The sequence below is a fragment of the Caretta caretta genome, chromosome 4 (genome assembly GCF_965140235.1).
Source record: "Caretta caretta isolate rCarCar2 chromosome 4, rCarCar1.hap1, whole genome shotgun sequence".
Lineage (NCBI taxonomy): Eukaryota > Metazoa > Chordata > Testudines > Cheloniidae > Caretta > Caretta caretta.
The window spans coordinates 50066284-50310381 of record NC_134209.1 but is presented as its reverse complement, the minus strand read 5'-3'; the positions used below and the strand labels follow the sequence as shown (position 1 = coordinate 50310381).

The window sequence follows — 244098 nt, the reverse complement described above, 5'->3', positions numbered from 1 at the left end:
GCTTTACAAACATACAGTATTAATTCAGCTGGTGATGGTACAAATTCTTATTTGATTTCAATTATTAAACAGTTTCAGAGCAAGAGTTCCAGATTCTACTATCCTGCATCATGGTTTTTCTCTTTCATCTGCCTTCCACCTAAATCGTTATGGCTATTGGCTGCCCTCAGCCTGCGCAAGCAACAACTTTAAATGTCCATGTGAGTTGCGCGCATGGACTCTTTCAACTAATTTTTTGCTGGCCTTAAAGGAAAAATGCATCTTTAAAGTTAAATGAACTAATAATGGTGATCACTTCCTCAATACAGATGACTGTAACTCCAGTACAAATAACCTTTTAATAACAGATTTCCTATCTGTAAAATGGGGACAACACTTATTTACCTGACAGGATTGTCATGATTGATTACAGTCCTAGAGCTTAAAGGAACAAGGGATCACCAGATCATTTAGTCTGACCACTTGTATATCACAGGCCACTAAGTGCAACCCCACACAAATCCCAACCACCAGAATTAGACCAAAATTTTACAGCTTTTGTGTCACAGACAGAGAATGGGAAGTGCACCAATGCCCACGGCCCCTGCAATGGCAGGGAATTGATTAAGTGAGAGAGATCCAGCTGATCCTAGCGAGAGTCTTTCACTCCCTGCTGCAGAAAAAATGTAAAACAAAACACCAAGGTCCCTGCCAATCTAACCTGGGGGGAAATTCCTTCCTGACCCTGCATATGGCAATCAGTTAGACCCTGGGAATGTGAGCAAGACCCACCAGCATCTGAGAGAGAATTCTCAGTGCCACCTGAGAATTCATTTTGATGTGGCTGATCTTGCATTCCTTACACACCCAGCACTCCCACTGACTACAAATGGATTTCTGGCTGCTCATAGAAATGCAGAATTGGGGTCCTTCTTTGTGAAGAGCTAAATAAATACTCATGATTCTCATCAATTCTCTCTTTCTCCTGGAGAGATTCCATCAGTGATATTATCTGACATAAGAAATGTATGGAAAAGGGGGGAAATGTTCATACTTAAAATGCTCTATGCTTATAAACAAAAATAAGCATTATTATTATTAGTATGATCTCATTCACGGCATGGGTCCTGTGAACACTTATTACTAGGTGAAGTGCTTAATACTTGTATTTAATTAATTTATTTATTTGTGCAAATTGCTCACAGGCCTGAGTAAAGGGCCATGTGGTGCCATGGTGCCCCCTGGGGGAGTTCTGACTAGGAGGCAGAATTTCTCTCCCAGCTCAGTGTGCGTTTCTTTGCTACTGCATCCTTTCAGATGGTGCAGCACAATCCCACGTGCGGCTGCTGTTTGCTAGCGCAGTTGTGGCCTCTCTGCGCCCCTTAGGGATGGATTGAATCACTTGGGGCATAGGGCTAGAACGCTCCTTGGGCTTCCTCAAGAATAGGATCGGCGATTATGGCAGGCCCTTATAAAAGACACAGATCTTTGTGCTCTTCTCCCCCCCTACGTTCTCCCCCCTCCGCCCATGCACTTGTTTGTGTGCCAGCCAGTCTGGTTCTTCCCCCACTATCCCCACCATTACTGTGTTTAATTTTGGTTCAGCTTCCCAGATGCTCATGATGGGCAATTTATTAAACAATAAAATAAACACAAATACCATCTGCTTCAAGATATCTTGTATAGCGTTATAATTAGAAGCAAAGAAGCCAGGACAACTCTCTCCCTTGAATGTTTTTGGTGAGACATTGTTTTCTCCTCTGTTCTTGCTCTCTCTGTTATGCTTAATGGTTTCAAGTAGTGATCTTTTTATAAAGATCTTTAACGGTTAATGAACTATGCTAATGTATATATGTTACTTGCACACTAATTTTATTTTGCACTCTATATAAAACTATAGTATAATCAGTTTTAGTACCATTCACAATGAGTTTTTGTTGACTATCCTGCAGATGCTGACTGAGTGCATTTGTGTCCATTTATTCTTTTACGTAGAGACTGTCCAACAATGCCCCTCTGCCATGTACATTGGTCAAACTGGACTGTCTCTACGTAAAAGAATAAATGGACACAAATCAGATGTCAAGAATTATAACATTCATAAACCAGTCGGAGAACACTTCAATCTCTCTGGTCACGCGATTACAGACATGAAAGTTGCGATATTACAACAAAAAAACTTCAAATCCAGACTCCAGCGAGAGACTGTTGAATTGGAATTCATTTGCAAATTGGATACAGTTAACTTCGGCTTGAATAGAGACTGGGAGTGGCTAAGTCATTATGCAAGGTAGCCTATTTCCCCTTGTTTTTTCCTACCCCCCCACCCCCTCCTCAGACGTTCTTGTTGAACCCTGGATTTGTGCTGGAAATGGCCCACCTTGATTATCATACACATTGAAAGGAGAGTGGTCACTTTAGATAAGCTATTACCAACAGGAGAGTGGGTTTGTGGGGGGGAAGGAGGGGGGGAAACCTGGATTTGTGCTGGAAATGGCCCAACTTGATTATCATACACATTGTAAGGAGAGTGATCACTTTAGATAAGCTATTGCCAGCGGGAGAGTGGGGTGGGAGGAGGTATTTTTTCATGCTTTGTGTGTATAAAAAGATCTTCTACACTTTCCACAGTATGCATCCGATGAAGTGAGCTGTAGCTCACGAAAGCTTATGCTCAAATAAATTGGTTAGTCTCTAAGGTGCCACAAGTACTCCTTTTCTTTTGCGAATACAGACTAACACGGCTGTTACTCTGAAACCTTATTTATTCTTGTGAGCATTTTCTCATCGGTTTGAACTCTGGGAGAGGATGGCTCCTGAACACACAGTACCTTCTTCATGGGTGGATGGGGCAATCAACAAAGCTTTTGTCCTATATGGCCCATTAAGTCTTGATAGCCCTTCTTGATGGGGAGTGGGAGGTGGGAAGCACTCTACCCAAGTTTACAAGTTCAGAGCAGGCATATTTACAATTATAAAATACTTATATTTTTACCTTGTAGCATGAAATACAGACATTGCAAATGAAATGAATGCATGCAGCAACTTATAAGCATTTCATTGAGTCTAAACACAAAATACATTCTTATAAGACTAATACCTGTTTTGAACAAAACTAACATATGGGTGAGCTAGTTTGATTTCCAGCCAGGAGTTTCAGTTCTTAGCTAATGCCTATGGCCATGGCCAGAGCTGATACTTGATTTACCAGCATTACAGATACATGTGTAAGTGAAATCAGTTTGTAAATAAACCATCAACATCATAAAAAAATTATACAAATATACAGCATTTACAACAGTTCCCACCATCAACAGAGAAATAACAAAATTGTTTAAAAACGTAATGGTAAAGATATTAAGGAGTGGAAAATACATAAAAGGACTGACCAAAAACAACAATAAAACCACTAAAGACCGAAGCTCATTAAATGAAACTATCTTAAGCAGTGACCTTTATGACAAACCACAAAAGTACCAAACATGCAGCCGTTAGTAAGGCTTTCCTTTTGGATTTTTGTACACCTATCCCCAGGAAGCTTAATTCAGTAGAAATGTGTTTGCTGTTGCTGTGGTTGTGCATTTCCTCTTTGCCACATCTGTTCAGATGAATAAGGGGAGGTTTGCAGGTGACCCAGATAATACAAGACGATTGCTTGAAGCCCCCTTCCCACCACTCCCTTTTTCACTCAGACATGGATTTCTGTTGTTTTACAGCACCAATATTCTCTGCCCACAGAATTTTTGGTGAAACTGTCTGTAGATGACCTATTCTCAAGAGGTGAGTTTAGCTGTGACAAGGTTGTTTTACCCAGAATTTTGGGCCTACAGTTTGGAGCTGTTTTGTAGTGAGAGCTATGCTGTAATACATTTTAGTAGTATAGTATAGTGGAAATAGATCTCTTGATTTTATGATGCCTAGAATTTTGTTACTTTTAACGTTGCATATATTTTCAAAATTTATAGTGGTCAAAGTTTAAAGTTGGGTGGGTGGTAAAAATTAGATGGGTTGACAGTGAGTGATTGCCATCTAAAGCAGGGGTGGGCAAATTTTTTGGCCCAAGGGCCACATCAGGATTGCAAAACAGTATGGAGGGCCAGGTAGGGAAGGCTGTGCCTCCCCAAACAGCCTGGCCTCCACCCCCTCCCATTTCCCGGCCCCTGACTGCCCCCCTCAGAACTCCCGACCCATCCAAGCCCTCCACCCACTCCTTGTCCCCTGTCTGCCCCCTCCAGGGGTCCCCTGCCCGCCCCCTCCAGGGGTCCCCTGCCCGCCCCCTCCAGGGGTCCCCTGCCCCTAACCAACCCCCTGGGACCCCACCCCCTATTCAACCCCCATGCTCCCTGTCCCCCCCCCGACCCTCTGGGACCCCACCCCCATCTAACCCCCCCTGTCTCCTGACCGCACCCCCCTCCCCCAAACCTCTGCCCCATCCAACCGCCCACATCCCCTGACTACCCTCCGGGGCCTCCTGCCCCTTATCTAACCCCCCCCCCCGCCCCACACACACCTTTACCATGCTGCTCAGAGCGGCAGGACAGGCTTATTTGAAAGCCTGGGAGGTGGGCGGGTGCAAGCCGTGCTGCCCGCACGGCAGCATTCCTGCTGGGCCGGGGGATAGCACAGAAAGGGCCAGGGGTGAGCCTTCCCAGCCGGGAGCTCAGGGGCCAGGCAGGACGGTCCCATGGGCCGTAGTTTGCCCACCCCTGATCTAAAAGGTTCACTCCCAGATTTTCTAATATATTCTTTTAAGGGTGTAGAATTTTTGTGAAGAAAATCTTTTTTTAAAAAAAAGGGTGTTAATTGGACTCTGTTGAAACACTTTTAGACTGACTTTTCACTAGCAAAGGGTGTTTGTTTTGTTAGAATGGTCTATCAGATCCAGTAACTGTTTAGTTCTTATGTCAGAAGGCTCTTGTGTGACTTTTACCTGTTAGAACGATGTGCATGTTAATAACACAAACTGTAAAATGGCAAAACGAAACCTAGAACAGTATGTGAAGATGAATTGCATTCATCTCAAATAGATTATTAAGGACGAAAATGCCTCCAATATAAGATAAACATGCCTCCACTATGTCTAACACTATGTTCCTCACTTCTATAATTTTTTTTAAAAGCTTTTACACAAATTATGCTGCTCCTAAGTGGTGTGTAGCTGTTAAACTTCAGCTATTAAAAAGTCTATGGCCTTTAAACATTTTCATTAGAAATAATGCTTATACCTAATGGCTGCAAATCTGTGATATGATGAAACCCATGGGTTTAGAGGACCAGGAATTATCACCACTCAAATTTAATGTCCTTATTTCAGAAAAGAAACTCCTTTCTTCCCCATCCACCTAGTACATTTGCTTACTACCAATGGAAAATAATTTTTTTTTAAAGTACATTTTTAAAACCATAGGACAAAATCCAGTGACTCCAAATTCAGAGAAAGCAGCATGTTTCCACTATAGAAAAAGGTTTAAGGAACTGGAGACTCTACAGAAGTTCTTCGCTTTGTGCTGGTGGCTCTCCCTTTCGGAGGGAGGACTGTGTGTGATGGGACTGTTGGAGGTGTGACCAGTGGATTCAGTAATTCTGGTCCAGAATCTGGTTGTAGATTTAGTAGCAGCTCTGTAGTGGTTGCTCAGTATTCTACTCTTCTCTTCCTCCACACCTCATTTAGGCTCTGTCTGCTCTACAAGAATAACACAGTTGAGGCCAATCCATGTTAGTCATGTCATAGCCTTGGTAGCAACAGAAGTTATAAAGGTTTCCTTAATATATTGTTTTTCTGTCAACGCACAAAAGAATAAACCATATTCATAATAGAATTTGGCCCCAACCATGTTTAGCCAAGGGTGTGTAACATGTTTAGTTCTGAAGTGTAGATGGCTTTATTCAGGCTTTTTGTGGTAAGTTATTAAAGCTTAATAACAGACACAGACTTTAATGTAAAACCACTTCAAAACAGGGGCTCGTCTTCAATTCTTTGGAAGGCTCCCTTTTAAATAAGATACAGATATGTTATATTTGCAATCGATTTTCCCCTCTTTCTTCTTTAAGAGAAGAGATGACGAATCCTTATTTAAGGCTGTCAAGGTTCCTCCCCACTCTGAACTCTAGGGTACAGATGTGGGGACCTGCATGAAAAACCTCCTAAGCTTATCTTTACCAGCTTAGGTCAAAACTTCCCCAAGGTACAAAATATTACACCCGTTATCCTTGGAATGGCCGCTACCACCACCAAACTAATACTGGTTACTGGGGAAGAGCTGTTTGGACGCGTCTTTCCCCCCAAAATACTTCCCAAAACCTTGCACCCCACTTCCTGGACAAGGTTTGGTAAAAAGCCTCACCAATTTGTCTAGGTGACTACAGACCCAGACCCTTGGATCTTAAGAACAATGAACAATCCTCCCAACACTTGCACCCCCCCTCTCCTGGGAAATGTTGGATAAAAAGCCTCACCAATTTGCATAGGTGACCACAGACCCAAACCCTTGGATCTGAGAACAATGAAAAAGCATTCAGTGTTTTACAAGAAGACTTTTAATAAAAAATAGCAGTAAATAGAAATAAAGAAATCCCCCCTGTAAAATCAGGATGGTAGATATCTTACAGGGTAATTAGATTCAAAAACATAGAGAACCCCTCTAGGCAAAACCTTAAGTTACAAAAAAGATACACAGACAGAAATAGTTATTCTATTCAGCACAATTCTTTTCTCAGCCATTTAAAGAAATCATAATCTAACACATACCTAGCTAGATTACTTACTAAAAGTTCTAAGCCTCCATTCCTGTTCTGTCCCTGGCCAAGACGACACAGACAGACACAGACCCTTTGTTTCTCTCCCTCCTCCCAGCTTTTGAAAGTATCTTGTCTCCTCATTGGTCATTTTGGTCAGGTGCCAGCGAGGTTACCTTTAGCTTCTTAACCCTTTACAGGTGAGAGGAGCTTTCCCCTGGCCAGGAGGGATTTCAAAGGGGTTTACCCTTCCCTTTATATTTATGACACGCCCCCCAAATCTCAGCTAGGGTGAAACACTGGCTGGGATTTCTTCCTGGAGCTCTAGGAAAACAGAGTTAATAAGACACATGCATCTCTAAATATACAACCAAGTACATAAAGACTAACAATATTTTCCACATCTCAAGGACGATTTTAACCAGTTGATTCTGGGAAACTTTCACGGGAGAGTGCATCAGCCACTTTGTTAGAAGCTCCTGAGATGTGTTGGATGTCGAAATCAAAATCTTGGAGAGCTAAACTCCACCGAAGAAGTTTTTTGTTAGTTTCCTTGACGGTGTGAAGCCACTTCAGTGCAGCATGGTCGGTTTGCAGGTGGAAACGCCGTCCCCAAACATATGGGCGTAGCTTTTCCAGAGCGTAGACAATGGCGTAACATTCTTTTTCAGTGACTGACCAGTTGCTTTCCCTCTCAGACAGTTTTTTGCTGAGAAACACTACAGGGTGGAATTCTTGATCAGGTCCTTTCTGCATTAAAACTGCTCCCACACCACGTTCGGACGCATCCGTGGTTACTAGGAATGGTTTGTCAAAGTCTGGGGCCCTTAGTACAGGGTCAGACATGAGTGTCGCTTTAAGCTTGTTAAAGGCCTTCTGACACTTTTCGGTCCACTGAACAGCATTTGGCTGTTTCTTTTTGGTTAGGTCTGTTAGTGGGGCAGCGATTTGGCTGTAGTGCGGTACAAATCGTCTGTAATAACCGGCCAAGCCTAAGAAGGATTGAACCTGTTTCTTTGACTTTGGGACAGGCCACTTTTGGATAGCATCCACTTTGGCCTGTAGGGGGCTGATAGTTCCTTGACCCACCTGGTGTCCAAGGTAAGTCACTCTGTTTAGGCCTATTTGACACTTCTTAGCCTTAACAGTTAGTTCTGCCTCCCTTATGCGCTCAAGGACTTTTTGTAGATGTTCCAGGTGGTCTGCCCAGGAATCCGAAAATATGGCCACGTCGTCAAGGTAGGCGACTGCATATTCTCCTAATCCCGCTAGGAGACCATCTACAAGTCTTTGGAAAGTGGCGGGTGCATTTCGCAGCCCGAAAGGGAGTACATTAAATTCATACAGCCCGAGATGTGTGATGAAGGCTGACCTTTCCTTGGCAGATTCATCTAGCGGTACCTGCCAGTACCCCTTGGTTAAGTCCAAGGTAGAGATGAACTGGGCCCGTCCCAGTTTCTCTAATAGTTCATCTGTGCGTGGCATTGGATAGTTGTCTGGGTGAGTTACAGCATTTAGCTTACGGTAGTCCACGCAAAAACGTATTTCCCCATCTGGTTTGGGAACTAGAACCACTGGAGATGCCCATGCACTTTCAGAGGGGCGGATTACCCCCATCTGTAACATATCCTGGATCTCCCGTTCTATAGCAGTTTTAGCTTGAGGAGACACCCGGTAAGGTTGGACCCTAATTGGGTGAGCATTACCTGTGTCAATGGAGTGGTATGCCCGTTCAGTCAGTCCTGGGGTGGCTGAGAACGTTGGCGCGTAGCTAGTGCACAGCTCCTGGATCTGCTGTCGCTGCATACGCCCAAGGGTCATGGAGAGGTTCACCTCTTCCACACCACCAGCACATTTTCCTTCGTAGTAAACACCTTCAGGCCACTCAGCGTCGTCTCCTCCCTGGGCTGTAAACTGACAAACCTTTAATTCTCTGGAATAAAAGGGCTTTAGAGAATTAATATGGTACACCTTAGGCTTTCGGTTGGAGGTGGGGAATGCTAGGAGATAATTAACAGCTCCCAGGCGCTCCTGGACCATGAATGGCCCTTCCCACGATGCTTCCATTTTATGGGCCTGGAGCGCCTTTAAGACCATGACCTGGTCTCCTACTTTGAAGGAACGCTCTCTGGCATGCTTATCATACCAGGCTTTTTGCTCTTTTTGAGCATCCTGTAAGTTTTCTCTAGCAAGGGCTAAAGAGGTTCGGAGGGTGTTTTGTAGGTTGGTTACGAAGTCCAGAATGTTAGTTCCTGGAGACGGTGTAAATCCCTCCCATTGCTGCTTCACCAACTGCAATGGCCCCTTAACCTCACGGCCATATACAAGTTCAAATGGGGAAAACCCTAAACTGGGATGTGGTACAGCTCTGTAGGCAAAGAGCAACTGCTGCAACACTAGGTCCCAATCACTGGAGTGCTCATTTACGAATTTACGTATCATGGCCCCCAAAGTTCCATTAAACTTCTCCACCATGCCATTTGTTTGATGATGGTAAGGAGTGGCAACCAAGTGATTTACCCCATGAGCTTCCCAAAGGTTTTTCATAGTTCCTGCCAGGAAATTAGTCCCTGCATCGGTGAGGATGTCGGAGGGCCAACCTACCCTGGCAAAAATGTCTGCTAGTGCCTGGCACACACTTTTAGCCCTGGTGTTGCTTAGAGCTACTGCTTCCGGCCATCGGGTGGCAAAATCCATGAAAGTCAGTATGTACTGCTTTCCTCTGGGTGTCTTTTTCGGAAAAGGACCCAGAATATCCACAGCTACTCGCTGAAATGGAACTTCAATGATGGGGAGTGGCTGGAGAGGGGCTTTGACCTGGTCTTGGGGTTTTCCCACTCTTTGGCACACCTCACAAGACTGGACATAGGTAGAAACATCCTTGCCCATTCCCTCCCAGTGGAATGACCCCCCCAAACGGTCTTTGGTCCTGTTCACCCCAGCATGGCCACTAGGGTGATCGTGGGCTAAGCTCAAGAGCTTGGCCCGGTATTTAGTTGGAACTACCAACTGTCTCTGAGGATGCCAGTCTTCCTGGTGTCCACCAGAAAGTTTCCTTGTATAAAAGTCCTCCTTCTATAACAAACCTGGATCGATTAGAAGAGCTGAGAGGCAGTGGGTTGCTCCGTGCCGCCGTCCAAGCTCTCTGGAGGCTTTCATCTGCTTCCTGTTCGGTCTGGAACCGTTCCCTTGATGCTGGAGACATCAGTTCCTCATTGGATTGTGGACCTAGGCTTGGTCCCTCTGGAAGCGATATAGGGGATGGAGCTGTTTCTGTTGACTGTGAACCGCTCTCCGCTGGTGCACTATGTTGGGATTCAGGCTCCGGCTGAGCCTCTTGTGTAGGGTTATCGGCTGCTGCCAGTTCAGGTTCAGTGGGGCCCTCTGGTGTTGAGGTTGCAAGTACTGGATTCAGTGCTGACACGGGGTCTGGTGTTGGTGTTGGTGTTCGGCTGGTTCCGGTTCTAGGACTGGTTCCGTCTGGGTCTCTGGGACTGGATCCACTACTGCTGTTGCCGACATTGGCCTGGGGTCCGGGTCCATCACCTCTGACTGGGTCCTGATAGAAGTTTCCGGAACAGAGCTAGGCCTCACGGCTTGTTTAGCCTGGCTGCGGGTGACCATTCCCACCCTCTTGGCCTGCTTCACATGATTGGCCAAGTCTTCCCCCAACAGCATGGGGATGGGATAATCATCATAGACTGCAAAAGTCCACATTCCTGACCAGCCCTTGTACTGGACAGGCAACTTGGCTGTAGGCAAATTGAAAGAGTTGGACTTGAAGGGTTGAATCGTCACTTGGATCTCTGGGTTGATTAAATTGGGGTCCACTAAGGAAGCATGGATAGCTGACACTTGTGCTCCGGTGTCCCTCCACGCGGTGACCTTCTTCCCGCCCACACTCACAGTTTCCCTCCGCTCCAAGGGTATCTGGGAGGTATCTGGGCCTGTGGACCTCTGGTGTGATTCCGGTGCAATGAACTGTAATCTGTTGGGGTTCTTGGGGCAGTTGGCCTTCACATGCCCCAGCTCGTTACACTTAAAACATCGTCCAGCTGACGGGTCACTGGGGCGAGGAGGGTTGCTGGAGAACGGGGTGGTGGGACGATAAGGGGTCTGGAGGGTTCTTTGGGAGGTAGGTGGGGCTTTGGGCGGCCCCCGGTAATAGGGTGTGGTCTGGGGTGGTCCCTTCTGCTCTCCGCTCCAACTGCGACCAGTTTTCTTCTTCTCTGCCACCTCCTTCTCTGCCACCTCTGGCTCCAATCTCTCCTGCCTCAATTACAGTTTTGGGTTTCCCATCTAGGATGTATCTTTCTATTTCCTCAGGAACACCCTCTAAGAATTGTTCCATTTGCATTAGGAAGGGCAAATTTACTGGAGATTCAACACTTGCTCCTGATATCCAGGCATCCCAGTGTTTCACAATGTGGTAGGCATGTCGGGTAAATGACATGTCTGGTTTCCACCTTAGGGCTCTGAACCTCCGACGAGACTGCTCGGGTGTTATCCCCATTCTGACTCTCACCTTGGATTTAAACAGTTCATACTTGTTCATGTGTTCTTTAGGCATTTCAGCTGCCACTTCAGCTAAGGGTCCACTGAGCTGCGGCCTCAGCTCTACCATGTATTGGTCAGTAGAGATGTTGTACCCAAGGCAGGCCCTTTCGAAGTTCTCTAAGAAGGCCTCAGTATCATCACCTGCCTTGTAGGTGGGGAACTTTCTGGGATGGGAAGTGGTACCTGGAGAAGGATTGCTAGGGTTTGTTGGTATATTCTGCTGGGCCTTTATCTTCTCCACCTCCTCCACATGCTTCCTCTCTTTTTCCTTCTCCTCCAGTTCTTTGGCCCTTGCTTCCATTTCTTTGTCCCTTGCTTCCATTTTCAGCCGCATGAGTTCTATCTGTCTTTCATGTTCCCTTTGTTTTTCCTCAGCCTGGAATTTGGCTAATTCCAGCTGTAGTCGAGCTGAGGATTTGGTCATTCTAACCTCTCTGTTTTTAACTAACTTTACACCCGAGGTTTAGAAATAAACAAACAAAACTTGGCTGTAAAATTTTGCTGTGCTGGAATAGAATACCTATTCTCTGATAGTGATTGTCAGCCTACAGAAAAAGACAATTCCCTTGTCTCTGCTCTGGGCCCAAATCAAAGCAAAACACCTCCAACTACTTGGAAACCTGCTTACCAGCAGCCCAAAGGAAAAAAAAATTCCTTTTCAAACCTGTGCTCCTTGTAAAACAAAAAAAATCAAAATCCTAAAAAAAACCCCTGCCACTTTTGTCTCCAGGCAAATGGGTAGAACACACACCCCCTATTTACTTTTAGGAAGGAAAGAAAAAAAAAAAACTCTGGGTTGGAAGACTGTGAATTTCCCTGCAGGAGTTAAGTACCCTGCCTCCAGGCAAAGAAAACCTGCAATTCACAAAGATAATCCCCTTTTGTCTCTGCTTGGCCACAAAGCAGAGAGAAACTAAGCTGCTTTCAGTTTCAAAGCTGCTTTCTGGACTTCCTAAAAATTCCTTTTTAAAATCTATATTTCTAGTTCAAAAAATCTCAACTGGATCTCAAAATGATTTCAGGTTAATCCCACCACTGTGCCACCATGTCAAGGTTCCTCCCCACTCTGAACTCTAGGGTACAGATGTGGGGACCTGCATGAAAAATCTCCTAAGCTTATCTTTACCAGCTTAGGTCAAAACTTCCCCAAGGTACAAAATATTACACCCGTTATCCTTGGAATGGCCGCTACCACCACCAAACTAATACTGGTTACTGGGGAAGAGCTGTTTGGACGCGTCTTTCCCCCCAAAATACTTCCCAAAACCTTGCACCCCACTTCCTGGACAAGGTTTGGTAAAAAGCCTCACCAATTTGTCTAGGTGACTACAGACCCAGACCCTTGGATCTTAAGAACAATGAACAATCCTCCCAACACTTGCACCCCCCCTCTCCTGGGAAATGTTGGATAAAAAGCCTCACCAATTTGCATAGGTGACCACAGACCCAAACCCTTGGATCTGAGAACAATGAAAAAGCATTCAGTGTTTTACAAGAAGACTTTTAATAAAAAATAGCAGTAAATAGAAATAAAGAAATCCCCCCTGTAAAATCAGGATGGTAGATATCTTACAGGGTAATTAGATTCAAAAACATAGAGAACCCCTCTAGGCAAAACCTTAAGTTACAAAAAAGATACACAGACAGAAATAGTTATTCTATTCAGCACAATTCTTTTCTCAGCCATTTAAAGAAATCATAATCTAACACATACCCTAGCTAGATTACTTACTAAAAGTTCTAAGCCTCCATTCCTGTTCTGTCCCTGGCCAAGACGACACAGACAGACACAGACCCTTTGTTTCTCTCCCTCCTCCCAGCTTTTGAAAGTATCTTGTCTCCTCATTGGTCATTTTGGTCAGGTGCCAGCGAGGTTACCTTTAGCTTCTTAACCCTTTACAGGTGAGAGGAGCTTTCCCCTGGCCAGGAGGGATTTCAAAGGGGTTTACCCTTCCCTTTATATTTATGACAAAGGCAGTACCAAATAGTAGTAGTTTTTCAAATTTATGTGGAAACCCAGTGACTGAATGCCTCTGGGCACCTGACAGACTAACTAAAAACATCATGTTAAAAAGCAATGTGACCTAACACACAACAGAGCTGATGGAGAAACAGAAACCTAATTGCACAATAAATAAAACAGCATCCCACAGACAATATAATTTGCAGCCTGACCCAGAAGGGAACATAGTTGTTCTCTGAGAAATGTGAAGGAGAAGACTCTAGAGTCAAGAATAAGCAGGAATTTAGGTCTTCTCGTGTGATGCAGTAGAGTCAGTCATAGCTGTAGAATTTGCTACTGCAGGTTGTTTCCTTTCTTAAAGATACAAACCTACATTTGTATGTATTTTATAAAACCCCTTCTTGAGATACCATATTGTTTTTTGTGTCCCCTTTTTCATAATAGGTGCACAAATTGTATTTCTTTAATTCCCACGGAGCTCTTTCTCAACAAACATATTTGGAACAATATGTTTTAACACTTTCAAAATTACTCTAGTTACTTTCCCTCCTCTTTCTCCTGTTTGTTTAATTTATAATGGACAGCAACCATGATCTAGTCAGTCCATAGATTGTTATTGCTGCTAATGCCTGTAAATTCAGAGCTGTACACTTGTTACTCTTGTTTAAGATTTCTAAAGCCAGAAGGGACCATGAAGATTGTCTTGTCTGACCACCTACATAACACAGACCCTGCAATCTAAATCACCTCTCTGTAATGGGAAAGAACAATTTCCTCCCCTACAGGAAGATATTGTGAAAGATTGATCGTGTGCAACACTTCTCTCTCATAATAATAGCCCTATGTTTATAGCTTTTAGTAGTGGTAGCTTTTGTTCTTGTATCTGGAAGTAAAATAGCCTACTGAGTCTTATGCACAAACAGGACTATTTGCAAACAAAAACCAACCAAACAAAAAAGCATGTTTCAAAATCAAATATTGACCTTGCGGCATCTTAATTAAATGGCTCTGACAAACACAATACAGTGCCCCCAAAGTTCCTTATTCATCCTGTGTGTGTGTGTGTATGATGGTATTGGAATATGTTGTGGATCTTGTCAAGAGATGGTGAAATTCAGTTCAAACATTCATTCCAAAAATGTGCACTTCCACAGATATAATAGATTAAATGGATTGCCCAATGGACAGGTTTACAACTCACTTCATTTTGCATCAGTGTTATTCAGTGGATGGCCATGAATCAAACTGCAGATTTTTACTTAAATAAGTTCCCCCAAAATGTTATGAAGTTGCTTTAGATGTTGCCAGACTATAATCTCCTTTTGTGTATGTTCTGTACACAGTGTATTTAGTGTTCCGTACAAGTTCTAGGCCGTATAGCTTCATGTAGTATTAAATATGAAGACAGTGCCCATTATCAAATGCTAGATTGAAGCCAGGTACCTGGATGTAGCATACACCTTAAAAAGGTAAGTGAAATATTAATAACCGTAGCAGACACTTGGTTATGTTTGGCACAATAATTTTTACTCTTGCAAAAGAAAGCAATCTATGCCACAGAGTATAAAAATTCACACACAGTTCTGCTTCTGTCTCAGGGAGTCTGCAGTTTCAAAAGGTGGCTTGTGAGTCCCAGTGTCTCTAATTTGTAGCATACCTAGGCCACAGCCTTCAGAGCTGCTAACCACCCATAGGTTCAACTGAAATAAATGGGAGCTGTAGCTGCTCAAGCGTTCACAAGTTAAAGTACCTAAAATTGGAAGCCATTTTTGACATGTTGGTCTTAAATGCTTATTAAACACCTAAAAATCATACCAAATACTGTTTTGTTGGATATATATATGGATGTAGGTTTCAGTGGTAGCCGTGTTAGTCTGTATCAAAAAAAAAGAGGAGTCCTTGTGGTACCTTAGAGACTAACAAATTTATTTGGGCATAAGCTTTCGTGGGCTAGAACCCACTTCATCAGATGTATGAAGTAAAAGATACAGGAGTAGGTATATATGGATGTGTGCATGTATGTAAAATAGAGAGAATCTACATGTCGGGTGTGTGTGTGTATATATATATAAGCTATATCATTCAGGTCCTTGAACTGAACAGAGGAGTTCATACCCACAGGTACCATACCCAGTTAGTTCTACTGAGATACATTTCTTAAATAGTTACAAAAGTCTTTATTTTAAGTTGAGGTATACAGCACTGTGCAGCTAACCAGACTAATTTTCCCCTTTTGGAAACATGCATGTGCAGCTGGAATTGGGGTGGTCATAGAGTGTTGTTTTGTTATGTACATCTATCCTGTAACATTCCTTTAAAGAGGTCCCAGAAGTCACTATTTAAGACTATCCCATTATAGCATCAGTACTGTCAGAAACACAGTCAGTATGTACTGAGAGAGTTATTAATCTTCTACCTACCATCCTCCACTAAAAGCAGTATTGCTGTGAATTAAAAATTATCCATGCAGAAGCACCATAACGGGGTTACTCCCAATTGGCAAAACAACTTCTGCCCATCCCTAAAGCTCGTAGCTCTTGCTTGGGGTATGTCTACACTACGAAATTAGGTTGATATTATAGAAGTCGATTTTTAGAAATTGATTTTATACAGTCGATTGCGTATGTCCACATGAAACGCATTAAGTTGGTGGAGTGCATCCTCACTACCATGGCTAGCATCGACTTACAGAGCAGTCATGCTTGCTTTTAAACCATGTATTATATTTACAAAGGTACACTCACCAGAGGTGCCTTCTCTGGCTTCATGGTCCGGGAGCTCGCCTTGGGAGGGTTGGGAGGGTATTGTCTCCAGGGTGATGAACAGTTCCTGGCTGTCGGGGAGAATGGTTTCTCCACTTGCCTGCTGTGCGCTATCCTCCTTCTCCTCCTCCTCTTCATCTTCCTCATCCCCAAAATCCTCATCCCTGTTGCATGAGACTCCCCTCTTGCAGGTGTCCACGGACAGGGATGGGGTAGTGGTAGGGCTGCCCCCTAGAATTGCATGCAGCTCATCACAGAAGTGGCGTGTCTGGGGCTCTGACCTGGAGTGGCCGTTTGCCTCTTTGTTTTTTTGGTAGGCTTGCCTGAGCTCCTTAATTTTCACACAGCACGGCTGCGGGTCCCTGTTGTAGCCTCCGTCCATCATGCCCTTGGAGATTTTTTCAAATATTTTGGCATTTTGTCTTTTGGAACAGAGTTCTGATAGCACAAATTCATCTCCCCATACAGCGACCAGATCCAGTACCTCCCGTTCTGTCCATGCTGGAGCTCTTTTGTGATTCTGGGACTGCATGGTCACCTGTGCTGATGAGCTCACCACACTGGCCAAACAGGAAATGAAATTCAAAAGTTCCTGGGGCTTTTCCTGTGTACCTGGCTAGTGCATCTGAGTTGAAAGTGCTGTCCAGAGCGGTCACAGTGGAGCACTCTGGGATAGCTCCCAGAGGCCAATACCATCAAATTGCATCCACACTACCCCAAATTTGGCCCGGGGATGTTGATTTCAGCGCTAATCCCCTCGTTGGGAAGGAGTACAGAAATCGATTTTAAGAGCCCTTTAAGTTGACAAAAATGGCTTCATTGTGTGGACGGGAGCAGAGTTAAATTGATCTAACGCTGCTAAATTCGACCTAAACTTGTAGTATAGACCAGGGCTTAAAAATTAATAAAATGCTCCAGTAACATCCAGAGCGGGTACGTCTACACTGTGATAAAAGACGCCGTGGATGACTTGGGATAGCAGGCTGTGGGCTGCAGGTCTATAAAATTGCAGTGTAGATGCTCAGGCTGGAGCCTAGGCTCTGAGCCCCTCCCTTCTTGGGGTGGGGGGGGCATGTCTCAGAGTCCAGGCTCCACCCCAACCCCGAATATCTATATTGCAATTTTTAGCCCTTCTGATCCCAAGTCAGCTGACCCAATCTCCCCCATCACCAAGCCAGTGGCTGAACCTGGAGCCCTGAACCCCCCTCATTGGGCCCTGGAGTTTTTATAGAATGTTGGGGGTGGGGCTTAGGGAAATAAACTATGAGAATTTAAGACCTACAATAATGAGAGATTTAGCAAAATAAAGTTGCTTCAAAAATCATGAAAAACCAGAAGTCTGGCTGGTGAGGAAGTTTGATTTATACAGATTTTGGACAAATACGCTTTTTAAGGAGGATTTGAATTTTGCCTTTGGCTAATGGTCAGACAAGACCTTTATATGAATACAAGAACACTGACTTCTGTTTGTAAAGAAAAAAGATGCTGATTCCTTAAAACTGATTCCTTAAATATCTATCTGCTCCTGCTAAACAGAGATTGAGTTGGTTTTCCTCAAATCATTGATTGTGGTCTTGACTTCAACAGATAGTTTGTAGTGTTGTCGTAGCCGTGTTGGTCCAGGATATTAAAGAGACAAAATGGGTGAGGTAATAGCTTTTATTGCATCAGCTTCTGTTGGTAAAACAGACATGGTGACCTGAAGAAGAGCTCTATGTAACTTGAAATCTTATCTTTAACCAACAGAAGTTGGTCCAATAAAAGATATTACCTCACCCACCTTGTCTCTTCAACAGATAGTACAGTTACAACAAGAATCTGCTCTGAGTTAGAAAGCTGACATGCGAGATCAGAAATGAGACCAGAACAGGAGCAACTTTTAACTTGTAGTACAAGCAGGGCTCAGTATTAAAGTTGCTGTTGCACAGCGACATGTAAAGGCATAAAACTTTATCTACATCTATTAATGTAAACGCAAATTATGGAACATATAATTTTTAAAAATTAGCAACACTTAAATGAATTGCTATTGTACTAAAATTGACTTTCCTGCCACTCTTAGTGTGGTTAGTGGTACTGAGTATACTATAAGTAGTTTGTGTGCATGGGACAGGCCAGGAGTTCCTGCATTTTAATTCCAGCTCTGGAATTGGTTAGCTTTATTGCCTTGGATAAGTTATACCACAAAATATTGAGAACATGGATTCCAATAGCCCTAAAAAATCCAAGGACTCAGTTATGCTCTTGGATACTGCACACTTGAAGTCCAATGAGAGAGAGTTAGGCTTGCAAACCAGGAGGCAGAGAATTGTTTTTGGCTACCGGATTTTTGTTGTGTGTTTCATTTAAAAACAAAACAACAACAAAATCACACCAAATATTATGGAAAGATATGAATTAAACACTTCATAAAGAAACATCAGAGTTAACTGTCTTTCATTGCTTCTGATTTCCATTTCTGGGCATATTCCCTTTGAATCCAAGCTTTACAAGATTAGTCTCAGTTTTGTTGCATTTCTGGTGTGGAGGGTGCATACAGACAACACTAATGTGATTGGCATACAGCAGGAAGGTTTGGAAGAAATGTTTTGAAATATCAAAATTACTGATGGGCTAGAAAAACTGTTTTCAGCCCAGCTCTATGGCTTTCCACTAAAGAAGAGAGGGGGAAGCCTTGTCCCAGGAGGGGCTGTAAGGGAAACGAGGACAAGGGCATTGTAGGAAGTGTCCCTCGGAAACAGAAACAGGGTAGTTTTGAACTGAGGGCAGACAGTCCATGGTGTTAGGGTTCCAGGCCCAAGGGCTTGTAGTAGAAGGAAAGAATGGCCTTGCCTTTTAAAGATAAACCTGCTCCTGACCTATTTCAAGAGACTCTCATTCTTATTCTGTGTGGCACCAGCTGCAGGGGTGTTGTGTAATCTCAGCATCCGTAAGCATCCAAAAATCATGAGACCAGCTTAACTTTTCTGAGTGTTTTTTTTTTTAATGAATTTTGCAGTTTTATTTGCCTTCTGGTTTCTGAACCTTTAGGTTGTTCTAGGGTCACATTTTCAGGCTTTTCTCTACAACCATGAATGAAATGAAAGTTGAAAATCTCTAATCACTTGACTCCAGCAGTGGGGGCTTTAAGAAAAACAGCAGAACTGAAAGACTTGCTCGAGTTAGCAATTCCACTGTTGCCATCTGGTATTCTTGGTGGACTTGCCAAACAGTAGAGTTGCAGGGCCTGTACATCCTGTATCCAGAATGGTCTGGAAAGGGCTGGGGGTGGTAACCAACTGCTCAAAGCAACAGAAAATCCTCCCTGCTTTTGCTAGGCAATAGGGAGTTGAGGTACAGAGATGCTCCGTAAGCCCTTGTAATGGTTGCTAGGTAAACCCAAGGATTATGTTTCTGGAAAAATAAGATACTATTTTTTTTTTCTGAACTGGTTAAAGAAAACACTCAAAATGTAACAACACCCTCTAAGAAAATGAGTCCAAATTGCTTCTTCTAACCCACCTAATTATGCAGTAGGGTAAGCCAAAAAAAGGATCAAAAGAAATACCATGTGACTTCCACTATGTAATTCATCCTAGCTCAACATTTGAAATTTCCCAGAAAAAGCTACCTTGGAAACTTTTGAAACATCCAGAGTGTGCAAAATAATTTATACTCTAGTCTTCCACTTCTTTTGTGGACATGAAATTCTCTGCACAAATCACTGCAATTTCCTGAAGGCTCTCATCTGAAAGTTAGCAAAGTGTGAGCCAGATACCTGACCTCACATTACCAATTCAGTTTCCCCTTGCCTTTGCCATTTTAAGATAAACCCCTCCTGCCCCATTTCAAGAGACTCTCATTCTGATGCTGTGTTTGCACCAAAGCCGAGATGGGTGTAGATACATGAGACAATTATTTTAAACGCCAATATAAAACCATAATTTTGATGACTGACCATAACTGAATCTAGCACTAACTTCAAAAATAAAACTCAAACAAAACCCCTGAATCCTACTTTAGAAGGAAGCACCATGAATGAAAACCTAGCATGCAGACAGCATGGAATTGAAAGGGCAAGTCTCTATATTTTTGATGTAACCGTTTGATTTTAAAAAAAAAGAATGTCAATGTATGTTCTAGGAGCCTATCTGAACCTCTTAAAAGTTCAAATTTCTGAGCAGTAAACTTCATGCAGCTATAATGAAAATTGAAAGCAAGTGATTTGAAAGCAGAAAACTAATTTTTTTTGGATTTCATCTGAGGTAGCAAATGATATTATAACACCGGTTTAATAAGCAGTCCACAATGATTTTTTTTTTAAAAAGAAACACCCACACTGATTGATTAAGAGGGATTTTTTGGGGGTGATAATCTACACTGAAATGTTAATTAAAGCCAAAAGGCTTCGAAAGAAGTATTTAAAAAAATGCAACTCTTTAAACAAAAAATCTTTAAAAGGCATTTGCTTCTAGCAAATCAAAGTATAGTAGAGAAAGAATAACATATGTTTTTCAAATCACCAAAAATGTAGACAAAGCAAACAACATTATAGATCTGAAAAAACTGAGACACTTCCCCCTAGGGCAGAAGGGCCTTGCTTGAATCCTGACAAAAGGCCCGTTTAATTGTTTAGGAAAGTAGATTACGTCTTTGATTTCTTTTATGGGATTCAGAGTTCAGAATCAGTAGTGTAACATGTGGTTTGTGTTGAGTTCATGTCAACACAATTTGTTCCAGGTCTCCTGTCTATAACTGTCCTGTTGCTATCAACACCAGACTAAGACGGAAGAAAAGAAATCGAGGAGTTGAGACAAAATGGTGACTTAAAAGATATAGTGTTCAGCACAAAAAGTCCTTCATGTGACCTTTCCTGGTTGTGCCCTGCAGTGATTCCACAGCTTTTAACCTTTTCCCCTCCTAATGATGCAGGGGGAATCCTCCATCACGAATAATTAGTGCAAAGAGATGAATAGAAGTGTCACTAGTAATTACTATAAAGTGGCACTGTCACTTCAGCTGGGAACTGTGAGGACACTGCCATAACTCTAACCCACTGATGCAATGTTCTCGCCTTTTTTTTTTTTTTACCCGAATACTCTGTTCTCTTTACTTAAGTGGCGGTCTTAAATATGTCTGGCTCTAATTTTTTTCCTTTGAAAGTAGGCTTAAAACAATTGCTGATTTCATGCTTACAACTTCTCTGGCTTTTTTAAAAAAATTTGTGTGTTTTTGTTTTTACATGGTCTGGATCACAAACCTACGCTGAAGGGAATAATTTGAGTGTTAACAGACTATTATTTACAGCGCTGTTAAGAACAGTTCTACAATATTTCATACGGTCACCAACCTTGGCTGTGAATGAAGTGACTACGTTACCTTGATTCTCTTTGCTTCAGTTCTGCTAATATAGTAGAACCTGAGTTATGAACACCTGGGGACTGGAGGTTGTTCGTTGTAACTCTGAACAAAACGTTATGGTTGTTCTTTCAAAAGTTTACAACAGAACATTGACTTACTACAGCTTTGAAACTTTACTATGAAAATAAAAATGCTGCTTTTAACCATCTTAATTTAAATAAAACAAGCACAGAAACAGTTTCCTTACTTTGTCAAATCTTTTTTTTAAACTCGCCCTTTATTTCTTTAGTAGTTTACATTAAACACAGTACAGTACTGTATTTGCTGCTTTTTTCTTTTTCTTTTGTCTCTGTTGCTGCCTGATTGTGTACTTGCAGTTTCAAATGAGGTGTGTGGTTGACCAGTCAGTTCATAACTCTGGTGTTTGTAACTCTGATGTTCTACTGTATATCTAATCTGTAGAGGATATGTCTAGTTCTCTCTGTCAATGTGTGAGAAAGGAAACATGAATGATGGGAGGAGCTCTTAAATATGCTCTTGGGGCCTGATCCTTCACCTTCAAGTCAATAGTAGCTGGATCAGTCACACAGCCAGAGACTTCAGCCAGTAGGAGCAGCCACAGAAACAGCCAAAGCAAGTACTGCTACACTGGTGGGGAAAAGGGGGTACACTAAGGTCCAGCTGGGGCTGCTCCTTCCCACAGCACTCCCTGGACCCAGAATTGTGAGGGGGACACTGGGACCCACATGATCTCAGTCTCGGGTGACCAGAAAGCAAGTGTGAAAAATTGGGACAGGAGTAATAGGTGCTTATATAAGACAAAGCCTTGAATATCGGGACTGTCCCTATAAAATCGGAACATCTGGTCACCCTATGTCAGTCTCCCCTACGCTTTGTGGCCTTAAGTGGAAAACTGCAGAGAGGAACCAACCAGAGACGAAAGTTGATCAGAACAGAAACAGCCAAAGCAGGAACCTTGATACTCAGAGAATGTTCTACAGTTTCCTTTGGACTTTCTCTGCCCTGGGTTGCTTCCCCCACAGTCTCATCACCTCAGCTTCACTCCACACCTGTCCCTCTTACCCTCTTCTCCTCTGTCCATCCTCTCTCCTTTCCCTTTTCTTTCCATTCAGCTGAACCCCTCCCAACTAACCCCTTTCCTCATCAGTCACTGTTGTATTTAGATCCTTGAAACACTGTGTTTGGCCGTTACTGCCAGAGATCCCGGGGACAGTGAGAATCTGACTAGCCCCAAAGCAAGGCAGTGCTTGAAAGGCAGAAATTGGCTCTATCTAAGCTGTGGTTTTTGCCTTAAAGTCTTCTGTTTGTAAAAGTTTCTTTTCTAAAAGCTAATATCTTTGAAAAAGAACTATCGTGTGTGCGTGCTGGGCAGAAGCTTGGGCTCCAGGGCCCTCATGTTCAATTAGTCAGACACGTTTCAGCCAGAGCTTCTGCTGCTAGTCTAGAGAGTGTTCTTACTCTACGTATTTGACTACAAACCCTTTTCTGTTCACCAGTATGATTGTGGGGAATAATTAAGACAAAATGAAAAAAACTGGACTCTGTTTTAAACCATACTCTGCCTGACTGAGCAGTGAACAAAGCACAGAGGGCATGTCTACACTGCAGCTGGGAGTGCATCTCCCAGTCTGGGTAGACAGACCTGCAATGGTGGGGCTCGAGCTAGTATGCTAAAAATAGCATTATGTATGTTGTGGCTTGGGCTAGAGCTCAGTCTCTCAATCCTAGGGGGTCAAGTGCACTTGTCTGAGAGCCCAAGCCTTCCTAGTGCAAGTCTGTCTCCTGACCTGGAAGGCTTGCTCCCCGCTGCAGAGTAAACATGCCACAGGGAGGCCCGAATTGCCCTCCCAGCTCTAACACATTGTATGCATCAGAACCTTCTATTTTGGAGAAACATGACTAATCCGACACTTAAATGCACAGTGATATAAAATGCAAGGCGTGTTTTCTGCATGGGAAAAGAAAGAAAATCCAAAATCTACAGTATAAAGGGTCTGTGGTGAAAGGCATTGAGGGATCTCAAACAAACATAATGACTGTGATCACAACCCCAAGAAGCTCATTTTTTAAGCTCTAGGAGAACATTTAATTGCTGCTGCTGCAAACCTGGCGAGGGCTGAAAACTAACTGCATTTTGGGGCTACACTCGTGAAGTCTGTCAGAAGGAAACATATACACAGGAGACTGAGCAGTATGTTTATTAGAGGTGACTCCCAGCCTAGACCATAGCTGCCCAGAAGATACTGCCTCCATTTGCACAGAGCTAGAGGAGGGTCAAGGAGAGGTCAAGTTCTGAGAGAGCCACCCCAAACAATTCACAAATGCACTAAACATCATTACAGGCTCCAGTGAAGCAATAGGTGCTGTTGTAGAGCACTGCATCAGGCTGACCTTATCCATCTAAAATACTCCTACAGGATCCCTATGCAGGAAGGAGCTACATGCAAATGGGAACTCTGTGAATGCTTCAATCTCAGACATCAAGAGATGATAAGGTATAAATATTGAACATTTCAATAAATCATTTTAGGGACAAGGGCACTTGCTTCCCTGATCTCACTCTAACTACCTAAAGGGGAGGAACAAGCTGTCAAGACTCAAACAAGCTTTTCAGGATGTTTCTATACTGTGCAGAACAGTCATCTATGAAAAAGAAATTTCTCTTTTGGGACACACTCTGTCTTTAAGACACTGGAAATTTGCTTCTGATGCTGGCCAATTTTCTCCTGGAGTTTTGAAAGATGATTCTGCCTAAAGCATTTCTATTTCTACTTACATTTTGACATGCTTGTTTATAAATCTGACCAATAATTAACTTTTTTCTCTGTTATAATTAAAGCTGGCTGGAGGGAGACAATTCTATTTAATGACAACTTTAAAGATTTCAAATTTGTTTTTGTTCTGCATTGGAATGAAATGGAAACATTTTGAACATTTTAGTGAAAACAGGATTGTGTCGAAACAGCTGGTTTTGGATAGAAAAGTTCAGATTTTCAAGTCAGGCCTCAGAAATGACTAGAGAACCCAAAAAATCTTCCAGACAAAACCTTGGTAAAAATCACCACCCCTCCAAAATGTTTCAGCTTTGATTAAAACAGCATATTTTGTCAAAGGCTCTGACCAGCTCTAGTTCTGGTTTGGAACATATGGACAGTGATCTGAGCAAGTAACTTGCGAATTATTTTTATTTGCTAACACAAATTGTATATTCCTTCCCTGTAATATTTCAGTTTAGGACATAATAGTCTTGATCATTGCATGAGCAGCTTTATCCTGACAATACTCAAGTGTACTATTTTCCTTCCAAGAAAATTATACAGATATAGACACAGCCTATTAGATTTAAAATGTAAAGGCTGCTGAATGCTTTTGTATTTTTATTCTTTTTCCTTCATAATTTTGATAAATGTCCCATGTGTTTGTAAACAAATAATTATAGATCAACATTTGTTCATCCATCTCACCATATACTTTGAAAGCAATAAACTTCTTCAGAATCCAACTCCAATGCATCAAATGCCCCTGCAACTATGTGGCTGAAACAAGACAATGACTGTGCTCTCAAATGAACTCACACGGGGTGTTTTTGTTTTATTATTATTTTTCTATCTCCCATGAGCAAACACTTTTCACAAAGTGATCGCTCAATATCTGACCTCTCAGTCCTCATCCTCAAAGGAAACCTGCACAGCACTTACAAAAGACAAACCTAGGAACTTAAATTCATAACTGTGCTGGACCCTAAAAACCGTGAACTTAAGAGATACAAATTGTCATGAGCCATAAAAATCAGTGTAACATACCCTACTGTCTACTAACCGTTAATTTCCCACTTCATTTTAGCTGGTCTCCTGCAGCATGTACCAAACCCAATTATATGCTTAACAATCTGTGTGCTCCATGGTTTAGGGCTTTAGCTGGGGGCACCACGGGGAGGTGCTCCTGCGGGTTTGAAAATATTTACCGGAGCTCTGCTCTTGACAGCTTTGGCTGAATTTAAGCCTTGGTTGTGCTTCAAGAAGTAGGATTTTCAAAAATCTTCAGCATTGGCCTAACTCTGCTGTCACTGAAATCAGTGGTAAAGCTCCCATTAGCTTTAATTTTAGGCCATGAAAATCCCATCCTATTGCCCCAATTATACATAGTATACTAGGGATTCTTTGTTTCCATTTTTTGTGTAATGGTATTTTTAAACAGACTATTGAGATCTTTATAGCTGGTTAACTATTTTTAATTAGCTTTGGATTATTTCAAACAAAAAAAGGCTTGACATTCGCTGAAATAATGACTGGCAGAAAAGAGATGACCCTATTAACAGTGGCAAAAAATAAATTAAAACTGAAAATAACACCCTGTTGATATCCCTGACATGACATTACAAATATGACAGGATGTGCTATTAAAATCCATATGGAAACATAACAGACATGGGGAGTTCAAAAAATCTGTATCACCCTACAAAGTGGGGAAGACTAGTTTTCCCTAATCTGGTTTATTATTTTTCTTCTACATCACAATTAAAATATGTGTATTTTCAATATTTACAAGTCAAACATTTTATTCTGAAATCTGGATATGAGATGGCTCTATATCAATGTTTAACCACATTTGAGGAGTTGACCAAGGAGCAAGCTGGAACAAAAATATTGACTTCTAAGATAGATACAATTTTGATTGAAAAAGATGTTAAGTAAACAGCCCAGATGAAAAAATGGGAGAGGGTTTTGGACAAAGAAATTGATCTCAGTGAGTGGGTCTGTATATGGGAAAGGGGATATACATCTTCAATTTCTGTAGCTCATGAAGAAAATGTTTATAAATTGCTGTATAGAGAGTATTTGACTGCAATTAAGATCCATCATATTGTTGCTACTAGGGAGGCACTCTGTTGAAGAGATGGCGGGGAGAGGGGAATATACTTGCACATGTGGTAGATGTGTCCGGGAATTAGTTGGTTTTAGGAGAAAATTAATAGATACTCAGCTTAGACACCATGCCAGCTTCCTAGATATTCCCTGACCTGCTTAAAGCTCCATTAATGGATCTGCATTTTAAACAGAATGACAAATTAATTTCTTCTTTATTACTAGCCGTTAGGATCTGTATTGTACATTATTGGAAATACCTGACCCCTTCTCTTATGTAACTGTAGTATAGTAAAATATGGACTGTTCTTGTAATGGAAAAGTGTTCACACCAAGTATGTGCACCAGAAACAGGATAGGTATCTAGAAGTTTGGTCACCCTTTCTAGCATACTCAGAAGAGGAGGGCTCACCAGCCAGCAAGCCAGACTCTTTTAAACCAGATTCTTTGAATATTATCGTGCTCCTGAACAGGTAATGTATGATGTAGTAGTTAATGTTTTATTGTAATTTTGCCTTAATAAAAGGTAAAGAAGTGAGAATACTGAATGAATACAACTTGAATGATAAAATCTGAAAAAAAAACACAGGTTGCATGACATTAACAGTTGGGAAAAGAGTGGTATAACCCATTCCTAGGACTTTGTACTGAAACCTAGGTTACCATGGCTGGTGCAAGCAACTTTTAAAGGTGTTTGCTTTTAAATTTCATATCTGAATTCCAGGACTATTTTCTGCTATATGCTAAGTTTGAGAAATGCTTCTGTTTCAGGAAGCCTAAGTGCCAGATACATGAAATGGTCTATGTTATATGCATCTAAACTAGTGGACATGCTTACACCATGCCTTATTCAGCGTAAGCATGTTCTTATGACCAGAGTCAAGTGAAATATGCACAAGGAAACTCAAAACCACATGATACTCCTCCGTCTTCATATTTTATTTCGAGCATGAAAATCCTCAACACAAGAAGTCATCCTGCAAAGATGGAAGGAATATTATGAGACTGCACTTAACCATCCTGAAGTGACTCCATGCCCAGATCTGGACATGTTAGTAGTAGATACAATCCCTGACCCTGAAGTCTGTGTAAATGTACCTGTGCTGGAAGAGGTTTACTGTGCCATAAAGAAATTGTGAAGTGGGTGTGCTACTGGATCTGACGGCATAACACCTGAACTTCTCAGGTGTGCTATAGAGCCCATAAGAGTAGCATTATACCAACTTTTTGTCCAGGATTGGACTACTGGGAAGATACCAGAGGAGTGGAAGGAAGCGATCATCATCCAAGTTAACAAGGGGAAAGGCCCCACACACTTGAGTGCAGCAGACACAGGCCAATAACTTTGTTATCTATTCCCAGAAACGTTTTTACACATGTTCTACTTGCTCAGCTTCAGCCTCTCCTTACAAAACACCATCACCCAGAAAGATTGGACTTCACTGCTGGGTGATCTGTAATGGACACTCTACTTGCTCTTTGTCTTTTATCTGAGATTCATTGTAAATTCACTTGTCCTTCAACAGCAGCATATGTAGATCTAAGACAGCCTTCAACTCTGTTGATAGAGCTGCCCTGGGAAGGCTCTACAAGGCATCAGCATTCCCAACATCCTCTTGGGGTTAATTCAAAATAATGATTCAGGGTCACAAATGTGATATGAGACCCATAGGTCCTATACTAGATCAAGTATAAAGCAGGGATGTTTTCTGGCCCCCAGCCTCTTCTGCTAGGCAGTGGATTGGCTCCTTGAACAGATCTCCGTAAATATGGGCAAAACTGTTTGGTTCAACTCCTTTTACCGACCTGGATTATGTGGATGTCGTCCTCTTCGGCCAAGATGCAAATAACCTTAAAGATACACTTCCAGGACATGGCAGCTGCCCTTGGGTTACAGGGTTTCTTGGGCAAAAAGAAAAATCCAGTGTGTTGGTGCAAAAGTTGTGATACAAGAGATCTGTGCTGCTGGACAAACTGTGGATGTAGTAGATGACTTCATCTATTTTAGGCCGTAAATTGTTGTCAAATGGGTGCAGCAAGCCAGACATCCTCGGGGGAATCAGTTTAGCAGCCTCAACCATGAAGGACCTACATACAAAAGTATGGATTTATCAGACCTGGGTACTTCTGGTCCTCCTACACAGATCTGAAACATGGACGTTGTTTACACAAGACAGCAGGAGGCTGGAGGCATTTCATATGCATTGCCAACAGAGACAGTCGGGCATTTTTAATGGTTTGATTTTATCAGTAATAAGGATGTATTATTGAGAACTGGCCTCGAGAGGATTGAAGTCCTCATTGTTCACTGCCAGCTGGCACTTTTTGGTCATATAGCCTGCCTCAGAGATAAAGTCCCTGAACATTGAGCCCTGAAGATTGAACTTAAGGTCAAGAGGGGATGTTGCCCGGCCATGAACAGGTGCCACCCTCATGGTCCTCCATGATTAATTTGGCTACACCAGATCAGTAATAACCTTGTGGAACTTTTAAATGCCTGGAATAAAGCCATATAATGTGGCCATGGCCATTCGGCGCTATGAACCCTCGCTGCCAAGCGTATTGTTGTTATGAAAATCCCGTCAGGTTCATGTAAAGGTTCACAGAACTTTCAAGCAAGCATGAGTTGTTTTAAGGCTTTCCATGAGAACCAAGTAAAATCCCCCATTTCCATACAGTTTCAAACATTCATCTGTTTTGGTTTGATATTGTGGATTCATTTCCAACATGAAATATAGGGTAAAACTTGTGTGTGTATGAGAGAGAGTATGCACATGCTTGTGTGTGCATGCATACTCCTTTACAAACTGAACAAGTATTAGAGTGGTAGCCATGTTAGTCTGTATGAGCAAAAACAACGAGGCGTACTTGTGGCACCTTATAGACTAACAAATTTATTTAACAAATTTGTATTAACGTCTATAAGGTGCGACAAGTACTCCTCGTTGTTTCTGAACAAGTATTGGCTCTAGTTCTGGCCTGTTTTGAAGGCTTTTATACAATGAGATCATAGATTACAGAAACTCCTGTAGTTCTTTTCTGTGTATGCCTATGCAACATTTTACGTTATTTATATAAAATGAAAATCTCTCCTTAAGTAGATGCCGCGATGTTGGCAGACCAGGCCACAGCTCATGCCAGGGTCCCCATGTCTGAGCTGGACACTGACAGATACATAGCTGAAACCTTTCTGGCTCTCTTATGGGTTAATACAGTATTGGTAGAATAGGTATTAGAATTATAAGAAATTGTGCAGTGTTTGGATTTTGTTGAATGCTTGTGAGTTGCTGCATACATTAATCTTGTAATAGGTCGAGGGACATCTACACAGAACACATCACCGGCCAGCGCCAATACCAGGAGGGATGAGCTGGAGTGCCGATGAGAAGCACAGTGGGGAAAGTAACTGAAAGACTTTCCTCATGGATTGTATTTTCTAAATGGACAGCCTACCCTAAATTCTCAATTACTGAGGGAAAATCTTCACTCATTGTTGTATTTGTTTTCCAAAACCAACTTGCTGTATAACTTTTCATGAGTGATGTACCTGAATACTTGGATGCTATCATCAAAACTGTATTGTTAACTTTATTCACCTAAATTTGGGTTATTGCTGATTATGCACTATATGTATCTTATGACTTTTAAAAACAAACTTTGTATTTGTGGATAATCTAAGCACTATACCCAGATTTACAGACACTCTTTTCTTAACCTGTGTATTATATATTTTTTTTAACTATTAGCTTTAATAAAAATTTTAAATCTGAATATCATATTGTAATGTAATATTTGAGGAGGTGTATTTTGAGCCTCCACTGCTGTATGAATCGCCACACGGGAGAGGCATTAGTATGAAATGCTGCTCTTCTACAGAAATTGTTATGCCCATCCTGAAAGAGGAGACTCATTAATACCAGACAGGCTATGAGTAGATCTTACAACTGGAAACTCCCTACACCTGGATTCAGGAATCCTCAACAAAGGACTAATAACTCCTAGTGTTCTGCTGTGCTCCCCTTGAAGATGAGTGATGCAAGTGGCCCCTTCCCATTAGCTGAGTTGGCAGCTCCGAGCGCATGGCAGGAGGGGCATAAAAACCTCAAACAAAAGGAACTAGGTATCCCTATGCTGCTTGCACTTGGGGAGGGGGAAAGGAGAGGGGACAAAGTGTTTTGAGAGATCCCCAGCTGCTTAGCCTTGGTTAGACCTAAAGGACAAATAGAGCATTCTGATTATAGAAGCCTCTATTATTTTTTGAAACCAAAGATTGTAACTCAGTTTTTTGTCTATATTTGCTTGCTTTAATCTTGTAAATAACTTCCTAATTTCCCTTTCCTATTTAATAAATCTGTATATATTTTACTCTAGGATTGCCTATAAGCATTGCTTTGGTGTGAGACCTAAATTGCAATGGACCTAGGGTAAGTGACTGGTCCTTTGGTATTAAGAGTAACCTGAATTTTGCTGTGATACGTGGTGTAAGGGGCCATTTATCACAGAGATATGCTCACCTAGGTGGCAAGAAAAACTGGAGTACCCAACGGGACTGTCTGTGACTCCATGTTGAGTCTGTAAAAGTGCCAGAAAGGTTTGCACTTAGTGCAGTTGATTGGTGAAATCTGAGTTTAGAACTCAGAACCAATTAGGGGTTTGTGCCCTGGTTTTTAACTGTCTGCCTTTAAGTTGGTTCTCATGCTCTTGCATCACCGTTGGGAGCGTCACAGATGCAAAAGCCACTGTCTTTATTTTTTGAAGTTGATCTACTGTAGCTCAGTTATAGTAAACTTCCAGAAATAATGACAATAGCCCAGAGCTAAATTAATGATAGCACACATTTTAAGTACAAGCATGCAATCTGAAATAAAATAGTCATTTGAGTGTTCTAGGTAAGTCCTTCCTTCAGCATACCCACCTTCTGCACATGATCTCCTGTCTGTCTTGTGGGTGTATGTTTGAGTTATGCTCACTCACCGGTTTTCAGGATCTTGATTAGGGCATGGATGCCACCCATTAGTTTAATTAAACAGACTACATAACAGGTTCTATTTTTATGCAAGGAAGTTCCCTCCTCTGTAATAAAGCACAGGCACATATGCCTCTATACTCAATTGCACCTGTTGATCTAAGAGCCAAGAAAAGAATACGTGAAAAATGGAGGAAAGAAACAGACAAATTATGGTTGCCAAGATGAGCTGCTTAGCAGTAGATTCCTTGAAAAAACATGAAGACCACTAGCAATGGGGGAGGGTGAAGGCAATTACTGAATGCTACAGAACTGGTAAATCTTGCCAGCAGAGAGACTACATGTCTGAGCAGTCTCATTTGTGAGATGAAAACAACCAGGCAAAGTGAATCAAAATCCAGAGCCTGGAAATACTCGTGGTCAGGAATAAACACAGAATGTGCTTTGTCTTTCCCTATTTTCACTCTGAGACTCTTTGCAAGTGGGCTGACATTGCTATCCCTTCTTGATTCTCTTAGCAGAGTCAATACGGGGAAGTGGAGAGTGCTAATGAACTATTCCATACTAGTCAGGAGGGGTGTGTGTGTGTGTGTGGGGGGGGGGTTGTATTGTCTAAGTTCACAGGAACTTTTGATGCCCAAACCTGGGTTAGATTCATGGCAGTTGGACTGCAGAAGATGATTCAGGAGAATCTGTAGCTTACCCTACAGATAAGGCTTTTTGCCAAGCCATTCCTCTATTCAGTCAGGTGTTTTCTGATCCCAACAACGGCTTTTTGGCTTCCTTAAGAGTTATCCATCAAATCTGGATGGATGCTCCTCAACTACCACATTTTTTCCCTCCATAGAGAACTTAAAGAAAATAAAAATCAATGTATATGCTGTGGTTTTTACATAGATTCAGAAGGTCTGCAGTGTATTGCTCTGAGTTGTAATGTTTCCAGATTTAACATGATGGAAGTAACCCAAACTACAAGGGCGTGTTCTAAAATAGTCTTAAAAGGGTACATAAATCACTGTCTTTCCTCTGAAGGTAGGTGGCCTTTTGGTGTAAATTTGTACACAGGATAAATTTTTAGACCCTTTGAATTTTCTGAGTAATTTTGGTTTGGTTTCTCCTCATGTTTTAATAGAAAGGGTTAGAACTTTGGTTCAGGCTGAAACACTTAGTGATGCCAGCCTTCCATCGCCATGTTTACCAAACCAGCCTTAGCAGTTAGCACAGAAAACCACTACTCCCAATAGTGTAACAGTGTTAGGTTGGGGGGGCGGGGGTAGATTGGTAAACATATATATGGAGAAGGGAAGCTTGAGGGAGGCAGAGTTAAGGATGCAACGTCTGGCTGGTGGTACATAGTAGTCATGGCATGATGAGGTGCCTGCGGGTGAAGGAAAAGAAGAAATGTACTGTTAGGTGGCTTAACTTTTCACTTCCTTGCATCTGTATCAGGTTTGTGTCAGGTATGTTGTGTGTAGGTAGCCGAGCAACCCTAATTACTTAACACTAACGGCAAGATGGATAAGTATTTATTATTAGCCTATCAAAAATGTTAGGAACAGAGGAAGTGAGATCAACATTTTTAAACATCGGTGACTAAAGGTAAGCACTTTGGCCTCAATTCAAGAAAGTATCCCTACCTGATGAGATCAGTGCTGGACTGGATGTCAGGAGAGCAGGGTTTTATTCCCAGCTATGCCACTGACCTGCTGGGTGACCTTGGGCAAGTCGCTTCTCTTCTCTGTGGCTCAGTAGCTGCAGCTGTAGAATGGATAATGATAGTGACCTCTTTTGACATCTGATTATAGCTCTATATAAGAGCTAAGTATTACTATTAAAATTAAGCATGTGCTTAAGTGCATTACTGAATTGGGATCATTGGGCCTGGTTCCAATAAAGGCAATAAGAATGAAGCCATTGCCTTCAGTGAGAGCAGCGCCAGTATTTAATCCATGTTTAGGCAGTTAAAAACGTGCCTTATTTTCAAAGGTGCTGAGAAACCACAGCTTCATTGACTTAAATTGATTTAGACACACACATTTGAAGTTCTGCTTACTATTGACAGCAAATGAGTGGCAGTTCTAGAATTAGAACTTGGGTGTCCTCAAATACTGTTCTAAAATTCATTTCTCTAGACATGCTGCATATAACAGAAGCAGCCACCTCCAAAGCACACCCTTCTCCCAAGTCCAGATTTCCCTTTGCAGCAGTCTCTCTCTTGAGGCATGCCTACACTGCAGTTAAACAGCCTTTTAGGCCAAGCCAGCTGGCACGGGTCAGGCTTGGGTATGTAATTGCAGTGTAGACATACCCTTTGGGTATATCTAGATTGCGCACACACACAAAGGCCAGGGCAGCAAGTATCCTAGCCTAGGGTCAACTGATTCAGGCTCACACTAAGGGACTGAAAATAGCAGTATAGATGTTACTGTTCATGCTCTGAAACCTAGTGAGAGGGAGTGGGTGTCAGAGCCCAACCAGGAATGTCCAAACTGCTTTTTTTAGCCCTTCCCCATGAGCCTGAGTCAGTTGACTCTGGCTCTGAGACTTTTGGGAAGGGGCAGTGTAGACATACTCTTGAGAACACCACAGCCCATAGGTAATTCACACTATTCCCTCAAGTGGTCCCATTTATTTGAGTTTTCTGGGGGTAAACTGGCCCTCCAGACCCCAAGGTTAGTTCAGCCTCTCTCTCGCGATAATTCAAAATAACACAAAGTCTTTAAAACCAGAACACTAATTCTCACAATCTTCTTCCAGTTTCAGTTGGGCACCACCCCTCCTCCCTGAAGGCTTATCTGCCTCTTTCCCACTACTTCGGCACTGTAGTTTTTCTTTTCGCATAGGCTTTCCCTAGCTATTACCTACTCTGCTGACTCAGGGCCCTGCAGACTTCTTATTACACTGTCTACAACCATAATTACAATTTCTTGTACTTCTCCCTTCATTGTAACTTCCTGCTTCTTTTATACTGGAAACACCTAATGCCTCTCAGGTAGAGCTCCTTGTGAATCAGGGTGGGCTTAGCCCCAGGTTCTCCAACCCATGGGGCAAGCCACGCTGTTACAATGCACAAGAGATTCTATATTTCTGTCAGTTCTTTTATTCCTTTTTGCTATCAGGTAAAAAGCATATCTAGTCAGGAGTCACATCTGACTTATTACAGCTCTTGTCCATGTATCAAAAGAAGCTGTCACACAGGTAATTTAAAGTATAAAAGCAAAACTTTGTTGTTTAAATGGCTGTAACAAACCATATGCAAACTATAGGATGGCTATTTTTAAGAAGCGATTGACTGCAATCTAAATGCTTGTCACTTTTGTAATATGTACTGTTTTGAGTACAGATTACTGTAGTGATTTGGAAGAGTATGATAGAATATCTGTGTATAGTACAATAAATAAAGGCACTCTGTGTATTGTAATGTGGCAATTAAGCTTCAGAAGGCACCTCCATTCTAAGGGCTAAGTCCTGCTTCCATTGATGTCAGTGGAAGTATTTTCACAGACTTTAATGGGAGTTGGATGGCACTCTAATCCCCTACTTTCAACTCCTTGTAACTTTCTCCCATCTATAAATTAATTTGTGGAAGTCTCTAAATACTACAAGGAAAATAAAGAAATTACACTCTGTGGAATACTTCACAAGGGCTGCTATGTTAGTGAGGCCCTTCACAAGGCAGCAAAATCCAAAAGAACAAGTGGCCTACTTATTAAAAGTATAAGATATGAATACAGAATTTTAAATATATAGTCTAAAATACCATGTGTTTTTGAATAACTTTTTTTATCTTTTCCTTTCCCTTCTGCCTGCTTCAAATGCCTTCACACTTCCTTTTAACTTTATAATCAGATTTAAACAAATCAACCTCTCCCCTGGAAAAATAATGCTCTTTTGCCAGTTACAATCTTCACTACATTTGGTAAATTGTTTGTATATTGAGGCAACTATATATGCATTCTGGATTGAATTCACAGCTAAATTTAATCTGTTTATTAATGAAAATTCACTGTCAGGTCCTGCTGTCCTTCGTAATACTGCAGTCTTACAGTTTATTATATCATCAGACTGTTAAGGTGGTTAGTATTCAAACTAGGACTGTGTACAGTACTTTTCAAAATGTAATGTCACAGTTTGTGCTTTATTTTTAACTATATATTTAATTTTACTGTACAGAAAAATATACAGATGTTTTTGGTTCTTTTTGCTCATGCTTTCTAAGTTTCTGAGATTTTATCTAAACTTCTTTGAACAGCAGTGCCTAAAATTGTAGCATTAACTGATGTCAAAAGTGAAGGTAATAGTCAGAATTTACCATTCATGCAGTGAGTTTATAGCAGGGGTGAATTTGGACTAATACATAGATTGGTAAATGGTATTTAAGCGTCTCTCCTTATTTAAAAATGTTTAGGGACATGTCATGCTCATAAAAGGTACTGGCTTGACAGACCGTGTAGAATGAAATCTGTTCATAGATCAAGTACAGCACAGGCAGCAGCCATACAAGTTAATATTGGCTCTGAGATGCTGTAGAAGATATTAGTACTTGTTTCAACTTTTATCTATGCAAGAAGAAAAATATGTCTTTATGTTGCTAACATGCAGATTCTGGCTTCATTTTTATATAAAAACATAAAAGCAAGGAAAAATAAACAGTGATTTTTTTTTATGTATACATTATTGGCAGAGCTAAAAGCATTAGGGCTGGCTGAAAATTCCCCATCAGCTTTTTTCACCAGAAAACTGGGTTTTCAACTAAACAAAACTTTTTGTGGAAAGTGTTTGCTTTCTTTGGAAAAAATTGATTAATTATTTTCACCAGAAAACCATAAGCTCTGACAAGATTTTGGTTTGGAGGATTTTCTGTAAAAAGTCAACATTTTCTGTGACTCCCCCCGCACCTCCCCCACTCTATATTCTGTAGTTAAGGCTGAAAACAGAGAATTATAACAGAAAGTGTTAAGCAATTGCTAAACTTTTAGCAGGCCAGGCTGAAAGCTTCCATGCTTGGTCTGTGCTTCAGACTGATTTTTTTGTTTTTGTTTTCGAAAGATTCAACAAAAATAGTTTAGCTGTTTCTAAAAATGGGATAAGGGAAACAGGTAGTTTTGTCAGTGTTACTTGACAAGGAAAGGGAAGCATAACACATTAGGGAAAATTCCCTGGTTGGCAAAGCCAAAGACCATGAGAAGAAGTTTAGGTACATAAGGAACAAAATAAATCCTAACAAAGATAGAGGCCCATTACAGCAGTTTTTAACATGTCAAATGCACTGAGCATGATCTCTGGCACAGATCTAGAGCTCTGGATGGGGGAAATGATGCAGTGGCAGCAGCTGCCACCTTTACCCTTTTAGTCTATGGAAGGGGGAGTTTACCGGAGGCTATGACCATGAGTTCTAGCCTCATCTCTTCCAGTGACTGGGGTTAATAAATCTGTGAAATGCACAGAATTAAAATGGAATAAGGCCTCATAACCAATATTGCCAACCACAAGCATTAAAAATCATGAGTTAGGACCCCAAAAATCATGAGTTTGGATTTTTTTTCCATGGGAGATATATATATATATATGGTTCTTTTTATTCACATTCTGGTTTCTGAGCCTTTAGGGTGACCTCAGCTAGTGATTTAAGTTATTTTTTTTCTCTCTGCAACCATGAGGCCTAGAATTAACTTCGTTTTTCTTTTAAAGTGAAAGCTAAGATTTTCATGCAATCTTTTGACTCCAGCAGCTGGATTTTTTACAGAAACATGGAATACTGCAAGACTTGTGATTAAAATCACAGGCATATTACATAGAGGTTACACCAGGTCACTTCTGGCTGGGTTAGGAATAGAACAAGGACCAGATTCTGGGCTGCATCTCTCAGGAAGTATAACACAGAAGGTACTGACCCGAAAAGGGGTTGCAAAGGTGACTTAAAGCCCCCCAGCATAACTTGGAGGAGCCTTGGGGGTCTGCTTTAACTTACAGCAGACTGACTGTGGGCTTCTCCACAGTGCAGAATTACCAGAGCTCAGAGTGCTCTGGCCATTGCCTCTTTTCTCTTTCCGAATCAATGTGCTGACTGGTTTCAGAGGAACAGCCGTGTTAGTCTGTATTCGCAAAAAGAAAAGGAGTACTTGTGGCACCTTAGAGACTAACCAATTTATTTGAGCATGAGCTTTCGTGAGCTACAGCTCACTTCATCAGATGTTTACCGTGGAAACTGCAGCAGACTTGGTCTGCTGCAGTTTCCACGGTAAACATCTGATGAAGTGAGCTGTAGCTCACGAAAGCTCATGCTCAAATAAATTGGTTAGTCTCTAAGGTGCCACAAGTACTCCTTTTCAATGTGCTGACTGCCTCTTCTTATCCCCAGGATAGCAGGCTGTGAGGGGACAGCTGTATAGTGCCACCTTAAATGACCCTGGTGCTGGGGTTCTCCTTCCAGGGCTCCTCTGTCTCTCTGTGTCCCTTGTATAGTACAGGAGGAGCACAAAGACACTAGACACTAGAATCAAGCCTATGTGCTTAATAGGGCAGATCCCAAGTCTCAGCCACTCGGCCAGCCTGCCTTTCAGAATGAAAATGCCAAATGTATGTTTGACTATGTTGTCTGTGGCCATTAGACCTCTCTCCCTTCCAAAGCTAAGACTAGCACTCAAGGCTTCTGATTCCTAATCCTCCTCTATTAGCCAACCAATAATTGTGTAAGTCAATGCTTTTGTCTTGCTTCCCTTGCTGGTCCACATAGCGTCTACTACTGCTACCAGTAGTATCTTCAGCTCAAGTTGTAGAAGTCTGTGCTGTGTACTGGATTCCAAATGTGCTGATGATCTATGCACAGGGGTAATATAGTTCCACATGATGTAAATTCTGATTTACAAAAACCAGAAACCTAAGATGATATATACAAACCAAACAACCCTCCCCCCGAGTTACAAATATTAAGGGTTTTAAAGCACTTAGAAGTAAGGAAATGCCAAAATTAAGGTTGCTTAATATGATCCCTTTGTGTATATGCATTATGATAGTCTTAATTACATGATCACATTATTTGTTCTGAGACCCATGTCATTCAGTGCACAGGATGGCGTGTGAGTGAGGAAGAGGAGTGCTAGAAGAGTAAGGAAGTTCCTTTGTATATAAGGCATTAGACTGGGGACCTAGGAGAAATAGAAGTGGAAGTGTTTTTTTACCCACAAAAGCTTATGCCCAAATATATATGTTAGTCTTTAAGGTGCCACTGGACTACTTGTTTTTGTGGCTACAGACTAACACAGCTACCCCACTGATACTTTCTATTTCTGACTCTGCAACACATTTGTCATGAACACAAGGGGGAGGGGGAAATTGTGGCTCCAATACTTTAAGAAGATCTGCTTGGATGGATTCTTGCAACTGTGCAGTCCCAGTGAAGTTAGGTGTCTCTCATTACTTGAAAAGTATGTTTCCACTTTTTGAGTATGTCTCCACTGCAGCTGGGAAATGTGTTTGAGTATTATGCAGCACAAATTAAAGAGAAATAAACATAGATTCAATAAAGAGTGAATAGAGGTTTTAGCCTTGGACTTGATAAAGAGCAGGATGCTTCCTGTGTGGAAATGAGACAGGGCATACAGGAGGGTAGCAGGTAAACTGTGTATTCCCAATGTTCTCCGCCCTAAGTGACTAATTGTTGGTTGGCTTTCACTGGGGTTACAAAGGGATAATCAAAGCCGGGAACTGGGGTCATTTTTTGTCCTGAGTGCTGGATTTTCCACACATCTATATTTGAAATGGAAATGCTGCCTCAGGATAACAATTAATAACTTGCATAATCAAGTGCCATGAATTCTAGTGGCAGTGTGGTCATTGTTGCAGGGCTTCAGTCACCTCCATGCATGGCCTTTGGCAAAGGACTGTCCAATATGATGCAGGATCTCAAAGTTATGGATTACTTGTGGCACCTTAGAGACTAAGAAATTTATTTGAGCATAAGGTTTCATGAGCTACAGCTCACTTCATCGGATGCATTTCCACTGAATGCATCCCATGAAGTGAGCTGTAGCTCACGAAAGCGCAGGCTCAAATAAATTGGTTAGTCTCTAAGGTGCCACAAGTACTCCTTTTCTTTTTGCGAATACAGACTAACACGGCTGCTACTCTGAAAGTTATGGATCTTAAGTATTGAGCTAAACTGGGTCAGGAGCAGCCTAAGTTCCCTCTCCCGGTTCTCTGAAGACCGCCAAAGGTCCGGGGCCCAACGCGTTGGCCGGCGGGCCAGCCGGCCTGCCTCTAGCGAGCTGAAACAAGCGGCGCTGGCTCAGAACATCACTGACCTTCCGGAAGAGCCGGAGCCAGAGCTCGTGGTTTCGGCCACGCTGCGACTGAGCCCTGGCGTGTGCAATTTGGGGCGGCTGAAAAAAGGCTCCCCGCAACCCCCGCCGCGGCGCTGCCCCAAGCAGCGGCGCCTTCTCTCTACCGGGCGCTCCCCCGACCAACTTTCAGCCAATTGGCGCCCTGGCTCTCCCATCCAGCTGCTGAAGCCGCTGCCCAGCGGCCGCCGCTGGCTCCTCCCCTCCTCTCCTCTCCTCTCCCCTCCCCTCGAGGAGCTCGCCGGGGTAATCCTGCAACCGGCCCCTCCGTCCCTGCCCCCTCCTCCCATCTCCTGCCCTTTGCAATGAAAGTCCCTGTTAACTCTTCTCCCCTTTAGCAGGCGGCCCGAGTCAGTGCAAAATGCTGGGCATGTACGTGCCGGACAGGTTTGCCCTGAAGTCGTCTAAAGTTCAGGACGGGATGGGGCTCTATACGGCCCGGAGAGTGAAAAAGGTGGGTGATCTCGCCGCTGCTCCGCGGCACCCATGGGGTCGGCATGACGGGGAGACCAGGGGGCTGTGCGCTGCCTGGTGAGTGTATTGCAGAAGCAGCTAGGGCAGCTGTGTAGCTTGCAAGCTACTCCGCCCCCCCCGCTTAGTTTCCAAAATGCTGGTTTCTCCAGAGAAAGCCTGCCACGTAGTACAGGAGTTCACTGCAGCGCCTTCTCCTCTCGCTGCCTGCAGGGCTTTCGAGTTCCAACTTAATTCCAAACTCCCCCTTTACCAGAGCTCGCTCCACCGTCTGCTTTGCAGCGGGCAGTGTCTTGCTGAAATGAAAAAAAAAAACAAAAAAAAAACAAACAAACCCAGCGTTAAACTGAAGCATGTTCTGGTGCATTTCACAGAAATCTATTGTTGGCACGCAAGGACTGAAACCGTGATCAAAAACAACAACAAAAAGGCACCGTCCCCTAGGGAGCTTTGTTTCTTTGGGGAGTGGCATAAAATGGTTAGCCCAGCTCCCCGCACCTGTACATGCACAAGCAAAGAGTGGGTTAATCGTGTGCATAGGAAGGGGTTAGTAGGAGGTTTTTATTTTGGGTTGGTGTTACGTTTTTGTTTGTTTTTTAAAACCCAGGCAGTGCCCCTCTCCTGATCTATTTGTCCATTCCCATCTCATTTTCAATCTAAATATACCTCCCTCCCCACCAAACTCCTGCTGTTCTCTTACTTTTAACAGAATAAATGATTTAATTTGCTTTGCAGAATAATGAAACTGTGGCTGTGAAAGATGTGATACAGCTGAAACCTCAATTAAGTACAAATCCCTCTTATGCAAAACAGGTCACATCCCCTGACATCTGTTAATTAAATTGAAAATTCTCTTGATTATCCACAATTTCAATTATCCAGAAATATTCAGTGTCCCCCATTATATTTACATAATTGAAGTGGTACAGAACTAAAATGATCAATCCTGCATTAATTTAAGCTTCTACCTTTTATTTTTCTTGGATCTTTTGTTGTGTGTCTGTCCCACTTTTCAGAGTAGCAGCCGTGTTAGTCTGTATCCGCAAAAAGAAAAGGAGTACTTGTGGCACCTTAGAGACTAACAAATTTTTGGATCTTATTGGTTTGAGAGAGGTGCTATTTGGGCTATCTTGTTGTGTGTGCAATTCACCTAACGCCATAGAATACAGTGAAATTCATCAAAATTATTACCTATTTCAACAGTCATTACAATTTTGGGCCTGATTTCCTTTTCTCTTAAGTATAAATTTCATGGGTGTGAAACTGGTGAAAAAGGAAAGTAGAACTTGCCTACACTTAGTGCCAGAGTTCCTACATACTGTTTAGGCGGATGTCATCAGGTGGTGATTTTACACACAGTCTTCCAAGTACTTTTTCTTAGTTTGGTGGCAAATGTTCAATGTTAGGAAGGCATGTTAAATATTACTGTTAGTTTTGTTATGCAACGCTCTGAGTAAAGGTATCTGTGTGAGCAGCAGGCCTTGCTCTCTTCCTTGGTCTATGGAGGCCAGTGTTACTTCCTGGGAACCAAGCATTGGTGTATGGCTGAGATTCCTGAAAGAAGGAATTTGACTGCATGCTGTTTGTGACCACCTCTGTGCCAGGACTGGTGTACATGCATAAATAAAATAAATTGTTCATAGGATGTAACCAGACTCCATGTCACTGGGAAGTCTACCTCAGCAGAGGGGGAACAATACTAATTACACTATATTATAGCCATCTATTGTAATGGCCACCAAAGTAATTCCATTAACAATTTTTGGGAGGAGGTGCTGAATGTGAAATTAGACATATATTTCTGAGTAGCAAATTCTGTAGTGTACTCTGTGTTGTCTGACATCTTAAATGTATCTTTCTTTCCTGTGGTTAAAGTGCTCCTTTCAGATGTCCTTATGTTATCATTATTATTGCTAACCCCAACTGCTCAAATATAACGAGGCAGGCCCCCTCAAAAATCGAGTGATTTTTAAAAAAAAAATCCCATTTTGCCTCCTTTTTGATTTGCCTTTGGATGTGAGCCCTTAGGTTGCACTCAGGTCATGTTTTCAAGCTTTTCTCTGTTACCACAAGGGCTAGAAACTTTGTATTTTATTTATTTTTTTTAAATGAAAGTTGAGATTCTCATGTAATCTCTTCTCTCTGTCATCTAGACTTTAACTCAAACACCCAAATCACAAAACTCTTGATACAGTCATGAGCATTGGCAACACTGGTTTCTCAGTGCTTTGCTGGAAATGGAACAAGATCAGTTGTTGCTGCCTGATTTTCTTTAAAGTTGATCCCTACTGTATTTTCTGCCCTTTTAGTGATAGGGCAGTTTATGTCTCCTTTTAGTCACTGTTATGATAGATGTTTGTGTATAGTTTCATTCATTATTTTTTTATTGACTCGAGAGGAAATGAAGTGTAAGAATCTGGTATTAGTTAATATATATTGGCATATAATGGGATATTTGTTTGCTAGAACTGATAAATGTGTATATATCTGAAGAAAAGATACTTATAGTCCTCAAAAAAGGCTACTTGCCTCTGGGACCCTTATGTTGCAGAACATATTGGCTAGCTGCCTACAACTTCTGTTTCCTCTCCAAGGCTGAGAAAATTATTTTTACCTTTAAAAATGCCTGCAAGTTTTTAAAAAAATCACTTTAAAATTCAGGTCTTTGGGCAGGTCTTCACTTACAACGCTGCAGCTGCACCAATGTAAGTATTTCAATAAAGGCCTTGTCTACACTGCCACTTTACAGCACTGCAACTTTCTTGCTCAGGGGTGTAAAAAAACATCCCCATGAGCGCTGCAAGTTTCAGTGCTGTAAAGTGGCAGTGTAGACAGTGCACCAGTGCTGGGAGTGACTCCCCTTGTGGAGGTGGGTGTTTTTTTTTTTTTTAGCGCTGGGAGAGCTCTATACTATTGCTGCGTTCCACCCCAGAGATGTCTGCGTTTTGGTGGTTGGTGAAGTGATTCCTGTAGGTACTTTGTAAAGTGCCTGGGGATCCTTTGGGGTGACAGGATTTGTATAAATGTAAAATAGTGGAGCTAACTTGTCCCAGGTCAAGTCTATACTACATCGGCACAGCTGCGCTGCTGTAGTGTGTCTGGTGAAGTCGTGCTATGCCGACGGGAAAGCGCTCTCCCATTAGCGTAATTATTCCACCTCAGCAAGAAGCAGAAGTTATGTTCGCGGGAGATCATCTCCTGCTGACATAGTGCCAGTGGGGACAGCACGGGAGGGGTGGGAGGGTTCACGTCCCGGAGCAATGTAAGTTGGACTGATTTTTAGGCTGGAGTGTAGACCTGTCCTTAGTCTGCACTACAAAGTTTTGTTCGCATATGTCAGCTAAGGGTGTAAAAAAATCATACCCCGTAGCACTGTCATAGCTCTTCTTCTCCCTTGCATTAATCCCATCAAATCTACGAGTATTGCGCCCCTCATTTGCCCATACAAGTGCTCTGTTCGGTGCTGTATCCTCTATAACACCACTTCTTCCTTTATGACATCCTACCACTTCTTCTTGGGTTGGCCTTTCTGATTTTTTTTTCCTTCAGTCTTGATCTTTTGGACTCTTACCACATAGTTGTCAGGACTGTGCTTAAAACAACCAACCCACTGAGCCTGCATTCTCTCATTTTTGCATTTATTGGTATTGATTTGAGCATGTCTCTCTCTACATACATATTCTTCACATAGCCTTTCATTCATACACCATTCATCTATTTCAATATTCGCCTTTCTGTGGAACAGATCATTTGCTCGTGTTTCTTCTTTGTTGCTCAACGCTCAGGGCCATATATTAAAAGTGGACAGACCACGCTTTTGTAGATTTTATCTTTTAATCTTATTGGTATCTTACTACACCACTTAGCTTTCTTCATTTGGGCAACACGTTTATTATCCTAGCTCTAATTTCATCTTCCATTTCCCCATTTTCCTGGATTCTAAAACTCAGATACTTGAAGCTTTGCGTTTTCAGAATTGTCTGCCTATCCAGTTTCAAGGATAATTCTTCAGTGTTCATATTACTGAAATTACATGCCATATATTCTGTTTTTTCTCTGCTTATTTTGAGCCTATGTCTTTCCAACACATCTCTATTTTTCAAGAACCCATCTTTCTCCTCACCGCATAGAATATCATGTGCACCAACGTGCTGCCTTCTGTATGTTCCTTGTGAGGGTGTCTAGAATGAGGATAAACACAAAAAGGGCTTGTCAAGGTTCCTTCCCCACTCTGAACTCTAGGGAACAGATGTGGGGACCTGCGTGAAAAACCCCCTAAGTTTATTTTTACCAGCTTAGGTTAAAACTTCCCCAAGGTACAAACTATTTTACCTTTTGTCCCTCGACTTTATTGCTGCCACCACCAAGTGTCTAACAAATATAATAGGGAAAGAGCCTGCTTGGAAATGTCTTTCCCCCAAAAATCCCCCCAAGCCCTACACCCCCTTTCCTGGGGAAGGCTTGATAAAAATCCTCACTAATTTGCATAGGTGAACACAGATCCAAACCCTTGGATCTTAAGAACAAGGAAAAAGCAATCAGGTTCTTAAAAGAAGAATTTTAATTGAAGAAAAAGTAAAAGAATCACCTCTGTAAAATCAGGATGGTAAATACCTTACAGGGTAATCAGATTCAAAACATAGAGAATCCCTCTAGGAAAAACCTTAAGTGACAAAAAGACATAAAAACAGGAATATACATTCCATTCAGCACAACTCATTTTATCAGCCATTTAAACTAAATAGAATCTAACGCATATCTAACTAGATTTCTCACGGATTTTTTACAGGAGTTCTGACCTGCATTCCTGCTCTGGTCCCGGTAAAAGACACACACAGACAGAGAGAACCCTTTGGTTCCCCCTCCCAGCTTTGAAAGTATCTTGTCTCCTCATTGGTCATTTTGGTCAGGAGCTAGCGAGGTTATCTTTAGCTTCTTAACACTTTACAGGTGAAAAGGTTTTTTCCTCTGGCCAGGAGGGATTTAAAGGTGGTTAGCCTTCCCTTTATATTTATGACAGGGCTCAATGCTGACATAGCTGTGCTGCAAAATCCTCAGTGTATACAACATTATGCCAACAGAATGAGTTCTTCTGTCAGCTTTGTTAATGTCATTCAGGGAGGTGGTTTAGCCATGCCGGCGGAATTCCTTCTGTGGCTAATGCTGTGGCGGAATGGAGCCATGGAGGCAGCATCACTTTTTTCCACAATGAATATAAAGTCAAAAATACCGAACACACGTATCTGATGCGCACCTTGCTGCAATCCTGAAGGTTTCAATTGCTCAGTCAAGGAGGCTAAACATCAACAAACTGACAGAGCTGAAGCACTGCCAGGTGCCTGGCAAACACTAAAAACTCTCTGGTAGGCAAAGAATTGTATGACAGTTGTATAAAGTTGTATGATGTTTTTACTATTTCTAAGAAATTGAAAATAAAAAATACAATATAAACGTTTTCTTTTCTGAACACCATCTTCAGTGACATTATTGGCCCACTGGGAGGATTTGAGGACTGGCCCTAGCCCTAAGGCAAACGGAGTTTGAGACCCCCGATTTACACGGTCACTTTTAGGTTCTGCCTGTGTGTACATCTAATCTTCATCTCCATTGTTTCCTTGGGCTCCAGTCTTCTTGTTTGCTGCTCTGTCTCATCCTGCTCTCATTGTGTTTTCTTTCCACGCAGCTGTCTGCAATGACCTCCTCCTCCGTGTGCACCAAGTGTCCTCACTCTCCTCCTTGAAATCTCTCTTCTGCCCTCCATTTGCCTTACTTTCCACTGCTAATTTCTCTTCCACTGCTGTCCATTTCTCTTGCAGCTTTTATTTTAAAATATAAGAATTTATGTTGTCTGCTGTGTAATCTCTTTCCTTCTCCCATATTCTTAACCCTCATCCATCCTTTTCCAGGACCTTTCCTTTGTCTGTTATCTTAGTATTACGTGTTTGTCTCTTGCCCTGCATGGGCTACCCTTATTGCCACTTACAGAGATGGGGAGGCTGGGGCAGCAGGACGTGATCAGGCACTGCAGGACTGGGTGGTGGATGGGGCCATGAGGGGTGGGGTGGAATTGGGGAGTTAGGCAGAACCGTGATTCTCCTTCCTTCACAATTCTGGCCAGTGGAACTAAGCCAACATAAAAGGAAAAGTAATCTGCTGCTGGAGAAGGACAATCACAGACTACTTTGCCTCTGGATCAAGAGAGAAACCAGGGAATTAATTGTGACAGTCACAGTTTACACCCTGGCCTGCTCCCGGGACAGTGCAGCTATGCAATGTAAGAGATAGGTGGTATTATTAAACACTTCCCTTTACTTGTGGGCAAATTGTAAAGTTACAATCCCCATCCTTATGTGTTAAATTCTTTTGACTAGTGACCCTTTTAAAGATCTCTGTTCAGAACCCTCCAAAGTTATGGAGCTATACAAATGTTTATCAACAGTAACCAAAATAAGAACATAAGATAACATAAAATAATCCATATGTCTACACCAGGGGAAGAAGTGTATTTTTAATGTCAGGTTTCAGAGTAACAGCCATGTTAGTCTGTATTCGCAAAAAGAAAAGGAGTACTTGTGGCACCTTAGAGACTAACCAATTTATTTGAGCATAAGCTTTCGTGAGCTACAGCTCACTTCATCGGATGCATACTGTGGAAAGTGTAGAAGATCTTTTTATACACACAAAGCATGAAAAAATACCTCCCCCACCCCACTCTCCTGCTGTCTATTACCAATAGTCTAATAATAGTCTATTACCAGCAGGAGAGTGGGGTGGGGGAGGTATTTTTTCATGCTTTGTGTGTATAAAAAGATCTTCTACACTTTCCACAGTATGCATCCGATGAAGTGAGCTGTAGCTCACGAAAGCTTATGCTCAAATAAATTGGTTAGTCTCTAAGGTGCCACAAGTACTCCTTTTATTTTTAATGTGTGTTAGCAAACACATATGAACTAGTGTAAACAAAGCAGTTACAGTTTTAACATGATTTGACTGGTAAAGTAAACCCTTACCTCACCAAGAAATACATGTTAAAGCTACAGCTACCTTGTCTACACTAGAATTTTAACATGTTTGCTAGCATGTGTTAAAAATACCACACTATTTTTCCGAGTGATGACAAGGCCTAAGTGTGTGTAGTAATGTGCTTGCTGATATTAAGGTTTAGAAGTATGTTTTCTGGAACTGTAGTGCTATCTTGTGTGTAAAGGAGAATCTGGCATTATGTTCTTTTTGCTTACAGGAACTAAATTATAAAAGTGACTTCTTAGCTGTTAGGACCTGTCTGTCAAGGTAACCTTATTTAAAGTGCACTCATACATAGAATACGTAGATATTTAATTGGGTTGTGTTGATATGTTTTTATCTCTGGTTAAAACTGTACTTTAGATTTCTGCAGTTCTTTTATCCAGTTCCAAGAATAAACATTGTATTAGGGATGCAGCGATAGAGAGAGACAGTCTAGTATTGGTAATCCATTTCTATTTACTGACTGACTAATGGCCTCTGAGCACTGCTAACCTTACTGCTTTAGTATATGACTAATGTTAAAAGATGGTGGAATATTAAAACTCACATTTGGAAAGGAAATGAAAAATGAGAATTAAATACTAAAAAATAAAATATAGTTTTCAGTCAAACCTTTAGAGAAGGACAATGCACAATATGGTATAAGCTGGGGATTCAGTGCTGAAAAGTAAGGGACTGGATGATTCTATTTGATTAAAAGCAGAAGCCCTTATTCATTGTCTTTATACTTAGGAGTATAAAGACAGCTAATTTATTATAATATTGGTTTGGCTGAGCAGAGCAACACAGAGCCTTTTTCATGGAATCTGCTGCGGCTACTGGACTGCAGTAATCACCCCATTTCTAGCTTCTGAGTGTCCTTCCTCTCTCATTTTTACTTATGTGCACCTGATCTAGCCTCTAGACTCAGCCTGTGCTGCTGATTATGCTTCCCCAAAATTGCTGCCATAAATGCTCACTCTTCCCTCCGAGAGGTTTGATCTTTGTCCATTACTCTCCCTCTCCTAGCTCTGTGGGATGAAGTAATGAAGAGCCTCGTGGCATTATCTCTTATGACTTGGTGGGAAGGAAGAGGAGATATCCTTTCCAACTTGGGTGGCACCTGTCTACTCTCCTTTCTGTGGCCGAGTGCAAAAGGGGACTGAAGATCTTGGTGTCAGGGAGGAGTATGTCCATCTTGCAGAGGAAAGAGACAAGGGGAATGCTCTCAGTGTCCCTAGCAGGAGCTCTTGAACACTGAAGAGCATGTTGGTGTTGTCTCTTGGAAAGATGGGGGAGAAGGAGCCACAAACAGCCATCCCTCACAGACTTGGGCCTTGATCTTGTGTTTTAAAAAAATAACAATAAAAAACCCCCGTAGAAGTTGCACTGATTTAACATCACACTTTTAGTTAAACCGGTGGAGCTTTCCGTGTGGACGCTCCCATGTCTGTTTAATCCTGTTTTATATCAGTTTAGCTAGAACTACTTGAGTAAAGTTAAGCATCTGCGTAAAACTTTGCAGGATTGGGGTCTTGATGCCTTCTGTCACAGCAGAATTTTTTGGTATATGTCAATTCACATGTATCTCTTTTTACACTTAAACTGTTCTCATTTTATAAATCCAGTCTTTGGACACTGCTAAGTCACAGTTAACTTGTATTACTTTATAATGCTTCAGCAGTGAATAGCTATTTTGTGAGTCTGTACAAGACAGGAATACTTAACTTATAGTGTGGGAATTTCATCCCACCAAAACTAGTCCGGAGAAGAGAAGATGAGAGGGGACATTTTAACAGTTTTCAAGTACATAAAAGGTTGTTACAAGGAGGAGGGAGAAAAATGATTTTTCTTAACCTCTGAGGATAGGACAGGAGCTGCACAAGCGGTTTAGGCTGGACATTAGGAAAAACTTCCTAACTGTCAGGGTGGTTCAGCACTGGAGTAAATTGCCTAGGGAGGTTGTGGAATCTCCATCATTGGGGATTTTTAAGAGCAGGTTGGACAAACACCTGTCAGGGATGGTCTAGATAATACTTAGTCCTGCCTTGAGTGCAAGAGACTGGACTAGATGATCTCTCGAGGTCCCTTCCAGTTCCATGATTCTGTGATTACCTGGAAGAATTTTGAGGGACTGAGTATTATGCAATGTGGAAATGTGACCTGTATCAGGTAGATTGAGGAGTTTCTACCATGAATTACAAATCTTAAGGACTTTTCATGATATCTTTTTAATCTCTCTCCTAGTGATCCTACCATTTTATACAGGTGACCGTATATCACCTGTATTTTTCTGATGTTTCGAACAAACCTTGTCCCTGAACTTTCCTTGTTTTTTTTCCCAGTTGGCCTTCTGTGAGTTAGTCTGAGAAAGTCACAGAGCATGGAAGCTGAAAAGCCACCAAATCTGATTGAGTGTAGGGAGGCAGGAAAGGGACATGGTAGACAAGAACGTGTATTTAAAAATGTGACCACGTACTACATAAAAACACTTTTTTATTGAACAACAGAAAATTATGCCACAGAACAAGGAACATAAAGCATTTCAGTTGGGATAATGCTTTCAACAAAAAAGTATTTTGCAGCCCAACAATATACAAGTTCTGTTGCTGCAAACTGAAGACAACACTATATTTATTATAATAAAGTCCTAGTTAAATGGTTGACCATGCTGCTAATGTGGTATGTTTGGGACAAAACTGTTGGGGGAACATATCAATTCAAACTTTCATGGCATGTGTTGTGAATAACAGGTAATATTTTACATTTTTTATTTTGTTTACATAGGCTTGAATTAATTTATAGACGTGTACATGCTCAGTGCTACTTATACAGATTTTTCTGTATGTTCAGAAACATCAGTGTTGAGCATTTTGATTTGATACGTCAAAAAGCAGTGCTGTAATCATGCAAATAAATCTAATGTAAACTCTATCGCTGCCAAATACTTTACCCTTTATAAGGATGCCTCTTGCAAAATACTTTCATATAACCGTATGCAGAGATAATATTGGTGCAGACGTTTTGTAGTTCTTGATTAAACAAATGTGTCATGAATTTCAGCCTCTTTCAAAATACAGAAAAATATTATTTGCCAAATGGAGGATATATGTGGTAGGGAAAACTGTTTTAAAATTTGTCACAAAATATGAAAAGAAAAAACCCAAACATATTAGCTCATTGTGCAATAATGCCTGTCGTTCTACATGATAGACGCTTTTGAAAGTGGTGTATGAACTTTAAGTTTTAGCCATCCAGTTCTCAGCTGCAGCCCTGTTTAATGTGTGCTCCTTAGAAGGATGGGAGGCTGATAGAACAAAATGGTCTTTTTCTTCTGAAGCTAAAGGTGATACAAAAGATTGTAGTTTGGTAACTCATGCATTTTTTGTGTCATCATTATTTAGGGTGAAAAATTTGGCCCATTTGCAGGAGAGAAGCGAATGCCTCAAGAACTGGATGAAAACACAGACTGCAGACTGATGTGGGAGGTGAGATCTATGGCGCTGATTTTGCAGACACTTACTATCACATGTAGTGTTTGCTACCATGAGTAATCCCAAAGTGATATTACACCCAGTAGAAAGCATTTGCAGAATTAGGCTCTTAATTACTATATTAAATAATTTATTAACTTCGAGGGACTATTTTGACCCCAAGTAGGAGTTTTTACAAAGCCTAACATCAATATAAATGTTTCTATGATTTTTTTTTAAAATGTATTTTAAGGGAAGCCATTTCCTTTTAAGGGAATAAGGAATAACACTTCAATTCTGCTAATTTATGAGACCCTAAGAATGAAACTGATTGCCATCCATGCTGAGGAATATGAAAAAAGTAAACAACAAGAAAGGTGAAAAGCTGATTATGAACACTGCAGCCTTTTTTAAAAAAATAACAAAAATGTAAGTTAGTGATAGAGTTAAGAAATGTTTCTTCTTCTTCTTCTTCTTTTATTAAAATTTTAGCCTGACGGTGCCCCTTTAAAAGCTGAACATATTGCAATGGCAGAGATTAAAAAATTATATTAGGGAGCAGCTTTGTGGCCTCATCATTGGGTTTGAGTTACCTAGGATTAGGTCCTGTATTTGCTAGTGTTTGGAAACTTTTTCAAACATTGTTACAGTCTAACATGATTGTAAGGCTTTTTTGGGCCCCAGCCTCATGCTGCTTTCAAACTGTTCCAGTTGTATTGTAGATCTGTGCTGTAGGTTAGTGGGTAATTAGCTCCTCTCTTCTCTCTATTCTGCAAGTGTAGAGGAGGATAAGGAAAGGAACTTGTAAAAGGGCCTAAAAATTGCAGAAGGGAAGGAGCAGTGGCTGCATAGCACAATCTCCTCAAGCTTTGGAGAAGCTTAGCTGGATGGGTGGAGCTCTGTGGGACTGATGGTAAGGAAGAGCCATGGAGCAGCTACTCTGTGGCATGCTCCCCTCAATATCCCACAGGTTGCTACAGAAAAACTGCATTACTTTTATATAGCACTTTCCACGTTCAGGGTGTTTTAAGTACGGATATTTGAAAGCAGTATTCAATAAATCTGGAAATGTTTTTAAATCTTCATTGATATAATTTGGGCACTGTGTTATACAGGTGGCTACCATTTTTTTTTTTAACAACAATTGCAGTACAATATATAGCTGTGACAGATTGGACTCCCCCCATCTGGGATGCCACCTGATGTACTGGGGTTGCACTGAGCCTCTCTTGCTCCATCAGCCTGGATTCCCTCTCCCTGTTTTACTGGATTAGGCTCTCCGGCCTCTTGCAGCACACACACACAGGTAGGGCACACTTAGATGCAGATACAGACTGAAGTCAGCTCTGTGTGAGGGGACTCACCCAGCACTCAAGTGCACAATCTTTTTGGGAGATAAACCCAAAATAATCCTGTCTTGCACTGTATAGAAAGATCTGCACAGCGCAAGCTCATAAAAATTCATCCTCTCCCTCAGTGTAGAGAGAGATGTGCACACCACAGTTACCTTAGTAAATAAACAAAAACCACAAACTGAGCTTAACATACTAGATAGGTAAGAGATAAATTAGCAAATTCTCACCGAGTGATAAACAGGTTGGCAGATTCTTAAGGCACAAGTTGTCTTGGCTTTCCCAGGTTTTTATTCACAGGCTAAAAATCTTTCAAGCGTGGGACCATTATTTTCCACAGTTCAGTCTTTGTTCCTCAGGTGTTTCCAGGTGTGGTGTTGTAGGAGGAGTGAGGACCCCACCCCCCCCATACTGTCATTTTCCTGCTTTTTATATCTTCTCCCCACTTGCTGTGACCTGGGTCAAATAGTTCCCATTGTGTAGTGCTATCTCTGAGAAGTTTCTATTGTACGCAGTTCCTGGGGTAATCCTTGTGCTTGTGTGCATTTCCTCAATAAGCCATTAACATTATTTGGCCTTTTTACTGTCGTACCTGAAAGACTGCTTGTGGGTGTTTTCAACCTCAGGACATATTTCAGCAACACATAAATAGCCAAACTTCATAACTTCACATATGACGATAGCACATACAATCCAATTAGATATTACTGTCTAGCAGATCAAGACTTTTAGAATGACACCTCACAAGGCATACTTTGTATAGGACATATCCGAATTACATGACCGTGAATATTGGGGTGTCAGGGTGTCACAATAGCTTTATGATAGTCCAGCAGGACAGAAAGCTCTGAGCTGCAGCTAGACACACAAGTGCAGTAGTTTTCAGATTCACTCTGTGCTCCCCTGATACTATTCCTCAAATGTAAGTAGTACACAGTTAGGCCCTGATCTTGTAATCAGATCCATGAAGGCAGAACCTTGTACCCATATGCAGCCTGTAGACCTGAATTTGATGGGGTAGTTTTTTATGGCTCGCCACTGATTGTATCTGACCAGAAGATTTATAGGTTCTTATCCAATTCAGACTACAGAGTTCAAGAACTCAAAGAGCTCTATATCGGGAGAGGACTTTCAGGATGCTTGTCAAGAACATGTACTCTGAGGACAATACCAAATTGATAAAAATTTTATTGAAATTAACATAAGAATAATAAATGCTGTGAAACTTATAACGGCAAAACAGTAAAAGAATTCCAAAACTCCTGGTGGTAACATTTCTATTTTAAGTACCTTAACCTAACCTACTCACACCCTTCCTTGAGGACCCGGTTATAGGAGATGAAGGACCAGCCTCACTCCTGGCATGCCCGATTACACAATGGTTCTGGCTTCTCCAATGGTTAGGAATGTTGAGTAGTTATACTATACTGCACAAGCTGAGCTGATACCATGATAGAAGATAGACTAGATAGTCTATAGAATATAGGAAAACTGGAAAAAGCACTCCCAGAAACCGAAGCTTCAGGATCTAGAAGAACCTAGAAGAGCTCTCTTACAAGGTATTTTATAGGATCCTGACCTACGTAATTCAGGCCCAACCTACTATACCCAAATTTTATTTCCATGCCCTAAGAAATTTATGGGTACCCTTCTCCTATAGGTTAGCGGATTATGACACTTACTTTCTAAATATATTAATAAGGATTATATCACTCCCAAACTGCCAACCTAGGCTCTCTTGGTGAACTCTAAGTTATGGTGTACCCTGCAGTTACCAACTGGTTGTAGATGCCAGATAAACCTGTGATGTGGTGTGGATAGCTCCTCCCTTTGGTTCCCCTAAGTTCAGGGCCACTCTTATCTGTGCCAAAGGTTGCCAGCTTTTATGCTGACATTTTCATAACTGATTATACTTTTTGCTATATAGCAGATCTTACTGGATCTTACAGGCCAGTAGGCTTCTTGCATTTCAGCAAAACTTCTTATTAGAGGAAACATGCCTCAACACATCCTAAATTCCAAGGAATTAATACTGATAAAATATAAGAATAAAATGAATTAATTTCAGAAAAAGAAACATATTAATTGATACTGCTGGCTGGATTAGTAGGATATAATAGCTAGCAAAATAATCCTATGAGCTACAAGCCCTACAGAAGTTAACAATATCAGTAGGGCTCCATGGGATCCAGAAGGGAGTTAAATTCTGCTGGCATAGATCCAATTATAGGAATAGGGCTTCTATCAAGAAAATCCAGCCAAAAACCCCCCAACTCAAGCAAGAGAAAATTTCTTCTGTTCAGTGCATATTATTCTGCAGTTTTGATCTTGTTCTCTGTTAGTGCCCTTCAAAGTGACAATATGGGTGCTCCCTCCCTGAATATTTCTTTGCTAACCATTTACATGGAGAGAATTTTTTTTAAAGTTCAATGATTTTAGTCCTGTTATACACTAGACCCAGTGTAGCTTGGTTTGGAAGCTTGGCTTCTTTATGCCATTGAAGCTCTGCTTTTAAGGAATTTATACCCATAATCAACTTTAAAATTTTAAAATTGGGCCTGGCTGAGGCAGGCAAACAAGTTCCTGTTAAATTTAAATGGAAATTGTCACTAATTTTTTTCCATGTAGTTTTCAATAAAATTTCATTTTCTTTTGAATTTGTAAAGCTCCAAAATTCCCTATTTTATTTTTTTCAGCATAGCTTACAAAATTCACTACTAAATGAAAACAGGATTTTACACATTCCAGTTGTCATGCCTCAGTATTATGTTTGGCTTGTGGCTGAAGATGGGGAGGGATAGAACAACACAGGCTGATTTCTCCACCGGCTTTCACCTTACGAGGTTGGAGGTATAAAGGTTACTATACTATCAGTTGTTTATTGTGTGGCAGCAGGCAACAGGTGTCCTGTTTCCCACCATGTATTCAAAGAATTATCTATGCACTTACTAAAAGGGAAATGAGGCTTAAAAAAAAAATTAGTATTAACATTGCCAGACTACATGCACACTATAACCTGGTCTCACCACAGTCAAGCTATCTGTAAAAGCACACTATGAATCAGATTCTGCATAGCTAAACAACATGAGAGAGAATGCTAAAAGACAGTCTCATTATACCCCAAATCAGTATAAATCTAGTGATGTGGGAACTGCAAAAGGTTCACAGTTGGATGGTTTATTCAAGCCTGTGAAGGCCTTCAACACTGACTGGTTCTCATTTTGACTGTTATGAGAGAATATATGCAGTGCAAGCACACCTATGCTCCTTCGTTGTATGAGTTGGTTCTATATTCCAGGAGAGCAACTGATAGTTGTGGTGTCATGACAACTGGCTTGATTTCATTGGCCTTCATCAATTTTAAAAAAGTATACATTTGATGTCAGTTGTGTACTGAATGCCCTACAATTTGGTATCATACAACTATCTCACTTTTTCACTGCATTTCTATAGGTTACCTTCAAGCAATAAGATATTTTACCTGGGGTAGACTTTAGAACACATTGGGTAGGTAAAGGCACCAAGATGAAGGCCTGCTAATTTAGGTTGCTTATGGAATGCAATAGCCTTTTAAATTCCTTGTTGCTGATGTTTATATTGAATGTATCCTTTCTTTATAAGGCAAAAAATAAAAGCCAGACACATGTGTTTACTGACAACATTAATATGGCCCCATTGATAGCAAACCAGAAAATGAGGTTTTTTTTGGAGTTGTTCTAAAACCCCATTGCATGACATCTTCCTCCAACCTAGTTTTGAGAGTCTTGAAAAGATTCCTGCATACCAAATTTTATGATTTCCTGGATGTTTGAATGCAGGCAGTTCGTGTTTACTGGAGTTGATCTGAATACAAGTTCTATAATGTAATTTTAATCCTGCTGAGTAGCCAGGAGTTGAAAATTGGGTCCAGGAATGTATAAAGTAAAAAGCAGCTGAACAGGCCAAATAGATGGTTTTCCAGAAACTCTGTAGGGCAGTTACAGCTTGCTAAGTTAGTAGCCATTTACTTGGACCAAGTGTAATATGAATACATATTTTAATGATTATTAAGGCAAAATTACTTTAAAGTGTAAATCTGTGAATCAAAATACTGCATTTTTGGAGAGGACACCTTTACATATGAGACTAAGAAGGAAAATGCTCTACTTTTTCATAGATTGGATAAATATGGACATTGACAGAACATGTTTTCTCACTGTGTCACGTGTGATCTTCGCCTCCATTTAGTGGGATCATCTTCTAGAAAATTCAGGGGAAATATAGTCTTTCTGCTGGGCTCACCTGAAAAAATATTACCAAGATACATTTCCGGTGTTGCACCATATGTAGTGGTTTGTAATGTGGTCTGTGCTTGGTCTGTGATGAAAACAACATTCTGAATGAGCTTTTGTAAAAGGTCAAACTGAGACAGAACTATACTTCCATGTTTTTCTTTGGTCTTTGTAAAATATAGTACTTTAAAGAATTTCTGTGTTCTAGTGATCTGCAGTAATTGTGTTAAATAACTTTCTGAGAATATCAATATTTGTGATTGTTATATATAGCAGAATGTCCTTATTCTGCCTGCAATTCCTATGTGACTTGTACTCTTTTGAAAAAGTCAAACATTTACACTTGCTCATTCAAGAGACTCTCTGAAGGATTGATACAAGAGCATCCTGGATTCAGCTGTCAAATTCAACTCAGTAAAAGCTACAGCTTGCAATTTATTATTGAAGAGTTAAGGGGGTGAAAAAAATGTAGCTTAGATAACCAAGTAGTTAGAAATCATTTAAAAAAATACAACTCAAACATTTTTCTCGAAGGTCATCAGTCTCTTGGACTAACTACATGTCATACTGTTTAGATGCAACTAATTTTTGATGATGATCTGTGAAAGAGAGCTTTGGCCTCATAATTTTTAGGGCCACACAAACGCCCTGATGGCATTTATACGTTCATATGCTGAAGTCCATCTGTTTTATTTAGAATATAATCCAAAGCATGGCAAATAAAGCAAAGTTTAAAATTGCCCAAAGGGAAAATAAAGGCAGAACAGAATACTGTTTGGGCATCGTATTATTTTACATAACTTTTAACCTCGGGAGGCTACTTTAATGTTACCCCCAGTATTTGTTTTCTGCAGGTTGTGTGTGTGGGGGGGAGGGGGGAGAAGGTGTTCTCTTGCATGTGTTTTTCTCATTTTCCCAAAACCAAGCAAGTGGCTTTTCATTTTGAGTAATGTTGGAATATGGCAAACATTGTTTTAATATTGATTTTTGGCAAACATTAATGCAGAGAGGACTGGAAGGACTTAGTCCTTTCCAAATTTCCTGACAAACCATGAAGAAATGTTGGTCAGGGTAAGCTGGCACATAATACACTTATAGCAATGAACATTATATATTTTAGGTTTGGCTTCTGTCTATCTGCCAAGATAATGCTGTAAATTAAATATGAGAGGAGCAGACATATGCTAGAAATCAGTCTTCTTATGGGAGCTACTGCTTATGTTTATTTATATTAGAGAATGAAACGACCTTTTGTTTCTGCTACTTACTCTCAACACTGTTGCAGTGACAAATTGGTTACAGTTATAAGACCTGACTTCCATTGACTTTAGTGGGCTTTGGATCAGACCGATAATGTTTCTGTTCAAGGTATGAAAAATTGAAAGTTTTTAATTAATCTTTGGTAGAATTATATTATCTTTCCTGCTAATCAGAAATGTGAGCTAGAATGGGAGGAGTGCTCTTTATACACAATGCAACAGCTCACAATGGTTCTGAGATTTCAAAGAAGAAAAAAATCTTGAACTGAAGCTTGTTCTGTTTTCTTGCTCCGAGATTAATGCTTGCAATGTGAGTGAATTGTGATTCAGCAATGTAGTCTGCAGTTCTTCTGCGACATGATGGAATCTTCTTCTGATGCTTTTATTCTTTAGAGAATTTTTACATTTAAGGCATCTTCTAAAATGGTTTGATTTAATGGCTCAGTAGGCAGCTTTGTTTACTCCTCTTTCCAGAAATATTCGTTATCTAACTATTTCTCCTGCCATTCTCACAATCACGCACATAAATGTATGTGCCTGTATTTAAAATTACCACCACATCCAAGCTCAAACATTGGAAATAGAGTTTCCAGTTGTTTTTCCCTTACCCTGATTTTAATTTTAATTTTCAAATTTTGGCATAAATTTCGAAACTTATAGAAATGCTTTTCGGTGGGGTTTTATGGCCATCCTAATTTGACCAGTAATAATTTTTCTTACTGCAGTTTTTCATCAGTTATTTAGTATAGATTCATGTATTTTATTAAGTGTTTGGTTTAAGCTTGATTTTTATCACCTTTACTCACTTTAGCTCTAATAAAAGATATTGACTTCAGTGGTCTTTGGAACAGGCCCATTGAGTAGCACCTTGCTGCATGTTTAGTTGAGTGATTTCTATGGGACTACTCGGAGGAGGTGTGGCTTGTTGTGAGTGAAGAATTAAGCCCTTAATTATTAAACGTCTTTAAAATATTAAATGTTTTCAAAATGGCTTTAAAATCAGGAGTTGATTGCATTAAGTGTTAGTACTCCAATTTAAACTTTGTTATAGTAGATCATACAATACATTTAAGTGGATCCTTATACATAGGGCCCTACCAAATTCACGGCCATGAAAAATGTGTCCCAGACTATGAAATCTGGTCTTTTCTGTACTTGTACCCTGTACTACACAGATTTCACAGGGGAGATCAGTGTTTCTCTAACTGAGAGTCCTGACTCAAAAAGGGAGCACTGTGTGTGTGGGATTTGCAAAGTTATTTTAGGGGAGTCACAGTATTGCCACCCTTACGTCTGGGCTGCCTTCAGAGCTGGGCAACCAGAGGGCAGTGGCTGTTGGCCGGGCGCTCGGCTCTGAAGGCAGCTCCCTGCCAGCAGCAGCACAGAAGTAAAGGTGGCAATACCATACCATGCCAGCTTTACTTCTGCACTGCGGCCTTCAGAGCTGGGCAGCCGAAGAGAGGCAGCTGCTGACTGAGCCCAGCTCTGAAGGCAGCAGCACAGGAGTAAGGGTGGCAATACCATACCATACCCTCCTTCCTTCTGCACTGCTGCTGGCAGCGGCTCCGCCTTCAGAGCTGGGCTTCTGGCCGCCCAGCTCTGAAGGCAGAGCCGCTGCCAGCAGCAGCGCAGAAGTAAGGGTAGCAGTACCACAACTCCTGCTCCCCCATAATAACCTTGCAAACCCCACAACTCCTTTTTGGGTCAGGACCCGTACAATTACAACACCAGGAAATTTTAGACTTAAATATCAGAAATCATGAAATTTACGTTTTTAAAAAATCCTAGGACTGTGAAATTGACAAAAATGGAATATGAATTTGGAAGGGCCCTACTTATACATCCTTACCTTTCTCTGGAGAAGAATCAGCAAGATATTAATAGAAATCTGAGAATTTTCTTTTAGAGAAATGAAATAGATCACATTTTAAACTGTAATTTTTATTACAGAGAATTTTCCCTTCTGAAAGTGTCCAATATCTGTGTAGTGTTGTATCATAAGACTTCATTGATATCAAAAGCTGGAATTTTATGAATGACAAGCAGTGAGGCATAGCATATATCATGCATTGGGGGGAAATGAATGATGAGCAATCTCCTCCAGATGCAATTGTGTCTCAGTTGCAAGCAAACCAAGAATCACTGGATCAGGTGTTCCCAAGTTTGCTCTCAATTGATAATCTAATATCTCCTGTAGCAACATTAAAAAGCTAAGTCTGGATCCTGCAATCAATTCTGTAAGGGCATATGTTTCCGGAACTCAGTGCAGTTCCTCATGTACAAAGGTGTCGTCTTGTTCTAGCTGCTTCATACTATCTACAATAGGAATTTTGGGTGGTTTTTTGTAGTTTTTTTTTTTTTTTAAAGCAGAGTGCAGTAAACAGTATTTTTCATGATCTCACTGTTTATATGGAAATATAGGTCTTTGCATTCTCACTTAATAAAATCTCAAAAAATGGTCTCTGTATCCCAACTAATGTGTTTACTGCATGCAGTGCAGAGAACTGTCTGCTTATTGTCACAGGTGGTGTGTTGTTTTTTTCCTTCCCTGCCAGGTGCACACAGCACTGTATTTGCATTTGAGCTCATGTGCATATTTAAATAGTGTAGCAGAATGCACAACAAAGTTAAATAAAATTTGAAAAACTGGAGGTAACTTCATTGCAGGCTTAATAATGCCATCCAGCAAATGGCAAGGACCATGCTGTGGAAAGGTGTTAAAAGCAGCTTGGGCGTTATTATTTAGCTCTTTGAAAAATTGCATCTGGTAGCTTCTACAGTTGCTGGAGATGTGTGTTTTCTAGTACTTTTTGTAGCGATACTGTGATTGAAACGTTGTTGCAGGCTTCAATGATCTCCAGCTTAGTCAGAGGGCAAAAAATCCTCCTGTATGAGGTCCCCATAAGTCTCAGTTACTTCATTTATTGTAAAAGAAATTTGACTGAATTAACTCAGTAATGTATTTGACACCATTGTGTTCAAGCTCAGATAGCTATTTTCCAGACATTAATATGAAAAGTGTTCTATCATCCACTGCACAGTGTAGGTTTCAGAGTAGCAGCCGTGTTAGTCTGTATGCGCAAAAAGAAAAGGAGTACTTGTGGCACCTTAATTTGTTAGTCTCTAAGGTGCCACAAGTACTCCTTTTTTTTTTGCACAGTGTAGATATCTTCATACATTTTAGATATCTAATTATTTATAATGCTCTACTAGCATATTACCTAACTGCTGCTGATGCTAGAACATGAGGCTCCACCTGTCTGCAGATTTGCCCTTCTGTTTAGAGGGCTGCGGGCGGGGAGGATGGGGATCACGTCCTCTCTCTCAGTTAAATTAAATCCATTCTACTCATTCATGGAAAGACTTTTCAATCAGAGCAATGATTTTACAAACAGGTTTCAGAGTAACAGCCGTGTTAGTCTGTATTCGCAAAAAGAAAAGGAGTACTTGTGGCACCTTAGAGACTAACCAATTTATTTGAGCATGAGCTTTCGTGAGCTACAGCTCACTTCATCGGATGCATGCCGTGGAAACTGCAGCAGACTTTATTTATACACAGAGAATATGAAAAAATACCTCCTCCCACCCCACTGTCCTGCTGGTAATAGCTTATCTAAAGTGATCATCAGGTGGGCCATTTCCAGCACAAATCCAGGTTTTCTCACCCTCCACCCCCCCACACAAATTCACTCTCCTGCTGGTGATAGCCCATCCAAAGTGACAACTCTTTACACAATGTGCATGATAATAAAGTTGGGCCATTTCCTGCACAAATCCAGGTTCTCTCACCCCCTCATCCCCCTCCCAAAAACCACACACACAAACTCACTATCCTGCTGGTAATAGCTCATCCAAAGTGACCATTCTCCCTACAATGTGCATAATTAAGGTGGGCCATTTCCAGCACAAATCCAGGTTCTCTCACATCCCCCCCACCCCCATACACACACAAACTCACTCTCCTGCTGGTAATAGCTCATCCAAACTGACCACTCTCCAAGTCTCCTGTAGTAGGTAACTTCTGGGAACTCTTCTGGCTCTATCAATCTGAAGTTACCTACTACAGGACAGGCCTAACAAAGAAAATAACAGAACGCCACTAGCTGTCACCTTCAGCCCCCAACTAAAACCCCTCCAACGCATTATTAAGGATCTACAACCTATCCTAAAGGATGACCCAACACTCTCACAAATCTTGGGAGACAGGCCAGTCCTTGCCTACAGACAGCCCCGCAACCTGAAGCAAATACTCACCAACAACCACATACCACACTACAGAACCACTAACCCAGGAACTTATCCTTGCAACAAAGCCCGTTGCCAATTGTGCCCACATATCTATTCAGGGGACACCATCACAGGGCCTAATAACATCAGCCACACTATCAGAGGCTCGTATACCTGCACATCCACCAATGTGATATATGCCATCATGTGCCAGCAATGCCCCTCTGCCATGTACATTGGTCAAACTGGACAGTCTCTACGTAAAAGAATAAATGGACACAAATCAGATGTCAAGAATTATAACATTCATAAACCAGTCGGAGAACACTTCAATCTCTCTGGTCACGCAATCACAGACATGAAGGTCGCTATCTTAAAACAAAAAAACTTCAAATCCAGACTCCAGCGAGAAACTGCTGAATTGGAATTCATTTGCAAATTGGATACTATTAATTTAGGCTTAAATAGAGACTGGGAGTGGCTAAGTCATTATGCAAGGTAGCCTATTTCCTCTTGTTTTTTCCTACCCCCCCCCCCAGATGTTCTGGTTTAACTTGGATTTAAACTTGGAGAGTGGTCAGTTTGGATGAGCTATTACCAGCAGGAGAGTGAGTTTGTGTGTGTATGGGGGTGGGGGGGATGTGAGAGAACCTGGATTTGTGCTGGAAATGGCCCACCTTAATTATGCACATTGTAGGGAGAATGGTCACTTTGGATGAGCTATTACCAGCAGGATAGTGAGTTTGTGTGTGTGGTTTTTGGGAGGGGGGTGAGGGGGTGAGAGAACCTGGATTTGTGCAGGAAATGGCCCAACTTTATTATCATGCACATTGTGTAAAGAGTTGTCACTTTGGATGGGCTATCACCAGCAGGAGAGTGAATTTGTGTGGGGGGGTGGAGGGTGAGAAAACCTGAATTTGTGCTGGAAATGGCCCACCTGATGATCACTTTAGATAAGCTATTACCAGCAGGACAGTGGGGTGGGAGGAGGTATTTTTTCATATTCTCTGTGTATAAATAAAGTCTGCTGCAGTTTCCACGGCATGCATCCGATGAAGTGAGCTGTAGCTCACGAAAGCTCATGCTCAAATAAATTGGTTAGTCTCTAAGGTGCCACAAGTACTCCTTTTCATTTTACAAACATTACTTGATTGCCGTGTAATAGTGAAAGCACATGTTTTTTGGCCCAATTATTGAGTTCCATTTCCAGCTCTGACACTGACTTTCAGTGTGACCTCAGGCACACCATTTAACTTTTCAGGGCCTCATTTTATTCATGGGTAATATTGTAGATGCCTGAATACTTATTTACCTCACAGGGGTCCTGTGAGATTTAAACACTTAAAGTTTGGCCTTGTTAGGAAACCATTTTAAAAAAGCATTTCAGCTCAAATAATTGCCAGCAGTTGTTTGAATCATTTTTAAAATCCTTTCTTGATGGACTACGAGGCCAGATATCACTTGCTGATTTTCAGGAATTGTACTTAAAACTGGGCATATCCTTTTGCTGGACACAGACTAGACCCATTATTACCAAGCTGGAAAATATAATTTCAAATATATGTAATGATTCATGCAGTCAGGTGTCAGGACACGGTTTACTGGCAAGGTAGGGAACATGAACATATTGCCACTAGCAATATAAATGTTGTCTTCTTTTAAATAGGCTTTTTACAATCTCTTATGAATGGCCAGTATTTAGATATATATGTGGGGGTGTGGAGCATAGGCAATGCTGCGCTGTTAGACTCTTTATACTAAATAAATACTCTGATACTAAACTGGGAGGAGTGGTAGATACGCTGGAGGGGAGGGATAGGATACAGAAGGACCTAGACAAATTGGAGGAGTGGGCCAAAAGAAATCTGATGAGGTTCAATAAGGATAAGTGCAGGGTCCTGCACTTAGGACGGAAGAACCCAATGCACAGCTACAGACTAGGGACCGAATGGCTAGGCAGCAGTTCTGCGGAAAAGGACCTACGGGTGACAGTGGACGAGAAGCTGGATATGAGTCAGCAGTGTGCCCTTGTTGCCAAGAAGGCCAATGGCATTTTGGGATGTATAAGTAGGGGCATAGCGAGCAGATCGAGGGACGTGATCGTTCCCCTCTATTTGACATTGGTGAGGCCTCATCTGGAGTACTGTGTCCAGTTTTGGGCCCCACACTTCAAGAAGGATGTGGATAAATTGGAGAGAGTCCAGCAAAGGGCAACAAAAATGATTAGGGGTCTGGAACACATGAGTTATGAGGAGAGGCTGAGGGAGCTGGGATTGTTTAGCCTGCAGAAGAGAAGAATGAGGGGGGATTTGATAGCTGCTTTCAACTACCTGAAAGGGGGTTCCAAAGAGGATGGCTCTAGACTGTTCTCAATGGTATCAGATGACAGAACGAGGAGTAATGGTCTCAAGCTGCAGTGGGGGAGGTTTAGATTGGATATTAGGAAAAACTTTTTCACTAAGAGGGTGGTGAAACACTGGAATGCGTTACCTAGGGAGGTGGTAGAATCTCCTTCCTTAGAGGTTTTTAAGGTCAGGCTTGACAAAGCCCTGGCTGGGATGATTTAACTGGGAATTGGTCCTGCTTCGAGCAGTGGGTTGGACTAGATGACCCTTCCAACCCTTATATTCTATGATTTACAGAAGGCTCCCTCAGACACATCCAGCCTGAGTCTGTGATAAAAGTGAGTTTCCCTGGTTAAATATTCTTTCCTTCTTTTCCCCTTAAAAAAAAAAATCCATCGATTCCGTACAATTCCCTGTTGACAATAGTAGTGGCAGGCAGATTCTCCGGCAGCCTCTAGATGTGGGGTGGTTGGACGTATATGGAGCACATCACTTCTGGTCATAGATTCCAATGCCAGAAGGGACCATTGTGATCATCTAGTCTGATCTCCTGTATAACACAAGCCATCAAACGTCTCCAAAATGATTCTTAGAGCATATCTTTTAGGAAAACTTCCAGTCCATGACCCTTGGTAAATTGTTCCAATGGTTAATTATCCTTACTATTTAAAAAAAAAAAAAGTATGACTTATTTCCAGTCTGAATTTGTCTAGCTTCAACTTCCAGCTGTTGGATGATGTCGTAACTTTCTCTGATGGATTGAAGAGCTTGCTATTAAATATTTGTTCCCCATGTAGCGACTTATAGACTGTAATCAAGCCACCCCTTGATCCTTAAAGTCTTGTGTGGGAGTGTGTCATCATTGGTGGGTGGGTGGGTATAGGGTCCTTTGGAGCCAGGAAAGCCAGAAAACCGTAGTTTGTGTAGAAAGGGTTGGGGATAGGGTAGTGAGTATCTCCTAGCTGCGGGGGATTATAAGTGGGAGCCATTTTCCCCTGGGTGGTGATGGGGAGAGGGCAAGTGTAGGCTCCATGTTCCCTTCCAGTATTGGCTCTTGAGGCTCCAGTGCTTGCCTGGCCCCAGCCTGATGAGGAGAGAGGCAAACTGCTGCATCTTCAGGACTGTTGCCCAACTGCTGCTTGGCACCATCTCCTCTCTTGCTTTCTCACTAGCACAGCTGGAGGAGCTGCTGTGGTGGGGGTGAGGTACTGAAATTACATAGTACATTTCTTATGCTTTCTTAATAGCACTGGTGGGGTATGAAGGAGGGGAAATCCCTTTGCTACAGTGGCAGCAGCTGTGGCAATTATGAGCACACCTGCAATACAGCATCTGTCTGAGTGGCAGCCATCTTAGTTCTGTCCCCTTGGATGGCTGAACAGTTTTACCAGCACATCTGAGCATAGGATTTTAGCACATATCTGTGAAACGTGTCTTTTGAATGGCTCCTACTCCCCCAAACGTAACTTACTCCTGTGCTCCATGATCACACCACGAGGCATGGGGGCCAGCCGAAGGATTTTCGTGAAATGATTCTTGGAGGTATACCCCAAACTTAATTACTGACACCTACAGCGTCTGCATTTAGGTTCCCCATGCCTCAAACTGTAGAACTGGAGTCCAGCTCTTTGTTCCTTGTGATTGATTTGCATTAGTTTACAGTTTTAGGACTGTCTTTGCAAGGAGGCATTCTTTTATAAATAAAAGTTGTTTTCTTTCATGGGGCTCAGAGGCTAGGTCTGTTAAGAAAGGGCTCCTATGAGCCCCCGCTGGCTCATCAGTGGGAACAGGGCGTCCGTAAATGTCACTTATCCGGTCCAGTGTAACATACAATGTTTTGAATATATTTTTCTTGACTTTTCGTGTGTTTCACATCTGTATATTTAATGTACCGTTATGTCTTTATGAGGTGAAAAAAAGCAATAGAAAATCTAACATGTCTTCAAGGGTTTTATGTGATTATTTTGGTCAATAGTTTCCTTATGTGTTAAATCCTTGATGCACATTCGCCATCTCTTCACGCGTTGGCAGGCACTGAGAGTGCCCAACTGAGATGATTGTAAAACTGAGATGAGTATAAATTCTTCCAATATAATTTGAGGATTAAGCAAATGAAAAAAACAGATTAAAAGGAAGGTAGAAGAACATATGGCTTTTATAGTAGGAACTTGATTGTTTCTCTTTTGCAACCTAAGTCAAGATCTGATGAAAACCTTTCTAGGGCCAGCTTGGTGGGCCTTCCTCACTCCCACTTTTGGTAGTTATTGCCAAATCCCAAAGCCATTAGTTTGTCTTTAATTGCTCAAAGATGTAAATCTGTGCTGTTAAACATTTTCATACAGAGATTGTGTTCTGTAGCTTACATATTTAGAACAGTGTGGGCATAGCAACGTAACTATTGTGGTGCTCACTTATGGCTTTCAGGTCTTTCTAGGCTGTGAGTACAACATAAACTTGTGCTATTGTGGAAATACAGAGCTTTCCTGTAAAGTTTGATTATGTAAATTCCATCTATATTCTTAATCCAAGCAGACATATTTTGTCACCAAACCCCCCAGATGTGTTTTTAGAATGGGGAGTGAAGAATAATGTAGCCAGTTGAAACTACAGGTGGAAACATAGGTATTTGCATTCTGCCAACCTGAGTTGGAATGTGGACAGAACACCAGGTATGCTTATGGGGAAAAAAATGCTATGGAATCTTTAGTGATCTCTAATAGCGCTTGGTTTTGTAGGATAAGAACATTTCATGCACTATACCTTCTGTGTGTTTCTCCCATCCATATACTGACCAGGCCTGATCTGAGGAAATCAAACAAGATGGGATGATTACAGATCAATAAACCTTGGTAGAGAGGTTGATTTTTCCCATCACTGGCATTTTAAGGTGGAATGAGTGTGACGATCACTCATTCATCAGTTGCATGTGTGCGGGTAAAATGTACCTTTCATGATACAGTGCAATCTTTTGAAGTAGCCCCTTCACTTATTGAAAGACTCATTTCCTTCACACTCTAATTAAATAACTTACAGCCTTTCCCCTGCATACTACATTAATTTGATTTTTATCATATCCTCCACTGCTCAGGTGAAAGTTCAGCCAGGTATAATTTAAGATTGAATGTGAGCATTGGGGCCACATATTTATACTTTCTGTCAAGAATAGTATAGAAAACAAAGCTTAAGGAAGTAAAGGGACTAAGAGGAGATGCAAAGTATGTTTGTACATGGGCCTTGACTGAGGAAAAGGCCCTGGAAATGATAGAAGACAAAAATACAATTGGAGGATTTGATGAGGGATGTGTTACAAGAAGAATATGACTTTATGAAAGGCATTTGATACGTTGGTGGGAGAGATGAGATTCAGGGGGACAGAAGGCTTCAGCTCAAAGATGGGAAGTATTTGGAGATGCAAAACAGGATAGAGCTAGAGAGGTTGATTTGTGATGCTATGGGCAGGATGGGATTACCTAGAGAGAGAATGTAATGGGAGAACAGCAAGGGATCTAGAGTGATGGCAACTATGGGAAGAGGGCAGGATGAAGAGCTACTAAGGGAAGAACAATATGGCAATAGGAGGAACAAAAGCTCAGGGAGGAGGAGAATGAGATCATTTGTGCTGAAGGGATCTCACCAGTGAAGGGAGATGAGAACAGTGATATGTTCCTTTAGATTCTCTAGAAAAAAGATATTGATGGCCTCGGTGAGGTAAGTGTCCGTGGAATAGAAATGCTGGAAGCTACATCAGAGGGGATGAAAAAATGAGTTAGAGGAGGAAGTCTGCTCAGATGTCTTGGAGAATAAGGGGAGGAGGGAGATGGGGCAGGGTAGATTAGATTAGATTAGCGGGAAAAATCAGGATAGACAACGTGTATTTTGTAAGTAGATGGGAAGGAGCCAGAGGGAGGCAAGCAGGCATAAAATAAATTGGTAGGGAGGAGATGAGAGAAGGAATGAGTGGGACAAGAGACAGGAGGGAGGCCAAAAAGCTAAGGGACAGTAGGCATGAAATGTTGGCATCAGAGATATGTGAGGGACAGTGTTCCCTCTAATTTTTCCCACACATGTGTGGAATGAATTTTGTTACACATCACCTCCATATTGGTATACATAATAAAAATTATGTGGTGGGGATGAGGCTGAGGGGTTCAGAGTGTGGGAGGGGGCTCACGGCTGGGGCAGAGGGTTAGGATTTGGGCTCTGGGGTGGGGCCGGGTGGGGATGAGGGTTTTGAGGTGCAGGTTGCCCTGGGGCTATGGCAGGAAGAGAGGACTCCCTCCTTCCCCGCAGCAGCACCTGGGGTGAGAGGCGCCTGTCCCCACCTAGGGAGCTCCAGGGCCGGGGCCGCGAGATAGGCACCTCTCCCCTGGCTGCGGCAGGTCTGGGGCTGGGGGAGACGTCTGTCTCTCTGCTGCAGCCATGAGTACCTGCATGGCACTTAATAAATAGGCTGCTGCATGGCCACGCAATTTAGAGGGAACTTAGGTGAAGGAGGTGAACGAAGGTGGAGTGGGAGAAGAGGAGGATGGAGTATCAAGGGAGGAAGAGGAAAGTGCCCTCTTGATTGTATCATTTTTGTTTTTGAAATATTTGGTAAGATCCCAAGCAAAGAAGGAATAGAAGGAAGTGTGTTTGCAGAGAGTCAGAGAGAGAAGCTGATGGGTGATGGAGGCACAGGTGTCAGTCAGGAAACAGAGACGTGGAGTTCAGTAAGGAAGAGATTGAGAACAGAGAGAGTAAACATAGTGGAAGAAGCTGACACAGTTGTTGGAGTTCTGAGTACTACTTGCACTGCAAGGTCTCATAAGCAGATAATGCATCGTGTGCCTGAAGGTAAAAAAATGTTCACCAATATCTGAGCATATGTGCTGAAAGCAGGATTCACCTGCCAAACACCAGGTGGACTGGATACTTTAAATGTCTTTATGCTTGTGTTTAAAACATACAACGAAAATTAATCCAGCACTTCAGATAAGATTTAATCTTTCCCCTTTCTCTGAGGTACTGTTTTTCTGGTGTTCATTTTGTTCAATGGTTTTTAATATTTCAGGTTCGAGGGAGTAAAGGCGAGGTCCTTTATGTTCTGGATGCCAGCAATCCACGATATTCTAACTGGCTGCGTTTTGTCCATGAGGCACCATCGCAGGAACAAAAGAACCTGGCTGCAATCCAGGTAAATTTGTTGAATTCTTACCATTCACTTCATGTTATTTTAATTGAGCTGGCTGCATTATACAACGTTTAAATAAACCAGCTACACAAACAAAACATCCTAAGAAAGTGTTAGGTTGTATAAACAACTGGATAGAAAATAATACTGAAAGTATTATACCATTTGCAAACTGTATACCCTCACCTTGAATATTGGCTTTCGTTTTGGTCACTCTGTACCAAAACCAGGCAGAAATGGAAGGAGTTGAAAGATGGGTGACAAGAATGGTGAGAGGCATGGAAAGACCCCCACAGAAGGAAATATTGAAAAGATTGGGGGTGTTTAAGTTTGTGAGGAGACAGAGTGGACATGATAGAGGTATAGGAAATAATGACAGGTAAATTGAGCGCTTGTATTTTCAAGTTGCCTTATAGGTCTTTGGGCATCATCAGTAATGATATACTAAAAATCCCAGAAGTTTTACTGATTTGTTATAATGTAATGCCCCAGTACTGCACTTCATATATGTGCTTAACTTTACACAGTGTGAGTAGTCAGAGGGACTACTTTCAGTGCATAAAGTTAAATACATGAGTCTTTGCAGCATTGGAGCCTTCTTTAATATATAGGATGCCAAAGCTCTGACATTCGGTGTAATGAACAAAAACCAACCCATACTCCTTTTAATATGGAAATGTTTTGGTAGTCTGATGTTTTTACTGTTATGCAAATTTTGGGCCAGTTTCTGTAGTTACTCCAGGCACTGGATCAATGGGAGTTCTGTTTGTGGAATGGCTCTAGTAATGGAACCCTTATTTATTATTAAAGCTAAATACAACATCTCCCTGTATAGCCTTTGTGACAGATTGACAATTTCCTGCAATATCCTGAATGGACTTTATTGAATTAGTCTTTGGAGTTCATTGTACTAAAAATGTAATTGTGTATGTGTTATTGTACAGTTGTGTGTATTTCCATGGTAAGGGTAAATGGGAGAACAGCAGGGGGACATTAGGCAAATTCACTCATGTTGTTATATCTCCATAGAAGCCACCCCTAGGAAAGGTATGCATCTACTAGTTCAAACTGGATTCTCCAGGGACCCACTGACAAAGAAGGTTTTTGGTTGAGTAGCCTGGTTTTTAAACTGGCTCAGGGCTTTCTTCCTGGTCCAGTAAATGGACAGGGCCCCTAGTCCACAGAGAGCCCTGATCTTAGGGTACGGTTGGAAGGACTGAGCCTGCCAGAATTCATGTTAGGGTTAAGGTTAATTCTGGTAAGTTTATTAGCACGTGTGAAGGTTTATTGTTTTTAATATGTTTTTTCTGTAGTGCTTTTAAGCTTAAGAATAAAGTGGGCTTGCATAGGAAGTCTGTGTTGTACTTGTGGCAGCTACAGTTGTTATCCATCTCTAAATAAAGAGCAAGCAGGTGTCCTGGGGCAACCTGTTTGTGCTGGGAAAAGCACAGTGAAGGCAGGGAACTGTGCAGCCTGGAAGCACCCCTGTCAGAAGAGGGAGAGATGTGGGTCTCCACTCAGAAAGGCAATGGTCAGGGAATTGGAAACCTGAGAGTGGGTGCCCTCGCTGAACCACTGAGGGTAAATACAGGTGTAGTTGCCCTGAACTGTGGCAGCCTTCATAAAGATACTGCAATGATACTCTGTTAAGCCATGTTTTGCAATCATTGCAAATCGGACATTTCTTAATTTACATCATCAAAGTGATTTCAACTTTGATATCATTAACTCCAGTTACTTAGCTGCTGCTGCTGCTACTAATTACTAATTCAGTTACATTGCTGAAAAAGCAGTAAAACAATTAAAACATTAAAATCATTCATAATAAAGATTATCTGTATCAAACACAAGAGAATCCTAATCTTAATGGTTCAATTGAATAAAGTGGAATATGTCATCATAATTACATAGAGTACAGGGCTAATTTTCTAATTAACAAGAGGAAATGGAATATTTAAATTCAGATGGGGTTCCAGACCTCTTGTTCTAACTGGCACATTGTAATTACCCTCATGAAACGTAGGAGTTCCCATAAGGTTAACCTCTCAAGACATTTTACTGTATGAAAAGGAGGGGTTCTTGTGGAGTTTGTTGGGATTATAAAGCTACTACTGGATTTTAATTTTGTCTCTCTAACCCATTGTTCAGTTTTCAGATTGTGCTGTGGGTAAATGCTCTAATGATGATTTTCATCACCTCAAACCATATAGTTAGGAATAAAGATTTGTTACTGGTACTTACGATGAGCTATAAAATATAAGAATACTGGTAATTAGAGAGCAAAGATGGCTTAAGACAGAATGCTCTCTTGGTATCATCATTGCTACAAGCTTATCCTAACGTTGATTGCAAAGAGTACTTTACAGTACCTTTTTTTGAAGTCCATTACAAATTCCCCACACAAATGACCAGAAACCCAAACAGATGCTAAATTGCATCTCCCTTCACTGACAAAGCTTGTCTTTTCAATTATCATAGAATCTAGGTGGAACTTCTCGATCTAGACTGTGGAAAAACCACAGAACCAGATTCTGCCACCATAATTATTGCAGAGTAGTATCATATAAGGCCCTACTCAACATAAGGGTGTCAGAATAAGCCTGTCAGTCAATTCAGTGTTTGTTGAGCGGTTCATGGTCTTGGATTTAAAAGGGGATGAAGTGTGTATATGTCCCCCACACACAAATAAAATGAACCACATCACTGAGTGGACTGGAATATGTTCAGAAGAATAACTCATCCTGAGATGATTCTGTTGAAGGATCACGCTTAAGAGCACTGATGTCTAGGTTTTAAGATTTGTACAGTGTGCTTCCTTTTGGCCATATAAAGGGAGCTTACTGGGCTGAAGATCCATTTTTTTGAAGTAAGCTGGTTGTGCAATGTACCTGATTTGATAGCTCAGGTAAATTCTGTTTCTGGTATTGCTGGAGTTAAAGATTCTGTAATAAAACAGGATGCTTAGATACTTACTCCTTTGAGTCCAACAACCAGAAAATATTTCTAAATAGTTGTTTCATAACTAATACTGGCATGCGAGCACTAGGAACAGACTGAAAGGTTGGGGTTTACTTCTGGATATACCAATTTTCATTTCTGTGTACTCTACAAATCTGAATTGAATTGTGGGAGGCTTTTCTCACTTATTCCATTAAATGAGCTTGTGATAGAGGAAGTGTGGTCTGTTCCATTACCCTGAACCCAAAGAGAAAAAATTCAACACAGAAAAATCTCAGTAGACAATTGAGTTACAACTTTTCACCTCTGTTCGTATACAGCTATGGAGTCATTACACGTGGATTCCATTTATCTGGGCAAATCTTCATCAGTGTCGTCAACAGTGACACCTGATGCTGTGAGCTGAAATCTAGGCCATGCCTTGCAACTGACACACACATGTGACCTGTGAAATCTAAACAGTCCATTGTGTTTGTCATGATCAAAAGCAAAAGGCTGCTATTAAATATCTTATAGGAGCTCTTTAAAAACAAATTGGTCTGGAAAAGTATTGTATTTTCAATATTCTTAATGCTGTGCACATACATTTATCTGTTTTGCCAATTGTCATTTTGTGAAACGATCTCTGCTGTAGACTACTGTGCAGCAAAAGCCACTTGGTTGTTAATGTCAAAACTATTTTATAAATAGAATCATAGACAACCAGAGCTTTAAATTCAGGTACTTTGTTCATTAACAACCAGACATTGCGGTGGTCTGGACTAACTCAGCAAACTATGAGTTAGAATAATGAAATGGCAAAGGTTAATGTGAAAGGAGGTATTTACTGTGAAGCAGTAGAGTGGTTTAAAGTCATACTTAACAAATGTAATACTGGAAGATTAGTATTTGAGAATCAGTCAACACTGTAATAAATGTAGTGCAACTGGACTATCTCAGTCTAACAGGCAAGAGTGAAGCCAGGGGGTTGGGGGGAGAACACAAGGAAAGCAAAGACAAACTGATAAGCTGCTTAATAAATTTGCATATTACAGGACAGTTTTGTGAAAGTCTGAAATCTACTAGTGTCTTAACTACAAAGGCAAGATTAACTTGTTATGCAATAAAAGTAGTAAAATGAACATAGTGTTAACACTCTGGATGCTCAGAGGACCGAATTAAAATGGCTGCTTGATGCTTTCTTTATTATTTTTTTTAGGAAAAAGATGCAATTATTTAATTCCAAGGTCATACACATTTATCAAGTTGTTGAGTACACAGCATGTTTAGTGCTTTTCAGATATTCTGTTACTTACAAAAATGAGCAAACAAAATGGGCAGCTTTGGAAGAGTGAAGTGGCTATTTTTCTCCCACAGGTTTTGCAGACTATAGCTGCATTATCACTGTAGTCTGATATCAATAGGAGTTTGGGTTAAATTTGATGAGTATGTGCCTGAGAAACGGTAAAGCCACTTAGCAGCACTGTGGCTATTAGAGAAGTCTTAAGGTGATTATCAATTTAACTTATGTCGACTTTAAGACCCCTTTTTACTGCCAGAGTGATGCAAAGGGAGCCTTAGTGTAAATGAGAATCAGGCCCCAAATTTTTATTACTCTATGGCTTTCAAAAGCCTGTAGGTGGTTATTTGTTGGTCAGTCTAGCTACTGGTTAATAGTTTTGTTTGCTGAGGTACAGTGTTACAAGGTAGAAATTAAAAAAAAAACAAAAAACCTTTTGCAATCAATACTACAGTGACCACAGTAATTTCCTCTCAACTGTTCGGAAAAACTGTTGCCATCTGGTTGGTACTTTATGATAAATGCTGATAAATTGGTTAGTCTCTGAGGTGCCACGAGTCCTCCTTTTCTTTTTGCGAATACAGACTAACACGGCTGCTACTCTGAAACCTGACTTTTTAATGGTGACGCTCTTGGTCAGTTATGGGAGTTGGGGGGAGATGGTGACATTTACCATTTGGAACTAAAGCCCTGTTGCACAGGAACGCTTAGGCATATGTGTAGCTAAGAACGTGGGCAATCTCAGTGAAGTAAATGGGACTTCTCTTGTGCTTAAAGATAGTCACACGTTGAAGTTCTTTGATAGACTAGAGCCCAAGTGTTTCATGTATTGTCTTTGCTTCTTGGGAGCCAAATCTTTGACAAACTGTAACACATTTTGGCAGCCAAAGAATCAGGGTGACCTGATCTTCCCTTCTCTAGCTTCAAACGTGGCTCCAGTTCATATAAGGCTTTATATAACTGCTTCTGATGTCGGTGGGAGTCTTTCCATTAATTTCAGTAGGGACTGGATCCAACCTAAAAGGCTCAATCTTGCAAGATCCTGAGTATCTCCTGAAGGTGCCATTGTGCTGAGCTCCTGTAATGTCCATTGACTTGAATGGGAGCTGGGGCACTCAGCACTTCCAGGAGATGCTCAGCACCTTGCAGGTTTGAACTCGTGAAGATCTAATTCCGTTTCAGGCTTGTTAAATTGTTGATTTTTGATGGTTTCCTGTGGCAGTGAATGTTTTAGGTTTGAAGTCCATATATGTGTTCCAGCGTCCCTGTACTTTTTATGTCTTAGTAAGTCAGCCTTTCTTAAATTAAATAATAAAATCTTTTAATCAGAGATTAATCCAAACTGGAACAGCAAATCCAAACATCCCTGAACTTTGAGGGGAGTTTGGCTTTAGACCCAAAGTCAGAGCTAATCTTCATGACTTTGCCTCATCTGTGGTTTTTTGTTTAAAAAAAATAAAAAATAAAAATTACATGCTCTCTTCTTTCAAGGAGGAAAAAGTAGGTCAGATCTCCCATGGCAAGCCCTGGGAATAGAGACTGGCATGAGCATTAATATTTGCTTTATTATTGGAATGTTGGTCAACTTACTTAGAAATATATGACTGCAAAAAGCAGCATAATCTCACCAAATCCGTGTTAAGAATGCCTGATGTGCACATGGATATGACGTTAAAGAGTGGGTGCAATTATAAGTGAGGGATTCTAAAGATGGGTAGAGAAGAGGGACTTCAAACCAGCCACCCAGAAATCTACAGGCAAATAGTGTATCTGAGAAGATGAAGCATGGCACCTTGCATGGTCTTCAGCAGTGTAGATGGAGCCTGGGACTTCTGGGTCTTAAAGCATGAACCTCTGTGCCTGGGTAAAAGACCTTGGTTAGCCAAGGTTCTAGCAAGTTCAGCAACCTCTACAGGTGTCCTAGCTATCGCTAGAGGGGGACAGAGTTCCACACGGAGTGGGTGTAGCCTGCCTGTTAGAATGCTATGGGAGAGAACCTACCTGAGAGAGAAGAGAGTGATGTATAGAGCAAGTTAGAAAATGGATATTAATTTCCACAGAAAATTTAGAGTAAAAAAATCAAAACCCAAAATATTTTGAACAAAAACTGAATTAGTTTGATTCAGAAATGCCATTGTGGTGCCTGCTGGGAGTTGGGGTTCCTTGTGCTCCCAATCTTATCTATGGGCCAGGCTTCCTTGTTGTACTACACTTCCCAGATGCACCACGGCTCCCATCCTGGGTAGAGGAGGCCATGCATCATGACGGTCACATAGCAATATCTTAAACTAGGTGATAGCTCCAAAAGTGTGGTCCATTTTCAAAGTGTACAGAGGACAGCTCGGTTACTTACCAGATCAGCAGTCGTGGGTCACCAGTGTCCTTTGATGTTGATAGATGTTTGGCGCTGTGTGTGTGTTTCCTCTATGTGCCGCCCCAGCCCTGCACAGAAAGCTGGCACAGCAGACCTTGAACGAACGGCGTGATGGCCACAAGATTTGTTAAGGGTCGAAGGCACCCAGCCACGTTTATTGTTGACGAAGCATGGTACTAGTATCCTGCAGACTTTACCGGACCACTAATACGTGTATGCCCATAACAGTGGACCAGCTTAGTGCATGGTGGGACTTTTCATTTTTTCTAGGCCAGACAAAAATACGTTTTTCGAGATACTTTTTATACCCCAATACAAACAAGTTAGTATTGCCCCTCTGACATCGTTACTGCCTCCTGATATGGCTAATTATCACCCATTACCTTGTTGTACATGTTGGTTTGTTTAAAACATTTTTATTACATATTGTCATCCTGACCTTATCTTTTAGGAGGGGTCATTGTGTTCCTGTTATCCTTGGGGAATGTTTTTGTACCATCCTTGATATCGGGATGTTGTGGTACCACTTGATATTGTGATGTGTTTGTGTGAGTACTTTGTGACTGGCACTTTTTAGGAATGTGTATTTCTGCAATATCAGCCCTGTTCTTGCCAGATTGTGTGAGCAGGTCCTGCCTCATACCAGGGCAGCCCTTTGAAACAAGGACTTATTTTTCAGTCTCTTTTCCTACTACACCCTTGACCTCCAAGGAAATTCTGTATGTGGAGCAGCTGCGGAATAAGTCCCCATAATATGTATTGTTACTTGTACTAATAATTATTTGTCTCGCACATAGAGTGGTAGATAGATAAGAAGATAAAAGGCCAACATTTCAAAGGTGTTTAGGAGACTAAAGATGCAGATGTCTAGTAGGATTTTCAAAACCACGTAGGTACCTAATGGTTGATTTCAATGGGAGTTACGCATTTGGGTGGTTTTGAGTTTCCCATTTGCCACCTATTTGCATCATTAGGTGCCTACATTCTTTAAAAATCTGGTCCGGAACCCCTGCCCTGAAGAATTTTCAGTCTAAACAGGCAACAAGCAAAAGATGGAGGAAGTTACTGCAATTGAATAGTGAAGTTTAAAATATGTCTTGTAGTCCACAGTATTTGTACGTTTAGTAAACTTAAGTGGGAATACAATCTTTAAAGGCATAATACCAGACCCTTCATATGAGTGTGTTAGATGCTTGGTGTGTGAGCAAATCATATATTTTACTTTGTTTGTGGGTGGTTTTTTTTCTTTTTGTTTTCCAGTGGTATACTTTCCCCTATAAGAAACAGCGGGTACATTTCCCCTACATGTAGAAAATTGCCTTGCTTTTAGAATGTGCTGTGCTGGACAATGCTATAAAGACAGCATCTGCCTGTCTTTGCAGCCTGTCTTTGCTGACAATGAGTGGAGAGAGCCCTTTTTACCTTACTTCAGATCAAAGCTACAGAAGATAATTTTTTCTTAATTTACATTGTAGTAAATTAAAGTTCTCTGAAGCACATGACAGTGTCATATAAAAACCAGCACCCTCCTAGATGTAGGCAAGAGTTAGGATGGTAAATGGATAGCTATCTAGATTGCACTTTGAAATACAGATCTTGAAAAAAAAATGTGTAATTAGATTTCTTTTCAAATGCCATCACTCATATAAGGGCAAAAAATGACGCTGGTCCTTGAAGACTGCTGCTTCCATCTAGTTTATTGAATTAAATAGTTTTCACTGTTGTATGAAAATTACTTTTTAAATATATTACAGACCTTCTGAAGTATTAGAAATACTATATTCCTGTTGACAGTTTAAATTAATCTTAGCATATTACAAAATTAAAAAGCATTATCTTGTCCTTGTGTTATGATGCTTCCTACAATCTAGATATACTGTACAGAAGGTTCAATTAATTTTACTGGATGTTAATCAGATAAGCATTAAGATTTATGACAACACTTGGAAGTCTTCATTAAGTAAACATGATTCTCCTTTAGTTGCCTTGAGTAGCACCCAAAGCACTTGGCTTATGTACAGCAGAAAAGGCAGCCTAGTAAATCAGCTTATGAGGAGACAGCTGCTTTTGTTAAGTGGCTATATATTATCTATCTATCTATCTAAGCTTTGGTTAAGTAAACATTGTGAGACAGAGTATTTTTAGGGCTTTTAATTTTTTAAACCAGGTACAGTATCTGGGCTAGAACTTCAGTTAGTATGAATCGGCATAGCAACAGTAATTTACACCAGCTGAGTATTTGACTTTAAAATTAGTGTGTGAAAGTGTGTATTAAATGTGTCTGTTGTAATTCTATAGTTTGAGCTTATGATCAGAGTAGAAAGCCTATTCAATAAGGAGGCTGGGGTCCTGTGGAAAAAAGCACTATGTAACCATGTAAGTGAAGGCTGTTATTATAATGCATACAGACACACAAAAGCTACATAGCTCGGGTTGCACAGGCTACTTTCATTCTAACACTTCCTAATTTTTGAGTGCTTTACTTTCCAGCCCTAAAGTTCTTGGTATGCTGAGGATGATGGTAGAGGAGGGCAAAGGTATATCACCTTCACACACCCTTATCGTAAGCCTATCCCTTAGCAGAGGTTATAGATCATCCTCAGAGGATGTTCCAGCATCCAAGCCTCACCCAAGTGCAAGGACCCTCCATCCACACGCTCTACACCAGGAGAGAAAGCTGAGAAGGGCTATGCCAGCTGGTGCCACTTGAAGAATTGACTGTGTCACCTGAATCCTCCAGTAGCTATTTAAGCTGGCTTTGTGCCAGTAGGATTCAGGACCTGGCTCTAAGGTTTTATTTTTCGGTCATGGTGATTCATGGCTTCTATTTACTCATTGCAATAGGAAGGTGAAAACATTTTCTATCTGGCTGTTGAAGATATTGAAACAGATACAGAGCTGCTGATTGGCTACCTTGATAGTGATATGGAAGAAGCAGAGGAGGAGGAGGAGGAAGTGATCCTTAACCAAGAAGATGAGGACAATAATAATAATAGTAACAACAGCAATAAAGAACCACAACAAGCTGGTGAGAAAGGTACATATGAGACATGTGTGAGAACTAAAGTAGCTTTTTTATGTTAAAAACAATATCAAAACAAGGAAACTAAAACTTCCGACTAGTGAGAAATTGAAGATGTCTGTACACATATTTTACTCATTTGTGTGGCAAAACTGAGGGCCCTGTCCTCAGCTCCCTTGTGCTTGCGGAGTCATTTACTACCTCCATTGAAAGAGAATGTGAAATGGTTGTAAAGCTATTAGAGCAGAATGATTCGCTGCTGCAAATGCCAAAAGTGTGTAGAGCATCGATGAAGTGGGGCTCGACCTTTATATTACTTTTTACTCCCTGTTAGTAAAGGCAACATAGCAGAGGGAGAGTGAGCTGGATTCTGTTCTTTATTGTGGAGCATCAGCAAATTTCAATAATCTGCACAACCATACTGAAAGGAATGAGGTTGCTAGGCATAACTGAAGGCCAAATTTGGCCTGCAGACCATTGATTGATATGATGATGTACCAAGAAGGAAAGAATCCAGTTTGTTTGCAGTGTTGGAATTTAGCAAAAGTAACCCTACTTGTCCTGGGATTTGGTATGAATAATCCTTTGAGAAACAGTGGACCCACTGTGCTTGGTGAATCCCAAGAGACCATTTTACATAGTCCCTTTTTATAGAATCATAGACTATCAGGGTTGGAAGGGACCCCGCAGGGGGTCATCTAGTCCAACCCCCTGCTCAAAGCAGGACCAATCCCCAATTTTTGCCCCAGATCCCTAAATGGCCCTCTCCAGGATTGAACTCAACCCTGGGTTTAGCAGGCCAATGCTCAAACCACTGAGCTATCCCTCTCCCCAGAGTAGGACCTCACTTTTAAAGTAATCAGAAATATAATTGGCTAGAAACTATACCTCTACTAATGTTTGTTTTTTTCTCTCCCCCCAACTGTGTAGATTCTCTCAGCTGCAAAGAGGACCACACATGTCCAAATTGTGAATCCAGTTTTGCCAGCCAGGAGATCCTAGCTGAACACCTTCAGACGCTGCACCAAAAACCTAGTGAGGAAAAGGAATTTAAGTGCAGGAACTGTGGAAAGAAATTCCCAGTTAAACAAGCCTTACAAAGACAGTGCGTACACACAAGAGTGCTTTCTATAAATAACCCTTTAAACCAATCAGTAAGCTTAGTTAACTACAGTTTCTGTTGCCTGCAGCTTTCATGCCTCTTTTCCAATGGTGGTGTGATTTAAGAGGCTGGAGTTGCAGTAAATTTCATTGCCTTTAGTAATTGAATTAGCCTTTCATACTTTGCCCAGTACATTAATTTTTGAATATATTGACTTGCTGTATTTCATACCGTGCTTTAGTTTGAATCACTAGTGCCATTAATATTTAAATAATTGGTGCCTTTAGGAAGGCTTTCATGGGAGGAAAAAAGGCTGTGTAATTCATGTATTGTATTGCATATCAGAACTGTTTTGCTATGCTGGAACTTTGGTCTACATCAGTTGACTATTTTATCAAGGAGCCTCATGGAAACAGATGGCATCTCCGCTATCTCCAGCGGGTGACATTGTGGAATTAGAATAAAACTTTGAAGTAGGGAGATGAAGTTGTAAAAGGACAAAGAAAGATGAATAAAAACCAATTCATGTTGATTTTATTAAACCTTTGTGGGCAGAACAAAAAATAAATTGAAACATGAAAAAGAGGCAAGATTTAAAAGCAAATCGCTTTCAGTTCTGTCCATTATTGTGTATATTTATCCTTTAAAGTCATGTACAGTATACTTTACATGAAAACTTTCCTAATCTAATTGATATTATCCTGAGTTTTTCTTCTAATACACAATGCTTGTAAGTAAATCAAATTGTAAATTAAATGGATGTGCCACTTTTTTTTAATTGTAGATTTAGTTATAGAGGGTACCCCATTTAATCTAATTGTTTCACATCAGAAAAAGAGTAAAATAATATTACATAGCCGCATTAAACTGTTTCTGTAATGAAGTGATCTGTTGATTTCACATAGATAACGTCATATTAATCTCTTAAATGATTATCTCTTACTTCTAAGCAAATGCTCTGTGTGCTTTTCTGGAGTAGTATTTTGTAGAGGGAACAAAATGTTTTCAAGCAAAAATAAACTTTTGTCCTTCTAATCTATAATTTTGCATTTGATTTGTGCTAGGTGACTAGTTAAATTTATCTAAAAACTAAGTGAAAGCCTGTGCTATCGTCTTGGTGTAATTTGCAAAGAGTAAAAAAAGCTGAAAATGGCTGAGAACTTAAAAATGGGATGGTAACAGACTGTGAATCCCGGTGATGATTGAACCTGATTGAACAACTTTTCAAAATAAGAAAAGCTCTCAACCATGCTTTTAGCTCTTCCCAATGATTCAACTGACAATTGTGGGATCTTATTATTTTTATTTATATATATATATATATATATATATATATATATATATATATATATACATACACACACATAAACAGCACTTGGGGAGAAAAAGACAAGTGCAATGGTAATTGAGAATACCTCTCCGTATTATACTATGGCCCCAAACTTTAGCCATGTCAGTTCTAGGATATTAGAGAGGCAAGGTGGATGGGTAATATCTTTTATTGGACCAACTTCTGTTGATGAGAAAGACAAGCTTTCACGTTTACACAGAACTCTTCTTAAGGTCTGGAAAAGGTAATCAGCATGTCATAGCTAAATATGAAGTAGAACCTCCAAAGATGAGCCTCAAAACTTAAATTCATAACTTTGCTAGTCCCTAAAAATCATGGACTGAATAGAGACACTAGATTTATGGCTTATTACAACAGTCAACCTAATAACCCCCATAACACTCCTAAGCTGCTTTCACACCACCTTTCTTTCCCTTCTTTGATTGGAAGGGTGTAAATGGGCCACTTCACCTTGAATGGTCCCTTGAAATATGAATTAACTACTTATGCTAAACAATCTGCTCAGCTTGTATTTAGCTGTGACACTCTGAGTATGTTTTCCAGATCTGAGGAAGAGCTCCATGTAAGCTCGAAAGCTTGTCTCTCTCACTAACAGAAGTTGGTTTAGTAAAAGATATTACCTCATCCACCTTGTCTCTCATATTTATGCATGTGAGTAGTCCCAGTGAACTCAGTTTGTAAAGTTACTTGTGTGTTTGCAAGATTGGGCCTATCTTCTCTGTTACCGCCAAAATGTTGTTTGCCTTATATTTTGTTTTATCTTTTCCCTAGCGTCCTTCAGTGCACAGAGAACATCAATCCAGGAGACACTTCGAGAAGTTTTCAGTGTTCTGTTTGCAATACGTCCTTCAGCTCAGAGTCGAGGTTTTGTGTCTGAGTTACTGGACTGCTGTCATAGCACTGCTGGCCTCCCTTTGCATGTTTGCTTTCAAGCTTATTAGTTTATGTGAAATCCTAACAGTGAAAGAAGTGAAATACTTTCATTCCTACCAGCTGTAAGTAATGCATGAGGTGGCCCTGGAATTCTGCTGCGTGGCATGTGTTAAGCTCAGAGTGCTTGCTATGAGTCTGTGTTCTCTAGCTATGTCTTCATGTATTATTTTTCCTTTGCTGGTTATCCAATGTAGTTATGAGCAGCACAAAGAGGCATGCAGAGGGGATGCTAGATTCATATGCAAGGCTGATAGCTGCGGGAAGAGGTTCAAGAGTAAGGACGCGCTGAAAAAGCACAAGGAAAATGTTCACACTGGTAAGAAATGATTGAATATGACATTTTTAACAGGATTGCTGATCTGTTGCCTAACAGACCACTTTTTGTTCACAAACCAAAGCAAGAACCATCTTTCATTCCATTTCAAATGCTATTCTTGATACATTTTCATTTAGTTGTATATCCTATTTCTGTAATGTTTTGATTTGAGTAAAATTAATGTAACCTTCCCACTTCTTCCAAAGGCTGTGGATATAACTAAGTATATCAGGAACAAAAGAAATCCTAACAATGGTAAATGGCCATTAGTAGAAGGAGATGGCAAAATTGTTAAAAATGATGGACAAAAGGCAGAATTGTCCAATAATATGTCTGTTCTGTATTTGGAAGGAAAGAAGATGATGTACTCATCTCTGATGAGGATAATGAACTACTCCTATATCCATTAGTAACTCAAGAATATGTTAGCATTTACTAGGCTAGACGTTTTAAAATTAGCAGGCCCATATGACTTGCACCCAAGAGTCTTAAAAGAGGTGGCTGAGTTGTCTGGCTTCCTGGTGTTAATTTTTAATAAATCTTGGCATATCAGGGAAATTCCAGAAAATTGGAAGAGTGCTAATGTATGCCTAGCCCTTCTCAATATTAGCAAGGTGACCTGGGTAATTAATTAATAAATCAGTTAGCCCAGCATGAATCCTGATCAAAATAATGGAAAACTGATGAAGGATTCAATTAATAAAGAGCTAAAGGATGAGAATATAATTAACATCAGTCAATATGCTTCAGTTGAAAATGGGTCTTATCAAACAAACCTGATTTCATTTTTTGATAACTTTATCAACCAAATTTGAAATGATAACTTCATAGATATATTTCAGAGGAACAGCCGTGTTAGTCTGTATTCGCAAAAAGAAAAGGAGTACTTGTGGCACCTTAGAGACTAACCAATTTATTTGAGCATGAGCTTTCGTGAGCTACAGCTCACTTCATCAGATGTTGTGAGCTGTAGCTCACGAAAGCTCATGCTCAAATAAATTGGTTAGTCTCTAAGGTGCCACAAGTACTCCTTTTCTTTCATAGATATATATACTTATAATTTTGAAGGCATTTGACTTAATACCATATGACATTTTAATTTCAAAAATAGCACTATACAATATCAGTAAAGCTCATCTTAAATGGATTAAAACTACCTGACAGATCTGAAAAGGGGTTGTCAAAGAAGAATCATCTTTGAATGGGGTTGTTTCTTCTGCGGTTCTCCAAGGATCGGTAGTAGGTCCAACACTATTGAATATGTTCATCAATGATCCGGAAGTACATAGAAATCACTGATATATCTTGCAGATGACCTAAAGATTGGCAGAGTGGTAAATAACAATGGGAATAGAGCAGTCATTCAAAGCAATGTAGATCACTTGGTAAGCTGGGCCCATTTGAACAAAATTTGTTGCAATACAGCAAAATGTAAAACCAAAGGAACAAAGAATGTATGCCATGCCTACAGAATGTGGGACTGTATCCTGGAAAGCAGAGACTCTTAAAAAGATTAGGGGTCATCGTAGACTAGCACTCAACGTGACCTCCCAGTGTGATGCTGTAGCAAAGAGGGCTAATGCGATCCTTGGATGTTGCAGAACCAGGGAGATAGCTGTATTATTTTGTATGCATTTTATATGTGCTCAGATTATCTGCTTGATGTTATTCTGGCTGACTGCAGGGAGTTAAATCAAAGAGAGGAGCAAATAGGAAATGAAACAATGACAGAGATGAGATATGTACAGGGAGAATATACAGGGTCCTTAAGAGAAACACTGGGTGAGTTAGCCAGTGGGAAATGCCTACTTGCTTGTTGCCAGAAGGGCCAGAGATTGAGATCAAAAGAACACTAAGCAGTTAAAATTCTCTGTGTACAAGAAAAAGGAAGTAGGCTGGCAGCAGCTGCTCAGGGAGAGCAGAACCTTCCATTTTCTACTGGCATTGCATAATTAGGGCCAGCCTTATACAGTCATGCAGAGGTATCAAACTTTCCCATTTGTGCATGTACCACTTCAGGCATGGTGGGGAGCAGTCACCAAGGGGCTGCTACTTTTCTGCCTGCTTAGGTGGGTGGGGAGTGGGCAGAGCCTTGATTCTGCTGCTCCACCATACTGGAAAGCAGAAGTGATAAAAATGTCCAAGGGAAAGTAATCTACTACTGGTGGGAAGTATTAGTGTTTACTTTGAAATAGAACTGTGGAGTAAGAAAGATGGTCTAGAAAATGATAGTACACTGTAGACTTCCCTTCTTAACTACAGGTTTTTGGTACATGGCTGTGATATATGCAGACTTTTTTTTTCTAGCTTAACTTCTTTAGTTTTATCCTAATCAATCTTCTGCAGACTGAAACATCGAGGATTAAGACATGTTTTGTTAAATGTAGTCCCCACAGGCTATGGAATGTTCCAGTTTCTAGCTACCTGTGGCTGCGGCTTATTGGAGATTAAAAGTCTTTTCAGTATTTTTAAGAGAATACAATTGTATATTTTCATACAGTGCTTAAACAATATCTATACTCCCACTTTATGTTGAAAATTTTCCGGAGAAAGTGCTAGTGCTGTATTCCAGGTTTTTGAGGTGTTTTCTGTAAATCACCCAAGTCTCTCACCCATAGAGTTGAGATTACTACCAGTTTATAAACTAAAAGTCTAGTGTATGTTCTGATGTCATGGTTGTTGAACACAACAGTCGAGACAGTCTGTCAAAATCAAGTCTGGAAAAGTGGATTCTGTGCTGAATATCAATGTCTTTGTATGCCCTCTGTGAGAGGTGGCTGCCAACATAGGCAAAGTGTTCTACATTTTCCAGTTCTTCTCTATCAGTGTAGACCTTCCTTGCTAGGTCTGATGATTGACTGGGAGCTGGATGGTAGAGAATCATCTGCTACTGGAGTTCAGTTATTGTTTTTGATGATACTTTAGTTCTGGCACGGAGGCAAGAGAGGTTGAAAAGGTTGCCATCAGTCCAATATTGGATGCCGATGCCCTGTACTGCACGGTCTTGGATTAGCGTTTTCAGAGCTGCTAGGATAATGGAGAAGAGGATGGGTGCCAGTACTCAATCTTGTTTTACGCCAGTTCAGATGCAGAGAGCTCAGAGCGAGAGCCACTACACAGGATGGAGGCAGTCATCTGGTCATGGATGAGTCTTACAGTTATAAGTGGCTGAGTGGTAAATTTGCTTGGGAAACCAAACTTTGACATGAATTTCCATGGAATCTCACGATTGATAGAGTCAAAGGCTTTGGTCAGATCAATAAAGGCCATATACAGCTCCTGGTGGTGTTATTGACATTTTTTCCTGGATCTGCCTGGCTGCGAAAATCATGTCGGTGTGCCTCGTGATGGTCTGAAGCTGCATTGGGACTCTGGAAGAGGGAGCAGGCGATTAAGACAGATTCTAGCAAGAATCTTTCCAGTGATGGAAAGAAGGGAAATACCTCAGTAATTGCCACAGCTGGCTCTGTCTCCCCTTTTGAAAATGGTGACTATGTTAGCATTATGTAAGTCAGTAGGGATTTCTTCAGTGCACCAGATTTTGAGAAACAGAAAATGAAGTTTGTGTGTCAGTGTTTCTCCCCCCGCGCTTTTAGTACTTCAGCTAGTATGCCATCAGGACCTGGGGCTTTATTGTTCTTCATTTGCACAATTGCTTTGCAGACCTACTCAGGTGTTGGTGGGTTGGCAAGAATTTCCCAGTTTGGGTGCTGAGGGATGGAGTCAGTAGTGTTGTCAGTCACAGTTGATTCTTGATTTAGAAGCTTTTGGAAGAGTTCCTTCCAGTGCTTGTTGATGTATTCATGGCTTTTCAGAAGAGTGCTACCCTCTTCAGATCTCAGTGGTGTGAGGCCATGTGAGCTTCATCCGTACAAGGTCTTTGTCTCAAAAAAAAAAAAAATCTGCATATCATGTCTGTCAGTAAATGCTAGGATTTCTTTTGCTTTGTCCTCCCACCATTTGTTTTTGATTTCTCAGATCCTTTTTTGTACTTCAGCTTTAAGCTGACGGAAAGAGCTCTGCTTCTGACTGGATAATGGATGGTTTTGCCAGTCGGAGCAAGCTTTCCTCTTCTGGTCCAAGAGGGCTGTGATCTCAGTGTTCTTGTCATCTAACCAGTCCTGATGGCAGTGGGTAGTAGCAAGGCCGATGTATTCCTCATGGATGGTCTATTTTAGGACTTCCTAGTCTTCTTTGACGCTTGTGTTGTTGTTTCCAGGTATGCGTGTTGTTGTTTCCAGGTATGCATGTGGTCAGTTTTTCACTGAGGTGTGCTTTGAAGTTCTCTTGGTGAACTGAGGATTGAAGTTTTTGGATGTCGTATTGCCATCTGTGTGATTTGAATTGCTTTCTGTGTTTTGGTGCTATCCTGAGGTACATGACTGACCTCACCAGACAGTGGTGAGTCCAGCAATCGTCTGGTCCCGGTAACTTGGATGTCTCTTAGATCCTACATTCTTACAATGACTTAGTTTAGGAGGTGCCTCTGTTTTGAGCGGGGGTGTTGCCAAGTTGGTTTTTTTACTTGTTGCTTTGTCTGAAGATTGTGTTTGTGATCACAAGGCCGTGCTCTGTGCATTTGCTGAGTAGAAGGATGCCATTGGAATTGGTCTTACCCACTCCTTTCTTCCCACTGCTGCTGCTCCATATGTTAGAGTCTCGGCCAACTCTTGTGTTAAAAGTCCCCTAAGAGGATTATGTTATCTGTTTTTGGAATGGAGGAGAGAATTTTGTCAAGGTCAATGATTTTATAGGCCCCATAAGAAAGGAGAATTTTAAAGATGGAAGTCCTCTCTGTTCCTGATTGGAGCTTAGAAGCTAGCAGACTGCAGCAGGAGTGAAGCAGTTCCTGTCAGGAAAAAGATCTTAACTTTTGTCCAGGCCCTGTCAGGGGTGGGGAAGAGAGGGACAAGAGGCTTGTGTGAAGAGGAAGAGTATGAGAAGATACTGGAGAAGGGAAAAGGCATAAGGACCGATCTAGAAGTGAGATAAGAAGAGAAAATGAAACAGAAGGATGACAAACACACACAAATTACTAGAAGAATAAGAAATAAAGGAGGACTTGAAGCCAGGAGAAGTGGGAAGAGAAGTAGTAAAATATACAGAAAGAGCAAGGCAATGAGGGAAACAGAGTAAAGATATAACTAAAGGGTGAGGCATGGAAGAAAACAGTATACAATGGAGGTGGGGGAGAGAAGCATGGGACAAAATGCCAATAAGGCAAAATAGTTTGTAAACGTGTGTATGCTCCACAAATGGCTTTGTGCCCTTCAGCCCTAGTGGGCACTGAGAAAAAGGCTCATTCTGCCAGCAAAGTGTCATACCTTGGAATCCCTAATTCTCTTCAGCAGCAGCCTGGTGGCCTTCACTGAGTATACAGATTCAAGGAATTTGACCCCACTTGGCTATAATCTAAACATATTACCACACCTGCATTTTGACCGAGGCTTCTGTCTGTAGTCTTGCTACATAAGCAATGGAAGTCACTAAAAAGTTTATCATGCTAACTTATCAGGAGACCATGGCACAGCTCTTAGAAGAGAATAGTCTGCCTCAAGGTCCAAAGATAAATTGACTCTTGGATAATTAGCTTTTAGTGCCCTCATCTGTAGGTGAGAATTTGGCTTACAGAATGCCATTTGTCTCTGAAATCAGTGTCAGTGAAACAAGCCCTTTTTATTTCATCCACCAATTCCTTGTGTTCAGTGACTGATAAAGACCTGAATGCAATAGAGGTTAGATGCCACCCCTAAGCGCTGGCAAGGCAAGAGTGAGACTGACACAATTATCCAGGCCTTTGTTGCCTCAAGATCAGATTGACTCAGACCAGTGCCCCATGATCTATGCTAGCTTCGAGTAAGATTGTTGGAGGAATTCAAGATGTCGATTTTTAACTTATAAAGCCCTAAATGGTGTGACACCTGGTTTCCTGAGAGATTGGCCCTCCCTGTGATATACTGCCACAGTTGAGAACAGCAGTGGTGCTGAAACTGGAGGTCGCTCACTATAAGCAAGAGGGAGTGGCAGGCAGAGCATTCTCTGAGGCGTCCTCTGTTTTTTTGGGATGAGAGTCCAGATTTGTTAACCTTCTGAGCACACTGTAAAGCCCATCTTTATTACCTCATTGTTAAGGCTATTGGGATTGAGGTGGGGTATATTTATGGGCAGTCCTTTGTCTGTGCTTATGTTGTAATTTTTAATTTATGGGATAGGGGCCCAAACCACTCATGTATTTTAAATATTTGAATGAATAAGTGGATGGGGGGTGGGTCTTTATTATTCTTGTTAAACTGATCTGTTTAACAATTTTCAGGGAGGATAAAGATCAGATCCAATTCAAAAGCTGATTTAATTATTCGTTAAATATGTGGAAATTGGAAAAATAAATAATTTAAAAAAATGTACAGTCTTCAGGAGGACAAGTGCAGAGAAGATCAGACACTTGAAGCCTGGAAAAATCTTGAGCTGGAAACCTTCTGATGTGTTAATTTCTGATCTATGCTTCATTGCTCTTCCAAGAAACACCCAAGAAACATTTTGCCTACCGTTTAGCATAATCCCTTTCTTTTTAGTGTAATGTAGTGTAATTCTTGGATATATATGAGGAGATATGTCACATGGACCTTTGGTTACAAACAAAGAACTAAGTTTGTAGTAATTGTGCCCTGCATTACAACAGCTCTGTGCAGTACTAACATGAACTTGAAACCGCGGTAATTAATAGACAACCCTAATTAAATGCTCTGTCACTTTTTAAACGAACTGTGAAAAAGGAAGAGAAATACATTTGGTAGCTGATCTTTAACTGGGTTTATAGTTTTGCATGATAGATTAGATTTGTATTCATGATGCAGTTCTATTACAAATGCCCTAAGTTAAGAAAGTGTTAATGGAATTCTCTTTCTTACTGCACACCTAGCAGGGTAGAATGCTTACAACTTTTAGGCCAGGCTGTCATTACAGAAAATGGAAGTTTTGGTGTTGACTTCAGTATTATTTTTCATTGTTTCACTGATTCCAAACATTCTGCTTAACCTGTGACATGATGTTTTTGTGGATGATAATTGTTTTGGCTTCTGAATAACAACGTTTTTTAGTTGTGACATGAAGATTGATATTAGATTGATATTTCAATTTTATCACATTTTTTTCTTAAAAAAAAAAAAGTGAAACCTTTCTTGATTTACATTCCATTGAAAAAATAGCTTATAGGACACCTACAGAGAACTCCTGTAACCCAATACCATGAAGATGGGTTACAAACGTAAAATTTTCTGTCAGTCAAATGACCTGTGAAAAATCACACACCCAGTAGAAACATTTGGTTTCTTTCTTTGCACTTCCTTTTTAAGATGTTTCTTGTTAAGATGTATTTTGTTTCTGTCCTAGGAAATTCTAGGAAGAAGTTGATGTGCTCTGTGTGCAATAAGAAGTGTTCCTCAGCTACAAACCTTCAAGAGCATCGAAAGGTCAGTAAGATGAAAGCTGACCCACAGCAGGCTTTGACTTCACCAAGATGTAAGGCCAGGGAGCATGAGTCACTTGAGAGCTGCTGTAATACAAACTATTGGGTAGTCTTTTTTGTGGTTACAAAAGCAGTGCCTTTTCTTTGAGTATGAGTATTTATTTTTGTATCCACAGTAGATCAAACCAAAAATCCTGGTTTCATTCTAATGTATCTTTTACCAAATATAAAATTTCATGTGTGTGTCATGTTCACATTACCAAGCTAAAACAAAATTGTCTGCTTTTTATTTTTTTATTTTTTTTGTCTGCAGTTCACAAGGAGGGAAGTAAATCCAAGTGTATTTTAGCCATTAAAGTAAATCTGTGAATCTTTCTTCCTATGCAAAAATGCAAACAAGTTTTGTCTTACCACCCTTTGTGAAAATAACATCACAGTCCTAAGGGTGTTGTATGCAATCTTTTTGAGTTATTTGGTTAGTATAAAAAGTGCCACTTACCAAAAAATAATAATAATTTTTGTGCATACATTGAAATAGTGTGATCTTTAATAATCTGTACAGAAAGAGTTAATATCCTGAAAATAATGGAGTTAGTATAGAAATACAGGGTTATGAATATGAGATTCGGAATCCATTCTACCCAAAGGAAGACCCAGCAAGATTAATTTGATAAATTACCAGAACCTTAGAGGGCCCGTTTCTACAAAAACCTACATTGTAATGTTTATCAGATTAACTATAAGTCTCTAATAATGTCCAGTTATAACCTAAATCCAGTGAAGATATAGATGGTATCAATTAAAATAAGATGTTGCAAGAGGAGTGATAATCCCTTGTACTAGCTTTTTGTGATTTTACTTGCTAGCGTTAATGTTCTTCTGTACTTTTTCTTGAAAAAGACTTACCAATTCTACCATGCCTTCTCAAACCTAATCAAAATGCATCCTGTTTTGTTTTAGCATGGTACCCACAAACCATTGCACATTAAGATAGCTATAAAAAGAAAAGGAGTACTTGTGGCATCTTAGAGACTAACGAATTTATTAGAACATAAGCTTTCGTGAGCTACAGTTCACATAGTTTATGCTCAAATAAATTGTTAGTCTTAAAGGTGCCACAAGTACTCCTTTTCTTTTTGCGGATACAGACTAACACGGCTCCTACTCTGAAACCTAAGGTAGCCATGTGATGCTGCAAATCAGAAATGTCCCACTTTTGTAGGCATATCATTGTTAGGCTTATAGATAAGATCATTATTTTGTCTCAGTTGTTATAAATTCCTGCAGATCCTGCCAGCCAAACGATCCGTTGACAAGCTTTGCCTGTGGCACTAATGGCAGATTGATTGAATGTCTATTTATCGCTGATCCACCATCAAGTTTGTCAAACGTGGAAAATTACAATAGGGCAATAGGAACAAGAAGACGGAAAACAGTAGGGTAATTTGCCCAGCATCTTAGATGTATGTGCACAAATGAAAGGCGTATAGGGAAGAAAGAGGAAGAACTGAAGTATTAGTCCATAAGATAAATTATGACTTAATTGGCATCACTGAGACTGGGTGGGATAAATCTCATGATTGGAGTATTGGTAAAGAGGTGTATAGCTTGTTCAGGAAGGAGAGATGGGGGAACAAAAAGGGGGAGGAGTTGCATTATACATCAAGAATATGTACACCAGAAGGAGGCGAGAGGTAGACCATTGAAAGTTTCTGGGTAAGGATAAAAGGGAAAAAAGCAGGGCCATGTCACGGCAGGGGTCCCCTGTAGACTACCAAATCAGCAGGAGGAGGTAGATGAATCATTTCTAGAACAAATAACAGAAATATCCAAAATGCAAGACCTGGTAGTTATGGGAGACTTTTCCAATAGATGCCTGGGTAGTTAAAGTAATACGCCAAAACACAAAATATATAATAAGTTCTTGAAATGTATTGGGGACAGCTTCTTGTTTCAGAAGGTGGAGGAAGTAATCAGGAAGACAGCCATTTTAGACTTGATTCTGACTAAAAGGGAGGAATTGGTTGTGAATATAGAAAGTAATTTAGGTGAAAGTGATCATGACATGATAGGTTTCATGATTTGAAGTAAAGGAAGGAGTGAGAGCTGCAGAAGAAGCACAATGGACTTGAAAAAAGAGACTTTAACAAGATAAGATAAGGTCCTATGGGAAGAAAATCTAAGGAAAAAAGAAGTTCAGGAGAACTGGCAGTTTCTCAAAGAGACAATGTTAAGGGCACAACAGCAAACTATCCCAATGTGAAGGAATAGTGCAAACATGTAGGGATAAAATGAGAGGCTAAAGTACAAGGGAACTCACAAGGGACACAAAAGGCAATAAGACGAGGTTGTATAAATACATTAGGAGCAAGAGAAAGATGAAGGAAAATATAGGTCAATTAGTTAATGGGGAAGGAGAGTTAATAACAGATGACATCACGAACGCTGAGATGTTTAATGCCTATTTTGCTTCAATCTTCTCTAAAAAAGTTAATGGTGACCAAATACTTAACATAATTAATATTAACAGCAAGAGGGAAGGAACACAAGTCAGAATGAGGAAAGAACAGGTTAAAGAATATTTAGATAAGTTATTTGTAAACAGGTTAGCAGGGCCTGATGAAATTCATCTGAGGGTACTTAAGGAACTAGCCGAAACAATCTCAGAACCTTTAGCCATTATCCTGAAGAACTCATGGAGTATGGGTGAGGTCCCAGAGGACTGGAGAAAGGCAAATGTAATACTTGTCTTTAAAAAGGAAAATCCATGTTGGTTATTTACCCCCTAACTCACAGTAAGTAATACCCTTCCTCCACATGTGGTCTCACTGATCCCAGTGGAACAGGAGTGAAGTAATGTGAGTAAGTTTAACAGAAGCCTAGCCTTTTTAAAACTATACCCTGCAAAGTTAATACACCTCAGATTGACCTCTGCAAAGTTATTCAAAGAACTTTTGTCCTTTTTTAATAGGCCAAATGAAGATTTCTGATAGTATCACTTTTTAAAATGAGGAAATATGATTTGTTGAGGGTGCATAGACCTTGGTCAGATAATCACAATTCTAAAAATGTGTCTGACTTTTTAATCCCTCTTGATCTACCATCGTAGGGCTATGTGTGCAATCAAATAATTAAACCTGTTTCTGAGTGAAGTCATTCTTAATATAGGGAGAGGCAAAAAAGGCTTTTTTTTCCCTATGTGTAGAAATATTTCCCTCTGTTTAATTACCCACTAAGACCGCCCTTTCCTTTTTTAGAAGAAAAGCAAATTGTGTGTAATAGAAGTTCATAAATTGAAATCAGACAGTTACATGGAATTAAAGAGCAATCTGGACTCTGGTACATTAAATAGTAGTCTACTCTAAAGAAAAACACTCATCTCCTGAAATAAGGTGTCTGAAATATTTGGGGAGGAATTACTATATTGTGAGGTGGCAGGTCTGTGGAATTATACAGATCTGAACTTCAACCCCAGAAGAAGAAAAACCAATGAAGCTGAAAAAATACAGTAAAACCATATGAATCAATAGGGAGAAGGGAATATAGAATTTATCTGGATAAACAGGGAATTTTTCAGTACAAATGATGTCCACTGAGGGGCATAACGTAATTTTGGATAAGGGTTTTTTGGAGAAATAAGACTTTTGTCCTGTTTACATTGAATAGTACGTAAATGGAAGGGCATGGAAGCCTTGTGGAGTATTAGAACTGGTCTTGAGACAATTTAAAATATTTAATTTGCTTCAAAATTCAGTCATTAGTGCAGCATCAAGTCCAGGCCCTAGATGATTGCTTGGACAGATCCATCCTGTTGGGTGCACGAGAACATTTGATATCTTTGCTAGAACTCTCTAGAAAGTTTTGACCTCTGGGGCTATGTGCATAGTATGGAATGCATTTGCATTTATTAATGTAGTTTAGGGAGAAGAAGGCTAGTGTTTGATAGCTGGATCTTATGATCCAGTAGTTGAAGGCTAGCTCTTTAATTGTGGATTAAGTCATTTTATCCTTATCTAGATTGTTTTTATTTTGTTAATCAATGATGATGTTAGTAATCTGATATTCTTGATAATGTTGAAATATGTTTTTATTTACAGTGGACTCCAATAGCATTTCATATTTATTATGCTTTCTAAAAATTATTAGATGTGTGTTATTTTGTTGTTAGAGAGACATGGTGGTTGAGGTAATATTTCTTATTGGACCAACTTCTGTTGGTGAGAGAGACAAACTTTCAAGCCCTTTTTGTTATTTATAAGCCCGTGCTTATTGGAAATAAATGAACTGAAAATATTTTTGCAAGTTATTCTACATTTATTTATTTTTTGCTTCATGTTTCCATATTGATGAGATTTAAAATTAATGTGATATTACATATTTACATAATCTTAGTTCCTGTGTGTTGTCTTAGTGATAAATGCTTGTTCAGAAGTATGAAGATTTGATTTTTGAGAGACACTGTTGTTCAGCATGGGATAATTAAGGAAGAAATCACAATATATCCATGAGTATTAACATAGCTACAAGCTAAGAAATAATTACAGTTTGTTAGAGATGTTCTGTATATCTAAGATGTGTGATCTTGTTTGAGACACATATTTAATTATCATTAAACACTCATTTTGCAGGTTCATGAGATCTTTGAGTGTCAGGAATGTGACAAGAAATTTATTTCAGCTAACCAGCTAAAACGCCATATGATAACTCACTCAGGTAAAAAAAAACCCTGTGGTTTTTCTTGTATACCAGAATTGGTCCTTGAGATATATTGCGGTATGTTATTTTTTTTTATAGATGTTCTGATGGATTCTGCAGTGTTTGGGAGCTAGTTAAAGTAAATCTGGTGCCAGCTAACTCTCTTTGCACCAGTGGAAGGTCCAAATTTAATGGTGCAACCTCCTGCTCCTGGCAACTTCTTCAAGCTTCTCCTTCAGGCTAGCTGGGATGGGAGAGTGCAATGCTATGGGGATTGGGGAACTAATAACATTGCTGTTTGCTTTCTGTAGGGGTTTAGGTGTCTAGTGGTTGAATGGAAGGGGTGCAGAACTGGGATATGACCTAGGCAGGGCTGTGATAAAAGGAGAGACGTTCAGATTCTCTAATGGACTCGCATTTTGAGCACAGAGCTCCTAGTCAGAATAAAGCAGTTTATACTCCACACCATGCAGTAGACCACACATTAACATATCAGCCTGCCTTGTGGCTGGTGGAGCAGGTCACCGTGACTGGCAGCATCTTGTGTCTGCAGGTCTGGCAGCATTATATGAATTGACACTGCCAGCGTTTTTGATCATTGAAACCTGGCATTTCTAGATCTTTCATCCAGTAATTAGAAACATCAGCCAACACAATGGAGGCACGAACTTAGTTCTGTCAAATACATTAAAGTTTAAACATACAGGATTTTGTAACAGCGGAGCCTTTTAACATATCTGCTTTCTTGGTTTCAACATACTGCAATCACATTTATTTTAAAATAAGCTTTGTCCAGAGGCTTTTAGCTTATTTTTGACGCTTTTGGGTGAGACTACAGGGCTTGGGTTTGAGTCACCAGTTCAAGCAGAAAGGCTTTTGCATAGCAACTTTTGGTTTTCGAAACTAATATGATATGTATATTGTTAATTAACTTTTAAAACATTTAAACTGTCATGCCCTCTTTCACATTTGTAATCTGGAAACAGGCTTTTCCTCTTTGAAGTCATTCTCTTTTGATTTAAGCTAATTAATCAGAATTTAGTGTTAGCAATGATTATTGCAAAGAATGTGCCAATTTCTTGAGATACACCATAGCTCATCTTTTATGAAGTGACTTAACTGTCTAACATAAAGGGCATTAGATGTCTTTCTAATTGGTTTAATCTTAATTGGGTTGACTTAATTGCAAAAATCTCTCTGAGGAGATGACTGTCTCTGCCTTTCATCTTCTCCCCCTGTATAAACAGGAGATTAAATGTCCCCCACTCATTTTCTGCAGAAAAACGCCCCTACACCTGCGAGGTTTGCAATAAGTCCTTCAAACGACTTGATCAAGTGACTGCACACAAAATAATACACAGTGAAGATAAACCTTATAAATGCAAGCTTTGTGGAAAGGGATTTGCCCACAGAAATGTTTACAAGAATCACAAGAAGGTAAAGCACTCTGCTGTTGTTGTTTACAGGTCTGCCAGCCTCAGATATGCAGCTATTTTTCTTTTAAATGGTTGATCATTAAGCTCTGGCATGCTTATAAACATGAGATTAAAGTATTGGAAAATGTATTTTCTAGTGTTCTTTGTTATAACCAAGATCTCAAGATACTAAATGAATTCCAGTAAAATACAAACACACAGAAATGATTCTTCTGCTAAATGCACTGAATAAATCCCTATTTTGAGTCTTCTGGTTTGTTTTTATATGTTATCAAGTCAAATATTTATCTGATCTAAAAGGTCTCTAGTTTTTGGCTTAAAAAAGAATGATCATATTTGAACAAAATGAGCAATAATGCTGTTGCAGTCATTCCTAATCGAACTTATCAGGAGATACTTTCAAACAATATATTATTTGCATTTGGTAGTGTTAAATAATACATTACTGAAACATCAGAAGAAACACTACCCTAATAATGTACACATGAAAGGATGCTCTATTTCTGTTGATTTAAACTCAAATCTGCCTGTCCTAATTTCTGTAATGCCTGTCATTACTTTTAACCCTACGTTACATTTTCAATGGCAAGGCTACCCATGACTGCTGCTTCAGAATTCCAAGACTGTAAAAAAAGAAATTATCTGGCTGATTTCCTGCCCAGTCTTTGGAACGCCTTGCTTCCCCCCCTCCACTTTGATGAAACTGATATACCTATACTTATAAGGTTTTCACAGTGTGGCTCATGTTATATGCCATCTGGGAATTTGGCACAGGATCTTTGCACCATCTCTTGTACTTTCAGTCATAAATCATATGAAAGTAATAATAATGTCTCTTACAGGATGAAACAGTGATGACTCCCCCCCCCCCCCCCAAAAAACAGAACGTATGCACAAGCATGCTGAAAGACACAGCTAGCTGCCTGCCATGTATATTATGATCATAACTTGCATGTGTAACTTCATTTTAAAAAAAACAACAATCAAAAAACAAGACCTTGCCAAGTGGATACAGTTTTATGAAAATTCTTGAAATACTTAATCTGGCCAGCTACTTCTGTATCTAAAAACTAAGAAAATCTACACATTTTGTTATGATAACCTTGATCTGATGTCCAATAGAGAGTTTTGCCTGAATAAGAACTTCAGAATCAAGCAAGAATAATGAATGAACTTTTGGCCCCATACTGCAACCCTTACTTAAAGTCAGTGGCTTTGGTCATGTAAAGATTCTTTGAGTAAACCTTGCAGGATCGGATCATATATTTGCTGAAGATTACAGATTCTGCTAACTGAGAGAAATGTGCAAACTTTATAGTTGATCATCTGGTAAATATCTTGTTCAGTTTTTGTCATAATTATTCCCACACTTTGCAATAATACTTATTTCTTGAGTCTGTATGCTAGTAATGCAGAGACTGTCTTAGTCCCGTTAGATAAAGACAATGCACAGAGAAACAAAAAAAAAAAAAGATCTGTGCATTTAATGACACAACAGCGACAAGTCCTGTCAACCTCTTCAAGTCCAAGCAACTTACTTTCTTTAAAACACAATAAATCCCTGTGTACGTTGAACAAACAGCGTGGCACAAACTATATGATAGAAGGGGTGCTAGTCTATTTGTATGGCCATGATTTAAGAGGACTGCACTATTCACAAGAGGTAGAGGGCTCAGTGACTTGTTGACAATGTAGTTATCCCAATGAGATGGAAATTTAAAACTTCATACCATCCTACTCCATCACATATTTCATTTATGCTTTTTTATCAAGTTTGTGGTTTTGTTTGTTTAAGTCTACATCCTCCTGATTGGGGTGGGGTGTGTGTGTGTGTGTGTGTAATCCTATGGGAATACTGTATCTGTTTTATTTTCTTTGGGTGAAAGTAAATGTTTGCACCCAAATCGGCTGACAGCGCTTTTCCAGTTTCAGAATACTTTTACTGTACTGAAGCAGCTTGGTTATAAATGTGCAGTAGGAATGGTGTGTGCTATGGTTAAAAAACAGACAAATAAACAGCATGTAATGGAAAATGTATTGTCAGATTTGAAAAACCTTTTTGGCTTTTACACTGCATGTAGCATTATATGGCAGACTTTCATTTATAATAAGAAACAGGATGGAAGTGTTTTCCCCTCTTTGAATTTTATATGTATCATTTGGATGAAGGTTTTTTTGTTTGTTTGTTTGATTAATGTTTAGAGGATACCTAAGTTGGTGTTGTGTGGAAGTGTCAGAATAAAGTAGTACTTTTAAACATGGCTCAGGTTCTGAGGAGTGCTGCCCACTGTGCAGGTTAAGACTGGGCTTTTCAAAGAAGCTGAAGAGAATTAGGTGCCCAGCTCTCATGGAATTTCAGTGGGAGATGGGAGTTAACTCACTTGGGATAAGTCTACACAGCAAAAAAATCCACTGCATGGTAATGAATCTCAAAGCCTGGTCAACTGCCCCGGGCTTGCGCTGGGAGCTAGAAATAGCAATGTTGACATTCAGGCTTGGGCTGGATCCCAGACTCTGAAACCCAATGAAGGGGGAGGGTTTTGGAGTCTGGACTCAATTCCGAGCTCAAATGTCTACACTGCTATTTAGCTCTGTGATTCAAGCCCTGTGAGTCTGAGTCAGTTGACCCAGGGCTATGAGACCTGCTTGTATGTTGTTTCTTTTTGTTGTGGGAAGACAGGGACGGGGTTGTTTTTTGCAGTATAGATGTACCCTTAGGCTCCTCTGAAAAGCCCAGTCTACAGAATTAAATAGGCACTTGATATGCACAGTTCCTTTCTGTGGAAGAGGAGATCAGTAGTATTTAGTGGAGGTGAGCAGTGTTGGAATTGTGCTGGAGAGAAACCCTGTTACCTTTCGTGATGGAAGATCAGACCTGATGAAAGTGGGCATATAGTACAAATTATTTTTGTACGCAGAAGTATCTGGCTTTGTTTCCCCCACCCTTTCATTGCCTGTTGACTACATGTCGCAGATGTTGTCAGGGAAGAGAAAGTGAAGATCCTTGACGAACTCAGCAGACACAAGGTGCAGAAGGGCGTAGAGCTAATCAAGGGGTATTCACTCAAGAAAAGATAGACAGTTGCATTGATGGCACTACCATGGGGGGTTCTACTAGAATAAGCAGCTGTATGTTGAGGTTGAGAATAGAATTCTACAAGACCCATGCTAGTTAAAGCTTCCTAGGGAATGTTGCATAGCAGCCCCTTCCCAGCTGCCTTGGTCTCATCATCCTCCAGAACAGATGCTAAGCCTTTTTAGAATTCCAGTGGCTAGCTGCAACCCCCCTGTAGGAATAAGAGTTGTGGGTGTCTTGGGTGCCACATCCTCCCTCTGTGCAGACTTTCCAACACAAGGTGCCCTGTGCCGGCCCAGATTCTGAATGAATCAAGTCTGTAGTATATGCATTTCCATGCCATGCAAAACACTGGAATGTATAACACTGGAATGTAATAAGGATAAAATTCAAATGAGGAAAATTATTTTCAAGCATCTCTGCCTGTGTTGCACCTTCCTCTATTTACATTACTGTGTGAGCTGCACTAATGCAGTAAAATGCTTACAAATATTCCCAGTGTAGATAGACCTTTTCTGTGCTGATACGCTTTCCAAAAACCTGGGTTCAGTCCTGTATCCAAATTTTCAACATATTTCAAGGCTCAGTTTGCCACTGACTTTGTAGAAAAGAGCTTTGGATAACAACTGAGTGGATTAGATACTTTTCCAAGGCCCTGATTCAGCAATGTACTCAAGCCTGTGGATCGGGTTCTAGCCTAGGACTTGGAAGACCCATGCTCAGTGTCGTGCTTTGCCACCGACCTTTTGTGCAAGTCACTCAGTCTGATTGTGCTTCAGTTTTCCATCTCTAAAAATGAGGATGATAATACTTTCCTACCTTGCAAGGGTATTTTGAGGATAAGTACGTTAACAACTGTGAAGCACTGTGCGGTCTATGGATGAAAACTGCTATATATTTAGCTTTTATTTAAGTGTGTGAATAGTCCTACTGAAGTCAGAGACTACTCACATTGTTAGTATTAGGCAGTTGCTTAAGTTCCTTGCTGAATCAGAGCCTAAACTGGTAAATGCAGCCCAAGGAGTTCTATAAGGATAATGGGCACCCTCCTTTTTAACTGCAGAAACTACAGGCCTTGGTGCTTGCTGCTTCAGCTTGCTCCCAGTGGAGGTCAGCTGCATATGAAAGCAGCTGCAATCTGTTCTATTACATTCAAATTAGGGGCATCACCTGGGTGTGTGTGTGTGGTGGGGGGATTGGATATATGATAGTCTACACTTGTATGATTAAATCCTGCTCAGTGTTTTTGCTACTGCATGTATATTAATCGTATTTTTTAAAATACAAAAGTTGGTGTATACAATATACTGTGTGTGTGTGTGTGTGTACTATTATACAGTATTTTATATATTTATTATACAGTTAGATATAATTTTGTAATAGCAGCTAAAGCGTTAATAGTTGAACCTTCAAATTTCATGTGAGCACATCAAAAATACTAGGCCAGTTTTCCAATTTGGAGTCTCCTACTCTAGAACCCATGTGCATTTCTAGCAAACCCAAAGAACGCATGGTGTGAGCAAGTGAACTTGTGATTGTGAGAAGTGTGCGATGATGACAATGATGCATTCATCTCAAGGTGCAGTTTCGCATCTATTACACATTTAGGTTTTTGTCTTAATTATGAGCTTTAGAAATACAGTTGGACTCCTATATTGTAGCTAAAAGGCCATATCTGAGAGAAGCTGCGAAGGGCTTTTAAGTGACAGTGGATGGGTCCTGCACCCATAGAACTAACAAACAGAAAAGCATTCTAGAGTAGGGTGTTTTGAATAAAAGGAAGTGACTTTTGCGCTCGTGAAAAGTGCCAGATTGACAGCCCTGGAGACTGAACCCTTCTATTTATCCACAGAACAGGTACAGCACAGACAGCAGCACTGCAAGCTTCCCCACAGTGTCTCATCAATATGTCTCAACCCTGTTCTGGAGGAACCACCTATTGAGGTGAGAAGGTAGTTCAGTCTCTTCACGCCCAGTCAATCCTTGGCCTCGCTGTTGAGAATGTCACTAAGGATATCAACTAATGCTAATTATGATGTGAACCACTAAGAACCAGACTGAAATGATCAATTTATTTTACATAGCCATTTGAGGGTCATTCAGTGGCCTTTCTGCTATATGTGACTTAGGCTGGATTTGAGCTACAGACTGAGGTGAAAGCCTCTCTATCCCATTTTCAGTCATTGCACTGTCTGAGCCATGCAGTCTCAGGGCACCTTCTTAAAGGTCCCCCCCTCTCTCTTGTGGACATACACCAATAAAAAGGTATAAAGTAGCAAGGATTTGTTCTTTAATAACAAACAAACAGGAATGTTTGAAAGAATAAGTATCTATGAATGAAAGAGTCCTGTGCTGATTTATTTATCTGATCATTGTTCTGGCTGTGGTTTTTGCAATCCACTACAGATGGCTATTAGTATACTGTAACATCTTGGTACTGCTAGCCATGAGAGAGGACATTTGGGTTAAAAATGAATGTGAGTATGTGACCCAAAAGGGCTACAGGCTGCACGTAAATAATTTCACTGCCCCTCTTTCCACCACTCTCCCACCCTGTTTGTGGAGTAGCTATGAATGTCCTATGACATTAGGGATTTCCCTGCCACGAGGAGAATATAGAGTGTGCATTTATGTACCATATTCATGTTTACCCTAAGGCTATGAAATTCACTGTTTAATGAACATAATTTTATAAACCATAATCCGTGTGTGTGATAAAACACTTCCAGTCACTCCCCTTTCCCTTGGGGCACAATAGCTTTCAATTAAGATCCTTGTGAGCTAAATGCAGTATTTAGAAGCGGATTCTTTAAAACTTCCCTTTATCAGAAAATTATAGGCAATTTGGTTAGATAACATACTGTACAGCTTCATTTACTGGCAATAGTGGGATAGTACTTCATTATAATAAAAAACCAGAGGAAGTGATTTGAAATTTACAGATGTAGGATAAAAGCTGATTCTTTCACAAGCTCCAGAGATCAGCATCAGCAGCTGTGAAGTTTGTTTACAAGATTCAGCCAAGCTTAGCTTTCTGTCTTGTTTATGACTTTGAGGAGGCTATTTCAGCTATGGTGAATTTTTACTGAGGTAAGCAAGGCTCTCAGTACAATACTTCTGTCTTCTGTTTCAAATTAGCAAATGAAGCTGAGACAGGGGGATAGGGGATAGGTTCTAGATTTGAGAGATTTTATTTTGCTAAATTTTAAATTGGTGTCTTGAGAATAGGCAGATCAGCAGTGGGCTACGAGTAGACTGTAATTAACTGAGAAAATGTGCTTTTGAGGGTGCACTTAATTTTGATGACGTTATATATTATTTGGTGAAACGTCAAATTCTAGCTTATAGCTTTCTTTCAAAATATAGATATTCTCTGTATGTGTACAGACTGACACAGACACACACACACACACACACCTTTTACGTAACAGAATTCCAAGGATTTGTGATGTACACCTATTTAATAGTTGCCAAGTTGTCTTGCAAAGTTCCACTTAAATGAAGCATGATGGTTATTTGAATCCTTTGTCACCTAGTATGCGGAACTGCCATGATGTCCCTTCTGAACTCAGCCTGCCAGCTACAATTATTGTAATAACACCTAATTGATTTCCCTGATCCTTCCCCCTGACTCATTCTCTTTCGTCTGCAGACCCACTCTGAAGAGAGACCATTCCAGTGTGAGGAATGCAAGGCTTTGTTCCGCACCCCATTCTCTCTGCAGAGACACCTACTAATACATAACAGTAAGTGTTAATTCAGAGAGGCAAAGGGCTTCATCAGTTCACATCACTGACCTGTGGGAGGAAATGCATTGTTACACAGTACAAAATTAAAGTACATTCTCGTTCAGTCTTGCTCCCAAATACACTAAATTGTGTTCAATTATTATTATAAAAATTTAATCCACAAGAGCCAGGAAATTCAGTAAAGTCTGAAAGTTTATCGTTGACTCCTCTTGCTGCACAACATGGAGGCTACAGATAATCCAGTGTTGTTCCGAAGTCCTTTGACAAAGGACTCCTGCATGTTCCAGATTAAGTTGTAGTATTATGCCCATTTATAGATGTGGAACTGAAACCCCGAGAACTGAATGACTTGCTCAAGGTCACACACAAAGTCTGTGTCAGAATTGAGAACCCATGCTATAGCTCTGAAGTCCCAGTCCAGACCCTGAGCCACAAACCAAATCTTTCTGTCAGCAGCATAAATGCTAGCAGACTGGACAAGTCCCTGTGTCTCCTTTAGTCCTCTTGGACCTGTATCTAGTCATCTCAATCATTAAGAGACTTTGCCTTGCTTTGAGGTTTTGGGGTAGAGGTGCCCTCTTTACCTCTTCAGCAGAAGACAGGAGTTAGTCACTTGTGAGAGTCTTTATTTCTTTTATATTTTGTTAAATGAATTAATTAAACATACCTTTATAAAAGTATATGGAAATTTCTCATTATTTTACTAAGATCACTGTAGCTTTGAAAACAGCACTATTTTGGGGGGCAAACTTTTATTTACTGCAATTTAATATACCAGTGTTTTGTGCTAAGTGAATATGCATTAAAGAAATTCTTGGAACTTTTTTTTTTTTTTAAGGCTTTCAGAGCTGCTCGGATCTATTTTTTCAGTGAGTACTTAAGTTTGTAGAATCTTGGTCTCCTGATAACCTTAGCCAGAGTGCTAAAAATCCTTATTCAATGTGTATATATACTCCACTGCATAGAAACCCCTTTTTTAAACACTAATTTAGGGACTAATCTAAAGCCCATTGAAATAATTGTTTTCCATTGACTTCAGTAGGCTTTGTCCCCCTTCACCTCCAAAATATCCCAAAGTAGAAGTGCACATTGAGTCACAGGCTCTTGCGAATCTCTATTTAAAATATATCTTTTTTTTGTTCTTTCAAATTCCCAGAGCTCAAAAATTCTTTTTGTTTTGTGCTTTAAACATCTTCGGGGGGAGGGGGGGGATAAAACACACTTTTGTGCCAATTTTATTTTTAAAAAAATTTCCAACTCCTGGCCTCAGGACCAACACGAACTATATAGAATATATAAAAAAGCATAAAGCAAACTTTTTACAGTTGTTACAACCTCCCCTCTTCGTGTATAGTTCCGTATAACAGAAGTGCAGACAGACCCTTAGCAAAGTGAAAGTCATCACTATCCTGTACTGAGTAAGAAATAGTTTAAATACAAGATAGTGGTTAAAACAAGGGTCCCTGCTGTTGTAAGAGCAGTGCTTGTGTTCCAGGTAAAGAACATTAAAACTCCACCCCTTCTGACCTCATCCTGAGATTGACTATAGTTATGGTCATGATCATGAGCCTGCCATTTATTTAATAACTCAAAAATAACTGAGAATCATAGGTTTCAGAGGAACAGCCGTGTTAGTCTGTATTCGCAAAAAGAAAAGGAGTACTTGTGGCACCTTAGAGACTAACGAATTTATTTGAGCATGAGCTTTCGTGAGCTACAGCTCACTTCATCAGATGTTTACCGTGGAAACATGCAGTTGATAGATTTCCACTCCATACGGCTAAATGCAGTGCCTTGCATAATGACAGGTTTCAGAGGAACAGCCGTGTTAGTCTGTATTCGCAAAAAGAAAAGGAGTACTTGTGGCACCTTAGAGACTAACGAATTTATTTGAGCATGAGCTTTCGTGAGCTACAGCTCACTTCATCAGATGTTTAGTGAGCTGTAGCTCACGAAAGCTCATGCTCAAATAAATTCGTTAGTCTCTAAGGTGCCACAAGTACTCCTTTTCTTTTTGAGAATCATAGGCATTGTCATACTAGAGCAGACTAGTGGTCCCTCTTGCAGCATTGAACTATATGAGCTGCTTCCGAGGAAAGAATAAAACAAAAGAAAATCCTACTAATGCTAGTCCAGTTCGACAACGCGGTGTCATCGGGAAGGAATTGTGTGGGAAACTTCTTCACCACTGAGCAGTAAATTCCAGGAAAGCATGGAAAACTCAGAATTCAGGCTTAACCTCCCTCATAAATTCCATCTGAAATCAGTATGTAAATTATATACAGTGTTGTTACTTTAAAAGTGGGGTACTCTGCAGGCAGCGGTATCTATCATACTTAAACCTTTTTAAAATAATGTTATATTAGCACAAAAATAAATATATTTAATAAAAGAATGCCTGAAAGTGCGATTCCACTCTGAAAAGTGGATCTATGAAAAATGGTATCATGAAGTTTGATTTATTTTTTTTTCGGTTTTTCAAGATTCCAGATCAAATGTGTTTAGTTTAGAGGTAAAAGACTTCCCCCTTTCCCCAACTGCCAGCTCTGCAAATTCAATCTGGGATCTAAAAGTAAAGCTGAGTTCATCCCTATTCTTGCATATCCCTGCAAGATGACTAGGTCCTGCATGCTAAATTATCAGGGTGGATTTGATTTAAATCAAATTGATTTAAATCATGATTTAAATCACTAGTCAGGGGAAGACTCGATTTTAATCATGGATTTCTACATAAAAGTGCATTCTTGTTGGTTGTTATAACCTTAATACATATTCTTCACAACTCAGAGATAGATGTAGGTTTCATTTTTAGAAGGTACACACTATACATTTTTAAGTGATTTATTTTGAAAAGTTTTCAGGTTAGGTTTTACAGCTATATCAGAAAATGTATGATTGTTTGTTTATTTCATTTACCAAAAGGTAATTGAAGCAGATATTTATGAAGTCATTGGGAGGTGAACTATCTCCAATTCAACAGGTTAATCATTAATATTTGGACAATTTTTCTTGCCATGCTGTATTAGGAGGAGAACATCACCAGACAGACATTTAAATTCTTTTATTTAACTAAAACAACAACGTTATGTAGTCTGGATTTTTTTTCTTCAAAGCAAACATATAATATTTTAACAAAACAAGCATATGAATTTTTGAATTTAGTTAAACATTCAAGTTTTTTAAAATCAGGTTTGTTTTTGTTAAAATTGTTTTTAACTAAAACAGTTAAATAAAATATTAAAAAAAATTAAAAGTTGACTATGTCAGCCAGGTCAACATGAGAAACTTAAAATATTGGCTTCTGCAGCTAACTCAGTTGTCTTCACCTTCACTTTCCTGTTTGTTCATAATCTGGAAAAGAGAAACAAGCTTTCCTGCTTTTTCAGGTCCCAAACGATTTCTCAGTTTGAAATGAATTCGTCCAAAGGAAGAAAATATTCTTTCTACACCGGCAGAAGAAGCTACTGCTGTTAAAAGAGAGATTATCACTTCAACAGTCTCTGAATCCAAGTGCTTAAGTGACTTCCACCAGTTCACTGGTGTGACTTTCTTTAAAACATCGTCAGCAAACATATATTTCTCAAGGTTCACCCTGAGCTCTGAAGTTTATTATAGTTGGCATTATGGAGGGATGATTGCTGGATGTCCATGTCATAGCCAACTCCTCTTCTTCAGCAGTTAAGGTTTGACCCTGGTCCCGAGTATTGAGAATATTTGCAAGAAAATAAGCTGGAGATCGTGCTTGTCCCATTCGTTATTTTAATGCTTGTAATTTAACTCTGTCATTGCATATTTCTCTTTTTAAGATCTCACTCAGTTCCTTCCAAATTTCAACAGCGTCAGTAACAAAAAGGCTATTTCCCTGCATTTTGTTCAAGGCTACAGAAGTAGTCTTCAGGGTACTCAGCATGTGTTCAACATTTCTCTTAAGCCCCACTGTTGAGAACTTTGGCTGTGACAGTGCCATCTATTTTTTCATGATTTTATTCACAAACAACTTTTTTCACAATTTTGTTCATCAGATTAGGCCAGTTCTTGATATAGTGCTCAAAACAGTCCACTACTGCAGTCCATCGCATGTCTTGTAGGAGAGTTAGCTTGGTTCCTCCCATTTTTTTTTCAGAGCAGCTGCTGCAAAGTAGTTGTTACAGAAGTATTTTGCACTTTCAAACAACATTAGCCTTTATTTCTGGAACACTGAAGTCTTTGGCCAGGAGGTGCATCAAATGAGCACAGCAACCATATGTTGTTAGCTTGTGACTCTCTTCTAAATAATTTCTTCTTACATCTTGGATACATGGACCAAGCTGTGTGTTAGACATTTTAATTTTTTTCACAGTTTGTTATAGCTTTTACTGCTACTTCTTGTAAGTATTTTGCCGAGTGTGCGTTTCCTGATGTATCAATTGTTTCTGTAAGGAAAACATTCCCTTATTCTGTTGTCACACAACCACATACAATAGGATCATTGTGGACATTGCTCCACCCATCAAGATTCAGGTTAACAATTTTGCCCTCTAGACCTTTTGCACACTGCTCAATTTCTCTTTCATAAACTTTATCCAGCAATTTGCCTGCGACGTCTGCTCTGTTGGGTGGACTGTATCCTGGTCTTAATGACTGAACCATGTTAATGAAGTGTGGGTTCTCAATCATACGGAAAGGAGAGTTTGTTGCATAAATGAACTGGGCAATTTTTTCATCAGTTACCTCTTTCTGTAATCTGCTGGTTCTTATCACAAAGTTATCCAAGGTTGTTCTTGGATGATGGAGATTTTTTTTTTCTTTTTGCTACAGGTGATATACTGTGGCTATGTGACAGACATGATGTGACTGAAACGCTATCATTAGCAGATAACTCTGAAACTATAGAAAATTATAGTGATCTTGAAGGTGGATAGTCTTCAGAATCCTGTATGTTGAAGATGGATTCTCCTAAACAAAATAAGTCAATGCAGTATTATTACCATACTGCTCATTTAGTATTACTCATTGCATTCACTGACACTCAGTACTACTTTAAAAATGAAATTGTAAAAGGGAGATGTGCCTGTTTCAGCTATTTATTTTCATCACAGTTGCATCTAAAATGATAGTACCATAGAATAACAACTATATTTTTTGCTCAAACATGAGAATTCAAGAATAGTCCAGAAGGAAGACAGGCAGGTTTAGATTGGATATTAGGAAAAACTTTTTCACTAAGAGGGTGGTGAAACACTGGAATGCGTTACCTAGGGAGGTGGTAGAATCTCCTTCCTTAGAGGTTTTTAAGGTCAGGCTTGACAAAGCCCTGGCTGGGATGATTTAACTGGGAATTGGTCCTGCTTCGAGCAGGGGGTTGGACTAGATGACCTTCTGGGGTCCCTTCCAACCCTTATATTCTATGATTCTATGATTCAGTCCTTAAGAAACAAGTATGAAATAAAAAAGTTTACCATCCTGAAGATCCTGCATGTTCAGATCTGTTCCTTTCATCATCTTCAACGCAGCTTCCTCCTGAGAAGGAACACTTCTCATGATATTTCATTTGGGCATCCAGGCCTTGCATTTCTTTGTTGCACTCTTTGCATTTTGCACACATGCCTGTCTTACGCACAGGTAGAAGAACGTCATTAAAATATTCCAAAGCGGGGTCTCTTTTATGGCCTGCTGCCCTTATAGGTTTTCCTTTCTAGTGAGAGAATGGTATGGTAGATCTCAAATCAATGAAGGCTACACTCAGAAAGACCTCAAGACTTCTGGGATATGTTGCTCAAACAGTTTCATTTTTGTTCTTACTGCCTGTCCCTCCCTTCTCACATTTATCTCCAGACTTCTCCTCCTTGTCCAGATCCCCCACAGTCTTCTATTCATTGAACTTTTTGAAACTTTGCACTTTTAGAGAGAGGTAAGGGATTGACTTTGTGTGCACAAATTTGCAGAGGGACAGTAGGGTTGAGGTCTGTTATTTCTCACCTCTATATATTATTTATTTATTTATTTATTTATTTAAAAACATTTTTGCCATTAACAAGCATGTTCTCTCTGGAGAGACAAATCCACAGTTTGAGAACTGCAAAACTAAGCATCTCTGATGGTATCTTGTAGACTGAGCACTGAGTCTCATTGAGTAGATAGAAAGATTAATCTAAATAATCTGTATAGAAGCCCCTGGAGGCCCCATAGGATCTCATTTATAAAACTTTTCTTAAACATTACATTACTATATTGTCTCATACTATAGAATTAGAATTTATAATCCCTATTCCATGATGAGAGATCTTTGAGTTATAATGTATCTTAATGAAAACTATCTTTAGATAGGCTTTTTCCTCAAAAAGCATTTTATCAAAAAAATCCAGTTTAAATAAAAAACATCCAATTTTTTAATTTTTTTTTAAACTCATTGATTTTTATTCACCCTGTAAATTATGCTCTCACTAACACTTGTGCAACCCTTCTGACTTCAACAGATTTACACCAATGTAATTTATAGAATTTAGTAACGATTCTGTTGATAATACATGAGAAGGAATAAAATCCATGCTATGCTCCTCAGAGCCAACGAGAATTAAAGTCAGTGAACACTTACTTTGGTTGCTAAAGTAAGCAGGTAGGACTGTACATACATACATACATACATATGTAGGAAGATCCACTGAGCAAGAAGACATGATTTTTACATACTCACTTTCCAGAGTAGAAAACTACACTTGCAAAAACCTAATAATAATAATAAAAAATTAAAAAGCTCTTGCTACTGTGTCCAGCAGCAGAATTTGTAGGAGTGAAAGTTGGGGAATGCTTCTCTCCAAAAAACAAGATGAGGCCTATGCTCCTTATAATCTGTACCAGAAGGAGAGCACAGCAATGGGGAGAGCAAAGCCCATGAGGCGTGAGTCCCATGTAAGCCATTCAACATGATCAGTACATCTTGGGGAAAGATATTTTTGGGTATATTATACCAGTGCTCCATTGGTATCCTGTTTTGCTTTTGGATGCAATTATAGGTACAGATTTTGCATGGTAAAGCTCTGTGTAGTTTGGGTTCTAGCTGTGTGAGAAACACTCCCCTCCCTGTGCACTGTCACAAGAAAGTAAGATGCATTTTCACTTTTATTCTCTAGCTTTTTCTGGACTAAAGGCAGAAAATCCTGATTAGTATGTTTGTTTTTAATTTTAAAGTTGACTTCCCCTCAATCCAACAGAGCCAACGTCTATTGACTTGAAAATAGAGAATGGAAATGCTTTCCCCATTTTGTATGTATGAAGTGACTTTTTTTTTAATAGCTCTAGAGCATAAGTAGTAGGTGGAAGAAATTTGGCTCAGAGAGAGTTCCTAGCCTGCAGACCTGCTTTACAGTAGTCTAGTGAAAATTGTTTGTGATTTATCAAAGTAATGAGGTGTAATACTTTGTGTACTGTAAAAAATATATACTATGCACAGTGGATTTTGTAATGCAAATATTTAGTAGGAGATTTTCAAATGTACCTAAGGGATTTAGGTGCATAAGTCCGATTTGAAAATCAGATATACTAGTGCTCCTAAGACCTGTAGGGGCTTTTGAAAATCTCCTCCATAACTGTCTACCAATGTTCTATTGCTTTGGTGCAGGAGTATGTTGGTTAGGAAAGTTTTCCTGTGTCTTCCATGATTAATGAAGGTGTGTTGTGAGGATAAATTGATTAATAAAGTAGAAAAAAGTCTATAAAAAAAGGGAAAAATTCCCTATTCAGTACACTGTTTGGATGGCATGCAGTTAATGAAGTATGGGGCCACACACTGAATAATGAGGCTTAGAAAAAATTATTGAATAGCTTCTTTGTTCACTGAGCGCTATCCATCTTGTACATTCTGGCTCTTACCCTGCATAACACTTAAAAATATGTGCTTAACTTTAAGCTTGTTAGTAGACCCATTGACTTCTGTGTGCTTAAGTGCTTTACTGGATTGAGGTGAGTACATAGCACCTTACAGGATCCATTAATGTATTTTGGAAAAAAATAGTATATAGTCTATGCAATTAAAGACTTGACTATATCATAAAGTGTGCACACAAGGGGACAGAGTTAAGTTTGTGTCCACAGCCTCAGTTTTGGCATTTCTAACTTTTGGGTGCTTCACTTTAGAACCTTAAAAGAACATTAAAACATTTTTAAAATGGAATTGTATTTGTTAGAATTGTTATAACATTGTGGAAATACAGAACTGAAGCTGATTGTAGTGATTACATTTAAATGTTTTCAGTATTTTTTCTTTAATGAAGCAGTAAGAGCTTGCAAATTACTTTAATCAGAATGTTAATTGACTTTACTTGCACGTAACACAGGTTGATGTTACTAAAGAAAGGGATTCCAAAAGAGACATCAGGCCACGAGTTTTAAAGGTAGAGAATGAAGAATTTTTGGTGTAAGATCTTGTCTTCATTTGCCTCAGACGATGCTGCTTTTGCTCCCAACTGCAAAGTGAATACGTTTTTAACGATTGATGTTATTGGAAAGAGAAAATGAGGTTCTGTAGGTTGAAGGATGCCCAAGTGTACTTGCTGAACCATTAAAAGAAGTTTTAATCTTTATTGGCTCTCTGGGTTGGATAATGCTGCTTACCAGAAGAGAATGGGTACAAGATCTACTTCCATGACAAGTAGAGTCTGTTATGAGGTAGGGCTGTTGCTAATGGAAAAATGAAATGTTTCATTTATAATAGTTACGTCTTTAAATAGCAATGTCAGTGGAGAGGTGGGTTAATATGGTGTCATAAAAGTAAAGTTATGCAATAAGGAAATGAGTATTTCAGCACCATTGGCATGTACTATCAGAGTGGTCTTTACCCAAAGGCCATTGAAGTAAATGGGAGACTTTCCATTCATTGGCCTTTGGACTTAGCCCAGAATGCACAAGGAAAACTGAACCCAGTGGAACTGAGATAGCTGTATTGTCTAATAAGTGGTATTGAGAAAGTATCCTTGCCAGGGTTCAGGAGCCTGCAGATCAAAAAACTGGATTGGGAAGTAGGAGTTCCAGGGGATGATGACTTCCTTTGACTTCCTTTTCACTTTGACTGTTCTTTGTTTTTTATGCAAATGCATGGAAGTTACTTCAGGACAGATGCACCTTGATTTCCTGTTTTTACCAAGATTTTGTGGGCGTATAGATGTTTTAAGTATGATGGGTTTCTGAATGAATTTCATTTTATAGCTCAATACATAGTAATATACTCAGCAGGAAACTGAAATTCACTTCTATATTTAAGGTAATAAGAACAGTAAGATTTTATAATTGTTTATCTCCAGTTTCACCTTCTTGGATTTTTTTTATCAAAAATTCTGTGTAGATTTTCATAATATGATACTTCCTCTCCTTTATTTTATTCGCTTTGATGACAATTAAAATATCATCACTGGTATCTGAGTTAGCATTCATGGAAATGAATGAGGCTGTTCTAATCTCAAAGCTATTGTTAGGGATTCTGTGCAAACTCAAGCAGGCGTCTCTGCATCAGTTATATAACTTAACATTTTGAAATTTTTCTTTGCGACCATAATAGCTAGAGACTTACGGTGTTGGGCATGCTGCTTTTCAGATTAGATATAAACCAAAAGGTCCTGACCATGTGGTGTTATTCAAAATCATTCACTTTCGGCAAGGGTAGAGAGGTTAATCCCAACTTCCTGGCTAAATTATTTGGGTGATTACATTCTGCTTTCTTAAATAAAAATTTATATTGGATATGGTGTTCTTTCAGTTTCCAGGGACATATGTCAGTACAACTTCCACCATGTGGCAGATTTGTGCACCGTGTTCCCTTTCTCAAGGGATTAGAGAGTTAACATGATTCCTGACGTTAGCTGGTGTGTTTATACCTTGCTTTTCTATTTTATAAGGTGAGAGGACCTTCAAGTGTGATCACTGTGATGCTACCTTCAAAAGGAAGGACACGTTAAATGTTCACATCCAAGTTGTGCATGATGGACATAAGAAATATAAATGTGATCTGTGTGACAAAGCCTTTGTTACACCTTCAGTGCTTAAGAGTCATAAAAAAGTGAGTATAATCAACTCCACTGAATTTTCATTCATTTCCTTGTTTGTTTACCCTCAAGACTGTGACTAAACAAAATATCCCTCAATGTTCCTGTATGGTGTTTTTTTTTTTCAGTAAAAAGTTATCCGTTATTGTTAACGAGAACAAACATAATGTTTGCTTATTTCAATACTGGGGTTGCTGGTGGCATCCAGAGTCTAGAAGGTTCATAGGTAAAAGTCCTTTCTAAACACTCCAGCATTGGGTGTGTTGCAGAGGTGACTTGTTGCACTGCTCTTACAGCACTCCTATCTACCAGTCCATAGAGCGGCATTGGTGTCAGCTTTAGAAGAGGCCACTTGCTCACCTTCCTGGCCAGAGGTAAGGTGTCAACTTAAGTAGATGTTAATAGGAGTGAATGTGGAGAAAATAACTGAACAAAATGACCAGCCGTAATAAATGGTCTCCAGTGCTGCCACCAAATATAGAATAGGAGAGAATCTGCTAAAAAACATTGTGTATGTGTTCTTAACTTTACAGTTTGAATTGGCACCCACACGCTTGTGTATATGTATGCATAAAACACAAACCTTTATAACTTTGTTTTATGGATTAACAGCAAAACCAAGTGTAATTGTGGTATTTATGTACAGCAATTTAACCGTGAGACTATGTGAAGCACTGATTATTTACATTATAATTAGGTTCCTACCAAATTCACAGTTCATTGTGGTCAATTTCACCGTCATAGGATTTTTAAAATAGTAAATTTCATGATTTCAGCTATTTAAATCTGAAATTTCACGGTGTTGTAACTGTCGGGGTCCTGACCTAAAAAGGAGTTGAGGAGGAGGCTGTCACAAGGTTATTGTAGGGGGAGGTCGCGGTACTGCTACCTTTTCTTCTGCGCTGCTGCTGGCAGCTGGGCAGCTGGAGAGCGGCTGGCTGGGAGCCCAGCTCTGAAGGCAGAGCCACCACCAGCAGTATCCCAGAAGAAAGAGGGCAGGGTATGGTATGGCCACCCTTACTTCTGCGCTGCTGCCTGCAGAGCTGGGGTCTCAGTCAGCAGCTGCTGCTCTCCAGCTCCCCAGCACTAAAGGCAGCACAGAAGTAAGGGTGGCAATTCCACGACGCCCCTAAAATAACCTTGTGACACCCTCCCTCCCCCCCCCCGCAACTCCCTTTTGGGTCAGGACCCGCAATTGGAGAAACGCTGGTCTCTCCCATGAAATCTGTATGCTATAGGGTAGAAGCACACAAAAGACCAGATTTCACAGACGAGAGACCAGATTTCACGGTCTGTGACGTGTTTTTCATGTCTGTGAGTTCGGTAGGGCCCTAATTATCATGCTAGTGAGTTTAGCATTGAGGATGCTTATACAAACTAATTACAAAAGGGAATTTAAAGTTTGTTGCCACTCTGTCCTTATGTTGTCTTATAGTCAGTGCTTGTGTATGTGTTAGCACACAGCCTTAAGCCCACCTCAGAGCCTGGGCTTGATCTCAGACCTCTGAATTCTTGAACATAGTGGATTGCATCATCATCTTAGCTTTGTATGGCACCAAGCACGCAGTCACAAATTACAAATAGTAAAGGGGCCAGTTAAGGATAGAACGGATTTTTTTGGTGGTTTTTTTTTTTTGTTTTTTTGTTTTTTACAGTTTTAAATATACTTTACTTAAATATATTTAAGTGCATTGATGATCTTCATTTGTTTAATTTACTGGTATCTGTTTTGAAGTCACAGTTATCTCATTTACTTACATTTAAATACATATTGTATTACTATTTCATATTTAATATTTATATTAAAATATTTAATATTTATATTACAATAGTGCATAGATGAGAAAATAGTATTTTTTGATAGTTACCTTTGATGGACCTAGTGGCAAAATCATCTGAACCTTTACTACGCTATAGCTTCCACGCTGCTACTACCGATGAAGAATTTTAAAATTGGCTTGTTAACACAAAGCCAGAAAACGGTACTGAGAGAAAGCTGCAATAGAAAAACACATCTCTAGGGTGGGACACTTGTGAAAACTAGTAGATGATGGGTATCTTGTATTTAAGCTTTTCAACAGAGCTGGGGGTGGGGAGTTTGGAGAGTTCCTGTTCCTTTTCCACATTTTATCTTTGTTTAGTTCTTCCTCTTGTATCTGGTTCCATTTTCTTTCTGCTCCATCTTCCCTCTTTTGGGGATGTGCAAAGGACAGGGTGTAGGCAGTTGGCCTAATGGTCCTGGCTGGGCTGGTGTCCACAAGTCAAAGATGGCCACAAAGTGTAGTCAGCAAGCAGGGATCAGAGTAATCACTAGAGCCAGGATTGATCAGCTAGAGTCAGGGTTAGGGTCAGGTTGGGTCAGAGACTGAAGATCAGAAAGCAAGGTGAGATCTGAAGTCACAATAGGCCAGAAGTCTGTGCTGCTGTCTGGACAACTTCCTGGGAAACCTCCAGGGTTAAATAGTGGGCATGGGCCAATCAGAAGGCCACAGGATGCTATCACTAGATCTCCTTTAGGCTCCGCAGGAAGTACCACCAAACCTCCACAGTGTTCCTCGGATGTGGCTCTGTATGACCTTCTGCTGGCAATGTGGGAATGTCAGCTGTCCCAGGCTCTGCAAACTTGGGTTCTAGTTCCATGAATCCTCACAGGATGTGACTCTTTAGGATGTGCCTATCAAACATTAAAAACTTCGGCCAGCCGTGCCCCCTCAAGAAAATGGATGCTAGATTTTTGTGAAAAAACATTAACCAATTTCACCCAGTGCTGAATAGTGTAGTGTGTGTATGTGCTTTTTTATGCTTTTGTGTTAATGCTGGTTTATAGTCAGTTGGTTATGATGACTAAATGAAGCACATTTGCTGAAAGCTTCACTTGTAATTTACTGTTTTAGAGCAGATTAAAATAGTAGAATAAGATATGAATTCTTCAGTACAATGATGATCTGCTCTTCCTCCGACAAAGATCATCATGCTCATCAAATGGCTACTTAATTAGATTTTTGTTTGAAACTGCACTACTTTGAGATACCACAACAAAATGGTTTGCTTTCAATATCTCTGATTGATTTTTAATTAGTAATGATATGTTGAGTAAACAAAGTAAATTTAAAATTGTGATCTTCTAGTCAAGAAAATCAAATTCATATTATTGTGGTTAAGAATAAATATATAGATTGTAAAACCGTGTGTAAAATCTAAAAATAATCTAAGTAATTTTTTCCATTTTTTTCTTTCCATTTTAATGAATGAGACCGAAAATGTGTGGAAAAAGAATTTGTGACCTTTCTCATTTACCATGTATCATCAGGGTTGTGTGTGATTTGTTTTGTTTTGGTTTTTTGAGAGTACAGGAAAAAATTATTTTTAAAATAAGATTTTCATGGAATGCTACAAAAATAGCAGAATCCACCTATAAAAAGATGGGCCTAAGAGGGTTATAGGAATAGTTTATGCTGCCACTGTCCAATCCTTTATGCATGTAGTCGTTCAGCAGACTGGAAACCCTGATCCCTTTATAGGTACTGTTTAATTGCATAGAGAGTTTGAGGGTAGATCAAAGTTGAGCTACTTTATTCTCTCTAACATATGCTATTATGTTTAAATGTATATGTTTAAATAATTTCTAAAAGGAAGAATATTATAAATAATAAATATTTAATACTTTAAATCTATTAATTTATTAACTTATTATATTAATATACTTTATATTATATAATAAATATTATTTATGTAAACTAAATCTAAGGAACAAATAGAAGGGTCTTTAAAAAAAAAACTCTTCTGGGGACACTATTTACCTAAAACACAGCGCGCATATGTTTATAGCTGTAGCTATGAAAATGCTAACTTGCCCTTAACACTGTCAAAACATAATGAGGAAATAAGTTTATTCCTATTAATTATACACACTGCTAGAAGTTTCTTGGGATAACCTGACCAATCCATTTCTTCCTTTAATCAACCCTTGCTTCCAGTATTATACTTGGAAAGAATGTAACTCCTTGATATGCTCAGTAGGACTGATGAATGATGGAACTCCAGTCCCACTTCCAGGAAGTGACTTCTGAGTTTCAGGTTCCCAAAAAACCCAATGTCATCACATCTTTCCTTTAGCTGTAGGCAAATGCTGTGTCTCAGTTGCTGTTTTTTCTCCTGGTTTCTTCCTGTCTGTTACCCAAGCAGAACCTCAGACTTGCAATTCTGTCTTGGCAAAACAATGTCATCATTCAGAATGTTCTTTAATATGTAGGTCTTTTCCCCTTCACAAAGCGTTATGCCAGCTCTTTTTCTTTAATTTTGAACATCTGCAGTACTGGCTAGAGCGAGGCACGCTGTAAGCATGTATTCATGTAGACCTTCCTTGTCACTTCTGTGTATGGCCTACAACATCTTTGCTTTCCAGTTTTAAGCAGTTTTCAGATGAAGATGGCCATCCTGCAAACTATGGAATGGTTTTGTTTTGTGTAACTAATTCTCTTTGAAGACCAGAAAAAGCTGCCAAACCCTTTTCACCCATGACTGGTCTCAGACACGGTTTGAACACAGGAGTCCAAAGGTGATTAGCTAGTGTAGAAATACATTGTGCTTCTTAGCTATTCTTTTCTTATGTCTATTGTAACTGTTTACAAATGATCAGTCATTTCTTTATTAAGGGCCCCATGCAGCAAGATGCTGAACCATTTAACTCCCATTGGAACAAGTAGGAGACAAAGCCACTAAACAAATCTCAGGATCGTGGCCTAAAAAAGATGCCTGTGTGCCTGTTTTTGAAGCTTTTGGTTTATTTCCTGTTAATTTTTCTATTACAAGATTAACTTTAATTTCAAGTGCATCTCTTCAACACTGATCTGAAGTCCTTTATTAAATCTTTTTGCAGGCAAATCTCCTATTGAAGTTCATAGGAGCTTTGCATGTGTAAAACCTGAGAAGTGACTTCAGAATCAGACTCTACTGTGTAGTATGTATCTTTCTGTTTTGAAGTTTGTTATGCCTTCATTTTAAAATAGCTGAGATGGCAAGTAGTATAGAATTCTGATCCCCACACTAATATGGTTTGTGGAAAAAATGGAAAATGTTAAGGATGTAAATATCATACAAAATATCTCATGTACTTAAAGATAATGGCATCTGTTTCTTTTAATTGGTTTTAACTGAATTTCTGAAGCTACAAAAACATTTCAGAGACGTGCTAATGATGACAGAATTTAATCTTAGTTTTTATCTTTTCAAAGTTTGAATTAAATGGTAATATTTGCTCCTTCTTTGATGAATATGAATCTATGCTGGTATGTTTGTGCATGTAGATTTGAATCTGTATAATTTATCTAAGAACTCTGATACTAACTATACAGTGATCAGTGTCATAGGAATACTTATATAGGTTGCACATACACACCTTTTATATATTTGTGTGTGTATGTGTGTATATGTATGTATGTATATATATCTATATAATGTGCACACAGAGACATAATTATATATGAGTCAACATTTTGAAAAATGGCTTCTAATTTTGTGGACACAATCATATGTCCCTCCTCAAAAGATACAGTTTGTGGTTGCAAAATGCAGTTGCTTTGTGTGCAAATCTGAGAGATGTCTGTCTGTTCAGCTTGTGCTCATGCAGATGTTTGAAGTAATTGTGTCTTTTATGGGTGCAATTAACAGTAATGAAAACTGTAGGTACAAATTTACAGCATTGATGTCTGATGGAAGATATTTCTCATAATCTGCATATAACATTTGTTTTAAAAGCACATTAAATCCTTTATTTGAGAAATATAAATACTGTTGTCAAACCGAGGTCACTGGATGATGATTTTTGTGTGTGCAACGTTGGTCTAATTATGCAGGGGAAAATCCTGAAGGGTCTACCAAGTGATAGCCAGTAAAACACCATATAAGATTTTAAGAGGTTACATAATAATTAGACATGTACTAAGCCCTTTGTCTAAAAGTACCTTCCTGCAGCCCCTTGCACTTTGAGGAAATTCAGATCTGAATCTAGATCCAAACTTAAGCCCATCTCTAAGGGGGATGGGACAATTTCCTGGTGCAAGTGCTAGAGGAGCCAACTGGGGGGGGAGCTTTTCTTGACCTGCTGCTCACAAACCGGGAAGAATTAGTGGGGGAAGCAAAAGTGGATGGGAATCTGGGAGGCAGTGACCATGAGTTGGTTGAGTTCAGGATCCTGACACAGGGAAGAAAGGTAAGCAGCAGGATACGGACCCTGGACTTCAGGAAAGCAGACTTCGACTCCCTCAGGGAACGGATGGGTAGGATCCCCTGGGGGACTAACATGAAGGGGAAAGGAGTCCAGGAGAGCTGGCTGTATTTCAAGGAATCCCTGTTGAGGTTACAGGGACAAACCATCCTGATGTGTCGAAAGAATAGTAAATATGGCAGGCGACCAGCTTGGCTTAACGGTGAAATCCTAGAGGATCTTAAACATAAAAAAGAAGCTTACAAGAAGTGGAAGGTTGGACATATGACCAGGGAAGAGTATAAAAATATTGCTCGGGCATGTAGGAATGATATCAGAGGGCCAAATCACACCTGGAGCTGCAGCTAGCAAGAGATGTTAAGAGTAACAAGAAGGGTTTCTTCAGGTATGTTGGCAACAAGAAGAAAGCCAAGGAAAGTGTGGGCCCCTTAATGAATGAGGGAGGCAACCTAGTGACAGAGGATGTGGAAAAAGCTAATGTACTCAATGCTGTTTTTGCTTCTGTCTTCACTAACAAGGTCAGCTCCCAGACTGCTGCGCTGGGCATCACAACATGGGGAATAGATGGCCAGCCCTCTGTGGAGAAAGAGGTGGTTAGGGACTATTTAGAAAAGCTGGACGTGCACAAGTCCATGGGGCCGGATGAGGTGCATCCGAGAGTGCTAAAGGAATTGGCAGCTGTGATTGCAGAGCCATTGGCTATTATCTTTGAAAACTCGTGGCGAACGGGGGAAGTCCCGGATGACTGGAAAAAGGCTAATGTAGTGCCAATCTTTAAAAAAGGGAAGAAGGAGGATCCTGGGAACTACAGGCCAGTCAGCCTCACCTCAGTCCCCGGAAAAATCATGGAGCAGGTCCTCAAAGAATCAATCCTGAAGCACTTACATGAGAGGAAAGTGATCAGGAACAGTCAGCATGGATTCACCAAAGGAAGGTCATGCCTGACTAATCTAATCGCCTTCTATGATGAGATTACTGGTTCTGTGGATGAAGGGAAAGCAGTGGATGTATTGTTTCTTGACTTTAGCAAAGCTTTTGACACAGTCTCCCACAGTATTCTTGTCAGCAAGTTAAAGAAGTATGGGCTGGATGAATGCACTATAAGGTGGGTAGAAAGTTGGCTAGATTTGTCGGGCTCAACAGGTAGTGATCAATGGCTCCATGTCTAGTTGGCAGCCGGTGTCAAATGGAGTGCCCCAGGGGTCGGTGCTGGGGCCGGTTTTGTTCAATATCTTCATAAATGATCTGGAGGATGGTGTGGATTGCACTCTCAGCAAATTTGCGGATGATACTAAAATGGGAGGAGTGGTAGATACGCTGGAGGGCAGGGATAGGATACAGAGGGACCTAGACAAATTGGAGGATTGGGCCAAAAGAAATCTGATGAGGTTCAATAAGGATAAATGCAGGGTCCTGCACTTAGGACGGAAGAACCCAATGCACAGCTACAGACTAGGGACCGAATGGCTAGGCAGCAGTTCTGCGGAAAAGGACCTAGAGGTGACAGTGGACGAGAAGCTGGATATGAGTCAGCAGTGTGCCCTTGTTGCCAAGAAGGCCAATGGCATTTTGGGATGTATAAGTAGGGGCATAGCAAGCAGATCGAGGGACGTGATCGTCCCCCTCTATTCGACATTGGTGAGGCCTCATCTGGAGTACTGTGTCCAGTTTTGGGCCCCACACTACAAGAAGGATGTGGATAAATTGGAAAGAGTCCAGCAAAGGGCAACAAAAATGATTAGAGGTCTGGAACACATGACTTATGAGGAGAGGCTGAGGGAACTGGGATTGTTTAGTCTGTAGAAGAGAAGACTGAGGGGGGATTTGATAGTTGCTTTCAACTACCTGAGAGGTGGTTCCAGAGAGGATGGTTCTAAACTATTCTCAGTGGTAGAAGAGGACAGGACAAGGAGTAATGGTCTCAAGTTGCAGTGGGGGAGGTTTAGGTTGGATATTAGGAAAAACTTTTTCACAAGGAGGGTGGTGAAACACTGGAATGCGTTACCTAGGGAGGTGGTAGAATCTCCTTCCTTAGAAGTTTTTAAGGTCAGGCTTGACAAAGCCCTGGCTGGGATGATTTAATTGGGGATTGGTCCTGCTTTTGAGCAGGGGGTTGGACTAGATGACCTCCTGAGGTCCCTTCCAACCCTGATATTCTATGATTCTAATAATAACTTTGTAACTGTTACCAGGTGAATAAAGTCCTTGTGACAGCTATATATCACTTTACACTGTAGCCATGACCTTAAGGCCCAATGTCTCCAAAGAGAACTGTTGTCCTAACTATAAATCCCCCCATCCAAACTAGTCCTTTACCTTCTGAAGAACTGGGTTGATTTGAAAGAGTGTCTGTCTTACTGTTATCACTAAGTATTCTGTGTATCATACAATAGAAAATTGTATAAGAGTCAAACAGCCAAATTCTGAAGTTTTAACTTAGTCCTCACTCCAGCAAATATTCCTTTGAAGTCAATAGAGTTTTGCTGCAGTAAGGACAGAGTGAGAACTTCAGGGCATGTGACTCGTAATTTTAACAGTTTTTATTGTTAAGATAATTATTAAAAACACACTCTCATTTTAACCCCAGATGACATGAAGAAGTTAAATCTAAGACGCCAAGTAAGTCCCAACGAAGGGACTTATTGTTCTTTATTTTTCTTTTCATCCACATGTATTAGTCACACAAACTTGAATGGAGAATTGATCCATAGTGTATCTAAGATCCAGATTGCAGGGTTTGAGGTTTTTTTATTAATTTTCTCTTTTTTCCTTGTTAAGAGATCCTGCTAAGGATGAATCATGAGATCTGAGGATCATAAATATTAAATAAATACCAGACTTTAAACATATTCCTAAAAATATTTGTTTTTTAATTAAAAAACAGATAATTAGTTTTTATTTTAAAAAATGAGAAGTACCTATCCTTTATCCCATTGGTCTCTTTGGTTCATTCTCTATTGTAACCACTACCATTTTGAGCTGCTATTATAAATAAGACTGGCCATGTATTTGAGCAACCAAGAACTCCTGCGGAAGTTATGTATTGCTTCAGGGAATACTGTGATTTTTTTGGTTATTCTGAATGAATTAGTAGTTGTCTATCTGGACTCCCCCAATGTTGCCATAGAAGATATATAAAACTTCTAAACAACCTTATCCTAATCAAGATGGATTTAACATTCATATCCCTGGCGTCATGGAGAGAAAAGTGCGTGTTTGTTGGATTTTGAAATTGTATCCCATTTACTTTAACTTCGACTACAGTATAATGCATACCATGTGAGTTAAGGTATTTACTGAAAACTAAAGAATGTATAACTTTATAATGGCTGAGGATTTTTCAGTCAAAATGAGAATTATTTTTCTGACCTGCGAAGAATTAAATGCAAAGTTTTAAAAACTGAATTTGTCAGTGGGATGAATGGTTTAGTAATCTTACCTCTGCTGTCCCATTTGAAATACAGTCAGTAATCCTAAATGAAGAATGTTAATGTTTTCAAACAACTCCCCAGAGAAGGGTAGACACCATCCTGTCTGTATACAATTCAGTAGACTGATAAATCTTTATTCAGAAAAGAAGGCTAGTGGTAGCCCTGAGATGGGAGTTGCTGTTTCCCAGTGTTGAGGTTATTTGTAAGATAACATGGTTGTGATCACATTGTAACTGTTAGGTAGAATCCCTTTTAATTCCAACAAGCTTCACAATATATGTTCAAATATTTCAGCCTTTCATTGTGGGAAGAGAATCAGTTTGAGCTTATTGAATGTTTTCTGCTTTTTCACAATCAATATTTTGATGTTACCTTTTATTTTTGTATTGAAAACATTTTTGTCTAGATAATCCTGATATCATGCGTAGTAAATACACAGTTTAGACGCAAGTACAGTCAAATAACTTCAAGTGACTGTAATTGTTACCGTCAATAATTGATAAAGTAACAAATGAAATAGGGGCCAGATTTTGACATCCTTCCTGTCTTTGAGTAGTACCTTCCACTATGAGTAGTCACATTCAGTAAATGTGCTTAGGTGTGGAATAAGTTGCTGTTCAATGTAAATCAATCTGTGCTGTTAGTTTCAGCAACATAGAATGTTTAGAACCAAATGGGAGAGCATCTTCTCCAGGTTAGTTTGAGCTATACTGTTAGACCCCAGTTAAGGAAAATATCCATATTAACATTAAGCACATACTTAAGCATATGCTTAAAATGCTTTCCTGAACTGGGGCCTCAGAGCAATATGTGAAAATCTGCAAGAATCCACACCCACAGCTTTCACTGCAAAGTGGTCCTTTCGTTACCTTTATGTTCAGGGTGGTAGTTTTGTTCCTTCAAAATAGCTGTACAATATGCCAGTATGACATTCTAGCCATAAAAGGGCCAATTATGCAAAGGTACTGAACACTACCTCTAATACTGAATGCTCTTAGTTTCCATTGAAGTTAGTGAAAGTTGCAAATGCTCAGTACATCACTCTAGGTTGGTTTTTATAGTTGATAGGTAAAGGTATTGGCCAGTAAGCACAGTCTTAACTTTCTGATCCGACTGTGTTTCTATGCTGATGCATTTGATAAGCTGAGCTATGTCAACATTATATATCTCAGTAAGGCTTTTAATAAGGAAAGTAAACCTAGAAATTGAATTTTTAATCATTGTAGGAATAAAATTATTGGGAGGGACAAAGAGACCTCAAGAAAGTCATGTGTTCTATCTGTGTATGACTGATGGTGAAGTTTATAGTCTTAATTAGATTATCAGTTACTTTAAGTTTAAGAAGACAAGTTAGTGTTTTCATGGTAAAATGTATCTGATAATAAGATACAGAAAAGCTGAAGTTCAAGAAATGCGCTGCTCTTTCAGATAATGATGAGGGGAGGAGTGGGCTCTTCTATTATCCACAGGGAATTTAGTATGTGTGTGTACACACACGCACATAGCCTTTTGACTAACCGTAACTAACATTTTTCTTATTTATACAATAAAAATATTAACTCTTATCTCGGTAAACCTGGAATATAGCTGTTGGAGTAGGAAGTACAGTCTGAAAATATAACTGCATACAAAAATAACTCCAAATAGCTATAATTTCTTGTCTTCAGTATTGCCTAAACATGGCAATCTGTATTTTTCAGATCTGATTTCTTAATAAATCTCCCCACTGTATTTTCCACTGAATGCATCTGATGAAGTGAGCTGTAGCTCACGAAAGCTTATGCTCAAATAAATTTGTTAGTCTCTAAGGTGCCACAAGTACTCCTTTTCTTTTTGCGAATACAGACTAACACGGCTGCCACTCTGAAACCTTAATTTATATATGTCACTCAAGTAAATTTAGGTGACATACATAAATGATAGAGCTGATCTTTTTACACGAAATGTGGACCAAATTAAGGGGTTTTTCTTGCTGTTTTTAAGCCAGCGGATAGTAGTCCAAATAATTTTGAGTATTCAAAATGTAGACTAAAATGTTCTGAATAAAAAATAGCGAACTATGGTCTAACCTCAAAAGATGCTGAGTGGTTCTCAACTTTTTAGGGTTCATGAACATCTCGCAAGAAAGACTGATTTTTATAAGATTTCCAGCATTGCATCATTTGGTTGAAACTGGAAATACCACAAGAACACAGTCTTTCACGGTTTGTCTTGCAAATGGAGATACATATGAAAATAACTGTGTAGAATTTGAAATTGTGTCCACAGATGTTCATAATGGGTTTATAGCAATTCTTGCCTTGAAACAGACTTTTTTTTCTTCCAAAGCTGCCAGTTAACACAAGCATACTATGAAATATACACTTGAATAGATTCCTTATCAAAGTATGAGATGCACAAAAATATTTTACAGAAATTTCCATAAATTGATTAATCTAATATTTATTATGCATTAAATACATAGGGTCCATCTTGCAACCTATATGCATTGAAGTGAATTAGAGTTTTGTATGTTGAAGGACTGTCTGTTTGTTGAGTTATATTTAAACTCTGCTCCAAATTATGTTACAATTAGATCTCATAAGCCAGTTAGAACCAGAAGTTGTGGAGAAAGTTCCCTCACACACCAATTCCAGTTCTTTTTCCTAGAGAAACAATTATCTAAAGGACAAATCAAACTGTAGTCTATTTTGTAATAAAATAAAATAAGACTAGACAAAAACACAAGCTTTTAGGCAGTGGGCTTATTTTATTGAGGTTAATGCTGCCTTGAAGAAATCAAGGCACTATTTCCTGTTTTGTACTGGAAATAGTATTTGGCACTGAAAATATCCTGCTCCCCTATAACGAGGTCCCAGCAGGGCCTTCCTGGCTCCTGCCCCCACTGGGCTGAGAAAGTCACACAGAGACCCTTGGTGCAGTGCTCACCTGATGCTTTTATTTACAGGTTGTGTTCCCACCACCTTTCCACCATACACATAGTCCCCTTCTTACAGGCCACCTGCAGGAGAGAGGGGGAAAGCTAGCTCTCTCTGCTTCCCCTCACTGCCTTCCCTCTAATACAGCTTACAGCCTGTCCAGCTCCTCCCCTGGCTTCCTTCCCCTGGGACTTTTATCCAGCCCCAGCCTGATGAGGCAACAGCTGTTCCAGCTTTCCCAATCAGGGCCAGGTGATCTGCCCACCTACAATTCACCTCTCTTAATTGGAGCTGGAGTGACAGAGGTTTGGCTAAGCAGTTTTCTGCTTAGTCCCCTGACACCCCCCCCCCCCATTGGATATTTCCAAAAGCACATACAAATTAATCAAATGTTTATAAACCAAACTATTAAAGGAATTATAAACTCAGTGAAACTGTAGTTAGATTTGATAAACAGGTTTAATTTACAATCAGTAATGAGATTAGTTTAGAAACTTTAGCTATTTTGTGGACTAAAAGAACATCTATGATTAATTCTTTAGAATCTCTGCCTGATGGCATGGAGTCAAATATGGAATGACTGTGGAAGGAAATATAAGCTTGGAAGAAAAAAAAATAAAATAGAGAAAAAAACAAAAGAAAAATGGTCAATGTCAAGTCTATTGAATCTTCTGTGGATCCTCATTCTTTAAAGCTATGCAAAATCTTCTTTTCTTCTTAACTTTTTTTTTTCTTTCCTTTCTATCTAGACACACACAGGGGAAAAGGAGAAAATTTGCCCATATTGTGGACAGAAGTTTGCAAGCAATGGAACATTAAGAGTTCATATTCGGAGTCATACAGGTACAGTAGCTTATGTGGTAAAGAGAACTTAGTTCTTTAGATATATAACTATATTACAAAAATATTTCTAGCAATCTAACTACCGTTTTACACACTGGGTGACTTATCACAGCATTTTGAGATTTTTAGTGCTCTTTTTGCCTGATTAACTTGATTAACAGCTACCATGCTTCAAACATAACAATTACAAAAATCCCATTAGACTATCTGATTACCCATCTGTTTGTCCATGAAAGAACTTTCCTACTAATCAGCCTGCTGTTCTGGCCTGATTAATTTGGAGCCAAATCCTGCTACCCTTGTTTGTGTAGTCTCACATGACTTCAGTGGAGCTATGACAGTTAGCACCAGTTGAGGATCTTCCCCAGTGACTTGAATGGAACAACTCCCATAAGTAAGGCAAGCAGAATATGACCCTTAGTGTTTTGAGACATCACCATAGTTCCGATGGTAAAGAATATCGTGCTATCAAATATTGGATTGATGCAATCACATTGATTGACTAAAAATTTATTGCATATAAATTAGATGGTCAGTTTTGTTGTTTTCGCCTTTGGAAGCAAAAACTGATTCTATTAATGTATCACCGTGTTAGTGATTTCTGGTTCTTGTGGGCAGTACAAGATGAGGTGAAGTTAGAGAGACGCTTCACACATGCCAGAATATTAGCGTGAGAGACAAGTTTGGTGAGGAATATATTTTATTGGATCAGCTTCTGTTGGTGGAAGGGACAAGGTGGCAGGAGACTGGCTCATAGGCAGTCTAGTGTGTGGAGCAGGAATCAGGTCTAGGGCTCGGAGTCCAAATGCCTGAGCACAAGGCCAAAATAGAGTCGGAGATGGCGACTGGAGCCAAAGGTCAAAACTGAGTCAAAATCCAAATGCCAGCACCAAGGAGTGAGACAGACAGTCAGAACCAGGGCCAAGGGTCAGAACCAGATTACCTCATGCAAGGGAGGCAGGAGCAGGGCTGGTTCCAAGGCATGAGCACGACTGGAACAAGAGTGGGTGCACGACAGGGTCTAGGCTGGAGCAATGTAGGAGTAAGCAGGAGCAGGGCTTGGAGTAAGGTGAGCACAGGGAGGCAGACAATCTGTGGGTGTGTGCATTATGCAGCCACTGATCCTCCCAGCTGCTGGGTTTAATAGCAAGCCACCTGACTGCCTTAACCAATCAGGTGGTTCTGCTGTGGCCTAGCTGCGATTGTTGGCTGCCTGACAACTGGGCAGGTGCAGCTGGAGGTCCTCATTTCTGAGAGAGGCTTTCAAGCTTACACAGAGCTCTTCTTCAGGTCTGGGGAAGGTAACCAGAGTGTCTGAGCTAAATACAAGGTGAGAGAGAATTCTGAGCATAAAGGTTTCACACATGCTGTAGGAGACCACTTAAAATGGATTGGGCAGTTTTAGCAGGCAGTAGGATGTGTTACAAATTGTTGTCATGAGCCATAAAACCAGTGACTCTGTTCAGTCCATGTTTTTTAGTGTCTAGCAGCATTCTGCATTTAAGTTCCCTAGCTTGTTTTTTGAAGGTGGTATGCATTGAGAGGCATGTGTTGCAGACAAATTCTAGAATCTACTAAGGCTGTCTTTTAGGGACAAGTGGAAGGATCCTTTTGGGGTCTTACCTGCTGCATTAGGAGAGTGGGTGTGGGTCACTCTTGCCCTGTTAAGACTCTTTGGTCTGAATTTACAAAAGTCCCTGTTTTGGGATCACTGCGATGCACAAACTCACTTGATGCCTAAGTTTTCAAAGTAAAAGTTCCCTAGCGGTCTATGTTTCTGCCTCTGAGCATGCTGCCTCCCTGTAGGTACCTGGGCCCCTATCTCCTGCCTAAGCCCCACAGCAATTCACAAACCGGGGAAGGCAGGCATTCCTCCACCTAAGTTGAGTGCAGGGCTCAATCCAGTAAGCATGCTCAGAGGGCATCTACTGGATCAGTCCCTTTGGGTGAGTTCAGACAAAATAGCTGGTGGGGGGCAGTCCGGAACAGGTCCCAGGGGGTAGGGTACTCCGCTCGGTTATAGGGGACCACCAGCTGAAGTCCCCTTTCCACCTGAGGAGGAAAAGGGATTTACACTGGAATCTGTTCAGGTGAATGCTGTAATCATTGGGCTGTGGGATATTCTGGTGTGAAGCTCCCTCAAGCTCTCCTAGTGAAGCTGTTGGTTTCTGAATAAATGGTCACTGGAGCAGAGGGACTGGATCCTGGGTCTCCCACCTCCTGGATGAATGCTCTAATCACCAGACTATAGAATGATTCTAAAGCTTGTACTTTCTCTCGGGCCCAAATGACTCTGGGAGAAAATGGAAACATAGCAACTTCTTGTGACCATTTTAAAATCTTCATAGACGAAAGGGTGCCAACATCAGGGTCTCTCAAATCTGCGCCCTTTCAAATGTCAGATCAAGCAGTATGGGTTTGAATCCCTAGATCTGAACTTCACCCTTATCTTTTGGTTTCTGGGTTGAATCCAGAACGACAAGGGGCCTGTTTCCCAGTTCTGGTTTTGATATGGCTTTGAAATCTCCCAAAAAACGTGCAAAATTGCAACAGTATAAAATCCAAATTCAGACCCTAGTCTTGATCCAGCCTCAGATTCCAATCCTATCCTATATCTAATCCAGATCCAAACATTCTGTTCCTAAGCCCAACTCTACTCAAAGTTGTTTTTGTCACAAAGTCTCTTTCATTATAATGTCCTGATACCCATTTGTGTGTGTCACATAATCTTGTGTACATAATTGCACCCAAACCATATTATTATTTTCAGTGTACACAGGATTTATACAAACATGCTGAAAAACAAATCAGTCATATTGGCGGATTTCAGTTACCACCCACTACAGATTTAATTCAAGTAATTGGCATGTAGCTGAAAGTTTTAGTGATGTTTTGCTTCCAGCATGAAAGGATGTAGGTTTGAGTTTGACATGCAAAGCTGCTGTTAACAAATAGGCTTCCTGTGACAGTCTGTTCACTTTTGCATAAACAAATTTGGGTTGCAGGAAGATGACAGCATGTGTATGTTTAATCACTTGGCTTTCTACTATGTTTGGTAAAAGTCTTAATCACTTTCTTCTACCATGGCTATCTGTTAAGATAAAAGCTGTTTTGTGATACAGTTTACACGTCTAAATGCATCCAGTGCAGGATACTGGTAATTTCAATAGTCCCATATCTGATCATGTAGCCAGACAAAAATCTTTTATGGACTGGCTAAAAGGATGAAATTAATTTATATGTTTAGCTCTTATTCTCTAATGAATGTGAAAGTTATCCCTCATAGCAGGTGTAAAAAAGAGAATTCTGCTGAAATAGTTGTATATAGTTTAGCTAAAGAAAATTAAAAAACAAACTAAAAATACAAAAGGAAATTAAGGTCAGGGTAGGCATAATAAATAATAAAGAACTGCAGTGCAACCTCTCCTTCCCTCCCTCTCTTTCTCTTTGTTCTTTCACTGACAACCCAACTTTTCAAAACCTTGCAAGACTTTCATCCACAGGCTTCAACCCATATCTCTTCCTCCTTCTATCCCCTAATGTATCTGTATTTCTTCTTCTGTCCTCCATATCTGTTTCTTCCACAACATTACAACCAATGGGAGCTTCAGGTGCTCTCTGAGGTGTGAAGGGCAGCAACCCCTTCCTTCTCCCCCTTCTCCCCCCCCCCCAAGAAAAAAAAAATCTTGGAGCAAATGGGCTGTGGGTGAAAGGAGCCTGTGGAGGCTCTGCCCTCTCCAGGAAGAGAGAAGAGTTCAGTTTTTCCCTGGTAACCAAAGATGTCAGCAAAGTTAGACCATGTGTGCCACCAAGATGAATTACTGAAGTTGTCAAAAAGGGGAGATTGCTGTTCATTGTGGACAATCTGTACTTCTCCAGTTAATTGAAAGGGTCAAAGTCGTGCTTCACCTTCTGAGGGGCTACATCACTGCAAAGGGAAATATGAGTTGCCAGTGAAGGGAATCCCTGTCATCAGAAAGCAGTGCAAAAAGTCAAGAATTCTTTTGATGGCCTTTAATAAATAAAGTTTATTACTTTTAACTGCTTTGGGAAAGACTTGACAGGTTTTTAGGAGATTTTCTGAGCAGTAAGAGAGCTTGGCTGCTTATTAAACATGAAGCCATCGTTTCTAAATGTTGAAATAATTTTGAAGACTTCATGCTGTTGGCATCCATTAAACACTGTGGTTTTGAATTAAATCAATGCAAAATTATACCCTCCTGTGTTTGTCATCACATTTCTGCATATCTCATTTCATTCTGAGCTATGAATGAAACAATCCCATCTTTCTGGGTCACCCCTCCCCAGCCAGAGCTGAGTTTTGACAAAGACTGAACATCACAGTTGTGAATGTCCCAGAAATGCCTTCAGGTCTTAGTGATTACAGCAGACGTGGCTGGTGTCCCAATTCAGTGACATGGGTTGTCGTGTTCTCTCAGCATGGGTACTGGTGATTCATGTTGTATATAACTGTGTTCAGTGGGGCTTGTCCTGTTTTGTCTTAGGTAAATCCAGACACACATGGGCTCAAATTTTCTTTTATTAGTAGGGGCTCTGGCATCCTGTACCAATCCAGCTGAACTCCTATATGGGATGCTCAGGTTACAACACTACATTGGCCTGAAAGAGACATACCATTACAAGTCTTATGTTATGGATCCAGTATTACCATATGATATATTGAATTTATTTTATATGACCTATTGTGACCCACTTTGACCCCATTTGCAGTCTCACCATGATCCACAGTTTGAAAGACCCTGCTTTATAAAGTATCTTTCACAAGCATAGTAACCCATCTCTAAAATTTAAAGTAAATGTCTTCACTATTATTTAATACATGGTACATGTTCTCAAATGTTGTTACTCACAGATGTGTGCACGCTCCCTCAATAAGCAATTTTCTGTTCTCTTTTATCTTAGAATAGGACTCTGTAAATGAGGCCTAACAGTACTTGCCCTTTCAGCTGTAACTGCCAGTTTGGGGTGAGTGAAGCCGTCTGTGTGTGCATGTGTATAAGAAGGTGGATGTTTGGGTCTGAGCCTGGCATATTGCTCTGTAATTCATCATCTGGGTTTCCAGCTCTGGAATGACAGAGACAGCGCTCTGTAGGTCAGCCGAAACACTATAGCACATTCTCTCCCTGCTATATCCTGTTGGTTTATGGCTTCTCAGGGTCAGAGGGAGCTGGGGTTAATTCAGCAAAAGAATCCTCTGACTGTGGCATAAATTCCATTGATTGTTCATAAATTGTGAAAGAAATTCTGTGAACTGCTTTTTGGGGTTTTAAAGCTAAGGGCCAGGAGGTTAATTATTTGCCTAAAGTTTCAACCAACTTTCAGTGCTAACAGATACCGGCTGTTGTTTGTGCTTTCTTGGGTCTAGCTTTACACACAGTTATTAAAATGTGATAATAAATCACTGTCTCATATTTAAAAAAACTAATTGTGTGTCTCGTCTCCTAATTGATTATGCCATCTAAATAAAGAGTAGAAACTCTTAGGATACCATATTTGAAGTTGTGCATCACGGTTTGGTGTATGATGAGTTTATTTTTACAGCTACTTTTTTTCAATACATAGTAGCAAGGACATGCTGAGTGTAAAGTCATTCCATTCTTTACCAATTCCAATACACAGGGTTTGGGAGCTGGTGATGGACAATGAATGATCTTGCACATCAGATTTTTGAAGATATTCATGCCTGTGATAATGAGTTAAGCATAGAGGGATAGGCTTGATTCTTTCTCTGTCGTCCCCCCCCCCCCCAAAACACACTTTTAGCCAAGGAACCTGAGCAAAAGCTCAATTAAGTCAATAGAAGGACTCCCAGTTACTTTGGATCAGGCCCTAAATGTTGTCCCAATGTATTTATTTCTTTAATGTTAAGAGCAGAATTGGCTCTGCATATCAGTATCGTTATGCATCAATATCTTGTCCATGAACAGCTTCCAAATGTCTTTAAATAGGTTGTCTCTGTTCAATAACCTGTAGATGATCTCCTTTTTTTTTTTAAATCTATTGGTTTAAAAAAAAAAAGTGTAAGACCCAAAGCTAAGGACTCTGCATTCCTAAACCTTTCAGCTTATACATCATTATTCTATTTATCTCCATTCAAGAGTTATATCTTCAAAAATATCTGTAAAGTCTCATGAAGCTGTCAGCTTGTTGTTGTCCACTAGTAGTGGATGAGAAAGATGTATTCTTAGAATAGTTTTCTTGAATGCAAGAAACTTCTTTAGATCAAATGAGTTACGCACCTAATAGTTTGATTAATGTGTATAGTTTAAAAGAATACCAGCAGTGGGTTCACTGAGGTCAAAGGTTTTAATGCTCCTTTCTTGGGGAAGCAAAATCATTCCATTCCACTGATAGGTGCAAAGAATCAAACTTGAGCTGTTCTCGTTGTTTTAAGTAATGTTTGGTAGAGTTATGGCTAAAATTATTAATTTGATTATAAAACTAGTAATGTTATATGTCTGATTATTAATTTGGTTCTTCCTTTATTGCAACAATTCAAATAACTTACTGACTTTTGCAGAATTGTAATTTCTGATCAGCCTTTGACTTTTAAAACAAACAGACAAAACTCCTACCATATGATGAAGCTTTTGATGGTCCATCCTGGTTGGATGCTTATCTGAAACTAATCTAGACTCTTCAAACCTCTACATTCTGCAAAATTAAACTAGAAATCTCCAAGAACAGACTTTCCCTATTGTCGCTCTAATGCCAAAGAATAAGGGATGGCTGAGCATGTAAAAATGAAAAAATATTAAAAGGTCTGGTTAAACAACCTGATCCCTTTTCTTTTTTGGAAAGAACAGTTTTTCAGGATTTCCCTTTTGGTAGTTCTAATTTTGCTTGAGAATAGGAAACACATTTGGTTGAATCACAGAAAAGCTGTTATGGTCCTCCCTCGTAGCCGAGGGTATACAAGTGTTGCCTCTTGGCTAGGGAACATCCACAAACACAAAGGTTCTGTTTTTATAATCAGGGGAGCAAAAACAAAATACAGAAATACTTGGCCACTTGTGTTCAGATCATGTCCAGTTAGAGTCCTGATTAGAATGTAGGAAGTATAGGTCCTTTCAACAAGAAACCTCCAGCCCAAGAAACACCTCTTAATGAACCACAGTTGAAGACCTTTTCTCCATTTTTGGCAGGTAATGGAATCATTATGTCTCAATGCAAGATCGATTCTCTCACCCCAATGAAGGACTATAACCCCACCCCTCATATCCAGCTAAGTTCAGTGTATATAATTTTACAAGAATTTTGGCTTTTATGGTTCTGGTCCCAATTGGAAACCAGAAATATTGGAAAAACTGTATTGTATCTTTCAAACCATTATAAAATAGCTTGGCTTTCGACGAGAGAAATTTAAGTTGTTACTAAATGGTTTCGTTTATCCCTTCTGAAGCCCTGAACATACATTAGTACATTTAAATGATTGATGTTAAACCAAATGAAAAAAATATTTGGGAAGGGAAAGGGTAAAAATACCTTTCTTATTTATTGTCTGCTTTATCCATTGAGCCTAATTGTCGGGTTTGTAAACAGAACATTAGCTACAATAGTTGGCCAAGCTCACTGCTTGAATAGTGACCCATTTGATATTACCTGGTTTGGCCTTGCTAGTATCCAGTGGTAACAATTTCAAAAGTGCCTTTTTGACCTTAACCACATAGGCACATTTGAAAATTTGACCCCATAACTGTAAAATTGGGGAAATGGAAAATGCATCTTATTTGCAATGAGATTTTTGTCTCCTCTGAGTCAATATATAATTTTACACTGCACTTAGGCATAAATAATTAACTGAATATTATCTTACAGTATTTGGAAGTTGAAAAAGTGCTAGAGATAATCCACCTGTGTGGATTATCACAAGATAATCCACCTGTGTGGTGATTTTTGTTCCCAGTATCCCCGGTATGGGAACTGTGCCGTTGATTTCAGTAGACAGTGAATCATTTCTTAGTGACTGTTGTGTTTTCTTTCTCTCTCCCTCTGTATGTACATATATAAAATAATAATCAATGCTCTATATTCTTATGAACATAAAACTCCTGTTTACTTTAATGGGAGTTCAGTGTGTGGAACAGTAGCAGTATAAGGTAAATGTATAAAGAGTGAGGCACTCCAGAACAGATAAAATTCTAAGCATATGCCACAGATTATAATTTTGTTCTATCTTTTAACCTTTTGTCCATCTCAACTTGCTATTGAATGCTGTCATCACCCCACATTATCTCTGACTAAAAGGGGCTCTTGCAACTCCCTTTCTGGGCTGCCCTATTGATCACCTGGTAGGGGGTGTTGCATATGTGATCCAGATGTCCATGTTGCTTAACCACTTCTCTCCAGGAGAATTGTCTCCGTTCCACCAGAATTGTGTGGTGATGGATTTTATTTTATTTTTTTTATTTTTTATTTTTTTTAACTCTAATCAACTTTAGGCTGCTCTCAAATCAGGGATTTAAACCCAAGAAATTTCAGAGCTGCAGTTCAACAATGTCCCTTTGAAAATCACCTTTTAAAAATATTACACTTGAAATGCCCCTTCTTTCGAGCCTTTAGTAATCTTTATAAGACAAGTTCATTGCATGTATATGAGTTGATCCTACAAGATGCTAAGTGCCTTATGGAAGGTTCTGAACGTCTTCAACACTCAGCAGGATTGGCTCCTTAAAAATAATTTTCTGCAAGATCGTTAAAAAAATAAATTTTATTTTAAATTAAGCCCATTGGGCCTGATCCAGTGCTCACTGGAATCAGTGGAAAGGCTGCCTCTGACTTCAGTCGACCCACTGTGCAAAATCTTCAACTGAACCAGCATTCAGGGCTCACATACTTTTAAACATACTATCTGATACATTAGTGCTCTAACTCTGTCAAATTCTAAATGAACTAATATAAAGAAACTCCAGTAAAAAATCAGACAGGATGATACAAGGCTAGATGAACCACATATAACACTAATAATTGTAACGAGGAATCACCTATCAGTGAGAGAACAAGCTACGCGTTAGAGGTATCTCATGGATGGATATTAATTTTTTTTAAGTTAAATTAAACAAAATGAATGCCAGTGCAATGTAATTAGGCTTGGAAGTATTTGATTTTTATTGGTACATATTGATTTCACTGTACGTACGTACACACACACACACAATTTCCATTAATGATGATTGAAATTTACAGATAGGCAAAGTAAGAACAATGCTGCTTGAGAACTAGAGTTTGATTTTAGGATATTTACTTTGCATATTTTGACCTGTAATGTGGACAATTTGTGCTTTAACAGGTATAAACTTTAACTTTTTTAATCTCAGTGTCTGCTACATTAAATAACTGTCATCTGACCCCCACCCATACTTTCCCACAACTGAAAATTTAAATAGATAAAAATTAAAAAATGCTTACAACCCAAAATTTTGCACAACTGTGAACATTTTAAAAAAATGAAATAAACATTGAAAACATGCTTAAAATAAATATTCCAAATAAGGTTGGTAACAGTTGTGGGGGGTTTTTTGGTAGGGAGAGGAGAAAAAAGGTGGATATTGCAAGATCTGGGCAAACATGAGTTGCTGAAGATTTTCGTTTCTTAACATTATTGATCTTATTTTTAATCTCTTCCACAAACACAACAGATCAAGTCCCTTCCTGATCAGAGAAGGTTTACACCTGTAAATCCCCAAGTATTTATTGTGGCTGAATTGATCTGAAGCTAGGCTTGGAATTCCAATTTTTACAGTTGACTTTTGGTGGTTGTTAGTTGATCACAGACAAATCCCAAAGCATAGATGGATAATGTCACCTCCCCAGCAGCATTTATTATATAGCACTTGCTCCTCCTGTTTTAATGTCTAATACTTCTTGACTTTCTTAGAGTGAGAGAACCTCTTATTTCAAGACTTAAGATACATTCCAGTATGAAATTCCCTCTGGGCAAAAACTTAACAGGAACAAACAGAAGAAATGTATAGTTTTTATTATTTTTGAATATGCTTTGGAACAAAGGTGTTTTTCTTCTTTTAGGACAACTTGAAATTTAGTCAGTAGGGCCAAAAATGGCCTTTATTGTGCAATCTGTACAAATATTAGAAAGCACCTGTTCACTCAGTCTCATTAAGGAATCCACTATTGGCATTCTTTTGTGAGCAGGTGATCACTGATGTAAATAAGGGTAGTACTATCTAATCCAAAGCGGGGAAGGGAAATTTGGGGCAGGTATACTAAGGATTGCATGCCAAGTCTTGAAATCCAAATCAGGTTTCATTTATTCAAGGGAGGAGGGGGGGCCGGGAAGCATGTAATAATTTTAAAAGCTGACATAATACTTTTTCATTCCCCATACACCCATACTTACACACACACACTCATTTCTGCATCAGTTACGAAAAGGTTAGGATTTTTGCGTTGTACTAAAGGTTCTGTAGTTGCAGATTCAAATTTGGCTTGAATAGAACCCATCATTAATCATGCAGAACTCTAAGGATATCTGTGGGAGAGGGATCCGTGTAAATAAACTAGGTAACTACATGCTTACAGTTTAGTCCATGCAGCCAGTCTGCATGCCTAAAAGGGCCAGTTGCTCACATAAGAGCAAATAAACATAGGTATGTTCACATTTGGGGCACATACATGAAATGTTTTAGAAAATTTAACTGGTAAAGAAACAACAAAAATAAGAATAAGCATAAAATGAGTTAGAATCTTATTGAAGATGTTTTATCAATCATCACTGATGCTATAGTTATGGTTGAGAAGACATTTTTATAATTCAGTAAAACATGAGGTCTTAATGACTTTGTCCCCCCCATCAACCCCCAGTCTCCATGTCTGTTGAATGATAAAAAATAGATGGGAATTCTGAGCTGCATACCAGAGAGTTGTAAGTTGCAAATTTACAGTATGTGATGGCTGATCATAGGCAGGCTTTATCAGGTACAACATGTTGATATAAAGTCACAGTGTTGCCCTCTACTGGCATCCGCTGAAAGCTGTTAAACATCTATTCGTCAAGAACCATAAACAACATGATAAATTTGTGAAGGACAGTATTAATAGATTTCAGACTAGCTCTAAGCGATCTCTGTAAGCAAAAGCCTTCCTCTGTAAGAAGAATGGGGGGTAGCACTTAACTGTCAGCACTCATCTGCTTACAGACCTCTGCAGACTTTACCTTCAAAATACAAAAGCTTTAAAACATAAAAATGTCAGCTGGATTAATTAAATGTTTGAGCACCAGCAGCTCCTACAGAGTTCGAAGGCTCATGGCATAAATTAGGGACATCGGGGTCATGAGAGATAGTGTCATGTTTCAAACAGATGTGAAACTTCTAATTCAGAACACAGAATCGCACAGCAGCCTTGTTAAAAGATACTTTGCCAAGTCCATATATTTGTACTTAATAAGATAAGGCAGGGTGGAGGAGAGGGGCGTGTTTGCATTTCACAAGTACTCCATTGCCTTTGTTTCTGTTGTTTTTTTCATTTAGGTGGGATCTTTCCCCACAGGCATTAAAGAATGGGCCAGCCTATTAAAGGCCAAGTTGTACAACCCTTACTTGAGAGTTGGCCTCACTAAAATGAATGGAGTCAATGGCTCCGAGAAGGCTATACATGCAGCAGTGAAACCCAGTGGGTCAGCTGTAATGTAATCAGTGTGTGACTTTAAAAAACTATTTCTCTAGGCCGCACACTTTTGCAATTCCTCAACTTTTTGTTCATTCGGAAAAAAACATAGAACATCTTTCTGTCAAGCCCTCAAGGACGAGCACCTCAAACAGTGAATGGAAGACTGGAAAGGGGGTGGGGGAGGTCTGCCTTGCTCCAAGACAGAACGAATGTCCCCATAGTCAGAAAGCCCTCAGTATAAAGCTGTCCCTTCCCTTCTCTCACTCTGTGGCCTTGGGCAAATCATTGCAACTTGTCCTGAGTTTTCCCATCTTTAAAATGGTGATAATCTTTCTTGCTTACCCTACAGGATTGCTGTGAAGGTCAGTTAATGTTTGTATAGTGCTTGGAACCTGTCAGAGCTTTGCATGCATGCAAAGACTTTTTTTATGAACAATTGAGTTTTCCTAGATTGGCTTAAAGGGGGTTGTTGTATCTGCACATAAAGATGTGTTGTCCAGGCATCAATGTGATTAGCCGGAACAGATTCCATTTAGTTAGAAAATTAGTTCACGGAGATTAGCTTGTTGAAAAATATGTTTGGTGATGGAAGCAATCTGATTTTGTTGATTAGCCTTTTGTGTGCAATTAGCCTAGATGCTGGAGTCTTATTCCAGTACATTGCCTAAAATACTCAAAAAGAAAAATTTACGTAAGAAATTGTAAAGCTTTATCACTAGTTTTAAATTATGGACTTGCTACAGAAAACCTCTACTGAGTGGATCTGAATGGCCCAGCCTCTGAGTTATATGGTATAAATTCAGAGTGACTTCACTGAAGTCAGCAGAAACTGTACTGATTTACATCAATGTAAGTGTTCAATCCTGTGAGGTACAGAGGGCTTCTTGTGGGGTGCTGAGCGCTCTCTACTCCCACTGAGGTCACTGGGCACCTCACGGAAGCTGCTGTGCCTCCCTTAGGGCAGATCTTGCTGGCATTCTTTTAGTTAAATGCAACAAACGAACAGAAGTGGGTTTTATAATTAAATTGGCTTGTGACACCCAAATGGCTCTCATGATGAATAGATGTGAAGTGAGGGAAATGTACTGTACTTTGAGAACAGTTAATGACTAACTGTAAAAGTGACCATGTACTAGCCACAATAGAATTCATCCTAGCCCAGTTGTCACCAGGACTGCAGCTTTTTTTTTTTTAAATCCCGCTCTGCATGTATTCATATTTTATGACAAAATCAAGCAGTTGAAAGTGATACTTTGATCCAGCCTTGCATGCTGTCCAAACAGATCTTTTGTTCTTTATATGTAGTTTCCCTAACGCTCAGATCTCTTTCACTCTGTTTGAACTGCACATGAACACTAGAACAGAATAATGTTTGACACACAACCATTCTGGGCTGCCTTGATGTACTGAGGCAATGCTTTCTTTCCGCCATCTGCATTTGTTGACTCTGATGCTCATCTTATTTTCAGGTGAGCGCCCTTACCAGTGTCCTTACTGTGACAAGGCTTTCAGCAAGAATGATGGACTAAAGATGCACATTCGCACCCATACAAGGGTAATCGTTACTTTACTTAAATTTAATTGTTACTTAAGAACCATGATTGTCCACGGACAATGCAGGGAAATAAATTATTGCTGTTTGTAGAGAGGGAGGATGTTTCAACGATATTTGTGCTTCAAAACAGAGGAAAACGGCATAAAAATTAATAATCTTAGAATTCTATTTCTGATTCCTACAGTGAACTGTGTGTGACCTTGGACCAGTTGGTTTATTTTTCTGTGCCTCATTTTTTCCATATAAAAAGGGGGAATTATTCCTATCTTCCTAACAAAGTTGTCTTGGGACTTGTTCAGTGTTTAAAATCAATTAATAGGTTAGTGTCTCTATAAAAGCATCATTATTATTAAGAGAGAGAGAGTTAAATGCCCAACATTTTTGTATTTCTCGCACCTCCAAATCTACTCTCTGGCAAACTCGGTCTGTCTTAATAACAACAATGGTACTCTGTGCATGTGCAGTGCTTTTACCCATTTAATTGATTACAAATATCAATTAAGTCTTAAAACAACCTTGTGAAGAAGGTAGGAATAATATCTGTAATGCAGGCTGGGAGATGTCTCTGAAGATTATTCTCTGACTTTAGGATTACAGCTATCCCCGGAGTCATCTGTTCTGGTTTAAAAGGCTCATCATGTATATCTATGTACTGAAGACAACCCTTGCCCCACTCTGTCCCCCTTGTGCCGGTCGAGCAAAAGGGATGGTTTTAAACAGCCAGCTGTGAATTCTGCTTGCATATGAGAATCATAAACTTTAAGGTCAGAAGGGACCATTATGATCGTCTAGTCTGACCTCCTGCACAACGCAGGCCACAGAATCTCACCCACCCACCCCTGTAACAAACCTCTAACCTATGTCTGAGCAATTGAAGTCCTCAAATCGTGGTTTAAAGACTTGGAGGTTCAGAGAATCCTCCAGGAAGTGACCCATGCCCCATGCTGCAGAGGAAGGCGAAAAACCCCCAGGGCCTCTGCCAATCTGCGCTGGAGGAAAATTCCTTCCCGACCCCAAATATGGCGATCAGCTAAACCCTGAGCATGTGGGTAAGACTCACCAGCCAGTCACCCAGGAAAGAATTCTCTGTAGTAACTCAGATTCCAAACCCATCTAGCATCCCATCACAGGCCATTGGGCATATCTACCACTGATAGTTGAAGATCAGTTAGTTGCCAAAATTAGGCTATCCCATCATATCATCCCTTCCATAAACTTATCAAGCTTAGTCTTGAAGCCAGATATGTCTTTTGTCCCCACTGCTTCCCTTGGAAGGCTGTTCCAGAACTTCACTCCTCTGATGGTTAGAAATCTTCATCTAATTTCAAGTCTAAACTTCCTGATGGCCAGTTTATATCCATTTGTTCTTGTGTCCACATTGGTACTGAGCTTAAATAATTCTTCTCTCTCTGTGGTATGTATCCCTCTGATATATTTATAGAGCTCAATCATATCTCCCCTCAGCCTTCTTTTGGTTAGGCTAAACAAGCCAAGCTCTTTGAGTCTCCTTTCATAAAACAGGTTTTCCATTCCTCGGATCATCCTAGTAGCTCTTCTCTGTACCTGTTCCAGTTTGAATTCATCTTTCTTAAACATGGGAGACCAGAACTGCACACAATATTCCGGATGAGGTCTCACCAGTGCCTTGTATAACGGTACTAACACTTCCTTGTCTCTACTGGAAATACCTCGCCTGATGCATCCCAAGACCGCATTCGCTTTTTTCACGGCCATATCACGTTGGCGGCTCGTAGTCATCCTGTGATCAACCAATACTCCGAGGTCTTTCTCCTCCTCTGTTACTTCCAAGTGATGAGTCCCCAGTTTATAACAAAAATTCTTGTTATTAATTCCTAAATGCATGACCTAGCACTTTTCAGTATTAAATTTCATCCTATTACTATTACTCCAGTTTACAAGGTCATCCAGATCTTCTCATCATTGATATATAATGCTACTCCACCACCTTTGCCTTTATTTCTGTCTTTCCTAAACAGCACATACTCTTCAATACCTGTAGTCCAGTCATGACTACTATTCTATCATGTTTCTGTTATCCCTATAGTATCTGGTTTCACTTCCTGCACCAGTAGCTCTAGTTCCTCCATTTTGTTACCTAGGCTCCTCGCATTAGTGTACAAACATCTTAATTTTTGCTGTTTGGTCTTGCTCACATTCTTTATCTGATTAGGCACAGACATTCTACTGCCAGTCTCACCTATTAGACAGGTATGTACACTACCCTTCCTCCTTATGGCCATTCTACTACCCATGGCTTTATCCTTTCTTACTTCGTTTTCTTCCCGCTCAGTGTTAAAATCCGGCGTGGAGATTACCTGGACATCTCCCAACCATCTCCCTCAGATTCCTAGTTTAAAGCTCTCTTGATCAGTTGTACCATCCTCGATTCTAGAAATCTATTTCCCTCCTTACTCAGGTGAAGTCCATCCCAAGAGAACAGTCCTCTGTCCATGAATGCTTCCCAGTGGCCATACATCCCAAAGCCCTCCTTATAGCACCAGTGCCTAAGCCATCTGTTGAGCATCATAATCTTGTCACACCTTTGTTGCCCTTCTATAGGAACAGGCAGAATCCCACTGAAGATCACCTAAGCCTCAATTTCCTTAAGCGTCTTCCCCGGCCTGGCATAGTCTCTCTCGATATGTTCCAGCAAGAATCTACTGTATCATTTGTTCCCACATAAAGGACAATCAGGAGATTCTTTCCCACTCCCGTTAGGATCCTCTTCAGCCTCAGGTCCACATCTCGTATCTTAGCACCCGGCAGACAGCACACCCTTCTGTTCTCTGGATCAGCTCTTGTTACAGGCCTGTCTAGCCTTCTCAGTAAGGAGTCCCCAATCACATAGACCTGCCTTTTCCTGGTGATGGTGTGATTTTCCAGTCTATCCCTTCTTCCCTCTGGCTGCAAGTCTTCTCGATTCCTATTGTCCCTTGCAATCCTCTGCAACCGATTCCGCATCCTCCTGGGGCTCATATTTGGTGTTATCATCTCCATTGACTCTTGCCCTCTTCCTATAGAACTAGCTGCTCTTCTCTTCTTCCTTGCCCTCTCACCTTCAGCGACCACCTGCTGTGCTCCTTCTTCATTTTCCAACTCTGCAAACCTGTTCTTGAGCTCTGTTTCTCCTTCACTAGCCCATCTTTTCCTCTGCCTGGTTCTCTTAGTCATAGGCTTCCACTGTCCACTTTTCTCACCCAGCAGTATCCCCTCAGAGTTCTTTGGTCCTGCTTCCATCTGCAAATCTGAGCTTTTCCCTTCAGCCTCCTCATGTCTTTGCTCCGTTATCTGCTCGAACCCCCTTCTAAACTCAACCAGAGTTTCCACCTGCATCTCCAATCCTCTGATCTTCTCTTCCATCAGCTCTATCAGGCGGCACTTCATACGGACAAAACTCTTTTCAGGTACCCCCTCCAGGATCATGTACATGCCGCAGCTTCTACATTCAGTCATCTTCACTGTGTCTTCCGCTACTTGGGTGATGTAAAGTCATCATAACCAGCCTTTTGCTATTTACTTCTGGTCTCCCGTACCCCCACGAAGAAACCATTTTGGAGACAGATTCTAGGCTGGGTGTGCACAAACACCCCTTGTGGAATAGAAAAGTATTGTAAATTTCACTTTGTGTGGATAGATCTTGATCATCTGCATAATGCAGACAATGAAATGCTCACAGATGCACATTATTTTACAGTCTGAGGAAATTAGTCATTTCAAAGAAGTAAGAAGCTTTTATTTGCCAGAACTGGAATACTTACAGAATTGCTCTTCTGAGAAGTGTAATTCATTGGGATTTTCCTTCTGTTATTTATGCACTTAGATAGCCATAATAATGCACTTCTGTAGGGAATTTTTATATATATACATATTGTCTCCTCAGTCTGGCAGCTCGCTAGAGCCTTTTACGTAATATGTTGCTTACATGTATTCCCATATGTCTTCCACATTGCCACTGTTGTATGTAAGCAAAACACCATTAACACCTTTGAAACTTGCCAGCTGGCTTTAAAAGACATGTAAAATATGGGGCTGAATGAAAGATGGACTAAGGACTTACGTGAATATGAGGGTAGGAGCAAAAAGGAAATGGTTCAAGCTCTGTGTCTGCATGTGAGAATAGCTCAACCAGCCACACTAACTATTCAGTCTGCAGCAACAAGGAGACATTGGTAATTGGATTTTACTGAGTAGAAATGTATTTTCTATAAATGTTGTTTATTGCTAAAGAATATGATAAAGTTCTTCTTCAAGTGATGGTCTCTATGTGTATTCTGCTTGAGGTGTGCATGTGCCTGAGATGAGAAGATTTTTGCTAAAACTGGAATTTTTCAAGATCTGTGGTCCATATCTATATTCCACTACCCACCCTCCTTCGTCTCTGCTGTGGAATCTTATCCTGAGGCTATTCATGGTAGAAAGGTAAATGAAGAGGCGGTCAGTCCACATTGCCATTTATACCCTCAGGAGGAGGAGAAGGGCACAGGTGCAGACCAACAGACACCGCTAGCAAAATTCTTCTTGTCTCATGCACGTGGTGTCCATGCTCACCTGGAGTGGAATACAAATAGAGACCACACATCTCAAAGAACTCAATTTATTGGACAGGTAAGTAACCTTCAATACATCTGAGATGTCAAGACTGGCCAACAGGAGGCTGGAATGTCAGATTTCTCCTCTTTTTTGACAAGCAAGTGAGTGGAAATCCTTGCAGCCATGTTGTGGGCAGACACAGAATTCTGTTTGAATTCCTGACTTTAGTGCTGTCATGTTGTTTATATACCACTTAACCCATAGTTCTGAAGTTTAAAAGTCAAGTTTGTTTATATATGAGTGACATTTTATATAAGCTCACACCAGAGTAGGGATCTTTTATTTCAAAATAGTGGGGCTCAGTACTGGCATGTTTTGAGTAAACAAGATTATCGCTATAATTAAGTTGCTCTCATGCTCCCCTCTCCTTCATACCCCAACTCCATATTTGCATCTGGATAGCAGAAAACTTAATTTCCATGAAGGTGTAATTGTTTGAAAGGTAACTAATAGTATAATAAACACATTGGAAATTGTGATTTTTCTTAATGAAGGACCTTCCATTCTGAGCACTTCTGAAAATTTAGAGAAATTTTGACCATTCAACATTCCCTCCGCCGTCAAACCACTTCTGCATCCTGAGGGTTACACACTGCAAACCCCAGTCTAAACAGTAAATAGCTTTATTCAAATTTCAAATACATTCAGGTTAGGCCAAAATATGAGACGTATTTGGTTTCTTAATGTGCATATTAATTGATACGTTTTTACAAACTTTTATATAAATTTGGATACCTTTAAACCTGTAGTTCCATATGGACCTAGATACATAAAGGAACCTGGGTGTTTCAGGCCAACACGTAGGTGCCACTGAGATCCTCAGAACCCCTGCTCAGCTGACAACTAACTCTGGAGGCACCTAAAATTCCTTAATCCTGGAGAGTGCACCATTAAAGTCCCATAGGTGCTCAAGGATATGTTGACATTGCATTGTAAACCTACGACTGTGGGACTTGGGCTTGTGGACACGGTGTTTCCAAGCCCTTGTTTGAGCATGCAGACTAAACTGAAAACCTGAGTTTACAATTCCTAGACCCAGGTACAGGTCTCATAGCCATGCTATGGTGTCTGTACAGAACTACACAGACCTTCTGACTCAGGTCTGTGACTTGGGTCACATCTACCCTGTAAAATGACAGGGCGTCGACCCAAGTCACAGCAAGACTCGGGCTATGACCCACCTTCCTAGCAGGGTACTGAGTGCTTACTGACCTGAAACAGACTGAATTTGTGTGTGGGCAGAAGGTGGCTGCTTGGGCTCACACCTGAATTAGAGCCTAGGCTTAGTGTGCAGTGTAGACATACCCTAAATCTCTGCCAGTGGGCATACACACAGTTGTGTCAGTCTAGGCACCCAGGCGGCTAAGTCCCAATGGGATCCTGAGACTAGGATTTGCTACACCTATATTGTCTGTGGAGCCAACATCCATTAGGCATTCTCAGAGCACACCTAACCTCATGCTGGTGGGAGTGGGGGGCAAGCAAAAGAGGAGCCCTCCCTTATAACCTTCAGTACAGTGGTTTGAGCATTTGGGATGTGGGTTCACCTCTGATATGAGTGTTCTAGTATGTTGGGACCCTGGGGCACCCAAGGCTTCCATGGCTCAGGGCAGCCTACCCAGTGAAGCGCCCTGGAGCTGGGGATTCATTCCCTTTCAACATTTTTGGGTTTTGTTCCAAATTGAAATTTCATGACCTTAGAAAAGATTTGACTAAATATCATCATCTACACTTTGACCTTACTATTGTTTACATTGTTAGAAATACACTCATAGCAAACCATGAAAACTTGTCAACAAACATGTATAAAGCATTTTAAACAGTCACTGGTGACCAATAGCTGAGTATTTTTTGTTTATTTGGAGAAACTTTTTATTCAGTTCTCATCTGAACAATTTAAATATGGCCTGGATACTTAAGCATACAAATAATGTATACTGATGTTGTATACAGTATTTTGCGGTATAAAATGATTCATGGCTGTGTCCATGTAGTAATGGCATGCCTATTTTTCATACAGTGTATATTGTTGAATTGATATTAAGAGATGTAGAAGACATCCCACAAATGAAATAATTAAGTTCTGCTTAGTTCTGCATTTAAAAAAAAAAATTGGTGCTGAAAAAATTGCCTTAGTTACTTGTAGAAACAGGGCAACCCTTTCTGAAATCTAATCTTTTATAAACTCTCAGCTAGAATGTGATACTAATTGGTATTCAAGAAAACCTTTTTCTCTTTATTTATATTTTGTTAAACATGATTTTGAGTTTTATAGAGAAATAGACTTTTTTACCCAAAGTCAGCTAAAGGAGAACAATGAATACTGACCGTCTAAGTATGACCACCATTTATATCCTCTTCCTCTCCCCCTCCAAAGTGTAAGTTGTTCTGTTGTGTTGAGAGTAAAACATGACTGTGCAAAACAGAATACTTTTATGAATGTTAGCAATTGCCATTTTTGTTGCTGCCCTCTATACATTCTTCTCCATAGAGAAATTTCTATACGTTTTCACAGTGCTATGGAGCAAAACCTGAGTCGAAAGGCTTTGCTGCACTGAAAATGAGTTGAAATACAGCAGGACTGATGGAAAAAAAAGATTTCTGTTCCATATGATCTGTCTCTGATTAGGTTCTTCTGGGAATAGGGTGACCAGTCTAATTGCTAGTTTTCAACATCAGGTTTCATCCTTACGGCTTTGTTCAATGTGTTCCCTCACTGTCCATGCCCCCAGCATGGCCACTTCTCTCTGTTCCTTACAAAGTTCCTTGTGGAAACATATGACAGAGTCCCATTGCATGGATTCTCCACAAGGCTGTGTTTCAGCTTGCCTTTGGTCCTAGTGGATTTAATCCAAAGCCCACTGAAGTCAAAACTTGATTTAGACCCTAGGTGTGCACAGATGCAGGTTGGGGATTTGGGTTTCCTGAAAAACTGAGCAATCTTCAGCCTCACACAAAATAAAACCGCAGAAGTATTTGACATTTTGACTGATTTCTGCTTAGCTATGATTGTTATCTTTATCCTTTAATGATATCCTTTCAGAGTTTACGTAAAAGCACATTTAAGAGTTTAAGTAAAAGTGTAAGATACATGAATTTTCCTTTGTTTTAGGAAACTGAAAAATAAAAAAGACAAGATCATGAACAATTACTCTTTCAAAGGCAATTTATAACTCTTAAGGAAAAGCAGAAAAAATGGACATTCTCTTAATTTATATGAATGGGCCAAAATCAAAATTTAGCTTTGCATTTCCAGTAATTCTTAATATTTTAATAAAAATAGAATAAACCAATAAACATTCTTAAGTGGCAACATTTCTTGGAGTTACTTTTTGGGTTAGGTGGCTTAACAGAGTTCTAGGTTTAATTTAATACACAAAATTCACTATAAAAGACTGAGGGGTCTAAATTCTGTTGCCTCATCTCTAATATTCTAATTTAACTTCAGGCATATCACAAAAGATTAAAAATTTCAATCTGTGATTTATGTCCCATTCCTTCTTCACCTTCCACCCCACCTTCAAACACATTTTTATAGTATAGTTGATTCTCACACACATTGACACGCAATTATTTTCATGAACTCCAAGGACAGGGATAGCTTAAAGTCTAAAGAGTCAGGTATTTTTCATTAGCTAAGCACAGAAATGTGGAATTAAAAAAAAATCATTTAGCACCATTATTCAAAAGCCTTATTCATGGTTCTAATGAAAACAATGCCACACTGTTTTGCTTAAGCCTTTAAATGAAAAACTGTAAAGTCTACTAAATGCAATAACAAGTCATGCACTTCACCAGCGTACACTTCACCAGTGGAACTAGGTGGCAAACCATCCACAGAACAAGAAAGGCTACAGGAAAAATCATTGCAGAGTTTGATTTAGATCTGGCAGGCTGTGGGTGGCCCTAGGTGTCAGCTCTAATGCTGGAATAAACAGAAAGGGGAAGATGGAGGAGCAGTCAAAACCTCCTCCAACAATGAAATGAGGAGAAAATACCGTCAAACTTGACATTAAAATTTTAAATAAGTGTAGATTTGTTTTAATAAAACCTACTATATTTTTAAAAGGAAAAAATCACAATTCCTTGGGTGCTTCTAAAGGGGAATGCATAGAAGTTCTTGATGTAGTTAGCTTACAAATCATATTAGCTTTGAGGAGATATTTTATCACGTTCTACCTACCTACCCAGTGAAATAGGTTTTGGGTTTGTTCCAAAATCATGTACAGTATATACCATGATGTTACTTGCTGCAGGGTCCAAAGCTTAATTGTTGAGAAGAAATAGCTTACTGCATTTTACTCAAATACATTTTTTGACTATTATTAAATGTAACCATATATGTGTACTCAAAAGCCATCATTGTGTTGAATCAGCATTTTCATTTCTTTTTAAAACACTTTTAATATATTAAGTTCCAGATTGTACATGGCAATAATGGAAAATAGAAAGAAGAGAAGGGCACTCCCAAATGCTGTTTCATCACTTGTATTAAATATTATATATATAATATTTGCCCATTGAAAACATAACAATGAGACGTGTTACTTTTGCAGTTCGTTTTAAATCTAATTACTAGTGGTTTGAATACTGCTGACTATACTGTTAAGAATACAGAGAGAAATTACAGTATAATGTGTGTTATGTTTCACTCTGTTACCTCTGTAGGTTCCTGAAGTTAGGTATCTAAATCAATGTTGAGGCACACTAAACAAGTGGCATGGTTTTCAGGAGTTCTCCCATTGAATGAATGCAAGAATAGGTGCAAGCACCTCTGCAAATCAAGCCAGTTATTTAGGTGCCTAACTTTATTTACCAAAATTTGACATTTTTAGCCTGTATAATTATTAGACAATGACCAGGCAGGGGACTGCTGATGCAGAAGATTGCTAATGAGGCCATCTAGTTTTTCACATTTAGGCCACCACATTTGATACTGCCTTTGGTAGCTTTAGTTTAGAGGCTAAGACTCAGGGCTTGTTTGCAGAAAGTGTGTGTGTGTGTGTGAGAGAGAGAGGTTTGTTTTTCTTCTCTCTCTCTCTCTCTCTCTAACATTTAATTAATTTGGAGTTTTATTACTGACTTCAGTGGGAAGAAGTTCAAGCCATGAATGAGCATGGAGGCTAAGTAAACTCCCGTTGAGGAATTCCCTCCAAATCAGAGTTGCATTTTATTGGCAGGACGATGTGGGAAGGGCTATCTCCAGGGCTCTCATTTGGCAGAGAACTCAAGGTGATTCGCTTGGCCTGCCAGGTGTTTCTTCCTTATCTGTCAGGCAAGGCTGTGCAGGTTCTCACAGACAATATGGCCTCAGTGTTCTGTATCAACAAACAAGGATTAGCTTGCTCCTCGGCTCTGTCTCAGGAGGCGCTACAGGTTTGGGAATTCTGGTCCAACATGCAGTTCGTCTCAAAGTATCACACCTTTCAGGGGACTGGAATACACTGGCATATCACCTCAGCAGGTCCTTTTCCTCTCGCCATGAGTGGTCCCTCCACCTGGAAGTGATCAGCAACATCTTCCAGAGGTGGGGGACTCCCCAACTGGACTTGTTCGCCACGAGGCACAACAGGACTGGTCTTTCTCCCTCCTGGTCATTGCTACAATTCATCTTGGACTATCTACTCCACCTATAGTATCGAGACCTGGCTCTTTTGTCAATTAAAGGCCACCTCGGCCTTCCATCCTTCAGTGCATGGTAGATCAGTCTTCTCCCACAAGATGGCAATCAGTTTCCTGAAAGGACTGGAGAGGCTCTACCTGCAAGTTGCAATAGGGTCCCCCTCTGGGACATGAACCTGGTGGTGATGAGACTCACTGGTCTGCTCTTCGAGGTGCTGGCTTCCTGTTCTCTGCTGCTTCTCTTGTGGAAAGGTTCCTTTCTGGTGGTGATCACTTTGATAAGAAGGGTCTCTGAGATTAGGGTATTGCCATCAGAATCCCCTTATACAATGTTCTACAAGGACAATATACAGCTGTGCCCCTTCCAGGTTTCTTACCAAAGGTTCTGTCACAGTTCCACACTAAGGAGAACATCTTTCTACCGGTCTTCTTTCCAAAGCCTCATAAGACCCAACAAGTACTGGCTGCATACCTTGGACGTTAGGCTGATCGTCACCTTCTACTTCAAAAGAATTAAATCTTTTCACAAGTTGACACCGCCCTTTTAGCAGTAGCAGACAGAATGAAAGGTCTGCCGGTCTTGTCCCAGAGAACGTTGTCTTGGATACCCGCATACATCAGGTTCTGCTCTGAGCAGGCAAAGGTGCCACCTCTGACAATCGTGAAGGCCCATACCACGAGGTCGTAGGCTTCACCAGTGGCCTTCCTTGTGCAGGTTCTGATCCAGGACATTTGCAGAACTGCTACTTGGTCTTCGATTCACACCTTCGCCTCCCACTACGCCCATTACACAGCAGGCTCGGGACGATGCCAGCTTCGTGTTGCAGACTGCACGTCTGTGAACTCCGAGTCCATCTTCGGAATACTGTTTTGGGAGTTATCTAGCATGGAGCGGACATGAGCAAGCACTCGAAGAAAAAATGGCTACCTACCTTTTGTAACTGTTGTTCTTCAAGATGTGTTGCTCATGCCCCGCACTCCTACCCCTCTGTCAGAGTTGCCAGCAAGAAGGAACTGAGAGTGTGGGGGGCTGTCAGTGCCCCTTTATACCCATGCATAAACGCAGGGCTCAGGGGATGCTAGGACTAGCCCTACAGATACTACTAAGAGAAAAATCTCCAGTAGCTGTATGCATGGGCGCGTGCACACCTAGCTTGGAATGGGCATAAGCAACGCATCCAAAAGAACAACAGTTACGAAAGGCAGGTAACCATTTTTTCTGTTTATATTTTCCTATTGGTGAGACATGAGTGAGTTCCCAAACATCTGTCCTCTTGAAGATGATGCTCTTGCAAGTGCCGTAGTTGCTGTATGTGAAATCTCTTTGTTTGCATACAGGAGATAGAAGGTATGAATCCCACAGGGCCTACATTTTCCTTTAGTTTCTGGAGTTGACTGATGATTTTTTTCCAAGTAGAGGGAAAATATATTTTGAATAAGGTGCTGCTCCTCTTTTAGGGATAGATCAACATCTGTTCACATTTGGTCATGATTGGTTAAGTAAAGCCTCTTTTCACTAAATCCCAAGGACAGAAATTATTTCAGGTTATACAGAACTTCTTTGCAGTAGATTACCATAAACAGGCAGAAATACTGTGAAATACAAGAAGTGAATGTGATAATAAAACCAAGCTACAGAATATACTAGAGCTGGTCAGGGGTGGGTGAGTGGGTGGGGAGTGTATGTGTGTGAAATTTCAACATGAATTTTTTTTTTTTCATTTTTATCAAATGTTCTTTGAAAATGTTCAGATTTTTGTTGAAAACTGAAAATTTTCACATTTCAGTTACTGAAAACCCAAAAATGTTTTTGGTTTGCAATTGTGACCAAAAAAAATTTGAATAAAAACGGACATGTATTGTGAAAATGTCTGTTTTGCTATAAAAGCCATATTCCATCGAATACTTGTTCAATGGAAAATTTTCAATCAGGTCTATTACATACACAATACAGTACAAGTAAAATGAAAGATCGATTTCTCCTGCTAAATTCTGACAGCAGCAGATACTATTATTAATTTAATAGTAGAAAACGTGGTATTCATAATGTAATGTTCTCTTGTCTATGAATCTTACAATAACTTAAATCACAAACCCTTAATATTTCTGTCTGGCCATTCCAAGCGTTAGGCACTTAGATCAAACACTGATAGGAATTCCTATTTCCTGAATAAATTTTACACTGATAATTGTATATGTGTTGGACACTTTAAATAGACCTCTGTCTGTGAAGGAGACACTTGCTCTGATTTCTAAGCAATCTCCAATGGTTGAAAAGACATTTTATTAGCTCTTTCAGATTTTTCATGTTAGTACAAAACTTGACCTCATTAACTCATACCATCTGTGATCTAGGTGACTTATTCTCTCTTCTCAACAGGGGTTGTTACGTTGGTGGAGGGGACCTAACAAAATATTGCCAATGTTTTTGAGACATTAATCAATTTAATGCTTTCTGTAAGTCTGAAATGTAACTGTATAAAAATCAGCTAGATAAGCAGTAGACATGATTCTGCCTTTACCCTCTCTCCCCCTCAAATCCTTCATCAAGAGGAGAGTTGGTCCTTTAAGAAAAATAGATAAATACATTCTGTGTTACCATCTGATTAGTAGTAAAATTATCCTTAGCTCCTTTTTATGTGTTTAAAAAACAAAACAAAACCAAAAAACACCCTGTCACTGCCACTGGAATCCACAGAGGCTCAAAGGTCTGTTACCACAGCTGCTAAACCAATAGGTTTGCTTGTAAAGAACTACCCGATAGCCATGTCACGCTGCATCATCTGGTAATGTCTACAAGGGGTTTCTAGATCAAGCAGAGGTAGATTGTAAGATTTTCATTGGTGGTCTGCTTAACTGTGAAGTAGTTTGATGATAGTTGTTCTGTTATGATAGATTATACGTTATTAAATACATCTTCGAATGCAGATAGTATCTCATGCAGACAGCTCATGGTGTTTTACCAACAAGGGAAAAGATAACACCTTAGTTTAATAATAAAGCATTTTTTAAAAAAATCAGAACATACTATTTAAAGACTACCCTATCACAAAATTGATTTTTTTTTAAAAAAATATAGTCACTTTCATAAAGTCAAAAGAAAAGGAGGACTTGTGGCACCTTAGAGACTAACCAATTTATTTGAGCATGAGCTTTCGTGAGCTACAGCTCACTTCATCAGATGTATACCGTGATGAGCTGTAGCTCACGAAAGCTCATGCTCAAATAAATTGGTTAGTCTCTAAGGTGCCACAAGTACTCCTTTTCTTTTTGCGAATACAGACTAACACGGCTGTTCCTCTGAAACCTTTCATAAAGTCCAGGCTCATAGTTTTTTCTCTCACTGTGTTTCTTCCATTGTGAGTTAATATGCATTTTTGAAAAAGCATAACTGTACACCACATTTGCACAGAACTTTAGAGATGATCAGGATTACACCAGCCACATATCATCAAACAACTACAACCCATGCTCGATGGGTACCACACTCTGGAAAAAAGAAATTATCCCTGAACCCCCTTTTCTGGCCTTCAAACAACCCCCCAGCCTCTCCAAGCTCATAATCAGAAGGAAGCTCTCCACAGACCAGGACACACCAACTCAAAGTGGAACCAGACCCTGCCAGAACAACAGATGCAAAACCTACAGACATATCTCCACTGCTACATAATAAACATCCCCCACAAAACACCTCTCAAGATCCATGGATCCTACAACATGTGGTGTACCTCCATCCGGTGCACTAAATGCCCAATAGCAACTAGGTGGGTGAAACCAGACAAACGCTATGCTCTGAAATGAACTTAGACAGGAAATGATAAGCTAAAAACCCCAAATCACATGTGGGTGAACGCTTTTCATAAAGCAATCACTCATCTGACCTATCAGCCCTCATCCTCAAAGAAACAACACTTTCAAAAGACAAGTGAAGGAGCTTAAATTCATAACGCTGGTAGACACTAAAAACCATGGCCTGAATGGATTTGTGGCTTATTACAATGATCTGTTATCCACTAACAACCCTCCAGCTGCTGTCCCCCATCCTCTTTCCTTGCCTCCCTATGACTGGAGGGGTATTAAAGGGCCACTTCACCTTGGCCTCTTAAAATATGTGTTAACTACTTATGCTAAGCATTCTGTTAAGATCCTGTATTCAGCAAGTGACACTTTGAGTTAGTTTCCCAGACATGAAGAAGAACTTTGTGTAATCTTGAAAGCTCTCTCTCTCTCTCTCCAACAGAAGATGGTCCAATAAAAGATATTACCCCACCAACTTTGTCTCTCTAATCAGCCACATCTGACAGTCTTACACAGGCGTATTGGAACCAAGAATCAAACTGTAACTTTTACCTAACCACATACTGTTTTGCCCCTGGACTTGACCACTTTATATCCTTACGCTGGTCTAAATTACATTAGTGTGTTCAATTTTACTGCACAAAGTTTAGAAAAGTGGAGATTTGACCTTAAATTGTAGTTTGTGCCTTTCTACAGCCATTTTACATTCAGTTGGGATAGATGTGAATGTTTACACAGGGGAAAAAGGTGACAGAGAATCAGGCTTTGTGTGCACTAATTGGAGAATGTTCTCTTCCCCCTCCCTCTACGCTTCCATGGGCAGGCAATTTAAGGAACGGCGTTTTCAAAAGCACTCAGCTGGTCTAACTCAGCTCCCACTGAAGTCAAGGGAAGGATTGCTATTAACTACAATGGGAGCATTTAGGCTCTCACATTGCACTTCTGCAGATCCCACCCTAAAACTATAATTCTAATGTATGTGTGGATGGTATGCTTAGATGTGTGGCCTATACAAGAAAGAGGTGCAAGTGGTGGATGGGGAACTCTGTGTAGAGAGGTTTGGGAGCTGGTGATGATCAGGATTCATAGGCACTGACTCTGTGGGTGCTCTGGGGCTGGAGCACCCCTGGGGAAAAATTAGTGAGTGCTCTGCACCCACTGGCAGCCAAGCTCCCCTCACCTCTGCCCCACCTCCTTCTCCCCTCCCCGAGAGCACTGCGTCCCCGTTCCTCTGCCTACCTCCCAGCGTTTCCTGGCCAGCCCCCGCCAGACAGCTGTTTGATGGTGTTAGCAGGCTCCAGTAGGGAGGGGGAGGAGCGGGAATGTGGTGTGCTCAGGGGAAGAGGCGGGGCCAGGGCTGAGATTTGAGGAAGAAGTTACAATAGGGGCAGGGAGGCGGCAGAGTTAGGATGGGGACTTTGGGGAAGGGGTTGGAATGGAGGCAGGGCAGGGGTGGGAAGAGGCGGGACAGGGGTAGGGCCACATGGAAGGGGTGGAGTGGGGGCAGGTCCAGGGGCAGAGGGAGAGTTGAGCACCCAGGAGAAAGTGGGGAAGTCGGTGCCTATGTCAGGATTAACTGCTGAAGTCAATGGAGATACATTGATATAAAATCAATGTAACTAGAAAGACTAGGTCCTAGATTTCTCTGGTATGGTTTACATGCTGCATATGTTAATTGTACTGCCACCTTGTATATGAAATGTATTTGAATTTCAAGAGGCTTTCTGGAAAAACAAACATCGATCTATCTGAAGAGCTTCTTTACTGAAGAGCTAGTATTTTTTACATGTTCAGTTTTGCTAAACAATTCCCAGTTCCTATGAGGATTTAGAAATTATTTGGAGACATTTCATACAAAACCACAGCCATAAACCACACTTGTTTATCAGTGGCCTGGGGTTTGAGATTCTTGTAGCTTTACCTAAACAACACAATAGGTATTAGCCTGGTAGTTTTACCATCAAAATGGAAGAACAAGCAACCATATATGTTAATTTGTATACGGTATGTATTTTCTGTAAGAAAGACATAAGCACCCATACAAGCAAGTATTTCTAATTTTGTGTATTTTCATCCATCATGGTTGTAAGAGACTGGACACATACATCTGTTTGATAAATATGACATAAGGGAGGTAGTTTTAAGTATTCATGCACAGCTCTGAGCTGTAATCTAATAAAAGACATTAATGCAGTTGCTTAGAAGTCAGGGTCATGACCCATGATTCTTTAATTCAAAGACAAAGAAGATTTGCAATTTTGAGACCTGTAATCTTGAGGCATCTGTCTATCAAATCTATCAGTTTAAAAACTAAATGTCTCTAAGTGTTTACTTTGATAAGGCCAAGATTTTCAAAAACAGGAGCCTAAAGTTAGACTGCTAAATCTCATAGCTAGACATAGACCTGATTTTTGCAAACAAGGCTGAGCCCCCACTTGGGCTCCCATTGGCCTCTTTATGTTTTGTAAGAGGAAAGTTTTAAATCCTGTTTCTTTTAGCACAGATGTTTCTATTTATGCCCAATATACTTGAAACATGTAATACTAAATCACTTTGATGTTAATTACATTGTGATTGTCTCATCTCTAATTTATCTAATCAGTACAAAAAATACATAACTTTGCTGCCATGGTTGTTGTAGCTTGGACTCATGCTGCATTTAGACAATCTGGATTTATAACGCTAGCAATCCTAGACTCAAGTGAAGTCAGATTTGTCATCTTCCCAGCGACCTTCTGTTTGTTAATAGTTAGCAATGTTTTCCTTTGCTTTATGTTCTAAATCTTTCCATCTTTTAATTTCTTCAGTGTCTCCATTGTTCTTTCCAATGACACTTATTTTCTTTCCAACTTTTTACTAGTTTTTAATATATTTTTTTCCCTGCAGATTTTCTAGAGGGGAGGTTGCATCAAGCGCCATCTTCTTTTTCCACATTATAAATGTGCTCTTCTCCAAATATGTTTCTTGGAATAGAAACTTGGTTAGTTTTTTTTTTTTCCATAGTGTGATTGGTTTTGTTTTGAAAAAGCAGTTCTTTATACTGTGAGGTCTTCCTCCAAGACAAAAGCTTTTCTTTGACTGCTTGCTCATGTTGATTCCATTCTAGGTGTGTGCGTGCCCACATGCACTGTTGTTGGAGACTTTTGCCTTAGTGGTATCTGTAGGGTTGGCTGTGGCACCCCCTAGAGTGCCGCACTAATGGGTCGGTATATGAGGTGCCACCGGTTCTATGCCCCCTCAGTTCCTTCTGACCGCCTGTGGTGGTTGGTCTGAGCACCTCTCTCCTTTGCCATGCAAGAGGTCAGCCATTCTTTCCTTTTCGACTTCGTGTTCCAACTGTAAATAGTTTTGTTTATTGTAGATTAGTTAGTAAGTAGCTGTGAAGTACTGTAGTTAGTCAGTTAGGGCATGCCCCAAGCACAGGGTTTTAAGCCCTGCTCTGACTGTAATAGGCCTATGCCTGTTAATGACCCGCACGGCAACTATCTGAAGTGCCTAGGGGAATCCCACATTAAAGAAAAGTAGCGCATCCGTAAGAACTTTCATCCCAGGACACAGAAAGAACGTGACGTTTGTTTGAGGGCCCTCCACATGGAGGCCGCTCTTGACCCCGCCTCAGAGCTGGCCTGGCAAGATGCAACACCCAGCACTTTGGCCTCGGTGTGTAGTGCACCCCTGGCACTGGGCTTTGCCCAGCACAGACCCGTTCACCAGTGCCCAAGAAGAAGCCAAAGAAGCGAGATCTGGCACCAAGCAAGAAGGACCAAGGGGCATTGGGTAAAGGACCCTGTTCGGAACACCCATCAACGCCGACGCTGCAAGGTGGCACGTCCCCAAGGGGACCTCCAACCCCCCTAAGGGATCCGCCACCGACGCCAGGGAGCAGTAGGGGAACCCACTGATGGTGGAGTCAATGCGTTCCCAGTTCCCAGAAAGCGAATGACTCTCCCACTGCAGCTGGCACTGCATGCAGCGATGGACCCAGCAAAGGCTCCCTACAAGGTCAAGCCAGCCATGAAAGCCTCCCAGAAGGCGAGTGAATGCCGCTGGTCTCCGGAGCCAAGGCAGAGCCCTTTATCGTTGTGCCCCTGGTCTCCGCATCAACCCAGGTCACCAGTTCACCACCACAGATCACGGGCACCGTGCTCCCGGTCTCTACCCTCAAGCTGGGCCTCACCCAGAGGGAACCGTTGGTCACTGTAAAGTTGGTACCGGTCATCTTCGCGCCGACTCTGTCCGCGCCAACAATCACCATCACCTAGACCATGGGGACACTCCCCAACACAGTGCAGCTCCCCCTACTCCCGGCATTGGTCTGACTATTTGAGGCACAGGTCACCCATGGCGACAGTTAGCCGCCAAACTCAGGCATCGACGGCCCCACCCTGGTCAGACTGGGCTCCTGAGGTTGCATCCACCTCAGCGGTGCTGGTTATGTCGGACTTGGTGCGCGAAGTGCTAGCCAACGCTGAGGTGGAGGGACAGGTGCCCACTCCGAGACCCCCTTCCCCTGGGGGAGATGATGCTCCGGCCCTCCCCCGATGGTTCAGTTGTTGTCCTCCTCTCCAGATGAGGCTGTGGCGGGGCCCTCCTGTTCTAGCCCAACAGATGACTTTAAGGAGCACCAAGCCCTGTTTCGAAGGGTGGCCACTAACTTCGGCCTAGAAGCAGAAGAGATGGCGGAGCATTCAGACACTTCGGTCAATGTGCTCTCCACATCTACCCACACAAAGGTCGTGTTTCTGGTGCATGAGGGGGTCCTAAAGATTGCCAAAACCCTCTGGCAAACCCCATCCTCAATTCCCCCCACTTCCAAGAAGGCTGATTAAAAAGTATTTCATCCCTGCCAAGGGGTTCGAATATTTTATACACCGACCCGCCCCCAGGGTCATTGGTTGTTGGTAGCCAATGAGAAGAACAAGCCAATGGCATTCTAGTTCCATCCCAAAAATAAGGAGGCCAAGAGACTGTACCTTTTCAGGAGGAGAATTTATTTCATGGCCAGTCTCCAGTTCTGAGTTGCAAACCACCCGACTCTTTTGGGGCGATATAATTTTAACCTTTGGGACTCCCTCCATAAGTTTAAGGACTCCCTCCATGACACAGGAGGTGGCCCAAGAGTTTGGGGCCCTTGTTGAGGAGTGTACTGCAGCGGCTCAATACTCTCTCCAGATGGCCTGGGGTGCAGCCGATTCAACGGCCAGTGTGGTTGCCTCAGCAGTGGTCATGAGGTGCAGTTCCTGGCTTCAGACCTCAGGCCTATCCCAGGAGATGCAGTCCTCAATACAAGATCTCCTGTTTGATGGAGCTGAGCCCTTTGCAGAACAAACGGACGCAAGTCTGTACAGTCTGAAGGACACTCGGGCCACCCTCCATTCCCTGGGGTTAAATACGCCTCAGTCAGCAAGGAAACAATTCCAGCTGCCCCTGCCGCCAAGGCTTTGGCAGGGATCTACAAGGAGAAGGGACACTAGTTTTAATCACCGCTGCCCATCCTCCTCCCATTCACCTACGCAGCCTGTTCCAGTGAAACACCACGGGGGCCAGAAGCGGGCGTTTTGAAGGTGCACTTGAGAGTGATGCCCCAGTCAACTGCCTGAATCTGCCCCATATTTTCCTCAGCTGTCTCTATCCCTACCATTCAGCCTGGTTGTGAGTTACCTTGGACTGCTGGGAGCTAGAAACTGTCGCTGGGCCACACCCCCTCCTATCCCTCCTCTTCCCCATCCCTCTTCAGGGACCCTTCTCATGAGCAACTCTTCATTCAGGAGGTAGACAACCTCCTACAGCTGAGGGTGGTTGAGGAGGTCCCTCAGGAAATGAGTGGGAAAGGTTTCTACTCCCACTATTTCCTGATTCCAAAAGCAAAATGGGACCCGAGATCCATTCTGGACCTGCAAGGACTCAAATCATAGAAATCATAGAATATTCGGGTTGGAAGGGACCTCAGGAGGTCATCTAGTCCAACCCCCTGCTCAAAGCAGGACCAATCCCCATTTTTTTCCCCAAGATCCCTCAATGGCCCCCTCAAGGATTGAGCTCACAACCCTGGGTTTAGCAGGCCAATGCTCAAACCACTGAGCTATCCAACAGGTACCTCAAGAAATTGGAGTTTTGCATGGTTTCACTGGCCTCCATCATCCCCTCCCTGGATCCAGATACTGGTACACTGCTGTCGACTTAAAAGACACTTATTTCCATATCTCTATCATCCAGTGACACAGACGATTACTCGGTTTTATGGTGAGCCAGCACCATTTCCAGTTCACGGCACTTCCCTTTGGCCTCCCCTCAGCCCTGCAGGTATTTACAAAATAACTGCTTACCTGAGGCGTCAGGGGTCCAGGTCTATCCTTATCTCGATGATTGGCTCATCAACTGCAGATCGTGGAATCGAGTGCAGAGCAGTCTTGATCTACCTGCCAGGACCTAGGCCTGTTACTGAACGAAAACAAATCACCCTCATACCAGTGCAACAAATAGAATTTATCATGGCGGTCCTGAACTCCACACAGGCTAGGGCCTTCCTTCTGGAGGCCCGTTTCCGAGCCATGTTAGATGTAATCTCCTGTGTAAGTGGTCATCCACTCACCACCACCCGCACTAGCCTAAGGTTTCTAGGACACATGGCTGCCTGTACTTACGTGATCCGTCATGCCCAGCTCCACTTCCAACCACTGCAGACATGGTTGGCATCTGTCTACATCCCCAAAAGGCACGACCTGGTAGTCAAGTTGCTGGACTATACCCCATCATCACTGGTGTGGTGGTTGGACCCCGTATCAGTGTTGCAGGGAGTCCCCTTTGCGTCCTCGTCGCTAACTCTCTGGTTTCCGACACCTTGGACCTGGACTGGGGAGCCTCCCTGAGCGAGCTCAGTACACAAGGCTGCTGGTCAGGGGTTGACCGCTCCCTCCACATAAATGTCAGGAAGCTCAGGGAGGCTCACCTGGTCTGTCAGGCTTTTCAGTCCCACTTACAAGGCAAAGTGGCTTAAATCCTGACCGACAACATCGCCACAATGTTTTATATCAACAAGCAAGGCAGTGCCAGGTCATCAGCCCTCTGCCAGGAAGCCCTCTGTCTCTGGGACTTCTGTGTGCAGCATGCCATTCATGTTGTGGCAGCGCACTTCCCCAGCACCAGGAACGTATTGGCAGATTGCCTCAGCAGAGCCTTTTCGTCTCGCCATGCATGGTCACGCCATGCTCATTGGCAGGTGTCCTGGCCCATGCGCTCGTTCTGGATATCTGCAGGGCCACCACGTAGTCGTCCATTCATATGTTCACGTCTAACTATGTGCTTATCCAGTAAGCCCGAGACGACGCTGGCTTCGGTAGAGCAGTATTACAAGCTGTACATCTGTGAACTCCGAGTCCACTTCCAGGGAAAATATTTGAGAGTCACCTAGAATGGAATTGACATGAGCAAGCACTCAGAAAAGAAAAAACCGGTTACCTACCTTTCATAACTGTTGTTCTTTGAGATGTGTTGCTTGTCTCCATCCCATTACCTGCCTTCCTGCCCCTCTGTCAGAGTTGCTGGCAAGAAACAACTGAGAGGGCATATGGCCGGCACCATCTGATATACAATCAAGAGGGCACCACGGCTGACCCTACGGATACTGCTAAGGCAAGAGTCTCCAACAACTGTGCACGTGGGCGTGTGCAAACCTAGAATGGAATGGACATGAGCACCCATCTTGAAGAACAACAATTACGAAATGGTTTTCTCCTTTGCAGAGAAATTAAAGGCTACAATTCTATTCTGATTTACACATGCAACCCCACTGATGTCTCTATAAAAGGGGTGTGTGTGGAAGATAGGGAACTGAGGGGAGAGAGAGAGGTACAGGGGTTTGTGTAAAGCAGGAGTAAGTCTCCTGAAGTGGATTTATACTGATTTAAAACTGATCTAAGAAAGAAGATTAGAACTGTGATATCTTTAGTATGTTTCCTGTACTACGTATGTGAATTGAAATTTATATGTATAAAAGAGTGCAAGGTAGCCCCTCTGCAGTCAGCCAGGTCTTCTCAAGGGGTAATATGAATAGGAGCCTAAGTAAATTAATATAATATAAAAAGAGTAAACAGATAGCTCCTTATGGTTGTGAGTTCAGCCCATTGCTATGTCCCCTGTGTGTGGAGTCCTAACTTCCAGCGAAATTCTTGCCCTTTTCTCCCCCAAACTGCCCAGCCACTCCTATTGCCCTTGAGCACCTGTAAAATGGGCAGGACAAGCTGTGATAGCATCAACACTCCACTGACTGGGAACTAGGTAGGTTCCCTGCCCTGACAGAGAGGCAACAAGTAAAGCAGGTAGAATTTACACTATTTAAGGAATTTACACTATTTAAGAATGTTTTGGCACATCAGTGATTGCCATTGGGTATTTATAGGCCACAGAGATATATAGACTGTTTACTGTGTTTTATTTTGAGTTTCTGTGGAATAACCTACATGGAGCACAGAATTCATTTTCAGAGAGTTTACAGAAAATGTGGTTTCCATTAACCACAATACAAAACCAATTAAGGGCGTGTTATGGAAACCTGTTTTTCATATGGTTTATCCATAAGCTTCCCCGAAAATTACAGGACCTAGTCTGTGAAGTCGCTGCTCAGTCCGGCAAAATTCCCATTGACGTAAGAACTTCAGGACTGGACACGCTTTTTTTTTTTTTTTTTTTTAAAGTTCATTGTTTGTGAGGAAATGGGTATGTTTTCTTGTATGTTGAAAATCATGCAAGCCACAAAAGTAAGATAATGATTTAAAAAAGCCACAAAGCATATAAACTATGTGTGAAAGCACTATCCTTCACAGCGCACTTATCTAGTCACTGGTTGCACAGACTGAGCTACTAGCAGGATTTGTGCTGTATACCACATTGTGATTTGTTTTCTCTCTCAGTTTATGTGCACTGAAAATTAAAATCCTGGAGAAATATTTCTCAGTAAGGGCAAAACTTGTTACATGCTTGAAGTTAAGCATGTGCTCTGGTGCTTTGCTGGTTGGGGCCAGACTGCACAGCACCTGACGGGAATACACTATACAAATAAGCCATCTATTCCCTGCATACTAGAGGTAGGGATTCAACAGTTGGAGGGGCTTCAGTACTTCTGTGACTCCATCACCTAAGTTTGGAGGACTGATTCTTCTCCTTACTTCCCTGGATCTGAGTGTATCTCCCAAAATGAACTAATGCTGTATGATTTGTTAAACCAAACTGCAACACTTTCTCCTCCTTAGCTGCCAGTAACAGGAATTACATTCTCCACTCTGAAAAATATTTGGACAGAAACATTATCTAAATCTCTATGAACTGTACAGGCAGTTATGTTACTTACAGCATTAGTAGTTTCAAACCCCCTCTGGGCACACTACAGACTGCTAAGCAGGCTGATTTATTCTCCTGGACTCCATTTATTTTTTTAAATAGTTGTACTTAGTTTTAAAATTCAGTGTAAGTTCCTAAATAAATGCCATGTGCTATATAAATATACATTTATCTCTATGTACTTATGTGAGGGAAGATGTCTATTTAGGTCTAGGTATTGTTTTTTTTGGAGGGGAGAACAGATGTGTGTGTTTGTGCCTGCGTACACAAAGACTGTAAGCTCCAGAGACAGTGCAAAACTGCATGATAAAGGATTGAAAAAATGTGGGGAATTTGCCATTTTATTTCAGGAAAAAAGTGTATCCTTTGGATATACTTCGATAAGCTCTATTTTTTCATTAAATACCAATACTACACTATGATTTTTTGGAGTTGTTTTTAAAAAGATGCAAAGATTTGTTGCATAGTTTTCAAATTGAAACTAAATTCTTGTTGTTCTTCCACCACAATGCATTTTAACCATGGATGATTCTCACGGGACAAAAAAAAAAAAAAAGCATTGCAGAACAGGCTTATGTCAGAACGACTCTACCTTCTCTCACTAGGCTATTTAAACATTTAAAGTGACAGATCTTTAACATGTTTCTTCAATGCTCTTTAAGGACAAATTCCATGCTTGATGTTGTGGGCCAGCACAATATATCACTTTTAACCCTAAACAGCAGCTACACAGGGACTGTAGGCAGAGCAGTCACCCTGGATGCTTGTGTCAAAATCAGATCCCGACTCAGTTGTTGTGTAGATGCGTCATCGTAACATAGTTGTTTAAGTACAAACAAAAGATAAACCAAAAGTCTCATAAAATACCTTGGTAACTTTCCAGAAATAACTCACTAAACCAAATAGGGTGAAATCCTACTCCTATAGAACTCAATAGCAAAACTCTCATTGGTTTCAATGGGACCAAAATGTCACCCCAAATCTCTTAATATAGAAGGCCTGATTCTCGACTCCATTACAATAGCTTTCTGCCACTGATTTCTGAGGAACTGTACAACTACAGTAACAGCGTGATGAATGAGGCCTAGGAACTCTGAGTTTGTCAGAGACTGAACGCTTGAGTAGTGTTTAAGTGACTTTTCCTACTCCTTAAATGACACTTTGTGTATTGCACAACTTCAGCTATGAAGTCACAACAATGACTTTATATTACTGGGTTACATAGAATTTGTATTCACTTCCTACTTACTGATATTTTAACATTTACTTTCTTTATTGTTTTAATTCAGAACACAAAATCTGATAGTTTTGTTTTCTCAAATCCACAGATTTTGAAATTGAAACAATATGAAATTTTGGGCCAAACAGAAACCTCGCATGAAAGTGAATGACTAGTAGTAATTTGACTTTGAAAGGCCCTTTGTGTATTTAAAGCATTAAAAATGAGCATTGACTGTAAATGCAATGCCATTTTTATTCATTCACTTGTTTTTTCTGTTATGCTTTTGGACTACTGTAAATGAAGGACTTATGTCTTCCCATATAAGGCCTTCAATTAAGTTAAGTTTGGGAAGGTTGTAAAGGGCTTTGAAGAAGAAAATAACTGTATAAGCAGTTCTTGATATATGTCCTTTAAATGATTTATTCCAGTTAGATTATTGCAACCGTTACAAATAATCATGGGCTACAGTAGCCACTAACCAATAGTTCCAGTGAAAATACAGATGACTTGGTGATTCTGTACTTTTTTGGGAGAGCTTGTGATGAATAAGTGATTAGCCTTCTGTCACCAACTTTTTAAGAGGCTTTTTTTTCCCACTACCTACTCCCCAGAAAAATGTGGATGGAAATCCTGAGATTCTAATAGATAACTCACTTATCTTTATGCTTTAGCCTTTCATAGAGGGGAAAGGAAAGGACATTGGGATTTTGTTTTTGTACCTTTCACATTATGAAAAACAGACCCCCAAAACTGCTGTGTTTGAAAGACTGAAACAGATAATTAATTCATAATGGGTGTTGAAGTGGAAACTGTCAGGCCACAGCTTTCCCAGCTTTCACTTAATCATTAGAAACTCATTTTCTGTTGTTTTCACTGACTGCAATCCCTTAGAGAGAATATAAAACTTGCACCATCCAGCATGGAATTCCACTCACTTAATGACTTGCGCTCTGTGTTAACTCACTTTCACTCACTGTTGTCATTGCTTACAGGAAAAGCCATACCAGTGCTCTGAGTGCAACAAGGCTTTCAGTCAGAAGCGAGGCCTGGATGAGCACATGAGGACCCATACTGGAGAGAAACCGTTCCAGTGCGATGTGAGTTGAGATTTCCCTTTTTCTTCTTGAATTCAACCCAGGAGTCAGACTTTATCTTCCATGAGAGTATTGGCCTATATGTATTTTCACTTTACAGTTATGTGTAACAGCATAAACTTACGCTGTTTTATGGTCTTTGATTGCTTAACTAATGAGATATCACTGAATTAATTTTATGTAGCCTCTTTGTTCATCATTGCACACACTTATTTTATGGCTTCTATCCCTAAAAAGTTGTTTGCACCATTCTTAATGCAATTTGGATGTTGTGCAGTGCAAATTCATTATCATTTGAGGCATACCTTTTGTTCATTTATAAGGTCTTGACAAGTTAATAGCTGGAGATTAGCCTGGATGGGAATATCATTTACTATATTACAGTGGAATCTGAATGTCTATAATATATATTTTCCATATAATGGTTGCTGAATAACTGGAGTGCAAATTCAGGATTTCCAGTTTCTGCTGATCAAAATCTGAATTGAAACTGATTTTACTTTGGCGTGTGGTCACCTTGTTAAATGATCTCTAAAAGTTATGCATCTTCGGTAATGGCTGGAGTGCAGTTATATATTTTTATCATATATCACTAGCATGCTCTTTGCGATCTGTAACGTCCCATCTTATAAATGGTGTAGAGTCCCTGTGTGTGGAGTTTGCAGAGAGAGTGCTGTATTGCTCAACTTTTGAAAATTGATAGTCATCTAAATGGTTGGAATATTCTTTGGAAGGGTTTTATGCTGAAGTACTAAATGCCTGGATTTAATAAAGTTCGTTACTCAGTGGTTTTAAAAAAGCACGCAACATTAATTCTGTGGTTTTTATCCTTTTGTGAATAATTCACAAACAGATCATGACTTTTATAAATGTATTCCTTATTCTAAAGTGCTCAACAAATAGTTTGTGAGCAAGTTTCAGATGTCTCAGAACTAGATATGGGAGCTGTGCGATAGCTCACCAAAGAGCTTCCCTACATGGTGCGTTAGTCCACACCAGAGGAGTGTAAATTCCAGTGAATACTAGAGTGTTGTGTGTTAACTGGCCTGTGTGGAGCCTACTAGTGTGCACTCAAAGTTCTCTAGCGCATGTTACCATAGTCCCATTTCAAACACGACTACTGTAATGCACGCTAGGGAACTTTGAGTGCACACCAGCATGGTCCACATGGGCCAGTTAGTGTGCGACATGCTAGTGCAGACTAGAATTTACACCCTTCTGGAGTGGACTAAAGCATTGTGTCAACAAGCCCTCAGTCACAAGGCTCTGTTTGCTGATTAGAATGATCTGGCCTTTACAAAGTACTTCTGATTTCCTTTCATCAGTAAATAAATACACTTTGATTCTTGATTAAAAGGATTTCCACCACCATGCCTGAAATTAACTTTCCATAAATTTGGACACTGATGGGTGCTTGGGACAGAGCCTCACGCTCTGGTTGACAACTCCAAAATAGATGAGTTAGGCCCCATCAAGCTGAAGATCTCCTTCATGTCCCAAGCAGTGAGTGAGTTGGAGAAAGGGAAGAAGCCCTCCAACAGTAGTAATAAATGTTTGAGGGCTTCACCATCTCTGGCTAGCAGTCAGGAACAGGAGCACTTCCAACTCCTGGTCCCCTTCTGCAGTAGTGGTCAGGGTAAGAGAGCACCCCCCCAATGATCACAGGGCTTTAAATAAAAGTTGTGCTTTGAGTGTTGGGAGTTTCTCACCCTAAACTCCGTGACTGGGCAATGCATAGGGGTTATTTCAGGGTTAAAGTGAGGATAACTCCCATGGGGATGTACAGACCCTATGTGGAGAGAGAATTTGTGGTTCCTAGGAAATAAGGAGCTCATTTACATGAGCTTTAACCCATAGCCACTCCTCAGCTCCCTGATGTGGTGATTCCCCCCATTTTTAGCCCTGATTTGGTCAGGTCTTGCCCCTTGTATGTACTGGCCCAGCACAGAGACCGCATGTGGGACTTGCTGCAGTTTGTGTGCTCAGAGACTGTGTATTTTGGTCTGGATGATACTGTTATTCTGTAAGACAAAATCCTTATAGAATTGTGGGGAAAATTATAAGAGCCATGGTGTTCACTAACCAATTTTGAAACCGTAGTATGATCTTATTAAATATACAGAAACAGAAGTGAGTCCATGTTGAGTACAAAAATATTTTCTGGGCCACCACAATTTGCGTTAACAGCAACATCTCAAGTAGTACACACATCTACAGATATTTAATCCCTCTTACTGGCTCATACAATATTCTGTTTGAGCAATCCTACTCCAGTTTATACAGGACTTCCTTAAATTTAGAGTCACTGTCGATGCTTTCTACAGCTTTCAGATTGCTTTACTTCCTCTCAATCTTTTCAGCCAACTTGCAATGTCTGTAATTTTCCTATAATGGCTGAGGCTAATGTCATCATCCATAATTATATACTTGGCCTGCACACACCTTTAAAAATATCTATTTGCGGAACCTTTTTGGAGTATTATGTGGTGATAGAAGCAAAATGGAAAAATTCTGTCGTGCTGAATTAGAGAGGATAGAGAGTTTTCCTTCCAATTGGAGTCCCAGCTGAAGATGTTACAAACATAGAAACCAAACGCTAGCATTGGTTAATCTAGTCCAATGTTTTGTCTCACATGCGGTCTAGTACCAGAGTCATTAAAGGAAGGCGTAAAAAGCTCAAAAGTGGATAATCTGCCCACAGAAGTTTCTTCCTGACTCCCATCAGTTACGGGTTGGTTTATACACTGAAGGATGCAAATTTATATTATTTGTGATTTTTTTAGTCCTATCTAAGGTAATAGTAGATATTCTCATTAGCTGGTTTAAAAAAAAAATCCTATTAAGCTCTTGACCTCAAAGACCATCTTGAGTCAATGAGTTCCACAGGTTAATTATGCATTGTGGGTTTTTTGTTTTTTGTTTTAAATTCTTTGATCAGTTTTAAATGTCTTACCATTCACTTTTAATTATGTCCCCTTGTCGTCCTTTTGTTATAGGAAAGGGTTAATAGGAGAGCATGATTTTACTCTACATCATTCATTATTTTGTATACATCTATTATGTCCCCTCTTATTCCGCTTTATTTGTGAGCTAAATGGTCTCTTTTTTTTTTTTTCCAGTCTGTCCTCATGAAGACTCTCCATGTCACTAATCATACTTCTTGCTAGTCTCTGGACTCCTATTTTTGATGTATGTTTTAGAGGCATTAAAGCATCCGGGATAGAGTAACATGCTCATTAAGTCCTTTTTATACTGTGATTTTGTGTATGCAGGGATGGACTGAGATGTTATATAGGGCCAGTTCTGGCAAATCCTTACTTAGGAGGTTAGTCCAATAGAGCTACAATAGTTGCAGTGATTGGGCCAGTAAAAATCCTTTTAAGGTACGACAGATTTAGTTTCTTTCAGTGACAGTTCGGTGATCATATTGAGAGAAAAAAAGTCTTGTAATGAATGACTGATTTTTCTTACCTGGTATCAAGAGCAGTCATAATGACTATTCAGTGCCTTTTAAATAAACTCTTTATCCTACAAAAAGAAAAGGAGGACTTGTGGCACCTTAGAGACTAACCAATTTATTTGAGCATAAGCTTTTGTGAGCTACAGCTCACTTCATGGAATGCAACTTATGCTCAAATAAATTTGTTCGTCTCTAAGGTGCCACACGTCCTCCTTTTCTTTTTACGGATACAGACTAACATGGCTGCTGCTCTGAAACCTCTTTATTCTAGGTGTCAAGCTTTGCCATTGTTAATACTAATGACTTTAGCATTTAGCACCAGGAAATGCCTCTAGTGCCAAAGGGTTAAACAAGATCAGGTTTCATCTCTTGAAGTAAAGCATTTTTATTGGCCTCATGAAAAGGCTTCATTTGTCCCTAACAGAAATAATTGATGCACCTTTACCTTTGAAAATGCTCCTTGGGTGTAAATATTCTTTGCCTTCTGGAACCAGAAATAAAAACAGCAGCTTCCCCTCTTTCTTTCTTTTTTTTTCCCTAGGAGCAAATGTGATGGATGTTATGGTATTGAGCTTTAGTAAGTCAAAGTAATCCGTGCACTACTTTTGATTAGTGTATTACATTTATTTTGAAATCTGCTTAGTCTTTAATCTAAAATATTGTCAAAGTTTTTGTTTTAATGACTTCACCTTCATAAGGGTAACGGTTCAAAGTTGAATCCTGCACAGATCTCATTAATATTCATGGAAATCAGCTTCCCACATACTACAGTGAAAATCTTAGCATGTCATCTACTAAAAAAGTGGACTAAACTGGAATTGAGATTGTTTTAAATGATATCTGTCCTCTGAAAATATGCATGGTTTTATCAAAAAGACAAATGAACTGTAGTTGCTTTTATAGGTAACAGATGCTTCTCTAGGAGCAAGAAGGGCATGCATTGCCTATCCTGGTTTATTTCCAGTATGATACAATCTCTTCACACTCTTCTTTCAGGTGACCCTAAACATAGCTTTGTGATCAGATATCACCATCCTCCACACGAAAAACATTGATCATTGTAATGAGATTCAAGGTTCAAGTGAGCATATAGTAGGACTTTGTAAATCAATACAATGTTACAGGTTAATTACAAAATTGAGATAAAAAGCAAACTCTTTAAAACAATTTTACAGTTACACAGAAAGCATCACAAGAAGGATCATGTATTCAAGTAATGATTGTTATAACGTCTGGTCTCTGTTCCTTTCCAAAAAGGTAATAATTAGAACGGTTTAAGGGCTTGAAGCAAAGCCTGGAACACGTAATGCTAGATCCTGTCATTGTATGACCACTGAAAATGAAATAATGTGTCCTTAATTCAACCGTAATAAGCTTTTTAATGTAAAAATATAGAGGAATTATTCTGGAGTTCTAGGCCTTGATTCAGCATTACATGGGAGGCAGTGTTACCTAGTGGAATAAACAGTGGTCTGGGACTCAGGAGACGTGGATTCAATTCCTAGCTCTGCTACTGAGCATCTGAATGATCTTGCCCCCTCTGTGCCTCACTTTCTCTATCTGTGGTAATATAAATGGCTTCCTTTGTAAAGCACTTTGAGATCTACTGATGAAAAGAGCTAGGTGTTATTACTTAAGCATGTGCTTGTGTGCTTTGCTGGATTAGGCAATTAAATTATCAGCTTTATCAGCCGAGTTCAGAAACCTTTTCCTTCAGCATTCCATGGTGCTTTTCTACTCCAGAACTGCTTTTCAACCAGTCAGAAAGCTTTGTTGTCATAATGTGATTTTTACAATCTGTAAACATAGTAATAATCAGGAAATGATGCATTTCATTTTGGGTGAATTACATTCGCAGTTTCAAGCAATATTTCTGACTGGTTAATCTTGTTCTTAACACTGCTACATTTTGTGGCCTCATTCTAAGGTTTAATCTTGGTAATGCACTCTTATTTTTGTATGGAATTTTGCGATGTTGCCATTATTGAATTTCAGGAGGAATTAACATTGGATAACCTGTGTCTGTAAGCAGTTTATCCTTCTCTTATGGCAGACAATCTGCCATTGTTAAGCTGTCATCACTGTATAATGGGGATTCATTAGAAATTACTTACTCAAAGGTGAACTTGACATACTGCATTCTATTCATGGAGGTATTCACATTGGTTATTGTACAGTATATAGGCTGTGTGTGCATACAAATATATGTATGTATGTAATGCCTGTGTGGGCATATACAATGTGGGTTTCATGGCTGTCATGATTATTACAAAAATAGCCATTACATTTGACATTTTTAGATTTGTGTATGTGCATGCGTTTCAGCAGAACATGATGGTCACAGCTGGACAAACTTTATTCAAGCCTTAAGAGCTACAAGATTACTTCCTGGGTTGTATGGGAGTGTAGGAGAGAGCAAGAGATCAGCAAAAGCCACTGCACCAACATAAGACCAGAGCAATGGCCTCTATAAGTAACTTTTATATTCAGAAGGTCATAAGGTTCTCCTGTTGCCTGGGGTAAAAGGATAATTGCTTGATCACCACATTTGCTATTTAGAAGTCAGCACTGTTGCGTCATCTGATGTGTTTAACGCTGCCCCATTGCAACAGCATATGTTCTGTTTGTTTGGAAAAAGGGAGTTATTTTGGATACAAAATATTGCCTTTGACTATTGCCCTTTTCTCTGACTGTCCTATGACTTTTCCATAATTGGCATAAAGCAATTACATTCCAGGTCAGAATAACCTATGTAGATAAACGTCCTGGACTGCTCAGATTTAGTTTTATTGAGTTCAAAGGGAGTCGCACCATTTGAAATGCAGCACCAGCCCTAGTTAGCACAACTACAGCTTTAAAACTCCACCTCTCTTGCTGGTGAATTCCACTGCTACTACCAAGGTCCCATACTTATAAGACACTCCTTTCCTGCGGGAAAGGTGGATGTCTGTGATCCCTGGACTGCAGCTGTTGTTACAAGAGTGCACCAAGTTTAACTCTTCAATCATCACAAGGACATACTTGCTTAAAAAGAAAAAGTTACCACCTAAGAAATCCATACACAAATACCAGTGTACCAAGATGAAAGTCAGTAGGTGAAAAAATACCTGCAATCTTTCAAAACAACTATTCAGCTATCCTACATACAGAAGAATAATTTCTGAAAATGGGTATGCAAAATCGATACCCCTTAAAATGGTGTCAACAGAATTTAACAATTCAGCTTAGATACAAACTGGTGGCATAAAGCCTAGCATGGTGGAACACCCCACCCCACCCCCCAGCTCATCATCATCACTCCCATAACTGCGTTGGTCATTGGAGCACCATCACTGATGAGCAATAAACCAATTGTCTCCACCCCTGACAATTGTGTGTCAGTGCTTGAGTGTCCACGAAATCCATTCCTGTCCACTCTTTTATGTTTTCAATCGATCTCTTCTTCTCTTCCCCTGTACTGTCCCTTGGAGGATGATCTTAGATAGGCCAGATGATCTTGTTACACGGCTGTACCACTTCAACTTGCGCTTCTTCAGGGTCGTCAGGAGGTCTTCATATGACCCAGCACATTGGGTGATGATGTTGCGGATCTCTTCATTAGTGACGTGGTTGAAGTAGCAGATGCCCAGGATTTTATGGAAGCATCTCATCTCTACTACCTGTATTTTCCATTCAAGTTCTGCTGTAAGGGTCCATGTCTTGCATGCATACAGAAAAATGGAGATGACCAATGCATGCAGCGGTTTCAGTTTGGATTCGAGGGAGATGTTTTTATTCCTTCAAATTGGCTTTTGCTTTGCCAGTGTTGCTGCTGTTTGCACAGTTCTTGCCCGAATTTCTGCCTTGGATTCTTCATCAGTGATGATTGCCCGCAAATACATGAGTGGTTTCACTGTCTCCAGCTCTTGTCCACTGACACAAGAGCTGATCCCATCACGTTTGTTTGTCATCAGCTTGGTTTTCTCTGCATTGATTTCCATGCCAAATTTTGAGGAGGTTTCATCCAATTGTTTCACAAGGTTTGCAAGGTCATCTTTGCCGCCTGCCAGGCCATCAATGTGATCAGCGAACCGAAGATTTGAGATTGTTCGCGCCCCCCCCCCCCCCAATGCTGACTGTGCATATGTGATCTTTTAGGGCATCAGTCATTACGCAGCCACCAGAAAAATGGAGATACTAGTGTCTTAGACAGTCCAGATTCAACAGAGGAGGATGACTTTCCAATACTATGTGAAGAAGTGGAGACAGCTGTGAAATCAATCAAGAATGGAAAGGCTACAGGTATTGACAACATCCCAGCCAAACTGATGAATTTCGGAGGAGAAATAGTAATAGATGTACTCAGCAAGATATGCAACAAGATCCCCATGGACACAGTCACTAATCATCACTCTGCCAAAGAAAGGCAACCTGCAATTGTGTCAAAATTACCAGACCATAAGCTTAATTAGCCATCCCAGCAAAGTGATGTTGAAAGTCATATTGAACAGATTGAAGCCACAAGTGGAGAATATCATTGCTGAAGAACAGGCTGGCTTTCATGCTGGAAGAAGTACCCCAGAACAGATTTTCAACCTTCGTGTTCTATGTGAGAAGTACTACAACACCAGCAGGACATCTACCAGATCTCTGTTGCCTTCAAGAAGTTATTTGACACAGTATGGCACAAAGCTCTCTGGGCAACCGTGAAGTAGTACAGTGTTTGTCGTAAGCTTATTCTTACCATTAAACAACTGTATGCCAAGGCCAGCAGTGCAGTTCTCGTCAATGGCATAATAGGAAAGTGGTTTTGCACCTTCTTTCACCCACACTGTTCAACATCTACTTGGAGTGCATAATGACTGATGCCCTGATGTCCTCTTCCCCCCACACCCCCTGCTACTACAATATAAATAATCAGATTGGGAGCTTACTTTAAGACCTTGTCTATGAAAGACATTTTTGTACCATGGCATAGCAAGTGTACTCTAGGCCACCATTATTCTGAGATCAAGGCCTGGATTATCTCTATATGTATTTTAGCACAATGTTTTTGCAACAACTTTCTATGAAATTAAAATAAAAACTTACCATGTCTCTGTTTCTCTGCTTTGTATTAATTCATTCCTTTTCTCCTCTGTCTGACACTATTTCCTCAGTCTTTGTCTATTTTATTGCCAGTTAACTTTCCTTTTCTCTATTCCCATTCTTTAAATAGCTACCATCATTCCCTTTGTTCTTTCACTCCCCCTATTAAATTCAATTTTCCTCCTTTCACTTCATCCTTATGTAACAGTCCTCTGAAGTTTAATAGGTATAGATATGATTCTATAGACATTACTCTTAAAAATATACAATAGAGAATTTATTATTCCTATTATAATTTTTTTAATATTTCTATGATAATCATGCCCAAATGCATCAGTAAGGTTCAGACCCCCAGTGTGTGTGTTTTAAACTGACTGTGTCCCTTTAACAGAAATATATGGGGAGCTTTCTGTTTGTGGCCACCTTCATTTTGTTCTGCATGTTACTGTTCCTCTTCACTAATATAAGCACAGCATTGTGATTCTACTCCACGTTCATGCACACAAAGTTATTTCATGAGGGAGAACAATCTTCTTCTGACAGACATTCACAGCAGTAGCACGAAGAATACAGAAATTGCTGACAAAACAATGTGCTTTCTGTACAAATGTTCTTTTGTTTCAGGTTTCCCAACAGTGAAAGTCCTTCTTTAAAGTACATACATTTGAAAATTCAGTGCTCTTCATCCACCTTGCCTCTTGATATGCCTACAGTAATTCTAATTTGGTTCCAAAGTGCTATGAAAAGCATTTAATCAGTCATTATAGTTTAATTCTGGGCAAGCAAACACAGTCAGGGCATACAGTGAGTTTTTCTCGTTTGCTGGCTACGGGAAAGATCCTGGAACTTACATTTAGGAGTATTTTTTCTTGACTAGTTGCGGAGACATGAATGCACTTACTTGTATACTACTGCTCAATATGAGACAGGGTTACAGAATCAGAACCTAAGTTAAGGGAACATTGAATGAGCAATAGGCTACTTAGTGGATTATTCCCTATTAGTATATTTTTAGGTTCAAATCCAGCTCCCAGTGCCCAAGCCAAATATCCGGGGAGGAAGATTAGCAGATATACAGGGAGGCAGGAAGGAGAAATCCTCTGCACTTCTTCCAACCTATGGAATGGGTGCAGAGCCACTCTGTAGAAGCTGTGCAGGGTTGAGAGGAAGGAATGGAAACAGTATCATGTGACTCATATGACCAATCATGACTGACTAACAGTTCTTATTTCAAATGACAAGTGAATACATTGCACGAGCTATACAAAGAGTTTAAAATTCATTGAGTGAAGGCAAATAAATAATTTGGAAGAAATTGCAGTCTGACAGTCAATGTGCAGAAAAGCTAAATTTGTCAACTAACTTTTTTGTTCAGTTATTAGATTGGGCTTGGTCTATGAATTCACAATATGCAAGACATAAATTTAAGGCCTAATTTTGCAAATATGTGCACATGTGAGTACTTCACCCACATGAGCAGTCCTGCCAGCTTCAGTGCAATTCTTTTGAAGAACTTGGAAGCCATTGACTTCAATACGACTATGCATATGAACAAAGTAACAAGTTCCTCAGTGCTTCCAGCAGTGTGGTGTTTTGTTTTTTTTTAAATGCCCATGTTGCCAACTGTTAACCTAAGAAAACAAAGATACAAGAAACCGAGCAATATAACTTAAAGGAAGTTAGGAGTTCATCTTTCAAAATCTTAGCTCATGTTTTCAGTTTTGCAAATACATAATACAATGTACATGAGTTCCTAGCATTGATTTAAAATAAAACTTTCAGGTTTTTTGAAAATTTATTGATTTTTGTCTTGTTTTTCCTACTTTAGGTTTGTGATTTATCCTTCAGCCTGAAGAAAATGTTGATCCGACACAAGCTGACTCACAACCCCAATCGTCCAATGGCTGAATGCCAGCTTTGCCACAAGAAGTTTACAAGAAATGACTACCTCAAAGTGCACATGGAAAATGTCCATGGAGAAACTGACAGCTAACCATGGCTTATGCAAGAAAAGTGTGTCTAGTGTTCAAGAGTGTTCCATCTGTACATGTACAAACTCCAGACTTCTCACCTGATGACTGAGCAGAGTCAGGAAAAATAACTGTAATGTGTTCACAATCTTTTTTCCATTTTGCTTTGTGTTTATGTTACTAGAGTTTTTTTAATCAAGTAAAACACTGTTTGAAGATAAGAGAACTTTTCTTTCTCTTATAAGTTAAACCATTTTATTTGCAGCCTTGATACCTTAGATCTTCGTGGTGTTATCCTGAAATTTTGGACGTAGATCAGTGTATCTAAAGCTTCAGTGTATCTGGAGCACAGGAAAGGCAGTTGGATAAATTCACTTTCATCCTGACTGACCAGTGATCCAAGCAAATTTTATTCAGATATTAACACCACGCTTTATTAGAACATAGTTTCTTCATACTTTTAGTGCCTTTAATCATTAGATAAAATTGACTAATTTTGTGGCATCTCAAGATCAATTTAATGTATGGTACAGAAACTGCAGGAGTCTTGACTCTCACGCACTTCATCAGCAAGAAAGGCGTAACTTCTAGTTGCCATTGTGTGAGACAAGTCAAGAGCAACGGCTGTGAACGATTAGGTTTAAAAAACATATTAATGCCCACAGTTGTAACTGGCAGGGCCAGGAGGGAAAAAAACCTGGCTTCTGCAGATACAATTGTCTGGTTAAGGCAAAAAATGTGTATTCAATTTACTGGGGGAAATGCTGTTCCCTGAGGTTTTATCCTGTGGAAATCAGCTGCCCTGATTATTCCCCTTAAATGGCTTTGGTTTTCATAAAACTGTTAATGAGCACCAGGGAAAAAATATTGCATACAACTGGGTAACATTCAAATTCTCCCAGATGTTAGAATAAGATTTGTATTCCACAGTTCTTAAAAAGAATTCTCATATGTTATCCATGTATGCTACTGTATAACAAAGAGCTCATTTTTACCTAATGAGACTGTGAAAATCATAACTCTAGCAGTAGATTGCATTTGAGGTCCTATACAATTCCTCAGTAGTCTTCACAGTTAAACATTAGGGCTTTGTCTGTGTGTTCACATTCATTTTAGTTTACATGGACCAATACTGTTAAAAATAATTTGTAACTATACACCTTGCTCCTGCTAAAAGCTTATCTCAGTTGCTGATGGGAAATGTTGTAAACTTTCTCCTGGACTGCAAGTGACCAGACAGACACTGGATGGATGAGCAAGAGGAAATAGAAGGTGAAATCCTGGCCCCACTGAAGTCAATGGTAAAACTCATATTTGACTTCACTGGGGACGGTGAATTTCAACCACTCTTTCCATTCTGGAAGGAAATGAGGGGGCCAGAGGCATCATCTTTTCTTTCTCTATTCATAATCTTTTATTTTGGATCCTATTCCACGGGATAGCCTACAGTCAATTCTCAAAACTGAAGAGCAAATATGTAGTTATCAGTAACATTATTAATTTTCACAAATGTGAACAGAACACAACATGGGTTCCTATTGGAACTCAAAAGAAAGCATATCACTAATAAGTGTGTTCTGAAGAAAAGACTATTTCAGGGGGTTGCCCACATTTCCATAGTCTTCACCATATTTTATTACAAGACTATTTTTTGGAGCATCTCCCTTCCCATTAAAGTTCTGTAGTACTGTGGGGCAACTGTGGCAATTGTTTAAATGGTGACATTTTATAAGAAAGATTTTTAATGTACTTACTTGTCTTTTAATGCAATTAATGAGCTGGAAATAAGGAGGAAGCACCGTAACTTTGGGCCAGACTCAACACACACTGAAATCAATGGGTTTTTCCATATATTCCAGTGGCCTTTTCCATATATTCCAGTGGCCTTTTGTTTAGGCACCATGTGACCAACCAGGTCAAAGGGACCCTCTGGCTCTATCTGGATGACACTAAAATCTGTCATCCAAAAACTTGCTTATAAAAATAGAGTAGACACAATAGTAATAAGCCAATGGATATGATGCCACACATATAACATGTAATTATAATGGGCCACTCTCAGTTACACTAATGTAAATCCAGTGTAGCACCATTGAATTAATCAGATTTGACAATAGTGTAACTGAGGAGAATTTATCACGTGCATATGTTGTCATTTTATATTTGATACATTATAACCTATGATATTTCATTTTAATTAAAATACAACTTATTTTCCTATATTTTATAACAGTTTGTCTCAATGTCCTATTTTAGGTGCAAAACATGTGTTTCATTTTTTTTTAATTCATTATTCAACAATGGTTGGTTCATTTTATTGCATTCAGTTTGATTTCTGAAATACATATTGAATCTTATTTTATTAAGTAGGACATCTGTACATTTGGGATGAGGAGAATAATTGGGAATGTTTTGTTAGTTTTGGAATCTTAACTACCTTTGTGAAACTTCAAAATGTAGATTTCTTTATGCATAGTTTGGTGTCTGAGAATCTGATGAAACTCTGAAGACTTACCAATTTTGTCTGTTTTAATTATATATATCACAGGTGTGTGAGACAAATACTGCAAAAGACTAAGTTGGATTTATGTTTACTCTATCAGGAAAGTTCTCGTGAAGGAGTTTACTGGCAAGGATATTTGCAGAAACAGATGATTTAAAATTAACTTGTTGCTGTTATTAGTATAAGAAATCTGATACCAAGAGTTACATTCAGCCAATAAGTGAACAGAAACATAACCCTGTGTTCTGTTTTGGTGGTGGTGGTTGTTGTAATTCCTCTTATTGGCAAAAATAAAATAAAATAAAAAACAATTTGGGTGGGATTTGGTTTCTTTCCCCCGCTACCTTTCTCCTCCTCTTTTGTTTTCTCACTTTTTAGTGACAAAATATGAATAGGAGGAGGAGGGAGGAAAAAAACCCGAAAAGATATTTTTTTAAAATTGATTTTTTTATTTCATTTTCAGATGAAAATGTGTTCCTTTTCAAAACTCCATGGAACACTTTTCAGTTTATTAATAATTTCTACCAATAATTTGGTGAACAATTTTGAATAGTGATTTTTCTCAAATGTGATTATCTGCTCACAGATAATGCATGAAGGGGAAAAAATTAATTTTTAGTAATTTTATTTCGTGTCAAAGCACTACTGAATAAAAAGCAGCAAAAGTTCAATTATACGTGTATGTACTGTAACTGATAGTTGCAGCTGTGTGTTTGACAAGTTCTTTCATTAGCCGGGATGGTAATGGTCAATATTTGGAAGAGACACCTCCAGGGAAAACATAAGCAGGAGGTGCAGAAAGTGAAGCTGAAGTTTCAGCAGGCTGTAACCTACCTCAGAGCTGAATCTTGTAATCATGCCCATCTGGAACTTCAGGAGTTTGAGTATATTAAGAACAAAAAGAATCCTAACAATGGTATTGGTCCATTACTAGATGAAAATGGAAGAATTGTCAATAATAATGCAGAAATGGTAGAAATGTACAATAAATATATCTGTTGTGTGTTTGGGGAAAAAACAGATGATAGTCATATCATATGATGATAACACCCTCTCAATTCCAGCTTAACATCATCCTGAGTTACAACAGCAACTATTAAAAGTTAGACATTTTCAAATCAGGAACTGTGGCTAATATACATCCAAGAGTTTTCAAAGAACTTGACTTTCAAAAAGTCTTGGAACACGGGGGGAGTTCCAGAAGAAGAAAGCCCATGTTGTGCCAATATTTAAAAAGAGTAAATGCAGTGACTCAGGTTATTTTAGGCCTGTCAGTTTGACATCGATCCCAGCTAAATTAATGGAGTAGTTAATATGGGGACTTGATTAATAAAAAATTAAAGGACGGTAATATAATTAATGCCAATCAATATGGGTTTATGGAAAATAGATTCTGTCAAATTAAGCTGTTCCTTTTTTTTTTAAATGAGATTAGAAGTTTGGTTGATGAAAGTAATAGTTTCGATGTAACAGACTTCTCTAAGGCATTTGACTTGGTACTACACAATAATTTGATTAAACAAACTAGAATGACACAAAGTTAACTTGGCACACATTAAATGGATTAAAAACTGTCTCGCTGATAGGTCTCAAAATGTATTTGTAAATGGGTTCTAAAGGAATTATTTTGGTGAAGTTCTGTGGCCTGTGTTATACAGGAGGTCAGACTAGATCAGTGGTTCCCAAACTGGGGTTCGTAAAATGTTACAGGGGGTTCTTGGGGAAAAATTCCCTAATGGTGGACAGAGCTGTCCCTAGGGACCCCGACAGGACTGGGCCAGCAGCCAGGAGCCCCTGGACTTCCAAGAGCTAAGCAGATCAAAGCAAGCATATCTATCACACTGAGGAGATTTAAACTTCAAGACTCCTTATAAGAAATGGAAAGGGAGGTGGATATTTTTTGCTGTTTTTAAAATTAAATAGACGGCTAGTATCGTTTTAAAAATTATTATGAAGAACAACCTTAAGCTTTGTTGTAACGTGCGTTGTTTGCCTGGACTGTTTGAGACCTGAATGCTTGTGTAGGAGGAACTCTTTGAGTTGGCTTCTTAAATACCTTCGTGCTGTTTCACTTCTGATATTCCTTGATGAAACATAGGAGCCTTGTCTTATAACAGGCTTATTCAAAGTGATACAAGCTACGAAAGTGAGATCTTGGAAGAGTGTTGCCATTTTCATGTAATAAAAATACTGTAATGATAAATAATAATTAGTGTGTAATAAGCATGTCATAAAAACAAATTGTATATTTCCAAGATCACTGCTTTTATCATTTATACTCGGGTAAAGGAGAAAATCCCTGGAAATATTCATTTTTAGGAGGGGGGTTCTCAAGACTTGACATTTTCATAGAATCATAGAATATCAGGATTGGAAGGGACCTCAGGAGGTCATCTAGTCCAACCCCCTGCTCAAAGCAGGACCAATCCCCAATTTTTGCCCCAAATCCCTAGGAGGTTCACAGGTTGTTAAAGTTTGGGACCAATGGACTCAAGATGATCTCAAGGGTCTCTTCTGGCCTTAGAGTCTATGAATCTATGCATTTACTCATGGGCAAAAATGTTTGCAGAGCAGGTGCTGAGTCAGTACAGAACCAATGCCTGTCTTTGAAGCTGCAGGTAATTCTATTAGAAGAGCTGCTATGTTCTGTCCAAGAAGCAGTTGTATTTCACTGGTTTGGGGGGTAATGTGACCTGTATTACAGTGTTCACAATACTGAACTGTATACTCGATATAAACTCAGTATAGAGCACAATTATAAACCCTGTTTCTAGTTGGCCATAACTTCTTAAAAAAAACGGTTCTTTCAGAATAAAACAAACTTTCCATTGATTGTCTGATACCAGATATGGTTTGGGTTTTTTTTAATCTGAAGAAAAATTCCCTTCAACCAATTTTAAGTAACAGGAGAGTGAAATGTGCCATTTTACGTCTACTGTTCCCTGCTCCCCCTCCAGCCACCCCCCGCCGTGTGCACATGCTTTTTTGGGGGTGTGGGGAGGCTCTTTGATAGTTCAATGAGCAAAACAAAAATATTAATTTGTTGATATGATTCATGTGTCTTGAGTCAGACACAGCCAACTCTTCCAAAACAAAACATCAGTGACAGGAGACAAATAATCATATGTGAGGGGAAAAAATTAGATATTTGCAATGTTTCCTGTAGTATGTAACTTTCTTCATATCTTAGCCTTCCATTTTTCCTCTTTGTTCTCCCAATGTAAACTGATGAACTCTTGCTAAGAAACCCATCTTGCAGAAAACGCCTCCTCTTTTATAGGGCACACTTGGAGAAGCTTATATTTTTCCCCAAACATTTTCCTGCTGTCTGATGTAGTTTACAGTCCACTTAACAGGTAACATTCTGAAAAACAGTCACGAGAACGCATACCTCATTGTGAGGAGGATTTCTTCAGAGTCGAGCGCAATTTCTTGACAAATACAGCATACCTATGCCTGAATCTAAAATATGCTGCCACCACCACATTTCACCTGATTACATGGTTTAGCAATGACTATATAGTCCAGCACACTGGACTGGCTCTTGACAGAATAATGTTTGTGAGCCAGAGCAAACCACCAAATACCAGTGGAATGTTGCAATAAAGTCAGTCAGTATTTATAAAGTCTTTTAAACTAAAACTCCCAGGTATGGCTACAACTGACAGCTGAAGGTCCATTTAGGAATATCATCTCAATGTAGACTAGGCACAGTAGAACACTGAATCTCAAGTTACAGAAGCCAGAGCTTGTAAAACAATATTTGAACCCACACTGGATTATTGAACTTCAGCAATGAAGGGCTGAAACCTGCCCTCTGACTGTGTGCAAACACAAGAGCCCTCTTTGAATAAGATGCCATGCAGTAGCAGAGAGCAGCAATAAATAGTGAACTTTTCCTTCTTTAATACACCACATTAACATAAGAAACAAATATAAAGCCTTGGATACAAGTTCCTTTTACTCTTTTTGTCTTCTCAGGGAAGAACCATTTGCCTTTTCAGTTGATCAGAATGTTTCTCCTTGTTTAGGATGTTTTTTTTAAAATAAAGCTTGAGACACCTATTCCAATGCTCAGATCATAACACTGATAACCAAAGATTAATGTAACATTTCTTTCAGACCTCAAGATCATTTACATAATCATAAATTATGGCATCAATTCTGCAAATTGTACATGCTTATTTTATGTACTGTGAATAGTCCTAGTAAAGTAAGTTAAGCAGAATAGTGGCCTACATACATAGAAACAAAAAATTAAGGTTGCAATTTTAAAACGTGACTCAGAATATTATGTTCCCAGAGTAATACAATTAATTCTCTCATCTGTGACATGTATTTTGTATATTAAACTATTACTATATATCCAAATATACCTATATAGTGTACACATGAGGTTACTTACCCTATCCTTTTTCTTCCTTGTGTGTAGAAATTCATGACATAAATTAAATACATTTAATGCATTTAAAACTTATTCTTTACAGAATAATAAGATTTTGCTTGTGCATATTAATGTGAGTATTTTATGCTCCTGACAGCTTTGGAACATTCACCTCAATGGAAGGATTAGGATAAGGGAGAGGTGAGTTCACAGCTCTGCTGTTGCTAATGTTAGATGGAATGTATTTTTGCAAGAAAAAAACGTTAGTCTGATGCCACCCGGAGAAAGGCTGTAATTTTGGCTTTCACAGAAGTCTGGTGTTGTCCTACATTAAGAGCAATGCAGTCACACAGCTCCAAAGGAAACTCCAGGAAACACTGCCTCTGCAGGAGACATAATGCCTCTCAGACCTTCCCAAAGCACATGGGGATGACAGCATGCACAATCCCCTTTGGCTGGCCACCTCTGATAGATGGAGCTAGGGGGAAGGGATGTACCATTAGCGATGAAAAGGATTGTAAGTTGTGTGTCAGATGGAAGCTTCAGCACAGCCCAGCACTGCCTTTTTGGCCAAGAATAGTTCAGAATTTGACTAAGACACTGTAGCTAATTATACTTATCAAGCCAATTTTTAATTGACTCAAACCCTTATGAATGTTTGCTGAAAAAAGTTGGTTTTAACACCACAATATCAAAAATGTTAACAGGTGAATTGACCCTAGATTTTGAGGTGCCCCATGTGAAGTAACATGCCACATCCAGCTTCCCCTACCTCCTCGATACCGCCCCCACCCCAAAAAACCCTCTCCATCTGCCTTCTCCCTAGCCTTTTTGTCCCAGATAACCTATTTCTGAGGCTCTTCAGCTTCTAGTGACCCATAAAATGGAATAGTTGCAAGTTTGAGCACAAGAAAAAGTTTCTAAAGACTAGGCCCAGTTGGATAATTCAACTGCTCCTTTGGTCTAATGGCGCCAGAGTCAGATAGGGCCACAAACAAAGAATCAGATGTGGTGCTTTGGCTTGCAGTTTGGACATTTGTATGTGCTGTGGTACCTCTAGAAGGAGGGGGCATATGGGATTGCACAGATCACATAAACCATAAGGCTGTTACTGATCAGTAGTCCCTCTTGAATTAAAAACATACCAATTCAAATTTTAATCAGTGAATACTGTTCTTAATTTCACCTAATTGTTCAAATAGATGTATTCCTAGTGTATTTGTAATACAGATATATATTTTTAAAGCCTATTATTTCCGAATTAGGCCTTTATTATCTTTGTAAGCTGGGACTGAAGTTAGTTGATCTTTTAATATCACATAAATAAGGAACAAAATGGATATACTGCTTCACAGCAAGGAACGTGGTGCATAAAGCTTTCACTGACACTTTCTCTCTGTTCTATTTGTTCTGCTCAAGTGACATTTATATTTCAGGCTACTAAGTCGCTGCTTAACCTTAGCTATGTCTCCAGTTACACAAGAAATGAGATCAGAGGCCTTGTGTGACTGCACTCTGTCATCACCCTCCAACGACGAAAGAAACCAGGAGGAAACAACAACCCAGAATGGCACAGATAGAGAGACCAGATGCTCCGTTTCTGACTGAGGTAGGAGGAAAAGCATTTCGGAACTTCCTTTACTCTATGTGGCATAAGGTTAGTTACCCCAGAATGATACAGACAGCAAGATAGGGAAATAAAAGCAAACAAAACCTATGTTATTTATTTATTTATTTTTTGCTGGTGGTGGAAGCAAATGTTTTGTTTGGTTGGTTTTTTTTAATGGTAACTTGTTTTAATGCTCTTTTTTTTTTTTGAAGTGGCTTTCCAGAGAGTGGTGCAAAATGCTTTGACTGACAAACCTTGATCTGAACTAACTGCTAGAGAGAGTGCAGCAGGGGTTTTATGGATATGAAACGTTCCAATAGAAGAAAAGGAGTACTTGTGGCACCTTAGAGACTAACCAATTTATTTGAGCATAAGCTTTCGTGAGCTACAGCTCACTTCATCGGATGCTGTAGCTCACAAAACCTTATGCTCAAATAAATTGGTTAGTCTCTAAGGTGCCACAAGTACTCCTTTTCTTTTTGCGAATACAGACTAACACGGCTGTTACTCTGATTCCAATAGAAGGGATTTTTTAAGTTGAAACCTTCAGCACATTTCCTAAGAGTCTGGCTCTTTTTATTATTTTAAAGAGGTGCACAGTGATCAATAGCAACCAAAGGAATCAACTAAGTTTTGAAAAGATTCTAATTGCTGGAGGTTTAAGTGTCTCATTGTAAGCTGAATAGGATGGCATGAAAGCAATGTGACTTGGTACAATTCAACAAATGCTCTGTACAGACCAATTGAAACTGCATCATCCAAGGAAACTATCTATGTGCCTATGATTCTTTTCCACCCCCCTCCACACACTCTCTCTCGCTCACTCTTTTTCTCTCTCTCACGCTTACAATAGAAACAAAAAACTTTGCCCAGGCCATTTCTGAAGGAGAATTGTCTCGCTGGAGTTAATGACCCTGAGTTATGCCTCAAGCCATCAACTCCTTCCAACAGGTTGTTAATCTTCAGGAAATACCCTGAGCTTAGTCATTATTGTTTAATTGAAATGAAGAGTAAGAGATAGAAGAACTGTCATCTAGGTTTCTGAAAATAATGTTAAATCCGGGTTCTAATTCTACAAGCATTCAGAGGAGCAGTATTCAGACAAAGAGCATTGTCATTGCAGTAACTTATAAAGCAAGACACCTTTTCCTGACGAGGTGTAAACCCCAATTAAGCAAAAGCATGCATTTAAGTCTATTCATGGAAGACAAGCAGAAGGTTAAGTGTTTTGCTGAATAGGGATGCAGAGTTGAATTGGGGGAGGGCGGTATGTCTACACTACAGCTGCTACTGTGGCATTGTTATACACTGTAGGGCTGTAGTGTAGACACACACTAAAGCAACAGAAGGGTTTTTCCATCACTGAAGTAACACTCTCTCTGGGCGATGGTAGCTCGGTCAAAGGAAGCATGGTTCTATTGATCTAGTCTTGTCAACAGGAACTGGTCATTTAGGTGGCTATAGTTTTGGCGCTCAGGGACTCTGAATTTTTCACACCCCTGAGCACCGAAACTATTTCAATTGTTTTAAGTTTAGGCCAGGCCTTAAATCTGATCTCTCACCAGAGTAAATTGGAAGTAATACCCTTTAAGTCAACAGTCACAGCAATGTAAGAAAAAGGACTTTTACTCTATCAGTATGATTTCTGCACATTATAGCTGCCAAAGGAGAATCAAGATAATTGCATTTAAAAAAACAAAACCCACAAAAACATTGTAAGATAGTAGTAATCAAGCAAAATTGAGGTTCCGAGCATGGACTCTTGTATAAGGCATTTGACTGAGTCAATATTCTATTCCTGGCTCTGCCAGTGACCTGTGTGTGACCTTGGGCAAGTCACTTCACTTTTGTGTCCCTCTTTCCCATCTCACCTTTCATCTTCTCTATTTAGACTGCAAGCTCTTCAGGACAGGAACCTTTTCACTATCTGTTTATACAGTGCCTAGCACACTGGGGCCCTGATCTTGGTTGGTGTCTCCAGGTGTAACTAATACAAATAATTGTTGATAGTAATAATAATTAGTAACTTGGAGGAAATGCTCCTATTATTAACTAGAGGGAGGGACTTGATTGTTGAAAATACAGTTGAGGGCTATTCATTTAAATTGGCCACTAATCCCCAGGAAATGCCCTTTCTTGGGGTTGTTGCTGTTGTTCACTGGAGAGGAAAATAACTGTTCTATATGGACTTCTATTTAATAGATTATGCAGTTTCTGTTGGCTTAGAATTAATACCCCATAAATGCTACCAAAAAAAGTATTAAAAAAGAAGTTTGTCTTCTTTCTCATTAAACATACTTGCTCTGAAAAATATGATTTAATTTTATAAATGTTTTGTTGCATCGTGCTCAGAATGTAAGCTCTTTGGAGCAGGGACCATACCTTGGTATGTTTCTGCACTATGCCTAGCACAAAGGGCCCCCAGGAACCACTAGGCAATAAATAATGATGATAACATTCCTCTCTTTCGATATGTTGAATAGTGGAAGAAGCGTCCATGCAGTTGGCCAAACAATGTTTTACTGGAGGGAGTTTGTTTTAATTTGTGTTCCTCCTCAAACAGGGCATTTCACAAAAAGGGGACCATTAATAAAAATGGGTCTTATTATTCTTTTATGAAGGCAAAGACTGTAAGCCCTTAAATCCACAGACTCAGTTCCAGTTTAACAGCTGTTTAAACAAAACTGGGAAGAAGTACTGCAACAGATAGTGCTGCTGCAGGATTATAGGCCTTCACTGGTGTGTTGTCAAGGTTAACCCTTTGGTGGCCACTTCTATTAGCATCACATCTTCACATATTCTTTAACATATTATACCTGCCAGATTAAGAGTCTGTCATGTATCAGCTTGCAAATCAATGGAATCCAAAATTCTTTCACCAAATAAACGCTTATTAGTAGATCTTCTGGGCTTGAAAGCCCATTTATCTTTACCTAATATGACATGTACAGGGCAAGAGCTAACTTTTCCAGCCAGGTCATTTATGCTGTGATAAAACACGGACATTTCTTTGTTTGCATCTGTGGATGACATGTTCATTTTCACAACAGACAGACTGAATGTTGTTAGGAACTACTTCATAAGAGGAAAAGAATAAGTAGGTTGGAATTAAATGTGAGGTCAGAGAAGATCCCTGATACTGAAGGAGAAGAGTTTTTCAGTTATAGATAACTCTGTGTTTTTTGTGTCCCCTCACCTAGAGTTGAGTTGTAAATATCATAGGATAATAGAATCTGAGATTGGAAAGATCTGTCTGATGATTGAGCCCAAATCCCAGCAAGTGCATGATGGAGGTGGTATTAGTAATTAAACTTTTGCTATACTTGATCTTACCCAACGGATAAGCAAAGAATTTTCTGTGAAAGCTACACCAATCAAACTGTTAGGTGCACTGTACCATTCCCAGGTACAATGAGTCACATATGTAATGTTACTGCTGCATGATAGCTTCTAGAAATGTGAATTAAATACACCTCTACCCTGATATAATGCGGTCCGCGGGAACCAAAAAATCTTACCGCATTATATCGAACTTGCTTTGGCCCCCCTGCTCCTTGTCCCCTGACTGCCCCCTCCAGAGACCCCCCCCCCATCCCTAATCACCCCCAGGACCTCACCCCCTACCCAACCGCCCTGCTCCCTGTCCCCTGACTGCCCCGACCCCTAGCCACACTCCCGTCCCCTGACAGGCACTCACCGGCAGCGGCAGGAAGCGGAGTGATGCAGCCCCAGCCCACTCCACTGAGTCAGCTCCCAGCTGTGGCGCTCCGCTTCCCGCCACCGGTGAGTGTGGGGAGGTTGAGGAAAGGATGCCCCTGCACTCACCAGCAGCGGGAAGCGGAGCACCACGGCTGGGAGCTGGCGGAGTGGAGCAGGCTGGAGCTGGGCTGCTCTGCTTCTGCTAGTGAATGCAGGGGGATCCCTTCCCCCAAACCCCCTCCCCCGAGCAACACAGCTGGGGCCGGGGTGAGGGAAGGGGAGCGGGGTGCTCCTGGCCCCCCGCTAATTACCTGGGCCACTCTGGGCCTGCGGGGCCCCCAAAAGTGCCCCCTACAGCTCCTGCATCCCAGACCCTGGGGTGGGGGGAGGCCTGCTTAACCACATTGTATGCGAATCCGTGTTATATCAGGTCACGTTATATCGGGGTAGAGGTGTATTAATTTCAACAAAACCAAATAACTGATGTTTTCCCTGAAAGAAATCTTACAATCTGCCTTGAGTGAGGGGAAGTGTGTCATTACACTCTGTCCTGGAGCAGAGCAGGGATACAATTTGTCACTCTTTGACTCAGAGTCCAATTTGCTCCTCCTCTCCTCTTGCTCCAGGCAGGAAGTAAACTACGCAAGCCCTCTTCCTGGCGTAGCTTATTTCCCCATCTGTACTGGCCAGCCCATGGAGCGGGGGAACAGATCAAAGCATCTGTCCACTTCTCATCCCGTTGTGTGGACTGGGGAGTCAGGGCTTGGGAGCAGTTACTTTCTCCCCCTGCACTGCTCCTTGTAATATGGGTGGCAAAGTAAAAGGGCCTCCTTAAACCGCATGTAGCCAGGTTGATTGCTTACAAGGATATTTATCAAAGAAGGAGAGAATATGTACCTCCCCAGTCCTAAATAAATTACTGGCCTTTAAAACTTAGGATTTGACTGTGATTTCTCCTCTTGGTAAAATGCTTAGCTTAATATAGCATTTCTCATGTTGAAACATTTGCTAATTAATCCAAATTAAAATGCAATAACAAACATGAATGCAGCTGGGAAGAAAACAGCTGATAAATATGACCAGTTTGCCATTGGAAGGCAGAATTTTCCCATGTTCTTTAACCATTAAGGGCAGATTGAGAACTCCTTATTCCTTTTGGTGGGCTCCTACTGAAGAATGCATGAATGTGAAGCAACAATGACTTTATTGCCTCTGCAAGCGGTGATCGAAGGGGGGAGGGGAGGGCAATGGGCTTACAGGGAAGTTGAGTGAACCAAGGGGGCGGGTTTTCATCAAGGAGAAACAAACAGAACTGTCACACCGTAGCCTGGTCAGCCATGAAACTGGTTTTCAAAGCTTCTCTGATGCGCAAAAGGCCCTGCTGTGCTCTTCTAACCGCCCTGGTGTCTGGCTGCGTGTAACCAGCAGCCAGGCGATTTGCATCAACCTCCCACCCCGCCATAAATGTCTCCCCCTTACTCTCACAGATATTGTGGAGCGCACAGCAAGCAGTAAGAACAGTGGGAATATTGGTTTCGCTGAGGTCTAAGCGAGTCAGTAAACTGCACCTGTGCGCTTTTACATGTCCAAATGCACATTCTACCACCATTCTGCACTTGCTCAGCCTGTAGTTGAACAGCTCCTGACTACTGTCCAGGCTGCCTGTGTATGGCTTCATGAGCCATGGCATTAAGGGGTAGGCTGGGTCCCCAAGGATAACTACAGGCATTTCAACATCCCCAACGGTTATTTTCTGGTCTGGAAAGTAAGTCCCTTGCTGCAGCAGTTCATACAGACCAGAGTTCCTAAAGATGCGAGCGTCATGTACTTTTCCCGGCCATCCCACGCTGATGATGGTGAAATGTCCTTTGTGATCCACCAGTGCTTGCAGCACCATTGAAAAGTACCCCTTGCGGTTTACGTACTGGCTGCCAAGATGATCCAGTCCCAAGATAGGGATATGCATTCCATCTGTCACCCCGCCACAGTTAGGAAATCCCATTGTAGCAAAGTCATCCACTATGACCTGCACATTTCCCAGAGTCACTACCTTTGATAGCAGCAGCTCAGTGATTGCATTGGCTACTTGGATCACAGCAGCCCCCACAGTAGATTTGCCCACTCCAAATTGATTCCCGACTGACCGGTAGCTGTCTGGCGTTGCAAGCTTCCACAGGGCTATTGCCATTCACTTGTGAACTGTAAGGGCGGCTCCCATCTTGGTATTCTTGCGCTTCAGGGCAGGGGAAAACAAGTCACAAAGTTCCATGAAAGTGCCCTTACGCATGCGAAAGTTTCTCAGCCACTGGGAATCATCCCAGACCTGCAACGCTATGCAATCCCACCAGTCTGTACTTGTTTCCCAGGGCCAGAATCGGTGTCTCACGACATGAGCCTGTCCCATTGCCACCAGGATGTCCAAATTACCAGAGCCTGTGCTTTGAGAGAAGACTGTGTCCAAGTCCTCATCACTCTCGTCACCGCGCTGCCGTCGCCTCCTCGCCTGCTTTTGCAGGTTCTGGTTCTGCACATACTGCAAGATAATGCACAAGATGTTTACAATGCTCATAACTGCCGCGGTGATCTGAGAGGGCTCCATGCTTGACGTGGTGTGGCGTCTGCAGGAGACCAGAGTTGCAGGGGAAGTGGTGATTGGATGACCAGTTTTGCAGACCTACTGCACCGTCTGCTCCCAGGACACAACAGCTGAGTGGGCTGCACGCTTGCCGTGGTATAGCGAGACAAGAGCAGCCGAGCAGAGTTGCGGCGGATGACGACAATCATATAGAGGACCTGCAAGACCACCAGCAGAGTGGCAGCAGAAGCGGTCGTTCGATGACGACGGTTTGCAGACCTACTGCACCGTCTGCTGAAAGCAATATGGCGCCCACACGGAAAAAAGACGCAAAATTATTGTCTGCCATTGCTTTCACGGAGGGAGGGATGACTGACGACATGTACCCAAAACCACCCACAACAATGTTTTTGCCCCATCAGGCATTGGGAGCTCAACCCAGAATTCCAATGGAGACTGCGGGAACTGTGGGATAGCTACCCACAGTACAATGCTCCGAAAGTCGACGCTAGCCTCGGTACTGTGGACGCACTCCGCCAGCTTAATGCGCTTAGTGGGGACACACACAATCGACTGTATAAAATCACTTTCTAAAAAATCGACGTCTATAAATTTGACCTAATTTCGTAGTGTAGACATATCCATTGAGTCTATGCTCATGAGTCGGTGCTTACTATACTAAAGGCTCTACAATCCACACTAAGAAGGAAAGATCTACTGGAGAACTGAAAATGAACTTGTTTCCTAATAGACTGACTTTCATAGTTCATGCTCCTCTCTTTTGTGAGCATAAAAGCCAAGGCCAGCATTAAATTTTGTTCCTAATAACAAGTTTCTTCTAGTTGATTCTGCAGTTTCCTAAATTAGAGCCCCAGCTGGGTCTGGTCAGAATATGGGCAACAGTCATATCCACAAGGATGTGGTTCGTCTAGCCAGGGTTCATCTCTCCATCAATGGAGCATAAATATTTGGATGTTTTGCTTCAAAAGATCTCTTCAGAGAGATAAAAACAACCTTTACAGGCATTTACTCCAAAAGAATTTAGAGCCCACATAGTTAGTGTGCTCTAAATGGCTGTGGTGTTAGCCTTTTTCTAAAAGCAGATCCTTGCTAGATAAAGCAGCTGGTTTAACTACTCTTTCTCCACCCAGTATCCCTCATGACATGACTTTGAGAAGAGCCAGACAAAAAGAACAACAAAAAAATGTACGTTTTCTGAAATCCAAATAAAATGGATCACAAATCAGTCCTTGGGTCTTTATTGTATTTCAGACTTGTAATAGGTGTATCCACAGCTGTTCTAGATTTTGGCAATACGTTTGTAGACATACTGAGCGTATAGTCTGAGAATCACAAAAATCATATTCTCATTCTCATCTCACACTGGTTTAACTCCACTGACCTCAAAAAATAAAAATGTTTAATACGTTCACATAGAGAGAGAGACACACACAGTAGCAAAGAGCTTTTCTCAAATTCAGAATTTTTAAATGTTGAGTGTTAAAACTAAATCTGCCTATATCCCTTTGGAAGATGGAAACCCTGCCTACACATGAGGCTGATTTTTTTGGTCTGATTGTCATTTTATATTTGTTTTAGTCGAGTGGGGCACAACTGACTAAAGTTAGAAGGGCCCTTTCTAATTAAGATGCATTGAATAACCTATAGGGAGAAACAACACAGCTCCAATTGTGTGGGATAGGTGGAGCTGAACATCTAGTGTATGAGTAAAATTTTCGTAGTACTGAAGTCTATTTGCAAAAGTGAACTTAGGCATTCAAGGCCAGATTTTGGAATTTGCAGCCCCAGTGGGCTCTGTGCCACCCATGGTCCCTACGGAGTGCGCGAGGCTAGTTAAACACCAAAGAAAGGGATTTTCAGAAGCCAGCCAGCTCTCTCATGCTCATTCATTTCCCTCTGTCCCTTGCAGTCTTTTGTGCAGGTACTGTGCTATTCTCCCCCAGCACCAATTATGGCCTGCCTCTGACAGATATCAGGTCTTAGGTGTACTCACAGCATACCTAGACCTAGAAACAGGTGTTCCCAGCCTCGAGAGCCTGCAGGGCTTCAGCTAGGGCTGCTAGCAGCTTCTTAGCGTGGGGGGTGGCAATAGGGCACAGGCTGCTTTTGTAAATACTGACCAGCAAAAACTTAGGTGCCCCAGAGACTTGGGAACCTAGGAGAGTTTAGTGGCATCTGAGCTGTGACTTTAAAAATGTCAGTGGCAACTACATGGTAGACTTAGGCATGTATCTGCCCCTTTAGAGCACCTTTAAAAATCTGTCCCCTAATTCCCATTGAAATCAATAGGATTTACAGCCAGATTTTAAAGGTATTTAGTCACCTAAAGATGCAGGTTGGTCCTTGGTATGTTTTTTTCAAAAAGCACTCAAGCACCAAACGCTCACTGATGATCACTGACACTTAGGCTTCTTAGTGCCTGAGTCACTCAAAATGAGACATAGGTCTCGCAATGCCTAGCACCACAATGATTCAATACTGTTAACGATCTAAGTGTTAAGTACTTCTGAAAATTTTACCCAGTCTATTTAAAACCTACCAGTAAACAGTGTAGGATACCCCAGAGGAGAAACAAACTTCTCCAGTTCCAGCTTTGACTTGGGGAAACTGTTCTACCAACAGATTGGATCGTTTCAAAGAAGAAATCAAGAGGATGACCACACTTCTGTACATTTTTAAAGTTACATCTAGGGCTGGTAGTTAATAGTGACTTTGCAGTTGAAATCAATGCACAAATGTGAGACGAAAACTGTGGTCATTGCCTGTGGAATAGGAGGAGATCAGTGTCATAGATTTCAGAACAAATGAAAAACTGGGACTACATTTGGAAATGGACTTTCTATTTTCAACACATGGCAAGTTTGTGACTTTGAGCAAACACAATAGCAACAAGTTTTCCACAGTACGTGGTCAGTTCTGCTTTAAATAATGTCAAATCATTAAGTACATAGAGCACATGCTGTAATGCTCTTTACCTTTTTTCCCCTGGTATATTTTGTCTATTCCACGTGCACCAGTTTACCTGTGTTTCTGCCCTCTTGTGGATTTGAAATGTAATATATACTGTAGATTTATATTTATTGGATTTAAGTATCTGTAAGCATTTTATGGTTGTCTAATTTTCATTATGTAGAGAAAAGAAAATGAAATTAGGGTGCGCTGTGGCTCTGCTGGATTTATTTGCCTAAAATACTATTTACTCTCTTTTTTAAAAAAAAAAAACACTTGAAAGACACAGATTAGTAAAAATTGACTTAATTCATCAGAATCTTCAAATGTGGTCTTCATTTCTGATCCTGCCTATTCTCACGCAGTTGCTCTTCCACTTTTGACTGCTTCAGGAAGCCAGAAGTAAAAACAAGGATGAGATGTATGAAATATCGCGTACTTATTCTGAGGCTCATAAAGCCCTGGGAAACTTTTTTAAGGTCACTAAGAGATCAGAGCCTTCCACAACCCTCACATATAATATATAATCTGTATCTTGAAGCTTGCTGCATGTGCAGAAGAAGAAAGCTTCAAAGCTGGATACCAAGAGATTAGTCCCTGTACTAGCAAGAGCCAACAGGATCAGGCCTATGTCAAGCCACAAGGTGGAATTCTGAAAATGATGCCAGGAAATCTGAAACCCAGGTTTGAATGTTAAAAACAGCATCAGTACAATATGTGGCTGTTCTTAGTCATTCAAAATATCTTGGCCATGTTTATTTTATTTCTCTGTATGTTAAACATATAGATAGTCCTGTGTAATGCTGTGCAAAATTATAACTTAAAAAAAGCCATGGTCCCTGCCCCATAGCATTCACCGTCAAAGGTCCAGACCCTTCAGGAAGAATCATGTGGGTGGACCCCTGAGCATCGACAGAGCCCCATTGACTTCAGTGGAGCAACTGTGGTTCGGTTCCCCTGTCAAGGTCAGGACCTAAATTAGACATGAAGGTAAGAGATAATGGAAGCAAATAAGGGAAAGAAGAGTGAGGTGTAAAACAAACAACCCATATATTGTGATGCTTTTAAGCAGAGATTAAGGTAGGGAATGGAAGTCAGCAATAGAGAGCTAGGGGATATTATATATATTTTTCTCTGTACCTAGTGTTTATTATTCACAATCCCACACTGTCCAAGATGCTGATGACACCTTTTGGGATATATAATATCAACATTATATAGACTGTGTCCTGTTTTCTGGAGCAGAGGCAGACAGCAGTCTTCCAAAGGGCCTAGTAAACTCTTGTTACAAATCCTTACTAACAGATGGTTTCGACGAATTCGCTGGTATTTTAGATGATGATTGTGGTTAAGCATTTAAATCCCATTGATTTTCAATGGGACTTAGGCACTTAAGTCAACTAGGCTTTTTTTTAATTGCTCTTTGAATGCACTAACCCATGAAGAACAACTGTCCAATGGCCATTTCTCAGTTTTAAAATGAGTCTGAGTTTACATGGACAGTGAGTCCAATTTTTATAGTTTTTTTTATAAAAAAGAAATAAATATATGAAAGTTCAGTGTTAGATTATTAACTTCAATGGACTGTATTCTCCTTTTGTTTACACCAGTGTAAATCAAAACTTATGCCAAAGAGCTAGTGTACTATATGTTTAGTGAAAATGTGAGCAGAATCAGGCCCTCTGGTTTAAAACAGTCACATGTTAATGCATAATGAAGTCTTCAAAATACGTTACATCACTAAATTAAAAAAATAATAAAGTTCTTCAGAATCTCCTACATGCAAATCCCATTGCTTTCAATGTTGTTTATTTTCATTCCTGTTTATACAATGTGCACATTGAAAAATGCTATGTATACCTAGGTTGCACAGAAGCTTAGTTTCGTTAGTATTCACCACTGAGAGATACCGATGTCCTAGAATCGCTTCTCTCTGCCCCATCCCTCTCTTTTCAACATTCAGCAAGATCTTATTTATCAAGTTCTTGACAAACTGCTACAGTCTGACATTAGGATCAAAACTGGTGATTGTTCACTGTCTTTAAGCTCCATTTATTGTCAGTAATGGCTGTTTAGGATCATTTGGGTCTATAAATAAAAATCTTAAGTGCTGCTGTGCAGATGTTGTTGTTTCCCCTTTTTTATAGATCTCTAGCTACCCAAAGCTGTTCATTGGCCATGATGTACAAGCAGCTATCCTAAGCTTGTTTTTCAATTCATAAACCATAGTTCTGCTTCCTTTTCAACTTTAGTGATTTTGGGGGTAAGACTTGAAATATCACTTCATTAATATATGTTTTATTAAATGATTGCTAGATTCTACTGCATGCTTCCATATGTTATGTTGTTCAACATACTGGGGATAAATTTTTAACAGATGAAGCTATAACAAACTGTAATACAGATTATCAAAACATGTAATATTAATGCAATGCACATCATATGCCAGATTAATACTTGAATTTAAGGTTAGTATAAAGTAAACTGTAAACTTCCATATTGTTTAATCAGTTACGCTAATCAAGTATTCATAAATGGAACCATACCAGGAAATGTCACTGAATTCTCATTGTGCCAGTTTTCAAAACAGCACCTGCCTTATGAGTGGAGAGCACATTTGTTTGTAGTTAGCTGACTGACAAATGAAAAAGCCAGAAGGTTTGGCAGCAGAATCAAAGACTTCAGACTGTAATTAGTTTTTATGTACTCAATGTATTTTTACTAAATTTGCTAATTTTAACATGAGGCTGGGTGGCCTCAAGGAACAAACACCAAACTGGGAGCCTTGTTTTAACTGAGTTCTAATCTGGGCTCTGCCACTGATACACTGGGTGGCCTTGGGCAAATCACTTAATCTCTGCCTCACTTTCCTCACTTGCTCTAGGGTCAAGAGCACACACACAGAAATTATGAGACTGGCTAACAAGACAAAAGACTTAAAATAATAGACATTGGTTTCTTTTTATTTGCCCTCTGGGCAATGAGCCTTTAGGCTTTGTGTTTTTGATCTTTTTTTTACCAAACGTGAGGGATAGAAATTGACTTTAAAAAAAGAAAGAAAGCTGAGATTCTCACATAATTACACGGGGCTTTAAGCCTGAGACTTGACTATAAAGGCTAAATATTCTGATTACAATGGTTATAACTATATCACCTCATAGTATAATATCGTAGGTCCTACTGTTATGCTGCTTTCTAAACATGGGCCCACTGTCAGTGAGTTTATTATTCCGTTCTCTGCATAAACAGGTGTGTTCTCACTAAGGTGCCAGTTGAAGAAAGGACTGAAGAATGTGCTTAAGTTCCCTTGAAGTCAGTGTGACTTATGCACATGCTTAACAGCCAACTTGTACTTGAGTGCTCCCCTGAACTGGAACCTTAGGATCGGATTCTGACATGCTTATTCATGCTGTGTAGTGACTTATGCTGCAAGTAGCTTCTTTGTAAAGTAGTACACAGTGTGAATTGGGGTTTTAAAATTCATCCCCCAGTACTATAATACTGACTGGAAAAGCCTCTTCTGTAATCATAACATTTCTCCATTAAGTGGAGAAAGATAGCTCCTAATCCACCAGCCTCCCACTGCATCTCATCTTGCAGGTCCAATAAATCATTCTTTCAGCCACTTCTCTTTACATCTTTATTTTCACCACATTTAGGTACACGGTGGGGTTTTGCGTTGTTCTAGCCTGGGCTCATTGTGAGACATTCATATAGCTTTGACAAGGTACATGAAGTGGAACATTTTGGTCTATAGCACCAATGAAAACAGATGGGAAAGCGGAGCCATGTGTGACGTAAGATATGAAGAAATGTGGATCTTTCCAATTAAGCACAGGATGCTGCTGACAAATAAGTGACAGTAATTGATGCAGACCTTTGAGAAGCAATCTGTAACTACTGCACTCTAGGAAAGCTTTCTTTCGTTCATTTGCTGCATTAATGTCAAATAACGGCCTTGATTATCTCATAAAGCAGTGTTGGGCAGCAATTAAACGTGTCAGTGACAAGCCCTGCACTAAGTTTATCATCACTGATAAAATTGCAGATGACACAAAAAATTGGTGGAGTCATGAATAATGAAGAGGACAGGTCACCAATTCAGAGCTCTCTAGATTGCTTGGTAAAGCAGGCACAATATACATTTTAATATGGCTAAGTGTAAATGTATAGCACTGGGAACAAAGAATGTAGGCCATATATATTCTATTCTGAGAAGGAGTAACTCTGAGAACGATTTGGGCGTCATGGTGGATAATCAGCTGAACATGAGCTACCAGTGTGCCACTGTGGCCAAAAGAACAAATGTGAGCCTGAGATGAATAAATCCGGCAATCTTGAGTAGAAGTAGACCACTGTTAGAGTACAATTCTGGTATCCAAAAGTCATGTAGATAAATTGGAGAGGGTTCAGAGAAGAGCTAGTAGAATGATTAAAGGATTAGAAAACATGCCTTATAGTGACAGTTTTAAGAAGTTCAGTCTATTTAGCTTAAAGGTTAACAAAGAGAAAGTTAAGGAGTGACTTGCTTACAGTCTGTAGGTACCTATGTGGGGAACACATTTAATATAGCGGAGAAGAGTATAACATGATCCAATGGCTGGAAGTTGAACCTAGACAAATGCAGACTGGAAATAAAGTATACATTTTTAACAGTGAGATTAATTAACCATTGGGACAATTTGCCAAGAGTTGTGGTGGATTCTCCATCACTAACTATTTTTAAATCAATATCGGATGTTTTTTTAAAAGACATGCTCTAGGAATTATCTTGGGGAAATTCTATGGCCTGTGTTCTACCGGAGGTCAGACTAGATGATAAAAATGGTTCCTTCTAGCCAGTGCCGGATTAAGGTACAAGATAACCAAGTGACGTCTTAGGGCCTCACAACATGAGGGGCCTCTAAAAAAGAAAAAACTGACTCAATTTCAAATTTTATCAAAATCAGTTGATACATAAAGTAGATATGGGGAAAAGAATATTTTCGTTCAAAGATGAGTCATGACAAATATATACACATCTGGCTACACAAATATCCTTACCCTTCACTAATTGTTCATGATTGCCAGGCAGGAGGCCAGGGCTGAGGGGAAAAAAATGATAATTGCACTTGTAAAATTAGTATTTCTACTAGTAAGTCTGCTATCAGTCTCCTAATGCAGTGTTTTGTTGGCCAGCTGCTACTGATAAAATTCTGACCATGTCTTCATAACTTCTTTAAACAAATAAATAATCTCATTGCTGTAAAATGGGGGAAATATGAGTGTTGTGAAGCAATCCTGCCAAGCTAATATTCCTGTGTTCGTTCGTTCTTTTGATCTGTACATAAGTACAATTGTGTATTTTAGTGTGCTTGCCGCTTTCTGCTTCATGCACTATGCAGTCTTTACATGATTGTAGGTGAACGTCTTATGGACTTGGGTTGAGTGGATCTTAAGGAGGATAAATTTGTTTTGGCTTCCCTCCGTCAGTTTTGGGAACCTTCACAGTAAATATCAGAGAGTGCTGACGAAAGGACAAATTGAGAGAAGTGAAGGAAGATATATCAAAATATTCTGAGTACTTGGTGAGCAAGTTATTTCAAACTATGTGCATATATGATTCATAGACTGTTAAAGCCTATAATAATCATTATATTTGCTTGCATATAGGCTAGTTTTTCTCACTGCCTCTCTGGAGATTACCAGTCTTTTTTCTGGTAAATTCTCTCTCTTTTTCACACATATAGCTTGTTGTCACTCTGTGTGTCTCAGGTGTTTACTCAAGATTAATTAGTGGTCCTGGGGGAGACAGAGGATAGAGAAGCAAACACAAAGAGAGATGTCTGTCTCGAAAAAAGACTGGGATTTTCTGCTTGGTGGGTTTGGAGCATGCAAGATAATATTTTATTACTGGTAGTATGCTATGTAAAAATTCTTATATAACCTTATAAATCACATACCATATGCATAATACATTGTATTTTTATAATATGGCAAAAGAAATATCCCCACATTTATTGTTTCAGAGCAAAAATTAAATTGGAATAAACATTTGTAAATATATTTATATATAGTCTGGATAAACTTTGTATTTCCCTAACAAAATTAATCAAACATTTTCCCATTTATTCATGTGAAAAGGATAATTTTCTTTATTCATGGTGTAAAAAAATTATATATCCTCTCTTGTTTTCCTGTGAGAACATAGGGCTTGTCTTCACTACAGAGGTAAGTCGACCTAAGTTACGCTTCTCTGGCTACATGAATAATGTAGCTGGAGTCGATATAGCTTAGGTCGACTTACCCAGTGTCTTCACTGCGCTGTGTCAACAGCAGACAGGAAACCAGCCCATAGATAAAATAGCACTCAGGCTTGGTCTACACTGAGGGGGTAAGTCAACCTAAGTTACACAACTCCAGCTACGTGAATAATGTAGCTGGAGTCAATGTAGCTTAGGTCGACTTAATGCAGTGTTTATACCATGCTGGGTTGACAGAGGACACGCTCCTGTCAACTTACCTTACGCTTCTCGTTCCAGTGGGGTACAAGAATCGATGGCAGAGTGATCTGTGTTCGATTTAGCGGGTCTTCACTAGACCCCCTAAAATTGACCGCCGGTGCATCAATCACCGCAGTGATGATCCCCAGTAAGTGTAGACATGCCCTAACTTTCACAGAAATATCCTGGTAAAACAACACAGGTTTGAGGCATATATATTAATAAAAATATTATATGTTGTATAGATATATAAATTAAAATTAAAAATTTTACTGGTTTCAATAAAAACTTTCTGCTACTAATTTTAGTACCAATATTAGGTAATTCAGCATAACCTTCTATAAAAACAAAACAAATCAATTTATTGGAAAAATACAACCTGCATACAATTTTCTGATAGTTTGCTTATTACCTGGGTGTAATTCATATCAATAAAACTAACAGTTGACCTTTAAGTTCGTGGCTTATCTGCATTCTATATCCTCTATTACCTCTTGTGTCCTCTATTGCCATCTTATAGTGTATTCCGAAAGGAATTCCACAATTTAGTTGCCCCAACAGAGAAGAAAAATTTCTTGAGAACTCTTCTAGTAAATCGTCTTTTTTTATATTGTATTGTTTACTTCTACTTTACTTCAATATGCCATTAGTTCAAAGAATGTATCTAAAATTTATTTCTGTGATGTCATAGTGAAGATTATTATTCTATTTTTATAACTTTGCTTTTGTACATAAGCAAATATAAAGCTTTCGTGTTTACATATTCAGTGTCCTTTCTGTGAAAATAATACATTTTTTTTTTATGGTATAGGGCCTCTTACACTTGACATAGTTGGAAGGCCTCGGAATGGCATAATCCAGCCCTGCTTCTAGCCTTAGAATGGATGAACAGTTAACAGTATCTATCTGGCTAATTCCTGCCTGTTTTCTAGTCCCACAAGGTAGTGAATTCCAGCCTCAATGTATGGCCACTTTGGAGCTGGACATAGTTGCTGACCTGTATGTGTTAGGATGTGCTATTTGCTGTGAATACTCTAGGAATCCTTCAAGACTTATTTGCTAGTCAGTCTTAAACAGCTGACTTATGCCAATTTAGATTTGCCATTTAGGCGGTGGAGTTAGGGTTTTCAGGATGCCAGCAGATTCCAGTGACGCAATTTCTTCCCTAGCCAGGAACCTGTCTATGCATCATTTTATTTTTATTATATATAAATAAAAATCATAGTCTGTTGCCCAAATCTAATTTATTGCTTATCCACACTGCTAGAGCATGAGTTTTCTGCTGCCTGACAAAGAGGAGAATCAGTGACTCAGACCCGGGCATAAGATCTAAAGGGTGTTTCCACGTAGTGAAGAGTCACTGAATTCCCTTTCCAGTAGGCAGCTGCTGCTCCCATCACTCTCCAGGAAGTTTCCTTCCAGGAGTCACCAGGGATACAACAATGGACTTCATTATTACTGGAGGCTGGCCAGAGTATTTCACTACAGTGCAATAATATTATTACAGTAAAAGAGCTGCTGAATGAGGCCTCTTGTGACCATAACATTTGCAGGCATAACCACTCTGTTTCCCATCCATGATTTAAATCTGTGGCCATCTTCCTTGTGATGATCAAACATAGAAAACTAATGAACAATAACCTTTTCCTCAGCTTCCTATTTGCTTTTCAAGCCTCTTCCAGCTGCAGCAAACAGGTGTGCACAGCTGCAAGAGAGGGAAGAGCAAATCAACCACAGGAGGCTTGAGTAACAGTGAGGAAAAAGTGTGAATAAAAAGAAACATACACTAAGTTCTACAGCTGGTTATTCTGTTACACAGTAGTGCAACTAACGTGGCATGTGAAGTTAGTGGGACAAAGTAATTGATGTACACACAATTACAGTCAGAAGAAAACATTCAGCATGCAATAGGGTAGAGTGCATAGTCCTGTTTAGCACTCAAACAGCTCTTTTCCTCAGAGAATTTCCAAGTACTTCACAAAGGAATATATCATTACTCCCATCTTACGGGGGGGGGGAGGGGGAATTGAGGCACAGAGTGACTAGTGACCTGGTATTTAGACATACTTAGCACTCACACCCCCATTGATTGGATTAGGATCTGTGGGTGCTCAGGACCTCTGTGAATGACAATTATAATTGACCTGCCCAAAGCCATGCAGTGAGTCAATAGCAGAGCTGAGAATAGAATCAAGGGGCTAATTCTCCATTGCCTTGCACCAAATCAGAAAGGTAGCATTTAGTCCCCACTTTACACAGGTGTAAATGGCTACAAGTAAATAAAGATGAGGAAGAACAGCATCAACACTATGATCTTGTAATAATAACCCTGACCCTTTTGATTCCACACTCAACCCTTCAGCTAGTATAACTGCAGCTGCACAATGGCAGAATGACATCTCCTCTTTATACAAGTAAAATCACTCTGACCATCTGCAGCTGTTATTTCACTAGTATATATCAACAGTGCAAAGATTACCTACCACAGCTTGCCAGCCACCAGAGAGATTGTAAATACTACACAGGTGTTCTTATGGGGCAGTGGTTGTGGGGAAGGAGAAAAGCAGTATCTGCTTCACAGTTTCTATGGGTTTAGTTTCCTTCTTTTTTTCTTTTCAGTACATCCTGCTAGGATTAAGTACAGCATCAAGGCTGTTACGTTATGGATGCAGGAGTTACCTTGGTAAAGGATTCCAAAAACCGAGGGCCCCTGCAAAGTAAGATGTATGGGACCTCAGGCAGATTTCCATAACTCACCTAACACGACTGGAGGAAGCAGGGACTTTGCAGCTGGGCATATCAAGGACAGTGGCCTTTAAGGCAACAGAGGAAAAGCAAGCAGCTGGGAAATGAGGATCAGGGAACTTGTCATTACAGATGAGTCAGAAGTGTTTCCTAAGTGAAATGGGGGGAACAGGGAGGACTTTGGATATTGCAAGACTGCTGGCCCAGCATGGTTCTCCTTTCAAGGTTTCTCCCCAGTTGTTTTCTGTGTTCACAGAAACACACTTCACTGCACAAGCCCTTTACTATGCTCAAAATAAATCAGAGTCCTCTCTCTGCTTCCCTGATAGAACTTCTCCCTCTCCCCATATCTTCTTTGCCTTTTCCCTCCATCTTGTTGCTGTTGTAAAATCAGGTCTCAACCCTTTGTTCCCTGGCTCCTGTGTTCTGTGTTTAGATCTTCCTCCAAGAAATCTGGAAAGATGCACTCATCTGTTTTCCTTCCAAGTACAAGAATAAAAGCACAAAATGAACACTGCCTTCCCTGCTGATTTCCCCAACTTGAACCAATATGTTTCACAGTGTTTATGGAAGCTTTTCTCCTGAGACACCTGCCAGAGCGCTTACTGTTGTGATCAAGCATTGCTGCTGATTCCTGGGATAAGATCTGACCTAAGAAAATGTAATAGACACTGGAAGAAGCAAACAGGCTTTTTTGCACGCTATGGACTGTCAAGGCTGATTCCCCACTCTGTCCCTTTGAGTGCAGAAGGGGGACCACAAGGATTCTGGCCATTCCAGGCTTGTATTAAACTCCCAAGGTTACAGCTTTTCTCTGACCTTGGATGGGTAGATGCTGCCATCACCTGAGTGCAAAAAACCCCTTGAAAACTCAGAAAGGTGCACTTGGGAATTCCTTCCTGTGGGGTACCCTCAAGCCTCTTCCCCCCCCCCCCTCACTTGAAGAAAGAGCTGAGAAAGAGAAACAAAGGAAATCAGCTGTTGCCACCAGCTAATTAAACAACATGTGCGTAAACCTCTTAGGACACAAAAATCCAATTCTGTTCTTAAAAAAGGTAAATTTTATTAAAACAAAAGGAAAGAAAATACATCTGGAAACTCAGGCTATTGCTAGATTTAAAAAGAGCAAATACAAGAATTAAGCATCAAGAATAGTTCTTGAGGTCCAGTTTAAAGGTTACAAGCAAAATAAAAGCACCTGAGGTTAGCATAGGGGAGTCTACAACCATAAAGAAATTAAAAAAGAGAGATAAACTTAATCGCGTCTTCCTAGACATTCCCTGATCTACGTACATATCTGGGGTTTCAAATGAGTAGTTTCTAGGTATGATCTGACGATTTTTCATACCTGGCCCAAAGCTTTTTAAGAGCATCGCTTCTCTGTTCCCTCTCTCCGGAGAACAACAGACCAACAAAGGGGAAGTTTTTCCTAATTTTAAAAAGTTCTAGCACTCCCATTAGCTTTTTGGGTCAGGTGCCCACTCCGTTTCTTTTACCTACGCATCACAGGGAGACTTTTTAATCCTTTACAGGTAAAGCAAGTAGAGAACAGCAACTAAGAGGGATTTTATAGCTAACTGGCTGACAGAGTGTCATAAAAGGGAGCTACCCACCCTTTCATTTATCACATGGCCAAAAAAAGCAACACTTCACACATGAGTCTGTTTCACCATCATTAAGTAGGGTTTGAACTGTCAGAAAAGTGGCATTTCCCAATGGCTTTGATGGGCCACATTTCAAAGTCTTGTTAGTTATGTCATAAAAGTAGTAGATTAAATTGCTGATTAAATACTTGTTGTACAATGGATGTGATGAACTATTTCACTAATCTGCAAGTGCTATCAATCCGATTTTTGAAACCAAGGTTTTTATAATGTTCTCAAAATTGCATAAATATATGCAGTGAGCAGCCTCTTGTCAGATTCATTAGTTCATTCCAGTACAGTGTGCTGTACATTGATTGACATCTTCAATCCATTCAAGAAAGCACTTAAACATGTTCTAAGTCAATGGGACTTAAGCATGTGCTTGGTTGAATTGGGGCCTCTGAGGGTTTGGCCGGGAGTCTCCTGGAATTGGGCTTGATTTCCCAGAGGCTACTGAAGCCAATCTGGAAGATTTTAGAACACTAAAAGTGCGGTGGCACAGCGGGGCTAAGGCAGGTTCCCTATATGCCCTGGCTTTGTGCCGTTCCTGGAAGCAGCGACATGTCTGGCAGCAGCTCCTAGGAGGAGGCACGACCTGGGGTACCTCCTGAGTGCAAGTCAAGTGTCTTAACTTTAAGGCCAACCTCCCTCACTTGAAGAGAATAACTATTTAAAAAATTGATAGCGGCTGGGCAGATGCACTTTTATATTGTGTAACTCACTTATCAGGCCAAATTCTGTCCTAATTTATACATGGGTAACTAAGTTTCTCCCTTTCCTGAAAGGCTTTTTAAAGTAAGGTGTTTTTTTTAAATTTATTTTTTATGAACATCACCAGACCCACTGCCAAATAGTCTGCACATGCACATGTTGAGTGCACTTACTGCCAAGGAGCGTGACATTCTCTGTGATGCTGGGCCATCAAAAAAGCATGAAGTGAAGTTTGGATGTGATTGTAACTCAGCCAGTGTTTACGCAAAAGAAACAATGATCTTCTTGTTATGGAGATCATTAATGAAACATCAGCACTGATCTGCAAATGCTACCATGTTGTGATCCAGCTGAAAAAGCACCTTTGTGTAATATGAGTATGTTGAGTAACTTATAAACTGGAAAAAAAAACCGTTTGAATTTTCAAGGACTATTTATTTTTTAACTCAAGCTGAATGAATAATCCAAAATGAATAATTAATTTAGCTTATTTTTCTGCTCAAAGTATATCTGTCTGGGGACCCTCACATATATTTGTAATTCAAATTTACTTAATATCTTTTTAAAATCTTTTATTATATGGTGAATCTCAAATATTTGAAACCCAAGCTGTATTTCTTATTTCTGATTGGTCAGATAAGTCACATGGTATTATTTCCATTGCTTGATTGGATGAGGTACACAAAACACGTTCAGAGTAAATATATGTACCTGAGTGTCAAAATTTGGTTTGCTTACATGGTGCAACTTTGAAATTTGCTTATCATTAATTCTTTCAATGGATTAAAAAGTGTTCATTCAAATGTTTGTAATATGCAAACCCGTGGTTGAATGAATTCATTAAAACATTCCTATAATTATTTACATTATTTGTCCCACTGTAATTAAACATTTTCCATGCAAATACATATACAACAAAACCAGTTTTCCTCAAGCTTATTTCCAGCTTCTTCATTCTGCAGTCGTATTTCATTACAGAAAAAAAAATCTGTTACCAAACACAACATCAGGAGAGAGCAAAGATACATTTATAGTGAAACCAAACAACCTTTCAATCCTCTTCTTACAATGCTCGCCATTTCCAAAAGTGCTAAATACCTACCAGCTCTCAATGAAGTAAGTATCATTAAGAAGCCTGGTTTCAGACACTCAAGTTTGAATATTTTTGTCAATGGCTTTAAAACTCCTTCTCCGATGTTTTCCAAAGCTCCTAGTAAAAAGAATTCTTTGGGATGAGATATGGCATGTGAAATTCCATCTAATGACTGAGTCTCTTTTTGGGGGCATTGAATTGGGGAAGGAAGGATGAAAAATCTGATTCAAAGTTCAGCCTAGCTTCATCTTTAACTATGGAGTGGCCAACCCTGTTCAATAGTATTACTATTAATAAAGAATAAACTTCTGATATGGACAAAGTTTTCAGGCCAGATCCTCAGATGTTGTAAATTGACATATATGCATTGAGTTCAATGGACTTATGTTGATTCACATCAGCTGAGGACCTGGCTTTGTGACCCCACTAATAAGAAGAGGACAATTTTTGTCAACCAAGGAGAGATTGCTCTGCCATAATAAAGGGGGGTCTCTCCTGTGGAACAGGAATCAGTCTTTGTAGTAGACAAAGTAACTCATGGTAGCCAGCATAACTTTCATCTTAATACTTATCGTAATAGTGATCTTTCTGAGTAACACCTCCATGAAATGCTGCATATCACTGAAGACATTACCGTATTCAAAATATATGGGTCCCAGCCTGCAGCCAAGAATCCATTTGTTCTAATTCAAGGTATGACACTGTATTCCTGTGAGACCTTTGGCAAGGTGCCAAACTTCTCTACCTCAATTTCCCCATGTGTAAACTGGCGATGAACTTTGAAATAAAATGGAAACTCTTATGCTTGAAATTGCCAAAGCACGCATTCCAAAAAGTCAGACCACACCACGGTTAACGGAGAAGGTGGTTGAGCAGGTAGAAAAATGACACAGAGTGAAAGAGAATGGCTTGGAGATGAGAAAACAGCAAGAGTAGATAATGTGCCTGCAAAATTGTTAAAAGCAATTTGTGAATGTGGTGCGGATATTATGTGGAAAATTTATAATTAAGTAAGCATGACTAGAAATTGGCTGCAGAACTGGATAAAGGGAATTTTTCTGCCCTTACTAAAGAAGGGAGACGTAACAGTGTAGTAACTATCATACCATCTCCCTGATATTGCACATGAGTAAAGTTCCATTTTATTTCATCCAGGATTGCACGAAATGAAGGACAGAAATAAAACTACCACCACCACAATCTTGTTTCAGATTGGGACAAGACACAGACGACCAAACGATGAATATCCATCACATCTAAGAGTACCGTTACCCATTAATCATCTGCTTCATTGACTACTCAAAAATGTTTGACATCCTCGGAGGATACTGGCAGACATGAGGATTCCAAAGCATCTCATTGAACTCATTGCATGTCTCTTCCTCCACCAACGTATCACCATGGGAACAGCTGTAGGTGACAGTAAGTGGTTTTTGACGGGACAGGATGCGAGACAAGGGTGTATTTTGTCCTCAACCCTTTTTAACATACATGCCGAATTTATCATCAGACAAGCCTTGGAAGGTTTTGACAAACTGGAGGGAGCTGGGATTTCCATTGATTGACACCTCTTAACCAACTTCAGATATGCTGAGAACACAATGCTCCTTGCTACAACTACTGAAGCAATGCAGCAGATGTTGGAGTCCCTAAAAACAATTAGTGAGGAATATGGACTATTCCTGAATACGACAAAAACAAAATGCGTGTACACTGACATGAATAACAAAAACAGGATGTAAGCAGACATCACAATTAATGGAGAAGCTGTAAATGCAGTACTAATTTTATTATTTGGGATCACACACACATATACACACACACACACACACACAAGAAGTGTGTTCCAAAGAAATCAGAAGATGACTAGCGATGACTCACTCAGCTATGGCCCCCTTAAGAAAATGTGGGAAAATGGTGACATTTCAAAATGTACAAAAGCCCAATTTAATGAATGGTGAAAAGCCTAATCTATAGCAGAGTGACTTTTGGATATGTATCCTGGGAAGCTGATGCTGCTGACAAGAAGAAAATTGAAGCTTTTGAAAAGTGATGCTGACAAAGACACATGCGTACCTACTGGATAGAGGGGAAAAGGCAAATGCCTATTTAGAAATACTATTGGAGAGAAGCAGACTGATGTCAGAACTCAACAGACGCTTATGTACTTTGTACTTATGTACATGATGCATAAAGATATAATGTTAAGAAGGAATGGTGGAGGGTCATTTTAGTAGTGGATAAAGAGAAAGGAGATAGATGAATTGTGTGTGGCAGATCACTGGAAAGTCATCTGCTGAGTGCTCAAAGTTAGCAATGTATTGTGAAGGTTTCCAAAAATTCTACTCTGATGTCACCAATATTCAGACATAAATAAATGGATTTTCTTATTTTAAATTGGTGATAACAATCCTCGCCAACTACCAAGAATGTTGGAAGATACATTACTAATATTTGTGCAACAGTATGAAAAATAAATTTACTATGTAAAAGCTAAGCACTTTTCAGATTTTACTGGCACTTTACAGAGGATAGAAGAAAAGGTGCTTAAAAGCTGTAGGTATAGGAAAGACAGGAATTTGGATTTTTAACTTTAAATAAAACAACTTTTTGTGTTATGTTCACTTATCACATTTTAAAATGTTTTTTTCTCCAGATCTGGCAGTTATCCAGGATATGTTTTATTGGCTCTATGAGTGAATTAATTATAGATGGTACAGACTTTGTTTTATGACTCTTTCCAATAAATGTTAGCATGCTAAAGCTGAAGCCCTTTATAGTTTCAAAGCTGTACAGAACTGCCAGGCACACTTTCATTACAACTTTTTAAACTTCTGTTTTGTTACTGTTGCAGTTGATATTTATTTTACAAGCTTCAGCTGCAGTACAAGTCAGAGTACATATGGGCTCTTGTCTGGAAAGGGCTCTTGTCTGGTGCAATCAGCAGTCACTGGGTATGAGAGATGCTCATAGACGGGAAGGAATATGTGCAGTTGGATCTGAATCTACCAGATGTCTCCAGCCATCAGATGTGGCCCATCCCATCATCAGTCATGTGTGTGAGTGATTAGAAAACATTTTACAATGGATATAATTATCCTCTGATGTACAGAAGAATTAATGTTTCCAGTTCACATTATCTGTGCTCACATTGATGGTATAAACTGAACAATATTAAGTATTGTGGTTTATTTGATCAACTTAACTCCCTCTTTCCCTGACCACAAATGCAGCAGTGGTTTCTTACTTGAGTGAGGAGACCATATAATTTATGGTTGCCTAGGGATTATTTTATGGAGTACTATCTAACTTTTAAAATTTATCTTTGTTTTTGCAATTATTATTTTTCATTTTAATTTCCCCATATGGAAAAAATATGGTTTTGATACATGTTATTGCACACATATTTCAAATGTGACAGTATGCACACTACATTTCAAATACTGAAATACTGGCCATTTTACAGACTGGTTTAGATTTATGGACTGACAATATATTCTATAGTCTTATGCTATTTGACATTTGGCTAATTTTTGCGTTTTAATGTATAGGTCTATATAATACATGTTATCAAACAAAGAATAGACGGAAAACAGTTTTTCATTAAAGAAGAGCTGACAGTTTAGAGAAACCATTCTATTTAAAACACAATTTCAGTGCAACACTAAATTGTGAATTTTCTGGTTTTTTCTTTTTCTTATTTTAGTATCTGTCTTGCAGTAGCACCTAGAGGCCCCTGCTCTGTGCAAATATATAATGAGAAGACAGTCCTTGCCTCAAAGGATTTACAGTCTAAATAAAAGAAACACAAGAGGTGGACACAATGAACGGATGGTGGGAGCACAATGTGACCATTGAGACATTCTTTGCTTTTTCCTCTTCTGGGAGTTTATTCCTCGCTTGAAGTCACAATCCTGTCTCTGTGACACCAACAGCCATTTCCAAAGCAAGTAACTGTGATGTCACAAATAGAGGATTCCATAACTTCAGGTGGGGAATAGGCTGCAGGAGCAAATGGCCTAAACAATAAAATAATCTTTCCTTTTAGATGACATAGGCAGAAATGGCTCTAACTAGAATATTTTTCAAAGTTTTCCAAGAGATGTCAATGATTTTTAAAAACACTCTATTTTTTCCACTTTTTTCATACGTATTTCCTGATAAGTATGTAGCCACCCATGCTTTGTAGTAAGATATTATTGAACAATGCCATATATTAGGGGGTTCATTCCTATTTTCACTGTCTGAAGTCAATTTGCACAGAAGTAAGACAGAAGCAAGATTTGGCTAATGATGAGCAAATATGTAAGTAGTATCATTTTACAAAGGGTGAACAAAATCTTAGTTATGCCAGTTATCTCAGAGTTTCAGTCTGGTTCCTGTCCAGGTTCTGGGGTAGCCCAGATATGTCCCTTACTTAGGCGAGATTGTAAGGTTACAAATCAGCCATAAATAAGTGTGTGTGAGATAATCCTATTAAGACAAAAATGGTGTGGAAGATGAAAGCCTTATAGGAATAAACAAGAATGTAGGCCACTCCCTGACATGAATACAAAGAACATCCGACACCCCAAAAGTCAGTGGAAGCAGCATCTGACACACAAATTGTAAAAACTTTGGTCCTGATTCTATGAAATGTTGAGTAGATCTTTGTCATCATTCCGCACGTTTAGAAAAAGGAACAATTTTTTGTTTTTGAAAAGTTGTGTGAAAATTTGCCTAGGCACATTATTGCTTAGCACACAACTTGAAGGCACTCAGCTACTAGGGCGATGAGCATGGTATAAGAACTTATAGAGAAGAGACAAGAGAAAATGTTCAGTTTCAAATTTTTAATTTAATTTTTCCTTTCCTCCTGTTTTTTCCATTTTCTTCCCTTCCCCCTTTCACCACTACAAAATTTGAAAGGAGGGGAAAAAAGGAAAAATAATAAAATCAGAAAACCAAAAGACAGAAAATGAAAAATGACATTTTATTTTCCATTGTTCCCCCCCACACCCCCACCCCTTAAAACAGGGGTGGGGGAAATCTTCTCTTGGCCATTTTTCAGTGAAAATGTTGAGTATCTCCTGAGGGCCCATGAGTGCCCTCAATTTTCAGCAAGCTCACAGGAAGTACTCTGGAAGCAGAGACAATCTAGAAGTACTGGCAATTTACTGTAACTATTTTACTCTGATCTATCAGACTGAGGCAACAGTAATTGAAGCAGAAGTAGCTGAGCCACTGGAAATGAATAAGACAATCAGGGTGAATGTATTTGGGCAAAGTATAAGAATCTGATCAAAGTCCTGTGTATTATCAGATGTAATTCCCTATTGTAATAGAAGTTTGCATGCTGGTACATATGTTTTTAAACAGAAGGACTAACTTCTGTTCAGCAGCCCATCCTTTAGTAGAAGAAAGTTCAAAGAAATGTAAAGCAAATGTCACTAATCCCATTGAACTTCTGAATTCGTGGTGCAAGTTCATGGGGTCACTTGTAAAAAGTGACGTAATATGCTGAAAACCTCTAAGCACAGCACATATGCTATGTGTAAAGCAAGCCAAAAAGTTAACTGGAGCACAGTGGCTGAAACATGTACTCTTTATCCACATCAAAGGACTGGACAGAAGGTGTTTGAGATAAGGACCTAGAATGGGTAATGATCTCTATTTCCTGACCTCCGTGACATGTATAATACTTGTATAGGAACAATACTAAAAACAGAATGAACTTTTTTGGTTAAAATTGGTACTGATTTGAGGAGAGAAATGAATATTAATAGCACAAGCTCCTACCATTGTGATGTTGGTAGGCCAGATGCAAGCTCTTGCCCAGGCTGCAGGTGTTAGCTAAGTACTTACTTAGCTGGAGACCAGAGCGGGTCACCTGTATGCTAGTTTTGCTCAGAATAGGTATTAGTCTCATGTGAGTGAAAGTTACTCATGTACTTAAGTATTTGCAAGACTGGGACTGGGCTCTAAGTCAGCACTACTCAATAGCCTCCATTCCTGGTTTCCCCTTCAGACCCTTTCCCAGCATCATCACACATATTCAGACTCACCATGTGTTATAACATCATTAGCTTGTTCCTCCAATATTATTTCAATCACCAAGTGGTTTTTCATTGCTCTTAAGCAAGCAAATGCTATAAACGAATGCCATGTAAGTTATCAAACTGAAAATATTATCAAGCTTCCCCCACTTTTTCTTTCCCTTTAAGTTTGTATGCAGCTTCTCCCAGGATAGGGATAAATGCTCTTTTTTTAAATGATTAAGAAAAAAATGCAGCAATCCAATACTTCTGAGCAGCTCTTCAAAACCATACCAGTGTTCTTGAACAATGGAGAAAAAGCACTAGTCCTGTATGGATGAAGAAGCCATTTTAATCTCCCAGCAATCTGTGACTCAGACTTTAAGGCCAGAAGGGACCATCATGATCACCAAGTCTGACCTCCTGCACATTGCTGGCCACAGAACCTTACCACTCCTGAAATAGACCCATAAGCTCTGGCTGAGTTACTGAAGTCCACAAATTATGATTTAAAGACTTCCTGGTAGAAGAATTCACCACTTACACCAGTTTAAACCAGCATGTGACCCGAGCCCCATTCTGCAAAGGGAGGCAAGACACCTCCAGAGTCTCTGCCAATCAGACCGGGGGATGGTTAGAAACGTTCATCTAATTTCAAGCCTAAGATGCTGATGGCCAGTTTATATCCATTTTTTCTTGTGTCCACACTGGTGCTTAATTTAAATAACTCCTCGCCCTCCCTGTATTTATAAAGAGCAATCATATCTCCCCTCAGCCTTTGTTTGGTTAGACTAAACAAGCCAAGTTCTGAGTTTCCTCTCAGAAGGTCAGTTTTTCCATTCCTGATCATCCTAGTAGCCCCTCTCTGCACCTGTTCCAGTTTGAATTCATCCTTCTTAAACCTGGGAGACCAGAACTGCACACAGTATTCCAGGTGAGGTCTCACCTGTGCCCTGTATAATGGTACTAACACTTCCTGTTCTCTACTGGAACTACCTCGCCCGATGCATCCTAGGATCACATTAGCCTTTCTCACAGCCACATCACATTGGCAGCTCATAGTCATACTGCGATCAACCAATACACCCAAATCTTTATCCTCCTCTGTCACTTCCAACTGATAAATCCCCATCTTATAGCAAGTGAAAATTATGGGACATTCCTTGAGAACATCCTTTGAACTTTGATAAAAGGAAATTCTTCTTTCACTTAATTTTTTTATTTCTTCTGTAGTGAACGCAAAAGCTATCTGCTAGCAACAATAAAGAAAACCGATTTGAACTTTTTGACACCAGAAGACAGCTGACAAGCTATCTGATGTGATGTGACTCGATGGATTAATGCATCCATTGCCATGTAAAGGACTTAAAGGTAGCTAAAGAGCCAACTAAATGACATATTAAGGGCACCTAGTAGAAGCATTAGTGTTTCAGACACTGTATGTCTCTGTGTGCACTCCAGACTAAAGAGATGTATTGGAATGCAATGCCAAAACAGTGTACAATCCAGGGGAAAATGCCTATAAAGACAATACATAATAGCCTATTTTATGTGATTGGGGTCTTTGTTACCTGCTCCCAGCAACCAAAATATTTTCTTTCCCTACACTGTCCGCTAAAAAGGTGGACAAAGGATCTTTGACACATTTTAGTACACTTCTAGCAAGCAGGAACCCATTGTGCGCGAATTAACACAGTTGACAACTATATGTTATGTGTTTAGCACATTTCCTATTGAACACTTGAGGTGAAACCATGGGGTCCTCAAGTGGTGCTCAGTATCATAAAGAACTGGGCTCATAACTAGGACTATGTTAGATAGAATTGGAAAAAGCACCATTGTGATAGATGAGTCCATCCCCTTGCATGGGAAAGATATAATCCATTGATAGAGAATGAATTAATGATACTGCACTTAATGTTAGTTAACCCTTTGATTGACCTGTCAAATATATACAGTACAATGAGGACCTGACTCACCATTTTCCTGCCCCTTATATAGTCATACACACTGGTGCAAAATGAGTGTAATCCCCTGCCAACTCAGAGCAGTAATGTTTGACACCAGCCTCTGTACTCATTTACAGCTATGCAAAATGGGATGGCAACAGTGAATTGAGACTGAAATATTCCCCAGTTTTAAACACCCATCATCTAAACCTGCCAGGTTTAGGAACTTATGCCATGCCCATGTTTACAATTTGAATCTTCTGAAACTGGAGCAGCAATATAATCAAGGTCCATTTTAGTGAAAAGAAACTTAAAAGCTTGATTTGTTTTGATGCTCATGTTTGTGCTGATCTCTCAGAACATAGCTCTGAGCAAAGAATATGTTGCAGGAAATAGGCCTGTAACCTCAAGGCAAAAAAGATAATCCTGCATCATGAAATAAATAAATAATAAATAAATAAATTCCATATGGACACTGCTGTCACATTCTTTTACCAGGTGCTGGAAAAGCACAGAAACTCCTCAATAGATAGCTTGCACGCAGTCACACCTATGTTTTAGGATATCAGAGCTTTCCACCTAACTACTGACACTAAATATATCCAGTGCTCAGGAAACATAGTAGAGTAAACTGTTAAAGAGTCAACAAGGGTAAAATGAAAGGGAAGCTACATGAATTGACATAAAATATGTCTGCCACTGGAACCTCCATGGAGAGCACACAGTATTCCTCCTCTAATCAGAAGCAGACTTTCCCCTTCCAGCTGAGCCACATACTCTGTTTATTCACTTTTTGTATTAGCAGCATGGATCCTTCAATGAAAACTTCATTTCCCATAATATCTTCAGGGAAATCCATGAGGCTGGTAACAGATTATCACCACCTGTTACCGCTGTGTAATAGTTGATTCTGCCCCACTTTGCTAGGTGAAATAGTCTAGCTGTGTTAATTGCAGTGATAGCAAACCACATGCTCAGTGGATGGCCACAGGACAGCAGGAGCAACTTCACAGACATGGCCTTTCCTGCCCAGTCATCAAAGTCCATATTCTATAAATTCAATAGAGCACCAGATATCTCTGAATCCAGACACCAGACAATAACTTGAGTCCACCTGTCTGCTGTACATCACCTTCCTCCACCTGATCCTTACATTCTCTCTCCATCCCATGTCTTCTTTTCCCCATGTCTTTTTTCACTTCGGGGCTCTCCTCACAATCTCTCTGCCTCCCCTGTATTTGTTTGTTGCTCTCTTGCGCTCATACAGCTTCCCTCCCTTCTGTCACCGGAGCTGAAATCATTCTCTAATCACCATAAAAAAAAAATCCACTTCCTAAATTTAAACGACTGGAAAGCATGTATATGTGTGCACATATCATGGTAATAGCAAGACACGTACATGATATCCTGAAGTAATTGCTTAATATAGTTGGTAGAAAATTTTCTGTTAAAAATCTTTTAACGGCAAGTTGGGGTTTTGATTAACTTTTTTTTTTGTAAAAAATGTTTGTTTTCTATGAAAGATTTTGATTTTTCAGCTGATTTTTTTTTATTTTCAGTGTTTTCATGAAAACTTAGAACCATTTTCCAACCAGTTCTACTGACCTCATATTTGTAACCCTGGAGGAATTTTCACCCCCACTATTTGAGTTGTGTCTCATAACTAAATTTTAAACAGTTCGGACTAATAACTGTGTCTTTCTTATTTGTGCAGCACACTTTTCACAGCTCAAAAACTGTTCATCCATTACTATCATAACAACAAAATTTCTCTTTTCCTCAGTGACTTTGTAGCGAATGTAGAAAGAGGTAAGGAGGAATCAAAAGATTTAAAAAACAAAACAAAATTATTAGTTTCATAGAAATAAAATTTTGGATATGTTGCTGTAATAAGTTCTTTTGGCCTCCTCATTTATTTATTTTCTGATTGCATTGCTCATGTAGGTTTTTTTTGAATGCATAAACATCTGTTTAGAAATCTAGGCACCAATCCTATGGATCTCTAAGTAAGTGCAAAGGTCTACTTGTGCAGCACATTGCTGGATCAGGGTATTATTTGAAAAAGAAATCTAGATACCAGACTGATTATATGTTTCTGATATTTCTTCATGTGGTTATGGTGGCCTGTGGTTTTTCCCCCCTGTTTAGGATGGGATTTTTAACAGGGCTCAGTGTTGGCCTAACTCTGATCCCATAGAAGCAACTAATAAAATTCCCTTGACTTAATGGGAACTGTTTTATAGACGGCAGATACAATATGAGATAGCTAAATTTTCTATACAAATTTACCCTTCCAAATTTTGTAGAGAAGACAATTTATGCAGTAATTCTTCATGTGACAAGAGTAGTTATCGGCCAGTCTGGATCATATATTTATTAAAGAGGTTCTGTAGTTGTTCAGAATGGAAGTTGAGTGTAGAATGGTAGATGTAAATGTCGATGTTTGTTACATAAATAGTTGAAATCTACTCTCTGGTTTATTGCTGATCAGTAGATGTTCATCATTTCTATACTCTACTTTTATATCCTATTAATAGATTGTCACCCCTCCCACCTCAATTTTAAGTGTTGGTTTACTCCACAGTAACGTTTTAAAAGAATAATATATGTATGAATTAGATACTGATTTAGAATATATCAGTGTAAGCTTTTACCTTTTATTAACTCGAGTAAAGTATATAAAGTATGTAGTGATCTGAAGTTTTATTTTATATTTGCCCACAAATATATGCTCTGTAGTCATCTTGTATTACTGAAAACCATTTCACGAAATGAAAAATACTTAATACTAAGGGCCAGAATATAATTCCCTTAGTCACACTGATGGACATGAACAGGCCCAATCCATGGGGTAGCACTCTGGTCCCAAATGTACAGTCCACATCTGAGATTATTAAAATTTTGTCTGGAATTCATACCTGTTATCACAGATAAAACTAATGATACTTTTGGAAAGGTTTTGACAGGTTCTTCCTATGGATATGATCCTCAAAACATTTGGACCAATATTCATTTTTATAAATCTGTAGTCTACAAAATTAAGGAGTCATTGCCACTTTTTTCTTTTGAAATATATACTATGTTGAAAATCCAAATTCCATAAGTACTTTGCTTACATACCCTAAATAGAAAGTGTTGCTGATGTACAACTAAGGATTGTTAAATTCCAACAAACTAGATTTTCCACTGTTACTCATGTTTCCTGTAATTTTCTGAATTTGGTGGTTCGTTCTAGTAGATGTAGTATTAATTCTAATCATTCTGATTGCTCACAGAGAATTGTTTAAATACATGTTAAGTTTATATATACTGCTGTATCTGCAACACCAAAGCCTAATATGTGCATACTGTGAATAGACACTGAGTGGTTCTAAGGAAATGTTAAAAAGGAGGGGAAAAGGTGGACATTCTCATCTTGCTCACAGTTTTAGCTCAAAGGAATAGGATATGTATCCAGTTGTTATATAAATGTCTGCTGTGCAGTCTCTCAATCTTTTTTTTTAGGTTAGGCCAAAACCCAAATTTCTTGATTATAGTTGGAAGATACTGTATGGCCAGTCAACTCTATCATATACTTTTCTGGCAGCCTATGATACAGCAATTGCAGTGTTCTGATTATTAGGTTTCAAGCATTAACTATATTATTCCTTGAACATAGTCAGTTCCTAACCTTCCATTTATAAAACCCCACTCAACCTTTCTGTATAATTGTGCAAATATGGCTGTTTAGTCCGGCAGCCAAGATTTGTTGCTAACCTTTTCCAATTTACATTTAGCAAAGCAATTGGCTGGAAACCTCTGCATTGGTTTTCTGTTTTATCCTATTCTGGGATTAGTGCAATTAGAGCTGTTTTCATATCCTCTGGGATAGTGCCAATATTGAAGAAGTCAAACTACATTTGTAAAATAGTTATATGTTATTTAAAGGTTTTACAGATATTGCACAAATCTATCTAGCTCTGGTCAGTGATAGTAGTTGGTTTTTTTAAAAAATCATTTTAAATTGCAGCCTACATTTCTTATTTATGCTGACTATATGGGCTTCACAGTCAATTGTTTTCATTCAGATGATAGAGTTTTGAAAATGACACCTCTATCTGTCTTTCACAGATATTCATCTAAAAATTAGTTCAACAAAGAGTGATAAAAAATAAAAATAAAAAAATCTAACAGTGTTACTTATAGCAATAGGTTTATTAATACAAATATTAGAAGGGGAGGGGTTTTCATTTCCTTAGCACTGATCCTATAAAAGTTCTGGTCAAAAAAAGAAATTATAATTTTGAAAAAAAAAATCAATGAATTTCAAAATTTTTGACCATAACTATCCTGTAATGTGTCAGCATCCGGTTAGAAGGTGATCAGGCAACCCACCAAATGGCTAAACCTGGAACAGTGGAATAGGGAGAATTGCTTCTCAGGGCTTGGCTACTCTTGCGAGTTACAGTGCAATAAAGGAGCCCCGGGCGCACGAGCTCACTACCCATCCACACTGGCAAGGCATGTAGAGCACTTTGATTCCATGGCTACAGCGCTGCTGGTACTCCACCTCGGCGAGTGGAATAATGTTTGCTGCACCCATGCTTGAACAATAAGAGTATACAAGTAGGAATATACTACTAACCCCCTGACTAGGATGGTAACAGTGATTGTGAAATATGAAGGAAGGTTAGAGAAACTACAAAATCAGAAAACATAATAACTGACCATTTCATTGAACCTTATATTGAGCTAGGTAAATGTCACCTCAGGGCATATGCAGAGATAAAAATTCTAGACACCATAAACGACTGCTCTTTGAACAGCTCGTCCTGGAACCCACAAGGGGAAAAAGGCACTTCTTGATTTTGTCCTAAGTGGAGCATAGAATCTGGTCCAACAGATAACTATAGCTGAACCACTCAGTAATAGTGACCATAATGCAATTAAATTTAGCATCCAGGGTGTGTGTGTGTGTGGGCAAAAAAAAGACAAAAAAACCTGAACACAGTAACGTTTAACTTGAAAAAGGGGAACTATATAGTTAGACAGAAATTAAGAAGAGCAGTCACAAGTGTAAAATGCCTGTAAGCAGTATGAAGACTACTGAAAAAACCATAAAAGAGGCTCAGACTAAATGTATACTCCAAATAAAAAAAAACCACTAGGACCACCAAAAGAATGCCACCATAGCTAAACAGCAGAAAAAGGAGGCCATTAGAGGCAAAGGGACATCCTTTAAAATTTGGAAGTCAAATCCTAATGAAGAAAATCAGAAGGAGCACAAACTCTGGCAAGTAAAATGTAAAAATATAATAAGGTAGACCAAGAAAGAATTTGAAGAGTAACTTGCTAAAGATGCAAACACCAACTAAAAATATTTTTAAATACATCAGAAGCAGGAAGCCTGCTCAACAGGCTATGTGGCTACTAGACAACAAAGGTCTTAAAGGAGCTGTCAGGATTCCTTCCCCACTCTGAACTCCAGGGTACAGATGTGGAGACCCGCATGAAAGACCCCCTAAGCTTATTTTTACCAGTTTAGGTTAAAACTTCCCCAAGGCACAAAGTCTTTGCCCTTGGATTAGGTAAACGCTGCCACCACCAAGTGATTTAACAAACAATCAGGGAAAGGGCAACTTGGAGTTCCTATTTCCCCAAAATATCCCCCCAAGCCCTTACACCCCCTTTCTTGGGGAGGCTTGAGAATAAACAAGATGAGCACAAACCAGCCTTGGATTTTTAAGACCCAAAAAACCCAGTCAGATTCTGAAAAAACAGAACTTTATTAGAAGAACAAAAATAGTTTAGAGAACAACTCTGTATCTTCCATTCTGATCTTAATCTTACAGGCAGTCAGATTCAAAACATAGAGAATCCCTCTAGGCAAAACCTTAAGTTACAAAAAGACACAAAAACAGGCATACACATTTCCTCCAGCACAGCGAATTTCACAAACCAAAACAAAGAAAACCAAATGCATTTTCTAGCTAGATTATTTACCAACTTTACAGGAGTTGGAGGGCTTGCATCCTTGATCTGTTCCCGGCACAGGCAGACAAAAGCCTTCCCCCCCCCCCTCCAGATTTGAAAGTATCTTGTCCCTCCCTCATTTGTCATTTTGGATCAGGTGTCAGCCAGGTTACCGGAGCTTCTTAACCCTTTACAGGTAAAAGGACTTTGCCTCTGGCCAGGAGGGATTTCATAGCACTGTATACAGAAAGGTGGTTACCTTCCCTTGATATTTATGACAGGAGCACTCAAGAAAGACAAGGCCATTGCAAAGAAGCTAATGAATTATTTGCATTGGTCTTCACTGCAGAGGATGTTGGGGAGATACCCACATCAGAGTTATTCTTTTTGGGTGACAGATCTGAATCTATCCCAGATTGAGGTGTCAACAGAAGAGGGTTTAGAACAAATTGATCAATTAAACAGTAATAAATCAGCAGGACCAGATAGTATTCACCCAAGAGTTCTGAACAAACTCCAATATGAAACTTCAGAACTACTAAGTGTGGTATGTAACCTATCACTGAAATCAGTTTATGTACCAGATGACTGGAAGGTAGCTAATGTAACTCCCAATTTTTTAAAAGGGCTCCAGAGAAGGTCATGGCAATTACCAGCCATTGATCCTAACTTCAGTAACAGGCAAATTCATAGAAACTATAGGGAAGAACAGAATTATCAGACACACAAACTGTCATAAATATAAAGGGAAGGGTAAACCCCTTTAAAATCCCTCCTGGCCAGAGGAAAACTCCTCTCACCCGTAAAGGGTTAAGAAGCTAAAGGTAACCTCGCTGGCACCTGACCAAAATGACCAATGAGGAGACAAGATACTTTCAAAAGCTGGGAGGAAGGAGAGAAACAAAGGGTCTCTGTCTGTCTCTATGCTGCTTTTGTCGGGGATAGACCAGGAATGGAGTCTTAGAACTTTTAGTAAGTAATCTAGCTAGGTATGTGTTAGATTATGATTTCTTTAAATGGCTGAGAAAAGAATTGTGCTGAATAGAATAACTATTTCTGTCTGTGTATCTTTTTTGTAACTTAAGGTTTTGCCTAGAGGGATTCTCTATGTTTTGAATCTAATTACCCTGTAAGGTATCTACCATCCTGATTTTACAGGGGGGATTTCTTTACTTCTATTTACTCCTATTTCTATTCAAAGTCTTCTTGTAAGAAAACTGAATGCTTTTTCATTGTTCTCAGATCTAAGGGTTTGGGTCTGTGGTCACCTATGCAAATTGGTGAAGCTTTTTACCAAACCTTGTCCAGGAAGTGGGGTGCAAGGTTTTGGGAAGTATTTGGGGGGAAAGACGTTTCCAAACAGCTCTTCCCCAGTAACCAGTATTTGTTTGGTGGTGGTAGCGGCCAATCCAAGGAGAAAGGGTAGAATATTTTGTACCTTGGGGAAGTTTTGACCTAAACTGGTAAAGATAAGCTTAGGAGGTTTTCATGCAGGTCCCCACATCTGTACCCTAGCATTCAGAGTGGGGGAGGAACCTTGACACAAACAAACATCATTTGCTGGGGAAAAGTCAACACAACTTTTGCAAAGAGAAGTCATGCGTCACCAATTAGAATTCTTTGAGGGAGTCAACAAAGCATATGGAGATAAGGGTGTTCTAATCAATATAGTGTACTTGGATTTTCAGTAAGCCTTTGACAAGATACCTCACCAAAGGCACTTAAGGAAACTAAGTAGCCATGGGATAAGAGGGAAGATCTTTTATGGCATTGCCCATTGTCAGAAGATACTGGGCTAGATGGACCTTTGGTCTGACCCAGTATGGCCACTGATGTTCTTATGTACATGGAGAGAGGTGAACAGTTGGGTCACCCAAGGATCTGTAGTATGATCTGTGCTGTTCTACATATTCATTAATGATCTGGAAAAGGGGGTAAAGTGGCAAAATTTGCAGATGATACAAAATTACTTAAGATAGTCTGCTTTGGATTTAACTGAGAGGAGTAAAAGGGCTCTCACAAAACTGCATGAGAAGGCAACAAAATGGTATATGAAATTCAATGTTGATAAGTGCAAAGTAATGCACATTGCGAAAAATAATCGCAACTATACATGTACAAGGATACGTCCTAAATTAGGTGTTACCAACCAAGAAAGATCTTGGAGTCACTGTGGCTGGTTCTCTGAAAACTTTTGCTCAATGCACAGTAGTAATAAAAAAGGCTAACATATGTTAGGAACTATTAGAAACAGGATAGAAAACATGACAGAAAATATAATGCCACAATATAAATCCATACTGCATCCATAACTTGATTACTGTGTCCAGTTCTGGTCACCCCATCTCAAAAATGGCATAGTGGAACTGGAAAAGGTTTAGAGAAGGGCAACAAAGATGATCGAGGAAATGAAAAGGCTTCCATACAAGAAGAAATTTAAAAGACTGAGGTTGTTCAACTTGGATAAGAGGGATATGATAGAGGACTATAAAATCTTGAATGGTGTGGAAAAACGGAATAAAGAAGTGCTATTTATCCTTTCACACAATAGAAAAGCCAGGGGTCACCCAGCAGCTGCTGGTTCAATACACGCAGGCAGATGGTTTAATACAAACAAGTACTTTTTTCACATAACGTGGAACTCTTTGGCATGGAATGTTGTGATGGCCAAAAGTAAAACTGGGTAAATTCATGGCAGATAGTTTCATCGATATTTATTAGTCAAGATGATCAGGGATGCAACCCTATGCTCAGGGCAACCCTAAACCTGACCGCCAAGAGTGGAAAATGGCTGGATCCCTGCCATGTTCTGTACTCTCCTCCTGAAGCTGTTTTCAACAGTGGCCTGTACCAGGATATCCGGCAAGATGGACCATGGCCTGACCCAGTATGATAGATCTTACATTCTTAAAGCAATTTGAATTGTGTGTTTTTGGAAAGCATTCCCAGACGAGCTCTGTATATGCAGTATATGTGGGAATACACTCTGTAGGATGTGTTTGTAGAGGGACGGGATGGGGAAGGGTTAATCCTACATTGTGGGCTGAGGAAACCACACCCCCTTCACTCTACTGGGTATGCTCCAGGTACACTGGTATAAAAGGGAGCAGCTCAGCTCAGTTGTGGGTGACAGCCAAGGATCAGCCGAAGCCCAAAGGGGGCAGAGAGGCCATAAAAGAAGCACATGCCAAGATACCTACGGTGACCTCACTGCATTTGGAGTTGCTGGGGACAGCACAGATCAGAGAATCCGGAGATAACAGACACACCCAAACCGTGACAGTGGGAACTACAGTAGGAAGCAGCCCAGGGGAATTTGATAGGGGCTTGGTTAGGGAACTGGAATTTTTAGTGGGCGTGTTTCGGTTGGAATCCTCCCCCTACCCCATCTCAGTGGCAGTGCCCTGGGCTGGGGCCCAGTGGAGAGGGATGGCCCAGACCCCCCTACTGGGGACACCAACCCCCTTCCTGTGCATAGCAGCCCCCATCCTGATTGACGCTGGCCATTAGGCCTTACTGGCCTGCCAACAAGGGTGAATATAATGATTGTAGCTGCTAGGCCTTACTGCCTCGCTAAGAGGGGCGAATCTATGGATTCTGGCTGCTAGGCCTTACCACCCTGTTTCCCTGGAATGAATTTAACAAATGTAGCCACTAGGTCTTACTGCCCTGCTAGGAAGGGTAAATCTATTGACTTTGGGCCACACTGCCCAGCTATTAGGGACGAGTACATTGACTTTAGCCATTACCCTGCTAAGAAAGGCAGGTATATTGAGTCTGGTTTAGGAGGCTGTGAGGGGCACATTCGCCCCATACTGGACAAGGTTTCCCCCAACCCTGCCAGATGGGCATGTACCAATTTGCAGCAATAAAGAGCATCTTAGTGGTTTGAAAATATGTTTCCTGTAGGCATTTATACTGAGTGTTCTGAATATACTTGAAGGAGAAATGCATTGTATAATTGTGATTCTTCTTCTATGTCACATGTCTGGACCACTAACCTCTGCCTCACAATGAAACTCTCAAGTAGGTAGGTAAGGTAGGAAACCTGGAGTTACTGTGCCCAAGGAAATAATGTGTATCACCAATTCTCAAGCCACATGCTAAGATTTCTGTACCAGGATTGATCTATTTTGCTTCAGAAGTCAAATCCTAGATGTATAGAGCTGGGAAGTATATACAAAACACAGCATCAAAGGAAATCCCTGAAGCATTTGCTCTACAAGCTTCCTCGAGGGGGATTTCACAGCATCCATAGCATCCTATCTCAGTACACATGTCGAAATTCGAAAGATTCCCATGTTTATCTTGAGAAAAATGGCTACAACAGCAAGATTTTTTGATTTATTTGCCACTGGAAAAGCTATTTCACCATTGTAGTCATCATTTCTAATGACTGGTTACATTGTCCAACCAACTTTTGGAGTTTGCTTATACAAGGAACTTTTCACAAAAGTTTATTTAAGTTCTTTAAATTTATAGAGGCTGAAATTGTATTTAGCATGCATCCAAATTCATACTGAAAGTGAGGGCAGGCCACATTTAGATCAAAACTGACTGTAAGCTGCTGAGGGAACAGGGAATTGGACTTATATGGTTTAAATACTTCAAATTCCTAGAAGATCCTGTCTTTCCGTAACAATTTCCTAGCAAAAGAACATCATCCCCGTTGCACTACTGAGACAAATTGAAGCTTCCCCCTCCCCAAGAACATCCACATCTCTTTAGCCAGACAAAGAGAAAAGTATAATTAACACAAAAAATGAAATGGGGGAAGGAGGGTGAAGTAAAATAGAACAAAATTATATGAGAGAAAAAGTGATGACCAAGAAACCTGCATCCATAGTAACCTTCAAATGTATGGAGGAAAATTATCAAGAATCTTCTAAAGTAGTGACCAATTTCACCCATAAATATTTGCATGTGTACACATGAGATAGTTAAACATATACGTGCTTGATCTGCAAATGAAAAATTGAGGTATAAAGTTGGAGGCATCTTTGAAAATGTGGTATATAACATCTATTTTTTTAAAAACTTTTAATACAATGGATAGAGCTCTGCACAGGTACAAAATTTGTATCCATATCCGATTCTCAAACATGGTCCGCGGATGTCTGCAGGCTCTGACAACGGATGTTACTTTAGGCAAAAAGCAAATGGGAAGTAGGATGAAACGCTTTACTTCTGATAAGAACATAATTCACAAGCATGTTTTTTTCTGCTTCACAGACCAAGTATTTTTTGTTCTTGCCTTGAACTTTTTACAGAAGCAAGAGGCAACATTTACAGGTGGTAAACTCATTTCACCATGAAAAGTGGGGTCCCTTTTGTACCCTGCATTCACCTCTTTCCTTCCAATGAATCCTGGGGTAACCTGGTGGCCTGTGCCTGCCCTCCTATTTTTTACTCTGAAGGTCAAATGGCCTCCTCATGGGTCTTCGGTTTTGAAGGTGGGGAGGGAGATTGTTGCAAATTTGCAGCTGTGCAAATATCCTCTGCCCACATGTGCATAACATTTCAAACAATGCACTCAGGCTAAGTCTGAGTAGATTCAAGATACACTGCAAATATTTTACACCACTCCAAAGGCATTGGCCAGCATGGTCAAGTGCCTGACATTTCTCTGACTGGGAAGCAGCAGTCACTGATCAGGTTGGCTAATCACAATATATAGCCCAATTCTCAAGGCTGGAAAATCAAATCAGGAAACATATCTTGCACTTCACCTCTATCTTACTATTATGTTTTATGTTATGTTTTTCTATATACAAAGAGGTACCATATACTTTCAGCCTGAATGACTTTATTTAGGGAAAACAACAAATCACACCAGTTACATAGCTACATACATCATGGTAAAGAAACCAGATAGCATTTCCCAGCGTCCGATCCAAGGTCCATTCTGGAAAAATAATAGGAAAATCCCAGATTCTGTGACTTCTGCAGCTTTATCTGCACAATATTCATTGTTTCTGTAACATGCACATTTCTTGAGGACCTGTGAACTTTAGGGAAAATTATCTTCACTGTATTAGGCTGTTTTTATTTATTTTATTTTTAGAAATAGGTGACCTTGATCGGGCAAAACAAGACCCATCACCTGAACCTGAAATACACTCTTCAAAGGATTTGAAAAAAAATACTATTTTTCCCCCCTCCCCATTATTTTTCCTTTTCATGTTTTTCTGCACTTTGTTGTTCTGGTCAGGACAGGAAGCTAATGTATCTGGAGAAAACCTTCTCCTACAATTTTCTCCTCCATCCCAATTTTGTAGAACTAAGATGTTCAGATAAACATGCACAATTTTTATTATCTGATATAATCTGAACCTTTTTATGTCCATCTATTTATAAACCATGAAAAATTATCCTTGGATTTGTCAGGTGTCCTCAACTTGAAACACAAAAAAGTGTAGAGGACCATAAAAAGTCCAATTGCCATGTCTGTATCCCATTGATGTTCAGAAAGTAGTAAAGAGTCCCATCATGGGTCCCAGTTGCCTTTTCTATTCTTTTTAAAAATTAATCTGACAATGAAAAGTTGTTAACATAAATTTAAAGATGACTCTTCACAAGACTCATTCTCCCTATAGCAAAGGGCAAGATATTGGATTATACTATACTCCCTGCCATAAATTTATTATTTCCTTTGAAACCATCAATTTAGAGGGCAATACCATAGTATTCATTCAAAAGCCTTTAAAACTGAAACCTTTCCAGAAGGTGGAAAATTAAGTTTCCTGCCTGAGAACTATTGTGAGATAAAAATCTGCTCTTGCTTCCTGCTTCTCTTTATAAATCCTGTCTGATGCAAAAATGGCACTTACACTTTTCAAAAGTGATATTCGTTTCCTAAGAGAGAACCAAAAGTGCTAATTCTTGAGCCACTGAAAATTATTTCTTGAAATTGGTTATGGTATTTTAGAGAGTTTTAGTTAGATAAAAAGAAAGGAGCCACGATGATGAGAAGAATGCAAAAACATGTCCAAAACCTCATGATTTTATAAGTGATATAATCTTATGATAATCCCAACCCCATCTCCATTGTCTGATATCATTTTTATATGTGTCCTGTCATGCCTTAGATCAGTGGTTCTCAACCAGTGGTCTGGGGACCCCTGGGGGGGCTGTGAGCAGTTTTCAGGGCCACCAAGCAGGGCCAGCATTAGACTCACTGGGGCCCAGAGTAGAAAGTTGTAGCCCCACCGCATGGGGCTGAAGCCCAGAATCCTGCTACCCAGGGCTGAAGCTGAAGCCTCAGCAATGTAGCTTCATGGGAACCCCTGTGGCATGGGGCCCCCAGCAATTGCCCTGCTTGCTACCCCAATTCTGGTCCTGGATTTTATATGCAGAAAATCAGTTACTGTGGCACAGGTTGGGCCTCAGAAAGAAAAAGGTTGAGAACCCCTGCCTTAGATGTCTCTCTATAGCCAGACTTTTTGGAGTAAGAGCCATATCTTTTATATTCAAATCACCGTCACACTGGTAGCACTGTATAAATAATTAACAATCATAGTAAATGGAAAATCTTAAAATGCTTGATTCAATTTAAATGTTAATTTGTTTCTAGTTTTTCTTTTTTGTTAATTTATTTGAAATTCTGAGGCCTGAATTTTTAAATGGACTTCAATTGTATTTTGTAGGTGCCAATCTACAAACCACTTGGGCCAGGAACGAAAGAGGACCTCAGTAACTCATCCAACTGAAACTGCAGGTGGAATTCTACATAGGCAGAATTTAACTGCCTATGTTGGAATTTCGCCAAGAAAAGAATAAGTTAATAATGCTCTTCTTACAAGAAATATGATGGAATCTTTAAAGACAAGTGGCCTCTGTTTAATATCCCATCTGAAAGGATTTTGATCAAAGGAATAAAACAGTAATACTTGGTACTAAACTCTGTTCCCCTCAGAGATGTGAGGGTATCACTTGCATATTAGGATTCTACCTGTTGGATGTTCACAGGATTGTTTCAGTATGTGAGACACAAATATTCTAACGAGCATGTTTACCTTCCACCACTGTATCTTAATAGCTGAAACTGGGATGCAAAACAACATCACAGAAGTGTCAGAACATGATAAATGGTTTCAATTTCTGACTCTGGTGCAGATTTATACAAAAAGTGAGAAGGAGCTTTTCCTATGCTAAGGATTTTGTTTTGTTTTTTAAATTCTTTTAAGGGTGACTTTATAAAGTAGATGTTCATGAAAGATGAACAACAAGGAAGTGAACAGAAGACTTCAGTGTAGGCCCATGCCTAGTGTGACAAAGCTCTGTCCTTGTCTCAGTGGGTCCTGCGCTTCCTGGTGGATTTTGCTAGCCTCAGAGGCTCACTGTGACCTTCATGTAGCCCTTCTCTCTCTAGAGGCAAGGGTCACAGCCAGCTAAGCCATTTTCATCATAAGCCAGCAAGGGAGGTGAGGAGAAGCAACCCTCCCTCACACACTCTTTGTTGTCTTCCAGTCTCGGTGATTAATAGGGGAGGGGAGGGGGGAGCCTGGGCCCTCCCTCTTCTCCAGGCTCCAGCCCAGGGACCCTAATAGTAGCAGCTATGGTAGATGACTTTTTGGAAATAGGATGTGTACAATTCCCTGGGCCACTTCCCCATAGCAGCCCCCACTCAAAATCTCCTTCACCCTTACCTCAGGGCCTCCTTCCTTGCACCTGATATGGTTTGTACTGTTTAGTTCCTCCAACAGCACTGCTTCCTCCTACAGCTCCTGACACGCACGGCCAACTGACTAACTGGGGGGCTTTTAACTAGTTTCAGCCAGCCCCTGATTGGCTTCAGGAGTCCCAATCAACTTAGCCTTCTCCCTGCCTTCTGGAAAGATCTTAATTGGCCCCAGGTGTCTTAATTGACCTGGAGCAGCTGCTATTTACTTATCCTGGTAACAGGGATTTGTTTAGCCTGGGGCTAATATATTTGTCTACCACTACTTTTCTATAGCCATCTGGCCTTGCCACATCACAGTAGTAAGAAAGGCACTGTCTACATCAGCTATACTGCTGGAATCTGATAAGTGTCTTCTGTTCTCTGCAGGGATTCAAATTTATGAACTAGCTCAAAGAATCCTCTTGGGTCTAAAAGCAATTGATATGGTCTTCAAAATGATAGTCCTGCAATCACATTATTTAGTAATACATAGTCATACGTTTTCTTTGAATTGATTTGTAAGGTTAGGGAGAGTATTTAGTGTAGGGGTTACGTAAAACCCCAGGAAATTCAGTTTCTAGATTTTATCTGATAAACTGGAACCAATCCCCTTTTCCAAAGACCTGATACATGCCCTTCATCACATCTAACCTTGTTCTCTGATGATCTTGCAAAATGCCTCAGCACAATTCAATGATCTACTGAATATCATGATTCTGCCACATGGAAAACAATAAAAAACATGCAGTATCAATCAGACCTCACTATTTCCCTGAGAATTCAAACACCTCTTTCTCTCTTCATTTATTTATTTATATAAAATAACTGCTTATAAAGTTTGGATTTACATTAACGAGAAACAGTTGGTGTAAATAATTTCTATTCAAACTGTTCTACCAGTCCTAGGTAATAAAAGGAATATATCCTCTGCATTTGATGGACTTTATAGGTACAAAGTATTTCATGCTCAGAGGGAACATGAAAACAATACTGGCAAGCAGACTATAGAATTATTTTACTTAACCTCACATTTATCATAACCATGAGGAGACATTTGGAAAACTAAGCCTATTATTGTTTGCTCTTATTTTTATACACCGTTAGTGTGCATGGTGATTTACAGACTCGAATGAAGACAAGAGCCAGACCCTGAGGAATTTACAGTGTAAATTAGATAGCATAATAAATAATAATAGAAGACAATAGGAGGGGAAAGGACACACACACACACACAACAATGAGACTTACATGGTCATTAACAGACAGAGTAAGGGGTGAATTAGGTCTGGCCCTTGCACAGAGAAAAGAATATGGAGTCTCTCTCTCCCCTGTTCAATGGTCAGACACAAATGCAGATGCCTGTGAGAGCACCAACCTAAGGAATAGTACCGGGTGAGCACATCTCCTGTATTCTCTGGAAACATTTTCTGAATCTACATTTTCAGCTGGGTGGCAATGTCTTTAAATGTAGGCCAGGGCCTCTAAGGCACAAGTTGGTCCTAAGCCCCCAATTCAACAAGGTACTTATATTTAACTCTAAGCAGGTGCTTAAATACCACTGAAGTCAAGGTTTATCTTCTTTCAATAGAGGTGATTAACCTCAACAACATTCAAAATAACCAGTTCAGATTAGTGAGCCACTACATAGCTTTGGAAGTGGCTTGGTGTAAGCCTGTGATGCCTCTAACAAAAATGAACATGGTCCCTAGTTTGCTACTGTTGTCCACACTCACATTCACTCATCTTCCAGAGATGCAGGAGATGGCAGCATCTGCCATCCAACGTTCTGAATGGTTCAATGACTATTGTGTCCAAGGTAAGTTAAAGCCTGCCAGTTCTTTTGTAGGGTTGGCAATGAGGTATTTGTTTGGGATATTAGCATTATCCCAGAATTCTTTCTAGTGTTTTTCAGGATTGAAGGAGAACGCCTTGGGATGTCTATGCAGCACTTTGAAGCAAGCCTCCCAGCACCAGACTTAGCCTTGTGGGGCTCGAGCTAGTGCTCTAAAAATAACTGTATAGACAGTGCTTCAAAGTTGAGACTCAAGCTGGAGTTTAGGCTCAGAAATCCCCTTCTGCCCCCCAGGCCTCAGAACCTCAGCTGCAACTTCAAAGCACTGTCCATACAACTATTTTTAGACCACTGATGCAAGCCCCGCTAGCCTGAGTCTGTCAACCTGGGTTGGGAGGTTCACTCCAAAAGCATTTAAGAGCTTTAGCCTGATCCTAAAAAGGCTTGTGAGATTTCAGATGCATTTTCAGAAGGTTCTGGAAGACCTCAAGAATTGGTAAGTTCAATTGGCAGTCATTCAATTGTACTCATGAGCTGTGTGTGTGTTTGTGCCTCTCTCTCTCTCTGGAGTTGGGTGGGGGGTATATTTTCTAGAGAGGCTAAGCACTGAACAAATCTTGATTTTAATATTCCAATTATAATTCTCATCATGGCATTGAGCTGAACGTCCAGAGATTTGGTATTTGAGCTGCCTGCCCAGAAGAGGGCACAATATTCAGCAATCCAGTGTACCTGTGTTAGATTCGCTGTTTGAAGTGTGTGCGCTTCAGTACCCCTTGTTGCCAGCAAGTTTTTGGACAAGGCTAGTCTTTGCTTTTGCCTTTTCTCATGTCTTTTCCAGATGAGCTTTAAGAGTCAGGCTTCTGTTCAAGGTTACACCCAAGTACTGTGGATAGTGCTCATTGCAGACAAGCGGACTTTAGAAGTGGTTCCTTATCAACTCTATCATTTAGGTGAAAGGCTATTAGCAAGGTCTTGGAAGCATTAGGGTGCAGCTTCCAGTAATGAAAGTATCCCACTGTTATATTAAGATTGGAAGACAGGGAGTCACCAATAGTGGTGAGATCTTTGCCTTGTGCCACAAGAGCAAGGTTGTCAGCATAAATTATTTTACATGAAATTATGTCAGGTAAGTCATTTATGTAGATGTTGAATAGTGGAAGAGCCAGCACAGAACCTTGAGGTAGACTATTATTGTGGGTGCATGCATTAAAAGGATGCAGTTATCTACAGTTGCTCAACATTGTGGCCAGGAGCCGCATAGTGCTACAGCTTTTAATTACCCTTTGTGCCCTGAGCAATAGCCCATATTGCCATACTGTGTTGTAAACCGCAGACATTCCTGTCAATGCCGTTCCAGTTTTCAATTCCTCTGGAAGACAGCCTGCGTGTGACTGGTAATGATAAGAACCTGGCCACAGCATCTTCATCTCAGTTTGAAACCAACCTGTTCTTTTGGCAGGATAGTCTCAAAGATAGGGGATAGGTGGGCCAGTAAGACACTGAACTTGCAAGCTGTGAAGAGGAATGATATTGAGCGATAGCTGGTGGCATCATCTGGTGATTTCCCATATTTGAGGAAGGCAATAACTATCACCTCAGGCCAACTTTTTGGTTGAGATCCTTAAGGGAGTTAAGGAGATCAGTTTTCACTAGAGACAAGCCTGAGCAGCATGGCTTGGATATGGATTTCAATTTTTGCAAATTTCAGGGCTGTACATACCAAGAGTCTTCCACTGAATACCTTATATTGAAGACAATGTCAGAGCAGAGAGGATTTAAATCAATAGTTATTCAGTAGAGACTTTAGAGATGGCACTGAAACAGTCTTCTCAGCCAGAGTTAAAACAGATTTATACTACAATGCCTCTGCTTTAACTCTTAGTGCTGGTCTCTATTACATGTTAATAACATTTTTTAAAAAAGCTTTTTATAGTTTCTCTTTCTAAGAAGTATAAATCACAAGAGTAGGTACAGCCGACTGCAACAGGTTTCAGCTAAAAACTGAAACGAAAGAGTGTAGCACTTAACTGTCTTGTATAAACGAAACTGAAGAACTTATACCAAGGACATTTTATTATTTTTAATAGTAAAGCAAAAGACAAAGAAATAAAAGTACTTGTTAACCACAAACTAAAGCGCGTCAACTTTCAGAATTCTGGGTAACAAACTCTAAGAATCTATTCTTATTCACATTACTCACGTGTGTAAGTGTTGCACTCCACAGGGATTGCAGAATCAGGCTCCAAGAGCCTGAATAAACTCCAAAGGATTTATGAGTTGAGTTTATTGGACAATACGCGCTACGGTCTGCTCTCAGTTACACAAGTGTAAATCTGGAACAGCACCTGTGATAAATGAAGTTGGGGGGGAGTTCCCTTTATGGACACCCAGCCAGCCAGTTAGCTATAAAGTCCCTCTTGGTAGCTGTTCTCTACTTGCTTTACCTGTAAAGGGTTAAAAAAGTCCAGGTAAAAGGAAGGGATTGTGCACCTGACCAAAAGAGCCAATGGGAAGGTTAAAATTTTAAAAAATTGGGAAAAAAGCTTCCCCTTTGTGTGCTGCTGTTGTTCTCCGGGAAAGAGGGGAACAGGGTGCAGTTATGCTGTGAGAACCAGAAGGCCAGATATGAAAATCATCAGATCATATCTAGAACTACTTATTTAACACCCAGATATGTAAGTAGATCAGGAATGTTTAGAAAGACGCAATTAGGTTTGTTTCTGTTTCTTTCTTATTGGCTTGTGGACTCCTCTGTGCTAACCCTGAATGCTTTTTATTTTACTTGTAACCTTTAAGCTGGACCTCAAGAAGGTTATTCTTGATGTTTAATTTTTAAGTGGGTTTTTTAAATCTAGCAAAAGCCTAAGTTCCAGATGTATTTTCTTTCTTTTTCGTGTCCTAAGAGGTTTGTGCATATGTTGTTTAATTAGCTGGGGGCAACAGCTAATTCCCTTTGTTTTCTTTCTCAGTTCTTCCCTGGAGGGGTGTATGAAAGGGCTTGAGGGTACCCCACAGGAAGGAATTCCCAAGGGCGCCTTCCTGGGTTCCAAAAAGGAGGTTTTGGCATTTGGATGGTAGCAACATCTACCCAGCCAAGGCCAGAGAGAAGCTGTAACCTTGGGAGTTTAATACAAGCCTGGAGTGGCCTGTATTAATTTTTAGAATCCTTTCGGGCCCCCACCTTCTGCATTCGAAGTGCCGGAGTGGGGAATCAGATTTGACAGCAACAGAGAAACAAAGAGCAGAGTTTAGCTCTCCATCTTGATGCAAGTCTCACCACATGGGTTAAAAGAGTGGGTGAAGAGACCATTGGCCAAAGCAGACTGAACCCCAAAGACAAGGATTTGTTGAGGATATAGACAAGCAAGGGCATACGGAGAGATGAATTACAAATTAAACTTAAAAACAGGGGAAAGTTATACATCTTATGGGTCTGGAGGTATGCCAGAGCTGGTCCTGTTCAAGAGCCTTTTTTAACATAAATAACAAAGAGGTTAACACACCAGTGAAGACTGCAACTGGTATCTCCATTGCACGCTCAAGTGTTGCTTAAAAACACACCGTGTACTTAGCATTTGCTATACATAGGGGTGACCGTAATTCTCCCAAAGGGAAAACAGGACATCGCCTGTGGCCGGCCCAAGGCTGGTGAGACCCCCAGCCCCCCCTGCTACCTGCCCACGCAACACCAGCCTGAGCGCCCCTCCTGCCACCTGCCTACTTGGGAGCCAGCCTGAGGTCCCCCTCTGTCCCCTGCCCACTTGGGACCAGCCTGAGGCCCCTCCCTTCAACCCCTTACATGCAGGGTTGGCTCAAGACCCCCTACTGCCCGCCTGCCTGAGGTTGGCCCAGTCTGAGCCGCTATCCAGAGCCCTCCCTCCCATGCAGGGCTGGTATTGCTGCTTTCCTTCTCTTCCTCCCCCATGTCCCGCTAGGCGTTTCGGTGGTGGCAGCATCTACCCATCCAAGGCAAGGGTGCCCCGTTAGGGATCACACTCCACTTTTGTGGCAAAACTGGGCATTTGTCCAGATGGCAAACGCAAAAGGGACCACTGCCCAGTTTTGCCAAAAAAGTCAGGACAGCGGGGACAGAGCTTAAAAAAGGGACTATCCCAGGCAAAACGGGACATATAGTCACCCTACCTATACATCTTTTAGGATATTTTTGAAGCAGAGCGGTGGAGTAAAGGAGAGTCCATGCTGATCAAAAGGTCAATCTTAGTACGAATTAAAATATGACAACGCTGTAACACAGTAATTAATATCTACTTCATGAAGTCAATATAACAAATGGCACAGTAAAGAGTCACAATTTTTTTTATTAATAAATAGTACAAAAAGGGATTTAATAGCACAGATCACGTGTCCATATCTTATTGAACCAATTTGGTTGTTTTAGCTAGATCCTGAATACACATAAATAATCATTTATAGTACAATGCATAAATCCTTTCAATTATGCAGTCTAACTCAATAGTGTAAGAAAACCATATTTACTGGACTATACCAAAGATTTATTATTATAAAATAACACCTAACAGCTAATTACAGTACTTGTTCCAGGCACCTTGTTATTACAGACACTAAATTATTATTAGATTACCACCACAAATATCACATTGTGTATTTGACTATGATGGGACAAGAGTGAAGATTAAGTGCCCAAAAGCTATAAAAGAGAGAAGACACCTCTGGGTGTAATTTAAAAAATTGTAGATATTGTGAAGGGGAGAGATTCATAGTGGCACCCAACACCAAGAAAGTGAGAGTGTGATTTACAGAAAGTATCTCAGAAGGGAGATTTCTTGTAGCAAAATTGACTTTGGGAGTGTTTTGTTGGCTGCACCACAGAAGACTCTCCAGCAGCAGGAGCAGGCATGCAGGCAGCAATTTATCAAAAAGAATTAAAAATATCTGTCTTCAGTTTTCTGCTGTAGTTTTTGGTTTTGTTTTTAATATTATAGCAGCTAACTATAAATATAACTGCAAGGCAAAATGCCATATAGGCTGAAGGACAAAATTAAAAAGGAATCTTCCCTTAAACAAACAAAATACCAGGAAATCTTATCGCCACCTTATGAAACTTCTCTATTTGGATCAAATCCATAATGCCTGCTGATTTTTACATTTACCTACATCTAGGCCATGATTCAGTTAAACACTTAAAAGACATGCTTAGCTTCAGGGCATAAGTGCCACTGAAGTAATTGCAAGGGACAACAAATCTATTCAGACTTCATTGGGACTTAAGTACTTGGCTGCCCTGGAGCCATACAGCAGGGTCCATTGCAGTGAAACGTATTCTGATAAACTTAGGTCAATGGGAAATGTACATATGCAGATCTCAGGACAGAATTTTGCTTCTGGTAAGTCAATCTATCATTATATTGGAAAATGACTTGGTAGCATAAGTTATTTTAAACAGAGACCAGTTTAAGACCAGCCCTTTCCGTCTTTTCTGCCCTTTAATTAAAACTGAAGATTCAATTGGCAAATGACATATTTGGAAGAAAATATGAGTCATTTAAATGAATGTATATTTTTATATTCTGCTGTTCACTATGTTGTATTCATGGAAAAAGTAAGCTTACATTGAGGACAAGAATACAATCTGTAGAAAAATGTCACTAGATAAACTTTGGCTGCTTTCAACTTAGATTGTAAGCTCTGTCAGTCTGTCTTTTCATTCTGTGTTTGTACAGCACCTACCACAATGGGGAGCTGGTCTATGGCTAGGGCTCCTATGCATATGATAATACCAATAATAAAACCAAGGGCAGTATGTTAATTTTCTTTCCTTTTTCTCACAACAGACACAAATTGGAAGAAAGATGATGTCCTTTCATGTAGCAATTTCATCATGGCAAACAGGCATTCACTTTAAGAGAATCTATTAGGTCTTCTCCATTTTCTTCAGCAATCTCTGGTCCTGATTCTCATCTCACTAACTAATGACTAGTTTATATCAAGATTTAGATCCCCACTTCATCATTTGGGCCCATCTCTCAGAAGTGGATCTTAACTGGAATATTTCCTGAAGACTTTGAATTTTGAGGTAGTTACTACCCAAACTGCACTGTTCAGGCCCATTTCTGTTTTCTTAATTAGGATGAGCTAATTAAGAAGATTATAATCAGATACTTCTGTCAACTTCGGTAAAATTATCGGTTTGACATTGGGTGGTATATCTGATGTTCCTATTTTGCTCACATTCATTTTTATTATTCCATAATATTTCATATACCTTTCACATTGTCCCTTTAACACTACTTAATTAAAAACATAATAAAACATTAAACCAGGTAATTGTGAACTTGACATATTCCCCTTAATGCTCAGCCTAAAGTAAGCAGAAATCTGCCCTAAATGAGCAGTTGAAGGTTGCCCGGTCACAACCACTGTCTGCAGCAATGTAACTTTAGAACAGCCCTGCAGCTGCTCTAAGTTATGTTGCGGGCTTTCTGGGACTTGGCTAACTCAAAAATCAAGGGAACAGAGTAGTGGCTACAATCCAGTTTCCACTTTGCTCCCCTCTGGTGTGCTGAGTGCAAACTCAGCATATCAACTGGGCACTGAACCTATTGTATGCGAGAGCATTTTTGTTTTCTTTATTTAAAAACTAAGTTATGGATAACTAAGTGTACATGCTCTGACCTAGTGTAAGGGAGCTTCTCTTTTGCTTTAATAGAACAGAAACCCTAGAAATCATGGTTCCAGTCCCTGGAATAATTATCTCTGTACAAAAATATGATAATTAGTGTGTGCCATCATCATTATGATTAAAGCCTCAGTATTTCTAACACAGGCAATAGTGATAATAAGTATCCTTACAATGTGCTAAACACAAGCACACAGATTCTGAGAAGATACCAATTAATATTTTAACCATGCTCATCAATAGCTTTTGCTATGGTTCCATTGCCTTTCATTCCCATTATAAATGATGTTCCACTATCTGCATATTTTTTGCAATAGGGACAGGACAGTACTACATGTCCTTCACGTTGGTTTGCTTTTCTTCTGTGTGATCCTGTGCATCAAATAATTTTCCATGTAGTCCTATACTGGGTGGGTGCAGGGGTTTTTGTGTGTGTGTGGGGGGGGGTGGTTTGGTTTGGTTTTGTTCAGATAGAAAATCTATTCTAGAAGTAAGGATATTTGTAGGGAAACCATAACAAGAGACACAATAATTAACTAAAAATAACTTTAAATGGCTTTAGAAGTTACACAACAAACTCTACATGAGACTCTTGATACACAGCGATTCTCTATTGCACAGTAAGAAGAGCATTGTATTGGAAGAACATGTATGATTTGTTCAACTACAAAGAGAAAGGAAGTTCACTTCCATAACTTTGCAATATGAATAACCTGCCACCCTCCAAGTTTCTCATTAAGCTTCTATTGAAATTTTTTAGTATTTAGTTAAATGGCAATTGACTGATCTAACTGTATGATCTAACACTGTATCACTAGAGAGATACTGGAAGGCTTTTCCACCATAAGAATGATACTCACAGCAAAGAAACGCTCCTCTAGCCAAAAAATACCAATCAACCCCACCCGCCAAAAAGGTTACCCAAAAAATGTAAATTAATACAGATCTAAACAAAACAAGACCAAAACCTTACCCATCTGGCAGCGTTTTTAGCCCAACAAGGCAGAAGTGAGAGAGACTCCATGAAGTTCACTAGGGACTTCACTTTTGCTGTTGATTTTATATGCAAGATGTCTTGATACTTTGGTAATGGCTACCAGTATAAAATTTAAAGTAGGAAGATAGGTGAGAACAGAAGAATTTCATAAAACTAGTGCATTCAAAGAGTGAATTCGCTCTCAGGGTAACTCAGTGCTTATGCGGATAATTTTACAACATACAGTTCATTTTCTAAAGCCAAAATCTGTAGCTGACAGATAGTGATTATAAAATGAAATCTAAGACTTTTTAACTCTTGGGTAGGATAATCTAATTATAGTTACACAAAAAAGAATAAATGTCAATTTGGCAAGTACATTTTCTTACACGCCTCTCTAAATGGAGAAGACATTAGCAAATTTCTCTTTGATATGTTGTGATACTGTCAAGTTTTAAAGGATTATTTTATGGTTCTCCAATGAAGTGGTTTTCTATTCACTCAAGCTGAGTAGAATTTTATTATTGTTGTTATTTATAACTATGTACTATTTATTTTAATCATTTTTCTCAATTATTTTTCAGAGAAGAGGATCTGTATCCACAGAACTAGATCCTCATCTATTTAGTCTTGTTATTTTAACTCAGACTCATATATAAAACCTTTCACTGGAGTAAGTTACTGTATGTATATATGTTATGTTTGTTCAGTGGTCATAACAAATTTTCCCCTTCTGTGGGTGTAACTATGAGCTTATCTCTCTCACACCAGATGTGGAATTCCACTGGGAAAGGAAAAAAATTAAATTAAGTGGTCTCTAAAAGTAGCATTTTTATGATCCCATACTTTATAAATATAGTTCTCCATTGTTTCTTGGGGGCTTTTTTCTTAACCTCAACATTTTACTGCATATTTATGTTCTCAAATTAGAATGATACCACTGAGCTATGCCAGAAAGAAAACAAAAAGAAAGAGGTTTGCGCATCCGAAAAGTACTTCTCAGTCAGGCTCATCAATGACCTGTGTGTGTGTGTGTGTATATCATTCATGAAGTGTGTGTGTGTGTGTATATCATTCATGAAGAACCCTCTTGAAATTAGGATTTATAAAGACTTGGGATTTTGAGACTCTTGGGCCAAAATTAGAACTGATTTTAAAAAAACAAATGAACAAAAATACTGACATCTCTTTGCAACTAGCTAGGCCTTGTTGCAATTCCAGACCTGTATTAATTTATTTGCAAAATGTTGAGAGGTTCCATCATTCAAAACTAATGTGTGCATGTGCATTCAATCATATACATCAGTGGATGTATTTGAATGTGCATACCTATTTTTGTTTCAATGTTGCCAAGACAAACCTCCTCCTCCTTCCCAAGCCTGGGTATACTGTTTCTCTCAGAACAACACTGGAGAAAAGAGAAACTGCAGTTTAGACAGGGAGATGAGCTAGATCTGAGAAAGCTAATCACTAGTAAAATTAGAGATTTTTGTCACCGAGTCATACCACCACCACCAGACAGGCACAATAGTGAGGCATCCATTATGGTCTGGAACCAGTATGCAACATGCTGTATCAAAACTCCGGGTGTATGACAAATAGATTTAGTGGCAATAAGTGAATAGCAATGATTCTTCATGATTCTTTTGAACCCAACAGTTTCCACAAGTTTTTGTTGCCAGGTTGGATGCTCTTTTTCGCTCTTTTAAGGCAAAGTTTCTCCTATCTGATTCAGATGGTGGTAACACTGTTTAGTACTCCGATTTCCCCTTGACATTGATGGGAGCACATTATATTCACACGGAGTACTATTGTGTGAACTGTGGCATAAATGGGATATATGTGCATGTGGCAGGAGAGCAGAATACCTACGGTGGGTGAATCTGAAATTGAATGAAGAGCAAAATACTGTGCAGATATGAGATAATAGGTCTGTATTATACAGCTGGCCTCAGGAAAAGGAAAATATTACAGGTCAGGTGTGGGTGTGTGGGATAGATGTTTGTCTGTGTTGCGTGTACATGCACATGTGGGATGGCAGAGAAGGAAAAGATATAACTAGTCATAGTTCAGTGCAAATAAGTGTTGGTTGTATTTCCTTTTCTTTTCTTATATGAGCTCAAAGTATTGGATAGCACTAGTATGTTTAGTTGGATAGTGTAACGTAAAAGCTATTTCCAGAACTCATGAGTCTATGTTAAAGTGTTGGAAATGTATGGCTAAATCCTCAAAGGGCGTAAACTGGCACATTCCCATTTAACTAGGTGAGGTCTGCCCAATACTCATAAATAAAGTAAAATTCAATTGCAGCATGAATAGTAAATGCCCTGACAGTTTTTTTCAAGACACTTTTAAAAATTACAGATACAGCTGAAAGTAAGTTACACTGTGATGCAATATAGCCTAGTGGATAAAGCACTGAACTGAGATTCAGGAGACCTGCATTGTATTCCCAGCTCTCCCACTGACTTGCTGGGTGATCTTGGGCAAGTTACTTCACTTCTTTGCCTCAGTTTCCCCACTTTAAAAAGTGGATAAGTGATACTGACCTCCTTTGTAAAAGTACTTTGAGATCTAAGGATGAAAATCATGATATAAGAGTTTCAGAGTAGCAGCCGTGTTAGTCTGTATTTGCAAAAAGAAAAGGAGGACTTGTGGCACCTTAGAGACTAACCAATTTATTTGAGCATAAGCTTTTGTGAGCTTATGCTCAAATAAATTGGTTAGTCTCTAAGGTGCCACAAGTCCTCCTTTTCTTTTTGGGATATAAGAATTAGGTATTACATTAGAGGACAATTACTTTAATCTAAATTAATGTAGCGCTCCATATGTTTCTGATGCAGTTCTATGCTGTGCTACATTAACTCAGATTAATGCTTACTTTACGTATATGTGCTTAGATATCATAATATACAAGTACTCCAATTTGTCTCATGACTTTGGAGAAAATCCAACCTATGCCCAAACCTATGGGGTCCATAAAAGATAATGGGGAAGCAACAACATATGGAAGGCGAGGATGCAGACAGGATACAATCCCAATAACAGAAAATACACACAGATACAATCTTAGGAAATGCACCCTGACCCCAGAGTCTGGGGTGTACTCAAAAAGAAGAATATCCCTCCAAATTAGCTAATGCATATTCTGCTGTCAACAACAAACGCAGCCATCTTTATCAACACAAATACCTTCGCTCCAGAAGGCAGTAGCAGCAAGTAGCATCCTTCTGTCACATTGAAATGGCTCCACATACTTCCCTCTGAGGGCAGGATATCTCTTGTGCCAGATAGGTCTTACTATGTGTCTGACTACTTGCAGCTGCACTGCTTCAGGCTGTAATGACAGAATTTGGCACTTAATTTTGGCTGATACATTATGCTTCCAGTTACAATCTCTGATGTTCATGCTTGAAGGTACAAAAAACACTGGGCCTGATTCTCCAGTGCTTTGTAGTTTGTGCAGTCAGATATTCTGCAAAAATTGCCTGAGAAGTAGTAATTGGGTTGCTCAGCACCATATGGTATCAAAACCTTGGTGTTGAAGCTGACCTGATATAATAGTTCAGATAAAGGAAATGAGAATGGGTCTTTTAAAGCAATAGGAGGTACTTTGTAGGGTCTAGCCTCAAATTCTTGACAGGATCTTCTTTTCTAATCCACCAGATCTTTTCTCTGCCTTTGGATATTCAGGTAACCTTAGCTCACTAGCAAGTTCCCAAGAACAGCTGGGGGATGATATGCAAAGTGTTCCAGTAAACAGCAGATGACAGAAAAGTGTTGAAAGAATATTTTATTTCAACAGTTTGAGTTGTCAGTTTGTTATTTCAACAGTTTATTCTAGGAGGAGTGAAAATAAGACAATTCTAAGGTGAAGTCTGTAAGCTTTTTCTGTTCAAGCTGAAACTTTTAGACAAGCTTCCGTATTTATGAGCAGGTATCGGAGTCTCTCAATCCTGGGACTACCTGAGGACTGGTTCACCACCTCCAAGATCAGTGAAATTTGTGCTGAGATACTGTTGTGCCTCCACAAATAGACAGGGTGTTCCTACTGTGGAAACTACTATTCATTTGTGCATGTGACCACATCAATCATTGATTAAAAACTGGTGATGCAGTTCCTTAGAATCACAAGTGATGGTAAATGTAGACAATAGACTGACAAAAGAGATGTAAAAGATTTGTTTTGTGCATCTTAAAAATGACTATTAACCCCAATTTGTCCACTATATGCTTCTTAAAGACTGTTGTTTAACCAGAATTTTCTCATCTGACAATGGAAGTGATAGGAGAGGGCAGCTCAGAGCCTCCAGAGGCTAGAGAGGTGGTGAAGATGACCACTTTCGGAATCTTTCACACAGAAAAGAGTCTTTTACAAGGCAGCTTGGAAAATGGCTTGTAATTCAAATGAATAAACCTGGGGTTTGGGTTTTAAGTTAACTGAACTTTCCAAACCTCAAGAGAAGGTTTGGTCTAAGTTCTGAGCAAGATTCAGGTTGCTTCTTTTATCTTGTCTGGGTCACTGCTCCCTATTTAATTTGGCATGCTTTGACTTGATAATAGGATTCCTTAAAATCAATGTTTACATAAAGGATCCTGCATTCCTGAGCACACAACTCTCATTGGCTTTAATGGAGGTTTGCATTGTATAAGCAATGTGGGTTTGGGCCCAAAGTCAGATGTCTATATTTAACTCCTCTAAGATGATGTTGAGGTAAATCATGTTATTCCAGAGAATACATATTCAGAGAACTCTGGTGAGGCGAAATGTTGTATTTACTGAATAACTTAGCACAGTGGCAGAGAAAATAAATGCTGGGTACAAAAATATATTGTTCTGTAAAATATATGCTACGCTTAGCATTCAGTTACAAGGTATTATATTTGTGCTACCTTTGTCATTTAAGCTGTTCAATTAGTATCTGTTAGCTATTGCATCTATTCAGTGAAAAAAACATTCTTGAGGTATCATGTTTATACAAAGCTAGCAGCATAAATCAGCTGTATTTAGAAATTAAAAAACAGGCATGAAATACCTCAAAAGCCCAAGGTTTGATGACCTCTTAAACTGCAAAATGTGTCAACAGCAATAAATTCCACTTCCTATGTTCAAAGTGCACCTGATTGTATTCAACGACATGGTCACCCATGCTTGATACTCATCATCAAATGATGAACAACACAGTCATGAACTCCTGAAATGTACACCACAGTGTGACAAGATGCACCTGTCACCACTGTTTGTGAGATGAAAATGGATAAGCCTCCTGACAGCTGGATGCGAATGTTCCATTCTCAGTGGATCAGCAAGGCAAAAAGAGTAAAAACACTACTAAAGTTGAATCAAACCAGGATGTTACCCTATCTTTATAATCTCAGTTTTTCAGCACTTAGTTTTATGAAATAATTTAGGACTGACAAATTGTGGCTGGAGTCCTGTATTGGCTACATGGATGATAAAGAAATCTGATAGATTCCATAAGATGGTCTGTATAATTGAATCTTCTCTTTACTTCTGGAAATAGTAAATCTCAACTGAAGGATAAATTTGTGGGCACAAGTGACTTCTACCAAAAAAATTACTTCCACAAATGTGAACTGTATGATTTACACTTGCAGTGAACTGAATGTGTAGATATTAGCACATGGATGTCTAAATATTTGATTTGTTCCCATGAATAAATAGTTAAATGTGCAACTGTTCACACTTGTGCCCGCAATTTAATTGCAGACTCAAAAATGCAGGAGCAAATTGCTTCTGCTAAAGGGTGACCACCTTTTTTTTAAAAAGCACTTCTAAATGAAAAATAAAATTATACAAAACCATGAATTCTGGTTTCCAATGTGATTTTACAATAATAGATACTAAGACAGACTCTCTAATCTAATCCGCTCTGTGTGCCCGTTTAAGTGCCAAGGGAGTTCTCCCCAGGCTCTCTCTAGTCATTTTAAGGTCACAAAATTATTTTTTTCTGTTTCTTTCTCAGTAATCTTCTAAAATCTT

General features: G+C 40.0%; 1 protein-coding gene and 1 long non-coding RNA gene across 3 annotated transcripts; one reads left to right on the top strand and one right to left on the bottom strand.

Moving 5' to 3' along the window:
• Positions 1–26827: 26827 nt before the first annotated feature.
• Positions 26828–39637, bottom strand: LOC142071749 (uncharacterized). The gene is made up of 3 exons (XR_012667940.1): positions 39492–39637; positions 32826–32946; positions 26828–28310 (listed from the first exon to the last, which is right to left on the bottom strand). It is a non-coding gene; the product is annotated as an uncharacterized LOC142071749 (long non-coding RNA).
• A 124-nt stretch (positions 39638–39761) lies between these two features.
• PRDM5 (PR/SET domain 5) lies at positions 39762–178568 on the top strand. 2 transcript variants are annotated; one of them, XM_075127621.1, is made up of 17 exons: positions 39762–39981; positions 50408–50491; positions 68981–69103; positions 78556–78748; positions 79664–79838; positions 81958–82050; positions 82314–82435; positions 89825–89904; positions 94529–94613; positions 95875–96032; positions 102760–102853; positions 112723–112883; positions 113166–113243; positions 126194–126287; positions 139406–139491; positions 165073–165177; positions 175530–178568. In XM_075127621.1, the coding sequence occupies exons 1-17, from the start codon at positions 39889–39891 to the stop codon at positions 175692–175694; spliced, it is 1989 nt and encodes a 662-aa protein (XP_074983722.1). In that variant the 5' UTR covers positions 39762–39888; the 3' UTR covers positions 175695–178568. The 2 variants fall into 2 exon arrangements, with proteins under 2 accessions (XP_074983722.1, XP_048703609.1); XM_048847652.2 differs by lacking the exon at positions 113166–113243.
• Positions 178569–244098: the final 65530 nt, after the last annotated feature.

Excerpts from the sequence above, each read along its gene's own strand:
- PRDM5 (XM_075127621.1), top strand. The coding sequence starts at position 39,889 with ATGCTGGGCATGTACGTGCCGGACAGGTTTGCCCTGAAGTCGTCTAAA. Across the intron at positions 82,436-89,824 it reads CAAGGAAAATGTTCACACTG|GAAATTCTAGGAAGAAGTTG; the intron begins GTAAGAAATGAT and ends TTTCTGTCCTAG. Across the intron at positions 102,854-112,722 it reads ACACCTACTAATACATAACA|GTGAGAGGACCTTCAAGTGT; the intron begins GTAAGTGTTAAT and ends CTATTTTATAAG.